At 42.0% G+C, this 270,878-nt stretch overlaps 1 protein-coding gene across 2 annotated transcripts; it reads right to left on the reverse strand.

The window, feature by feature from the left end:
• Positions 1 to 12,839: 12,839 nt before the first annotated feature.
• On the reverse strand, positions 12,840 to 218,066 carry LOC115195861 (succinate--hydroxymethylglutarate CoA-transferase). 2 transcript variants are annotated; one of them, XM_029756178.1, is made up of 14 exons: positions 217,883 to 218,065; positions 210,289 to 210,337; positions 210,018 to 210,091; positions 208,098 to 208,183; positions 204,640 to 204,690; positions 197,859 to 197,979; positions 193,731 to 193,822; positions 192,736 to 192,879; positions 175,791 to 175,886; positions 153,811 to 153,882; positions 153,509 to 153,606; positions 152,177 to 152,279; positions 42,604 to 42,667; positions 12,840 to 13,836 (listed from the first exon to the last, which is right to left on the reverse strand). In XM_029756178.1, exons 1-14 carry the CDS (start codon positions 218,016 to 218,018, stop codon positions 13,673 to 13,675), a joined length of 1,350 nt encoding a protein of 449 aa, XP_029612038.1. In that variant the 5' UTR covers positions 218,019 to 218,065; the 3' UTR covers positions 12,840 to 13,672. The 2 variants fall into 2 exon arrangements, with proteins under 2 accessions (XP_029612038.1, XP_029612039.1); XM_029756179.1 differs by lacking the exon at positions 175,791 to 175,886 and having other exon boundaries at positions 217,883 to 218,066.
• Positions 218,067 to 270,878: the final 52,812 nt, after the last annotated feature.

The following is a 270,878-nucleotide window of genomic DNA, read 5'->3' on the forward strand; positions in this document are numbered from 1 at the left end:
CTCAAAATGAGATGATGAGGTCTTATATAAAATATTACATAAAAACAACATTGCTTGAACTTTGGACCATTTCTTGTTTATCTTTGGTATTTCGTGCATTAGTCCTCTTTTATTCACCTATTTGCAACCGAATTCTGAACCCTGAATGTTTATGAGATATATTTCCCAAATTACCAGCATCCCTATAATCGCTCCCGAGGGAGACAGTCTGAAAATAGAAGCAGAAAAACATTATAATGTGCATCACACTATCCGTACGCTGTGGTGGCTGTAGAAACATCATAATATCCATGGGTCCTTATGCCATGCCTATTTGCATGACACCCATAGCAATTCAAGTTCCCTGTTTGGTTACTCCATGTTTAATAATCTTTAGGGCTCGACTCAATCCGCAATCGTGGAAGATACATGTTATAGTGTGATTGAAATTTAAATGCAATGTTCTCGCATTCGCAGACTGCGTTCACGGTAAACACTGCATAATGTCGGCTCATTCAAAAATTACCTTTACATTTAAATTGTGCTACACCACGGATCTTCCACGATACAGATTGAATCAGCCCCTTACTTCCTCCCTTCCTTGAATAATCCCTGTTTTGACATGACTAGATTGGGGTAAAATAGCTTTCCATTACAAGGCTTTCATCAATTATGTCTTGTCAGATTAGTGACTTTAAAGAGGCGATGAAGGAAGGATGCACTTGATGAGTATTCGAACAGGGCCTAGTTCAGGATGGTTCATAGTCCTATGTGAATCAAAATGAACAATGGCTGTGTATTCCTGAGGTGTATTCACCATGAACCAAATGGAAGCAAACAGGCCGAAACTGGGAGGGACTAACCTGGGCTTATCCAATAGGAAATGTTTGTTTCCGTTGCAGAAGCATCCAGAAGTATCACTGTAACTCATGAGAATTAGAGCCCGTAATAGTACAGGAGTGACTGAAGTTGCTCAAGACCACCACATTTTGGGTTATGATCAGAGGAATTATGTTTAAAACAGCAGTATACAGCACTTTATTGATAATTTCATTGCACACAGACATTAAGAGCTATTTGAATGAGGAATTGTAAGCACTGTCAATATAATGCTGGTAAATATTTTTTTAAAACACTGGTAAGCCCGTTAATTAATATGTAAATACATAGTAAAAAAAAATACAAATATGTAGTAACCATTTAGTCTTAAACTTACTTACTAGTAATCAAGCAAGTAAGCACTATATACTTAATTAGTAAATAAAAAGTACATTTGTTTTATTATAGGTAAATACAAGTAAGTTAAAAGGTAGGTATAACTAAGTAACAGCTAATAACTACAGTATGTAAATACCTAGTCACGCCACTATTTCAATATATTATATAACACCAAGGAACACAGTCACAAAATGTAAGTATATACTAACATATTTTAGTCCTAAAGGTAAGTACAAGTAAGAACCAGCTTAATACTATGGGAATACATAGTCATGCCAGTCTCTTTCAAAGGAATACCTAAGAAATACCGATAAACATACATGGTAATTTATCATTTATTACCACGTAATTACCCCAAAAATACCTTCCAAGTCATCATCGTGTTTATATTATCTCCAGTTATTTCGATGTACTTTACCTTTACCTACCATGTATGTTCATAGCTTGGTGTGGATGAAGATGATGTGATACTGATGGTGTCTTTCAAAACTTACCCCAATCAAAAACCATGGATTGATGGCAGCCTTGTCGTCTGTAGCCATGAAGTGCTTTGAAAGGCCGGTCATGGCTCACATCAACACCATTATCCCAGAAACCCTAGACACAACCCAATTTTCTTACTTCCCTAACAGATCCACAGATTATGCAATCTCTATTGCACTCCACACTGCCCTCTCACACCTGGACAAAAGGAACACCTATGTGAGAATGCTATTCATTGACTACAGTTCAGCATTCAACACCATAGTGCCCTCAAAGCTCATCACCAAGCTAAGGACCCTGGGACTAAACACCTCCCTCTGCAACTGGATCCTGGACTTCCTGACGGGCCGCCCCTAGATGGTAAGAGTAGGTAACAACACATCCGCCACGCTGATCCTCAACATGGGATCCCCTCTGGGGTGCGTGCTCTGTCCCCTCCTGTACTCCATGTTCACTCATGACTGCATGGCCAGGCACGACTCCAACACCATCATTAAATTTGCCAATGACACAACAGTGGTAGGCCTAATCACCGACAACGACGAGACAGCCTTTAGAGAGGAGGTCAGAGACCTGGCCATGTGGTGCCAGGACAACAACCTCTCCCTCAACATGATCAAGACAAAGGAGATGATTGTGGTCTACAGGAAAAGGAGGACTGGGCACGCCCCCATGCTCATCGACGGGCAGGTTGAGAGCAGGTTGAGAGCTTCAAGTTCCTTGGTGTCCACATCACCAACAAACTAACATGGTCCAAGCACACCAAGACAGTTGTGAAGAGGGTACAACAAAACCTTTTCCCCCTCAGGAGACTGAAAATAGTTGGCATGGGTGCTCATATCCTCAAGATTTTACAGCTACACCATCGAGAGCATCCTGACTGGTTGCATCACTGCCTGGTATGGCAACTACACGGCCTCTGACAGCAAGGCACTACAGAGGGTAGTGCGTACGGCCCAGTACATCACTGGGGCCAAGCTTCCTGCCATCCAGGACCTCTATACCAGGTGGTGGCAGAGAAAGGCCCTAAAAATGGTCAAAGACTTCAGTCACCCTAGTCATAGACTGTTCTCTCTGCTACCGCAAGGCAAGCGGTACTGGAGTGCCAAGTCTAGGTCCAAGAGGCTTCTAAACAGCTTCTACCCCCAAGCCATGAGACTCCTGAACATCTAATCAAATGGCTACCCAGACTATTTTCATTGCCCCACCCCTACCCTCTTTTACGCTGCAGCTATTTTGTTTATAATCTATGCATAGTCACTTTAATAAATCTACCTACACGTACATATTACCTCAATTACTTTGACTAACCGGTGCCCCCCATATTGACTCTGTACCGGTACCCCCCTGTACATAGCCTCGCTATTGTTATTTTACTGCTGCTTTTTAAGTATTTGTTACTTTTATTTCTTTCTTTCTTTACATTTTTTTTTTTTTACTTCTCTGGGCAAGGTGGAACATGACCGTCCCACACTATTCAACAGCCAGTGAAATAGCATGGCGCGAAGCACAAAACAGCAAAAATATAATTTCAATTTCTCAAACATATGACTATTTTACACCATTTTAAAGATACACTTCTCCTTAATGTAACCACATTGTCCGTTTTCAAAAAGGCTTTACAGCAAAAGCAAAACATTAGATTATGTTAGGAGAGTACATAGACAAAAATAACCACACAGCCATTTTCCAAGCAAGGATATATGTCACAAAAACCCAAAACACAGCTAAATGAAGCACTAACCTTTGACTATCTTCATCAGATGACACTCCTAGGACATCATGTTACACAATACATGTATGTTTTGTTCGATAAAGTTCATATTTATATCCAAAAACAGCATTTTACATTGGCGTGTGATGTCCATAAAATGTATTCCCACCAAAACGTCCCGGTGAATGAGCACATCAATTTACAAAAATACTCATCATAAACGTTGACAAAATACATAACAATTATTTTAAGAATTATAGATATATACTACTCCTTAATGCAACCGCTGTATCAGATTTTAAAATAGCTTTATGGAGAAAGCACATTTTTCAATATTCTGAGTACATAGCTTGCCATCACAGCAAGCTATACAGACACCCGCCAAGTTCGGGGTCAACTAAACTCAGAATTAGTATTAGAAATATTCTCTTACCTTTGCTGATCTTCGTCAGAATGCACTCCCAGGACTGCTACTTCCACAAGAAATGTTCTTTTTGTTCGAAATAATCCATATTTATGTCCAAATACCTCCATTTTGTTCGTGCCTTCAGGTCACTATCCAAAGGCATAATGCGCGAGCGTGATTTCAGACACGAAAAGTCAAAATGTTCCATTACCATTAGTAGAAACATGTCAAACGTTGTTTGCAATCAATCTTTAGGCTATTTTCTACGTAAAATTGCGATAATATTCCAACCGGACAATAGCGTATTCATTCCAGGAGAAAAAGAAGGTACGGTGTGCTCTCGGGATCGCGCATACCCAAGTGCTTTGTCCATAGGCAGTCCACTCGTTGACTGAGCTACTATTATCTGCCCAGTAACAGGAGAAGGCTGAAAGAACTTTCTGAAGGCTGTTGACAGCCAATGGAAGCCTTAAGAAGTGCAACGTGACCCCACAGACACTGTAGTTTCGATAAGGATTCAAAAGAAGAACTACAATTCTCAGATTTTCAACTTCCTGGTTGCATTTTTCTCATGTTTTTGCCTGCCATATGAGTTCTGTTATACTCACAGACATCATTCAAACCGTTTTAGAAACTTCAGAGTGTTTTCTATCCAAATCGACGAATGATATGCATATTCTAGTTTCTGGGCCAGAGTAGTAACCAGTTTAATTTGGGTACGTTTTTCATCCGGCCGTGAAAATACTGCCCCCTACACTTTAAGAAGTTTAAACTGCATTGTTGGTTAAGGACTTGTAAGTAAGCATTTCACTGTAAGGTAACCTGTTGTTTTCTGCGCATGTGACAAATACAATTTGATTTGACTTGACTTAAGGCTGTAATCGCTGCCAAAGGTGCTTCAACAAAGCACTGAGTAAAGGGTCTGAATACTTATGTAAATCAGACATTTCTTTTTTTATTTATAATACATTTGCAAAATGTCTAAATGCCTGTTTTCACGTTGTAATTATTGGGTATTGTGTGTAGATTGATGAGGGGGAAAAAACAATTTAATCAGTTTTAGAATAAGGCTGTAACGTAATGTGGAAAAAGTCAAGGGGTCTGAATACATCCTGTGGCGTTCTGCATTTGCATCGAACAGCCCCCGTGATATGCAACTTTTCAGGGAAGTTAGAAACCAATATACACAGGCAGTTAGAAAAGCCAAGACTAGCTTTTTAAAGCAGAAATTTGCTCCCTGCAACACAAATTCAAAAAAGTTCTGGGACACTGTAAAGTCCTTAGAGAATAAGAGCACCTCCTCCCAGCTGCCCACTGCACTGAGGATAGGAAACTCTGTTACCACCGATAAATCCACTATAATTGAGAATTTCAATAAGCATTTTTCTATGGCTGGCCATGCTTTCCACCTGGCTACCCCTAACCCAGTCAACAGCACTGCACCCCCCACAGCAACTCACCCAAGCCTTCCCCATTTCTCCTTCTCCCAAATCCAGTCAGCTGATGTTCTGAAAAAGCTGCAAAATCTGGACCCCTACAAATCAGCCGGGCTAGACAATCTGGACCCTTTCTTTCTAAAATGATCTGCCGAAATTGTTGCAACCCCTATTACTAGCCTGTTCAACCTCTCTTTCGTGTCGTCTGAGATTCCAAAGATTGGAAAGCAGCTGCTGTCATCCCCCTCTTCAAAGGAGGGGACACTCTTGACCCAAACTGCTACAGACCTATATCTATCCTACCCTGCCTCTCTAAAGTCTTCGAAAGCCAAGTCAACAAACAGATTACCGACCATTTCGAATCACACCGCACCTTCTCCGCTATGCAATCTGGTTTCAGAGCTGGTCATGGGTGCACCTCAAGGTCCTAAACGATATCTTAACCGGCATCGATAAGAAACAATACTGTGCAGCCGTATTCATTGACCTAGCCAAGGCTTTCGACTCTGTCAATCACCACATCCTCATCGGCAGACTCAACAGCCTTGGTTTCTCAAATGATTGCCTCGCCTGATTCACCAACTACTTCTCTGATAGAGTTCAGTGTGAAATCGGAGGGCCTGTTGTCCGGGCCTCTGGCAGTCTCTATGGGGGTGCCACAGGGTTCAATTCTTGGGCCAATTCTTTTCTCTGTATACATCAATGATGTCGCTCTTGCTGCTGGTGAGTCTCTGATCCACCTCTACACAGATGACACCATTCGGTATACTTCTGGCCCTTCTTTGGACATTGTGTTAACTACCCTCCAGACGAGCTTCAATACCATACAACTCTCCTTCGGTGGCCTCCAACTGCTCTTAAATACAATTAAAACTAAATGCATGCTCTTCAACCGATCGCTGCCTGCACTTGCCCGCCCGTCCAGCATCACTACTCTGGACGGTTCTGACTTAGAATATGTGGACAACTACAAACACCTAGGTGTCTGGTTAGACTGTAAAGTCTCCTTCCTGACTCACATCAAACATCTCCAATCCAAAGTTAAATCTAGAATTGGCTTCCTATTTCGCAACAAAGCATCTTTCACTCATGCTGCCAAACATATCCTCGTAAAACTGACCATCCTACCAATCCTCGACTTCGGCGATGTCATTTACAAAATAGCGTCCAATACCCTACTCAATAAATTGGATGCAGTCTATCACAGTGCGATCCGTTTTGTCACCAAAGCCCCATATACTACCCACCACTGCGACCTGTACACTCTCGTTGGCTGGCCCTCGCTTCATGCTCGTCGCCAAACCTATTGGCTCCAGGTCATCTACAAGACCCTGCTAGGTAAAGTTCCCCCTTATCTCAGCTCGCTGGTCACCATAGCAGCACCCACCTGTAGCACGCGCTCAAGCAGATATATCTCTCTGGTCACTCCCAAAGCCAATTCCTCCTTTGGCCGCCTCTCCTTCCAGTTCTCTGCTGGCAATGACTAGAACGAACTACAAAAATCTCTGAAACTGGAAACACTTATCTCCCTCACTAGCTTTAAGCACCAGCTGTCAGAGCAGCTCACAGATTACTGCACCTGTACATAGCCCATCTATAATTTAGCCCAAACAACTACCGCTTCCCCTACTGTATTTATTTTGCACCTCATTATTTCTATTTTGCACTATCTTCCACTGCAAATCTAGCATTCCAGTGTTTTACTTGCTATACTGTATTTACTTCGCCACCATGGCCTTTTTTGCTCTCACCTCATTTGCTCACTTTGTATATAGACTTATTTTTCTACTTTATTATTGACTGTATGTTTGTTTTCCTCCATGTGTAACTCTGTGTTGTTGTATGTGTCAAACTGCTTGCTTTATCTTGGCCAGGTGTAACGGTCGTCGTAGTAAGTGGACCAAAGCGCAGTGGGTTGAGTGCTCATTATATATTTATTTAGAACACTTAAGAAAACAAAACAAGAAAACATACGAACGAACAGGATTACAGGCTAAACACAGCTATGCAATCACAACTTCCCACAAAACACACCCCTCTATATAGGACCTTCAATCAGAGGCAACGAGGAAAAGCTGCCTCCAATTGAAGGCCAAATCAATAAACTAAACATAGATCTAAAAAGACTAGACTAGAACATAGAAATATACTAACATAGAACATAACCCAAAAACCCCGGAAAACACTAACCAAACACCCTCTACATAAACACACACCCCGAACCACATAAAACAAATACCCTCCTGCCACGTCCTGACCAAACTACAATAACAAATAACCCCTATACTGGTCAGAACGTGACAGTACCCCCCCCAAAGGTGCAGACCCCAGATGCACCTCACAGAAAACAATAAACACCCCAAACTAAAGGGAGGGAAGGGAGGGTGGCTGCCGTCACCGACGGTTCCCGTGCTACACCCCCCCTCCCCAATCTTCCTACTGTGGAGGTGGCTCAGGCTCTGGCCTTAGTCCCCCACCTAATCTGTCCACCCCCGCTGAATGCCTCTGGCTGAAGCGCGTCGCTGTAGACCACGGGCTGAAGCACTTCGCTGTAGACCTCGGGCAGACGGACGATTCTGGGAGCTCCGGACTGTAGGGCGACTCTGGCTGCGCCGATTCCGGACTGTAGGGCGACTCTGGGAGCTCCGGACTGTAGGGCGACTCACTCGGTTCCGGACTGTGGGCCGTCTCACTCGGTTCCGGACTGTGGGCCGTCTCACTCAGTTCCGAACTGTGGGCCGTCTCACTCGGTTCCGGACAGTGGGCCATCTCTAGACGGGGCACTGTCGTCGGACACTCTGGACGGGGCACTGTTTCCGGACACTCTGGACGGGGCACTGTTGCCGGACGTTCTGGACGAGGCACTGTTGCCGGAAGCTCTGGACGAGGCACTATTGCCGGAAGCTCTGGACGAGGCACTATTGCCGGAAGCTCTGGACGAGGCACTATTGCCGGAAGCTCTGGACGAGGCACTATTGCCGGAAGCTCTGGACGAGGCACTATTGCCGGAAGCTCTGGACGAGGTACTATTGCCGGAAGCTCTGGACGAGGCACTATTGCCGGAAGCTCTGGACGAGGCACTATTGTCGGAAGCTCTGGACGAGGCACTATTGCCGGAAGCTCTGGATGGGGTACTGTCGTCGGAAGCTCTGGACTGGGCTGACGCACTGGAAGCATGATGCGTGGGGCTGGTAGTGGAGGTACCAGACTGGAGACACGCACCCCAAGGCTAGTGCGAGGAGCAGGAACAGGGCGAGTTGGACTGGGCTGACGCACTGGAAGCCTGGTGCGTGGGACTGGCTTTGGATACGCCAGACTGGATACACGCACCTCAGGGCTAGTGCGAGGAGCAGGAACAGGACGAGTTGGACTGGGCTGACGCACTGGAAGCCTGGTGCGTGGTGCTGGCTTTGGATGTGCCAGACTGGAAACACGCACCTCAGGGCTAGTGCAAGGAGCAGGAACAGGACGAGTTGGACCAGGCTGACGCACTGGAGGCCTGGTGTGTGGTGCTGGCTTAGGATGTGCCAGACTGGAAACACGCACCTCAGGGCTAGTGCGAGGAGCGGGAACAGGATACACTGGGCCGTGAAGGCGCACTGGCGGTCTCGAGCGCAGTACTGGCACCACCCTTACTGGCTGGATGCCCGCTTCCCTCTGGCAAATGCGGGGCGCTGGCACCGCGCACACTGGCCTGTGAATGCTCGGCCTCAACACCGTGCGCATCACCCCACAGCACGGGGCCTTACCAGTAACATGCTGCCTCCGGTAAGCACGGGGAGTTGGCTTGGAGCTTAACACTGGCCCAGCCAAACTACCCGTGTGCCCCCCCAAAACATTTCTTGGGGCTGCCTCTCAGGCTTAAATGCCAACCGTGTGTATAGAGCCTCATACCGGCGTCGCTCCGCCTTGGCTGCCTCTATCTCCTCCGATGGGCGACGATATTCCCCAGCCTGGTGCCATGGTCCAGCCCCGTCCAGAATCTCCTCCCATGTCCAAGTTTCCGAATAGTCCACATAATTCCTCTGTTGCTCCTTTCCCTGCTGCTTGGTCCGTTGGTGGTGGGAAGTTCTGTAACAGTCATCGTAGTAAGTGGACCAAAGCGCAGTGGGTTGAGCGCTCATTATATATTTATTTAGAACATTTAATAAAACAAAACAAGAAAACATACGAACGAACAGGATTACAGGCTAAACACAGCTATGCAATCACAACTTCCCACAAAACCCAAACAAAACACACTCCTCTATATAGGACCTTCAATCAGAGGCAACGAGGAAAAGCTGCCTCCAATTGAAGGCCAAATCAATAAACTAAACATAGAACTAAAAAGACTAGACTAGAACATAGAAATATACTAACATAGAACATAGCCCAAAAACCCCGGAAAACACTAACCAAACACCCCTCCACATAAACACACACCCCGAACCACATAAAACAAATACCCCCCTGCCACGTCCTGTCCAAACTACAATAACAAATAACCCCTATACTGGTCAGAACGTGACACCAGGTCGCAATTGTAAATGATAACTTGTTCTCAACTTGCCTACCTGGTTAAATAAAGGTGAAATAAAATCAAATAAATAAAAAATACTTTCCGAATGGATTGTACAAGCTAATATATTGATAAAAGGCACCTTGTCCTAGAGAGATTTACATGGTTATCAAAATGTCACACCAGGGTAAGCCTACTCGAAACAGCCATTATTTTAAGTGTTTTTAAAATCCCCTATGGGAAATATGAATGGTGGAAAAACGATTGCAACCATTTCCTGCATGACCGCTAGGTTTCATGGGTATTATGACTGATACTGTGGTACTCTATAGCCATTGGTTATATCCATCTAAAAGGACCCATGAGCACGTCATATTGGGAGCATGTCAAATTGGGTGTCAAATGAAAGATAAGAGTCTATATATCTTTTTTTATTAAGGCATATATACATTTTTCAACAATCTTCCATCCTAAAAATTAGGAATAAGCAAATGCTTTGATTTCTGGTCAAGCAGATGGAAAAGGAGTCTCAGACGACATATACCAGAAAAAGTCTTAAAATGTATTAGAAATACATTAAAACACATTAATGTTGAAGTAAAGACCCCTACCAACTAATATCAACACTTATATTTTTCTTTTTGGAGAAATGAATTGTCTTGTGTAAGTTTAAGAAACATTTCCTTGTGCCTTGTTGTAATTTCTCCCTGATGAGGAGGAAGGATAATGAAAGTTCACAGAAGTAACAAGTAAAGGCTTAAATATCAATAATTATAGTGTATTTACAGATATCAAGTTTGTTTATGAATTATATAGTGATAAAACTCGTAATTCCGTGACCAAATCGGTAATGGAATTACTGAAAAACCCATAATGGAATTGTTGCAATTGAATTGTCTACAATGGGAAGTCATAGTAGTCACAAATCCCAGTTGGATCACTTGTTACTGTTCTCCCTTCAACTAGCATACTGTTATGTTCAGCTAAATAACTGTTTTTTTTCTTTATGTCATTTGGTGGTCAAAGCAAGACTGTGAAAACAGTTTGGACAATGACTTCCTCTCACTCTTCCTCTCTCTGCCCCTGGCTGGAAACAGTCTCAGAAGTCTATGTTTCACAAGTTTGGACAGCACAGTACAGTACAGTACAGTAATGTACAGCAAAGTAGGGTACAGTATAATGTACCGTACTAACCATATCTACTTTACTGTACTGTAGTGTGCTCTACTGTGCTGTGCTGTGATGTCCAAACTTATGAAACATAGACATCTATGATTGTTTCAGATTTGGTCTGGTCCGGACCAACCAAATGTGATCTTGTTTGGGGTCGGAGCTCATTACCATTAGAGCCAGTGTGTAGAATAATACCCAAATATGCCAAAGAAGGATATTAGACAGTTCTACAGTTGTATACCAATTCAGGATACATCACCATGAAGAGAATGATATTCATATGCATTTCGGTATAGTACAGATCAGGGACCCATGACGTAATTCTGTTACCGTAATTCCTTTACTGCATGTAAATCCTCTTCACCTAGTGTAGCTCACTAACAAAAATATATTTGTTCAAACTCAAGGTGTCATGTCATAGCTGACACCCCACTCTTAGAATTCGGAGCAAATATTTAACAGATCTTTTTGGAAAACGTGGTCACAATAAAAAAGCTGAGGGAGAATTTACTGTAATTCTGTTACCAAACTTTGCATCTGTACAGTTCTTCCAGTAAATGTGTTTTTGTGAAATTTCCGGTGTAAATTGTTTAAAATGGTCCTCGTGCATAGAGTTGTATGGTTCGTTAAACTTTGATATCAATGGTTATTGTTTGGCAAACATTTTTAAGTGAAGAATCTGATTCAAAGAGTAATTCCATTACTGTGGAATTGCCCCATTACATGGAACATTGTGATCTGTAACATCCACTATATATCCATCACAACCAGGACATTGCAGACAGGACATTCATCCTTTTTAAGATTCAGATTCCTTTTGCAACATTAGTTAGAAGGATACGTCCATTTTAAATATCATATGGATTTTTTTAAATAAAAAATGTGCTGATTAATCTTTTCATTTGAGTGGTTTGAACCATAAGAAATGTTTACTTGCAATAGCTAAGAGGCAAAACATAGATAATGGTCACAAGACAAATAGTCCTGTGAAATTGTTATTTATTTTTTAATTTCACCTTTATTTAACCAGGTAGGCAAGTTGAGAACAAGTTCTCATTTACAATTGCGACCTGGCCAAGATAAAGCAAAGCAGTTCGACAACATACAACAACACAGAGTTACACATGGAGTAAACAACATACAGTCAATAATACAGTAGAAAAAAATAAGACTATATACAATGTGAGCAAATGATGTGAGATAAGGGAGGTAAAGGCAAAAAAATGCCATGGTGGCAAAGTAAATAAAGTATAGCAAGAAAAACACTGGAATGGTAGATTTGTAGTTTGAAGAAAGTTCAAAGTTCAAATATAAATAATATGGTGCAAAGGAGCAAAATAAATAAAATAAATAAATACAGTAGGGGAAGAGGTAGTAGTTTGGGCTAAATTATAGATGGGCTATGTACAGGTGCAGTGATCTGTGAGCTGCTCTGACAGCTGGTGCTTAAAGCTAGTGAGGGAGATAAGTGTTTCCAGTTTCAGAGATTTTTGTAGTTCGTTCCAGTCATTGGCAGCAGAGAACTGGAAGGAGAGACGACCAAAGGAGGAGTTGGCTTTAGGGGTGACCAGAGAGATATACCTGCTGGAGCGCGTGCTACAGGTGGGTGCTGCTATGGTGACCAGTGAGCGGAGATAAGGGGGGACTTTACCTAGCAGGGTCTTGTAGATGACCTGGAGCCAATGTGTTTGGCGACGATTATGAAGTGAAGGCCAGCCAACGAGAGCATACAGGTCGCAGTGGTGGGTTGTATATGGGGCTTTGGTGACAAAACGGATGGCACTGTGATAGACTGCATCCAGCTTGTTGAGTAGGGTATTGGAGGCTATTTTGTAAATGACATCGCCGAAGTCGAGGATTGGTAGGATGGTCAGTTTTACGAGGGTATGTTTGGCAGCATGAGTGAAGGATGAAGGAAATAACGACAACAATGTTCAGAACCATTTTATTTGTTTCTAATGAATGTCAGGTTAACAATTACAAATCACTTAGTTGGATCTCACTGGTTGATAATAATAATTTGTTATATTTGTAAAGCACATTTCATTACAATAATAATTTATAAGTTCATTAAAAGAAATGTTGTATGCATCTCTAGCACAAACGTGCACTTGGCTGAACCTGGATTAACTCTGGATGTGATATAAAGGATTTAAGTGTAGTAATGAGTGATGACTGACCACCAAGATAGCATTAAGTGATATCCTTCCAAAGGCTGAAATGTTTTCTTTATGTCACTGGCCTGAGTGAAATGTCAGACCTACGGTAGAGTGTGTCATATTGATCAATCATGTGTGAATCACAAAGTGATGCCATTGAGACCTAGGAGAGATGCAAATAAAATGCTAGTTGGCTAAGGAAAGGGTGTGTACATACATCATTATGTCATTATTGCTACATTTGTGGTTTAATTTTGCTCGCTGATGGTTATTCATGGTTTACAAAAGCACAACCTTTGTATCAAGGATGTAACACAATAAATCCTGCAGAGTGGCCCAAACAGGGTTATGGTGGAAATCCCTGAGATTTCTGGAAAATCTAGGAATTTTGGGAAAGTTACCAGCATTTTGCAACCCTAGGTGGAACGTGAAGATTTTCATTGGTTAACAGTAGTGCTCCATCCAGGGTGTGCAAATTGCTCATACACCAATTTCGGCAGTGCTCTTTCTCAATTATTATTTGATTCTTTGTGTCCACTCTCTTCACTTTATGTAGTGCTTATGTAGTTATCAGGAAAGAAGAATTGAGATAGAGCACAGTTCTCAATGCACTTCATTCTGGGCAACTGTCCCTGATGCCAGCAGCTGATTGATGACATCATCACTATATGACAGGCTGTCTCTGAGAACCTGCACAGTGTGTTGACCAATCATGGGAGGGGTCATTGGCTCCCTGCTCTCAAAGGTGCTGAATCGGACCGCTGGCCCTGTGGAAAAAGAGTAGATACAAATTGGTTACACTAAAAACAAACTACAACTTCTGACTTTTGGTGCAGCTTATAAATGCTTCATAAAGTCTTCATAAACACTACATGTGTTACACATCTATAACCGTATGTCATGCTTTATAAAGGGTTCATAAATGGCATAACTGTGTGACAACCACCCATGTCAAATGTGACATGACCCACTATGTCAAATATGACATAAATCTGTGCTTTTTAAAAGGTGGCATTAGCACCGCTTAATAAAGGCCTTATAAATCATATTAAATTGAGGCTTCACAAAGCATTTATAACCATGCCATGCATCTTGGTAGAGCATTGCAATGCCAGGACAGTGGGTTTGATTCCCGGGACCATCCACGCTTAATAATTTATTCACACATGACTGTAAGTCACTTTGGATAAAAGCGTCTGATAAATTATATATATTATATTACTCTAAAACATTTATAGGATGGCCCACCTCTTTCCCTCTTGGGTGCATTGTCAATATTGGATATGACCTTAACCTTCCCCGAAATGCTGTACTGCAGGATGACACATACTCTAAAGTGCAGTCATGCACAGCAAAAAACGTTGGTATGGCCTTGTATAATGTTGTTTTTTAACCCCGAAATGAGATTTTCTCGGTTTGGTTTTTCCAAGTTTTGGATTTCCCATTTTCTTCACACTTTCATTTTCTGTCTTCACAGCAATGCTTAAACCACATCAGAGGATGACTTTTGAGGTTTGGGAAAAATATAAGAAATGTAGATTTTTTTTTTTTTGTGTAGTTGCCCTTTAATTCAGTGAGCATGCCCTGAAATGTTGTTTGGTTAGCAGGTTTTCTGTAGCACAGTAATTGCGTGTGATGATTATTTATTCCATATACAGTGATTCACATTGTGGCCGCCTATGGAATGGGTGGAGTAAAAATCCAGCAACACTTCGTATTATTCAGAGCCCCATGAAATGACACCATATTTACAATCAACAGACCCTACTGAGTATTCTCTACAATACTTTTACTGTGGCACCCAGAATAGTACTCGCTCGATGCCAATATCGGGGATGAAAACAAATTTGTGCACAAAATTAGAGAGAAATAAGCTTTTTGTGCATATGGCACATTTCTGGGATTTTTTCATTTCAGCTCATGAAACATGGGACCAATACTTTACATGTTGCGTTTATATTTTTGTCCAGTGTAGTTTGTAGTAGTTGAGTCTTGAGTTAGATTACATTGTAGCTACCTCAATTGTTATTTCAAATAATTTTGGTGACTTCACAGCAATTGCTAGCTAGCCTACATGTAGATAGCTAGCAGGCTCAGCTATATAAAAATCCCTCTAGATACAGCCACGTCTCATGGTCACATCATGAGATTTGTAAATTAAAGAGGATTATAATAATACAAATCAAATGGAGTTTCCCCATCTCCTCATTTAGAGTTCCTGGCACAGCCTTATCCAGATGGTGTGACATAAGCATTTCTTAACAGACATGCTACCTTTCTTTGTTGTTACTTTTAAGGTTGGAACCAACATGCAGTACCTCCAGCAGGCAGAGAGGCAAGAAACATTTGTCTGCCAGCTCAGGGTCAAGCTACACTATTCACAGCCCTTTGCAATGTTCAATGTAATTGCATTGCTGGACTTTGTGAAAGTTAATCTATTTGAATTGTTTTAAAAATGTACAAATACAAGGAAATGTATGGTTTAAACATGTCTTTAATGTTTATTTGTTTTAGCTGTTAGTGATAATTCCCTAAGTGTTAATACATATGTGTTTACATCATTAAGCCTTTATGTACAGAATGTGTTATGAATTACCAAATGTGTCTGACTTTATAGTAAGTAGAGCATCATATGATACAAGCCATTTATGTACTGTATGTGTTATAAATGACCAAAGGGGTCTGATTTAAAGTACAGTGTTATGGGATATTTTTAAATGTAACCTTTATTTAACCTTATTTACAATGACGACCTACTAGGGAACAGTGGGTTAACTGCCTTGTTCAGGGGCAGAATCACATATTTTTACTTTGTCAGCTCGTGGATTTGATCCAGCAACCTTTCGGTTACTGGCCCAAAGCTCTAACCACTATTCTACCTGCCGATATAGAGTCTTTATGGATGTCTTACGAAAAACCAAAGCTTCAAACTAAGAATTACAGGACACAACATGAAGTGTAAATAAACTGGTTATTAACGTTATGCTGATTTATGATGGTGAAAGGTATTTAAATGGATTGATGTACATGCAAAGCTTCTGTTTGTGTGTGTGTGTCAGAAGTATTATGATTTGGATTAGTCCAACCTAAGACTACCACACCAGGTATTCCTCTTCTGCTAGAGACTTGTGCTAGATATTATGAAAATATCACATTTACATAAATATTCAGACCCTTTACTCAGTACTTTGTTGAAGCACATTTGGCAGCGATTACAGCCTCAAGTCTTCTTGGGTGTGACGCTATAAGCTTGTCTCACCTGTATTTGGCCACTCCTGCATTGTCTTGGATGTGTACTTAGGGTCGTTGTCCTGTTGGAAGGTGAACCTTTGCCCCAGTCTGAGGTCCTGAGTGCTCTGGAGCAGGTTTTCATCAAGGATCTCTCTGTACTTTGCTCAGTTCATCTTTCCCTCGATCCCAACTAGTCTCCGAGTCCATGCCGCTGAAAAACATCCCCACAGCATGATGCTGCCACCACCATGTTTCACCGTAGGGATGGTGCAAGGTTTCATCCAGATATGACGCTTAGCATTCAGGCCAAAGAGTTCAATGTTGGATTCATCAGACCAGAGAATCTTGTTTCTCACGGTCTGAGAGTCCTTTAGGTGCCTTTTGGCAAACTCCAAGTGGGGTGTCATGTGCCTTTTGCTGAGGAGTGGCTTCCGTCTGGCCACTCTACTACAAAGGCCTGATGGTGGAGTGCTGCAGAGATGGTTGTCCTTCTGGAAGGTTCTCCCATCTCCAGACTTCCTCTATGGAGCTCTGTCAGAGTGAAAATCGGAATCTTAGTCACCTCCCTGACCAAGGCCCTTCTCGCCCAATTTCTAATATTGGCCAGGCGGCCAGCTCAAGAAAGAGTCTTGGTGGTTCTAAACTTCTTCCATTTAAGAATGATGGAGCCCACTGTGTTCTTGGGGACCTTTAATGCTGCAGACATTTTTTGGTACCCTTCCCCAGAGCTGTGCCTCGACACAATCCTGTCTCAGAGCACTACACACAATTCCCTCGACCTCACAGCTTAGTTTTTGCTCTGACATGCACTGTCAACTGTGGGACCTTATACAGTATAGACAGGTGTGTGCTTTTCCAAATCATGTCCAATCAATTGAATATACCACAGATGGACTCCAATCAAGTTGAAGAAACACCTCAAGGATGATCAATGTCAAGTCTCATAGCAAAGGGTCTGAATACTTACGTAAATAAGGTATTTAAAAAAAATATGTATACATTTGCAACATTTTCTAAAAACCTGTTTCCACTTTGTCATTATAGGGTATTGTGTGTAGAATGATGAGGGAAAACTTTTATTTAATCAATTTTAGAATATGGCTGTAATGTCACAAACGGTGGAACAAGTGAAGGTGTCTGAATACTTCCCGAATGCACTGTATAGGCCTAATAAACTATTTATGAATGCTCTATAAAGCCCAGATGTAGTTAATAAAAAATGGGACCCAAGTTGGGGTTAACAAACCTGAGAAGAGTACAATTTAAAAGATGTGGAATTAATGGAGTTGAGAATTGACTTGGATTCATTATTCTGGGGTTTCAGTGATAAGGCTTTCATCATGACAGACAGAGACACATAGATAACACATAGATGAGACTGCTCTGATAGTTTCACCTAATTCATGCAGTGTTGGAACAAAGAGGGAGAGAAGTAGACACATGAGTCAAGACACTTCCTATATTTCAAAAACCAGCGTAGATGATGCTATAGATACCATTAATTTCCTCATCCAACTGCCTTTGCTCACTCACATCCCTACTGTAAGTATTCACATCTTATTCCACATTTTGTTGTGTTACAGCCAGATTTCAAAACTGATTACCGTAAATTCCGGACTATAAGCCGCTACTTTTTTCCCAGGCTTTGAACCCCGCGGCTTAAACAATGACGCGGCTAATATATGGATTTTTCCCGCTTTCAATTTTTTTCCCTTCAAAAAAACACATTCTGTGACGTGCTCAGTTTTTTGGCGGCATGAAGCTTTCATTATAGACCAATGAAATTGCCGAACGGGTTAAGGTCAAACAACTTTTTTGTTTACTGTTTAGATTAAATTGAGCGCTCTCAAACTTCCCATCATTCTGATTACGGTAGTCATTTTGTCACCCTCATCATGGCAAAGACACGGAGAAATGCATATGATGCAGCTTTCAAGTTGAAGGCAATTGATCTGGCTGTTGGAAAAGGAAATAGAGCTGCTGCATGGGAGCTTGGTCTTAATGAGTCGATGATAAGACGTTGGAAACAGCAGCATGAGGAATTGACTCAGTGCAAAAAGACAACTAAAGCTTACTGCTAATTTTTAATTTTTTGTTACAAACCGTGTTTCGTTAAAGCCTATTTATTTTTGTTTACAAGCCGTGTTTCGTTAAAGCCTATTTATTTTTGTTACAAGCCGTGTTTCGTTAAACCTGTGTAAAGTTCATTTGTTTCAATGTACTGGTAGGCACCTGCGGCTTATAGACATGTGCGGCTTATTTATGTTCAAAATATATATATTTTTTTAATTCAGTGGGTGCGGCTTATATTCAGGTGCGCTTAATAGTCCGGAAATTACGGTAAATATAAAACATTTTCTGACCGATCTACACACAATGCCCCATAATGACAAAGTGAAAACATTGTTTTAGACATTTATTGAAAATTAAAAACAGAAATATCTAATTTAAATAAGTATTCACACCCTTGAGTCAATAATTTGTAGAAGCACCTTTGGCAGTGATTACAGCTGTGAGTCTTTCTGGGTAAGTCTCTAAGAGCTTACCACACCTAGATTGTGCAACCTTTGCCCATTATTCTTTAAAAAATTATTCAAACTCTGGCAAAATGGTTGTTGATCATTACTAGACAACCATTTTCAGGTCTAGCCATATATTTTCAAGTAGATTTAAGTCAAAACTATAATTTGGCCACTCAGGAACATTCACTGTCTTCTTGGTAAGAAACTCCAGTGTAGATTTGGCCTTGTGTTTTAAGGTATTGTCCTGCTGTCTGGTGGAAAGCAGACTGGACCAGGTTTTCCTGTCGGATCGTGCCTGTGCTTAGCTCTATTACGTTTATTTTTTGTCCTGAAAAACTCCCCAGTCCTTAAGGATTACAAGCAGCGGCGACCCGTCATTTTCTTGGGGGGCTTGCCTGTGTCACATATCAGTTAGCAAACAATGTAAAACTAATATATCATTGAGTTAATAAAGCCGCATACAAACATGGTCTCTTTTTTGTTTTCTTGAGTAAGGCAGCTCCAAAATGCAGGTGTTTCAGCCTAGCTCATTGCTTTCTGTGGTGGTGGGGCAAGCCATAAAAAATATGGAGTTTTCACATGTGATTGGCTCAGTGTTCTGTCATTTATGGGGACTTTACGTCACTGCCAAGCGAAAGAGGAGACATTGAAAATTCTAGCCCTCGGCTGCTGCCATAGAAGTGCCCATCCAAGAAGGCTCAAGGTCATTGGCCACAGATAAAACGACATCAAATCACGTTATATGTACAGTAGCTTTGATTGGACTGATCATGTCAACATCATACTTTCACAATCTTAGCTAGCAGTCATCAGCATGAATCAAGTCGACAATCTACTGGTAAATCCTTTTACATCCTTGTCATAAGAAGATAAATAATTAAGAGAAATGATCTATAAAACGTATTGGTGCCCTTGGGCTGTGCCGTGGCAGAGATCTTTGTGGGCTATACTCGGCCTTGTCCCGGGATGGTATGTTGGTGGTTGGAGATATCCCTCCAGTGGTGTGGAGGCTGTGCTTTGGCAAAGTGGGTGGGGTTATATCCTACCTGTTCGGCCCTGTCCGGGGGTTTCATCGGATGGGGCCACAGTGTCTCCTGACCCCTCCTGTCTCAGCCTCCAGTATTTATGCTGCAGTAGTTTATGTGTCGGGGGGCTAGGGTCAGTCTGTCACATCTGGAGTATTTCTCTTGTCTTTTCCGGTGTCCTGTGTGAATTTTAAATATGCTCTCTCTAATTCTCTCTTTCTCTTTCTTTCTTTCTCTCTCTCGGAGGACCTGAGCCCTAGGACCATGCCTCAGGACTACCTGGCTTGATGACTCCTTGCTGTCCCCAGTTCACCTGGCCGTGCTGCTGCTCTAGTTCCAACTGTTCTGCCTGCAGCTATGGAACCCTGACCTGTTCACCGGACGTGCTACCTGTCCCAGACCTGTTGTCCCAGACCTGTTGGAACCCTGACCTATTCACCGGACGTGCTACCTGTCCCAGACCTGCTGTTTTCAACTCTCCAGAGACAGCAGGAGCGGTAGAGATACTCTCAAAGATCGGCTATGAAAAAGCCAACTGACACTTACTCTTGTGTTACTGACTTGTTGCACCCTCGACAACTACTATGATTATTATTATTTGACAATGCTGGTCATTTATGAACATTTTAACATCTAGGCCATGTGCTGTTATAATCTCCACCAGGCACAGCCAGAAGAGGACTGGCCACCCCTCATAGCCTGGTTCCTCTCTAGGTTTCTTCCTAGGTTTTGGCCTTTCTAGGGAGTTTTTCCTAGCCACCGTGCTTCTACACCTGCATTGCTTGCTGTTTGGGGTTTTAGGCTGGGTTTCTGTACAGCACTTTGAGATATCAGCTGATGTAAGAAGGGCTATATAAATACATTTGATTTGATTTGATCGGGTATTGGACATATAAATTCCACAAGAAGTTGGAAATTGCAAATTCATCAAGTGGTTTGGAAGGAATCAGTGCCAGTGGCTGTGTGGTCCCAAATCTTGGCTTAAGGGGCTCTTTTCCAAGTTTAAAATGATACATTCAACATTGGCCATGCTGTCAATGAAGCAAGATTTATTCAACATTCAACATTTGTGTCAAAACAAATGTTAAGTCGTAGGACCGCCGTGCCACCTTCCTGTTAAAGTGAGCCGAGCACAACAATGCGAGTCCAAAAATGTATTGTATGCTGATTCATAAATGATGTAATATGCCAGGGAGATATGTATACTGTAGCTAAGAAAGTAATACTATGTGTATGTTGTGTAGTAAGATGTTAGTAACCCATGTGCCTCACCTTAATAATTTGGTCTATTTACCTCTCTTAATTTCACTTACTGTTCTACTGTAGCCTATAACCTCTTTTAGAGAAATGTAATCATTGAATATTGTAAGAGCTTTCATTGTCTGCTTATATGCCCCCTTTATTTATCCTACGGTTCTAACTTGGCGTACAGGGAGAGAGCACTGTAAGAACGGCCCATGTTCTGAATTCTGTCGCTGTACATTTCAAAAGTGCTAAACAAATAGTTTAGAACTAACGTTACGTCCGTCCTAGCACACTCATTGTCTTAATCGAAATTACGGATTGTCTCTTATCTGCTTGTCGTCCCCTTATGCCATAGTTTGTACATATCAACTGGCGTTAGAAACCACATTTGTTTAAGCAAGTCAGCCATATCAGCTGTTTTTTTAAAAGGCAGTAAATGAGGTTGAATTAACTGTTTCACTGCCAGACAAGGCTCTGCTGATAGCCAGGTGTAGCAGTGGTAAGATGTTGGGACTGCTGTTATGACATCTTTATGTAGGCCCTAAGAGTTAGTGGGCATATAGTGCAATTCATGTATTGTTTAGTGTTATGTTGTGTAGTGGCTTTGCTGGCATGCATTACACTTCTACATTCTTTTGCCCCACCCAGATTTACATGCTAAAATTGCCACTGATTACAAGCATATCCATAACTTCATGTAGCCACCACTATGCTTGAAAATATGGAGAGTGGTACTCAGTAATGTATTTGCCCCAAACATAACACTTTGTTTTCAGGATACAAAGTAAATTGCTTTGACACATTTTTTGCAGTATTACTTTAGTGCATTGCTCCAAACCGGATGCATGTTTAGGAATATTTGTATTCTGTACAGGCTTACTTCTTTCCACTCAATTAGATTAGTATTATGGAGTAACTACAAGTATGTTGATCCATCCTTCAATTTTTCATATCACAGCCATTAAACTCTGCATTGGCCTCATGGTAAAATCCCTGAGCAGTTTCCTTCCTCTCCAGCAACTGAGTTAGGAAGGACGCCTGTATCTTTGTAGTGACTGGGTGTATTGATACACCATCCAAAGTGTAATAATAACTTCACCATGCTCAAAGGGATATTCAATGTCTGTTCATGTTTTACTTACTGATAGGGGCCCTTCTTTGCGAGGCATATAACTTATTTAGGCTTGCCATAACTAAGGGGCTGAATACTTATTGACTCAAGACATTTCCACATTTTTTTTTTGAAACATAATTCCTCTTTGATATTTTGGGGTAATGTGTGTAGGCCAGTAACAAAAAAGCTGTAAGGCTGTAACACAACAAAATGTGGAAAAAGTCAATGGGTGTGAATAATTTCTGAAGGCACTGTAAACGCAGATCACAAGGTAAGAGCATGAGATGGATGACATTACCTTGCTCCAAAGAGGCAGTCTTTGATTAAACTGTCACATCTGCTCCTGCCACACCCCCTAGTGGACATCCGGTGTCTCCTTGACCTGCAGCCACTCATCCAGTACCCTCTCTCCCCCCCCCCTTTCTGTTTGTGTGTGATTGTGTGGTTGGAGACAGGTGTGCTGGAGCCAGAGCGGATCCTCACCAGCTGCAATCCGTTCCATAATCAAGACCTCTACAAATACTCAGTCCTGCCACTTCCACTCTGCTGGATCATAATCTCTGTTCAGTCAGTCATGCTTCTAGCTATTTGTTGTTATTTAAGATCCTGTATCCTGCTGTGCCTATTTCTTTGCCTGACGCTGTTTCTCCTCTCACTGCAGTTTTGCCGCTCTGACTCCGGTTCCTGTCTCACAACTCGCTACCCTGTTCTGGATTCAACTCATCACTCCCTTGGATTCCCCTCTGGACCTGTTTACCCTGTCCCAACCCAGCTCACTCCAACCTCTGCCTCCACATCTGGTTTCCTACAACTCATCCAAGCTTCCCTGGATCTGCACTTCATCTCTCCCTGTGTTACAATAAATATCTTGGTTCATTCATCCCCATTTCCTAGTCTGAGTCTCCTCTTGGGTTCCCCTGTGCTGCTCCGCTTAACAGTATGATCCGGCTGAGATATGAACCCAGCAGACTCGAATACTCTCCACCAAATTCTCAATGGTCAAGGCGCCCTGCTCAATCATGACCAATCCCTAAAAACCCTTCTGGAGACTATCAATGGTTTATCAACGAGTTTTCACGGAACCTGTCTGTCCTACAGAGTCAAACCTTCGCCCAAGCTCACAACCTGTTCCTACTCCCGAGCGCTACGATGGAAATCTTGGAGCTTGCAGAGCTTTTCTAGTACAATGTTCACTAGTATTTGAGCAACAGCCCAGCTCTTATGCTAGTGAACGAACCAAGATTTTGTTTTTGATTGGTTGCCTCTGTGGTGCAGCGCTTTCCTGGGCCACTGCTGTGTGTGAGAGACAGTCACCCATTTGCTTCTCCTATAGCAGATTCACGGAGGAGATGAGGAAGATATTCGACCACCTGATCTGCGGAAAGGATGCCGCTAAACGCCTCCTATCCCTCCGTCAAGGCGCCCAGAGTGTTGCTGAAATAGCATGTGAGTTCCGCACCCTCGCCGCAGAGAGCGGCTGGAATGAGGCGGCTCTTCATGGAGCGTTCCGGAATTCACTCACTGAGCCTCAAGGTGAGTTGGTGTCCAGGGAGGAGCCTGATCTTGATTAACTCCTTTCTCTCACTATCCGCAGTGACAACTGCCTCCAGGAGTGTCGGAGGGTAAGGGCTGCAAGTTCCTTAACTTGTTATGGATAGGGGGCAGTATTTTCAAAGGCCGGATAAAAAACATATCCAATTAAATCTGATTATTACTCCTGCCCAGAAACTAGAATATGCATATAATTATTAGCTTTGGATAGAAAACACTCCAAAGATTCTAAAACTGTTTGAAAGGTGTCTGTGAGTATAACAGAACTCATTTGGCAGGCCAAAACCTGAGAAGATTCCAAACAGGAAGCGTCCTCTCTGACCATTTCTTGGCCTTCTTGAACATCTCTATCCAAAACAGGGGATCTCTGCTGTAACGTGACATTTTCTAACGCTCCCATAGGCTCTCAGAAGGCGCCAGAACGTTGAATGATGACTTTGCAGGCCATGGCTGAAAAACAGTAGCGCATTTGGATAGTGGTCGATCTGAGAACAATGAGACTGGGGGCGTGCGCACGAGACGACTCCATGTTTACATTTTCTGTCTTTGAACGAAAACAACAACTCCCGGTCGGAATATTATCGCTTTTTTACGAGAAAAATCGCATAAAAATTGATTTTAAACAGCGTTTGACATGCTTCGAAGTACGGTAATGGAATATTTTGCATTTTTTTGTCACGAAACGCGCCGGACGCGTCACTCTTCTTTACCCTTCGGATAGTGTCTTGAACGCACAACAACACGCCACTATTTGGATATAACTATGGATTATTTGGAACCAAACCAACATTTGTTATTGAAGTAGAAGTCCTGGGAGTGCATTCTGACGAAGAACAGCAAAGGTAATCCAATTTTTCTTATAGTAAATCTGAGTTTGGTGAGTACCAAACTTGGTGGGTGTCAAAATAGCTAGCCCGTGATGGCGAGCTATCTACTCAGAATATTGCAAAATGTGCTTTCACCGAAAAGCTATTTTAAAATCGGACACCGCGATTGCATAAAGGAGCTCTGTATCTATAATTCTTTAAATAATTGTTATGTTTTTGTGAACGTTTATCGTGAATAATTTAGTAAATTCACCGGAAGTTTCGGTGGGTATGCTAGTTCTGAACGTCACATGCTAATGTAAAAAGCTGGTTTTTGATATAAATATGTACTTGATTGAACAAAACATGCATGTATTGTATAACATAATGTCCTAGGAGTGTCATCTGATGAAGATCATCAAAGGTTAGTGCTGCATTTAGCTGTGGTTTTGTTTTTTGTGACATTATATGCTAGCTTGAAAAATGGGTGTCTGATTATTTCTGGCTGGGTACTCTGCTGACATAATCTAATGTTTTGCTTTCGCTGTAAAGCCTTTTTGAAATCGGACAGTGTGGTTAGATAAAGGAGAGTCTTGTCTTTAAAATGGTGTAAAATAGTCATATGTTTGAAAAATGGAAGTTTTCGGATTTTCGAGGACTTTGTATTTCGCGCCACGCCCATCATTGGATATTGGAGCAGGTGTTCCGCTAGCGGAACGTCTAGATGTAAGAGGTTTTAACATCTGCTTCAGTGCCTTGCCCTTCTCCTCCGACTGCATCCCTACCCCAGGCATGTTCTAAGCCTGAACCCATGCAGCTCGGCTGGACCAGTCTATCTCCAGAGGAAAGGCAGCGGCGTGTCTATACTGTGGCCAGGTTGGCCACCTGGTCTCCACGTGTTCCCTGCGTCCAGTAAGAGGAGGCTCGGACGTTATGGGGGAAATACTGTTGAGTCAAATCGCCAGCCCATCTTCTCCCAGATCCCTGTTTGAGGCCAACCTTGTGTGGCAGAGCCAGGCTTTTCCTCTATCTGCTCTTATAGATTCAGGTGCCGACGAGCGCTTTCTGGACCGAGGTGTTAACCAGTTGGGCCTGGACACCATTCCACTTAACGCACCTCTCGATGTCAACGGTCTCAATGGTAAGCTTCTCTTCTGTGTCTGTGAGAAAACCGTTCCAGTCATCCTGCGTCTCTCTGGTAATCACCAGGAAAAGATCAGTTTCCACATAATCAACAGTCCCAACTCTCCCCTGGTTCTGGGTCATTCATGTTAAAACTACACAACCCACAGATTGACTGGGCTACCAAGAGGATAACTACTTGGAGTACCTTTTGTCATTCCAATTGTCTACATTCTGCCCTTCCCCCTGCCTTGTCTGTACCCCATTCCAGATCCTCCGGACCTGTCTTCTGTTCCTCCAGAGTATCACGGTCAAGCTCCTGTGTTCAGTAAGCACCACACCCCATCTCTGCCGTCTCATCGGCCGTACGACTGTGCTATCGAGCTTCAGCCTGGAGCTCCTCTCCCCAGTAGCAGGTTGTATAAACTCTCTCGCCCCGTGCAAGAGGCTATGGAGGAATACATCCAGGATTCCCTGGCTGTCGGACATATTAGGACTTCCCCTCCGGTGGGAGCTGGGTTTTTCTTTGTCAAGAAAAATGATGGGTCATTGAGACCATGCATAGACTTCCGTGGGTTGAATAGTATCACTGTCAGGAACAAGTATCCCTTGCCACTCCAACAGCTGTTGGAGAACTTTTTGTTAAGGCTGAGAAATGTGAGTTTCCTGTGTCCTTTTTGGGTAATCTGAAGCAGCTACAGCATTTTCTGGGGTTTGCCAATTTTTACAGACGTTTCATCTGTGACTACAGTCAATTGGCAGCTCCTCTCACCTCCACTCCGTTCCACTGGTCACCCAAGGCAGAGAGAGCATTCTGGAAAGTCAAGCACCACTTCACTTCCATTCCAATCCTTACCCAGCCAGACCCAGAACTCCAGTTCATCCTCGAGGTGGACGCTTCCAACTCCGGGGTAGGTGCTGTCCTGTCAACTTTCACCCTCTGATCAGAAGCTCCATCCATGTGCCTTGTCCCGCAAGCTCAGTTCTCCCCTTCATTGTGTGGACAGATCATAAAAACCTATCCTACATCCAGACTGCCAAATGTCTGAACTCTCGGCAGGCCAGGTGGGAAATGTTTTTCAGAAGATGTAACTTCACAATCACTTATCGCCCCGGATCTAAGAATACTAAGCCCGATGCCCTCTCCCATCAGTTCACCGCAGACAACACAGGTTCCGAGCCAGAAACCATTATGCCATCCTCCTGCATCGTTGCTGCTGTCTCCTGGGAGATCAAGTCCCGTGTTCTCCAGGCTCAGCAGAACCAACCTGACCCAGGTAACGGTCCTAGTAAGGCTCTGTTTGTGCCAGATTCAGTTCGCTCTGAACTTCTTCAGTGGGCCCATTCTACTCATCTCACCTGTCACCCTGGCATGAACCGGACTCTCGCCTTCCTGCGTAAGCGATTTTTGGTGGCCCACCATGGAGAAAGACGCTCGGGAATTCATCTCAGCTGGCACAGTCTGTGCCCGGAATAAAACATCCACCAAACCTACGTCCGGTCTGCTTCCCCCTCTTACCATACCCAGTCGCCCCTGGTCACACAACTCTGGACTTCGTTACTGGCCTTCCTCCATCTAACGGTAACTCAGTCATCCTCACTATTATTGACCGATTTTTCCAAAGCGGCTCACTTCATTCCCCTCCAAGCTTCCTTCCTCCAGGGAGACTACAGACCTACTGGTATCCCATGTGTTGCGGCTGCATGTCATCCCTATTGACATTGTTTCTGACAGGGGACCCCAGTTTACTTCCTAGGTTTTGAGAGCCTTCTGCATAGCACTTGGTATTAAGGTTAGCCTTTCATCTGGATATCACCCCCAGACCAACGGCCAGACCGAGCGGGCCAATCAGGAGTTGGAGACTGCCCTACGCTGTGACTTCGGCTAACCCTTCCTCCTGGAGTGCCCAGTTACCCTGGGTGGAATATGCCCACAATACCCTCATCAACGCCTCGTCAGGTATGTCACCCTTTAAGTGTTCCCTGGGTTACCAACCCCCCTTGTTCCCTGCCCAAGAGGTCGAGGTGCCCTCGGTCCAGGACCACATGCGCCGTTGTCATCGCACCTGGAGGAGGGCCCGGGCTGCTTTTCGTGCCTCCACCAGGACCCAATCTCAAGCTAACCCGTCGCCGTGCTCCAGTCCAAAGGGTATGGCCCTCATCTAGGGTACTTGCACATCTGCTCCTACCACACCCCCTAGTGGACATCCGGTGTCTCCTTAACCTGCAGCCACTCCTCCAGTACTCTCTCTGCCCCTCCATTTCTGTTTGTGTGTGGTTGGAGGCAGGTGTGCTGGAGCCAGAGCGGCTCTCACCAGCTGCAACCCATTCCATAACCTTCCGTCTGAAAGGTTATGGAATGGTTAACTACAAAACAGAGACCGCACCGAAAGGACTGAGGCTGTTTTCAATGAAAGATGAGGCCAGGCTGTAAAATGTGAGATCAGAATGAAAAGCAAAGATGGGGGGAGGAGAAAGGAGGGGTGAACAGGACCCTGAACATGGCTGTGTGCGTGTGTGAGGACACGTGCGGTTTCCCTCTGCCTTTCGATGCCTCAGCAGTTATGAACGATGCCCTCACCACATCCTCTATTTCCTCCCCCTCTACTTCGATCCGATGGGCGGCCGCAGGGCCACATCTGCTTTCCCACACTGTTCCGTTATCGGAGGAAGATGCTCCTCGTAGTCTCACCACAAAAAGCTCTCTGTTCTGTTCGGGTCTTTCAATCCTTCCTATTCTAGTCCTCTGTTGGGTCTTACAACAGACTGATTCTCTCTCCCACTATCTAGAGTCTATCCCAATCTCTCTGTTTTCATTTCAATTGGAGATCAATTCATCAGTTGAAACACTCAAGTGCTCATCGCAAAGGGATTTCTCCCTCTATTGAAATATGCATGTACACACACCCACCCACATTCTGTGCCCAGCAGTTCCATAGTCGGTGCCAACTCATTACTGACATTGGCTCAGCTCCAGAGTATTGTAAATGGGATGGATCGGTCTGATGCAGACAGTCCCATTCAGGAAGCACCCTTTTGGGGGACATGGATGGAGCGAGATAGGGAGACTAAGCCAGTGAGACAGAGGGCAACGGGGCTTCCTGCCCACCTGAGGAAAGAGCATGCCGCCGAGCCTGAGGTTTCAGTGCTCAGTGGCCCATGAGTCAGCCAACAGACCCACAGGCCCACAGGAGATTTGTGGAAAAGTCCAGAGAATTCAATAAATACCTAAATAAGCGGTGAGTCAACACATACTGGAGCGCTCTGTATGACCCATTCCTGTCGGTACCCTGTGAAACGACAGAAGATTGAGATAAAGAATTAAAAAAGACTGTCTGCCCAGTGGCTTGGCACAAAAGGGCCAAGAATGGGACAAAGGAGTGGTGCTCATGTGCAGATCTATGCCCTTGAGGTTCTTGGTCCCTGGTGGTTGCGCGGGGTGGGAGCACATCCGGGACAAAGATGAAGTGAGAGGGGTTCAAACTCTGAAACAGTGCGTCAGAATCTGGTCTAGTGGTAGCGCTGCCAGCTCCGGACCACACATAACCCCTGACGACAGGTTTGAAACACGTCTCAGCCACTCTTCTATCTTTGCCCCTCGCTACCATGTATCAAACACTTTTCTTTCGCATCTGTTTGATCAAGGAAAAGAAAAAATGTGGGAGGGAGGATCAGGATTTAGATATTCTTTAAAGCAATAACTAAAGCAGTCAGATGAAGTAGGGCTATGAGAAGAGAATACTTTTTGATGTATCGTGACAAAGTATTGCTCATTATATTTAAAGAAACAGGACACTGTGTCCCTCTCTCCTCTCTCTTGCAATTGTTACTCTCTTTGGCTCTTATTCCAGTTTCAAAGAAAGTGATGGAGAGAGGAGGAGTGGGGATGGGGGGGACTCATTCACAGCAGGAAGCTCCACAGCAGAGCTGTCGGTTGAAGTACATCTTCATCCTCTGCGCTTTGAACCCACGCAACAAGTCGCCCCTTTTCAGTCTCTTTAATCAGCCTCCCTGGCTTCCCTTGAATGGTGTAATACATGTTTCATGGGCATTTCTCTTCTGAGAAATGGACACAGAGAGGTCTGGATGAAAAAGTCACATTTGTGATCTCACAGAACTTTTTTCCTCCCTGATTATTGCCATAAAATTGTATGTAGCCATGCGTGCGCACACACACACATTTCATGACTTTGTTGCGTCACGATTCCACCATCCACCATAATAGAGTTTAAGAAAACTAAAATGTGTATTTCACAACGAATGCTTCATTGAGGGATCTACATCCAGCAGACAGTGACCTAAATGCTCTGTAAGAAAAATAGCCTGAGGAGGAAATGCAGCTTAAAGAACCTTGATGTTAGAGTTAAGAGGCCTGGTGGTTCCCTCAGCACCCAAGCAGCTCTTTGAGTGTGAGTGCTTCGGTGGGTTTGCAGTGGGGAGGAGATAGAGATGTTTCAGCCTGGGCAACTCACGCTGGGACCCTCCCATTAACGTCAATAGCTAACCTAGTGTACCGAGTGGCAGACTGTTTGCAGATAACAAGAACCTTGTACTGTCATTCCTGTACCCCTGGGGCCAGTGAGGTGCCCATTTCATCTGAAAACATGCTTGAGTTTGACACATTGGAGTTTTGATCTATATTGTTGAATCAGTTGAACCCATACCGCAACCCTGCTCTTCCTGTCTGTGCTAAATTCTTGCCTCCGGGAATGAATAAGAGATGCCATTTCAAATCAGGATTAAAAATGGTAGAAAACAACAAAAAACGCAGGGGTTTGTGTACAGAGCTTGTGTAATAAGCGAGTAAGGGAGTTTCCATTGTGACATATTATAATTAAGCAATAAGCCCCGAGGGGGTGTGGTATACTCTTATGCACTACGCAACGCTGATTGCCTAGATACAGCACTTAGCCATGTGGTATGTATGGACACCCCTTCAAATTAGTGGATTCGGCTATTTCAGACACACCCGTTGCTGACAGGTGTATAAAAGCGATCACCCAGCCATGCAATCTCCATAGACAAACATTGGCATTAGAATGGCCAGTACTGAAGAGCTCATTGACTTTCAACATGGCACTGTCATAGGATGCCACCTTTCTAACAAGTCAGTTTGTCAATTTTTTGCCCTGCTAGAGCTGCCAACTGCTTTTACTGTGAAGTGGAAACAACAACGGCTCAGCCGCAAAGTGGTAGGCCACAAAAGCTCACAGAACGGAAAGACGAGTGCTGAAGTGCATAGCGTCTGTCCTCGGTTGCAACAATCACTACTGAGTTCCAAACTGCCTCTGGAAGCAACGTCAGCACAAAAACTGCTCGTCGCGAGCTTCATGAAATGGGTTTCTATGGCCGAGCAGTGAACGGGAATGTTAACGCAACCGCATACAATGACATTCTCAATGATTCTGTGCTTCCATCTTTCTGGCACAGGTGTGGGGAAGGCCCTTTCCTGTTTCAGCATGACGATACCCCGTGCACAAAGCGAGGTCCATACAGAAATGGTTTGTCCTGATTGGTGCGGAAGAACTTGACTCACCTGCACAGAGCCCTGACCTCAACCCCATTGAACTCCTTTGGGATTAATTAGAACGCCGACTGCGGGCCAGGCCTAATCGACTAACATCAGTGCCTGACCTCAATAATGCTCTTGTTGCTGAATGGAAGCAAGCAATGTTCCAACGTCTAGTGGAAAGCCTTCCCAGAAGAGTGGAGGCTGTTATAGCATCAAAGGAGGGACCAACTCCATATTAATGCCCATGATTTTGGAATGAGATGTTCGACGAGCAGGTGTCCACATACTTTTGGCCATGTACCACAAACCCCTGAGGTGCCTTATTGCTATTATAAAATGGTTAACATAATTTGAGCAGTAAAAATAAACGTTTTGTCATATTCATGGCATAAGGTCTGATATACCGCGGCTGACAGCCAATCAGCATTCAGGGTTCAAAACAACCAGTTAATAATAATATAATAATAATATAAAATACACCGGTAATATACTTTATACAGTGCATTCGGAAAGTATTCAGACCCCTTGACTTTTTCCACTTGTTGTTGCGTTACAGCCTTATTCTAAAATTGATGAAATAAAACAATTTCCTCATCAATCTACACACAATACCTCATAATGACAAAGTGAAAACCGTTTTTTTATTTTTTATTTTACATTTTGGAAATGTATAAAAAAATACCTGATTTACCAAAGTATTCAGACCCTTTGCTATGAGTCTCAGGTGCCTCCTTGGACATGTTTTGTAAAGGCACACACCTGTTTATATAAGGTCCCATAGTTGACAGTGCATGTCAGAGCAAAAACCAAGCCAAGACAGAATTGTGTCGAGGCAAAGATCTGGGAAAGGGACCCAAAAAATGTCTGCAGCATTGAAAGTACCTAATAACACAGTGGCCTCTATCGTTCTTAAATGGAAGAAGTTTGGAACCACCAAGACTCTTCTGAGAGCTGGCTGCCCGGACAAACTGAGCAATCAGGGGAGAAGGGCCTTGGTCAGGGAGGTGACCAAGAACCCGATGCTCCAGAGTTGCTCTGTGGAAATGAGAGTTTCAGAACTTTTCAGAAGGACAACCATCTCTGCAGCACTCCACCAATCAGGCCTTTATGGTAGAGGGGCCAGACGGAAGCCACTCCTCAGTAAAAGGCACATGACAGGCCGCTTGGAATTTGCCAAAAGGCCCCTAAAGGACTTTCAGACCATGAGAAACAACATTCTCTGGTCTGATGAAACCAAGATTCAACACTTTGGCCTGAATGCCAAGCATCAAATCTGGAGGAAACCTGGCACCTTCCCAACGGTGAAGGATGGTGGTGGCAACATCATGCTGTCGGGATGTTTTTGAGCGGCAGAGACTGAGAGACTAGTCAGGATCGAGGGAAAGATGAACGGAACAAAGTACAGAGAGATCGTTGATGAAAACCTGCTCCAGAGCGCTCAGGACCACACACTGGGACGAACGTTCACCTTCCATCAGGACAACGACCCTAAACACACAGCCAAGACAACACAGGAGTGGCTTCGGGACAAGTTTATGAATGTCCTTGAGTGGCCCAGCCAGAGACCGGATTTGAACCCAATCTAACATCTCTGGAGAGACCTGAAAATAGCTGTGCAGCAACGCTCCCCATCCAACCTGACAGAGATTGAGAGGATCTGCAGAGAAGAATGTGAGAAACTCCCCAAATATCATAGCCAAGAAGTCTCGAGGCTGTAACCGCTGCAAACGGTGTTTCAACAATGTACTGAGTAAAGGGTCTGAATACTTATGTAAATGTGATTCTTCAGTTTTTTTATTTGCAATAAATGTGCATAAAGACATTCTAAAACCTGTTTTTGCTTTGTCATTATAGTGTATTGTGTGTAGAATGATAAGGGATATTTATTTAAAAAAAATGTAACGTAACAAAATGTGGAAAAAGTCAAGGGGTCTAAATACTTTCCGAATGTACTGTATATCATCATCTCCATCAATCTCCTTCAGGTGCATGGATGATCTGATTAATGACTGTTTCTAATGACAATCTCATTTTGAGTCTTTCTAATTTTGCTTCGATGAGGTTTAAGCGTGGTTCATTAAATGTGCGAGTTATGAAATAATGTATTCACAACCCGTGATGACTCGGATTCTTCAATGTCACCATAAATGCTTTGAAAATCTTTATTAACATAACTGTCAGATGTTGAGGGTGCTTCTAGGATGAGGTAAGCTTGCATTTAAAATAAGATAAAATGACTTTGGCATCTGCATTGACTTGGAGATACAATTCCATGGGAAACATTGCATTAGAGACTTATATAATATTTATATATACTGAACAAAAATATAACCGCAACAGGTAAAGTGTTGGTCTCATGTTTCATGAGCTGAAATAAAAGATCCATACACAAAAAAAGTATTTCTTTCAGATTTTGTGCACAAATTTGTTTACATCCCTTTTAGTGAACATTTCTTCTTTGCCAAGATAATCCATCCACCTGACAAGTATGGCATATCAAGAAGCTGATTAATAAACAGCATGTTCATTACACAGGTGCACCTTGTGCTGGGGACAATAAAAGGCCACTCTAGTTTTGTCACACAACACATTGCCACGTGTTTCAAGTGTTGAGGGAACGTGCAATTGGCATGGTGACTGCAATAATTCCCACCAGAGCTGTTGCCAGATCATTTAATGTTAATTTCTCTACCATAAGCCACCTCCAACATCGTTTTGGCGAATTTGGCAGTAAGTCCAACTGGATTCACAACCGCAGACCATGTGGAACCACACCAGCCTAGGACTTCCACATCCGGCTTCTTCACCTGCGGGATCGTCTGAGACCAGAAACCCAGACAGCTGATAAAACTGAAGAGTATTTCTGTCTGTAATAAAGCCCTTTTGTGGGGAAAACTAATTCTCATTGGCTGGGCCTGGCTCCCAAGTGGGTGGTCCTATGCCCTCCTCGGCCCACCCATGGCTGCGCCCCTGTCCAGGCATGTGACATCCATAGATTAGGCCCTAATGAATTTATTTCAATTGACTGATTTACTTATATGAACTGTAACTCTGTAAAATGTTTGAAATGGTTGCAAGTTGTATTTATATTTTTGTTCAGTATATTATATGACAATGAAATAAAAATGTCAATTGATATGATGTACCACTACAGATGTACAGAAACAACCACAAGCCAGCCACATACGTAAATCCCTGTGAACAGACTATGCATAACCACAAAATTCTCTAGGCTATATCCTATTCCTCCCATTTCCAAAGGTCTATCTCCAATTTATCGGGGTGAAGCTACCTACCCATTTATTTGTTTGATATGCGATGGAAAACGCATTTCCCCAAAGACTAGAAATGTTATATCCACAACCGTTTTGCTGAGAAAAGTATTTGGGCTCTCAATCTTTACCATAAAACTGCCTGGCCTGGTCAAGGTTGAAGTAAATGGAATATGTCTGACAATATTTATGAGGCCTATGTTATTTTCCTAAAATACATGGGACATTCCATCTGATACAAGTTACATTAGATATAAACTAATACTAAGTAAACATGATGAATTCTGAATCATCTGCTGGATTTGAATAACAAGTAACATCACTTTTTTTATTGTGATAAAGGAACAGTAAATATTACAGGGTTCTAAGCTATGAGGTAGTAACCTGAAATGCATTTCAATTAACAGGTGTGCCTTGTTAAAAGTTCATTTGTGGAATTTCTTTTCTTCTTGGGGTAGGGGTGGTATACAGAAGATAGCCCTATTTGGTAAAAGACCAAGTCCCTGTTATGACAAGAACAGCTCAAATAAGCAAAGAGAAACGACAGTCCATCATTACTTTAAGACATGAAGGTCAGTCAATATGGAACATTTCAAGAACTTTGAACTTTTCTTCAAGTGCAGTCGCAAAAACCATCAAGCGCTATGATGAAACTGGCTCTCATGAGGACCGCCACAGGAAAGGAAGACCCAGAGTTACCTCTGCTGCAGAGGATAAGTTAATTTGAGTTACCAGCCTCAGAAATTGAAGCCCAAATAAATGCTTCACAGAGTTCAAGTAACAGACACATCTCAACATCAACCATTCAGAGGATACTGCGTGAATCAGGCCTTCATGGTTGAATTTCTGCAAAGAAACGACTAGTAAAGGACACCAATAAGAAGAAGAGACTTGTTTGGGTCAAGAAACACGAGCAATGGACATTAGACCGGTGGAAATCTGTCCTTTGGTCTGATGAGTCCAAATTTGAGATTTTTGGTTCCAACCGCCATGTCTTTGTGATACGCAGAGTAGGTGAACGGCGGACCTCCACATGTGTAGTTCCCACTGTGAAGCATGGAGGAGGAGGTGTGATGGTGCTTTGCTGGTGACACTGTCAGTGATTTATTTAGAATTCAAGGCACACTTAACTAGCATGGGTACCACAGCATTCTGCAGCGATACGCTATCCCATCTGGATTGCGCTTATTGGGACTATAATTTGTTTTTCAACAGGATAATGACCCAACACATCTCCAGGCTGTGTAAGGACTATTTGACCAAGAAGGAGAGTGATGGACTGCTGCATCAGATGACCTGGCCCCCACAATCACCTGACCTCAATCCAATTGAGATGGTCTGGGATGAGTTGGACCGCAGAGTGAAGGAAAAACAGCTAACAAGTGCTCAGCATATGTGGGAACTTCTTCAAGACTGTTGGAAAAGCATTCCAGGTGAATCTGGTTGAGAGAATCCCAAGAGTGTGCAATGCTTTCATCAAGGCAAAAGGGTGGCTACTTTGAAGAATTTAAGATAAAAAATATACACACTACCGTTCAAAAGTTTGGGGTCACTTAGGCATTTCCTTGTTTTGGAAAGAAAAGCAAATTTTTTTGTCCATTAAAATAACATCAAATTGATCAGAAATACAGTGTAGATATTGTTCATGTTGTAAATGATTATTGTAGCTGGAAACGGCTGATTATTTAATGGAATATCTACAGTACATAGGCGTACAGAGGCCCATTATCAGCAAACATCACTCCTGTGTTCCAATGGCACGCTGTGTTAGCTAATCCAAGTTTATCATTTTAGAAGGCTATTTGGATCATCAGAAAACCCTTTTGCAATTATGCTAGCACAGCTGAAAACTGTTGTGCTAATTAAAGAAGCAAGTTGAGTATCTGAAGCATCAGCATTTGTGGGTTCGATTACAGGCTCAAAATGGCCAGAAACAAATAACTTTCTTCCGAAACTCGTCAGGCTATTCTTGTTCTGAGAAATGAAGGCTATTCCATGTGAGAAATTGCCAAGAAACTGAAGATCTCGTAAAACGCTGTGTACTACTCCCTTCACAGAACAGCGCAAACTGGCTCTAACCAGAATAGAAAGAGGAGTGGGAGGCCCCGGTGCACATCTGAGCAAGAGGACAAGTACATTAGAGTGTCTATTTTGAGAAAAAAGATGCCTCACAAGTCCTCAACTGGCAGCTTCATTAAATAGTACCCACGAAACACCGGTCTCAACGTCAACAGTGAAGAGGCGACTCTGGGATGCTGGCCTTCTAGGCAGAGTTGCAAATAAAAAGCCTTATCTCAGACTGGTCAATAAAAAGAAAAGATTAAGATGGGCGAAATAACACAGACACTGGACAGAGGAAGATTGGGAAAAAGTGTTATGGACAGACAAATCTAAGTTTGAGGTGTTTGGATCACAAAGAAGAACATTCGTGAGACACATTTTTTTTTTAAAGATGCTGGAGGAGTGCTTGACGCCATCTGTCAAGCATGGTGGAGGCAATGTGATGGTCTGGGGGTGCTTTTGTGGTGGTAAAATGGGAGATTTGTACAGGGTAAAAGGGATTTTGAAGAAGGAAGGCTATCACTCCATTTTGCAAGGTTATGCCATACACTGTGGACGGCGCTTAATTGGAGCCAATTTCCTCTTACAACAGGATAATGACCCAAAGACCAGCTCTAAACTATGCAATAACTATTTAGGGAAGAAGCAGTCAGCTGGTATTCTGTCTATAATGGAGTGGCCAGCACAGCCACTCAACCCTATTGAGCTGATGTGGGAGCAGCTTGACCGTATGGTACGTAAGAAGTGCCCATCAAGCCAATACAACTTGTGGGAGGTGCTTATGGAAGCATGGGGTAAAATCTCCAGATTACCTCAATAAATTGACAACTAGAATGCTAAAGGTCTGTAAAGGCTGTAATTGCTGCAAATGGAGGGTTCTTTAACAAAAGCAAAGTTTGAAGGACAGAATTAATATTTAAATTAAAAATCATTATTTATAATCTTGTCAACATCTTGACTATATTTCCTATTCATTTTGCAACTCATTTCATGCATGTTTTCATGGAAAACAAGGACATTTCTAAGTGACTCCAAACTTTTGAACGGTAGCGTATTTTGATTTGTTTAATACTTTTTTGATTACTACATGATTCCATGTGTTATTTCATAGTTGTGATGTCTTCAATGTAGAAAATATTTAAAAAAAGAAAAACCCATCAATGAGTGTGTAGATGTCCAACCATTTGACTGATACTGTATATAAAAAATATATATATATTTGATAAAATACTAAATTTGGCCTTTACTACTATAGACCAGAGTAACACATTCAAGTTTTGAAGTGCTTGTCCTATATCTAGGAGATATAAGAAAGCTCAGGAAATGTAACCCCTTTTTTTGGTAGGCACAAAACTATCTTTATACTTCCATAAATGTTTTAATCCGGTACCGGTTACCTTCAGACAAGTCCCATGACACTTGTGGGGGGTCGTAGAGCAAAATGGAAAACACCATTGTGTTCTTGAGAATAATCTCCCCTTTCCACAGTGGGGTCACATTAGTTTGTAGCCCAAACGGTTCGGACGCTACAAACAGAAGTTTGCACATCAGCGGAACAGACTTCAGATGGTTTGTACTGTAGGTCAAACCATTTGGACTCTACAGACATTTTCGAGAGAAGGTCAGATTTTCAGGATGTCTCATGGTCTGACAAACACCGCTCTAGCTCTGCCACCTTTCACCACAGATGAGGAAGTGACATTATGAAGTAATGTCAAAGTGCTGGTGAAACCAGTGACGACCAGGAACAAACTGGTTGGCAACCAAGAATAGAGGTTGAAGGCTGGAGAGACAGTGGACAGCTCGGAAAGGAGGTAACCAGAGCGGGGAGGGTCGGCAACCCAAACCACTTCCTCCATGAAGAGGAGACCCAAAACTAAGCTACAGATCGACACATGGAAACATACCCCCAGGGGAGCCCAATCTGACGGACCAAAGCTTAACGACACAAGGAAACAGACAACCGACTATGAGCATGGAATGTATGTGTGGAAAGGTCTGCAAGAATTCCAGATGAAATGTTTGGAGGGGGAAGTAGCAACACAACGCGACACAGCGACACAATGCTCCTGCACAGAGACACAGGAGGAGCCAGGCCCGGAGTCACCCCACAGATTCCGGATCCTCCACGTGTCGCAAATGTTTGAATCAAGTGGCCGCAAGCCTGCAAGTTGACAGTGTGGCAACAGTTTGACGGGAATGCAGACAAGGTGCTGGAAGCAACAGCAAAGGGAGACACTGACAGGAGGCTACAAATATCCAAAGGGAGTGAATATTTATGATACCAACTCTAGCATAATGACATAATGACATGCATATTTTAGCAAACATTTTTAATTACACGACTGAATCGTTTGTTAATTTTCAAGAATAGAAATTTGGTTGAAGAATGTAAGAAGGGACATCCCGTCAGTCCAGGATCAGCTGTGTCCATTTTAGCTGTGAACTTCAAAGGCATGCCGCTGGTCCAGCTAATAAGGATCCCCATGGGGAATGCCACACAATAAACAGTTCTGCACAATCTCTAATGAGGCAGCTTCTCGCAATCAAAGGCTCAAAAACCTATTCAAAGCCTATTCTCCATCACTGATATGTGCAAGACAGACGAAGACCATCATTGAAGAATGGTGGAATGTAGAATTCGTCAGAGTGTTTCCTTGAACTGACTTACTTCCCCTCAGAGGTTAATCATCCACTTTTGTTTGACTGTTCTGGACATCCATTTTAAGGGACTACTCTCAGACCCAAAAGCCCCACCCCCTTCCAACTCAGCTAATGGCCAATTTTGCACTTTATTTTGCTGTAATTCCATTAATTGCTCTTCATTGTGTTCTTTATCCATGCATGTTTTCATCGCCATTCACCCAAGACAGGTGAGGCCATATAGGCACAATTATTGTGCCCTATTCTGACTTTCTCACTCACGAAACGGACAAAAAAATTACAATTACTGTGGCGAATTTGCAAGTGCACAGACAGTAAAGTAGGCCGTCTTCCGCATGTTAAATGGGTCTGAACTTCTGATGCACTAGGACCCTTCCCTGCTCAACTCCCCCAAAATAACCCCATCTTTAGTCGATGTTTGGTTTTATGCAAATCACATTGGGAAGATTAGAGAGAATAGAAGTACTCAGAGATGTAGTGTATATGTTGGAAAGATGCTTGTTCAGGGGCCCATGACATGGTACTAGGTGTCTGTTGTGGTTTTCCTGTATTTGTGGATCATTCTTCACAATTATCCTTGATTTGGCTTGGATTGGCACATCAATGTTCAGGATACACAATGGTAAACACCACATTGAAAACATCAAAACCCACCACTGATTGTCGGGGGGAGGACATATCACCCATTTAGAATTAATTAAGAAATCAACTTCTAAACATACCTGTTCCAGCAGTGAGCTCAGAATAGAACAACACATTTCAAGTTTATAAAAAATACAAGATTTGTGCAAAAAATGTGCGCTACAGATCAGACTTCCTTGGTGCAGTACATACTGTAGCAGACCTGGGATAACTATAGTTCTAAATATGCTTTGTGGAAAGTAATTATTTTTGGGAGGGGGGGGTCAAATAGTTACTTTGGAGGTAACTACAACTATTTGAGGACAGATCCCTCAAAATAACTACTTTTTAAAACAATTTAATAGAGATCTCAGAAGTGAATACTTTTTAAAAACTATTTGAATACAGATCTCAGAAAGCAACTACTTTGTAAACTATTTGAATGCAGATCTGAGAAACAACTACTTTGTTTTTACAACTATTGAAATACATATCTCAGGAAGTGACTACTTTTCAGAAACTATTGGATTGGCTGCCATCAACTAATGGCAAAAGTCTGTATTTCGAACTTCATGTTTCAGATAGAAATATAATGAATAGAGCACACCATTTCCTATAATATTCCAATCAATCTGACAGTAGATCATACTTGATCTACACAATACATTTTTATCTGAACATACTGTACATTTCGCTACACTCGCAATAACATCTGCTAACCATGTGTATGTGACCAATAACATTTTATTTGATTTGACATTTCCATTTTCCTGAACAGGCCCCAAGTTACAGCTACTACCACCAGGCCATCAGAATGCTGAACAGCTAACCCTAGGATATTTAGTTAAATTACACACTTACTAGCCATATTTTGTTACTGTTATCATTCTCAGTAACACTTAACATGAAGCAATTTCTAAAGTCCTATGTAACAATAATTTTGCTATTGTAGTAATCAGTTACTAAAGAGGTATAAGAACTTGATGTCAAGTGATACTGTATTACCTCACGTCTCACTGATTATGAAAATGTACAGGTAACTGCCAAAATAATAGAAACACTTGGGAGTAAATGAGGGATACAAAGTACATTGAATGCAGGTGGTTCCTGAGTTAATTAACCAATTAACATCCCATTGTGCTTAGGCTCATATATAAAAATGCTGGGCAGGCCAATATTTTGGCTACCACAGCTATGTCCCCATAGAATGTGAATGCCCCTATCCACAGGGCATGAGTGGTCACTGAATGGTTTAGTGAGCATGAACACGATGTAAACCATATGCCATGGCTGTCTCAGTCACCAGATCTCAGCCCAATTGAACACTTGACGCCTGAGACAGCGTTTTCCACCACCATCAACAAAACACCAAATTACGGAATTTTTAGTGGAATAATAGTGTCGCATCCTTTCAGTAAAGTTCCAGACACTTGTAAAATCTATGCCATTGTCACGCCCTGATCTGTTTCACCTGTCCTTGCGCTTGTCTCTACCCCCCTCCAGGTGTCGCCCATCTTCCTCATTATCCCCTGTGTATTTACACTGTGTTTTCTTTCTGTTCTGTCTGTCTGTTGCCAGTTCGTCTTGTTTGTTCAAGCCTACCAGCATTTTGTCTCAGCTCCTGGGTTTCGCTAGTCTCTCTTTTTCTCGGCCTCCTGATGTTTGACCTTTGCCTGTCCTGACCCTGTACCCGCCGGCCTGACCACTGCCTGTCTCTGAGCCTGCCTGCCGTCCTCTACCTTTGCTCCACCTCTGGATTACAGGCCTCTGCCTGACCTGACACGGAGCCTGCCTGCTGTCCTGTACCTTGGCCTCTGCTCTGGATTAAAGACCCCACCTGCCTTGACCTGTCATTTGCCTGCCCCTGTGGTTACAATAAACATTGTTACTTCACACAGTCTGCACTTGGGTCTTACCTTGATTCCTGATAGCCATGGTGCATTGATGCTGTTCTGGGAAATGGTGGCCCAACGCCATATTAAGACACTTTATGTTGATATTTCCTTTATTTTGGCAATTACCTCTTTCTTAGTCATATTGAAACTGCAAAAGTGTTCTATTCAAATGTTAAGATAAGCCCATGTCTCTCACTGTTTCTTAGATCTAGCTAAATGACTGAAAGTGAAATTCATCAGATGTTTTCAGGCCAAAAAATGTCCATGTCCCAGGCCATTAGTTGTGTATCCAGCTATATACCTCAATGCAAATAAATGCCAAAAAAATAATAAAGCAACATCTGTTTATTTAGGGGTATAAAAAACGGAATATTTTGTACTTTCTATTATTTCGATCGATAAATGTTAATGTTTAACATGTTTAAATGTATTCTAAAATCAATAAGTATTTAATTATAGGCTGTATATAAACATTCATATTAGACAGCCTCAAACCATGTGCTTATGGTAATATATTTACACTAATTAAACTGTTGTAATTTTTGGTTCTTGATTGAATATTTGGCAGTCATAAAGTAATTATTTTGTTTTCAAAAAATGTTTACATATTCAAATATGATTTGTTTTTCTGTGCTAGCCACAAGAGCTCATAGGAGCAGGAGCCTATATCCTGTTTCTGTAGCGTGACGCAGCTTGATGTACACCCTCTGGACAGAAGGCTAGTCTATTGCAGGGCCTTACCCCCAATCGATCTCCTTACTGCTGAGTGTCAAGCAGATATGCATCGGGTCCCACTTTTACAGTCTTTGGTAGGACTTTATACGTTGTAATTTGTTTAAAATGGGAGAAACAATCTATTGTCACAAGTATCCCTGTAGGGCTCAGGCTCTTACCTGGTACTGCAATCCTTCCAGCTGTTGGGTGGTTCATCTCCAGTATAAGGCCATTGTTTGCAACCTGAACAAAAATATACAAAGATGAAGATTAAGAACCATTCACTCTTCTTTATCAACTTATTTCATTAACACTTGGCCATAAGGGCTAAAGAACACTGTCATAAAACAGACATAAACTATACACTATATACAAAAGTATGTGGAAACCGCTTCAAATTAGTGGATTCGTCTATTTCAGTCACACTCGTTGCTGACAGGAGTATAATATCGAGCACATAGCCATGCAATCTCCATAGACAAACATTGGCAGTAGAATGGCCTTACTGAAGAGCTCAGTGAATTTCAACGTGGCACCGTCATGCCACCTTTCCAACAAGTCAGTTCTTCAAATTTCTGCCCTGCTAGTGCTGCCCCAGTCAATTGGAGCAACAACGGGTCAGCTGTGAAGTGGTAGGCCACACAAGCTCACAAAACGGGACCGCCAAGTGCTGAAGTGCACGTAAAAATTGTCTGTCCACAGTTGCAACACCCATTACCAAGTTCCAAACTGCACCTGGAAGCAACGTCAGCACTTGGGCGCTTCATGAAATGCGTTTCTATGGCCGAGCAGCCGCACACAAGCCTAAGATCACCATGAGCAATGCCAAGCGCCAGCTGGAGTCGTGTAAAGATCGCCGCCATTGGACTCCATAGCAGTGGAAACACATTCTCTGGAGTGAAGAATTACGCTTCACCATCTGGCAGTCCGACGGACGAATCTGTGTTTGGCGGATGCCATGAAAAACGCTACCTGCCCCAATGCAAAGTGCCAACTGTAAAGTTTGGTGGAGGAGGAATAATGGTCTGGGGCTGTTTGTCATGGTTCGGGCTAGGCCCCTTAGTTCCAGTGAAGGGAAATCTTAACGCGACAGCATACAATAAATTATGGACAATTCTGTTTTTCCAATTTTGTGGCAACCGTTTGGGGAAGGCCCGTTCCTGTTTCAGCATGACAACGTCCCCGTGCACAAAGCGAAGTCCATACAGAAATGGTTTGTCGAGATCTGTGTGGAAGAACTTGACTGGCCCGCATAGAGCCCTGACCTCAACCCCAACGAACACCATTGGAATGAATTGAAATGCCAACTTCGAGCCAGGCCTAATCACCCAAAATCAGTGACCGACATCAATAATGCTTTTGTGGCTGAATGGAAGCAAGTCCCTGATGCAATGTTCCAACATCTAGTGGAAAGCTTTCCCAGAAGAGTGGAGGCTGTTACAGCAGCAAACGGGGACCAACTCCATGTTAATGGCCATGATTTTGGAATGAGATGTTCGACGAGCAGGTGTCCACATATTTTTGGTCATGTAATGTAATAGATGTCATTAGGAATGTGATGTCAACAGTTGGATGGAAGTGTGAATTAGCCACAGCATGCCAGGAAGTGTTGTGATGAGAAAGCTACCTTGCCCTGGTCAGACTGACCCAATGCCATTTATGGCAAATTATACTGAAGAAAAATATAAACGCAACATGTCAAGTTTTGGTCCCATGTTTCATAAGCTGAAATAAAAGACCCCAGAAATGTAGCACAAAAAGCTTATTTCTCTCACATTTTGGGTACAAATTTGTTTACATCCCTGTTAGTGAGCATTTCTCTTTTGACAAGATAATCCATCCACCTGACAGGTGTGGCATATCAATAAACTGATTAAAGAGCATTACACAGGTGCACCTTGTGCTTTGGGACAACAAAAGGTCACTCTAAAATGTGCAGTTTTTTCACATAACACAATGCCATGGCTGTCTCAAGTGTTGAGGGGGCGTGCAATTGGCATGCTGACTGCATGAATGTCCATCAGAGCTGTTGCCAGAGAATGTCATGTTAATTTCTCTACCACAAGCCGCCCCCAATGTTGTTTTAGAGAATTTGGCAGTATGTCCAACCATCCTCACAACTGCAGACCACGTGTAACCACGCCAGCCCAGGTCCTCCACATCCGGCTTCTTCACCGGTGGGATTATCTGAGACCAGCCACCTGGACAGCTGATGAAACTGAGGAGTATTTCTGTCTGTAATAAAGCACTTTTGTGTGGAAAAACTCATTCTGATTGGCTGGGCCTGGCTCCCAAGTTGTGAAATCCATAGATTAGGGCCTAATGAATTTAATTCAATTGACTGATTTCCTTATATGAACTGTAACTCAGTAAAATCGTTGAAATTGTTGCATGTTGAGTTCATATTTTTGTTCAGTATATATGGAACTGTCATAAGTAAGCATTATGTCACTTGGTCGAACACAGAATGACACAACTGTTACAACACTGTGCCGTTTTACCGTTTTTTATTTAGCCAGATTTGGCTAAATGACATGGCATCGGGGTCGGTCTGAACAGGGCAAGGTAGCTTTCTCATTACAACACTTCCTGGCATACTGTGGCTAATTCACACTTCTATCCATGAGAAGAAGAGCAAGGACAAGATCAGACCTGGGTCACTATATAACTACAAGTTGAAAATATTTGAGGTGTGCAGCTCAAGTATTTGAAAGTATTTGATATAACCATATGGTTATTGTACTTCTTGGTCTGGACGAGATGCACATCTTCGTTTATGAGTGTTCATAGGGCATGAGAGTCACGGTTCACAATGACACAATCAATTGACAGTGGTTCAAATCAGTTTTACTCTAATGCACATGCCTATCATGCCACTGGTTTCCTCTTTTTGAACAGAAGATTGGAATTCTGACCTTTCATACTATATTCATTTTTATGACAGGACAGTGGGAATGTAGTGGGAGACTCAAGGTAAAGGGCCATGACAGAAAAGTGCTCAAGGGATAGATAGTGCTCTAGCCTAGAAGCCCCTTCACCGGGGGAATATGTAGTCTGTTCTATACACTGTGCATTTTAATATCATAAACCTCCTGCACTCGAAACTTCCACATCGCCCACAGTTGAATCAAAAGGCTCCCTATCCGGCCTGTTTAACTAACTTAGGATAATTAGCGCTATACATCAGAGTGTGGGCAAGCTGAAGTCAGACAGTTACATAAGGACGAAGAGTCAGACCACCAGACATGTGTGACACTCTCGCTCTCTCATCATCATGGACTCGCTGACCCTCGGAGCATATTACCACGGCGATAGCGTCGAGAGAGTGCGCCTCTCCGTCATGTTATATTTAGAGGCTGCATGGTGGTGATTCATGTGGCACCTCTCTCTCCTCTCGCTACGGGACAGCCGATATGTGGCGGTGCACTTTATCTTGGCCAGGTCACAGTTGTAAATGAGAACTTGTTCTCAACTGGCCTAGCTGGTTAAATAAAGGTGAAAAAAAAAAAAATCATGGGTAATGAGCTAGAGGTGGGTTTGCGTCAGTCTGCCCAGACGTGAGACTCTGTCTCCGTCTCCTCCTTTCCCATTGGTATCTGAGTTCTTCATGTCGAGGGAGGTCATGCACACCAGAGCCCACTTATGGCACGTTTACATGGTACGAGGTAGACGGCAAAATGGATGTCATTTCACAGCGGGCCACAAATGCTGTTGTGGCTCGCTGTGAATGACGTCAGCCGCCACGGTAGACGGGGCTTCCCGCCAAAGTTAAAATATTTTAACTTTTACTGTCTGCTGTAGCATTGTTTTCTTCCGGATGTTGATTTGCACTGTCTGTGTACTGAAATCACCATAGCAACACATACAGTCATGCTGGCTTGCTTTTGCCGGCCCCATCTTTCTAGCTTTCTTGTCCAGTTATGCCGACTGGTCGTTATGCGGATTGGACGTTTTTTTGCACAGCATTAGAGTCACACACACATCTGACACTGCAGCAACTCTGTGTGTTCACCACCAGCCATAGTTCAGCGTAAGTTTGCTGATGCTTTGAATGTCAGGGGTGTGGAGTTAACAGAAGGCCAGCTTATTGCACTTAAAATAAAAAAAATACTCTCAGCCCTTGCACAGAGAATGAACATAAATTTGACTTAAAGCCACAATCCTTAATTTGTTTTTCAGTCAACAGCAGCTTTACCACTTGGTTTGCTATATGACACTGAAGGATGGGGCTGGAGAAATGTAACCGTTCTCAAATGCATAGCTGGAGCTATGGATACAAGGATTGACAGTCCACGAGATCATCATGATCAAGGTATATAATTCATTGAAATTACAGTAAAAGTCTCCACACCATACTATACATGCGTTGTTGCACTTTCGGAGGCGCTGCAAAGGGGATCACTTTCCCACATTTGGTTCCAATTTATCCTGCTTGTGTGTATGTCTTATGAATATGAAACGGATTGCTGCTGGCTCTTTAGACAGCAGAATCAGTTGGTATCTAGAAATGTACACTTTCGTTCAAAAGTTTGGGGTCACTTAGAAATGTCCTTGTTTGGGAAAGAAAGCACATTTTTTGTCCATTAAAATAACATCAAATTGATCAGAAATACAGTGTAGACATTGTTAATGTTGTGAATGACTATTGCAACTGGAAACGGCAGATTTTTTTATGGAATATCTACATTGGCGTACAGAGGCCCATTATCAGCAACCATCACTCCTGTGTTCCAATGGCACGTTGTGTTAGCTAATCCAAGTTTATAATTTGAAATGACTAATTGATCATTAGAAAGCTCTTTTGCAATTATGTTAGCACAGCTGAAAGCTGATGTCCTGATTAAAGAAGCAATAAAACTGGCATTCTTTAGACTAGTTGAGTATCTGAAGCATCAGCATATGTGGGTTCAATTACAGGCTCAAAATGGCCAGAAACAAAGAACTTTCTCCTGAAACTCGTCAGTCTATTCTTGTTCTGAGAAATTAAGGGTATTCCATGCGAAAAATTGCCAAGAAACTGAAGATCTTGTACAACGCTGTGTACTACTCCCTTCACAGAACAGCGCAAACTGGCTCTAACCAGAATAGAAAGAGGAGTAGGACGCCCCGTGCACAACTGTGCAAGAGGACAAGTACATTAGAGTGTCTAGTTTGAAAACTGGCAGCTTCATTAAATAGTACCCGCAAAACACCAGTCTCAAAGTCAACAGTGAAAAGGCGACTCCGGGATGAGGCCTTCTAGGCAGAGTTGCAAATAAAAAGCCATATCTCAGACTGGCAAATAAAAAGAAAAGATTAAGATGAGCAAAAGAACACAGACACTGAACAGAGGAACTCTGCCTAGAAGGCCAGCATCCCGGAGTCGCCTCTTCACTGTTGACGTAGAGACTGGTGTTTTGCGGGTACTATTTAATGAAGCTGCCAGTTGGCGGTTCTTGATAATGGGCCATTGTACGCCTATGTAGATATACCATTAAAAATCTGCCGTTTCCAGCTGCAATAGTCATTCACAACATTAACAATGTCTACACTGTATTTCTGATCAATTTTATGTTATTTTAATGGACCAAAAATGGACTTTTCTTTCAAAAACAAGGACATTTCTAAGTGACCCCAAACTTTTGAACGGTAGTGTATATCTAATTTTAGGCAGTTTACTCTTCCAACTGCTGCAACACCAAAAAGTTATTCTGGCTCTGAATTTTCATTCTAGGCCCATAAACCCATTAACACCAATATGTTGGACAATGATTAAAGATGGGAATTCCTTACACAAAAGACAGAATGATGAGTCTCTCCCTTAAGACGAATGGTGGAATGGTGTGTACTTCCTTTAACAGGGGGAGCCATGACCGTAGCTCTGTCCATCTCGCTTTTTCCCTGCAAATGGCAAGTCTATGAGACAGCCATGAAAGACGATGGCTTTTCCTTCCCAGTCTCTAATCCACCCTGACCTTAAACAAGAGCAAGGTGACCTGATAGAGTTCAGATTCTCCAGGAATATTGGCCTGCCTCATATCTCTGTCTTGTTTGTTTCATTCAGTAAAAAACACGCTTGACCTTGTGGTTGACAGCTACCTGGAGAAGACAGCTAGCTACTTGGAGAAGACTGGAGTTCACTATGGGACTGATTCAATAAAACCTGCTATCTTTGTTAACAAATTCTGTCTCACATGGAAAATAAAAGAAATTAAGCATCCAACTTTGAGAGGAGAACATCTGTTATTTTGACAGTGCCCAGAACCTTCCCATTTGACCCCAGGATATAAGGCGTGTGAAATATTGATTGTTCGATTGAATTAAGCCCAGAGTTGGACTTCTACCTTATAAAATTATCCAGCAACTTCATAAAAATGTGGAAATAAGATTTGCAGTCTGAAATGAAAACTGCATATGAATGGCCAGGTGGCCACAAGCTCAACAGAACTTTTGTACTGCTCTTCCAAAGACCTCAATGAAAATGTTTGGTACTTTTTATTGGTTTGTATGAATCACGACATTAATCAAAATATTGCAGTAAATATGGGGTAGCCTGGCCTGGAACCAAAAGCCAGGTCCAGCAAATGTGTCAACCCTACATGTTCGTCTTTATGCCAAGAGATCTGAACTTCTTGAGACATTTTCTTCAATATTGTAAAGGATAAACACTTGACACAGCGCCATCTTGGCATGTTGTAATTATGGATGGGAAAACTGTTTAGAGAACGTAAGATAAAACAGTATCTTAAAAAACCTTATCATCCTCCAAACAGTAATCCAAGACAGTCAATCTCCTAGATACATGATTAAGTGAGGGAGCGATAGGAAAATAAACATTTCAATTCCAAACTTATCCATATGCTGATATTGAACTTGACAGCTGCCCCCTCCTTACAAGGATTTGACAGATAACCAAAAACACAATTGTGGAAATGAAAAGGTGGTACATGAGCGCCACATGCATCTCACATTTCCCCCGATGCACACTTGAAACAGGGTTCACTTTACGCCTGTGTCTGCAGGCAGTAAAAGCCCTGTTTATTTATGTGTCTCTCATTTTTAACAGCTGCGGGGCCTGCCTCCTATGCCTCCTTTCATCGAACCAGGGAAAACATTTATATGGATCAACATTGATCGATGGCTTTAATTTAAACATAACATATACACACATATATATATATATATATATGTGTATATATATTTTTGACTGGTACTGTATATGTTGGGGAAAAAAACATATTTGAATGCACAAAACAATCATATATATATACAGTACCAGTCAAAAGTTTGGACAGACCTACTCATGCAAGGGTTTTTCTTTATTTTTTACTATTTTCTACATTGTAGAGAGAATGCCAAGAGTGTGCAAAGCTGTCATCAAGGCAAAGGGTGACTACTTTGAAGAATCTAAAATCTAAAATATATTTTGATTTGTTTAACACTTTATTAGTTGCTACATGATTCCATATGTATAATTTCATAGTTTTGCTGTCTGCACTAGTATTCTACAATGTATGTCTGGAAGTGTAAAAGCAGAAAAGGAAAACCTTCCTAATATTGAGTACCACCCCACCCCCTTTTGTCCTCAGAACAGCCTCAATTCGTTGGGACAAGGGCTCTGTCGAAAGCATTCCACAGGGATGCTGGCCCATGTTAACTCCAATGCTTCCCACATTGGTGTCAAGTTGGCTGGATGTTCTTTGGGTGGTGGACCATTCTTGATATACACGGGAAACTGTTGAGCATGAAAAACCGAGCAGCGTTGCTATTCATGATACAAACCGGTGTGCCTGGCACTTACTACCATACCCCGATCAAATACACTTTTTTGTCTTGCCAAATTCACCCTCTGAATGGCACACATACACAATGCATGTCTCAATTGTCTCATGGCTTAACCTGTCTACTCCCCTTCCTCTAAACTGGTTGAAGTGGATTTAACAAGTGACATCAATAAGGGATGATATCTTTCACCTGGATTCATCTGGTCAGCCTGTTTTGGAAAGAGCAGGTGTTCATAATGTTTTGTATACTCAGTGTACATTGTTTTCAACGCACATATTTTACACACTACATGACATACATGTACACATTCTGTATGTTTATTTGTACAGTAATTATTATTCAACCTGGTATTTTAACTCACAACCTCTTGGTTCAAGCATTCCGATCTTTCATCACATCTGTGTCAATGACTGATTTCACCTGTATTCCCACACTTTGGACTTCAAAGTAAATCTCAGCTTTGTAAAAATACACTCAAGAAAAACTATTATATTTATCATGGTGATTCAGGAGTAATATGACCCACCAACATTAGACAACTATGTATACAGAAAACACTTAAATTGCAGAAATAAGTCAATTAAAACAATGAGAGAATAGTCAGATTAACTGATTACTAAAATAGAAGTGCAGATGGCATTTTGGTAAGTGCACAGATATATTATAGGTAATAAATGTATATGGGAATTTTACAGACTTGGTGGTGCAGCAGAAATATCAGCGAAACCTCAAATCCAGAGATGGTGAGTTCAAATCCCAGGTGGGGTCATATTTAAGCTGAACAGTGTACTACTTACTTTAAAATCAACATTACTTCACTTATAAAGGTTTGGGACCATCTTGGACCATCATGTGACATGTTGACGGCAGGTAAAACAAATGTCTTGAGAACATCTTACAAAAATACTAACATGGTCCTCACTCCCAGGGACAAATCACAAGAATTTCAAGTGATCATGTGTTTCACATGAGATCTTATGCGAAGTTGATGTGATAACATGTGACAACATGTAAAGCCACATGGGATAAGATGAAACTAAACATGTGACTTCATGTTCTCATGAAATAAATGTGACACATGGGGATGTACATTTCATTATGTGATAATATGAAACTCGGTGGCGGTAAGTCACGTTTGAGATGAGGGAGGATGATCATTTTTTCATGAGCATGGCCTTATTTCTACTACAGCATATTGGATGACTCTCATTCATATTCAATTCACCCAGTTCAATGTACCAGCAATAGGTTTAGGCTACTACATGATACTCAAATTTTCCCTATACCCACACGAGGTTGCAACAACCTAGCCTATGAATGAAAGTTTACAACGTACAGTTGAAGTCGGAAGTTTACATACACCTTATCAAAATACATTTACTCAGTTTTTCACAATTCCTGACATTTAATTCCTAGTAAAAATTCCCTGTCTTAGGTCAGTTAGGATCACCACTTTACTTTAAATATGTGAAATGTTAGAATAATAGTAGAGAGAATGATTTATTTCAGAATTTGTTTCTTTCATCACATTCCCAGTGGGTCAGAAGTTTACATACACTCAATTAGTATTTGGTAGCATTGCCTTTACATTTTTTAACTTGGGTCAAACTTTTCGGGTAGCCTTCCACAATAAGTTGGGTGAATTTTGGCCCATTTCTCCTGACAGAGCTGGTGTAACTGAGTCAGGTTTGAAAGCAACCTTGCTCACACATGCTTTTTCAGTTCTGCCCACAAAATGTCAATAGGATTGAGGTCAGGGCTTTGTGATGGCCACTCCAATACCTTGACTATGTTGTCCTTAAGCCATTTTGCCACAACTTTGGAAGTATGCTTGGGTTCATTGTCCATTTGGAAGACCGATTTGTGACCAAGCTTTAACTTACTGACTGATGTCTTGAGATGTTGCTTCAATATATCCACACCATTTTCATCCCTCATGATGCCATCTATTTTGTGAAGTGAACCAGTCCCTCCTGCAGCAAAGCACCCCCACACCATGATGCTGCCACCCCCGTGCTTCACGGTTGGGATGGTGTTCTTCGGCTTGCAAGCATCCCCCTTTTTCCTCCAAACATAAGGATGGTCATTATGGCCAAACAGTTCTATTTTTGTTTCATCAGACTAGAGGACATTTCTCCAAAAAGTACGATCTCTGTCCCCATGTGCAGTTGCAAACCGTAGTCTGGCTTTTTATGGCGGGTTTTGAGCAGTGGCTTCTTCCTTGCTGAGCAGCCTTTCAGGTTATGTCGATATAGGACTCGTTTTACTGTGGATATAGATACTTTTGTACCTGTTGCTGTTGTTCTGGGATTGATTTGCACTATTTTGCACCAAAGTAGGTTGATCTCTAGGAGACAGAACGCAACTCCTTCCTGAGGGGTGTGATGGCTGCATGGTCCCATGGTGTTTATACTTGTGTACTATTGTTTGTACAGATGAACGTGGCATCTTCAGGCATTTGGAAATTGCTCCCAAGGATGAACCAGACTTGTGGAGGTCTACAATTTTTTTCTGAGGTCTTGGCTGAGTTCTTTTGATTTTCCCATGATGTCAAGCAAAGAGGCACTGAGTTTGAAGGTTGGCCTTGAAATACATCCACAGGTACACCTCCAATTGACTCAAATGATGTCAATTAGCTTATCAGAGGCTTCTAAAGCCATGACATTATTTTTTGGAATTTTCCAAGCTGTTTAAAGGCATAGTCAACTTAGTGTATGTAAACTTCTGACCCACTGGAATTGTGATACAGTGAATTATAAGTGAAATAATCAGTCTGTAAACAATTGTTGGAAAAATGACTTGTGTCATGCACAAAGTAATGTCCTAACGGACCAAAACTATAGTTTGTTAACAAGACATTTGTGAAGTGATTGAAAAACGAGTTTTAATGACTCCAACCTAAGTGTATGTAAACTTCCGACTTCAGCTGTAGGTGCACACAGGTCTAGAGACACATTTGAGTGACACATGGACAGACAGTGGCACCCCCCACAGCAACTTGCCCAAGCCTCCCCATTTCTCCTTCACCTAAATCCAGATAGCTGGTGTTCTAAAAGAGCTGCAAAATCTGGACCCCTACAAATCAGCAGGGCTAGACAATCTGGACCCTCTCTTTCTAAAATGATCAGCTGAAATTGTTGCAACCCCTATTACTAGTCTGTTCAACCTCTCCAACTGCTCTTAAATGCAAGTAAATCTAAATGCATGCTTTTCAACCGATCGCTACCAGCACCTGCCCGCCCGTCCAGCATCACTACTCTGGACGGTTCTGACTTAGAATATGTGGACATCTACAAATACTTAGGTGTCTGGTTAGACTGTAAACTCTCCTTCCAGACTCATATTAAGCATCTCCAATCCAAAATTAAATCTAGAATTGGCTTCCCATTTCGCAACAAAGCATCCTTCACTCTAATGCCGCCAAACATACCCTCGTAAAACTGACTATCCTACTGATCCTTGACTTCGGCGATGTCATTTACAAAATAGCCTCCAATACCCTACTCAACAAATTGGATGCAGTCTATCACAGTGCCATCCGTTTTGTCACCAAAGCCCCATATACTACCCACCACTGCGACCTGTATTCTCTCGTTGGCTGGCCTTCACTTCATATTTGTCGCCAAACCCACTAGCTCCAGGTCATCTATAAGTCTATGCTAGGTAAAGCCCCACCTTATCTCAGCTCACTGGTCACCATAGCAGCAACCACCCGGAGCACGCGCTCCAGCAGGTATATTTCACTGGTCACCCCCAAAGCCAATTCCTCCTTTGGCCGCCTATCCTTCCAGTTCTCTGCTGCCAATGACTGGAACGAATTGCAAAAAAAATCACTGAAGCTGGAGACTCATATCTCCCTCACTAACTTTAAACATCAGCTGTCAGAGCAGCTCACAGATCACTGCACCTGTACATAGCCCATCTGTAAATAGCCCATCCAACTACCCCATCCCCATTCTGTTATTTTTTTGTTGTTGCTCCTTTGCACGCCAGTATCTCTACTTGCACATTCATCTTCTGCACATCTATCACTGCAGTATTTAATTGCTAAATTGTAATTATTTCACTACTATGGCCTATTTATTGCCTTACCTCCCTTATGTTACCTCATTTGCACACACTGAATATATACTTTTTTTTCTATTGTGTTATTGACTGTATGTTTGTTTATTCCATGTGTAACGTGTGTCGCACTGCTTTGTTTTATCTTGGCCAGGTCACAGTTGTAAATGAGAACTTGTTCTCAACTAGCATACCTGGTTAAATAAAGGTGAAATAAAAATATAAAACATTTGCCTGCATCTAGCTGATATAGGGTATAATCATTAGTCCAACAGTTGCAAAGTTTCAATTGGACAAATGCAGGTATGTTATCCCCATTTTGTTCTGTTTGCTTCCGTTAAAGAAACATTTTTCAACAGAATCGGTGGAATGAATACACCCCTGATCACGCTCAAACACAATTCACTTTGTATGATAGATAAGGAGATGGAAAAAAACACCTGTCTATGAATTACATCTTCAAACTAAGCGCAACCATGGCATCTGACAGGAGATGCATCCATCCATGATGTATATGAGTAAGATAGTCTAGCTAGCTACATTTTCAGATACTACACATTTCTAATTTTGACAGAAAGTGGTTTCATTTCAAGTTAAAGCGTACTGTTAGCTAGCTAAAGTTAGCTGGCTCGCTAGCTAACGTCACGTGTATGATCTTATTATTCGTATCTCAGAGCAATTTGCTTGACTAGTTGTAGCTTAATGTTAGCTAGCTGACATTGACCCTGGTTGGTTAGCTACAAGCAGATTCATGCAGGGTAGTAATGTCATGAGTTGGGATTATGGTTCATTGTTTATCTAGCTGCATGTCTTAACAAAAGACTCTTGTCTGAGTATGCCAGAGCGCAGAATAATTGATGAATTCACGAACGCTCAACACTCATTGAATATGGCCAGTGTCAGTAAACATCGGCAAAAAGGCGTAATTAAATTGTTGCCAGTAGCACAGTTACCGTCACCAACACTCTGGATAACATTAAAACAGCCTAACCAGCTCTGCTAGGGTAAGTAGAATGGTCAGAGTGGGGTGTTCTTTCATTTGTGTCTGGAAGTAGCTTGCAAGCTAGCCAATCTTAGCTAGTTAGCTTGGGTGTTTGACTGCCGTTGTGAGGTCAGAACGTTCAGATCAACCCTATTCATCGGCCAGAGCGTCCGGTGTGCACTCTGAACGCTCCAAGAGTGAAATGCTCTGATTTTACGAATGGACAATCTGGCACACAGCTACAGTCACCAACACTCTGGATAGCATAACAGCCTAACCAGCTCTGCTAGGGCAAGTAATGTTCAGTGAGCTGTTCTCTCATTTGTGTCGAGAAGTGGCTAGCAAGTTAGCTTGGGTGCTTGACTGCTGTTGTTAGTTCAGAACGCTCGGATCAACCCTTAAAGAGATGGGTGGGACTAAACCTTAAGAGGGTGTGAATGATGCTGAATGGGTGTAGACAAAGAAGGGCTCTCCAGTAGTACCAAAACATTCAAAGGCCATTTTCTCAAAAGTGAATTTACAAGATTATCAACTTTCAAAGAAAAATGACTTTCCCATTGTTCCTCAACTGTATGATATACAATTTTGTAGCTCTGAGTCTCTACTTTCATCCAATGTAAAAAACACAATTTCAAATTTTGCTACATAAGACCGATTTGAGCCGGTCAGTCATATTTTATACACTGCAGTGCTTGCTAGCTAGCTAGCTGTAGCTTATGCTTTCAGTACTAGATGAATTATCTGATCCTTTGATTGGGTGGACAACATGTCAGTTCATGCTGCAAGAGCTTTGATAGGCTGGAGGACGTCCTCTGGAAGTTGTCAAAATTACTGTGTAAGTCTATGGAAGGGAGTGAGAACCATGAGCCTCCTAGGTTTTGAATTGAAGTCAAAGAACCCAGAAGAAGGACGGAAGCAAGCTGTCCTCCGGCTACACCATGGTGCTACCCTGCAGAGTGCTGTTGAGGCTACTGTAGACCTTCTTTGCAAAATAGTATGTTTAAATCAATTATTTGGTGGCGTGATTATATTAAAGTATAGTTTTATCTAAAACAGAAAACTTTTAAATGTTTTACACTTAGAATTTTTATGAAATTCAATGAGGAGAATGGTACTCCCCTTCCTCCTCTGAGGAGCCTCCACTGGTGAGACTGCACATGTTACAACATGTAAGCAAAAAGTTCTCATGTGAAGTGATCCAAAAACACATTTTTGCACATGATTTCACATGTGAAATTTAACTTGCACAATAATTCACATGTGAAATGTCACACGTGATGTGTTCCAAAAACACATTTTCACATTGAAATGTCACATGCGAAGTGTTAAAAAAAAACACGATTTCACATGTGAAATGTCACTTATGAACTGTTCCAAAAACACATTTTCACATGATTTCATGAAATCATGAGATTTTCCACGTGAAATCATGTGTTTTTTCCGTAAGGGAGTCCATCTATTGATAACAATTAAAAGGAGCAAAAGGGTTGGAATCTGGCTAGCATGGGCATGCATTTGTGAGATGTGTGGAGTATCAAGTCAGAGTGGGACTGGAATTTTTGGGTGCAATAAGAGAGGATTTATGTCAAAGCAAACATGCCGCTCTCTAAAGCTCAAAGGTAAAGACAGGAATGAATATGGGGTGGCACAAAACCACACTGCTAAGCGCATTCCTATCACATTGCAACAAGAGTCACCATGGAGGCCTCTGCTTATGATATTGGCCTTACAATGGGAGATCAAATGTATGAACTTACAATGGCCCACTTCCCTCAGTTGGTAGGCTAGCAAGCAGTACGCTCGGTTATCTTAATGTTAGAGGCCCGTAAAAGCCTGTCATTGGGGGGGAAATTCTGCTGAAGTGCTTTGTGTTACTAGAGTTTTATCTATACTGAACAAAAATATAAACACAACATATAAAGTGTTGGTCCCATGTTTCATGAGCTGAAATAAAATAGCACAGAAATGTTCCAAATGCACAAAAAGCTTATTTCTCTAAAATGTTGTGGACAATTTCTTTAAATCCCTGTTAGTGAGCATTTCTCCTTTGCCAAGATAATCCATCCACCTGACAGGTGTAGCATATCAATAAGATGATTATACAGCATGATCATTAAACAGGTGCACCCTGTGCTGGGGACAATAACAGGCACTCTAAAATGTGCAGTTTTGTCACACAACACAATGTCACAGATGTCTCAAGTTTTGAGGGAGTGTGAAATTGGCATCTAGAGCTGTTGCCAGAGAATTGATTGTTCATTTCACTACCACAAGTCGCCTCCAACGTCATTTTAGAGAATTTGGCAGTATGTCCAACCGGCCTAACAACCGCATGTAACCACGCCAGCCCACATCATCTGAGACCAGCCACCCAGACAGCTGATGAAACTCTGGAGTATTTCTGTCTGTAATAAAGCCCTTTTGATGGGAAAAATAAATGTTGATTGGCCGGGCCTGGCTCCCCAGTGGGTGGGCGTATGCCCTCCAAGGCCGACCCATGGCTAAGCCCCTGCCCAGTCATGTGAAATCCATAGACTAGGGCCGAAGGAATTTATTTAAATTGCCTGATTTCCTTATATGACCTGTAATTCAGTAAAAAAAAATTAAATTGTTGCATGTAGCAGTAAAATTTATGTTCAGTATATTAATTATTATTTTTAAATAATGAAATCCATGTACTGTAATATTACCCACTTGGACACCAGGCATTGTTTCCAGACAAATTGTCAGACATTTGTGTCACCATGGTTGTTGAGTTATTAAATATTGACAACAAATTTCCTACATACTATAGTAGTAATTAAATAATTCACCAAACATGCTTTAAGTGGAGTTTGCAATTACATAGATGGTATGTTGTTAAGTCATTATGCACTTAAGTGATATTGCCCGAGAAGCCGGTGTTTGGAGGATATATAGTCGGGTGTTGTTCGGCAAACCGTGCCAATATATCCTCCAAACACCGGCTTCGAGGGGATCATAAATACATAACAAATTAATAACACATAATCTACAAATAATCTACTTAAACAAATTTGTCCACAATATTTGAGAGAAATAAGCTTTTTGTTCATATGGAACATTTCTGGGATCTACAACGGGTTAAAAACATATTCAAATAATGATTTACATTTTTTTATAAAAAAATTATTCATAGTAATTAATCCTTCCACAAAATATAGTCCCGACACAAATCTAGGGTTGTTACCCAAGCCGGCTGGTCGTTCGTTCTATCAGTTCAGATGCCAGAGACATGACCCAGTCGTTCAGTCTTTTCGTTCTGTATCTATGGACGCAACCCAGTCGTTCATTCTAAATGTTCCATTGTCATACTGGCTGACAACATTCATATCCCTTGCTTGCTAGCCAACTACAGCTAACTTACAGTCACGTCAAACATTGCAGCCAGAATAACAGCAAAGTAGCTGTATTTGCGTTTGTTTAAGCTATTTTCAAATGACATTTATTTGGATCCATAACAATGAGCTAATGATGCGCAATTTCATCTGCCGTAGAAAATGTGCTCTCTCGTCAGGACACTGTTGTTCAGAGAAGCTAGCCAACAACACAGCTAACACAAGCACTTCAAACTAAAGCTGGGAAAACTGCAAACTAGCTGCACTTTGTTTTGTTTACCTGTTTTCTATTGATAATTTTTATGCATATATACAAAGAACTATGCTGATTCATGATTTCAACTGGCTGAGAAAAGTTGCTTTCCTGTCTCTCATCCCGACCCCCGACACCTTCATTACTGTGGGACAGCTTGAGATCGAATTTGAATATTGAAACAATTTGCAAATGTTGGAGAGAGACAGCAAGGTTTACACAAATCTCCGCTGTTGAAAACAAAATGTTAGTCTTAAAGAAATGTGAGATAATGTCTAGATGCTTTTAATAGTGGAGTTCAATTTTATAAATTGCCATGGCTGGGTTGATGAGACAGTGGATTGTGCAGTCAGATGGAACAGAGTAAATAGACATATCAACGTCATAGATTTAGCCGGTGGTAACTTGTGGAATAGACACCGGCTGGAATGTGGTTTTAACCACCCATTGTATAACTTTAAATACATTGTTACCATAAGGGTGAAATGAGATGACACTGCCAATGCAAAGGAGCAGGTTACATCTAAAATGTCACAGAGCATCTCCAACAGCTGGAATGATAAGTCCAGTGAAGCTGATCTGACAGCAGTTTCTAGACCGTACTTCTTATAAATACAAATCTTATATAACCCAGATGTGCCAACGTTGCATTCAGGAAGCCTACTTTGCCATTACTGCATCTCAATCCGTTTACCTATCAAATTGATTCACCTAAACATCCTTCTATGCCGCATTCTGAATGTCAGAATTTAGCAAAAACCTTGTTTTGAATACCCAGAATCCAGTTTTACTGATGACATGGAATACTTCAAATGCAATAAAATCCAACATGGAAGCGCATTGTCAGCATTAGCCTTAACAGCCACATTGCTGGTTTCTCATTTCGCCCAAGGCAATCACAGAACAGCAGGAGTTGTAAATGCCCAGCTAACAAGGGCAATGTCGACAACTTATCTCTGTCAGTGAACTGATACAACTACAGAGGGATGGGATGGAACAAAGTGTTTGTATATCATTTTCTTTACAAATCAGGATTAGGAGTTGGCGGCCCGTTGCCTTACAACCAACTAACCTTACAACAGCATCCCTCACCTGAAGATTGACAAGACCTACTGTACAAACCACCTCTAGGATAATTGAAATGCTCACCATGACGCTTGGATTTGATTAGTGATTTGTTTTAGTATATCTTCAAAATGTTAATCACTCTAATGAATATAAGCAATAATGTTTGCAATTGTGATTGCCTCCTGATATGTATTCTAACCACCCTCATATGCCATTACTCTTGGTCATAATATTTTACATTGATTGCATATGGGTCATATAATTTCACCTTATCCTGGCCAATCAAAATGTTATGCATATGTGGCAAAAAGACTCAAGATCCTTACCTGTCTGGCATATGTAGTATTGTGTATGGGGAAAAACTTAAAGAATAACACTGACTTACCATATGTACATTGGATCACATGTGCTTTAATGTCTGAAGCCACCTCAGTATTCTTTCCGACACAGTGCTTGATCAAAAGATAACCCGGTGATGAGAACAATATGTTCCTGTGGCTTACTCTGCCACGAGCCATGGGCCTCTCCTCCTTAGTCTCTTTGACTGTTTCCAATCTCTCTTTCCCCTTCCTTGCTTTCATTTTTCATCTCCACATACAGTGCATTCGGAAAGTGTTCAGACCCCGTGACTTTTTCCAGATTTTATTACGTTACAACCTTATTCTAAAATCCTCATATGTCTACACACAATACCCCATAATGACTAAGCGGAAGCAAAAACAGGTTTTTAAAAATGTGTGCAAATGTATTAAAAATAAAAAACAGCTATACCTTATTTACATAAGTATTCAGAACATTTGCTATGAGACTCGAAATTGAGCTCAGATGCATCCTGTTTCCATTGATCACCTTTGAGATGTATCTACAACTTGATTGGAGTCCACCTGTGGTAAATTCAATTGATTGGATTTGGAAAGGCACACACACCTGTCTATATAAGGTCCCACAGCTGACAGTGCATGTCAGAGCAAAACCAAAGCCATGAGGTTGAAGGTATTGTCCGTAGCATTGAAGGTCCTCAAGAACACAGTGGCCTCCATCATTCATAACTGGAAGAAGTTTGGAACCACCAATACTCTTCCTAGTGCTGGCCGGGGAGGTGACCAAGAACCTAATGGTCATTCTGGCAGAGCTCCAGAGATCCTCTGTGGAGATGGAAGAACCTTCCAGAAGGACAACCATCTCTGCAGCATTCCGCCAATCAGGCCTTTATGGTAGAGTGGCCATACGGAAACCACTCCTCAGTAAAAAGGCACATGAAAGCCAGCTTGGAGTTTGCCAAAAGGCACGTAAAAGATTCTCTGACCACGAGAAACAAGAATCTCTGGTCTGATGAAACCAAGATTGAACTCTTTGGCTTGAATGCCAAGTGTCACATCTGGAGAAAACCTGGCAACATCCCTAAGGCGAAACATGGTGGTGGCAGCATCTTGCTGTGGGGATGTTTTTCAGCGGCAGGGACTGGGAGACTAGTTAGGATCAAGGGAAAGATGAACGGAGCAAAGTACAGAGAGATCCTTGATGAAAGACTGCACCAGAGCACTCAAGACTTAAGCACACAGCCAAGACAGCACGGGACAAGTCACAATGTCTGTGAGTGGCCCAGCCAGAGCCCGGACTTGAACCTGATCTAACATCTCTGGAGAGACCTGAAAATAGCTGTGCAGCGACATTCCCCATCCATCCTGACAGACCTTGAGAGGATCTGCAGAGAAGAATGGGAGAAACTCTGTAAATACAGGTGTGCCAAGCTTGTAGCATCATACCCAAGAAGACTTGAGGCTGTAATTGCTGCCAAAGGTGCTTCAACAAAGTACTGAGTAAAGGGTCTGAATACTTACGTAAATGTGATATTTCATTATTATTTATTTTTTTACATTTGCAAATATTTCTAGAAACCTGTTTTTGCTTTGTCATTATGGGGTATTATGTGTAGATTGATGAAGGAAAAACATTATTCAATCCATTTTAGAACAAGGCTGTAATGTAAAACAAAATGTGGAAAAAGTGAAGGTCTAAATTCTTTCCGAATGCACTGTAAGTGCCAAGATGGTATTCATTTTTCTTTATTTTGAGTCAGCTTATATAAAACAATGAATCTTTGGTCCTGAGAGCATTTAAGATTAATCCAAAATACATAAAAGATGGTTCCTAATCTGTATATGTTCAAATTAAGCATGGACTTTGACAAGTGGTAGGAGAACATCAGTGTGCACTAACATTTGGATTTGATCTGCGTAAACAGCGAAACAAAGGCTCACAACAATCTCCTACCTCCCCCTTGTTATTTCAATCTGACAGGCGCAAATTCAGTGCTTTAATTTAAGCAAATCTCCTAACACTCTCAGCTAGTTGGCTTTGATGCCCATTGCAGGCGATCTCGCACTCGTCTTTCCGGAAGGAGCTGGTGACACCTGTGGCTACGCCAGGGTCACAGAAAAGTCCTCCGTGAGGTAGATGAAAACTGAAAGGGAGATGAGCATTTTGCAGTGGCCTCGCAGACTTCGCTGGGGTCACACCAGCATCCTGCTGTGTGGCCATTTGATACCCTGTCTCTCTTCCCATCTCTTTGCGAAGAAGTCTGAGTACTGGTATTAGCTTTATCAACCAGCTCACAGGGGAGGCACTCCCCTTCCCGCCACTAGCAGCGCAATGCACAAGGCCAATCACTTCCAACCCATAACGCAACATCACTGCAGATCAAGATGCACATGACTACACTAGGGAAAGCAGGGTTGGGTTGGGGCCTGATAGAATTTTCTACTTCAGCTCTGTTTGATGTATGGATGTCTCTGGTATATACAGTGGGGGAAAAAAGTATTTGATCCCTTGCTGATTTGCTGATTTTGTACGTTTGCCCCCTGACAAAGAAAGGATCAGTCTATAATTTTAATGGTAGGTTTATTTGAACAGTGAGAGACAGAATAACAACAAAAAAATCCGGAAAAACGCATGAACCTCCTTCCCTCAGCCAGGGCATTGAAAATGGGTCGTGGATAGGTATTCCAGTATGACAATGACCCAAAACACACGGCCAAGGCAACAAAGGAGTGGCTCAAGAAGAAGCATATTAAGGTCCTGGAGTGGCCTAGCCAGTCTCCAGACCTTAATCCCATTGAAAATCTGTGGAGGGAGCTGAAGGTTCGAGTTGCCAAACGTCAGCCTCGAAACCTTAATGACTTGGAGAAGATCTGCAAAGAGGAGTGGGACAAAATCCCTCCTGAGATGTATGCAAACCTGGTGGCCAACTACAAGAAACGTCTGACCTCTGTGATTGCCAACAAGGGTTTTGCTACCAGGTACTAAGTCATGTTTTGCAGAGGGGTCAAATACTTATTTCCCTCATTAAAATGCAAATAATTTTATAACATTTTTGACATGCGTTTTTCTGGATTTTTTTGTTGTTATTCTGTCTCTCACTGTTCAAATGAACCTACTATTAAAATTATAGACTGATCATTTCTTTGTAAGTGGACAAACGTACAAAATCAGCAGGGGATCAAATACTTTTTCCCCCCACTGTAACAAGCAAATTACAATCAAGTAAAGATGCCCTTTTCATGACTACATGAAAGAGGCTGGGAAAGTTTTGTTCAATGTTCTCATAAATATGTAAATTATTTTTTTCACCGCAACATGGTCAGTCAATGACGTATATTCAAATGTTGCCAAATGGGTATTGATGGCCAAATTCTATGGTTTGCAAAATTATCATGAAAAATGGTTTACTCTTTCATAAGAGCTGGCTAAAGAAGCCAAACCAGTTTCCTCGTTGCAAGAGGATATGCACTGTCGTGCCTGGTTTCTTCAGTACACTCACACCGTAACCAATACTCCAATTAGGTCTCGGGCGGCGAGTCGATACAGGTACAGCACGGTGCAGATCTAAATAGGGCTTCCCAAGCCACGCTCAAATTACACCCCTGTGGTTCAATATCCTAAACACTAGACAAAATATGGAGTTTTTCATTTCAGAATGACAACAGTGCTAACTGCTCCGAGATCTCAGTCGTGACCCTTTCTGTTGACTCACGACTTTCCCGGTCCACGAAAGACGGGATCGAGTGCCTCACAGCTTTCCTCCCTTGACACCAGGAGCTTGCTACCGAATGTGTGTTTTGTAGCGATACTCTGACCATATGGACAGCTGGGAGACAAAGTGGGTTAATGGCCTAACCACTGTTGCAGATTTAGCTGGAGAAGAGTGGACAGTGATGAAGTGGTTTAAGGGACAGTTTGAAATTTACTGGGGGTGTGGGGGGGGTGGTCCAACTCGATTTAATAAAAAAATGAAATGCACATCCTCCCCAACCTTAAACATATTTTCACATAAACCTCCCGTTATACTGGAAAAAAAAAAGTCACGCTCCCCCCACATTGAATACCCCCACATTGATATCGACTTTTGTGGCATAGTCAATGGCACGTAGGGCTACGGGCCAGAAAGTTAAGGGTTCGCTAATTACCACGGAGGAGAATACCTGCTTATCTCATTACTTTACGATCAGAGCCGGCTGCAGACAATGATCAACTAGGGGGAAATTAGATTTTCAAATTTTGATGCTATATTTAAACCTGTTTTTGCATTGCCATTATGGGGTATTGTGTGTAGATAGATTAAATTGTTATGTTTTCTAATCAATTTTAGAATAAGGCTGTAACGTAACAAAATGTGGAAAAAGTGAAGGGGTCTAAAAACTTTCCGAATGTACTGTAAATGCTTTATGAATGGAAAATAGAAATGACAGCACATTGACTGCATAGAATTCATACATAGACCTTTAATGCTGGTGTTATAGATCAGATGGCAAAATGCACAGTCAATTACCATGAAGGGCTTAGCTATAAATGCTTTATGAATGGGAAAATAGATTTGACTTTTCATACATAGACTCTTTATGTGTGTGTTATAGACCAGTATGACCAACTTAGGCCTAATTGTGATGTGGAGGAGGGCTGTTAATGAGTTATGAAAGAGTTATGATATGACCCTCAATGATACGATCTGATACGTCACATTTACCCTGAGGATTCAATCCTGTGGAGATATGTATGCACCGTTGACCTCAGTGAGAAGAAGGTAAGTCGCAGGTCTATACCGACCAGTAGGGGAAATGGGGCCAGTACAGGCTATATATCAGCATCATTTTCCAAACATGGTTTAGCCTTTTGACATATTTACTAACATTGGTATGACAAAAGCACACTTTTGAGAACAGCCATAATGATGGCACCACGCTGTCATTGTAATTATGCATCTATTAAGATTGCTAAATATGAGCATGGCATGAATGTGCTATGTTATAACCTGTTACAACACATTCATTAACCTGCTTATAGATGTGTAATAAATGTGCTATGGATATGCAGTTAAAGAAAATCGTTACTGGATAATTGTATTGTCCCTAAACAAGATCAATAGGGGAGCTTTTGAGCTGTATGTCTCATGAATTTACTGTTCTTTCACATGCAATGATGCACCTGGCCTCTCCGCTGCTCCTCTATGTTCTTGTGGATTGACAGTGGCTTGCGAAAGTATTCACCCCCCTTGTACAGCAATCTTTATGTCATACCACAGATTCTCAATTCAACTGAGGTCTGGGCTTTGACTAGGCCATTCCAAGACATTTAAATGTTTTCCCTTAAACCACTCAAGTGTTGCTTTAGCAGTATGCAAGAGGGTCATTGTCCTGTTGAAAGGTGAACCTTCGTCCCAGTCTCAAATCTCTGGAAGACTGAAACAGGTTTCCCCTTAGGAATTTCCCTGTATTTAGTGCCATCCATCATTCCTTCAATTCTGACCAGTTTCCCAGTCCCTGCTGATTAAAAACATCCCCACAGCATGATGTTGCCATCACCATGCTTCACTGTGGGGATGGTGTTCTCGGGGTGATGGGAAGTGTTGGGTTTGTGCCAGACAAAGCGTTCTCCTTGATGGCCAAAAAGCTCAATTTTAGTCTCATCTGACCAGAGAACCTTCTTCCATATGTTTGGTGAGTCTCCCACATGCCTTTTGGCTAACACCAAATGTGTTTGCTTATTTCTTTCTTTAAGCAATGTTTTTTCTGGCCACTCTTCCGTAAAGCCCAGCTCTGCGGAGTGTACGGCTTAAAGTGGTCCATCTTAAAGTGTACGGCTTAAAGTGGTCTACAAAGCTTTGTAGCTCCTTCAGGGTTATCTTTGGTCTCTTTGTTGCCTCTCTGATTAATGCCATCCTTGCCTGGTCTGTGAGTTTTAGTGGTCGGCCCTCTCTTGGCAGGTTTGTTGTGGTGCCATATTCTTTAAATTTTTTAATAATGAATTTAATGGTGCTCCGTTGGATGTTCAAAGTTTCTGATTATTTTTTATAACCCAACCCTGATCTGTACTTCTCCACAACTTTGTCCATGACCTGTTTGGAGAGCTCCTTGGTCTTCATGGTGCCGCTTGCGTCACGGTTGTTGAAAGGAGAAGCGGACTAAAGTGCAGCGTGTGTGTCGTTCCACATTTTATTGACACTGTGAAACTATGCAGTACATATACATAAACTGAATGACAAAAACAACAAACCGTGACGCAGAGGTGAAACATACACTGACTCAAAGATAATCTCCCACAAACCCAGGTGGAAAAAAACCCTACATAAGTATGATCTCCAATTAGAGACAACGAGGACCAGCTGCCTCTAATTGGAGATCATCCCAAACAAAACCCCAACATAGAAATACAAAACTAGACCCTGACAACATAGAAATAGAAAACATAGAAGAAGAAAACACTTGTCACGCCCTGACCTACTCTACCCTAGAAAATAACATCTTTCTATGGTCAGGACGTGACAGCTTGCTTGGTGGTGCACCTTGCTTAGTGGTGTTGCAGTCTCTGGGGCCTTTCAGAACAGGTGTATATATACTGAGATCATGTGACAGATCATGTGACACTTAGACTGCACACAGGTGAACTTTATTTAACAAATTATGTGACTTCTGAAGGTAATTGGTTGCACCAGATCTTATTTAGGGGCTTCATTGCAAAGGGGGTGAATACATATGCACGCACCACTTTTCTGTTTGTATTCTTTTTTTTTGGGGGGGGGGGGGTCAAGTTATTTTTTTAATTTCACTTCACCAATTTGGACTATTTTGTGTATGTCCATTACATGAAATCCATATAAAAATCCATTTAAATTACAGGTTGTAATGCAACAACATAGGAAAAACGCCACGGGGGACGAATACTTTTGCAAGGCACTGTATATAGAAAATTGGTGGAGTTTGAATGATTTTATGTGTGGTATGATTGCTAGTTATTCTATTGCAGATCTGGACAAACAATCCATCTACTACTATTGTTACTATGCATGGTGGATAGAGGGAAGGATAGACAGACTGGTAGATTATATTGACCTATGGTATAATAAGGGAAAAGTGTAGTGCATAAGGGAAGTACCAAAACACCTTAATAGGGGGCGTAAGAAAGCAGATTAGGGAATGTGTCTAAAATGGAAGAAAGTGTATAGAAAAACCTGCAAAATGGTGAATGTAAACCATGGAAAACACACTTCCCTCCCCTGTGCTGAAAAAAAACAAAAAAAAACTCCCCAAAGCAAAAACAAAGTTAGACAACCCTCCCCTATTATGGACCCCTAAGTCATTTGGAGAAAAGAGACTCTCGAAGCATTCAGTGTAACTACAACACATACAGTATCTAACTCTGATAAACCCTGATTCCTCACACAATGTGTAGTGACATTCGCAGTCCAAAAAAAAAACAAGCTACAAGACCACCCAAACTCATTTACCTCCCGGGTGATAAAACATGTTGTGGATCACAGCTGATGAAAACATGACATCTAACGTGAGAGTAAAATTCAAAACGGGAGTGACTGCTTTGACACCATACACGTAAAGAAACTCTTTACCAGTATATTTTTGGGATAAAAATCCATAATCGTGGATCCCAATCTCTATCCCCAGAAACCCATGTGGATGTAGAATGTATTTTGTGTAAATATTTGAACTCACAGCAGCACATTTCACTGATTAGAGTGTAAAAGCCTGCCATCCGATTGTCAGGGGCAAATTATTCATTGTTAGGGTTCTCTAGAAGGGTGCCACATCCTCAAAATCAGCCTAGGTCTATCTGGCAGTAATATAAGAGGAAATCGGCCCAGATTCTCACAGACAGAGAAACGTTTGAGAAATAAAGAGGTTAAGCGAGTCATTCAATGTTTCAGTTGGGTTCAAACATAACAATTTACTGTATTTTCTGGAGCCAGCAGTGTTGAAAATATGAGAGATTCCCTGACTTTGTTGGCCCTTGGGTAAGAGGAACAAAACAAAAGGTGGCTCAAGGGAAGGGGGGGTAAACTCTTCCGTCAAGCGGCACCTCTGGATTACACTTGCCCAAGAAAACAAAATGGCTCCGTATGGCCAAGACGCCGAGCACAGACAGACAGGGTCTACCTTCTATGTATACAGGTGGGCTTGTACACAATACAGCAATACAGCTGGCAGAGGGAAGCCCAGTCTGGAAAGAGAATGATACGAGAGTAAAAGGAGAAGGGAATGAGAGAAAGGGATGGAGGAGAAGTGATAAAGGCAGTGAACAGGATCCCCAGTCCTCCCTGTTCTGTTGGGACAGGCACAGGCTAAAAAACAATGTGAGAAGCTGCTAGCTCTTGGAGGTTCGGGGTAAATTGTGAAAACACTGATGGATCAGGGTTGATAAGCAAAAATTTCCTTCCTGAACTGTCTATGATAGAATCAAAATGTCTTTCCCATTTGGTAATGTTTTTTGCCCATCCCCGAGAGGGAAAGGCACTCTGGTCAACAAGAGATGATTCACTTGACAGCAGAGCTCAGGGCAAACAGGTGCATGAAATTGCATAACTTGTTTAAGCCAGACAAGATGTTTCCCTCACTTTATCATTCACAAAAGCCCTGCCTCCACAGTCTCTAGTGATCGTTCTTTTTAAATCCTTCCCTATCCTCAACAAAAGTTTTCTGACAACTGAGTAATCACATGTAACTGTAACACATGTCCTCGTTTGAGGATAATGGCGCCGGAGGGGATGGCTGCCGTTTTATGGGCTCTTAACCAACTGTGCTATTTTGTTTGATTTTTCGCATTGTTTGTAACTTATTTTGTACATAATGTTGCTGCTACCGTCTCTTATGACCGAAAAGAGCTTCTGGACATCAGAACAGCGATTATTTACCTTGAATTGGACAAATAATTCTTCTTTAATGAGTCGGAGGAGAGGGATTTACTACAGACACCCGAACAGACCCTCATCCCTGTCATTCGCAGGAGAAAGAGATGGTGGTTTAACGGAAGGAGATCGGGGTGCCTTGTGAGGATCCGGCAACGAATGGCTAACCTGTCTTTGCCATCGGTACTACTGGCAAACGTACAAACACTGGATAATAAATTGGACGAACTAAAAACACGTCAACAAAACAAAGGAGATGATAGTGGACGTCTGGATAGAGCAGAGGGGGCACCCCCCTATCCACATCGACGGGACAGCAGTGGAGAATGTGGAAAGTTTTAAGTTCCTCGGCGTATACATCACAGACAAACTGAAGTGGTCCACCAACACAGACAGTGTGGTGTAGAAGGCGCAACAACGCCTCGTCTACCTAAGGAGGCTGAAGAAATGTGGCTTGTCATCTAAAACCCGCACAAACTTTTACAGAAGCATAATTGAGAGCATCCTGTCGGGCTGCATCACTGCCTGGTATGGCAACTGCACCGCCCACAACAGCAAGCTCTCCAGAGGGTGGTGCGGTCTGTACAATGCATCACCGGGGGCAAACTACCTGCCCCCAGGACACCTACTGCACCCGATGTCACAGGAAGGCCAAAAAGATTATCAAGGACAACAACCACCCGAGCTACTGCCTGTTCACCCCGCTACCATCCAGAAGGCGAGGTCAGTACAGGTGCATCAAAGCTGGGACCGAGAGACTGAAAAACAGCTTTTATCTCAAGGACATCAGACTATTAAACAGCCATCACTAACACAAAGAGGCTGTTGCCTACATACAGACTTGAAATCATTGGCCCCTTTAAATAAATGGATCACTAGTCACTTAAAGAATGCCACTTGAATAATGTTTACATATCTTGCAATACTCATCTTATATGGATGTACTGTATTTTATACCATCTATTGCATCTTGCCTATGCTGCTCTGTCATTGCTCATCCATATATTTATATATGTATATATTCTTCTTCCATTCCTTTACTTATATTTGTATGTATAAGGTAGCTGTTGTGGAATTGTTAGATTACATGTTAGATATTGCTGTACTGTTGGAACTAGAAGCATTTTTTTACATTTACATTTTAGTCATTTAGCAGACGCTCTTATCCAGAGCAACTTACAGTAGTGAATGCATACATTTCATACAATTTCATACATTTATTTTTTTTTTTTTCTGTGCTGGCCCCCCGTGGGAATCGAACCCACAACCCTGGCGTTGCAAACACCACGCTCTACCAACTGAGCTACAGGGAAGGCCTGCACAAGCATTACGCTACACTTGCAATAACATCTGCTAACCATGTGTATGTGACCAATAAAATTTGATTTATATCAAACCAATGAGACATTAAAAACTGTAATATCTTAATTTTCACCGAGTCGTGACTGAACAACGACATGAATAACATACAGCTGGCGGGTTACACACTCTATCGGCAGGATAGAACAGCAGCCTCTGGTAAGACAAGAGGTGGCATCTAAACTCATCAAAAAAATAAATGTCTTCTCACTGTCAACTTTACACGTGTAAATATTTGTATGAACAAAATAAGATTCAACAACTGAGACATAAACTGAACAAGTTCCACAGACATGTGACTAACAGAACTTGAATAATGTGTCCCTGAACAAAGGGGGGGGTAAAAATATAAAGTAACAGTTAGTATTTGGTGTGGCCACCAGCTGCATTAAGTACTGCAGTGCATCTCCTCCTCATGGACTGCACCAGATTTGCCAGTTCTTGCTGTAAGATGTTACCCCACTCTTCCACCAAGGCACCTGCAAGTTCTCAGACATTTCTGGGGGGAATGGCCCTAGCCCTGATCCTCCGATCCAACAGGTCCCAGACGTGCTCAATGGGATTGAGATCTGGGCTCTTCGCTGGCCATGGCAGAAAACTGACATTCCTGTCTTGCAGGAAATCACGCACAGAATGAGCAGTATGACTGGTGGAATTGTCATGCTGGAGGGTCATGTCAGGATGAGCCTGCAGGAAGGGTACCTCATGAGGGAGGAGGATGTCTTCCCTGTAACGCACACCGTTGAGATTGCCTGCAATGACAACAAGCTCAGTCCGATGATGCTGTGACACACCGCTCCAGACCATGACGGACCCTCCACTTCCAAATCGATCCCGCTCCAGAGTATAGGCCTCGGTGTAACGCTCATTCCTTCGACGATAAATGTGAATCTGACCATCACCCCTGGTGAGACAAAACCAAGACATGTCAGTGAAGAGCACTTTTTGCCAGTCCTGTCTGGTCCAGCGACGGTGGGTTTGTGCCCATAGGCGACGTTGTTGCCGGTAATGTCTGTTGAGGACCTGCCTTACAACAGGCCTACAAGCCCTCAGTCCAGCCTCTCTCAGCCTATTGCGGACAGTCTGAGCACTGATGGAAGGACTGTGCATTCCTGGTGTAACTCGGGCAGTTATCGTTGCCATCCTGTACCTGTCTCGCAGGTGTGATGTTCGGATGTACCGATCCTGTGCAGGTATTTTTACACGTGGTCTGCCACTGCGAGGACGATCAGCTGTCCGTCCTGTCTCCCTGTCTTAGGCGTCTCACAGTACGGACATTGCCATTTATTTCCCTGGCCTACAGTCCCTGCAGTCGTCATGCCTCCTTGCAGCATGCCTAAGGCATGTTCACACAGATGAGCAGGGACTCTGGGCATCTTTCTTTTGGTGTTTTTCAGAGTCAGTAGAAAGGCCTCTTTAGTGTCCTAAGTTTTCCTAACTGTGACCTTAATTGCCTACCGTCTGTAAGCTGTTAGTGTCTTAACGACCGTTACACAGGTGCAAGTTTATTAATATTTTATGGGTCATTGAACAAGCATAGGGTAACAGTGTTTAAACCCTTTACAATCTGTGAAGTTATTTGGATTTTTACCAATTATCTTTAAAAGACAGGGTCCTGAAAAAGGGACGTTTCTTTTTTTCCTGAGTTTACGTATATTTGTAAACAACAGCTGGTGCATGATATCTAAGGAAGTGTCATAGTTTTTCTCACCTGAGGTAGAGTATCTCATGATAAGCTGTGGACCACACTATATACCGAGAGAGTTTTCATCTATTTTCTTCGTAGCTGTCTATTTACCACCACAAACTGATGCTGGCACTAAGATAACACTCAATGAGCTGTATACGGCCAAAAGCAAACAGGAAAACGGTCATCCAGAGGCGGCGCTCCTAGTGGCCGGGGACTTTAATCAGTTTTCCTCATTTCTACCAACATGTTAAATGTGCAACCAGAGGGAAAAAAACTCTAGACAGCTTTTACTCCACACACAGAGACACGTACATAGCTCTAGCTCGCACTCCATTTGGCAAATCTGACCGTAATTATATCCTCCCGATTCCTGCTTACAAGGAAAAATTGAAGCAGGAATCAAATCAAATCAAAGTTTATTTGACACGTGAAATGCTTACTTACAGGCTCTAACCAATCGTGCAAAAAAGGTATTAGGTGAACTGTAGGTAGGTAAAGAAATAAAATAGCAGTAAAAAGACAGGCTACATACAGACACCGGTTAGTCAGGCTGATTGAGGTAGTATGTACAGTGAGGGAAAAAAGTATTTGATCCCCTGCTGATTTTGTACGTTTGCCCACTAACACAGAAATTATCAGTCTATAATTTTAATGGTAGGTGTATTTGAACAGTGAGAGACAGAATAACAACAAAAAAATCCAGAAAAACGCATGTCAAAAATATTATAAATTGATTTGCATCTTAATGAGGAAAATAAGTATTTGACCCCCTCTCAATCAGAAAGATTTCTGGCTCCCAGGTGTCTTTTATACATCTAACGAGCTGAGATCAGGAGCACACTCTTTAAGGGAGTGCTCCTAATCTCAGTTTGTTACCTGTATAAAAGACACCTGTCCACAGAAGCAATAAATCAATCAGATTCCAAACTCTCCACCATGGCCAAGACCAAAGAGCTCTCCAAGGATGTCAGGGACAAGATTGTAGACCTACACAAGGCTGGAATGGGCTACAAGACCATCGCCAAGCAGCTTGGTGAGAAGGTGACAACAGTTGGTGCGATTATTCGCAAATGGAAGAAACACAAAAGAACTGTCAATCTCCCTCGGCCTGGGGCTCCATGCAAGATCTCACCTCGTGGAGTTGCAATGATCATGAGAACGGTGAGGAATCAGCCCAGAACTACACGGGAGGATCTTGTCAATGATCTCAAGGCAGCTGGGACCATAGTCACCAAGAAAACAATTGGTAACACACTATGCCGTGAAGGACTGAAATCCTGCAGCGCCCGCAAGGTCCCCCTGGTCAAGAAAGCACATACACATGCCCGTCTGAAGTTTGCCAATGAACATCTGAATGATTCAGAGGACAACTGGGTGAAAGTGTTGTGGTCAGATGAGACCAAAACGGAGCTCTTTGGCATCAACTCAACTCGCCGTGTTTGGAGGAGGAGGAATGCTGCCTATGACGCTAAGAACATCATCCCCACCATTAAACCGTTAAACATGGAGGTGGAAACATTATGCTTTGGGGGTGTTTTTCTGCTAAGGGGACAGGACAACTTCACCGCATCAAAGGGACGTTGGACGGGGCCATGCACCGTCAAATCTTGGGTGAGAACCTCCTTCCCTCAGCCAGGGCATTGAAAATGGGTCGTGGATGGGTATTCCAGCATGACAATGACCCAAAACACACAACCAAGGCAACAAAGGAGTGGCTCAAGAAGAAGCACATTAAGGTCCTGGAGTGGCCTAGCCAGTCTCCAGACCTTAATCCCATTGAAAATCTGTGGAGGGAGCTGAAGGTTCGAGTTGCCAAACGTCAGCCTCGAAACCTTAATGACTTGGAGAAGATCTGCAAAGAGGAGTGGGACAAAATCCCTCCTGAGATGTGTGCAAACCTGGTGGCCAACTACAAGAAACGTCTGACCTCTGTGATTGCCAACAAGGGTTTTGCCACCAAGTACTAAGTCATGTTTTGCAGAGGGGTCAAATACTTATTTCCTTCATTAAAATGCAAATCATTTTATAACATTCTTGACATGCGGTTTTGTGGATTTTGTTGTTGTTCTTCTGTCTCTCACTGTTCAAATAAACCTACCATTAAAATTATAGACTGATCATTTCTTTGTCAGTGGGCAAATGTACAAAATCAGCAGGGGATGAAATACTTTTTTCCCTCACTGTACATGTACATATGGTTAAAGTGACTATGCATATATGATGAGCTGAGAGTAGAAGTAAGATAAAAGAAGGGGGTTGGCGGGTGGTGGGTGGGACACAATGCAGATAGCCCGGTTAGCCAATGTGCGGGAGCACTGGTTGGTCGGCCCAATTGAGGTAGTATGTACATGAATGTATAGTTAAAGTGACTATGCACATATGATAAAGAGAGAGTAGCAGCAGCGTAAAAAGAGGGGTCGGGGGGGGGCACACAATGCAAATAGTCTGGATAACCATTTTATTACCTGTTCAGGAGTCTTATGGCTTGGGGGTAAAAAATGTTGAGAAGCCTTTTTGTCCTAGACTTGGCACTCCGGTACCGCTTGCCATGCGGTAGAAGAGAGAACAGTCTATGACTCGGGTGGCTGGGGTCTTTGACAATTTTTAGGACCTTCCTCTGACACCGCCTGGTGTGGAGGTCCTGTATGGCAGGCAGCTTAGCCCCAGTGATGTACTGGGCCATACACACTACCATCTGTAGTACCTTGCGGTCAGAGGCCGAGCAACTGCCGTACCAGGCAGTGATGCAACCAGTCAGGATGCTCTCGATGTTGCAGCTGTAGAATCTTTTGAGGATCTCAGGACCCATGCCAAATCTTTTTAGTTTCCTGAGGGGGAATAGGAGTTGTCGTGCCCTCTTCACGACTGTTTGGTGTGTTTGGACCATTCTAGTTTGTTGGTGATGTGGACACCAAGGAACTTGAAGCTCTCAACCTACTCCACTACAGCCCCGTCGATGAGAATGGGGGCGTGCTCGGTCCTCCTTTTCCTGTAGTCCACAATCATCTCCTTAATCTTGGTTACGTTGAGGGATAGGTTGTTATTCTGGCACCACCCGGTCAGGTCTCTGGCCTCCTCCCTATAGGCTGTCTCATCGTTGTCGGTGATCAGGCCTACCACTGTTGTGTCATCTGCAAACTTAATGATGGTGTTGGAGTCGTGCCTGGCCATGCAGTCGTGGGTGAACAGGGAGTACAGGAGGGGACTGAGCATGCACCCCTGGGGAGCTCCAGTGTTGAGGATCTGCGTGGCAGATGTGTTGCTACCTACCCTCACCACCTGGGGGCGGCCCGTCAGGAAGTCCAGGATCCAGTTGCAGAGAGAGGTGTTCAGTCCCAGGATCCTTAGCTTAGTGATGAGCTTTGAGGGTATTATGGTGTTGAACGCTGAGCTGTAGTCAATGAATAGCATTCTCAAATAAGTGTTCCTTTTGTCCAGGTGGGAAAGGGCAGTGTGGAGTGCAATGGAGATTGCATCATCTGTGGATCTGCAAATTGGAGTGGGTCTAGGGTTTCTGGGATAATGCTGTTAGTGTGAGCCATAACCAACCTTTCAAAGGACTTCATGGCTACGGACGTGAGTGCTACGGGTCTGTAGTCATTTATGCAGCTTGCCTTTGTGTTCTTGGGCACAGGGACTATGGTGGTCAGCTTGAAACATGTTGGTATTACAGACTCAATCAGGGACATGTTGAAAATGTCAGTGAAGACACCTGTAATTGGTCAGCACATGCCCGGAGCACATGTCCGGCATAGCAAGATTTCTTGTAAACATCCGCGGTAGAGTCCCGCACCTTGAAAGCGGCAGCTCTACCCTTTAGCTCAGTGCGAATGTTGCCTGTAATCCATGGCTACTGGTTGGGGTATGTACGTACAGTCACAGTGGGGACAACAACCTCGATGCAAGTATTGATAAAGCCAGTGACTCAGTCAACAGAAAAGGGGTAAGATGAAACAGATGCTAAGCTACAGAACAGTTTTGCTAGCACAGACTGGAATATGTTCCGGGATTCTTCCGATGGTATTGAGGAGTACACCACATCAGTCACTGGCTTCATCAATAAGTGCATTGATGATGTTGTCCCCACAGTGACTGTATGTACATACCCCAACCAGAAGCCATGAATTACAGGCAACATCCACAATGAGCTAAAGGGTAGAGCTGCTGCTTTCACGGAGCGAGACTCTAACCCGGAAGCTTAAAAAAAATCCCGCTATGCCCTCTGATGAACCATCTAACAGGCAAAGCGTCAGGGCCCCTCAGGGGTGTGTGCTCAGTCCCCTCCTGTACTCACTCATGACTGCACAGCCAGGCACGACTCCAACACCATCATTAAGTTGTTGATGACAAAACAGTGGTAGGCCTGATCACCAAAAACAACGAGACAGCCTATAGGGAGGAGGTCATATACCTGCCCGTGTGGTGCAGGGAAAAGAAACCTCTCCCTCAACCAAGACAGTCGTGAAGAGGGCACGACAAAACCAATTCCCCCTCAGGAGACTGACAAGATTTGGCATGGGTCCTCAGATCCTCAAAAGGTTCTCCAGCTGCACCATCGAGAGCATCTTGACGGTTTGCATCACTGCCTGGTATGGCAACTGCTCGGCCTCCGAATGCAAGACACTACAGATGGTAGTGTGTATGGCCCAGTACATCACTGAGGCCAAGCTTCCTGCCATCCAGGACCTCTATACTAGGCGGTGTCAGTGGAAGGCCTTAAAAATTGTCTAAGACTCCAGCCACCTTAGTCATAGACTGTTCTCTCTGCTACCCCATGGCAAAGGTACCGGAGCGCCAAGTCTAGGTCCAAGAGACTTTTAAACAGCTTCGCCCCCAAGCCAAAATACTCCTGAACATCTAATCAAATGGCTACCCAGACTTTTTGCATTGCACCCCCCTTCACGCTGCTGCTACTCTGTGTTATTATCTATGCATAGACACTTTAATAACTCTACCTACATGTACATATTACCTCAATTACCTCGACAACTGGTGCCCCCGCACCTTTACTCTGTACCGGTACCCCCTGTATATAGCCTCGCTATTGATATTTTACTGCTGCTCTTTAATTATTTGTTACTTTTATTACTTATTTTTGGGGGTCTTTTTCTTAAAACTGCATTGTTGGTTAAGGGCTTATAAGTAAGCATCTCACTGTAAGGTATACCTGTTGTATTTAGCGTATGTGACAAATAACATTGGATTTGATGAAAAACATGTTTTTTAGACTGCCTGAACCTAAGCTTGTGTGGAATACATATGTTTTTTATTTGTGACAATATAAATCATTAGTGGTGAGACCAAATTCTGACAGGCTAAACACACTGGCTATTTTGGTTGTCATAATCTCAATCACATCGTTGTGTGTGAGCGTATGTGCATTTGCTAAGAGCAAAAGACCATGTGACACTACGACCCCGGCGTGTATTGGAGTGTGTGAAAGAGAGAGACTACAAGAAAAGGAACCACGAAGGAGAGGACCCTCCTGTAATTCAGCCTGTCAAGCTGCTATTGTGGTCTCCAATTATATGAAGTAAAGATCCGTTCACACGGACAATTACCAGATTCTCCTCTCGGTCACTTTCCACTCTCGGTCACTTTCCACCTTCAACAGAGCTTTGACATTCTATAAGACGATAAGAACAAGATTTATAGGGCATAATAAAATCAGTCATTACTGTAGTCCAAACAAACTACATTTTCCGAGACACTCAATGCAGGTGAGCACATGAACATCATTTGGAGATTAAGGACTCATAATCAGAAACCTCTTTTAACGGACCTCCAAACACCACATGAAAGCCATTTATTTTATTTGTAATGTCAGCGTCTTCCTGCATTTGGAAGTACTTATACCTGGGTATATGAATCCACACCAAAGAGAGAGGGCGTTTGGGTTAACACTGTTTCTGATTAGCAGGTGGGTAACCATGTTGCTCAGAGGAGTCTGTAAAATGTATATCCTTATGTCTGATCATAAGCTTGTCATTGAAACATACACATAAAACGTACATGGCTGATGTGCTTTGATTTTAGTGTTGGTTTTGTGGCAGTACAATCAAACGATCCTCATGGCTTGTGATCGAGTCTGGAATGGTACTTTTTATGTCATGGGGCAACGTCTGTAGCAAAATCACATTTAAAAAGTCATCTAATAGCCATAATTGAAACAAAATGGATCAAAATGTCTTCAAAGTATCAAGTAATAGCAAAGAGCAATTTCTCATGCAATAATTTTACTCGGGCTGTCTCGGGGTAGTCTGAGTGAGGAGGGGAAAACGAGCTGTTATTAGCAGAGAGGTTTGGAACTGTCTTTCTTATTGGTCTATTAACTAATTTACCACCTGGTGATGTCATCAGGCAGGCAAAAACTCCATCCGACCAAAACAGGCTGAAAATTCAGGGACTTCGCAAACAGCTAATACACTAAAAGGGCATTATCATTATTTGCATAATTTCATAGTATTATTCCAACCACGTAGTGTAGCAAAATACATATTCAGTCCTTTCGGAAAGTATTCAGACCCCTTAACTTTTTCCACATTTTGTGACATTACAGCCTTATTCTAAAATGGATGAAAAAAATAAATACATCCACAGCAATCGACACACAATACCCCATAATGACAAAGCGAAAACAGGTTTTCAGACCCTTTGCTATTAGACTCGAAATTAAGCATCGGTGCATCCTGTTTACAATTATCATCCTTGAGATGTTCTACAACTTGATTGGAGCCCAGCTGGGGTATATTCAATTGGTTGGACATGATTTGGAAAGGCATTGTCAGAGCAAAACCCGAGCCATGAGGTTGAAATAATTGTCCGTAGAGCTCAGAGACAGGATTGAGTAGAGGCACAGATCTGGGGAAGGGTACCAAAACATTTCTGCAGCATTGAAGGTCCCCAAGAACACAATGGCCTTCATCATTCTTAAATGGAAGAAGTTTGGAACCACCAAGTCTCTTCCTAGACTGGCCACCCGGCCAAACTGAACAATCGGGGGGGAAGGGCCTTGGTCAGGGAGGTGAACAAGAACCCAATGCTCACTTTGACGGAGATACAGAGTTCCTCTGTGGAGATGGGAGAACCTTCCAGAAGGACAACCATCTCTGCAGCACTCCACCAATCAGGCCTTTATGGTCTAGTGGTCAGACGGACGTTACTCCTCAGTAAAAGTCACATGACAGGCTGCTTGGAGTTTGCCAAAAGGTAACTAAAAGACTATCAGACCATGATAAACAAGGTTCTCTGGTCTGATGAAACCAAGAATGAACTCTTTGGCGTGAATGCCAAGCGTCATGTCTGGAGGAAACCTGGCACCATCCCTACGGCGAAGCATGGTGATGGCAGCATCATGCTGTGGGAATGTTTATCAGAGGCAGGGACTGGGAGACTAGTCAGGGTTGAGGGAAAGATGAATGGAGCAAAGTAGAGAGAGATCCTTGATGAAAACCTGCTCCAGAGCACTCAGGACCCCAGACTGGGGTGAAGGTTCACCTTCAAACAGGACGACGGTCTAAATCACGTAGCCAATATAAAGCAGGAGAGGCTTCGGGACAAGCCTCTGAATGTCCTTGAGTGGCCCAGCCAGAGACCGGACTTGAACCCGATTGAACATCTCTGGAGAGACCTGAAAATACCTGTGCAGCGATGCTCCGAATCCAAGCTGGCAGAGCTTGAGAGGATCTGCAGAGAAGAATGGGAGAAACTCCCCAAATACAGGTGTGCCAAGCTTGTAGCATTATACCCAAGAAGACTCGAGGCTACAATCACTGCCAAAGATGCTTCAACAAAGTACTCAGTAAAGCGTCTGAATGCTTTTATAAATGTGACATTTCAGTTTTTTTCCTTTGTCATATTTTGATATTGTGTGTATAGATGCTAGGGAAAAATTATTAAATTATTATTATCATTATTATCAATTTAAGGCTGTAAGGTAACAAAATGTGGAAAAGGGGTCTGAATACTTTCTGAAATATTTTCCATATATAGACACACCCTATGTGTTTTAATAAAATCATTTTCTGATGCTTTACTCTATGGTTTGATGAAATAAGACAAATGCCTCAAGAGGGGGCCAGAGATCGAGATAACCAGAAGAAAAAAACATTAACCTGAACCAACTATTCTCCTCCTGCTCTTGCTTGCTTTCGCAGATTCTGCCATTACTCTCCTAAAGTTGCTGGTAATAGGCTACAGGAGGAGTCTGCAACCTTTCTCATGCGGAAAACCAATTTATCTTCTTATTTCTACCGATCTGTGTACCAGTTAAGGTTTTCATATGCAAATTTACATGAAACAGTTTAATTTAATAACGTCTTCATATCTCAAAATCATTTTCATGTGATAAATCAAAATTCTACCCAAATCTAAAAGAAAATGATACAAACCTAAAAACGAACTTCTACTGCCATTGCCAACTATGTAAAAATTGCCTACCGTAATTTCCGGACTATTAAGCGACCCTGAATATAAGCCGCACCCACTGAATGAATTTTTAAAATGTATTTTGAACAAAAATAAGCCGCACATGTCTATAAACCGCAGGTGCCTACCGGTACATTGAAACAAATTAACTTTACACAGGCTTTAACGAAACACGGCTTGTAACAAAAATAAATAGGCTTTAACGAAACACGGCTTGTAACAAAAATAAATAGGCTTTAACGAAACACGGCTTGTAACAAAAAATAAAAAATTAGCAGTAAGCTTTAGTTGTCTTTTTGCACTGAGTCAATTCCTCACGCTGCTGTTTCTAACGTCTTATCATCGACTCATTAAGACCAAGCTCCCATGCAGCAGCTCTATTTCCTTTTCCAACAGCCAGATCAATCGCCTTCAACTTGAAAGCTGCATCATATGCATTTCTCCGTGTCTTTGCCATGATGAGGGTGACAAAATGACTACCGTAATCAGAATGATGGGAAGTTTGAGAGTGCTCGATTTAATCTAAACAGTAAACAAAAAAGTTGTTTGACCTTAACCCGTTCGGCAATTTCATTGGTCTAATGAAAGCTTCATGCCGCCAAAAAACTGAGCACGTCACAGAATGTTTTTTTGGGAGAAAAAAAATTTGAAAGCGGGAAAAATCCATATATTAGCCGCGTCATTGTTTAAGCCGCGAGGTTCAAAGCTGGGGAAAAAGTTGCGATACATAAAGCCAACAAATACAAACATTGTAGCCTGCAGGCAGAAAATATCCTGACAAAAATATACCTATTTTTTATATTTTCTACATTGTAGAATAATAGTGAAGACATCAAAACTATGAAAAAACACATATGGAATCATGTAGTAATCAAAAAAGTGCTAAACAAATCAAAATATATTTTACATTTGAGATTCTTCAAAGTAGCCAGGCTTTGCCTTGATGACAGCCTTGCACACTCTTGGCATTCTCTCAACCAGCTTCACCTGGAATGCTTTTCCAACAGTCTTGAAGGAGTTCCCACATATGCTGAGCACTTGTTGGCTGCTTTTCCTTCACTCTGCAGTCCAATTCATACCAAAGCATCTCAATTGGGTTGATGTCGGGTGATTGTGGAGGCCAGGTCATCTGATGCAGCACTCCATCACCCTCCTTCTTGGTCTAATAGCCCTTACACAGCTTGGAGTTGTGTTTTGGGTCATTGTCCTGTTGAAAAACAAATGATAGTGGGACTAAGGGCAAACCAGATGGGATGGTGTATCACTGCAGAATGCTGTGGTGACCATGCTGTGTGACTTGAACTCTAAATAAATCACTGACAGTGTCGGGAACCATATGTTGGGAACCACATATGTTGAGATCATCCGTTCACCTACTCTGCGTATCACAAAGACACAACGGTTGGAACAAATAATCTCAAATTTGGACTCATCAGACCGAAGGACTGATTTCCACCAGTCTAATGTCCATTGCTCATGTTTCTTGGCCCAAGCAAGTCTCTTCTTATTATTGGTGTCCTTTAGTTGTGGTTTCTTTGCATTAATTCATCTATGAAGGCCTGATTCAAGCAGTCTCCTCTGAACAGTTGATGTTGAGATGTGTCTGTTACTTGAACTCTGTGAATCATTTATTTGGGCTGCAATTTCTGAGGCTGGTAACTCTATTGAACTTATCCTCTGCAGCAGATGTAACTCTGGGTCTTCATTTCCTCTGGCAGTCCTCATGAGAGCCAGTTTCATCACAGCGCTTCATGGTTTTTGCGACTGCACTTGGAAGAAACTTTGAAAGTTCGTGAAATTTTCCAGATTGGCTGACCTTCATGTCTTAAAGTACATTTGGACATTTGTTTTTCTTTGTATTTTTGAGCTGTTCTTGCCATAATATGGACTGGGCCCTTCACCAAATAGGGCTATCTTCTGTATACCACCCCTACCTTGTCACAACACAACTGATTGCCTCAAACTCATTATGGAACAAAATTCCAAAAATGAACTTTTAACAAGGCACACCTGTTAATAATTGAAATTCATTCCAGGTAACTACCTCATGAAGCTGGTTGAGAGAATGCCAAGAGTGTGCAAAGCTGTCATCAAGGCAAAGGATGGCTAGTTTGAAGAATCTGAAATATAAAATATATTAGGATTTAACACTTTTTTGGTTACTACATGTTATTTCATAGTTTTGATGTCTTCACTATTATTCTACAATGTAGAAAATAGTAAAAAATAAAAAAAGCACCCTTGAATGAGTAGGTGTATCCAAACCTTTGACTGGTACTGTATATATATATACACGGCTCAAAAAAATAAAGGGAACGCTAAAATAACACATCCTAGATCTGAATGAATGAAATAATCTTATTAAATACTTTTTTCTTTACATAGTTGAATGTGCTGACAACAAAATCACACAAAAATAATCAATGGAAATCCAATTTATCAACCCATGGAGGTCTGGATTTGGGGTCACACTCAAAATTAGAGTGGAAAACCACATTACAGGCTGATCCAACTTTGATGTAATGTCCTTAAAACAAGTCAAAATGAGGCTCAGTAGTGTGTGTGGCCTCCACGTGCCTGTATGACCTCCCTACAACGCCTGGGCATGCTCCTGATGAGGTGGCGGATGGTCTCCTGACGGATTTTCTCCCAGACCTGGACTAAAGCATCCGCCAACTCCTGGACAGTCTGTGGTGCAACGTGGCGTTGGTGGATGGAGCGAGACATGATGTCCCAGATGTGCTCAATTGGATTCAGGTCTGGGGAACGGGCGGGCCAGTCCATAGCATCAATGCCTTCCTCTTGCAGGAACTGCTGACACACTCCAGCCACATGAGGTCTAGCATTGTCTTGCATTAGGAGGAACCCAGGGCCAACCGCACCAGCATATGGTCTCACAAGGGGTCTGAGGATCTCATCTCGGTACCTAATGGCAGTCAGGCTACCTCTGGCGAGCACATGGAGGGCTGTGCGGCCCCCCAAAGAAATGCCACTCCACACCATGACTGACCCACCGCCAAACCGGTCATGCTGGAGGATGTTGCAGGCAGCAGAACGTTCTCCACGGCGTCTCCAGACTCTGTCACGTCTGTCACATGTGCTTAGTCTGAACCTGCTTTAATCTGCGAAGAGCACAGGGCGCCAGTGGCGAATTTGGCAATCTTGGTGTTCTCTGGCAAATGCCAAATGTCCTGCACGGTGTTGGGCTGTAAGCACAACCCCCACCTGTGGACGTCGGGCCCTCATACCACCCTCATGGAGTCTGTTTCTGACCATTTGAGCAGACACATGCACATTTGTGGCCTGCTGGAGGTCATTTTGCAGGGCTCTGGCAGTGCTCCTCCTGCTCCTCCTTGCACAAAGGCGGAGGTAGCGGTCCTACTGTTGGGTTGTTGCCCTCCTACGGCCTCCTCCACGTCTCCTGATGTACTGGCCTGTCTCCTGGTAGTGCCTCCATGCTCTGGACACTACGCTGACAGACACAGCAAACCTTCTTGCCACAGCTCGCATTGATGTGCCATCCTGGATGAGCTGCACTACCTGAGCCACTTGTGTGGGTTGTAGACTCCGTCTCATGCTACCACTAGAGTGAAAGCACCGCCAGCATTCAAAAGTGACCAAAACATCAGCCAGGAAGCATAGGAACTGAGAAGTGGTCTGTGGTCACCACCTGCAGAACCACTCCTTTAATGGGGGTGTCTTGCTAATTGCCTATAATTTCCACCTGTAGTCTATTCCATTTGCACAACAGCATGTGAAATTTATTGTCAATCAGTGTTGCTTCCTAAGTGGACAGTTTGATTTCACAGAAGTGTGATTGACTTGGAGTTACATTGTGTTGTTTAAGTGTTCCCTTTATTTTTTTGAGCAGTGTATATTTGTTACTGCTTGACTAAAACCATCTTGGTCGACCAACAGCCTAACGACTAAACAATCGACCAGTCAACTAATTGGGGTCAGCCTGAAAACAGCTACACGACCAACAGCATGGTTAAGCAAGGTATTGATTCCGATATTTAGACTACTAAACAACTTTTGATTTAGAAGCACAGATAGTTACCGCAAGTCACAAAGACAACAGGAGCTGTCTCTACTATTCCAGCACCATTTCAACTTCAACATCATTTAATCAGCTATGCTTAATCTAATACAGTGACAACTAAAAGATACCCCAAAATATATTTAGTCCAATCAATGTAAACAAAATATAATGTGGCAGTCCATTGTACTGATTTCTGTGTGTGTGTGCCTGCAAGTAGAAAAAAAAACATGCCATCCTCCACTCTTTCATGTTGCCTAAACGGTGTATGAATCTGTCACTTTGAGTTTTGTCGTCCTAAGTTACCTGGCTGAAATACTTGCTCGCTAGCCTAACTTCCTTTCATGGGCAACGATATGCCAGGCCAGCTAGCTAAGCATACTACATCTAGCTACATGTTGAACTTACATCCTTTCAGACCAGGGGCACAGTGTATGAATTTATGGTTGGATCAGAATCAACATTATAATCATTGGCCAGTAAGGAGAATTAAGTAAAACCACAAGTCGAAATCCCTATCTTCTTCCATGGCGAATTTAGCAAAGGGACAATTTTAGCTAGCAAGCTAGCCACCGGAAGACAACACAACGAAATGCAACAATTCAAGTTATTTCAGTCAATAATGATGTTTGTCTTATGATGTGATTGGTCTGAAGCCAAATCCAAACGGGCTTCCCTTGACACTTTTTTTTGGTGTGCCAGGACCATTCACAGCTGACCTCACTCAGTTTAGCTCAATGCTGATTGGCTTCCTTTGCATTCAATGCTACGGGCGGCAATAATCTCATACTCTTTCTGACCAGCCAGCACCAGATAGATACACTACACATACAGAGACAGAAGGGTGCTGTTTTGTTTGCTCAGATGCTTTCTCTGCTGATATATATTCTATCGTCTTGCGAATTTAAGGACATTTATGAAACACAGAGAGACGAAAGATAAATTATTCACTGTTTTTTTCTTTTTTTCTGGGTCAATATTTTGGCGAAGCCTGGCTTCCATTGGCAACCATGAATACACGCCACTGGAATTATATGAGCCAAATAAATAAATGTTAGCTTTACTGTCCGCTTTCTCATATGGAGGGGAGTGTATGGAGGGGAGTGTATACCCATGTATATCCATTTATACATAGGGAGGGGAGTGTATATCCATGAGAACCCTTTTGACTTCTGCCACCAAAATGATTCCCATGGATCATGTTATGCTTGTAATCCACAATCATTTCTCAAATTCCTGTGGCTTGACTGTGGACAGAGCAAAACTCTGTGGTCAACTCAGATTAAGTCTAAGTGAGCACAGAATGCTGTCCAAGTGGTATGTCTTCTTTTGTCTCTGCACATAAACATAGAAGGCCTCCTGAAAGCCTGCCCTTCATATCTGGCAAACTCACAGCAAAGCATCAATCTTTCAGAGAGAATGGTTTCACACTCACTCATTCTCTCACAGAATTGCACGCACACACACACAATCGGTATCGACCAGCCCCATAAACACACACAGAAACACACGCACAGACGCATTTTTGCCACATCCTGACTCAAGTCAGTAGCCCATTTAAAGGATTGATTGAGCAAGGGATGGTGAGGCGGTTTGTGGAGGTGAGGTGAGGACAAGAGATGAAAATGCCCCAGATACAGTTCAGAGCTCTGTTTGAAACTATAGCTCAATGTAGCTCCCCTGGAGTTTCCTTCTCCTTGTCTGACCTCACCGGAGGATAACCATGTTTTGAAATTCTTTCATATTTCACGTCTGTAAAAAAAAAGTGGACACCGCTGCCATTCCCTGTATAGAGAGGCTCCCAGAGTTTAAAGTTAAGTAAAGTCTATCACCAGGAGAGAGCTTTGATGTACCATGAATGGATTACCTTTTTGAATGAATGTATGCTGAGAGGTTTATCCTCATATAAACCATGCCTTTTTGGACAAAGGGGTGTTTGCGGACAGCCTGGGTCTGGTATGACGCTCGACTTTGGGGAGTATTGTGTCACAGGTGGACACACTGTCAGTCACCGACTCCGTGTGAATGAAGGGCCCCTCGGGCAGGAGCTGTCCCCTTGATGTCCTTCACGTCGAGACCTGCTTCGCTCAGTTGGCTCTGGGTGACACATTCACACTTTGTTTCACATTTGCATTAGCTGATCCTGCCCGCGTTCACAATATGTTACAAAATACTACAAGTCCGGTGCACAGATCAATCAAACATAACTAATTGCTGGATATTGTACCAGATGTAAGATCTGATTTTGATTCAGATATAGTGGAGATACATTTCTGTTATATCTTTTGAAGTGCCATTAACGATGATTGAATAACGACTTCAGAAATCTCCTGGATCAGTAGGAGCGCAACCAGAGGGCCTAGAGGGGAGATCGGTTGTTGGCAGTCGAGTCGAGACCCACATCTGTTGCACAGCACACAGTTTGATGAAAAAGAAACACAGCTATAGCGCAAAGGCTAAATGCTATATCAGGAGTGCCTAATATTTAAGGCAGTGGATCAATTCCCAAAACCTTTACTTTTATCGCACAGCCCTCCCTCGGTTTCGGCAATGCCCCAAGAAAACCCAGTGTGGGGAACTGTAGCGTTGCGCAACGTGCTTCCCCGGGCTCTCTCTTTGAAATTGAGTGTGTGCTTGTGGTTAAGGATTAAAGGAAAAGGCTGTCCCAACAGCATTATGTTATGGTTTCATATTCACTTGAACTCAAACGTTACAATGTGAGAAGTGTTCAACGTCATGAATACATTTAGAATTTTACGAGCTTACTGGTATATTGCCAAGACTGCTCTGCTGCCACTTCCATTTGGAGTGAGGAAATATCTTGGAATAACAGAACGGCAACACTAGAACACCCACTGATATCAAACGGGTTGTCTGGTGAAAATCGTGCCTCAGTCGCATGATATCTGGTGACTCACTGTGTGGTCTATGCAATTCTGGCTATTAATCTGTGTTTCTCTACCCAAACAAAGAGGATAGGGGGTATGGTCAGAAGTAGGAGAAGGTGACATTCTTGGGAGTGACCGATATCGAACAAAGGGCTGCCACACCAATGCCATTCTGATGAGTCCATAGGGGTCACCAACAAGAGAGCAAACTGGCATGGCTGAAGGAGGCACAATCAAGCTACCCAGGCTACCTAGGGCCCAGGAAACAAATGTCATGTGGCCAGCAAAGCATGAAGCCAGATAACGCAATTTGATAATTAGAGCATGAACTTGCCCAAGTCCTCAGACTCCATTTGAAGTAAACAACCGGCCTCTCAGGCCGAGGCAGGGAATGTAACAACAGTTAATGTAATAACACCGGTTAATGTATTCATTAAAAACAAGTTACTACTCACCTGATAATGTAATAACCACCGGTTAATGTAATAACATATTCAGTGCATGTGTGGTCATGTGTGCTTATTGTAATAAAGTATTGCATTAACCATTCAACATTTTATTACGTTAACTGGCAAGTTATTACATTAACAGTTTTTATTACATAAAACATCTAAAAGTTATTACAGTACCAGTCAAAAGTTTGGACACACCTACTCATTCAAGGATCTTTCTTTATTTTTACTATTTTCTACATTGTAGAATAATAGTGAAGACATTAAATAACACATACGGAATCATGTAGTAACCAAAAAAGTGTTAAACAAAATATACTGCTCAAAAAAATAAAGGGAACACTTAAACAACACATCCTAGATCTGAATGAAAGAAATAATCTTATTAAATACTTTTTTCTTTACATAGTTGAATGTGCTGACAACAAAATCACACAAACATAATCAATGGAAATCCAATTTTTCAACCCATGGAGATCTGGATTTGGAGTCACACTCAAAATTAAAGTGGAAAAACACACTACAGGCTGATCCAACTTTGATGTAATGTCCTTAAAACAAGTCAAAATGAGGCTCAGTAGTGTGTGTGGCCTCCACGTGCCTGTATGACCTCCTTACAACGCCTGGGCATGCTCCTGATGAGGTGGCGGATGGTCTCCTGAGGGATCTCCTTCCAGACCTGGACTAAAGCATCCGCCAACTCCTGGAAAGTCTGTGGTGCAACGTGGCGTTGGTGGATGGAGCGAGACATGATGTCCCAGATGTGCTCAATTGGATTCAGGTCTGTGGAACGGGCGGGCCAGTCCATAGCATCAATGCCTTCCTCTTGCAGGAACTGCTGACACACTCCAGCCACATGAGGTCTAGCATTGTCTTGCATTAGGAGGAACCCAGGGCCAACCGCACCAGCATATGGTCTCACAAGGGCTCTGAGGATCTCATCTCGGTACCTAATTGCAGTCAGGCTACCTCTGCCGAGCACATGGAGGGCTGTGCGGCCCCCAAAGAAATGCCACCCCACACCACGACTGACCCACCGCCAAACCGGTCATGCTGGAGGATGTTGCAGGCAGCAGAAGGTTCTCCACGGCGTCTCCAGACTCTGTCACGTGCTCAGTGTGAACCTGCTTTCATCTGTGAAGAGCACAGGGCGCCAGTGGCGAATTTGCCAATCTTGGTGTTCTCTGGCAAATGCCAAACGTCCAGCACGGTGTTGGGCTGTAAGCACAACCCCCACCTGTGGACGTCGGGCCCTCATACCACCCTCATGGAGTCTGTTTCTGACCGTTTGAGCAGACACATGCACATTTGTGGCCTGCTGGAGGTCATTTTGCAGGGCTCTGGCAGTGCTTCTCCTGCTCCTCCTTGCACAAAGGCGGAGGTAGCGGTCCTGCTGCTGGGTTGTTGCCCTCCTACGGCCTCCTCCACGTCTCCTGATGTACTGGCCTGTCTCCTGGTAGCGCCTCCATGCTCTGGACACTACGCTGACAGACACAGCAAACCTTCTTGCCACAGCTCGCATTGATGTGCCATCCTGGATGAGCTGCACTACCTGAGCCACTTGTGTGGGTTGTAGACTCCGTCTCATTCTACCACTAGAGTGAAAGCACCGCCAGCATTCAAAAGTGACCAAAACATCAGCCAGGAAGCATAGGAACTGAGAAGTGGTCTGTGGTCCCCACCTGTAGAACCACTCCTTTATTAGGGGTGTCTTGCTAATTGCCTATAATTTCCATCTGTTGTCTATTCCATTTGCACAACAGCATGTGAAATTTATTGTCAATCAGTGTTGCTTCCTAAGTGGACAGTTTGATTTCACAAAAGTGTGATTGACTTGGAGTTACATTGTGTTGTTTAAGTGTTCCCTTTATTTTTTTGAGCAGTGTATATTTGATATTTCAGATTCTTCAAAGTAGACACCCTTTGCCTTGATGACAGCTTTTCACACTCAGCATTACCTCAACCAGCTTCATGAGGTAGTCACCTTATCTCAACCAGCTTCATGAGGTAGTCACCTGGGAGTAGGTGGGATGCTTGCGTCCCACCTACTCAACAGCCAGTTGAATCCCGTGGCGCGTTAATTCAAATACCTTAGAAATGCTATTACTTCAATTTCTCAAACATATTACTATTTTACAGCATTTTAAAGACAAGACTCTCGTTAATCTAACCACACTGTCCGATTTCAAAAAGACTTTACAACGAAAGCAAAACATTAGATTATGTCAGCAGAGTACCCAGCCAGAAATAATCAGACACCCATTTTTCAAGCTAGCATATAATGTCACATAAACCCAAACCACAGCTAAATGCAGCACTAACCTTTGATGATCTTCATCAGATGACAATCTTAGGACATTATGTTATACAATACATGCATGTCTGTTCAATCAAGTTCATATTTATATCAAAAACCAGCTTTTTACATTAGCAGGTGACTAGCATGTGACTAGCATTCCCACCGAACACTTCCGGTGAATTTACTAAATGACTCACGATAAACGTTCACAAAAAACATAACAATTGTTTTAAGAATTATAGATACAGAACTCCTCTATGCACTCTATATGTCCGATTTTAAAATAGCTTTTCGGTGAAAGCACATTTTGCAATATTCTAAGTAGATAGCCCGGCATCACAGGGCTAGCTATTTAGACACCCAGCAAGTTTAGCACTCACCAAAGTCAGATTTACTATAAGAAAAATGTTATTACCTCTGCTGTCTTCGTCAGAATGCACTCCCAGGACTTCTACTTCAATAACAAATGTTGGTTTGGTCCCAAATAATCCATTGTTATATCCAAATAGCGGCGTTTTGTTCGTGCGTTCAAGACACTATCCGAAAGGGTAAATAAGGGTTACGAGCACGAGGCATATCATGACAAAAAATTTCTAAATATTCCATTACCGTACTTCGAAGCATGTCAACCGCTGTTTAAAATCAATTTTTATGCCATTTTTCTCGTAAAAAAGCGATAATATTCCGACCGGGAAATCGTTTATTACAAAGAGAGTGAAAGTAAAAGCATGCTATCCCCTCATGCACGAGCTTCAGTCTGATGGCCGTCTGATAGAGCACTTGCCAAACGCGCTATTGTGTTTCAGCCTGGGCCTTGAATTACGTCATTCAGCTTTTTCCCGGGTTCTGAGAGCCTATGGGAGCCGTAGGAAGTGTCACGTCATGCCAGAGATCCCCTGTTTTTGTTAGAGATGATCAAGGAGGGCAAGAAATGGTCAGACAGGCCACTTCCTGTAAGGAATCTTCTCAGGTTTTGGCCTGCCAAATGAGTTCTGATATACTCACAGACACCATTCAAACAGTTTTAGAAACTTTAGGGTGTTTTCTATCCAAAGCCAATAATTATATGCATATTCTAGTTACTGGGCAGGAGTAGTAACCAGATTGCCCGTAGAGGTTAAATCGGGTACGTTTTTTATCCGGCCGTGCAAATACTGCCCCCTAGCCCCAACAGGTTAACACGTGTGCCTTTAAAAAGTTAATTTGTGGAATTTGTTTCCTTCTAAATGTGTTTGAGCCAATCAGTTGTATTGTGACAAGGTAGGGGTGGTATACAGAAGATAGACCTATTTGGTGAAAGACCATGTTCATATTATGGCAAGAAGAGCTCAAATAAGCAAAGAGAAACCTCAGTCCATCATTACTTTAAGACATGAAGGTCAGTCAATCCAGAACATTTCAAGAACTTTGACAGTTTCTTCAACTGCAGTTGCAAAAACCATCAAGCTCTATGATGAAACTGGCTCTCATGAGGACCGCCAGAGGACAGGAAGACCAAGAGTTACCTCTGCTGCAGAGGATAAGTTCATTACAGTTATCTGCACCTCAGATTGCAGCCCAAATAAATGCTCCACAGAGTTCAAGTAACAGACACATCTCAACATCAACTGTTCAGAGGAGACTGCGTGAATCAGGCCTTCATGGTCGAAATGCTGCAAAGAAACCACTACTAAAAGGATACCAATATGAAGAAGAGACTTGCTTGGGCCAAGAAACATGAGCAATGGTCATTAGAATGATGGAAATCTGTCCTTTGACAACCACCGTGTCTTTGTGAGACGCAGAGTAGGTGAATGGATGATCTCCGCATGTGAGGTTCCCACCGTGAAGCATGGAGGAGGTGGTGTGATGGTGTGTGGGTGCTTTGCTGGTGACACTGTCAGTGATTTATTTAGAATTCAAGTCACACTTAACCAGCATCGTCACCACAGCATTCTGCAGCGATACACCATCCCATCTGGTTTGCGCTTCATGGGACTATCATTTGTTTTTCAACAAGACAATAACCAAAAACACCTCCAGACTGTGTAAGGGCTAATTGACCAAGAAGGAGAGTGATGCAGTGCTGCATCAGATGATCTGACCTCCTCAATCACCCAACTTCAACCCAATTGAGATGGTTTGGGATGAGTTGAACCGCAGAGTGAAGGAAAAGCAGCCAACAAGTGCTCAGCATATGTGGGAACTCCTTCAAGACTGTTGGAAAAGCATTCCAGGTGAAGCTGGTTGAGAGAATGCCAAGAGTGTGCAAAGGCAAAGGGTGGCTACTTTGAAGAATATCAAATATATTTTGATTTGTTTAACACTTTTTTGGTTACTACATGATTCTATATGTGTTATTTCAAAGTAATGATGTATTCACTAGTATTCTACCATGTAGAAATAAAGAAAAACTCTTGAATGAGTAGGTGTGTCCAAACTTTTGACTGGTACAGTATATTTACAAAAGTTATTACAAGGCTCATTTGTCCAACTTCTCTTTCTGGTATTTATAAAATCTCTTCATGCCTTCCAGAAGTTACATCCTGTGAGCAGTACCATGGCTGACGAGAGAGAGAAAGAGAAAGAGAAAAAAAGAGAGAGAGAGAGAGAGAAAGAGAGAGAGAGAAAGAGAGAGAGAAAGAGAGAAAGAGAGAGAGAGAGAGAGAGAGAGAGAGAGAGAGAGAGAGAGAGAGAGAGAGAGAGAGAGAGAGAGAGAGAGATAGATACACATGGCTCTGGCGGGGAGACTGACCACACTTCTGTCACTGTTTGCTCAGGGCCCCATTTCAATGTTGTTGTCCGCATGGAGGAGCTTGTGACAGGGGAGCCTCTGTTCTTGCTCTGAAAATAGATCCAGACCCTCCACTTCTTTTCTTGTCCTGTCCCGTCGTTCTGGGGGCCTCTGATTGTTCCTCTCTCAATGGGTGTCTGCCTCAGTGCCCACACCATGGCAAAGCTCTCCACCAACCAGCGCAGAGAGAGATGATTATGATAAAATGCAGTTCAAGTTTTGGGGCAGGCAGGTAGCATAGTGTCTTGTGGATGCACCGTTCTCGTCGTCTGTGGCTTCTCTGTAGTAGGACTCAAGAGATTAAGTTTGAGCTCCGTTGCCACTGGACTCCGTAGTAGGTAGCTAGCTAGCTACTCCACTCCTACCAAATAAGTTACACAATATGGAGTAACTTATTCTAAAGCATTGACCTCAAGTGTATACTTAAATTACCTCTCCAAAGTCATTCCCTCCATTTGCATCCTCCAATGCCACCAGCCACCACAATAACATAATGTGCAGATGTAGGATCTTAATTTGATCACCCTGTTGAAGGAGAACTTTTCTGCAATGCAGGACATTTAAAACTTGTAGTGTATTTGAGGTTTAAAAAGGCTTCTGAAGTTTGTAATACCACATTGAAATTTTAGACTTGATTTTCCCTTACAAAAAATGAATCTACCCCTATAAAAATGACCATTAATTATAATCCACATAATTCACATTTGCTGTTGCTGCATGATTATGTTCCTGCTGCAGCAAGCTGGCTAAAATGAATCCTACATCTGTACAGTCAAAATATGCAGGTGTGTCTGCTTGAACTCAGAGATACACGAGGAGAAGTGGTGCATTGTCTGGTCACAGAACTTTGTCTGTGTGGTGCCACTGAGTGAAAGGACATTGACTTGACGGGACCTGTGAGTAGGCGAGTTGGCCTCAGTCTCTCAGAGCAGACTGATCAGGTCCCATGGGATGCGGCAGGCACATGTGACGGGCTTTTAAGTGCTCGTGGCTCGTGTAAGATTCATCCCCCAGATCGTAAACATTAAGGACAGAGAGAGTGTGGCTTAGTCTGAAGATGACGACAAGGACAGATGGGGAACTGCAGTACATAGGTTTGGAATGTGTCAAGAAACGCATACACATTTAACACTTCATTCTTAGGATCTGTAACTTAGTTATGAATACTTCACTGTCATCGTTCAATAATTTATTGAATATCATTTATTCATCTGAACAGAACTGTGCTCTTTCTTCCATTACACATGGTTAAAATTTCATTAAGACAATGTACTGTGGTGCACTGTGGCATTATCTTTCTTGTTGTTGAAATATAGCTCAGTGGATCGGTGGCAAAATAACTAAAAAATCATTATGAAACTGTCACGAGGCAAAATATACACTGCATTATTGTTATTTTCTGTTTTTACAAATACCAAATACAGTTACATTGCTATTCTAATGCAACAACACTTCACAAGTCTATTTATTGATAACTGGGGGACAGATTTCAACCCTCTCTCTACATGGTTTGATCTTGAGTTTTCCCACCAACCCTTTAAAGCCACAACATCAATCCTATGAAGCCACAACATGCCTTTACACATCAATACTTAGAGGAGAGCATTGAAGTGCCACCAAGCTTCACAAACACACTAGCCTCAATGATATCTCGAGATGTTTCCCTTCAGTCAAAACCCCCTTATTTTGAAATTAAACTTTTCAGATTATCCCTCTTGTGATTTACACCTGTAAAACACAGCCCTGCAAGAAGCTGGATGCAATGTTGCAACAGCCAAACTGACAACGGCACACGATCAACATAATTTGACAAAACAATACCATTTCCAGTTGCCACCAAAATGTTTTTATTTTGGTTAAAATGTGGGATTTTATTGTATTGTGATTCCTGTAGTCTGGATGATATTATATTAATAAATAAAGATTTTAAAAAACAATCCCAGTGTTGAGGTTCCACAGGGCGCCACAGGCAGCTCGAAGAGGGATTCCCTCAGACGTACATCCAGCTCTTCTCCAACCAATCAGATTGGTTGGTTAATCAGATGAAGGGAGGAATGCCAGCCAGGTCATTCGGAGTGGGAACGTGCCACCACACCTCCCAGTCTTCTCACTGCCACTGGATGGACACACTTCATAGGACAATATTATGGCTCTGATTTCTGTTTCCTGTTGTTTGTTTCAGTTTTCCAAATGGTGGCTCTGGACCCACTGGTGTGTCTGCAATTCCTCTGGGGTCAATTCTTAGTTTTAACAACCCTCTTTTGGAGGGTCACAGGAAAATTTGAAAAATCTAAAATGTAGGTTTGTACCAACACAATATGTCCGTCACTTTTTTGCTATTTGACTGAATCTTTACTTGTTGCTGAATCTATTAGTGTTGTGAGGTTACTACATTTACTACATCTCAAGTCTTCTCTCATTTCTCTCTGGTGCATTGTTATGCACAAACAACATGACAAAACACCATTATTCTTTGACAACCCTCAACCAACCTCCTGGGAAGTTCCCTTTCCTACACACTTTGTTTTTGTCATGAGTAGACTTGTGTTGTTTGGTGTGTTCTATTAGTCATAACAAAAAGAGACAAACAGAGACAACCCTACTCCTCAGACTCCTTTATCGGTGCATGACTCTTGAGATCCTCATCATTAACAATTTTATGATTTGGTGTCCAGAAACAACATCATTGAGGAGTAGTCTTAAAGCAAGGGACTTGGTGGTCCCTAGTCATCATAAGCCACAGTAGGGAGGCAGCCCTTTTAGGGGCTGTTCAGAGGTTCATCGGGACAGATGGATTGGCGGAGGTTACGGTTACCATTCGATTAAGCGAGGGCATGGATGGGCGGCCGATCAAAAAGAGCCGAGACAGGCCACAGATATGTTGTCCAGAGCTCTCTGGAAGTTGTGACCGTCTCTGGCACCACCACCAGTGTCAGCCTTAATTGGACTTTGCATTCTTTCCTGCTGCTCATGCCAAATTATGACCCTGGGAAAGTTTGCATAAGTGCAAGGGTGAAAGTAAACCGGAACGGTCCGGTACTGTCACGTCCTGACCATAGTAAGTTGTTATTTTCTATGGTAGAGTAGGTCAGGGTGTGACAGAAATTTAAAAACAGACAAACACCCCCTATGTTCAGTTTCTAGTTTTGTATTTCTATGTTGGTGTTGTTTGGGTTGATCTCCAATTGGAGGCAGCTGATCCTCGTTACCTCTAATTGGAGGTCATATTTATGTTGATGTTTGTCCCACCTGTGTTTGTGGGTGATTATAATTTTGAGTAGTGTGTTTTCCTCTCTGCATCACTGTTTGTTGTTTTTGTTAGTTCAAGTATTTAATGTATTGCATTACATTTCACGAATAAATAAAGATGTGGAACTACAAACACGCTGCATTTTGGTCCGATCCTTCAGACACCGTGACCGGTACGGCGCCTGGCAAAATAAATTGTGGGGGTACGGCGTACTTGTAAAATGTGTGCCTATCACAATAATTAAAACAAATGCCAAGAAAACTAAAGGAAGTTACACCATTATTAAAATTGCCGTATGTCAGCTGCATGAAAATCTGCAAATTGACTTGAAAATGGGTAGTATTACCCTCCAAATTGCATTGTGGTTCAACGAGAACACTAACATTCCACTTGGTAAAAACTGGTTGAATCAACATTGTTTCCATGTCATTTCAACCAAAAAATTCAATGTGATGATGTTGAATCATTGTGGAAAACTGATTGGATTAGCAAAAAGTCATGAACTTGAGGAAATTTCCTATTTTTAACTTAAATCCAATGACAGGGTGAAATTGTTGGTTGATTTTACGTTAGTTGATAACTCAACCAAATGTAAATCAAAACTAGACGAACTTTTGCCAAGGCGGAGATAATTGGCCGAGACCGAGACGTGCGAAGGATGCATCAATTCTGGCTACAAGTGTAGTGGGCCTAATGACAATCCCCAAATGTCATTACTCTTTTATAGATGCCCATTTCCATTCATCAAATTGTGCTGTTTGGATGCTGGAATTATTTTGTAAGTGGCCAAATGTGCGCAGTTAGCCAACAGGAGCACCTTTTGAAGTGATTATTTGTCAGTCAGATGAAAACATCATGACTGGTTGTGTTTATGTCACATTAAAAAGATAATACATAATAACAGATCTTTACTAGGCCTAATAGGCCCACGGAGATCACTCTAAATTAATAGGGATTCTATGTAATTCTATGATTAGACCCACAGAAAAATTTACAAAATGTAGAAGCCTTGTACCGGAAATAACTTAAATCTGCTTTCACCCCTGCAAAAGTGTCACACAAAATCTATAACTGTCGATGCATCTGCCTATGCGTGGCCATATAATAATCAAAAGCATAAATGTCCTTGTTACATCCAATGCAATATTCTGCATTGCAACCTTTTGCTTTTACACGTCACTGAGCAGTTGCACCCATTCTGATGGCAGCTCCATTGAGAAAAAGCTGCATCCGCAAGAGCACAGGGGACCTCTATGGACAGAAAGACAGATTGCATCTAAATATCGACTATGTTTCAAAGAAAACAACCAGTTCAGTCACTTCCCATTTACCAGCAGAGTGGATCAGAATATGGGACACAGACCAGCAGTGGTTAAAATTGCATAATTACATTTTCTAAGAAAAACAATGGGAGAGCGATACTTTGATTTAGAATGTATTTGATCCTGAGGGATGATAAACAAGTTGAATAATGTATTGACTACCAAGAAGAGTAGCCATTTATCCAGTCATATTGTAGCCTACACTCGTAGAAAAAGGGTTCCAAAAGGGTTATTTCGCTGTCCCCATAGGAGAACCCTTCATGGTTCCAGGTAGAACCCTTTTGGGTTCCAGGTAAAACCCTCTGTGGAAAGGGTTATACCTGGAACCAAAAAGGGTTCTTCAAAGGGTTATCCTATGGGGACAGCCAAAGAACCCTTTCAGGTTCTTTTTTTCTAAGAGTGTAGAGTTTGTTCACACTTGGACTATTGAATCAGTGTGTGTTTGATATTGCTCTTGGGGAGGAATTTCCAAAGCAAAACAAAAACATTTCTGGTATAATTCCCTGAACTACAATCACTTGTTAATGAATAATGCTTTAAACTGATCCAGAGGAGATTCTACATTCACCAAATACATCATGTTAAAAAAATGTATACAGTTGAAGTTGGAAGTTTACATACACCTTAGCCAAATACATTTAAACTCAGTTTTGACAATTCCTGACATTTAATCCTAGTAACAATTCCCTGTCTTAGGTCAGTTAGGATCACCACTTTATTTTAAGAATGTGAAATGTCAGAATAATAGTAGAGAAAATGATTTATTTCAGCTTTTATTTCTTTCATCACATTCCCAGTGGGTCAGAAGTTTACATACACTCAATTAGTATTTGGTAGCATTGCTTTTAAATTGTTTAACTTGGGTCAAACGTTTCAGGTAGCCTTCCACAAGCTTCCACAAGAATTTTGGCCCATTCCTCCTGACAGAGCTGGTGTAACTGAGTCAGGTTTGTAGGCCTCCCTGCTCACACGCGCTTTTTCAGTTCTGCCCACAAACTTTATATAGGTTTGAGGTCAGGGCTTTGAGATGGCCACTCCAATACCTTGACTTTGTTGTCCTTAAGCCATTTTCCACAACTTTGGAAGTATGCTTGGGGTCAATGTCCATTTGGAAGACCCATTTGAGACCAAGCTTTAAATTCCTGACGGATGTCTTGAGATGTTACTCTAATATCTCCACATAATTTTCCTACCTCATGATGCCATCTATTTTGTGAAGTGCACCAGTCCCTCCTGCAGCAAAGCACCCCAACAACTTAATGTTATCACCCCCGTGCTTCACGGTTGGGATGGTGTTCTTCGGCTTGCAAGCCTCCCCCTTTTTCCCTCCAAACATAACGATGGTCATTATGGCCAAACAGTTCTATTTTTGTTTCATCAGACCAGAGGACATTTCTCCAAAAAGTACGATCTTTGTCCCCATCTTTGTCCCCAGCAACTAAGCCGCAGGATCTAAAATCAAAAAGTATATAAAATGTAAAACTTTAAAAGGAAACTGTCACAACTTCACAAAAACAATAAACCGAGGTCTCTCGTTCAGCGTTCAACAACATACGTCACGCTCAGATGATGTCATGTGTGTGGATTCACCTTCCAACAGGACACTGACTGGGTTCAAGACCGGGCTCTGGCTGGGCAACTCAAGGACATTTGAGACTTGTCCCGAAGCCACTCCTGCATTGTCTTGGCTGTGTGCTTAGGGTCATTGTCCTGCTGGAAGGTGAACCGTCGCCCCAGTCTGAGGTTCTGAGTGCTCTGGAGCAGCTTTTCATCAAGGAATTCTCTGTACTTTGCTCCTTTTATCTTTCCCTCGATCCTGACTAGTCTCCCAGTCTCTGACGCTGAAAAACCATGCTTCACCGTAGGGATGGTGCCAGGTTTCCTCCAGACGTGATGCTTGGCATTCAGGCCAAAAAGTTCAATCTTGGTTTCATCAGACCAGAGAATCTATTTTCTCATGGTCAGAGATTTTAGGTGCATTTTCACTGAGGAGTGGCTTCCGTCTGGCCACTCTACCATAAAGGCCTGATTACTGGAGTGCTGCAGAGATGGTTGGCCTTATGGAAAGTTCTCCTATCTCCACAGAGGAACTCTGGAGCTCTGTCAGAGTGACCAACGGGTTCTTGGTCATCTCCCTGACCAAGGCTATTCTCCCCAGATTGCTCAGTTTGGCTGGGAAGCCAGCTCTAGGAAGTCTTTGTGGTTCCAAACTTCTTCCATTTAAGAATGATGGAGGCCACTGTGTCCTTTTGGATCTTCAATGCTGCAGAAATGTTTTGGTACCCTTCCCCAGATCTGTGCCTCGACATAATCCTACCTCGGAGATCTACGGACAATTCCTTCGACCTCAAAGCTTGGTTTTTGCTCTGACATGCACTGTCCACTGTGGGACCTTATGTAGACAGGTGTTTGCCTTTCCAAATCATGCCCAATCAACTGAATTTACTACAGGTGGACACCAATCAAGTTGTAGATACATCTCAAGGATGATCAATGCAAACAGGATGCACCTGAGCACAATTTCGAAGCAAAGAGTCTGAATACTTATGTAAATCAAGGTATATGTTTTTTACTTTTAATACATTTGCAAAAATGTCTAAAAACCTGTTTTGCTTTGTCATTATGGTGTATTGTGTGTAGATTGATGAGGATTTTTTAATTTATTTAATCCATTTTAGAATATGGCTGTAATGTAACAAAATGTGGAAAAAGGGAAGGGGTGTGAATACTTTCCGAAAGCACTGTATTCAATGTCTGCTTTCAAAATGTCTACCCATCTACCAATAGGTGCCCTTCTTTGAGAGGCATTGGAAAGCCTCCCTGGTCTTTGTGGTTGAATCTGTGTTTGAAATTCACTGCTCGACTGAGAGAACTTACAGATAAGTTAGTCATTCAAAAATCACGTTAAATACAACTTATTATGTGACTTGTTAAGCACATTTTTACGCTCTATTTTTGAGGGCTTACCATAAAAGGGGTTGAATATATAATATTGACACAATACATTATTTATAATAAATATACATTTATAACATAATTCCACTTTGCCAGTGACACAAAATCTCTATTTAATCCATTTTAATTTCAAGCTGTAACACAACAAAATGTTACAAAATTCCAAGGGTGTGAATACTTTCTGAAGGCATTGTATATTTAAACGTCCATGCAAAGACAGCAATAACTCATGTGGGCTGGATGCAGCTGTACTGTAGAAATGTAATGCTCTTGAAGCAACCCACTTCACTGTTGCATTCCAAACTTGTCTCAAAATGTAGTAAATGTCATGTGAGTTATTGAGCATATTTTGATGAGAGCTACACTTTCAGAATCCTCAAAAATGTCTCCCTAAAATGTAGCCACCACACTTTCCTGAAAACCATATCAAAGCCAGCCAGGTGGGAAAAAAACAGGCGAGCATCAGAGTCTCACAGTGGAAGAAGAAAACTGTGATATGAGTCAATAAAATTCCACGTCACTCCCTAGCTGTTTTGATGTCTGAAGCCGAGGAGTACTTCCAAAAGAGGGATGTTTTTTCCCCAAAAAATTCAAACAGATGTTTTTTGGAGCTGCCAAATGTTTCCCAGGTGCCCTGAACAACAGTCATGAAAAATAACAAGCGATGGTGAGGAAATGCCGTCTGAAGGTCGTTCAAGGACAGCTCTCATGAACACCAGAGCTGAGAAGCCCATTTATAAACAAATGCCCTCTGCAACAGTCCAGAATACACCGGCACTTAACCATTGCTTACACATGCACGGTCTAAACATCTTTGAGTGCATAAAAAACAACTTGCACATTTTACTTCTTCTTGAACTGCACTGTTGGTAAAGGGCTTATAAATAAGCATTTCACGGTAAGGTCTACACTTGTTGTATTCGGCGCATGTGACAAAGTTTGATTTGATATGATTTGAACTTGCCTGCACTCCTAGGAAAAAAAACTTTTGATTAACCCTTTTTGGTTCCATGTACCAAAAGTATGTGTACACCTACTCATTGAACATCTAATTCCAAAATTATACAAAAAAATATGGAGTTGGTCCTCCCTTTGCTGCTATAACAGCCTCCACTCTTCTGGGAAAGTTTTCCATTAGATGTTGGCACATCTCTGCGAGGACTTGCTTCTGTTCAGCCACAAGAGCATTAGTGAGGTCGAGCACTGATGTTGGACGATTAGGCCTTGCTCGCAGTCGGCGTTTCAATTCATCCCAAAGGTATTCGATGGAGTTGAGGTCAGGCCAGTCAAGTTCTTCCACACCGATCTCGACAAACCATTTCTATTTGGTTCTCGCTTTGTGCACGGGGGCATTGTCAATGCTGAAACAGGAAAGGTCCTTGCCCAAACTGTTGCCACATCGTCTAGAATGTAATTGTATGCTGTAGCGTTAAGATTTACCTTCACTGAAACGAAGGAGCCTGAACCAGGAAAAACAGCCCCAGACCATTATTCCTCCTCCACCAAACTTTACATTTTGCACTATGCATTCAGGCAGGTAGCATTCTCCTGGCATCCGCCAAACCCAGATTTGCCCGTCAAACCCAGATTTGCCCGTCTGACTGCCAGATGGTGAAACGTGATTCATCACTCCAGAGAATGCATTTCCACTGTTCCAGAGTCCAATGGCGATGTTTGGCATTGCACATGGTGATCTTAGGTTTGTGTGCGGCTGCTTGGCCTTGGAAACCCATTTCAGGAAGCTCCCAAAGAACAGTTATTTTGCCGACGTTGCTTCCAGAGGCAGTTTGGAACTCGGTAGTGAGTGTTGCAACACGAGGACAGACAATTTTTACACGTTACGCACTTCAGCACTCAGCAGTCCCGTTCTTTGAGCTTGTGTGGCCTACCACTTCGCGGCTGAGCTGTTGTTGCTCCTAGACATATCCACTTCACAATAACAGCACTTACAGTTGACAGGTGCAGCTCTAGCAGGGCAGAAATTTGACTAACTAACTTGTTGGAAAGGTGGCATCCTATGTCGGTGCCACGTTGAAAGTCACTGAGCTCTTCAGTAAGGCCATTCTACTGCCAATGTTTGTCTATGGAGATTTCATGGCTGTGTGCTTGATCTTTTTTACACCTGTCAGCTACAGGTGTGGCTGAACCAGCCACATCAACTAATTTGAAGGAGTATCCACAAACCTTTGTATATATGGTGTTGAACCCTTTCCACAGAGAGTTCAACATGGGACCCAAAAGGGCTCTATCTGGAACCAAAAAGGGGTATCCTATGGAGACAGCAGAAGAACCTTTTGAGTGAGTGAGTGAGTGAGTGAGTGAGTGAGTGAGTGAGTGAGTGAGTGAGGCAAACGGACAGACCAACAGACAGAGAGACGTCCCATCCATTTCCCATTTTGGAATTACTACAGCTTCATGATCATGCCTTTCAGTCCGAAATGATGAGCACTACAACGCTAATGATCTTGAGACCTTAAAGACCTCGTCAATGGTTTCCCTCCCACCACTGACCATGCCAGAGAGGTTAGCCAACTGACCCTTAGCATTCACACAGGGCATCATTAAGCCCCCGCCGCTGTGACCATGACCATCCTATCTCGCGTGCATGTATGAGTGTTTGTTCTCAATCCCTTCCCTTAGGGCTCTCAACTTCCGTCTGTCCTGTGCTGTGTCCCAGCTGTGAGAGGGAAGGGACAGGGACACACACACACAACACATTTATCTTGCTCATGTCCTCCTAAAGGCAACAGCCTTCCCTCCTTTGGACCTCTCCCTGTCGTAATATCTCATGAAGATGCTTCCCACACACACAGAGCATTGATCAGGAAGTGCCTCTGTGGCTGACCTGGAGGAGAACCCATGTTTAGGTAGGGAGAAAACAGGAAGGAATGGGAGGGAAGCTGCCAAGATAGGGGAGAAACCCAGCTGAATGGCCTCCACCTGTAGCTCACGGCAAGGCCACCCCACACAGTTGTACAAGCCCCTGCCACAGCCAGCGACCCTTGATCATTAAAGCAAAGCCTTCCTCCACTACAGGGGAAAGACAAGCGTGTGTTTGTGGGGGGAGGCACGGGCGGGCAAAACCATTAGAGAGGGGCAATTTTTCAATGCAGGCGTGAAAGCACTCATAGGGCTTGCATGTGTGTGACTTCCACCCCGAGGTTTGACATTTACAGCACCGGTTAGACACACAAAGTCTACTTCCAGGGCACAGTTTACCGTTTCCCTCCTTTCCCCCAGCGGGATTCTGGGACGTTTCAGGACTACTCAGACATATAAAATGTCACACCACAAGAAAGCGGTTATAAATTATTTCCGTATCGGAGAGGTGGTCACTGTGTAAATTCCCAGTATCCTTAATATGGCATTTCTATTGTTTGCAGATGCTTTTTCTTTTGTAATCCTGTCTCAGTTGAGCTTGAAGCACCCATGTCTGGCCAGCCAAAATTGTAAACAATGGCCTGCTCTGTGCTTTGAATGAAAAGCAAAGGGTCTTTCGCATTGCAGTTCCTGTAAACTACTAGAAGGCGGCAGTGAACATTGAAGTTATCTTTTTTGGAATCCAGTACAACACCATTAGACAAGTGTTTTACTCTTTTTACAGGAGGCAGCTGCTTGGGCTAATTAAGGATGACCACACGGTGGATTCCATTGTGTTGCACACAAGTCAAATCTTCCCCTTTCCCTCTCTAATGCTTTCATTCATTTGCTCATCCTCGTCTCTTCCTCTCCTGGAAATCCTGAGGATTTTCTTCATCTTCTTCCAAGATGGCGTAGCAGTTCAGACGTCCTGTCGTGTCCCGTGTATATATATATATATATTTACATATTTTTTTCTTCACTTATCTTTTTACATTTTTTTATTCTGAATACTCAACCTCAAGGCACTCTCCTGCAACCCGCCTCATCAATTAAAAAAAAAAAAGAAAGTATTATTTACCTCATCTGAATTCCACGACAGAAGCTAGCCAGAGGTTAGCTATTTTCACAGGCTAACGTTGAAGTTCAGCTAGCTACGGTTAGCTGTCCTCAGCTATCCATTAGCTCGAAAAGCTATCGCCAGTTTTTGTACAGCGCGACTCAGACCAGAGCATATCGGACCTATTCTCTCTCCTTTCCTCGATTTCTACCGCAGGCTCTGGACATTTACACCTGGATCTTGCAGCTAACTAGCTGCTACCTGAGTGACTATTGGCAACGTCGGTCTCGGAATTAACACACACAATTACGGAGCTAGCTAGCTAGCCAGCTGAAGAATTCCGTCAGCCACTCGTGGGCTACTCCTGAGCTAGCCAGCTGAAGTGTCTCCTGGGCTACAACTCACCTATCCTGACCCGTTTTACTGCCGATGCGGAGCCCCATTGGGTCTTCACGACTGGATCACCGACGTTATCTGCCCGAGGGAGTTGTTCCAACTGGCCCCTCCGTCGCGACGTAACCTGATCGCCCATCTGCGGCCAGCTAATCGTTAGCTGTCTTTTCGGCTGCGATCTGAATAGGTCTGTCGGACACTTTTCTTGGGCCACTATAACTAACTATTCTGCCAACTTGGACAGGTCCCCCCTTCCACACGGAACCCCACTAACCCACAGACGGAAACGCACGAGGCGGCTAAAAACAGACCTCCCTCCCATCTTCCACCAGCTTGCTACCTATGGCCCAGCTAGCTGTCTGAATCTCACTGGACCCTCTGATCACTCGGCTAAGCATGCCTCTCCTTAATGTCAATATGCCTTGTCCATTGCTGTTCTGGTTAGTGTTTATTGGCTTATTTCACTGTAGAGCCTCTAGCCCTGCTCATTATACCTTATCCAACCTCTCAGTTCCTCCACCCACACATGCTATGACATCTTCTGGTTTCAATGATATTTCTAGAGACAATATCTCTCTCATAATCACTAAATGCCTAGGTTTACCTCCTCTGTACTCACATCCCACCATACCTTTGTCTGTACATTATACCTTGAAGCTATTTTATCGCCCCCAGATACCTGCTCCTTTTTCTCTCTATTCTGGACGTCACAGACGACCAATTCTTATAGCTTTTAGCCGTACCCTCATACTTATCCTTCTCTGCTCCGCTGGGGATGTAGAGGTGAATCCAGGCCCTTCAGTGCCTGGCTCCACACCTACTCCCCAGGCGCTCTCTTTTGATGACTTCTGTAACCGTAATAGCCTTGGTTTCATGCATGTTAACATTAGAAGCCTCCTCCCTAAGTTTGTTTTATTCACTGCTTTAGCACACTCTGCCAACCCGGATGTCCTGGCTGTGTCTGAATCTTGGCTTAGGAAGTCCACCAAAAACTGTGAAATCTTCATCCCTAACTACAACGTTTTCAGACAAGATAGAACGACCAAAGGGGGCGGTGTTGCAATCTACTGCAGAGATAGCTTGCAGAGTTCTGTCCTGCTATCCAGGTCTGTACCCAAACAATTTGAACTTCTACTTTTAAAAATCCACCTCTCCAAAAACAAGTCTCTCACCGTTGCCGCCTGCTATAGACCCCCCTCGGCCCCTAGCTGTGCTCTGGACACCATATGTGAACTGATTGCCCCCCATCTATCTTCAGAGCTTGTGCTACTAGGCGACCTAAACTGGGACATGCTTAACACCCCAGCCATTCTGCAATCCAAGCTTGATGCCCTCAATCTCACACAAATTATTAATGAACCCACCAGGTACAACCCCAAAGCCGCAAACACTGGCACCCTCATAGACATCATCCTAACCAATATGCCCTCTAATTACACCTCTGCTGTTTTCAACCAAGATCTCAGCGATCACTGCCTCATTGCCTGCACCCGTAATGGGTCAGCGGTCAAACGACCTCCACTCATCACTGTCAAACGCTCCCTGAAACATTTCAACGAGCAAGCCTTTCTAATCGACCTGGCCCTGGTATCCTGGAAGGATATTGACCTCATCCCGTCAGTAGAGGATGCCTGGTTATTTTTTAAAAATGCCTTCCTCTCCATCTTAAATAAGCATGCCCCTTTCAAGAAATTTAGAACCAGGAACAGATATAGCCCTTGGTTCTCCCCAGACCTGACTGCCCTTAACCAACACAAAAATATCCTGTGGCGTTCTGCATTAGCATCGAACTGCCCCCGCGATATGCAACTTTTTAGGGAAGTTAGAAACCAATACACACAGGCAGTTAGAAACGCCAAGGCTAGCTTTTTCAAACAGAAATTTGCTTCGTGCAACTCCAACTCTAAAAAGTTCTGGGACATTGTAAAGTCCATGGAGAATAAGAACACCTCCTCCCAACTGCCCACTGCACTGAGGATAGGAAACTCTGTCACCACCGATAAGCCCACTATAATTGAGAATTTCAATAAGCATTTTTCTACGGCTGGCCATGCTTTCCACCTAACTACCCCTACTGCATTCAACAGCACTGCACCCCCCACAGCTACTCGCCCAAGCCTCCCCCATTTCTCCTTCTCCCAAATCCATTCAGCTGATGTTCTGAAAGAGCTGCAAAATCTGGACCCCTACAAATCAGCTGGGCTTGACAATCTGGACCCTTTCTTTCTAAAATTATCTGCCGAAATTATTGCAACCCCTATTACTAGCCTGTTCAACCTCTCTTTCGTGTCGTCTGAGATTCCCATAGATTGGAAAGCAGCTGCTGTCATCCCCCTCTTCAAAGGAGGTGACACTCTTGACCCAAGTTGCTACAGACCTATATCCATCCTACCCTGCCTTTCTAAGGTCTTCGAAAGCCAAGTCAACAAACAGATTACCGACTATTTTGAATCCCACCGCACCCTCTCCGCTATGCAATCTGGTTTCAGAGCTGGTCATGGGTGCACCTCAGCCACGCTCAAGGTCCTAAACGACATCGTAACCGCCATCGATAAGAAACATTACTGTGCTGCCGTATTCATTGACCTGGCCAAAGCTTTTGACTCTGTTAATCACCACATCCTCATCGGCAGACTTAGTAGCCTTGGTTTCTCAAACGATTGCGTCGCCTGGTTCACCAACTACTTCTCTGACAGAGTTCAGTGTGTCAAATCGGAGGGCCTACTGTCTGGACCTCTGGCAGTCTCTATGGGGGTACCACAGGGTTCAATTCTTGGGCCAACTCTTTTCTCTGTATACATAAATGATGTCGCTCTTGCTGCTGGTGAATCTCTGATCCACCTCTACGCAGACGACACCATTCTGTATACTTCTGGCCCTTCTTTGGACACTGTGTTAACAACCCTCCAGACGAGCTTCAATGCCATTCAACTCTCCTTCCGTGGTCTCCAACTGCTCCTAAACACAAGTAAAACTAAATGTATGCTCTTCAACCGATCGCTGCCTCCACCTGCCCGCCCATCCAGCATCACTTCTCTGGACGGTTCTAACTTAGAATTTGTGGACAACTACAAATACCTAGGTGTCTGGTTAGACTGTAAACTCTCCTTCCAGACTCACATCAATCATCTCCAATCCAAAGTGAAATCTAGAATTGGCTTCCTATTTCGCAACAAAGCATCCTTCACTCATGCTGCCAAACATACCCTCGTAAAACTGACCATCCTACCAATCCTCGACTTCGGCGATGTCATTTACAAAATAGCCTCCAATACCCTACTCAACAAGCTGGATGCAGTCTATCACAGTGCCATCCGTTTTGTCACCAAAGCCCCATATACAACCCACCACTGCGACCTGTATGCTCTCGTTGGCTGGCCTTCACTTCATCATCGTCGCCAAACACATTGGCTCCAGGTCATCTACAAGACCCTGCTAGGTAAAGTCCCCCCTTATCTCCGCTCACTGGTCACCATAGCAGCACCCACCTGTAGCACGCGCTCCAGCAGGTATATCTCTCTGGTCACCCCTAAAGCCAACTCCTCCTTTGGTCGTCTCTCCTTCCAGTTCTCAGCTGCCAATGATTGGAACGAACTACAAAAATCTCTAAAACTGGAAACACTTATCTCCCTCACTAGCTTTAAGCACCAGCTGTCAGAGCAGCTCACAGATCTCTGCACCTGTACATAGCCCATCTTTAATTGAGCCCAAACTACTACCTTTTCCCCTACTGTATTTATTTATTTTGCTCCTTTGCACCATATTATTTATATTTATATTTTAACTTTAACTTTCTTCAAACTACAAATCTACCATTCCAGTGTTTTTTTTTCTTGCCATACTTTATTTACTTTGCCACCATGGCATTTTTTGCCTTTACCTCCATTATCTCACATCATTTGCTCACATTGTATATAGTCTTATTTTTTTCTACTGCATCATTGATTGTATGTTGTTTTACTCCATGTGTAACTCTGTGTTTTTGTATGTTGTCGAACTGCTTTGCTTTATCTTGGCCAGGTCGCAATTGTAAATGAGAACTTGTTCTCAACTTGCCTACCTGGTTAAATAAAGGTGAAATAAAATAAATAAATAAATAAATATATTCCGGCGAGGCGTCAGGCAAATGATCTTCTCAGGGCCGGTAAGAGTCTTCCGCACGGTGACTCACAGAGAGAGGAAGAGAATGGAAGGCTGGCCGAGTGGACGGTCCCTTGACTGCAATCTAATTCACTCCAGCTTTCAGCCACTGGAGCCAGCAGTATTAAAGCTCAAAGCCATCACAGCAAATGTTTGGAACCGACAAGGCACTCATTCACATACTCTCAGAGACTCAAGGAATAACAGAGTGTGAAACAATGAAATAGGAGTTCAAGCACTCCATCTTGTCAAACACAATAAGAAAAACTATACCTTTAAAATCCAATTCATAGTGTCAGTTCCTGGGCTTACTTATACAGAGTTCAACAAAACATGACCAGATAACATTTCCATTGCAAATTACTTCAACAGATTCCCTTATTCTTATCACTATAAGCCTTTGCTGATTGATTGTGGTCCTTATCTATATTTTTAAGTTAATCAAAAGCAACCCGATACAACAATATCAGTGTCAGGACTTTGGATTTGGTTTTTGGAAAATCTAGTTCTTGGGAATTCCTGTTTAATTCAAACCAGACCCTTCCCTGACGCTTTCGCTGCTTTCCCCAAAAACTCCCATCACTCCCTGTCTGTGCTCCATTCCTTCAAGTGGCCATGTCCTAAAACAACACAGAATGTGGAAAGCTAACACCCTGGGAGCCGTGCCATTCAGGTTATTTGCCTGAGATGTATTGACTGTAATACATTCAAAGTAATTGAAGTGTTTTTCTTTTTATTATTAGCGTTTGGGTTTCATTATTTTGGCCTCATTTGCTGCAGGGCTAGGGAGAAAAAACTAAGCTTAGTTATCCATTTGTACAAATAGAGAATGGCTGATTTTCAAAGCTTGAAGAGAAATCCTGTGAGGTCCAACACTGATCTTGGCAGCAAGAATGACTGGTTGCGGCTTGTTACTCAACGCATTGATGTCCATCATTAGTGTCATTAAGCGGGTCAGTTTCAGCTGTTTGGATAATAACACAAATGACTCCCTGTGTTGTTCTTTATGCTTGTGAACCGAAACATACAGTGCCTTCAGAACATATTCACACCCCTTGACTTTCTCCACAATTTGTTGTGTTACAGCCTGAATTTAAAATAGATGAAATTGATATTGTTTTCATTACTGGCCTACACACACACACACACACAATACCCCATAATAGCAAAGTGGAATTATGTTTACATTTTTTTTTTTATATAATTAATTAAAAATGAAAAGCTGAAATGTCTTGAGTCAGTAAGTATTCAACCCCTTTGTTATGGCAAGTCTAAATAAGTTCAGGAGCAAAAATGTGCTTAAGAACTCACATAAGTTCCATGGACTCACTCTGTGTAAAATAATATTGTTTAACATTATTTTTGAAAGACTACCTCATCTCTGTACCCCACACATTAAATTATCAGTGAGGTCCCTCAGTCAAAATGTTAATTTCAAACAGAGATTCAACCACAAAGACCAAGGAGGTCTCCCAATGTCTCGCAAAGAAGGGTACCTAGTGTAGATGGATACAAAAAAATGTTTTTTAAATAAATAAATAAATGTTTTGAGCATGGTGAAGTTGTGAATACTTATTTAAATTAGATATGTTTTTAATTTTCAATAAATTTGCTAACATTTCAAGAATTTGTTTTTCACTTTGTCAATATGGGTGGGGTATTGTGTCTAGAATTTTTTTTTTAATCCATTTTGAATTCAGGCTGTAACACAACAAAATGTGTAATAAGTCAAGGGGTATGTATACTTTCTGAATGCATTGTATCATTAGGAGGTTACGCAAAATGCGGAGCAATGTAAGCAAGAGGTCAAGACAGTCCATAGGGCTTATATCATAATGGTGAACGAGCAGTCATATTGCGTTCCCAAGCACACAGGTTATCCTTTCATAGCAGAGAATGAGAACCATAACAATGGCACAAAGCCTTGTGTATACCGCTAAAAGACAGACTTGCATGATCAAAGTTACACATTTTTCATTTTCACAGCTCCTTTCAAAACAAATACGAGCAGAAGCCCAAAAGTTCTTTAATCATTACTCATGTGTGCTACTCAAATTAGACATTCTTCAAACGGATCACTGTGTACTTGTTTCCTCCTGTAACTATGGCCAACACAGCACCACAGATGCCAAGAATATACTGACGTTGCAGTTGAAAGTTGATATACATGAGCTTTTAACCCATTCAATGAAGGACCAATGCAGTTTCCCAAGATCTGCTTTAAGATGATAAATTCCTTGACACTCTCATGGTATACACTAGTGATACAGTTGATGCCACCTCCTACCCAAGGGAAAAATATGTACATTGGATGTACTGGAGGAATATAATTATTGTATTCTAACACAACATCACAGAAAGATTAACAATGTAAACCATGTCCCTTAAATAAATCTCTTTTATAAAAGTAAAATTGCCTCTCAGAGATAGCTAACCAGGGTTGACAGGTCACACAAAAGTTCCCAGCCCAATGGCTACTCACACTGAAACTGTAGAAATAAAAAACAAATTGTGGACAAAAAGGTACTGGCAACCCATGGTTGAATCTGACCTATTGCCAAGAACACTTGCACTCACTTACAGCTTTCTCACTTACAGCTTTCACATGCACCGAATACAACCGGTGTAGACCTTACAATGAAATGCTTACTTACAAGCCCTTAACCAACAACGCAGTTAAGAAAGTATTTAATAAAATAAACTGAAGTAAAAAATAAAAAAAATTGAAAAATAACAAATAATTAAAGAGCAACAATAAAATAACAGTAGCGAGGCTATATACAGTTGAAGTCGGAAGTTTACATACATTTAGGTTGGAGTCATTAAAACTTGGAGTCATTAAAACTTGTTTTTCAACCACTCCACAAATTTCTTGTTAACAAACTATAGTTTTGGCAAGTCGGTTAGGACATCTACTTTGTGCATGACACAAGTCATTTTTTCCAACAATTGTTTACAGACAGATTATTTCACTTATAATTCACTGTATCACAATTCCAGTGGGTCAAATGTTTACATACACTAAGTTGACTGTGCCTTTAAACAGCTTGGAAAATTTCAGAAAATGATGTCATGCTTTAGAAGCTTCTGATAGGCTAATTGACATCATTTGAATCAATTTGAGGTGTACCTGTGGATGTATTTCTAGGCCTACCTTCAAACTCAGTGCCTCTTTGCTTGACATCATAGAAAAATCAAAAGAAATCAGCAAAGACCTCAGAAAAAACATTGTAGACCTCCACAAGTCTGGTTCATCCTTGGGAGCAATTTCCAAATGCCTGAAGGTACGACGTTCATCTGTACAAACAATAGTACGCAAGTATAAACACCATGGAACCACGCAGCCGTCATACCGCTCAGGAAGGAGACGCGTTCTATCTCCTAGAGATGAACATACTTTGGTGCGAAAAGTGCAAATCAATCCCAGAACAACAGCAAAGGACCTTGTGAACATGCTGGAGGAAACAGGTACAAAAGTATCTATATCCACAGTAAAACGAGTCCTATATCGACATAACCTGAAAGGCCACTCAGCAAGGAAAAAGCCACTGCTCCAAAACTACCATAAAAAAGCCAGGCTATGGTTTGCAACTGCACATGGGGACAAAGACCGTACTTTTTGGAGAAATGTCCTCTGGTCTGATGAAACAAAAATAGAACTGTTTGGCCATAATGACCATCCTTATGTGTGGAGGAAAAAGGGGGACGCTTGCAAGCCGAAGAACACCATCCCAACCGTGAAGCACGGGGGTGGCAGCATCATGTTGTGGGGGTGCTTTGCTGCAGGGGGGACTGGTGCACTTCACAAAATAGATCGTATCATGGAGGCAGGAAAATTATGTGGATATATTCAAGCAACATCTCAAGATATCAGTTAGGAAGTTAAAGCTTGGAGCAAATGGGTCTTCCAAATGGACAATGACCCCAAGCATACTTACAAAGTTGTGGCAAAATGGCTTAAGGACAACAAAGTCAATGTATTGGAGTGGCCATCACAAAGCCCTGACCTCAATCCTATAAAAAATGTGTGTGCAGAACTGAAAAAGTGTGTGCGAGCAAGGTCTACAAACCTGACTCAGTTACACCAGCTCTGTCAAGAGGAATGGGCCAAAATTCACCCAACTTCTTGTGGGAAGCTTGTGGAAGGCTACCCAAAATGTTAACCAAAGTTAAACAATTTAAAGGTAATGCTACCAAATACTAATTGAGTGTATGTAAACTTCTGACCTACTGGGAATGTGATGAAAGAAATAAAAGCTGAAATAAATCATTCCCTTTACTATTATTCTGATATTTCACATTCTTAAAATAAAGTGGTGATCCTAACGGACCTAAAACAGGGAATTTTTACTAGGATTAAATGTCAGGAATGCTCTCGATGGTGCAGCTGTAGAACTTTTTGAGGATCTGAGAACCCATGACAAATCTTTTCAGTCTCCTGAGAGGGAATAGGCGTTGTCGTGTCCTCTTCATGACTGTCTTGGTGTGTTTGGACCATGGAACTTGAAGCTGTCAACCTGCTCCACTACAGCACCATCGATGAGAATGGGGACGTGCTCGCCCCTCATTTTTCCTGTAGTCCATAATAATTTCCTTTGTCTTGATCACATTGAGGGAGAGTTTGTTATCCTGGCACCACAAGGCCAGGTCTCTGACCTCCTCCCTATAGGCTGTCCCATTGTTGTCGGTGATCAGGCCTATCACTGTTGTGTCGTTGGCAAACTTAAATGATAGTTTTGGTAGTTGTGCTTGGCCATGCAGTCATGGGTGAACAGGGAGTACAGGAGGGTACTGAGTACGCACCCCTGAGGGGTCCACGTGTTGAGGATCAGCGTGGCAGATGTTGTTACCTACCCTTACCACCTGGGGGCGGCCAGTCAGGAAGTCCAGGATCCAGTTGCAGAGGGAGGTGTTGAGTCCAAGGGTCCTTAGTTTAGTGATGAGCTTTGAGGGCACTATGGTGTTAAATGCTGAGTTGTAGTCAATGAATATCATTCCCAAGTAGGTGTTGCTTTTGTCCAGATGTGAAAGGGCAGTGTGGAGTGCAATAGAGATTGCATAATCATCTATGGATCTGTTGGGGCGGTATGCAAATTGGAGTGGGTCTAGGGTTTCTGGGTTAATGGTGTTGATGTGAGCCATGACCAGTCTTTCAAAGCACTTCATGGCTACAGACGTGAGTGCTTCAGGTCAGTAGTCATTTAGGCAGGTTACCTTGGTGTTCTTGGGCACAGGGACTATGTTGGTGTGCTTGAAACATGTTGGTATTACAGACTTGGTCAGGGACAGGTTGAAAATGTCATTGAAGACACTTGCCAGTTGGTCAGCGTATGCTCGGAGTACACATCCTGGTAATCCATCTGGCCCTGTGGCCTTGTGAATGTTGACCTGTTTAAAGGTCTTACTCACATTGGCTAAGGAGAGTGTGATCACAGTCGTCCGGAACAGCTGATGCTCTCATGCATGCTTCAGTGTTGCTTGCCTCGAAGCAAGCATAGAAGTCATGGTAGGCTTGTGTCACTGGGCAGCCCGTGGCTGTGCTTCCCTTTGTAGACCGTAATAGTTTGCAAGCCCTGCCCCATCCAACGAGCGTCGGAGCCGGTGTAGTACGATTCAATCTTAGTCTCTGTGGGACCTATGTAAAATGACTAGGCATGTGTCAGAGAAGACCTCACCTTGGTATGCTACAACCTGCAGAAGTTACTGCTCCTGGTGACATCGGTTTAAGCTCCACCGCATGGATGTCTGCTTGTTGGGGTGGACTCGAAGCTCTGCCGGGCCCATATTATCCCCTTGCTTGTAAATGGTTGGTGTAAAAGTCTGCTTTTAGACAACACCAAGGTCGGTAATTATCTGTTACTGTGTGCAGCTGTCTGGATAATTTAGCCCTGCTTTTGCTAGAGAAAAAACGAGGGTAAGGGGAAAAATAACCTTGTGCAAACCTTTGGTAACCATTCTGTATGTCAAGAACCGTTTGTCGAAGTATCTTGTTCTTTTTTCAACAAGTCATTATTTTTAGAAACTCTCTCCCTGCATAAGTGGAACATCATATATTTAACATTGTGGGTTACCTGTCTTTCTAATCATTAATACTTTTCATTAAGTATTCACACCTCTTGACTTTTTCCACATTTTATTGTTTTACAGTTTGAATTTAAAATTGATTACGCTGAGATTTTGTGTCACTGGCCTACACGCAATAACAAAGTGGAATTATGTATTTAGAAATGTTTACAAATTAATTATGAATGAAAAACTGAAATGTCTTGAGTCAATTCCACTATTTAACCCCTTTGTTACAGCTAGCCTAAATAAATTGAGTAAACATTTGCCTAACAAGTCACATAATAAGTTGCATCGATTCACTGTGTGCAATAATAGGGTTTAACATACATTTTTTATGACTATCTCATCTATGTACCCCACACACACACACACACACACACACACACACACACACACGTTAGGTCCCTCAGTTGAGCAGTGAATTTCAAGCACAGATTCAACCAAAGACCAGGGACATTTTCCAATGCCTCGCAAAGAAGGGCACCTATTGGTAGATAGGCACATTTTTTTCCCCCAATAAACAGACAATGAATATCGCTTTAAGCCTGGTTAAGTTATTAATTACACTTTGGATGGTGTATCAATAGACTTAGTCACTACAAAGATACAGAAGTCCTTCCTAACTCAGTTGCCAGGAAGGAAGGAAAGCACTCAGGGATTTCACCATGAGGCCAATGGCGACTTTAAAACAGTTAGAGTTGAATGGCTGTGATAGGAGAAAACTGAGGATGGATCAACAACATTGTAGTTACTCCACAATATTAACCTAATTGCCAGAGTCAAAGAAGGAAGGCTGTACAGGACAAAAAATATTCCAAAACATGCATCCTGTTTGCAATAAGGCACTAAGGTAAAACTGCAAAACAAATGTGTCAAAGAAATGTACTTTATGTCCTGAATACAAAGCATTATGTTTAGGGCAAATCCAAACAACACATCACTGAGAACCATTCTTCATATCTTCAAGCATGTTGGTGACTGCATCATATTATGGGTATGCTTGTCATCAGTAAGGATAAAAATAAACGGAATAGAGCTAAGCACAGGCAAAATCCTAAAGAAAAACTGGTTCAGTGTACTTTCCAACAGACTCACCCTTCAGCAGGACAATGTAAAAAACAAGGCCAAATATACACTTGAGTAGCTTGTCAAGACAACATTGAACGTTCTTGAGTGGCCTAGTTACAGTTATGACTTAAATTGTCTTGAAAAGACCTGAAAATGGATGTCAAGCAATGATCAACAACCAACGTGACAGAGCTTGACATTTTTTTTAAAGAATAATGTGCAAATATTGTTTAATCCAGGTGTGCAAAGCTCTTAGAGACTTACCCAGAAAGACTCACAGCTGTAATCACTGCCAAAGGTGATTCTAACATGTATTGACTCAGGGGTGTGAGTTTGCTTAGCACTTGTTGGCTGCGTTTCCTTCACTCAGCGGTCCAACTCATCCCAAACCATCTCAATTTGGTTGAGGTCGGGTGATTGTGGAGGCCAGGTCATCTGATGCAGTACTTATCACTCTCCTTCTTGGTCAAATAGCCCTTACACAGCCTGGAGGTGTGTTTTGGGTCATTGTCCTATTGAAAAACAAATTATAGTGGGACTAAGTGCAAACCAGATGGGATGTGGTATCGCTGCAGAATGCTATGGTAGCCATGCTGGTTAAGTGTGCTTTGAATTCTAAATCAAATCACAGACAGTGTCATCAGCAAAGCACCCCCACATCACCTCCTCCTCCATGCTTCATGGTGGGAACCACACATGCAGAGATCATCCGTTCACCTACTCTGCATCTCACAATGTCACAGTTGGAACCAAAAATCAAAACATTTGGACTCATCAGACCAAAGGACAGATTTCCACTATTATTGCTCACACAATTTCTATTTTGAGCAACATTTAAAAACAATGTAACTGGGAATAAAATGGCATGCCCGTATTCCAATATTTCACAATAATGCCTTGCAATCTAGAGGGTGACCTTTGCCATCACCCTAATGGTGAAAACAGTCATGGTTTGGGAACGTTCCGTGATTGAAAGACACACACAATACCAGGTAACTCCTTTTTTCTATATTTACAGCTATGCTAGCCTATGGAGTCCCTTGGGAAACCCAGCTACTGAACCATCAAATGATGGGATTTATAAATAAAAGATCTGGGCTCCTCGCCTCCGACGTCGCCGGTATACTAACCACCGGTCCTGGGATCCATCATTACGCACACCTGGCATCAATCATTACATACAGCTGCACGTCATCATCAGACACACCTGGACTCCATTACCTCACTTATTACCTCCTCTATATCTGGCAATCCCTTAGGTTCTTTCACCAGTCAGTATTGTTTATGTGTTTCATGTCTATACGCTACTCGTGTTTGTTAATATGTTTCGATGTTATGTTTATTATTAAACTCACCACTTGATTTTGTTACAGAATACTGACTCAAACAATGGTTGCAGCAGGAAAAAACTGAATATCTTCCAGATGGTCGACGAGCAGGGATACCGTCTACGTCAACACCAGGACCAGCTGGTACAACTGGGGACGGCTATGGAGGAGGCTCCTTGCGGTGTGTAACGTCTCGAACATGCCCGGGAGGCATTGTCGTCAACTAGCGGATGATACTCTACAACCAGTCGAGCAAGCACAACAGCCCATTCAGCAACATGCTCAGGTCTGCGATGCCCGTTTGTCCCTCCCGGATAAATATGACGGTACCCCAGCTAAATGCCGTGGCTTTCTACTTCAGTGCTCCCTCTACTTTACACACTAGATGGGAGCCCCCCACCACAGAGAGGTCCAAGGTTGCCACGGTTATTTCTCTGCTGACTAGGCGGGTGTTGGAATGGGCCACGGCTGTCTGGGAGAGAGGAGGAGTTAGTTTCTTGAGGTGTTCATGGATCTGTTCAAGTGCATCATCGATCATCCCCCGGAGGGCAGAGAGGGGGGTGAGCGCTTACTACAATTACAGCTGAGATGGCTGCCAATGGAGGTAGGGGTCACACGCCTCCCCGCGGCGGAGCGACGCAGACGGAGACAGCTGGATCTCTGTCTGTATTGTGGTGAAGGAGGGCACCGGATCCGGCGCTTCCCAATCCGGGATCCACAAGAGCAGAGGGACAGTCACTTGATCTTCCACCACCTGTGGCAGGAGTGAGTATTCCATCTTCATCACTTTCTGCTAAGCTCTTTTTGGTGTCCATCACACTAGTTGACTGTCCCTCATGTACTTTGTCTACAGCGTTAGTGGATTCCAGTGGCTTGGGGAACTTTATTGACCAGACCCTTGCCTCATCGCTTAACATCTCATACCCTCTCTCCTCTCTTTTCCCGGTTCAACCCCTCGATTATTGGCCATTAGGATCAGGAACCATCACACACACACACACACACACACACACAATCACCCTCACCATGAGTCCATTCATCAGGAGAACATTCCCTTCATCACCAGTTCACAAGATCAGCCTCCCTTGGCTTCAACGCCATAACCCCACCATCTCATGGTCGAGGATGAGAATCAAACTAGTCACCTGAATGCCGGAGGACCCGCTTCCCCAGCACCTGTGGTTCCACGTCGGTTGAGAGTCCTATGGTTGCCCTACAGCCCAACATCCCGGAGGTATACCAGGACCTGCGGGAGGTATTCTCCAAGACACGCCCCATCTGTCTTCTTCCTCATCGCCCCTGGGACTGTGCCAGACCTGCTGGCAGGGTCTGCATCTCAACACATACGCATCTACCCTCTGTCTGTGGCTGAAACCCAGACCATAGAGGATTACATCCCAAGAGGTGCTCCAACAAGGTTTCATCCGCACGTCCACTTCTCCTGCGTTGGCTGGCTTCTTCTTCGTGGCCAAGAAGGATGGAGGGTTATGTCCATGTATACATTAGAGGACTCAATGAAATCCCTGTGATGTACCGTTACCCTCTCCGTTGGTGCCAGCAGCCATAAAACAGCTCCACAGAGCCCGGTTCTTTACCAAACTGGACCTGCGAAGTGCATACTCTCATCCGCATCCGGGAGGGGGATGAAGGGAAGACTGCGTTTAGCACGATGTCTGATCACTACGAGTACTTGGCGATGCCATTTGGTTAAGCCAATGTTCTGTCAGTGTTCCAGGCATTCGTTAATGAGGTCTTCAGGGACATGCTCAGACGCTAGGTAGTGTATATCGATGACATCCTGGTTTACTCGGCTACCCTGGAGGATCACATTACTCAGCTTCGAGCAGTCCTGCAACGCCTCCTGGCTAACCACCTGTTCGTCAAGGCTGAGAAGTGACAATTTTATTAGAAGGCTGTCTCCTTTTTAGGCTACCAAATCAGCCCGTGAGGATGGACGACAAGAAGGTAGATGCGGTCAGGTCATGGCCAATCCCAATCAAAGGGGTTACAACAGTTTTTGGGGTTTTCCAACTTCTGCCACCATTCCATGAGGAACTTCAGCTCAGTCGACACCCTTCTCACCTCTCTCTTCAAGGGTGGAGAAAGGGTGGTCCCCGTAGGTTGGTGTGGAGCCCAGCAGCCAACAGGGCCTTCCGTCTACTCAAGGGACGTTTCCCTTCCGCCCCAATGCTCAAATCCCATCTCCTTCCCGTGGGAAACTCCTTCCTGTGCCTCAGCATCCCTGGTCCCATCTATCCATTGGCTTTGTTACTGATCTCCCCTCTGATGGTTTCACGACCAGATTTTCTAAATCCTGTCGTTTAATCCCTCTTTCTGGTCTCCCCAGTGCTCTCCAGGTCGATAAGACACTATTCCAGCAGATATTATGGCCTTCCGGAGGACATTATGTTCATGCGTGGTCCCCAATTCACATCACGAGTATGGAAAGCCTTTATGGAGAAGCTCGGGGTCACGGTCAGCCTCACTTCCAGGTATAGGCCTCAGTCCAACGGGCAGGTGGAGAGGATGAACCAGGAGCTGGAGAGGTTCCTGAGGAGTCACTGTCAGGACCAGCAGGGAAAGTTGGCTTGATTCCTTCCATGGGCGGAGTACTCCCAGAACTCGCTATGTCACTCCTCCACTGGGTTGACCACCTTCCAATGTGTTTTGGGTTTTCAGCCGGCCCTAGCTTCGTGGACCCCGGGCCAGACCGACACTTCTGTGGTTGATGAGTGGTTCAGGCGCGCAGAGTGTGGCACAACGCTCACATGACACTCCAGCGCGTTATCCATCATCAAAAGGAGCAGGCAGATCACCTCCGCAGTGAGACACTAGTGTACGACCCTGGGGATCGTGTCTGGCTTTCTACTAGGAACCTCCCAGTCCGCCTGCCCTATTTGAAGCTGAGCCCCCGGTTTCTGGGGCCGTTCAAGGTTCTCCGGAGGGTCAACGAGGTGACATATAGGTTACAGCTTCCCAGTGACTACCGTATCTCACTTTTTCCATGTGTCCCTTTTCAGGCCGGTGGTTCCTGGTCACCTAGCTGATGCTGTCCCCCACGACACCCCTCCACCCCTCATACAGGGTGGTCCGGAACTATCTCAACCGGACTTCCAATGTCGTCGGGGTTGGCTCGTCTCTGGAGGGGTACCACCCAGAGGAGCAGTGTTGGGTTCCGGTGGAGGACATTCTGGATCCCAATATCATCCGTGATTTCCACCTTTGCCACCTGGCCCGCTCCTCGTCCTCGGGGCTGTCCCTCTGGTCGGCGTCGTCCTGTAGCTGGAGCCGCGCATCCGGGGGAAGGGGGGCATTGTCACATCTACTCCCGCTCCTACCCTCCGGCATTCAAAGTCGCCGGTATACTAACCACCAGTCCTGGGATCATCATTCCGCACACCTGGCATCAATCATTAAGTGCACATCAGACACACCTGGACTCATTACCTCCCCATGTCTGGCACTCCCTTAGGTCCTTTCCCCAGTCAGTATTGTTTATGTTTCATGTCTATACGCTACTCGTGTTCGATGTAGCGTATAGACATCGTTTATTAAACTCACCACCTGCAGTTGCTTTCCGAATCCCAGCGTATGCATTCTGAGATAGTCATTAAAAAAAAGTTTGGTCCACAGATTTAAGTGAATTGGAACAATATGGCCTTGGCATCACATAATCCGAACAATCAACGTATACATTAAGTTTGCTCAGACTGGAAAAGGAAAAGTTTAACGATGAAATTGGCCCCAACTTCCAACTGTTCACTGTGTCCCCTAAATCAGGTCGGCACATTCCTTCATATGTGGGAGTGACCTGCAGTTAAATGCTTCTTGGACAAAGTAAAAAAATGGATTTCAAGGTCCAGTACATTCGGAAAGTATTCAGACCCTTTCACTTTTTCCACATTTTGTTACAGCCTTATTCAAAAATTGATACAATTGTTTTTTCCTCAAATCTACACACAATACCCCATAATGACAAAGAAAGTTTTTGCAAATGTATTAATGATGCTACAAGCTTGGCACAGCAGCATTTGGCAGGTTTTTCCCCTTCTTTGCAGATCCTCTCAAGATCTGTCAGGTTGGATGGGGATTGTCGCTGCACAGTTATCAGGTTCAAGTCTGGTCTCTGGCTGGGCCACTCAAGGACATTCACCATTGGGATGGTATTGGACAAGTGATGAGCAGTGCCTGGTGTCCTCCAGATGTGACGCTTGGCATTCAGGCCAAAGAGTTCAAACTTGGTTTCATTAGACCAGAGAATCTTGTTCCTCATGGTCAGAGTCTTTTGGGTGCTTTTTGGAGAACTCCAAGTTGGCTGTCATGTGCCTTTTACTGAGGAGTGTCTTCCGTCTGGCCACTCTACCATAAAAGCCTGATTGCTACAGAGATGGTTGTCCTCCTGGAAGGTTCTCCAATCTCCACAGAGGAACTCTGCAGCTCTGTCAGTGACCATTGGGTTCCCTGACAAAGGCCCTTCTCCCCTGATTGCTCAGTTTGGCTGGGCGGCCAGCTCTAGGAAGAGTCTTGGTGGTTCCAAACTTCTTCCATTTAAGAATGGAAGCCACTGTGTTCTTGGGGATCTTCAATACTGCAGACATTTTTGGTACCCTTCCCCAGATCTGTGCCTCGATATAATCCTGTCTCAGAGCTCTATGGACCATTCATTTCGACCTCATGGCTTGGTTTTTTTCTCTGACATGCACTGTCAACTGTGGGTCCTTATTTAGACGGGTGTATGCCTTTCCAAATCATGTCCAATCAATTGAATTTACCATAGGTGGACTCCCAATCAAGTTGTAGAGACATCAAGGAGGATCAATGGAAACAGGATGCACCTGAGCTCAATTTCGAGTCGCATAGCAAAGGGTTTGAATACTTCCGTAAATAAGGTATGTTTTATTTTTAATAAACTTGCTTTTTAATTATGGGGTATTATGTGTAGGTTGAAGATACATTTTTTTAATCAATTTTAGAATAAGGCTGTAATGTACCAATATTTGGAGAAAATGAAGGGGTCTGAATACTTTCCGAATGCACTATAAATATTAATTGCGTTGAATCTACTATGTTACTTCAAGATGATGGCTCTTTGAATCTGTCAATCGATCAGACGATTACTGTTGGCAGGCAGCACGGCCACAAAAAAAGATGTTGGCCCTTAGATGGCGGGAACAACTTAGAATGTTTCGGGAGGGTGGGGCTTACGGGATAAGTGGGAAGTGGTGGAAAACATGTTTTACGGCTTGGGGCGGGAGGGAACTTGCAAAGGGCTGGTGTGTGTAGAATCAAATATATGAAAAACCCGCTCTCTTGACAGTTGGATACAAGACATGTATGACTACAGTACAATGCAGCGTTGTCTGGACCTTTACTGCGAGCCTACACACGTCAATATACATTGATGGATTGTTCTTCTCGTAACACTGTCCAGACAGAGCTGCTGAGAGGATAAATCAGACAAGGCTTACAGCCCAAATGAGTTGAGCATCATTTTAAAAAAAAGTCCTAGTGAAACAAAAGCAACAAAAAAAAGTCAGCCTTCCCTTTTTGTCCGCTTGCGTGCATAAGAATACCCAATTTTCCATCAATTCGCACATCTGGTAGCCATTTTGTGAATGTCCAACATCTAGGCCTGCAGCCTGATGCGATGGAGCCAGTGCATAGGAAATATCAAATATTAATATGAATATTGTCCAGGACCGGAACCTGGTGTGGGGCCTGGCAGTGAGTCGGTTGATAACCAGCTTCACTTTGAAACACTGACTTTGGTGGAAGAGGTAAGAGCAGCCCACGTTCCACTGAGCTCGCAATAGCCAGGCATTTTTCCATACCTAAACATAGTGTCATATGTATGACTTATTGAGATGGAACATGAGCAATGTGATATCGCACACATGCTACATCGGGAGGAAAAAGTAAGTGTGAAACGTTTGGCTGTCATTTTAAAAATGGTGGTTGGAACGAGCAAACTGAGAACTCCAAACTCACATTTTATGCTTTGGGTATGTCTCCAGCTAGTTCTTTTGAGTAGCTATATGATATTCTCTGTCCAAAGGCGAAGGTGACCAAACATGAAAACCGCTTTGGTTCTCATAGAGCGTAACATACTTGTTCATAGTTTACATATATCACCATAATCGAGCTTGCTGAAATAAGTAAATTCATTCAATGATGACAGAATAGTCAGAACAACTGATGACTAAATTAGCAGTGCAGGATGTCTCTGCACATAGCAAAAGAGTGCCAAAGTATAAGTAAGGAATACGCAGGGAAATGTTAGACTTTGTACCACAGCAGAAAGAGCAATGTACCACAAATCCAGAGGTGGAGCGTTCAAATCCCAGACGGGGTCATATTTTAGCTGAACAGTGTATTATTTAATTTAAAATCCCCATACCATTTTATTACTTCAATTATAATGGTTTGATTTTGTGAAGTTGTAAAGCAATGTGATAAAACATTTTACATTTATTTTTACTAATTTCTATACTGTACAATAATAGTGAAGACATCAAAACTATGAAATAACACAATTGGAATCATGTAGTAACCAAAAAAGTGTTCAACAAATCCAAATATTTTATATTTCAGATTCTTCAAAGCAGCCACCCTTTGCCTTGACAGCTTTGCACTCTTGGCATTCTCTCAACCAGCTTCATGAGGTAGTCACCTGGAATGCATTTCAATTAACAGGTGTGCCTTGTTAAGTTAATATGTGGAATTTCTTTCCTCAATGTGCTTGAGCCAATCAGTTGTGCTGTGACAGGGTTGGTGTGGCACACAGAAGATAGCCCTATTTGGTGAAAGACCAAGTCCATATTATGGCAAGAACAGCTTAAATAAGCAAAGAGAAACGACAGTTCATAATTACTTTAAGACATGAAGGTCAGTCGAAACGGAAAATTCCAAGAACTTCGAAAGTTTCCTCAATGCAGTCGCAAAAACCATCAAGCACTATGATGAAACTGGCTCTCATGAGGACCACCACAGGAAAGGAAGACCCAGAGTTACCTCTGCTGCAGAGGATAAGTTCAGTAGCGTTACCAGCCTGAAATTGCAGCTCAAATAAATGCTTCACAGAGTTCAAGTAACAGACATCTCAACATCAACTGTTCAGAGGAGACTGCGTGAAATCAGACCTTCATGGTCAAATTACTGCAAAGAAACCACTACTAAAGGACACAAATAATAAGAAGAGACTTGGGCCAAAAAACCCGAGCAATCGACATTAGACCGGTAGAAATCTGTCCTTTGGTCTGATGAGTCCAAATGTTTTATTTTGAGTTCCAGCCGCTGTGTCTTTGTGAGACGCAGAGTAGGTGAATGGATGATCTCCGAATGTGTAGTTCCAACCATGAAGCATGGAGGAGGTGGTGTGATGGTGCTTTTCTGGTGACACTGTCTGTGATTTATTTAGGATTCAAGGCACACAACTGGCATGGCTACCAAAGCGTTCTGCAGTGATATGCCATCCCATCTGGTTTGAGCTTAGTGAGACTACCATTTGATTTCAACAGGATAATGACCCAATACACCTCCAAGCTGTGTAAGGGCTATTTGACCAAGAAGGAGAGTGATGGAGTGCTGCATCAGATGACCTGGCCTCCACAGTCACCCGACCTCAACCCAATGAGATGGTTTGGGATGAGTTGGACTGCAGGGTGAAGGAAAAGCAGATAATAAGTGCTCAGCATATGTGACCTGTTTCAGGAAACTAGGCGTATGTCGTGGGTCACTACATCACAGGAGAGCCGTTAGAACGTAAACCTTTTTTGGCAGAAATGCCTCCTAGAACATGTAAACTTTTATGTTCCTTAATAACAAACTTGTATGCCATCTGTAAATACTAATAAAATTGTTAAATTACGAGCCCAGTTGGTTAAGCCACAGAAAAAGTCTGCAACCTTCCCGCTAGCCATGATTGGCTGAGATAATAAGTGGGCTGGACATGCCGAGAGATGAGTTTGGATTGGTCTGCCATATAGCATGCTCCTGTCTATTTGAGCTGGTTAGTACGTGTAGGTTATCCTGTCTAACGCTGCTTTTAAAAAAAAAAATGTATCGCAAAGTAATACTTAAGACTCCACCATGCAAGTATCCATTTCAATAGAATGTCACTGCAACAACTATTTCAGAGCACTCTCGTCTGAGTGTACCGGAGCGCAGAATAACTGATGAATTTACAAACGCTCAACACCCGTTGAATATGGCCGGTGTCAGTAAAGGTCAGCAAAAAAGAGCAATTCAATTGTTGACAGGTGCACATTTATAGTCACCAACGCTCTGGATAACATGAAAACAATCTAACCAGCTCTGCCAGGGCAAGTCAAATTGTCAGAGTTTGGTTGGGGGCTAAAGGTTAAGATGACTCTTATGGCATTGTACACAGTGTGAACCAGAGACTTGACACAACGGGCCAAGAAAGTTGTACAAACAAAAAGGAAACTACACAGGATGTCTTATTTAATGAAAGGGGTTGCAGTCTGCCGTGAAGTGTTCATTCATGTATACGGGTAAGAGTCTAGCTACAGTTTCAGATATTATACGTTTCTAAATTTGTCGGAAATTTGTTTTCATTGCAAACTAAAGCTTACTGTTAGCTAGCTAGCTGATGTTAGATGGCTCACTGGCTAACATTGTTTATGATCTGTGTGTAGTAATTGTCTGAGAATGCCATTTCAAATTGCTAGTTATAGACTAATGTTAGCTAGCCAATTAGCTAAAATTTTACCTATTTGGTCAACTTTAGCTAGCTATGACAATTGGTTTGTATTGCTAGTACTCTATGGATTGGGATTATGGTTTATTTTTAAGCTAGCTAGATGCATGTCTAAACAAAAGACCAAGGTAAAGCTTACTGTTAGCTAGCTAGTTGACGACCCATGAAGTTAGCCAGGTGTGTCTGACGGTGATCTACTGTATAAAAATAAAGCTAAAATATTTATCTGTAATTTGTCTTTCAGCATCAGTAGAACACGCCTGACTCTCCTCCACCAGTCATAGAAGGAGAATGGTTAATGCCTCCCATCAAAAAGAGAGCTGGCCCAAGCCAGCACAGGTTACACCTGAAGCATGAGGACTTGCAGCGAGTGGTGAATTTCAACAACGACGCAGAGGATAATGCAATAGTATTACCAGGATGCCACCCAGGACACAAACACTTTGTGGAAAGCTGCTGCCATCCCATGTGACAAAAGCAGCAGTGTGGCATGTCTACAAGGAATTGATGACAACACTTGGTATGTAAAGCATAAACAACAGGTTTTGATTATTTAATTGACCTCCAACATGATTGGCACTGTCTGAGATTGCTGGTGTTGTGAAGGAAAGCACTGACAGGGGTCAACATCCCACAGCTGGTTGGACTGGAGGATGGTACGGTGCTGGTGGAAAGCTATGGCTGGCAACAACACCTGACTCCGTACTTCAGGCCACTGCCACAGATCAAGCAGTACCTGCACTTCATGTGAATATAATTTTCATTGCACTGTATGAGGTTATTCTTCTTATCTAAACGTGGGAGGTGAATTCATGTTGTGCAAGGTTGTAATGTCTTCTCAATATATTGGGTTACTTCCCATTTTACAGGTTCAATGCTCTGGAGCCTGGTGTTGTTGTCGCCAAGGAGCATTCGGACTCAGTCGGGACCAGGTTATTACATCTGCTGCGCAATGCTGGCATCCTTCCTCCCGTAGATGGTCTGCCTGTACAAGCACCACCTGGACTGGACACAGCCAGACAAACTCATCTTTTTGAGAAGATCAGGAAGTTTTGCCATGAAGAGGATATGGACACCACATGCCCTGCATCAAAGTCAAGGGCCGGACAGAAACAGGCTCTCCAAATACAGATTCCCTTGTTCATGCATGGTTAGGACGGACGAGTCATCAGCACTATCTGCAGTGCCTCTATACACATGACTCTCTCGTAACACATACCCCATACATTGATGCTATTATCGTTTGTTTTTTATCCCGCTGCTCAGCCACCCTCCCCTTGATTGTATGCATATAACTACCTCATCTATTACTGATATTGTTATTGTACATACTGTATTTTATTTTATTTATACTGACAATCTATTTCTGATTATGCTACTATGCAAGTAAACATTTGGCTGTATTGTATACATTTTCTGTAGAGACCCATCCACTTAGCCAAATGTGGCTTGGGGTTATAGCACGTCTACCTTTGACTCATTTCTCTCTGCCTCCTTCTTTCCACTCCTCTTCTCTTTTGACCTCACCCTCTCACCATCCCCCCCTACTACCAAGGCAGGCAATATGCTTGACCTCATCTTCACTAGATGCTGTTCTTCTACTAATCTCACTGCAACTCCCCTCCAAGTCTCCGATCACTACCTTGTATCCTTTTCCCTCTCGCTCTCCTCCAACACTACTCACTCTGCCCCTACTCAGATGGTATTGCGCCGTCGCAACCTTCGCTCTCTCTCTCCTGCTACTCTCTCCTCTTCCATCCTATCATCTCTTCCCTCTGCTCAATCCTTCTCCAACCAATCTCCTGATTCTGGCTCCTCAACCCTCCTCTCCTCCCTTTCTGCATCCTTTGACTCTCTATGTCCCCTATCCTCCCGACCGGCTCGGTCCTCCCCTCCTGCTCCGTGGCTTGACGACTCATTGCGAGCTCACAGAACAGGGCTCCTGGCAGCCGAGCGGAAATGGAGGAAAACTAGCCTCCCTGCGGACCTGGCATTTTTTCACTCCCTCCTCTCTACATTTTCCTCCTCTGTTTCTGCTGCTAAAGCCACTTTCTACCACTAACTTCCAAGCATCTGCCTCTAACCCTAGGAAGCTCTTTGCCACCTTCTCCTCCCTCCTGAATCCCCCCCTCCTCCCTCTCTGCGGATGACTTCGTCAACCATTTTGAAAAGAAGGTCGACAACATCCGATCCTCGTTTGTTAAGTCAAACGACACCGCTGGTCCTGCTCACATTGTCCTATCCTATGCTTTGACCTCTTTCTCCCCTCTCTCTCCCCAGATGAAATCTTGCTTCTTGTGACGGCCGGCCGCCCAACAACCTGCGCGCTTGACCCTATCCCCTCCTCTCTTCTCCAGACCATTTCCGGAGACCTTCTCCCTTACCTCACCTTACTCATCAACTCATCCTTGACCGCTGGCTACGTCCCTTCCGTCTTCAAGAGAGCGAGAGTTGCACCCCTTCTCAAAAAACCTACACTCGATCCCTCCGATGTCAACAACTACAGACCAGTATCCCTTCTTTCCTTTCTCTCCAAAACTCTTGAATGTGCCGTCCTTAGCCAGCTCTCCTGCTATCTCTCTCAGAATGACCTTCTCGATCCAAATCAGTCAGGTTTCAAGGCTGGTCATTCAACTGAGACTGCTCTTCTCTGTGTCACGGAGGCTCTCCGCACTGCTAAAGCTAACTCTCTCTCCTCTGCTCTCATCCTTCTAGACCTATCTGCTGCCTTTGATACTGTGAACCATCAGATCCTCCTCTCCACCCTCTCCGAGTTGGGTATCTCCGGCGCGGCTCACTCTTGGATTGCGTCCTACCTGACAGGTCGCTCCTACCAGGTGGCGTGGCGAGAATCCGTCTCACCACGTGCTCTCACCACTGGTGTCCCCCAGGGCTCAGTTCTAGGCCCTCTCCTATTCTCGCTATACACCAAGTCACTTGGCTCTGTCATATCCTCACATGGTCTTTCCAATCATTGCTACGCAGACAACACACAATTAATCTTCTCCTTTCTCCCTTCTGATAACCAGGTGGCGAATCGCATCTCTGCATGTCTTGCAGACATATCAGTGTGGATGACGGATCACCACCTCAAGCTGAACCTCGGCAAGACAGAGCTGCTCTTCCTCCCGGGGAAGGACTGCCCTTTCCATGATCTCACCATCACGGTGGACAACTCCATTGTGTCCTCCTCCCAGAGTGCTAAGAGCCTCGGCGTGACCTTGGACAACACCCTGTCGTTCTCCGCTAACATCAAGGCGGTGACCCAATCCTGTAGGTTCATGCTATACAACATTCGCAGAGTACGACCCTGCCTTACACAGGAAGCGGTGCAGGTCCTAATCCAGGCACTTGTCATCTCCCGTCTGGATTACTGCAACTCCCTGTTGGCGGGGCTCCCTGCCTGTGCCATTAAACCCCTACAACTCATCCAGAACGCCGCAGCCCGTCTGGTGTTCAACCTTCCCAAGTGCTCTCACGTCACCCCGCTCCTCCGCACACTCCACTGGCTTCCAGTTGAAGCTCGCATCTGCTACAAGACCATGGTGCTTGCCTACGGAGCTGTGAGGGGAACGGCACTGCCGTACCTTCAGGCTCTGATCAGGCCCTACATCCAAACAAGGGCACTGCGTTCATCCACCTCTGGCCTGCTGGCCCCCCTACCTCTGCGGAAGCACAGTTCCCGCTCAGCCCAGTCAAAACTGTTCGCTGCTCTGGCACCCCAATGGTGGAACAAGCTCCCTCACGACGCCAGGACAGCGGAGTCAATCACCACCTTCCGTAGACACCTGAAACCCCACCTCTTTAAGGAATACCTGGGATAGGATATAGTAATCCTTCTAACCCCCCCCCCCAAAAAAAAAAGATATAGATGTACTATTGTAAAGTGGTTGTTCCACTGGAGATCATAAGGTGAATGCACCAATTTGTAAGTCGCTCTGGATAAGAGCGTCTGCTAAATGACGTAAATGTAAATAGCATTTCTTTCACATGACCCATCAATTTAGACAAGTGTGTCTGGGTAAGCGTCAACTAATATTTATAACATATTTCATCTGGACACTTTGTTTACCTGGATTTGTTCCTTATTGCAGGCTACTACTTTTACCACTTTTAGTCTTAACCTTTACTACACTACCCACTGTTTAGCACATGACCTCACATGTGAATCCTTAGAGATGGGTGGGACTGGCTTAAGAGGGTGTGAACGATGCTGAATGGGTGTAGACAAAGGAGAGCTCTCCAGTACTAGAACCAAAACATTCAAAGGCCATTTTATCAAAATTGAGGTTACAGGTTTATCAACTTTCAAAGCAGAATTACTCCCATTGGTCCTCAAAAATGCAATGTGTCTGCCTCTGTGTGTCTGCTTTTATCCAATGTAAAAAACACAATTTCAAATTTTGCTACATAAGACCAAATCAAGGTGGTCGGTCACATGTAGGAATTCCTTCAAGACTGTTGGAAATCAAGGTGATTGGTTGGTTTAGCCACAGAAAAAGCAACCTTGCTGCTAGCCATGACTGGCTGAGATAATGAGTGGGCTGGAGATGAGTATGGATTGGTCTGCCATATAGCACGCTTCTGTCTATTTGAGCTGGCCAGTATGTGTAGGTAATCCTGTCTCTCGCGGCTTTAAAAAAAAATGTATAGCGCAGTAGAATTGCATAAGTGTTCCTCTCCACTTTCTAGAGGACCGCGGATAGAAAATCAGTGGAATTAGAGTATGACAGCTAAGGAGGTGGAGAAAACACTGGTCTCCAGATTGCATCTTGAAACTAAGGGCAACCATGGAATCCGTGACAGGGAAAGGCGTCCATCCATGTTATATTCGGGTAAGATATTCTAGCTAGCTACATTTTCAGATATTACACGTTTCTAATTTTGACAAAGTTTTTAATTTCAAGTTAAAGTGTACTGTTAGCTAGCTAACGTTAGCTGTCTGGCTCACTAGCTAACGTTACATGTATGATGTTGTTATTTTTATCTCAGAGTCATTTGCAGTTATAGCCTAATGTTAGATAGCTAACATCGAGCCTGGTTGGTTAGCTACCTGCAGATTCATGCAGGGAGGTAACGTCATGAGTTGGGATTATGGTTCATTGTTTACCTAGCCTGTTTGGGATAGGGGGCAGTATTTTCACGGCCGGATAAAAAAATATGGCCGGTGTCAGTAAACGTTGGCAAAATATAATAAATTGTTGCCAGCAGCACAGTTGCAGTCACCAACGCTCTGGATAGCATAAAACAGCCTAACCAGCTCAGCTAAGGCAAGTAAAATGGTCAGTTAGCTGTTCTCTCATTTGTGTCTGGAAGTAGCTAGCAAGCTAGCCAACGTTAGCTTGAGAGCTTCACTGTTGTGACAGAAGGTGCAGATCAACGCTTAAAACCTGTTGAGGCCAGATGTTCCGCTAGCGGAACGCCTAGCCAATATCCAATGGAACAGCGTGGCGCGAAATACAAAACCTCAAAAATCCAATAATTTCAATTTCTCAAACATACGACTATTTTACACCATTTGAAAGATACACTTCCCCTTAATCCAACCACATTGTCCGATTTCAAAAAGGCTTTACAGCGAAAGCAAAACAGATTTGTTAGGAGAGTACATAGACCAAAATAACCACACAGCCATTTTCCAAGCAAGGACATGTGTCAATAAAACCCAAAACACAGCTAAATGAAGCCCTAACCTTTGACGATCTTCATCAGATGACACTCCTAGGACATTGTTACACAATACATGTATGTTTTGTTCAATCAAGTTCATATTTATATCCAAAAACAGCATTTTACATTGGCGCGTGATGTTCAGAAAATGTATTCCCACCAAAAACCTCTGGTGAATTTACAAAAATACTCATCATGAATGTTGACAAAATACATAACAATTATTTTAAGAATTATAGATACAGAACTCCTTTATGCAACCGCTGTGTCAGATTTTAAAATAGCTTTACGGAGAAAGCACATTTTTCAATATTCTGAGTACATGGCTCGCCATCACAGAAAGCTATACAGACACCCGCCAAGTTCAGGGCAACCTAAACTCAGAATTAGTATTAGAAATATGCTCTTACCTTTGCTGATCTTCATCAGAATGCACTCCCAGGACTGCTACTTCCACAAGAAATGTTGTTTTTGTTAGAAATAATCCATAGTTTCGAAAGAAGAACTACAATTCTCAGATCCTCCACTTCCTGGTTGACTTTTTCTCAGGTTTTTACCTGCCATATGTGTTATGTTATACTCACAGACACCATTCAAACAGTTTTAGAAACTTCAGTGTTTTCTATCCAAATCTACTAATAATATGCATATTCTCGTTTCTGGGCAAGAGTAGTAACCAGTTTAAAAATCGGGTACGTTTTTTCATCCGGCCGTGAAAATACTGCCCCCTATCCATATCAGGTTAAAGAGATGGGTGGGGCTAAAGCTTAAGAGGGTGTGAACGATGCTGAATGGGTGTTGACAAAGAATAGTTCTCCAGTAGGTACCAAAACATTCAAACGCCATTTTCTCAAAAGTGAGGTTACAAGTTTATCAACTTTCAAAGCAGAATTACTTTCCCATTGACCCTCAAATATAGTGTATGATATACCATTTTGTAGCTCTGTATCTTTGCTTTTATCAATTGTAAAAAACACAATTTAAAATGTTGCTACATAAGACCAAATCAAGGTGGTCGGTCACATATGTAGGAATTCCTTCAAGACTGTTGGAAAAGCATTCCAGGTGAAGCTGGTTGAGAGAATGCCAAGTCTGTGCAAAGCTGTCAAAGGCAAGGGTGGCTACTTTAACACTTTTTTGGTTACTACATGATTCCATGTGTTATTTCAGTTTTGATGTCTTCACTATTATTCTACAATGTAGAAAATAGTGCAAATAAGGAAAACCCTTGAATGAGTAGGTGTGTCCAAACCTTTGACTGGTACTGTATGTGTAATGTCTGCAAATTTACTTGGCATGCCTCACTTGATATTGCATAAAAATTATTAGGATATAAAAAAAAAAGTTTTATAGGAAACTACAAGCTTACTGGGTAGTGATGAAAATAGTGGAAACAACTTTGAATGTATTTCTACAGCTGTCAGGGGCAATGTGCTGGAATATGTTGTATTTGCTGTATGGTTTAAAATATGTTATATTTGTGCCAACCGTCAATGGAAATGTTGTACCAGTTTAAGTTGTTTAATCATTATGTTGATGAAGGTTGAGCACCTCTTTTGACACTGTCAGCTCTGCAATCACTTTGTAAGAACTGCAATGTAAAGATGTTACTGTGCATTTTCCAGTAGCTTAATGGTAGCTGGTTCACAGGAAGTAAAATGTTTAATTTTCAATAGCTTACTGTGAAGTAGTTGCAGGTGGGTTATTGTACAATTCACAGTAACTTACTGTTGCCAATCCGTCATACTCACTGAACTGATGGTCTAGGAAGAAACTTGTACTACAATAACATGGTGACTAGATATAAATTAAATATTGTATGCCGCTCTGGTATCACATGCACTTATCTTAGCCTCTAGAAATCTAATTAGCGTAATAATTTAAATAATTGAAATCTGTCAGTTTAAGCTACAGATATTGTTTGCATGGGCTGCGTATCAATCCACTGCATCTGCCAATGTCGCCGTCCCCCATCTGTGGTGAAAGGTGGCAGAGCGGTGTTTGTCAAACCATGAGACATCCCGAAAATCGGTCTTCTCACAAAAACGTCTGTAGATTCCAAATGGTTTTGCAAACAAACTATGGAAAGATGACTCTCACGAACAAGATGGTGTAATCCGTTTTGATTGATGACACCCACAAGCATCATGGGACTACAGTGCATTCAGAAAGTATTCATTCAGACCCCTTCACTTTATCCATATTTTGTTATATTACAGCCTTTTTCTCAAATGGATAAACAGATGTTTTTTTCTCATCAATCCACACACAATACCCCATAATGACAAAGCAAAAACAAGTTTAGAATTTTTTTCAAATGTATTGAAAATATAAAACAGAAATACTTTTTTTACATAAGTATTCAGAACCTTTGCTATTAGAGTCAAAATTGAGCTCAGACGGATCCTGTTTCCATTGATCATCCTTGAGATGTTTCTAAAACGTGATTGGAGTCCACCTGTGGTAAATTTAATTCATTGGACATGATTTGGAAAGGCACACACCTGTCTATATAAAAGGTCCCACCGTTGACAGTGCATGTCAGAGAAAAAACAAAGCCATGAGTTCAAAAGGAATTGTCTGTAGAGCTTTACGTTGATGTAATGTTGGTGGTGATAATTGGACAATTATTTACTTGATCGTGGGCAGCTTTTTGCAAAGTGCAGAAATGTGTTATTGCCAATAGGTCTGTAGCCATCTCTCATTTATGCTCTCAGACCTGGTGGTGTAGCTGCACTGTAGCAGGACATTTCAGGTTGCTAGCAACCCAGGGGTTATGAGTTCAAATCCCATTTAAAGCAGAGTCCCAATTGTGGCCACAGCACAAAATTCTACAATATTTTAAAGTAATTGAAATCAGAATAAGGCAGCATACTGTCATTTTATAGAAATAACACCAAGTTGTATATGTTTACTTTATTTTTACTGCAACTTTAGACAAAGTGCAGAAACTTATTTTTGTCAATAAATATAGAGCCAATCTCCATTATGTCCACAGACCTGGTGGTCCAGCAGGAACTTTAGGTAGCTAGCAACAGAGGTTGTGAGGTCAAACTCCAAGTGAGGTTGAGTCCCAAGTAATTAGCATATGGTAGTATACTGTCCTTTCACATTAACACCTTAATTTAGCTATAAAATTAGAGTAACTTGTTGTAAATTTACCATATTTTCAACACAATTAAACAAAACCTCCATGGGACCATGACACAACATTGAGAAAATCCTAAAAACACATTTGGGGACGTCCCTGGAACAAACCAGGAACTAGACAATACCTGCATGGAACCATAACTGTTTAAATTGAATTCATGTCAATTATGTCTTTTAAAGTAAAATATTAGAAATTACATTTGACACCTGGGCTTTCACATGTTGAAATGTTGTATCCCCGTGTTTACACATTTATTTCACATTAATTTCATGATCATGTCCTCACATGTTGTCACGTGTGTTGTTCTATGTTATCACATGTTGCTTCACATGCTAATCACATTTTGCTTCATATGTTGTCACGTTATCACGTGAAATTCATGTGGTTTTTCCATGAGGGATTGATTTATGTAGGCACTATGTTGGCCTACATTTCTGTGGACAGATCAGGACTTGTTTTGTCTGCCCAAGATTGTCCATTCATCAACCTGAAGGGATTCGCACCACTTTCATCAGGTCGCCCCCGCCCCAAATCTGCTTTCCTCATACTAACCTCTCCCACACATTCCATCCACTCTCTCTGTGTCTTCTCTTTGCATTCCCTCTCTTCCATTCCATCGGTTTCCTTATTTTTTTGCAGTCTCTTTTATTCAGTTGCACTCTCCCCGAAACAATCCCCTCTGTCAGCTAATCACTCTTCCTCACCCTTCGCTCTCTGACCGGGTCTTTTCTTAGTCTGAACAGACGGCTACCACTGATTTCAAAAGTGAATTAGGATGGAGGTTTCTCTGCAGGGGGAGACAGTAATAGAGAGATACACTGTACCTCTCTCTGGCGGTTATATGGTCCAGATGCACTACTTGGTGTCAACGGTCAATCAGCAGATGTAGGGACGGCGGTGTGCCACTTTGTTATGGTGCTGTGGTTCCGTGTCTATACATTAGCCACAGAGACACACGCTGTATTGTTCTCCTTGGCCTCTAGCCTGGGTTTCCGGCACACGTGTGCTCTCTGGCAAGGCGTGGTATTACACGACAGTCTGTGAAACCGATGCAGCCTTTCCCCCGGAGGCTCAGTTCCAGAGACAATTCGGCAAAGCAGCATTTCAAAGTCGTCTTTGTTGTGGTGGTGAATGTTCTGGGGCATTGTCTGGGGGATGTGGTCTCTGCGCCGCGACAAAGAGGCGTTGCGGCAGCCTGGGAAAGCCACAGCCCGATCTGCTCTCGCTGGACGTTTCAAAGAACAACTAGATGGAGACCCAGGCCGGTCAACGAGCAGCTTAGGTAACATTGTGACTCAAAGCACAAGGCAATACGACTTGCTCAGATGGTTCACAGCACACACAGCCCTCTGAGAAACATGTCAATGAGTCATATAATGGACGTCTTCTGAATATGACATTTCATTGCGGGCCAGGTGGTGACAAAGCTGTTGCTCCCAAACCCTAAGTAACTCTTTGATCCAATCCAAACTGGATCTATCTAACAGTTGGCAGAGAAAGCAAATGAAAACAGATGAATAGCGGAACATCTTAACCGCTACACTTGGAGGGCAGGGGCAAAACATACCACTTCAGTGTTATAGGCTGGGAAAAGTGAGGAGATCAATCTATCATTTCAGCTGACTGGACTGAATGAGGAGCAGGTTTGCCATCTCCGCCAGGCTGGCTTGTTACCATGTTAATCAGGCGTGTTTGCTTTTGTTTGGGAAAAAGAAGAAGTAGGAGGACAGAGATATATTGCAATGTTCCAGTGTGAATGTTTTCATGTGTGTTTTACTCAATCCGGCTCTCACAAATGCTCTCCGTCGTGGTGCTTTGTCATAATTGGTCCTCGAAAGAAGAGACAATGTTATTGAACAGGCTTTGCTTATGCCATTACAAAAATAATTAATACTGTTTAGATTTTTTAATTATTATTATAAAAAAAGTGTAGGGGGGTAGATCAGCCTTAATATTGCAGATAGATTGTAGCTTCCATCAATGTAATTCCAATCCCCCATATATTTTTTGCAAATCTATATATATTTCTTGCATATTATATATATGCTAAAAAGAAATATACACAGACATATGTACGTACACACACACACACACACACACACACACACACACACACACAGCAAAAAAAGAAATGTCCCCTTTTCAGGACCCTGTCTTTCAAAGATAATTCGTAAAAATCCAAATAACTTCACAGATCTTCATTGTAAAGGGTTTTAACACTGTTTCCCATGCTTGTTCAATGAACCATAAACAATTAATGAACATGCACCTGTGGAATGGAAGTTAAGACACTAACAGCTTCCAGACGGTAGGCAATTAAGGTCACAGTTATGGAATTAGGAGACTAAAGATGCCTTTCTACTGACTATGAAAAACACCAAAAGAAAGTTGCCCAGGGTCCCTGCTCATCCGCGTGAACGTGCCTTAGGCATGCTGCAAGGAGGCATGAGGACTGCAGATGTGGAAAGGGCAATAAATTGCAATGTCCGTACTGTGAGACGCCTAAGACAGCGCTACAGGGAGACAGGACGGACAGCTGATCGTCCTCACAGTGGCAGACCACGTGTAACAACACCTGCACAGGATCGGTACATCTGAACTTCACACCTGCGAGTCAGGTACAGGTTGGCAACAACAACTGCCCGAGTTACACCAGGAACGCACAATCCCTCCATCAGTGCTCAGACTGTCCGCAATAGGCTGAGAGAGGCTGGACTGAGGGCTTGTAGGTCTGTTGTAAGGCAGGTCCTCACCAGACATCACCGGCAACAACGTTGCCTATGGGCATGAACCCACCGTCGCTGGACCAAACAGGACTGGCAAAAAAAGTGCTCTTCACTGACGGGTCGCGGTTTTGTCTCACCAGGGGTGATGGTCGGAGTCGTGTTTATCATCAAAGGAATGAGCGTTACATCGAGGCCTGTACTCTGGAGCGGGATCGATTTGGAGGGTCCGTCATGGTCTGGAGCGGTGTGTCACAGCATCATCGGACTGAGCTTGTTGTCAATGCAGCTAATCTCAACACTGTGCGTTACAGGGAAGACATCCTCCTCCCTCATGTGGTACCCTTCCTGCAGGCTCATTCTGACATGACCCTCTAGCATGACAATGCCACCAGCCATACTGCTAGTTCTGTGCGTGATTTCCTGCAAGACAGGAATGTCAGTGTTCTGCTACAGCCAGCAAAGTACCCAGATCTCAATCCCATTGAGCATGTCTGGGACCTGTTGGATCGGAGGGTGAGGGTGAGGGCCATTCCCCCAGAAATGTCCGGGAACTTGCAGGTGCCTTGGTGGAAGACTGGGGTAACATCTCACAGCAAGAACTGGCAAATCTGGTGCAGTCCATGAGGAGGAGATGCACTGCAGTACTTAATGCAGCTGGTGGCTACACCAGATACTGACTGTTACTTTTGACCCCCCCCCCCAATTGTTCAATTCCCTCTCTCCCTCCACCAGTTAGCCAGGAGCTAGGCCCATCTCCCGGCTAGCCAAAGAAATCCATCAGAAAATTCCTGGCCTTTAATACCTCTTTTGCCAATGGGCCTGAACCCTTTGCTGCCGACACGGAGCCGTGCCTATCCATTATGACTGGTCTGCCGATGGAACCGCCCAAGGGGGTTTCAACAGGCTCTCCCGTTGCGACGTCCCCGAGGCCCATCTGCTAGCCTGCTTCTAGCCCCTGCCTGTTAGCAGTCTGCTAACAGGCTATTCACTAGACCCTACGATCACTCGGCTACACATGCCTCTCCCTAATGTCAACATGCCTTGTCTATTGCTGTTTTGGTTAGTAATTGTTGTCTTATTTAACTGTAGAGCCTCCAGCCCTGCTCAATAGTCCTTAGCTAGCCCTTATGTTCCAACCCCCACACATGCGGTGACCGCACCTGGCTTAAATGGTGCCTCTAGAGACAAAACCTTTCTCATCGTCACTCAACGCCTAGGCTTACCTCTACTGTACTCACATCCTACCATACCCTTGTCTGTACATTATGCATTGAATCTATTCTTCCGCACCCAGAAAAAACCTGCTCCTTTTACTCTCTGTTCCGAATGCACTAGAGGACCAGTTATTTTAGCCTTTAGCCGTAATCTAATCCTACTCTGCAGTAGTTGTAATCTACTGCAGAGATAGCCTGCAGAGTTCTGTGCTCAAACAATTTGAGCTTCTACTTCTAAAAATCCACCTCTCCAGAAACAAGTCTCTCACCGTTGCCGCTTGTTATAGACTCCCTTCAGCCCCAAGCTGTGCCCTGGACACCATATGTGAATTGATCGCCCCCATCTATCTTCAGAGTTCGTACTTTTAGGTGACCTAAACTGGGACATGCTTAACACCCCGGCCGTCCTACAACCCTAAATCCGTAACCATCGGCATCATCCTGACCAACTTGCCCCCTAAATACACCTCTGGTGTCTTCAACCAGGATCTCAGCAATCACTGCCTCATTGCCTACGTGAGTAATGGGTCCGCGGTCAAACGACCACCCCTCTTCACTGTCAAACGCTCCCTAAAACACTTCAGCGAGCGGCCCTTTCTAATCGACCTGGCCCGGGTATCCTGGAAGGATATTGACCTCATGCCGTCAGAAGAGGATGCCTGGATGCTCTTCAAAAGTGCTTTCCTCTCCATCTTAAATAAGCATGCACCATTCAAAAAATGTAGAACTAAGAACAGATATAGCCTTTGGTTCACCTCAGACTTGACTGCCCTTGACCAGCACAAAAACATCCTATGGCGTTCTGCATTAGCATCGAATAGCCCCCGCGATATGCAACTTTTCAGGGAAGTCAGAAACCAATATACTCAGTCAGTTAGGAAAGCTAAGGCTAGCTTTTTCAAACAGAAATTTGCCTCCTGTAGCACTAATTCCGAAAAGTTTTGGGACACTAAAGTCCATGGAGAATAAGAGCACCTCCTCCCAGCACTGCACTGAGGATAGGAAACACTGTCACCACCGATAAATCTACGATAATCGATCATTTCAATAAGCATTTTTCCACAGCTGGCCATGCTTTAAACCTGGCTACCCCTACCCCGGCCAACATCTCAGCACCCCTTGCAGCAACTTGCCCCCCCCTTCTCCTTCACCCAAATCCAGACAGCTGATGTTCTGAAAGAACTGCAAAATCTGGATCCCTACAAATCAGCTGGGCTGGACAATCTTTCTAAAACAGTACTGTGCAGCCGTCTTCATCGACCTGTCAAAGGCTTTCAACTCTGTCAATCACCGCATTCTTATCGGCAGACTCAATAGCCTTGGCTTCTCAAATGAATGCCTCTCCTGGTTCACCAACTACTTCTCAGACAGAGTTCAGTGTGTCAAATCTGAGGGCCTGTTGTCCGGACCTCTGGCAGTCTCTATGGGGGTACCACAGGGTTCAATTCTTGGGCAAACTCTTTTCTCTGTATATATCAATGATGTCGCTCTTGCTGCTGGTGATTCCCTGATCCACCTCTACGCAGATGACACCATTCTGTATACAACTGTCCCTTCTTTGGACACTGTGCTAACAAACCTCCAAACGAGCAACAACGCCATACAACATTCCTTCCGTGGCCTCCAACTGCCTTTAAATGCTAGTAAAACTAAATGCATGCTCTTCAACCGATTGCTGCCCGCACCCTCACACCCGACTAGCATCACTACTCTGGATGGTTCTGACTTAGGATATGTGGACAACTACAAATATCTAGGTGTCTGGTTAGACTGTAAACTCTCCTTCTAGACTCACATTAAGCATCTCCAATCCAAAATTAAATCTAGAATCGGCTTCCTATTTCGCAACAAAGCCTCCTTCACTCATGCCGCCAAACATACCCTCGTAAAACTGACTATCCTACCGATCCTTGACTTTGGCGATGTCATTTACAAAATAGCCTCCAACACTCTACTCAGCAAACTGGATGTAGTCTATCACAGTGCCATCCATTGTATCACCAAAGCCCCATATACTACCCACCACTGCGACCTGTATGCTCTCGTTGGCTGGCCCTCACTACATATCTGTCGCCAAACCCACTGGCTCCAGGTCATCTATAAGTCTTTGCTAGGTAAAGCCCCGCCTTATCTCAGCTCACTGGTCACCACAGCAACACCCGCTCCAGCAGGTATATTGCACTGGTCATCCCCAAAGACGCCTTTCCTTCCAGTTCTCTGTTGCCAATGACTGGAACGAATTGCAAAAATCTCTGAAGCTGGAGTCTTATATCTCCCTCTCTAACTTTAAGCATCAGCTGTCAGAGCAGCTTCCGGATCACTGTACCTGTACACAGCCCATCTGTAAATAGCACACCCGACTACCTCATCCCCATATTATTACTTACCCTCTTGCTCTTTTGCACCCCAGTATCTCTACTTGCACATCATCATCCGTCTCTCACAGTTGAAGTGCACCTATGATAAAAATTACAGACCTCTACATGCTTTGTAAGTAGGAAAACCAGCAAAATCGGCAGTGTATCAAATACTTGTTCTCCCCACTGTAGGTTCAGAACTTATGTGATATAGCACAGTTACAAATAGAAATCAAACTAGATGGACATCAGAAATAGAGGAAGAACTAAAAACAAACAAAAAATAACTATTGTAAAATAGACTGTCTGTAAAATGTGTATAAGATGAATAAATTGAAGGTAAAAGCCGAAGTGTTTATCAGTTTAATCCAATTGGGCGATCGGTGGTAGGGTTTGCGGGGAATAATAATAAAGGTATATTCTTTAAAAAAGTATGTATGTCTATATGTGTATGTATATATGTGTATATGTATGCATGCGTGTATGGATATATATATTTACCAAAAAAATAAAATGGGGGATTGGAAATGATGCAGACAATTACATTGATGGAAGCAATATTCTTTCTGCAATATTAAGCTGATCCACCCCTAAAAAATTAAAATAAAAACAACAATGACACCTTTGTTTATAAGCCCTGGGTTTCTAAGCCCTTGATATTGTTGGATCTTATTTAATACCTAATATTTCGATGGCCATAATAAATACATATGCCAATAGTGGACAACCTTCTTTTATTCCTCTTGCCAGTTTAAACTTTGTGAGAAGTAGCCATTATTTACTATTCTACACCTACAGAGCTTACACGGCGGGACTTAGAGGTACCCAGCGTTACGGCTTCATTGCTCCAGAGCACCACAAGGGGGAGTTAGAGCACTCATTATGCATTTGGGTCCCAAGGTTTTTATATGACCAATCATATCGAGTGGTTCCAATGACGAATTTGACGCGAGCCACCTCTCCCTGGTGACTTTCTTCATCAAAGATGGCTGACAAAACATTACTGGGAAAGCAAATGTAAGTTATAACGTCATAACGAGTCAAGCCAAAAATGTACAATTGAGAGGATATGTTAGTAAAATGTAGAGACAAACCATTGTGCCTTTTCTTAGTCATAAAGTTAATTTACGAAAATTGCCATTTAGCAAGTCTTTTTTTCTGTCATATCCAATACCAGGTGTATCAAACTCCATTCTGTGAATGATGCTGTGTCTGCATGAATGTATTACAATTAGATACATCAACAGTGTTTACCACTCCTGCTCATGGGACATCAATGACTACACATTGTATCTATGCAATAGACTAGAAACATGATTTAAGTAAAGGCTGCTTTGTAATTCATATATACAGAATAAAAAAACAGTACATCCTGCCAGCACGCCCACAAGCGTGCTGAATGACGCGTGGAGGAGAGCAAGGAACCAGCTGGGAGTAACAATTCAGGCTATTTGCTCTTAGACCGGCATAATAATGTAATAAAACTTGCAGGGAGCAGGTTTCGAACCCTCAACATTCTAGCCCGACGTCCAGCATGCTATCGACTGTGCCCAAATGTATTAATTGGGGTTGGGGCCGATTGTGGCTAAAAACACTATCTATTGGAATCTTTAACATGTGGAAAGGGGAAAATGTATACTGCTCAAAAAAAAATAAAGGGAACACTTAAACAACACATCCTAGATCTGAATGAAATAAATAATCTTATTAAATACTTTTTTCTTTACATAGTTGAATGTGCTGACAACAAAATCACACAAAAATAATCAATGGAAATCCAATTTATCAACCCATGGAGGTCTGGATTTGGAGTCACACTCAAAATTAAAGTGGAAAACCACACTACAGGCTGATCCAACTTTGATGTAATGTCCTTAAAACAAGTCAAAATGAGGCTCAGTAGTGTGTGTGGCCTCCACGTGCCTGTATGACCTCCCAACAACGCCTGGGCATGCTCCTGATGAGGTGGCGGATGGTCTCCTGAGGGATCTCCTCCCAGACCAGGACTAAAGCATCCGCCAACTCCTGGACAGTCTGTGGTGCAACGTGGCATTGGTGGATGGAGCGAGACATGATGTCCCAGATGTGCTCAATTGGATTCAGGTCTGGGGAACGGGTGGGCCAGTCCATAGCATCAATGCCTTCCTCTTGCAGGAACTGCTGACACACTCCAGCCACAATAGGTCTAGCATTGTCTTGCATTAGGAGGAACCCAGGGCCAACCGCACCAGCATATGGTCTCACAAGGGGTCTGAGGATCTCATCTCGGTACCTAATGGCAGTCAGGCTACCTCTGGCGAGCACATGGAGGGCTGTGCAGCCCCCCAAAGAAATGCCACCCCACACCATGACTGACCCACCGCCAAACCGGTCAGGCTGGAGGATGTTGCAGGCAGCAGAACGTTCTCCACGGCATCTCCAGACTCTGTCACGTCTGTCACGTGCTCAGTGTGAACCTGCTTTCATCTGTGAAGAGCACCGGGTGCCAGTGGCGAATTTGACAATCTTGGTGTTCTCTGGCAAATGCCAAACATCCTGCACGGTGTTGGGCTGTAAGCCCAACCCCCACCTGTGGACGTCGGGCCCTCATACCACCCTCATGGAATCTGTTTCTGACCGTTTGAGCTGACACATGCACATTTGTGGCCTGCTGGAGGTCTTTTTGCAGGGCTCTGGCAGTGCTCCTCCTGCTCCTCCTTGCACAAAGGCAGAGGTAGCGGTCCTGCTGCTGGGTTGTTGCCCTCCTACGGCCTCCTCCACGTCTCCTGATGTACTGGCCTGTCTCCTGGTAGTGCCTCCATGCTCTGGACACTACGCTGACAGACACAGCAAACCTTCTTGCCACAGCTCGCATTGATGTGCCATCCTGGATGAGCTGCACTACCTGAGCCACTTGTGTGGGTTGTAGACTCTGTCTCATGCTACCACTAGAGTGAAAGCACCGCCAGCATTCAAAAGTGACCAAAACATCAGCCAGGAAGCATAGGAACTGAGAAGTGGTCTGTGGTCCCCATCTGCAGAACCACTCCTTTATTGGGGGTGTCTTGCTAATTGCCTATAATTTCCACCTGTTGTCTATTCTATTTGCACTACAGAGGGTTGTGCGTACGGCCCAGTACATTACCGTGAAATGTATTGTCAATCAGTGTTGCTTCCTAAGTGCACAGTTTGATTTCACAGAAGTGTGATTGACTTGGAGTTACATTGTGTTGTTTAAATGTTCCCTTTATTTTTTTGAGCAGTGTATTATTATTAGTTTTTCACAAGCTAGCAGGATGGGCTATTAGCTGAACAATAGACTATTCAACCTTTACTAAAGAACTGTTTAATAGCCGAGCTAGGTGTGAAACTCCGCCTCCCCAACTTGAGCTAGGTGTGAACCCCCCCTCCCCCCAACTTGCAACAAATCATTTGTATCTATATTTCTACATCTACAGTTGAAGTCGAAAGTTTACATACACCTTAGACAAATACATTTAAAGTCAGTTTCACAATTCCTGACATTTAATCCTACTAAAAATTCACTGTCTTAGGTCAGTTAGGATCACCACTTTATTTTAAGAATGTGAAATGTCAGAATATTAGAAGAGAGAATTATTTGTTTCATCACATTCCCAGTAGGTCAGAAGTGTACATACACTCAATTAGTATTTGGTAGCATTGCCTTTAAATTGTTTAAATTGGGTGAAACATTACAGGTAGCCTTCCACAAGCTTCCCACAAGTTGGGTGAATTTTGGCCCATTCCTCCTGACAGAGCTGGTGTAACTGAGTCATGTTTATAGGTCTCCTTGCTCACACAAACATTTTCAGTTCTGCCCACAAATTTTCTATAGGTTTGAGGTCAGGGCTTTGTGATGGCAACTCCAAAACCTTGACTTTGATATCCTTAAGCCATTTTGCTACAACTTTGGAAGTATGCTTGGGGTCGTTGACCATTTGGAAGACCCATTTACGACCAAGCTTTAACTTCGACTGATATCTTGAGATGTGGATATATTGAAGCAACATAAAATATATATATAATTAATAATAATAATAATAATAATAATAATAATGATAATAATAATAATAATAATAATAATAATAATAATAATAATAAATAGATAATATCTAAAAAGGATACCTTTAATGTTTCACTATTTTTATGAAATACACTCATCTGAGGAGCCTCCACTAACTGTCAGATATTTTGAGTGTACCCATGCTTAGGTTTAAGATGGGAAGGTTAAGACAATGGAGTCATAATAATGCAGAGGGTCTACCGCTCTGAATCAACCATGTGACCAGCTCAAGCATTGTAGCTACACTGCTTAGGCAGAACACAAGCATTCTGAAGTAGATCATGAGGTTGGTGAAATAAAATTGCAATTTAAGCTAATGCCAGGAAAAATACAAAAACCATCTAGCCAGCTAGTTAACGTGTAAATTGAATCCCCGGCCGAAAGTGGACACCTTCTCCACGCCAAATACAATAACGTTCCTCTGCAGAGAATGACAATATGTTTCAATATGATGTGCGACATGAGAGATACGCACTTCATATGTAAGTGTTGCACACAAACAGATGGAGAAAACCTACACCAGTCGAGCAATTCATTTCAACAATAATCTTCATTTTAATTTGACTTTACAAACAACAAGAGGGCTTAATTGGAGTCTATTTCTTCGGAGCCTAGACCTCTAAAAAATAACTCAACTGGCTGAGGTAGGCTATGAGGCTTAACAGCCTAATAGAAGTAGGATTTTTTTATTAGGCCTATTTACAATTGCAACTAGTCAAAAATGTAGCATCCTACATAAATCAATAATTTAAAGAAAAAAAGTCTGCACAATGTAGCTAATAATTAAACGCAGTCTCCTCTGAACAGTTGATGTTGTAATATGTCTGTTACTTGAACTCTGTGAAGCATTTATTTGGGCTGCAAATTCTGAGGCTGGTAACTCTAATGAACTTATCCTCTGCAGCAGAGGTAACTCTGGATCTTCCTTTCCTGTGGCGGTCCTCATGGGAGCCGCTTTCATCATAGCATTTGATGGTTTTTACGACTACACTCAAAGAAACTTTCAAAGTTCTTGAAATGTTCCGAATTGACAGGCATTCATGTCTTAAAGTAATGATGGACTGTCGTTTCTCTTTGCTTATTTGAGCTGTTCTTGCCATAATATGAACTTGGTCTTTTACCAAATCTTCTGTTGTTCGTAAGTTGTTTATTACATAATATTGCTGCTACCGACTATTATGACTGAAAAGAGCTTCTGGACATCAGATCTGTGATTACTCACCTCAGATTAGACTGAGTTTTCTTCAATGAGTCGGACAGGAGGGAAATACTACAGACACCCGACCAGGCCCAGATCCCCGTCATTCGCTGGAGAAGGAAACTGAGATTTCGCAGAAAAAGATCAGGGTGCCTTGTAAGGATCAAGCGACGAGTGGCTAATCTGCCTTTGCCTTCCGATCTGCTAGCTAATGTTCAATCGCTGGAAAATAAATTGGACGAACTGAAAACAAGTAAATCCTACCAACAGGACATTAAAAACGTATATCTTATGTCGTGGCTGAACGACGACATTGAGATTGTATATTATTGTATATCTCACTGGTCATCCCCAAAGCCAACACCTCTTTGGCCGCCTTTCCATCCAGTTCTCTGCTGCCAGTGACTGGAACGAATTGCAAAAATCGCTGAAGCTGGAGGCTTATATTTCCCTCAGTAACTTTAAACATCAGCTATCTGAGCAGCTAACCGATCGCTGCAGCTGTACATAGTCCATCTGAAATAACCCACACAATCTACCTACCTAATCCCCATACTGTTTTTATTTACTTTCTGCTCTTTTGCACACCAGTATCTCTACTTGCACATCATCTGCTCATTTATCACTCCAGTGTTAATCTGCAAAATTGTAATTACTTCGCTACCATGGCCTATTTATTGCCTACCTCCTCATGCCATTTGCACACAATGTATATAGACTTTCTTTTTTTCTATTGTGTTATTGAATGTACGCTTGTTTATTCCATGTGTAACTCTGATGTTGTTTGTGTCGCACTGCTTTGCTTTATCTTGGCCAGGTCGCAGTTGTAAATGAGAACTTGTTCTCAACTAGCTTACCTGGTTAAATAGGGGTGAAATAAAAAAAATAAAAAAATAAAAAAAGAATATTCAGCTGGCAGGTTACACACTATAAATCGTCAGGATAGAACAGCAGCCTCAGGTAAGACACGGGGCGGGGGCCTATGCATATATGTAAACAACAGGGACACATACAAAGCTCTCCCTCGCCATCCATTTGGCAAATCTGACCATCATTCTATCCTCCTGATTCGTGCTCACAAGCAAAAATTCTAGCAGAAAGCAACAGTGACTAAGTCTATAAAAAAAGTGGTCAGATGAAGCAGATGCAAAACTACAGGACTGTATTGCTAGCACAGACTGGAATATGTTCTGGGATTCTTCCAATAGCATTGAGGAGTACACCACATCAGTCACTGGCTTTATCAATAAGTGCATTGAGGACGTAGTCCCCACAGTGTCTGTACACACATTCCCCAACCAGAAGCCATGGATTACAGGCAAAATTCGCACTGAGCTAAAGGGTAGAGCTGCCGCTTTCAAGGAGCAGGACTCTAACCCGGAAGCTTACAAGAAATCCAGCTATGCCCTCCAACGAACCGTCAAACAGGCAAAGCATCAATGCAGGACTAAGATCGAATCGTTGTACACCGGCTCCGACGCTAGTGTAAGGTTGGTCATGGCTTACATCAACACCATTATCCCAGAAACACTAGACCCACTACAATTTGCATATCGCACCAACAGATTAACAGATGATGCAATCTCTACTGCACTCTACACTGCCCTTTCTCACCTGTACAAAAGGAACACCTATGTGAGAATGCTATTCATTGACTACAGTTCAGCATTCAACACCATATTTCCCCTCAAAGCTCATCACTAAGCTAAGGACACTGGGCCTAAACACCTCCCTCTGCAACTGGATCCTGGACTTCCTGACGGGCCGCCCCCACATCCGCCACACTGATCCTCAACACGGGGACCCCTCAGGGGTGCGTGGTCAGTCCCCTGCTGTACTCCCTGTTCACTCATGACTGCAGGCACAACTCCAACACCATCATTAAGTTTGCCGATGACACAACAGTGGTAGGCCTGATCACCGACAACGATGACAGACTATAGGGAGGAGGTCAGAGACCTGACCGTGTTGTGCAAGGACAACAACCTCTCCCTCAACGTGATCAAGACAAAGGAGATAATTGTGGACTATAGGAAAAGGAGGACCGGGCACGCCCCAATTCTCATCGACGGGGCTGTAGTAGGGTTCCAGGTTGAGTGCTTCAAGTTCCTTGGCGTCCACATCACCAACAAACTAACATGGTCCAAGCACACTAAGACAGTCGTGAAAAGGGCACGACAAAACCTATTGCCCCTCAGGAGACTGAAAATATTTGGCATGGGTCCTCAGATCCTCAAAAGGTTCTACAGCTGCACCATCGAGAGCATCCTGACAGGTTGAATCACTGCCTGGTATGGCAACTGCTCAGCCTCCGACCGCAAGGCACTACAGAGGGTTGTGCGTACGGCCCAGTACATTACCGGGGCCAAGCTTCCAGCCATCCAGGACCTCTATACCAGGGGTTGTCAGAGGAAGGCCCTAAAAATTGACGAAGACTCCAGCCACCCTAGTCATAGACTGTTCTCTCTGCTACCGCACGACAAGCGGTACCGGAGTGCCAAGTCTAGGTCCAAGATGCTTCTAAACAGCTTCTACCCCCAAGTCATAAGACTCCTGAACAGTTAATCAAATGGCTACCCAGACTTTTGAATCCCCCCCCACGTTGCTGCTACTCTGTGTTATTCTCTATACATAGTCACTTTAATAACTCTACCTGCATGAACATATTATCGACACCGGTGCCCCCGCACATTGAGTCTGTACCGTATATAGCCCCACTATTGTTATTTACTGCTGCTCTTTAATTATTTGTTATTCTTATCTCTTACTTTTTTTTTGGGGGGGGGGGGGGGTTCTTAAAACTGCATTGTTCTTAAGGGCTCTTAAGTAAGCATTTCACTCTTCGGCGCATGTGACAAATAAAATAACATTTGATTTGAATTCAACTATTAAACTTTAAGAAGGCACTCGTGTTAATTGAAATGCATTCCAGGTGACTACCTCATGAAGCTCGTTGAGAGAATGCCAAAAGTGTGCAAAGCAGTCATCAAGACAAAGGGTGGCTACTTTGAAGAATCTAAAATATATTTTGATTTGTTTAACACTTTTTGGTTACTACATGATTCCATATGTCTTATTTCAAAGTTGATGTCTTCATTATTATTCTACAATGTAGAAAATAGTAAAAATAAAAAACCCTTGAATGACTACGTGTGTCCAAACTTTTGAATGGTACTGTGTGTGACCGAGCTGCTCAAATCGGTGTTATGTAGCAAAATTAGAAATTCGATTTTTTCCATTGGATAAAAGTAGACTCAGAGCTACAAATTGGTATTTCACACACTACAACTGAGTAACAATTTTAAAGTAATACTGCTTTGAAAGTTGATACACTTGTAAACTCACTACTGAGAAAATGTTATTTGAAAGTTTTGGTACTACTACTGGAGAGCCCTTCTTTGTCTACACCCATTCAGCATCATTCACACCCTCTTAAGCTTTAGCCCCACCCATCTCTTTAAGGGTTGATCCGAGCGTTCTGTACAAACAGCAGGCAAGCACCCAAGCTAACTTGCTCGCTACTTCCAGACACAAATGAGAGAACTGCTCGCTGAACATTACTCGCCCTAGCAGAGCTGGTTAGGCTGTTATGTTATCCAGAGCAATGGTGACTGCGACTGTGTTGTCAGATTGTCAGTTCGTAAATTCAGAGAATTTCGCGTTCAGAGCGCACACTGGACACTCTGGCCGATGAGTAAGGTTGATCCGAACATTCTGACCTCACAGCGGCAGTCAAGCATCCAAGCTAACTGGCTAACATTGGCTAGCTTGCTAGCTATTTACAGACACATAATGAGAGAACACCCCACTCTGACCATTTTGTTCGCCCTAGCAGAGCTGGTTAGGCTGTTCTCATGTTATCCAGAGCATAGGTGACTGTAACTGTGCTGCTGGCAACAATTTAATTACGCTTTTTTGCCAACATTTACTGACACCGGCCATATTCAATGGGTGTTGAGCGTTGTAAATTTGTTGGTTATTCTGCGCTCTGGCATGCTCAGACAAGAGTGCTCTGAAATCGGAGTAGATGGCCAGACTGAATTTACGAACACACCCGAAATGGTTACTTGCATAGCGGAGTCTTTTGTTGCAAAGAAAAAGCCATATCTCTGTGTTCTTTTGACCATCTTTATATTTTCTTTTTATTGGCTAGTCTGAGATGGCTTTTTCTTTGCAACTCTGCCTAGAAGGCCTCATCCCGGAGTCGCCTCTTCACTGTTGACGTTGAGACTGGTGTTTTGCAGGTACTATTTAATGAAGCTGCCAGTTGAGGACTTGTGAGGCGTCTTCTTAATCAAACTTCACACTCTAATGTACTTGTCCTCTTGCTCAGTTGTGCACCGGGGCCTTCAACTCTTTCTATTCTGGTTAGAGTCAGTTTGCGCTGTTCTGTGAAGGGAGTAGTACACAGCTTTGTACGAGAGCTTCAGTTTCCTGACAATTTCTCGCATGGAATAGCCTTCATTTCTCAGAACAAGAATAAACTGATGAGTTTCAGGAGAAAGGTCTTTGTTTCTGGCCATTTTGAGCCTGTAATCGAACCCACAAATTCTGATGCTTCAGATACTCAACTAGTCTAAAGAAGGCCAGTTTTATTGCTTATTTAAATCAGCACAAGTTTTCAGCTGTGCTAACATAATTGCAAAAAGGTTTTTTAATTATCAATTATTCTTTTAAAATGATCAACTTGGATTAGCTAACACAACGTGCCATTGGAAAACAGGAGTGATGGTTGCTGATAATGGTACGCCTACGTAGATATTCCATAAAAATATATATCTGCAGTTTCCAGCTACAATAGTCATTTATAACATTAACAATGTCTACACTGTATTTCTGATCAATTTGATGTTATTTTAAAAATGGACCAAAAAAAAAATTCTAAGTGACCCCAAACTTGACCCCAAACGGTAGTGTGTATATATATTTTTTTAACCTTTATTTAACCAGGCAAGTCAATTAAGAACAAATTTTACATTTACAATGACAGCCTGGACAGAAGATCCACAATAATACCTTGTTTGTCATTAGTTTTCTACACTCTTTTAAGCATTTAAGCTTTTAATTAATGTCTGTGACAGATCAAATATATGTTTTTCTGTCATCATAGAAACACTGTCCGTAGTAATCTCTTTCAATCACTTATTTTTTCCCACCCTTATTTAGCATAGAGATCCATTTAAAGATGTCGGGGGTAACTATTTTGAAGATCTCTCATAATAACAAAACAGGTCGAGGAGCTGTGGTGATAACGAGATATCAAGCAGCAAGCTAGTGGTTGTTCATTTTCACAACTCCCTCTGGCATCTACCAAATCTAAATCTGAGAATAATGTCCTGGCTTTTCCAATCAATAGCTATTTGTGTATATCAATGCAAGAATTTGGAACCCACAACCCATGGTCATTACAGAGATCAACTGTAAGACCCTGCCCTACCTGCTGTGCTCGCCTTCTGACAGCTCATCATTGCAAAGAAATATATCTGTTCTTAATTCACTTACCTGTATTGATTAACATTTAATAAAATTAAAATAACAAAGTGGAGGGGGTGAGTCTCAGATGAACCTGACTCGGAGGCCGTGTGGCCAAAGCACTGTGGGGACTGACCTGTGGTTCGGAGAACACCTGCTGGATGTTGTTGATGGGGCCGCAGGGCACGCCTGTCCCCTCAAACCTCCTCAGCCACTCGCCTGTCACCTCTTCCAAGAACCTGGGAGCCGGGGAGGAAGAAGGAAGGGGGGTTGTGGTTTGAAGAGACCGCAAAGTGAAGCTTTCAAAATTACAGCAGGGGACGAGGAGTAGGAGGCCACAGCTGGAGCTGTTCCAGAGACACAACAACTCCAGCAGGTGTATGTGGTCATATGTAGACCCTGCACTCAGCTTCCTGCCTTGCCCTCGATCGCAGAATATCCTTAGATGGCAAGAGTGAGGCACGCTCTCTCTTCACCCACAATCCCCAGCAGTTTTTCACACACACACACACACACACACACACACACACACACACACACACACACGCATACTCGCTTACACACATGGACTTCGGGATAAAGAAACACTTGCCTGATTTGCCTTTTGTGCAGCCAGAAAGAAAAAGATTCACCCCAAAATAATACACTGCTGTCCGATAAGGCCATGTCCGAATACCCGTACTAGCGTTCTAAATAGCAGTCATTTTCGCATTTAATTTTTTTTTTTATAGTAAGTGAAAATGAAAAAAATGTGTATGCTTTAAATGCCAGGATGTCATACTAATTTCTGCTTTTGATCTAGTACAATTTGCTGGACATACTGAGGAAGAGAATCGTATTTTGAGACTCATGTGGGTCTGACCACAGCTGACAATCAGCTCTGGGGACGCACTGTACCAAAATGAACGATTGGCAGGAATCAACACAATTGTGCATTAGCTGACACATTCTAAGTAGCATGAGACTAGAATGTTATTTGTTGCTTACTTCATTCGTTTTAACTTAACAGTACATTCTACATAGTATGCAGTAAAATGAGTACACAGTATGCAGTTTAAATAAGTAGTAGACAAGCCAGATTTCAGACAAGGCCAGTGTCACGTAACGAGCCACCCTCCTCCGGTGGTGTTAGATAACGTCCCATTGCTAAATGCCTCCGATCCCATCACGCCCCTTGACCCCTTAGAGAGGAAACAGTCGACTGGTCCTGGGGCCCAACGAGTGCTTTTCATGACAAAGCGACTGGAAGGGAGGGCAGATGAGAACATCTGTGTGAGTGGTCTCCGTGTCCTGTTGCCTTTTCTCTACGCCACATCCGTTACAGGCTCTCTGGCCAAACTGAGAACTTGTAGACTTACCAAACAACACATGAATATAGATGAGGCAAGCCGCCAGCTATATTTTTAATGTTTGCCATAAGTCTGATTTTTTTTAAAAACTTTGTTTACTGTGAAGGAGGAGGCTTTACCTCTGGGAGAGGATGTGAAGCAGCTTTTGGCGATGCTGCACTCTGAGTGTGTTGCTTTTGTACTTGGGCTCGTCAGACAGATGATTCAGGCCTAGCATCTGGAAACACAAAGTCAATACTAAGTCACTTGGGAGGGATTCTGGGTGACAGTTCAGTGATACTAGTAGCACTGTGAAATACTAACCCTAATAGCAAACTTCGACAGGAAAGATTAACTAAAAGTAACATTTAAGCCCAATATGAAATTGCAAGATTATGTATTACATGCTGTTTGATAATGCATGAGGGGTCATGTTACTTACTTTGCACACTTTGACAAACTGCTTGTCGTTGCCCGCAGCCACAACCAGGTATCCATCTTTGGTTCTGAAACCCTGAAAACAAGATTCAAGGGTTTATTATTTTTACTATTTTCTACATTGTAGAATAGTGAATACAACAAAACTATGAAATAACACGAGGTAGTGACCTGGAATGATTTCAATTAACAGGTTTGCCTTGTTAAAAGTTAATTTGTGGAATTCTCTTTTCTTCTTAATGCGTTTGAGCCAATCAGTTGTGTTGTGACAAGATAGGGGGGTACACAGAAGATAGCCGTATTTGGTAAAAGACCAAGTCCATATTATGGCAAGACCAGCTCAAATAAGCAAAGAGCAACGACAGACCATCATGCCTAAAAGGCCAGCATCCCGGAGTCGCCTCTTCACTGTTGACATTGAGACTGGTGTTTTGCGGGTACTATTTAATGAAGCTGCTAGTTGAGGACTTGTGAGGCGTCGGTTTCTCAAACTACACACTCTAATGTACTTGTCCTCTTGCTCAGTTGTGCACCGTGGCCTCCCACTCCTCTTTCTATTCTGGTTAGAGCCAGTTTGCACTGTTCTGTGAAGGGAGTAGTACACAGCGTTGTATGAAATCTTCAGTTTCTTGACAATTTCTCGCATGGAATAGCCTTCATTTCTCAGAAAAATAATAGACTGACGAGTTTCAGAAGAAAGGTCTTTGTTTCTGGCCATTTTGGGCCTGTAATCGAACCCACAAATGCTGATGCTCCATATACTCAACTAGTCTAAAGAAGGACAGTTTTATTGCTTCTTTAATCAGAACAACAGTTTTCAGCTGTGCTAACATAATTGCAAAAGGGTTTTCTAATGATCAATTAGCCTTTTGAAATGATAAACTTGGATTAGCTAACACAATGTACCATTGGAACACCGGAGTGATAGTTGCTGATAATGGATTTCTGTACGCCTATGTAGATATTCAAAAAAATATATATATCTGCCGTTTCCAACTACAATAGTCATTTACAACATTCATGTCTACATTGTATTTCTGATAAATGTGATGTTATTTTAATGGACAAAAACAGTGTATATATCTATCACACACACATACAGTGCCACACACATACAGTGCCATATTCAATTGTTTATTTCGCCTCAATCTACACACAATACCCCATAATGACAAAGCAACAAACTTTTTTTTTAAATTTTTGCTAATTTATAAATAAATAAAAAACTGAAATATCACTGAATATCACTGAAAAACGTAAGTATTCAGACCCTTTACTCAGGACTTTGTTGAAGCACCTTTGGTATCGAGTGTTCTTGGGTATGATGCTACAAGCTTGGCACAGCTATACCTGGGGAGATTCTCCCATTCTTCTCTGCAAAAACCTCTCAAGCTCTGTCAGGTTGGACAGCGAGCGTTGCTGTACAGCTATTTTCAGGTCTCTCCAGAGATGTTCAGTCCCAGTCAATGAAAAATATCCCAACAGTATGATGCTGCCACCACGCTTCACCGTAGGGATGGTGCCAGGTTTCTTCCAGAAGTGACGCTTGCCATTCAGGCCAAAGAGCTCGATCTTGGTTTCAATCGACCAGAGAAACTTGTTTCTCATGGTCTGGGAGTTTAAGGCGCCTTTTGGCAAACTCCAAGCGGGCTGGCATGTGCCTTTTACTGAGGAGTGGCTTCCGTCTGGCCACTCTTCCAAGTTGTAGAAACATCAAGGATGATCAATGGAAACAGGACGCACCTGAGCTCAATTTCAAGTCTCATAGCAAAGGGTCTGAATACTTATGTAAATAAGTTACCCGTTTTTCATTTTTATACATTTGCAAAAAATTGTAAAAACCCTATTGATGCTTTTTCTTTATGGGGAATTAATTGTGTGTAGATAGCTGAGGATGTTTATTTATTTAATCCATTTTAGACTAAGGCTGTAATGTAATAAAATGTGGAAAAAGTCAAGGGTCTGAATACTTTCAAAAGCACGGTATATACAAAAGTATGTGGACACCCCTTCAAATTAGTGGATTCGGCTATTTCAGCCACAACCGTTGCTGACAGGTGTATATAAAAAAAAATTGAGCACAAAGCCATGCAAACATTGGCATTAGAAAGGCCTTATGAAGAGCTCAGTAAATTTTAACAAGGCACCATCATAGGATGCCACCTTTCCAACAAGTCAGTTCATCAAATTTCTGCCCTGCTAGAGCTGCCCCAGTCAACTGTAAGTGGGTTGGCAAGTAGCCTAGTGGTTAGAGCATTAGGCCAGTAACCAAAAGGTTGCTGGATCGAATCCCTGAGCTGACAAGGTAAAAATCTGTCGTTCTGCCCCTGAACAAGGCAGTTAACCCACTGTTCCCCGGTAGGCCGTCATTGTAAATAAGAATTTGTTCTTAACTGACTTGCCTAGTTAAATAAAAAAAATATCATTATTTTAATTTTTTTTAAAGTGCAGTTATTGTGAAGTGGAAACGTCTAGGAGGAACAACGGCTCAGCCGCGAAGTGGTAGGCCACACAAGCTCATAGAATGGGACCGTTGAGTGCTGAAGTGCGTAAAAATCGCCTGTCCTCGGTTGCAGCACTCACTGAGTTCCAAAGTGCCCCTGGAAGCAACATCAGCACAAGAACTGTTCGCCAGGAGCAGTGGAAACGCCTTCACTTCACCATCTGGCAGTTCAACAGACAAATCTTTGTTTGGCGGGTGCCAGGAGAACGCTACCCACCCCTATGTATAGCGCAACTGTAAAGTTAGGTGGAGGAGAAATAATGGTCTGGGTCAGTTTTTCATGGTTTGGCCTAGGCCCCTTAGTTTCAGTAAAGGGACATTTTAATGCTGCCGAACACAATGATGTTCTTATCGATTCTGTGCTTCCAACTTTGTGACAACAGTTTGCGGAAGGCCCTTTTCCCGTTTCAGCATGACAATGCCCCCATGCACAAAGCGAGGTCCATACATAAATGGTTTATCGAGATCGGTGTGCAAGAACTTGACTGGCCTGCACAGCGCCCCGACCTCAACCCCATCAAAACACCCTTGGGATGAATTGGAACGCCGACTGCGAGCCAGGCCTAATCGCCCAACATCAGTGCCCGACCTAAATAATGCTCGTGGCTGAATAGAAGCAAGTCCCCGCTGCAATGTTCTAACATCTAGTGGAAAGCCTTCCCAGAAGATTGGAGGCTGTTATAGAAGCAAAGGGGGACCAAACCCATATTAATGCCCATGATTTTGGAATAAGATGTTCGACGAGCAGGTGTCCTCATACATTTGGTCATGTAGTGTAGTTTAAGGAGCAATACATTGGAGAGACTGATCTGTAATGGACAAATAAATGATGGCAGAGAAGCAGGGAGAGTGGTTATTTTGTTTTAAAATTATTGCTTTGGTTAAATCCCGGTTTCTTCAGTCATTGACTAAGGCCAACATTAATTTTATGCAACAATGTTCGTTGTAAGTAGATGATTATTTAACTAGAGCATTATCATGCTGAAACATGAGGTGATGGCGGCGGATGAATGGCACAACAATGGACCTCAGGATCTCGTCACGATATATCTTTGCATTCAAATTGCCATCGATAAAATGCCATTGTGTTCGTTGTCCGTAGCTCATGCCTGCCCATACCATAACCCACCATGCGGCACTCTGTTCACAATGTTGAAATCAGCAAACAGCTCGCCCAAACGACACCATACACGTGGTCGGCGGTTGTGAGGCCGTTTGGACATACTGACAAATTTTCTAAAATGACATTGGAGGCGGCTTATGGCAGAGAAATGAACATTCAATTCTCTGGCAACAGCTCTGGTGGACATTCCTGCAGTCAGCAGCCAACTGCAGGCTCCCTCAAAACTTGAGACATCTGTGGCATTGTGTTGGGTGACAAAAATGCACATTCTAGAGTGGCATTTTATTGTCCCCAGCACAAGGTGCACCTGTGTAATGATCATGCTGTTAAATCAGCTTCTTGATATGCCACACCTGCCAGGTCGATGGATTATCTTAGCAAAGAAGAAATGCTCACTAACAGGGATGTAAACAAATTTGTGCACAACATTTTAGAGAAATATGCCTTTTGTGCATATGGAACATTTTGGTATCTTTTACGTCAACTACTGAAACATGGAGCAAACACTTCACATGTTGCATTTATATTTTGGTTTCGTGTAGTTATATAGTTGTTTTGAGTGGAACACCCCTTTAAGGTTTAGTAACCCCTCTAAAAGTTCTATGCAGATCCAGAGCAAGAGACCATGAGTTCACCATCCAGATGTTCTCGGGGGAACCAATCAGGCTACTGATCTGGACATTACTTGGTTCGCTAAATCACAGAGACACTCAATGATATGGTAACAGGTATGGAGGACAAAACAACAGATGACAACAAGGAACCTCTGATCCTTGAACCGAAACTTCCTTGAGAGTTCGGTGGAGATCCAGTAGTTTCTTTCCCAATTCCCATACACTACTTCAAGAGACAAAACAGTCATCAACTTCGCTCTTTCAGTCTTGCATTTGTTGACAGTGCCGTCTCAACGGGGAGTGATTTAAAAGACATAACCTTGCAACCACCCGGCTACCCCTCAAGTTTTGTCCACCCACCCTCACTCTGGAGTAAATCAAGACATGCTTCATTGTTTGTCTGGGGTGATACACCTTAAAACAAAGCTTTGATTCATGTTGCTATCCCCTTTTAGCCCCCACATTTTCGCAGCTCATATTCCATGCCAGCCAGTGGGACAAAAGGGAACTAGGGAACAAAGTGCACAGACAGTGGTTAATGAGATTTTGTTTTGACAAACTTTTAGCCATCAGATCAAATTATTTCAAATTAAGGAAGGGGAGCGATGGAGGACTGTGGCAGAAAAGAGGGGAGACAAACCAGTTTCCCACTGGGCCTAGACAATCGCCCTTTAAACTGCTCTGTAACACTTTAGACTCAGACAGCTCTGTAGACAGACAGGTCAGAGAGGCATCAAACTGGGCCTAATGCAGGTTCCCTCGATTGTCCTCCCACCAGGGCACCTCACATGCTGGCATGAATCCTGAACGGGAATGGACAGCGAGGAACAACAGTGTTAAAATGGAGTCGTCAGTTTCCGTGGCTCATTGGACAATAGGCTAAGCTCACTTCACTCACAGAACAGCCCAATGGTTTGGTTTTCATGATAATAATGAATTATGAAATATTTAATAAAAAAACAAGCATGAAATATTTCATAAAAAAAACAACATTGAGAAAATATGGAATATGAACTCAATTACAAACCTGGACAACCTTTCACATACCAACAACTGGTTTCCTTAACAAAATGTATTATCCCTCTGAATGGGCCACAACCCAAAATAATCCTCCAGTCCCATAATCCCCATGCTACATCATATATAATAGGTGAAACATTTAATTACCAGAGTGTTTGATGTTGTCAATTTTGCTAAGTAACCTGAAGCCCAAGCACCCCCCCCCCCCCCCAAAAAAAATAACTAGACTCTTGGTACTCATTCGAATGACTTAGTATCTCGTTTGAATGACAATTGTTATTTTGTCAAATTAGGTCTCATTTGTTATGCAGCTTGTCAAACCGTGTAATGATAGTTGCAGCCATTCATTCACTGATTCCATCCATTGATATGAATATTCAGTGACAGTTCTTTGATAGCCTAAAGCAGGGCTTATTTTGTATGCCAGAGCATGTAATTGAGAATAATTCGAGCAGATTTAAAAAAAAATGGTGTTGGCCTTCTCTCCCATTCCAATTGTGCTCTGGTACTGCTCAGCAACAAGCTCTGGGAATGCTATGTCTAGGATTTTTCATTTCCTTTATCACCATTATTTTAATTAAGCCCATTTGTTTGTAATTATTTATCCTACCCCACCCACAATATCTATATCTACTTTATATTCTACTTTCTAACATTAGGATATGTAGTTTCTATTTTGAAGGACTTCAAATGTATTAACAGAGGTTTTAGGTATGCAATACATAGGCTACTGTAATTATATATATATATATATATATATATATATATATAAATAAATAAATAAAACATTTTTCTTGGAATACTAACACCATAATATAAATCAATTAAGCCAAAACATCTTAAATAAATTGTAAATAATAAAAGGCCAGTATTCATTTATTTTCATAAATAAAAGGGAATAAATAAACTCAAACTGCAGCGGTCAAATGATTTGCGCACAGAAGCAAGCACCAACAAGCTTCACATGTGCATTGAGTGTGGGAAATGTGCTCTACAAATGAAATGGCTGTAGCAACCATTACACGGTCTGACAAGCTGCAAATGAGGCCTATTAGACAAAAAACTAATTTGGTCATTCAAATGAGATAATAAGTTATTCAAACGACTTAGTATCTTGTTTGAACAACTTAGTATCTCCTTTGAAGGACTAAGTAAAAAGTTGTTCGACTGCGATAAAGTCGTTCGACTGAGATACAAAGTCGTTCCAATCAAGATACGTTTTTTTTTTTAAATTAGGTAATTTCAAGAGTCTACACTTATTTTTTTTATTTATTCCTTGGGCATCAGGGCTTAAGTGAGTCTAGTAGTCTGTTTTTTGAAACTGAGAGACTATGGCAACTGTGACTAGATATGGAGGTAACAGTATCTAACCATTAAGGTTTGGAGCTGAGCTGGGACGAGAAGCAGTGGCGGTTCTAGACCATTTCAACTGGGGGGGCCAGATGTACTGTTAGAGGGGCCAGTTACATTAGACGTTATTGTTGTCATATCGTTTTCTTCACTGCATTGCAAAAGACCATGTTCATAATCATTCAACAATTTATTTGCATTTCAATTATAATTTTCATTTGCATGACATATTCAGTATCAGGTCACATCAACTGTATTCTCTGGTTTTTGTGGGTTTTTTTGCAAAAAGATCAGCAAATTCATCTAGACTCAAGGCCTTTGCCCTCCTTGACTCAATACTTAATACACCTAAATTGCTTAATCTGTCATCTGACATTGTGGACCCGAGATACGTTTTCACCAGCTTTAGTGCAGACTCTGTTCACAAGAAGCAGTACTAACAGGGATAGAAACAGCTATCTTGCACAGTTTAAAGAGCTCAAAGAAAACTTATTTATAAGGCTCAATGAATAATGCCAGCTCTACTACACTGGAGGGTCTCTGCATGCCACTGTATTTTCCTTTCTAAAATTCTTCTGAACTGATGTAGTTCATGCCCCAAGTCCTCAATATTTGATTCATACATTCTAGCAAATGGAAACAGGGACTTCTCTTTGAGAAACACATCACTTGTAGGGTTTAGAGTTTGGATGCCATTCATTATGTCACAGTTTTTACTAGGGAACCTTCTGTTAAGCTCATTGAGCATATGATCTAAAACAGGGTAGAAAAGGGTTGTACGAAAACTACCTTTTTCTTGTTCTGAATCTGACCCCCTGTACTGAGTACAATCTCCATTAAATTGAGAGCTTAGCTTTTTTGATCGTTTTGCAGGGGGGTGTATTGCAGTATCACATTGCTCAGCTGTGTTCAACACTTCATTCCATATGTCATAAAAAAATTGCTCATCCCTGTACTCATCCAAAGTTTGAACTAAGGCTTCAACTAAATCAACAGCATTTGACAGGTCAAGTGATGAAGAATGTAGCATATCTCATAGAAATGTTGCTTCTCCAAACACTTTACGGAGTGTAACAAGGCACACAATGAATTGTAAATCTATCTGTGCAAGCAGACCTCGTGCCTCAACAGATCTGTCACCATTGTGTTCTTGGACTATGTCTTGCAGGACTCGCTTAATGGCAGGTAATCTATCCATAATAGTATGTAGAGCCATATATCGACATGCCCAGCGAGTGTCACTTAGTCTCTGAAGCTCTCTAGGTGCACCTCTTTTTGTATGCTAAGCCATTTTTGATGCACATATGACCCAGATGTGAAGACGTAAAGTCTTTCTAGTTAGAAGAACTGTCCTACCTCAGGGACAGCTTTGACTGTATCCACTAAAACGAAGTTTAGACAGTGTCCACTGCAGTGGATGTAAAAGGCATGCTTTGCTTGTTCTTTAATGCGTGCCTGGACACCTCAATGCTTGCCACTCATAACGGAAGCACCGTCATATGCTTGGACTACTAGGTTGTTTTTGTATTCAAGACCATGACTTTCTAATATGTGTATGATTTTGTCAGTAAGCCCTGCTGCATCTAGTCGATCAGCCGATTCAAAGTGGAGAAAGCTCTCATGGACAGCTCCTCTGAAATAGTACCTGAGTACTAGAGATATCTGCTCTTTTTTTTTTTTTTTTTTTTAATACATCTTTTGTTTCGTCTGCCATTATGCTAAAGACCTCACTGTCTTTCACTTCTTCTATCATTTTTATTCGAACCATGTCTGCCAAACAACTCAAGAACCTCATTCTGAATCCCTTTGCTTTTGCATGTTTTGCATTATGAATGGAATTTAACCTTTTTTTCACAGTTGTCATGCTTAGCAATTGTTTCTAGGATTGCCATGAAGTTCCCTTTATTATCTGACTCTGCAGACTCATCGTGTCCTCTTTGTGCAATGTTTTGTGTGGCTGTAAGTAGTGGTACTTCTCCTATTGTTTTAATATAGTCCCGATTTTCTTGAACCTGTTTGTTGTGTTCCTTGTTTAGGGCATTTACCAGTGTTGCATTACTTTTTACAGCTTTCTGATAGTCTCTCCATGTAATCATTGCTTGTTTGTGCCGCTCAGACCTTGCATGAATTGCAAATCCCCCCTCTTTGTAAGTTGCCTTCTTCCAGTTGTTAAAACCCAATTGTGACTCAAATAGTCTCTGAGACTTTGGGAGGGCTAAAATGCCTGCAGGAGTAACAAAACACAGAGTCAGATTCTTTTGAATATTCAAGCCAGGGGTGGATATGGTACCAGGCCGCCTTGAAGCTCCTCCTCCGGTCCCCCATCAGAGTTCTTGGGTATATGTTCATCATTGGCTGCACCGGTGGTTCCTCCCAGGATTTGCTGATATCTGCCAAAGAAAAAAATATATAATTAAAAGTATCTATTTGGGTAATTTTAGATATACCATTGCCATCAGGCAACTACTGAAATCCATCTGATATCTGTATCACAAGCCCAATAGCATGTTAAATAAGAATTCATTTCAATCACAAACCGACTCATTTCTATACACCATATAAACTGACTAATTGCACTGCTTTACAAGTAACTACAGATTTACTCAACATCACAAACCTGATGGTCCACTGCTTGTGGACGCACAAGGCTCCTCTGTTGGTGTCTCACTCTCAGCCTCTACCTCAGTCTCTCCATCTGTCTCACTTTCCTGCTCTACTATGCCTTCACTCTCAGTCTCTCCAATGGACAAGTCTTCCTGCTCTCTCTCTGCAGGCTCTCTGCTCTCTCTTGCTCTCTCCACACCTGAACCATCTGGCTCTGTCTCACTGTCTACCTTGTCTTTTCTTTGGAAGAAGGACATGATGTCCTTTCTCTTCATTTTGGTGAAAACTAAAGAGCAAAAGCAAATGGGGACCACGCTTATTAATTCATTTACTTAAAATAACTGACTTGCTAGGTAACTACCCTTTATGTCTAACCGTTTTACGTTACAATGCGTTTACGGAGTGTGGTTTAAGTAAAAACATTCAGATCATATATTTTACCCTCTTTCATACTGCCACAAAGAAACAAACGGCCAGATTAAGATAAGCTGATCTAACGTTACACTTATGTAATGCATTTAATACAAATACAACAAACAATTTTACTCACCTCTATATTTCCTTCTTTGTGCTTGAACTATAATATTCATGCGGAATTTCTTACTTCTGAATAGAAAAAAAACTTGCAGATGCATGTGGTACGATACTGTTGTGTTCCACCTAAAGCCGTCCCTCTAGAAAATGTGTGGGTTAAATTAGTGTTCCGTGCTGCCACTGTCTAATAACGAATGTAAAAAAAGAACGATAGCAATAATTAGTTACATAAAAATGAGTGGTACTGCTTGCTTTGATTCCAGGTCGTCTTCTCAAATGACTCATGAGAAGTCTGAGGCAAGCTCAGTCTCTGGCAAAGGTGAAATTTGTTTTACCGTTGTCTTTACACCTGAAAAGGTTTTGGAAAATAGGTTTTTCCAGGATGCAGACGATATGTGAAACCTCTATGTAAGACCTAAATTACTTTGATTGGCATTCGAGTCATGACACATTATTGTAATGAATTGAAAATAACTGCAATTTAGATACAAGGTTTTTCCAAGGACAATATGTGCCACAGCCTGCCACTTACAATGTAATTAAATTTGACAATATTCTGTTTTCACTAGTACAACAATAGGCTGTCAAATCATCCACTGCAATAATTATCTGGGTTAAGATGCAAATCAAAACTATAATGACGATATAATCTTAATGATATAATCTTGAAGCCAATTCATAACAGCATGGGACTGAATACGGAAGTAAAGCAGAAGAGGTCATCACTTTACATCAGATTGTGAACTGTGTGCAGACAAAGAGCACCAGATGAAAGAGAAGGCTGCAGAAACTGTTTACTATGAAGGTCCTTCTGAAGTCTCCCACTTCTGTGGAACGAGTTTAATGTCTCTCCTCCTCCTCCATAAAAGTCACTAGTCAATGCTACACACAGCTACGGGGCAAAGAGTTAAAAACAAGAGGAGAACCCATCTCCTTGATCCTAAAACCGGATACCCCGTTAAGCAGGCCGCATCCCCTCTCATTTGTGGACCGGAACTGGCCACACTGCACATAACACAGCCCAACCATAATCCAAACCAAAGCCACTGTTTCATCCCAGGCACAAGAGAGAATGGCATTATGGGTAGAGTGTACACTAGGGAGTGCCGCTACAAGGGCCACTCATTGGATCAAAGATACAGCCTCTGGCCTTAATATCATGTTCACACAATAAGACCCAACCCAATGAATGTACATTCTCCCTCCTACTAAAAACAGATGTGCGGGGACATAAACTAAACATGTACTGTATATCAACACTGACATTCAGAGAAAATAATATAGTTAAATTCTCAAACTGGCAATATATGCATGTAAGACATGCACAGAAGCATTACAGAAGCAAATACGCACAAACAAATCCATAACATTTACTTATTTAAACATACAGAATCACAACAATCATGCATATTCCCACACACTAACACATCACATTGATATACATTTTCCTTCTTTTATTATTCTATCCCAATACGGAGACCAAACGGTTGTAGGAAAAATATAAATTATGGCCATTCCCACAGTAGGCCTACTTGCGGTGAGTAAAACGCAGCTATCGAATTACATGTAAATGTCAGATGGAAAACCCACATTATTAATTTTCTGATAAACCAAAAAAAAATCTTTCTGTCCACAGATATGCCTTATTTTGTGGGCACAGGCACTTAATCAAACTCCAATACCAGAATTAAAACAAAACGCATGATCCCTCTTGTGCCATAATAAAATATACGGCTGACTAAATTTGGCACAATGTCCTTTTCTGTTTGTAAATGGGTGTTCTAGTTGAGAAGACCTCATATAAGCATATTACAACCAACTGGTCTGTTACAAGCAGGTAAAGATGTATTTTTCATGACAAGATGAAGACATTAGGGGAAAGACAGCACCTGACCACAACTTCATAAAACGCACCGCAATCATGTAATTTTAACACATTTTGCATGCCTATGTGGGTTTATGTACACCACAAAATTAATAACTTAATTTTAGTCTGAAAATGCAAAAAAAAAAAAAAAAAAAAAAAAAAAAGAATTCTACATCGATAAAATATCATTCCTTCCTAAAGTACTTGACAATATTGCTTTGCTCTCATACATGGACACAAACACAGGAGATATGTTTCAAAAAGAGGCATCGATTATTTGCTGTGTTTGGGCAAGACCTGACCTATTGTGCCGGAAAACATGTATTATCACTAAAGGCTCAAAATCCAGAAAAATTATCCAGACAAGTGGCAAGGTTTGGACCAACTCTCCACCCATTAATCTGCAGTTAATCTCCCCAAGAGTAATCACAACAGCAAAAAGGAAACCAAAAGAAACAGAAATCAAAGCTGAACTGGCCTGGCCGGCTGGCATTTATATGAATCCATTGATGCATCTCCAACATATCGGTCATTATAACAACATTACACAATACCAGTCAAAAGTTTGGGTTTTTCTTTATTTTGACTATTTTCTACATTGTAGAATAATAGTGAAGACATCAAAACTATGAAATAACACATATGTAATCATGGAGTAACCAAAAAGGTATTAAACAAATCAAAATATATTTGAGATTCCTCAAAGTAGCCACCCTTTGCCTTGAAGACAGCTTTGCACACTTTTGGCATTCTCTCAGCATTCTCTCAACCAGCTTCATGAGGTAGTCACCTGGAATGCATGTCAATTAACAGGTGTGCCTTGTTAATTTGTGGAATTTCATTCCTTCTTAATACGTTTGAGCCAATCAGTTGTATTGTGACAAGGTTGGGGTGGTATACAGCAGATGGCATTTTACCAAATAGGTCTAAGTCCATATTTTAGCAAGAACAGCTCAAATAAGCAAAGAGAAACGACAGTCCATCCTTACTTTAAGACATGAAGGTCAGTCAATCCGGAAACATTTCAAGAACTTCGAACATTTCTTCAAGTGCAGTCGCAAAAACCATCAAGCGCTATGATGAAACTGGCTCTCATGAGGACCGCCACAGGAAAGGAAGATCAAGAGTTACCTCTGTTGCAAAGGATAAGTTCATTTGAGTTACCAGCCTCAGAAATTGAAGCTCAAAAAAATGCTTCAGAGTTTAAGTAACAGACACATCTCAACATCAACTGTTCAGAGGAGACTGCATGAAATCAGGCCTTCATGGTAGAATTGCTGCAAAGAACCCACTACTAAAGGCCACCAATAAGAAGAGGAGACTTGCTTGGGCAAAGAAACACGAGCAGTGGACATTAGACCAGTAGAAATCTGTCCTTTGGTCTGATGATTCCAAATTTGAGATTTTTGATTCCAACCGCCGTGTTTTGTGAGACACAGAGTAGGTGAATAGATGATCCCCACATGTGTGGTTCCCACTGTGAAGCATGGAGGAGGTGTGATGGTGTGGGTGTGCTTTGCTGGTGACAATGTCTGATTTCTTTAGAATTCAAGGCATACTTAACCAGCACAGCTACCACAGCATTCTGCAGCAATACGCCATCCCATCTGGACGCTTAGTGGGCTCTTAGTGGGACTATCATTTGTTTTTCAACAGGACAATGACCCAACACACCTCTAGGCTGTGTAAGGGCTATTTGAAGGAGAGTGATGGAGTGCTGCATCAGATGACCTGGCCTCCACAATCACCTGACCTCAACCCAATTGAGATGGTTTGGGATAAGTTGGACGGCAGAGTGAAGGAAACGCAGTCAACAAGTGCTCAGCATATGTGGAAACTCCTTCAAGACTGTTGGAAAAGCATTCCAGGTGACGCTGGTTGAGAGAATGCTAAGAGTGTGCAAAGCTGTCAAGGCAAAGTGTGGCTACTTTGAAGAATCTCAAATAAATAAAAAAATATTTTGGTTACTACATGATTCCAAATGTGTTATTTCATATTTGTTATGTCTTCACTATTATTCTACAATGTAGAAAATAGTAAAAATAAAGTGAAACCCTTGAATGGGTAGGTGTGTCCAAATGTTTGACAGGGACACTCTACCACTTAAACAACACACAGTGTAACCCAGAGTGCTCAAAAAGCAGATGGACAGAATAATATAAATATGCCGCTCAGCTCAATGTATAATAGAAATGACAACATTGATTTGGATGAGGAACAAAACACCTATTTATTGCCCCCATTCTAAATGTAATCCAAATTGTAAGTACAGTAACGGCTAAGTACAGGAAATCAGGGGAAAAACTACACCTTAAGCAAAATAGCAATTTCTTACCACAAAAAAGGACAGAAGTAATTCACACTAATATGTCATTGAAATCTATCTTCAATGTTCAACCATTTTTTACATGACACATCTACCTCCTTTATCTATCCAATGGTAGTCTCTGATTAGTAAACCAATTAGGTTTTATGATAATTGTCTAAATAGCTCTAACATAAAACACTACAATCAAAACGGAACAACATTTAAAAAAATGATTTTGCCGATTGCATAAATCTCTATGAGGTGCAGTGTAAAAAAATCTTTATTGAGATCAAAATGGAGTGCGCCATTCCTCCCAGTGTCTTTGCTTATTAAAAAGAGCAGTATGAGAGACTTGTGCTCACTCAAGCTTCCACTGCAAGCAACCTGAACCAAGGCTAAGCCCCCTCTTGAACCCATTCAAATGCTTTTCGAATGGGTTCAAGAGGTGGTGGGGCTGTTTTCTAGTGCAACAAAACAAATAATGCATCTTGATTTAGTGAGACAAAAAGACTAGGCGCGACTTTGGTGAAATATGAATAGAAAATAAATAAGGCCAATATCAAAATAGGGTGGTGAAGCTTCTTCTTTCAGGTACATTTTTGTATGAGAATCAAACATCAAAACAAGTGATAGTAGGAGGTAGGCCTAATAGTAAACTAATACTAACCAAGTGCCGAGTCTGCCATTTTGTTGTTTCTCAAATTAATGAGTGGGCCTTTATCAGTACCAACTCAGTGGCCTTGTGGTTAGTGTCTGCCATGAGATTAGAAGGTTGGGAGTTTGATCCCTGGCCAAGTCATACCAAAGACAATAATAATGGGACCCGATGCATCACTGCTTGGCACTTAACTTTGCATTCAGTGGGTTAGTAAACTAGCACATGCTGCCAACAGACTTTGAAACCACTGTTGAGCCTGCAAGGCCAAGCGTTTGCAACTTTATATTAACATTTAAGTAAGTGCATGGAATGTTTAGCACAATAGATGTGACAAATATTGGATTGTATAAATAAGACAAAATGCACTGTTAAGAACAACCAGGGAGGTAAATCCAACTACTCCCATATGAGGTTGTTATTTCAGTATTTGAAAGAAAACAAACCAAAAAACAAAGTGGCATTATTAGAGGTATACACGTCACTTCATGGAGTACAGAGTCAAAACAAAATTATACCTGACCAATCAGAATCCACACTTCAAGATTGTTTTGATCACGCGGACTGGGATATGTTCCGGGTAGCCTACGAGAATAACATTGACAAATACACTGATACAGTGACTGAGTTCATCTGGAAGTGAATAGGAGATGTTGTACCCTCTGTGATTATTAAAACCTCCCCGAAGCAGAAAACATGGATAGATGGCAGCATTCGAATAAAACTGAAATCGTGAACCACTGCATTTAACACACGAGACGTATGTGGCAGGGTCAATCATGGACTACAAAGGGAAAACCAGCCACGTCGTGGACACTGACGTCTTGCTTCCAGACAAGCTTAACACACATTGCCACCAATCTCCGTGGCCGACGTGAGTAAGTCATTTAAGCATGTTAACCCTTGTAAGGCTGCCGGCCCATACGACATCCCTAGCCGTGTCCTCAGAGCATGTGCAGACCAGCTGGCTGAAGTTTTTACGGACATATTCAATCTCTCCCTATCCCAGTCTGCTGTCCCCACATGCTTCAAGATGGCCACCATTGTTCCTGTACCCAAGAAAGCTAAGGTAACTGAACAAAATTACATAGCACTCACTTCTGTCATCATGAAGTGCTTTGAGAGACTAGTCAAGGATCATACCATCTCTACCTTACCCGCCACCCTAGACCCACCTCAATTTGCTTGCCGCCCCAATAGATCCACAGACAATCCAATCACCATCGCACTGCACACTGCCCTATCTTATCTGGAGAAGAGGAATACCTATGTAAGAATGCTGTTCATTGACTATAGCTCAGCATTCAACACCATAACACCTCTAAGCTCATCAGCTTGAGGCTCTGGGTCTGAACCCCGCCCTGTGCAACTGGGTCCTGGACTTCCTGACGGGCCACCCCTAGGTGGTGAAGTTAGGACGTGACAAGGTGTTGTTTCCTGACCATAGAAAGCTTTTATTTTCTATGGTAGAGTAGGTCAGGGCGTGACAGGTTTTTTTTCTAGTTGTTATTTTCTATGTGGGGTTCTAGTTTCGTTTTTTCTGTTTAGGTGATTGGTGTGTTTCCCAATTGGAGGCAGCTGATGATTGTTGTCTAACTGGGGATCATACTTAAGTAGCTTGTTTTTCACTGGGGTGTTATGGGATATTGTTTATGTATAGTTGTATTATAGTCACGGTTCATCTATTCTTTATTTATTTTGTATTTTGCATTACGTTTCACTTTATAATAAATTATGTGGAACGCTACTCACGCTGCGCCTTGGTCCGATCATTTTTATGACGAACGTGACAGAATATCGCATCTGACCAGGACCAAGCAGCGTGACCAGGTGAAGGAGTCCTGGACTTGGGAGGAGATTCTGGATGGGAAGGGATCCTGGACTTGGGAAGAAATCATGGCAGGACAGGACCGCCTTCCATGGCGGGAGACGCAAGCGGTGAAGGAAGGACATCGATGACGACAGGGTTCGTGGCCACGACACAAGCCCAAGAAGCTCACCCAAAATGTTTTTGGGGGAGGGCACATGGGTTGGTCGGCGAGGCCGAGGGGCGAGTCAGAGCGAAGAGGAATATTGGGGTGAGTCAGAGTCTGTTGAGGAGTTATTGGATAAATTGGAGGAGAGTGAAGAGAGAGAGCTGTTGGTTTGGCGTAGTATGCACGGCATTCACCCTGAAGAGCGTGTTAGTAGTCCAATGCCACCTGTGTCAGTTTCCCGTACTCGTCCTGAGAAGTGTGTTAAAGTTCCGGTACCATTGAGGCCGGCTATACACACCAGGTCTCCAGTGCGCCTTCACAGCCCAGTACGTCCTGTGTCACCTCCTCGTACTCTCCCTGACGTTCGTGTCCCTAGTCCGGTGCCTGCTCCTCGCACTCGCCCTAAAGTGCGTGTTCCCAGTCAGGTATGTCCTGTGCCGCCTCCTCGCACTCTCCCTGAGGTGCGTGTTTCCAGTCCAGTGCCACCTGTACCGGTATCACGCATCAGGCCTCTAGTGCGCCTCCCTAGTCTAGTACGTCCTGTGCCTGCTCCTCGCACTCGCCCTGACGTGCGTGTCACCAGTCCAGTGCTACCTGTATCGGCCTCACGCATCAGGCCTCCAGCGCACTTTCACAGTCCAGGATATCCTGCGCCAGCTCTACGCACTGTGTAGCCAGTACGCCTTCACAGCCCAGTGTGTCCTGTGCCAGCGCCCCGCACTTGCCGGGCTAAAGTGAGCATCCAGCCAGGACGGGTTGTGCCAGCTAGCTCTACGCTCCAGATTTCCAGTGCGCCTCCACGGTCCAGTATATCCAGTTCCGGTTCTATGCACCAGGTCTCCAGTGTGCCTCCACAGCCCAGTGCGTCCTGTGCCTGCTCCTCGCACTCGCCCTGAAGTGCGTGTCACCAGTTTGGCACCACCTGTGCCGGCTCCACGCACTAGGTCTTCAGTGCACATTCCCAGTCCAGTACGTCCTGTGCCTCCTCCTCGCACTCTTCCTGAAGTGCGTTTCCTCAGTCAGGTACGTCCTGTGCCTGCTCCCCGCACTCGCCCTGAAGTGTGTGTCACCAGTTTGGCACCACCTGCGCGCCTGCCCAGTCCGGTGACAGTCCAGAGCCTCCTGAGAGGGCCGGCGGTCCAGAACCTCCGCCGGCGGATTTACAGGATGAGAGGGTTCGTCGTCGCGCACCAGAGCCGCTTCCTATGCAGGCGGATAAGCAGGATGAGAGGGTTCTTCGTCCCGCACCAGAGCCGCCTCTTATGCTGGCGGAACCACAGGAGGAGAGGGTTCTTCGTCCTGCACCAGAGCCGCCACCGACACTAGACACCCACCCTAACCATCCCTTTTTTTTTGTTTCAGGTTTTGCGTTCGGAGTCCACAACTTTGGGGGGAGGGGGGGGGTACTGTCACATCCTGACCATAGAAAGCTTTTATTTTCTATGGTAGAGTAGGTCAGGGCGTGAAAGAAAATAACTAGAAAAAAAACCCTGTTTAGGTGATTGGTGTGATTCCCAATTGGAGGCAGCTGGTGATAGTTGTCTCTAATTGGGGATCATACTTAAGTAGCTTGTTTTTCCACTGGGGGGTTATGGGATATTGTTTATGTATAGTTGTATTATAGTCACGGTTCGTCTATTCTTTATTTGTTTTGTATTTTGCTTTACGTTTCACTTTATAATAAATTATGTGGAACGCTACTCACGCTGCGCCTTGGTCCGATCATTTTTATGACGAACGTGACACACCTCTACTTCGCTGATCCTCAACACTGGGACCCCACAAGGGTGTGTGCTCAGCCCCCTCCTGTACTCCCTGTTCACCCATGACTCCGTGGCCACGCACGCATCCAACTCAAATCATCAAGTTTGCAAAAGACTCAACAGTAGTAGGCCTGATTACAAAAAATGACAAGACAGCCTACAGGGAGGAGGTGAGGGCCTGCAACCGCAGGGCTCTCCAGAGGATGGTGCGGTCTTCCCAGCGCATCACATGGGGAAACTACCTGCCCTCCAGGACACCTACAGCACCTGAAGTCACAAGGCCAAACAGATCAAAGTGCAACAACCACCCGAGCCACTGCCTGTTCACCCAGCTATCATCCAGAAGGCGAGGTCAGTACAGGTGCATCAAAGCTGGGACCGAGAGACTGAAAAACAGCTTCTATCTCAAGGCCATCAAACTGTTAAATAGCCATCACTAGCACATTCGAGGCTGCTACCCTATATAGCCAGAAGCATACCACCCTGCATCCCACTGCTGGCTTGCTTCTGAAGCTAAGCAGGGTTGGTCCTATTCAGTTCCTGGATGGGAGACCAGATGCTGCTGGAAGTGGTGTTGGAGGGCCAGTAGGAGGCACTCTTTCCTCTGGTCTAAAAAATATCCCAATGCCCTGTGTAGGGTGCCGTCTTTCAGCTGGGATGTTAAAATGGGTGTCCTGACTCTGAGGTCATTAAAGATCCCATTGCACTTATTGTAAGAGTAGGGGTGTTAACCCCGGTGTCCTGGCTAAATTCCCAATCTGGCCCTCATACCATCACAGCCACCTAATCATCCCCAGCTTACAATTGGCTCACTCATCCCCCTCCTCTCCCCTGAAAGTATTCCCCAGGTTGTTGCTGTAAATGCGAATGTGTTCTCAGTCAACTTACCTGGTAAAATACATGGACTTGAAATCCCTGGCCACTTTAATAATGTTTACATATTTTGCATTAGGTGTCTATGACATTGCTCAACCAAATATTTACAGTTGAAGATGGAGGTTTACATACACCTTAGCCAAATACATTTAAAGTCAGTTTCACAATTCCTGACATTTAATCCCACTCTTAGGTCAGTTAGGATCACCACTTTATTTTAAGAATGTGAAATGTCAGAATAATAGTAGAGAGAATGATTTATTTCAGCTTTCATTTCTTTCACATTCCCAGGGGGTCAGAAGTTGACATACCTCAATTAGTATTTGGTAGCATTGCCTTTAAATTGTGTCAAATGTTTTGTGTAACTACCACAAGCTTTCTACAATAAGTTGGGTGAATTCTGGCCCATTGCTCCTGACAGAGCTGGTGTAACTGAGTCAGGTTTGTAGGTCTCCTTGCTCGCACACGCTTTTCAGTTCCACAAATTTTCTATATGATTGAGGTCAGAGCTTTGTGATGGCCACTCCATTTCCTTGACTTTGTTGTCCTTAAGCAATTTTGCCACAACTTTGGAAGAATGCTTGGGGTTGTTGTCCATTTGGAAGAACCATTTCCGATCAAGCTTTAACTTCCTGACTGATGTCTTGAGATGTTGCTTCAATATATCCACATAATTGTCGTTCCTCATGATGCCATCTATTTTGTGAAGTGCACCAAAGCACCCACACAACATGATGCTGCCACCCCATGCTTCACGGTTGTGATGGTGTTCTTCGGCTTGCAAGTTCCCCCTTTTTCCTCCAAACATAACAATGGTCATTATGGCCAAACAGTTCCTTTTTTGTTTCATCAGACCAGAGGACATTTCTCAAAAGTACAATCTTTGTCCCCATGTGCAGTTGCAAACCGTAGTCTGGCTTTTTTTTATGGCAGTTTTGGAGCAGTGGCTTCTTCCTTGCTGAGCGGCTTTTCAGGTTATGTCGATATAGGACTCGTTTTACTGTGGATATAGATACTTTTGTACCCGTTTCCTCCAGCATCTTCACAAGGTCCTTTGCTGTTGTTCTGGGATTGATTTGCACTTTTCGCACCAAAGTACGTTCATCTCTAGGAGACAGAACACGTCTCCTTCCTGAGCAGCATGACAGCTGCGTGGTCCCGTGGTGTTTATACTTGCGTACTATTGTTTGTTCAGATGAACATGGTACCTTCAGGCATTTGGAAATTGCTCCCAAGGATGAACCAGACTTGTGGAGGTCTAAAATTCTTTTTCTGAGGTCTTGGCTGATTTATTTTGATTTTCCCATGATGTCAAGTGAAGAGGCACTAAGTTTGAAGGTAGGCCTTGAAATACATCCACAGGTACACCTCCAATTGACTTACATTATGTCAATTAACCTATCAGAAGCTTCTAAAACCATGATATCATTTTCTGGAATTTTCCAAGCTGTTTAAAGGCACAGTCAACTTAGTGCAATTTGTGGAGTGGTTGAAAAACTAGTTTCAATGACTCCAACTTCAGTGTATGTAAACTTCCGACTTCAACTGTATATATTGTTAACTCCATTCTTTAGATTTGTGTGTATTGTTGTGAAATTGTTAGATATTACTGCATTGTTGGAGGTAGAAACACAAGCATTTCGCTACACCTGCAATAACATCTGCTAAACACATGTGACCAATACATTTATTTCATTTGGTATGAATGATGGTCGCATGAACAGGGTCCAAACAGGAATAGATTAATGAATGCACTAAGTGGTGAAGAATGAATTGGCTTAAGTGAAAGGAGAAACATAAGTTAGGACAATGTTCAAATTGTGATGTTGTTGAACTCCCTGAGCCACATTGCCACAGCTAACATTGTTTCAAACAAATCCAAAACGGATATTATTGCAGTGCACAATAACGAAAATGTGGATTGAGCAGGGCCCTCTGCTCTACTGAAAAGTAATGGTGGTTAGAATCCAACTGGGAGTGACAGTTGAAACCAGCTTGGGGGCAGTTTGGTTTAGTGGCATGACACGTCATAAACTTCAGTTGGGTTCCTAACCACATTATCTACTTCAATAACAGAATCTACTGTAAATCACACTAAATAGCTTGTTGTGTCCTGTTTGGAAGGCTGGTGAGCTCATTCTTCAAATCTCCTCATAAACACTTTCTACCAGCCAAACTACTGAGCAATTTTCACTGAGGGGTTATCAAATTCAACAATTAAAAACGTTCTTCCACAGTAGGTATCAAATAATTGAAATTGTAGAAATGTGAAGAAAAAAAATTCACACCTGATTTTACCTCCGAAAATTAAATGTTAACATTTTGGTCTGAGACCAAGACCGGTCCTCCAGTGTCTAATGCGCTTGGAAAGTGGAGAACTCATAAAACGTAAAAAATGTACGATTTGGAGACACCGTCGCTCTAGCTAGCACTGATATTTGCAGTGGCTAATTAATGCTAAATAAGTGAATTGTTTAGCCTTACAATTAGCTAACATGCTTAGCTAGCTAGCTAAAATTGTTTACAATTAGTTAGCAATCGCCTCTACACTCTTTTGCTTGGTACTGTAGCGCTGCCGTATCAATTATAAAAATGACGGGTGTATCCAGTTGTGTTGACATTTTACCATTGTGTCACAAGGCCATGCATATCCATTTTCTATGCGTATTGGAAACCTTTGCAACCGATCAAGCCACCGGTCTCAAAAACACAGGTAAAGCTACTGTATCAGACTGAAGGCAATAAATTAAGGAAACCTGGTTAGGTGGAAAGCACGCTAGTTGCACTGCACCTGATATGGAACGATGCTCTCATGGGCTGTTCCCCATCTCCTGGCTTCCTTCCCAGCATTTAGGTAATTTGCAGCAATGTGTGTGAGACAAGCCACCTGAGAGAGCGAGAGAGAGAGAGAGGGAGCAAGAGAGCAAGAGAAGGGGACAGTGAGAGCCGTGCTTTAAATCTATGACCTGTCAGCAAGCTGATTATACCTCGCTGCTTAGTGAGTCCAGTTAACTTTAAACTTTCACAGCACTTTGTTGTGAAAACAAGCAACAGCTCCACCACGTCTTGCAACATGCTTCACCTCTATTTTTCCTTATCGATTTATCATTCACTAAATAGCAACTGTCTATTGTCAGCTGATATATATTAGATGTTTAAGGTTTTAAGCACTAAGAGTAGCATTTCAATATCTCCTGTTGTGTCAATGGCAGACTCCCGGGGTGAGTTGACAATGCCCAGATGAAACCTCATATGAGAGGCTCTGCAGCGGAGACAACATTTAGCTATGTAAACACTGATGCTTTTAGAAGCTGTTGATGCAAATGTTTAAAGGAACATTCAGCGAGTTTGCCAAGATCAAAGCCCTGTAGTGATGATTTAACATCAGAAATGGGATGGAGGGTCTCCACACAGCATCTGCATTCTTCCTCTAAGCCCCATTCCAACTTCCACAGCAAGCCTGGCCTGGCACACAGCCAAGCATTGGGCATATCCATCTCCCAACAGCTTCTACATTCAGGTAATTGTCCACTGTTTGCACAATTTTGGAACATACTGTCTCTCTTCATGTTTAAATAACACCGGTCAACTTCTTGACTTCTATAGTTTGTTCTTTAACGGACTCTCAACAAAGTTAAACAATCACACCTGAAAGTGTGTAAACATCTGTGTAAATTGGTAATAATAGCAAGATTGATTATGACAATAGTGGATGCCATATGAATAGTATTGCATGACAATTCGATCCCGACTTCTAATTAAGAATGTCTCAAGTCAGTCTTTATACTGTGTCTTGTGTCGGGACTTCGTTCGGATGGGGGGTGGTCATTCATGCCAAGTACCGCAAGACTACTCCACAGGTCAAGAACCATGTAGCAATTCCAATGCCTATCATTTGCTCCACACTGCTTTTTGCAGAAGAATAAATTACTGTTAGCTTTCAGACATCCATGCCTTCAGCTCTGTTAATTTTCGACTTCTCTAAGCCATTCATTCTAACTCATATTTATTTGAGCTACTTGCCTGCCAGGAGCTATCCTTATTTAGATTGGAAGGGTATGAATTTCCCTGACAGAAACCACAAGCGGGCCATGATGACGATACCAAATAAAAAAATGGTCTAAAAGGGATTACTGAAGTCAAGTAGGTAAACTGGCAATGAGGACAATAGAAACAAGACTTTAAAAAGCTGAGCTTGTGTCCCTCTTTGTGCCTGCGCTCCATTCTGATAGGTCAGTCTTAGTCCTCCACTGGTTCCAATTTTGGGCCGATTCCACTATCCGCTTTTGTGGTTTGAGTCCTGTAATTGTCCCACAAAGTGTAAGCCATAAAGAGTTCACCCTCACTGGCTGAAACAGAAATGTGGTCCCAGAACAGCAGTCACTCTCCCCGCCACTTAGGCCTGTCAGGGAGATCGCACAAGAGCTCTTCCAGAGCCAACTGTCCCTCTGCATCCACATAGTTCAGCATCCTGCATGACATGTTCCTACTTAATCATGGAGTTGGATTATTAGATGCATTCATCTATAGAAATCAAAACATGGTTGGAGAACAATATCAAATAAGTCTCGGTTCTGTAACCTTAAGAATATGCTCAGATGTGTGTTCAAATGTTCCTTAGAATTAAATATCCATATTGTGAGCAGATTGTAGGCTGCATTGCCTTGGCACTGACATCTCCATATCATGAGAACTGTTTGCACTCAAAAGCCAATCCTGCAATCATGGTTACACATGTAATGTCTGTGTCTATATTCCAAACCATGATTGTAAAAAGCTCATCCTTACATTAACCTCAGAGTATTAACAGATGTTATTTCAAAAGGATTTGTTTCTGAGTTTAAAGAACCACTTAATATTGTGACAAACAGTGGTAAACTGGTTGCAATGACATCATGCTCAGGTTGAACAATGGTTGCATAATTTTGTTTGTATTTTTAGGCAAACGTCTTCTTCTCAACCACAAAATCAGTTAACAACCAGAAAAATCACATAATTAAAATATGTTATATGCCAAATTTAACCCGCTGGTTAATATGCACCAAACTCTGATATTGAAATGAGAAACTTCTGCAATTGGCTTTGGAAATATACTATATGTAAATGCAAGAGTTATATAATACATATATATTAAAAGGAGCAATAAGTAATATTTCAGCCATAACTTAAATGTCATTTTTTTAAGACACTGCTTAGAACAACCTGAAATGTCTTAGTACTGCTTCTTAACTTCATATAATGATCCAAAACTGTATTGCTAACATTTTTGCTATCGAGAATGGGAACAAATCATAATATACAAAGTTGTACACAAAACAACAGTTGGACCGACTAGTTACAGAAAAGGTAATTTGCAGTATCATGCTGCGTTCTAAAACGTTCTCTCATGGATTTCTATTCCTTTGCTACTACTGGTATGTAATTGACAAATTGGCGCTACATGCAGGTGGAAATGTTACATGTATAACCTTTAACTCACTGTCAGCTAATGACCATATTGGATGTTCTACATCAGGCAACCCATCTCCACAGAAAAGACAAACTTCAAATGTGATAAAAAAAAGTTTAAAAATATGTTTGATAATTATGCATCTGGCAACCCTTTTAGCCAAAGTATTGGGAATAAAAGGTCATCAGGATTGGCCATCCCTTTATGCTCGTTTGTGTCCAGCCACCATCAAATTGCTCAGAGGTTAGATTACTGTGGCCACAAGACATCAGTAGGAATGCACACTTGGACATGGAGGGGAAACATATTTATCTCTGGCAGCCCAGGGGTCGACCACAGCAACCATGACCTAAAAGCCTCAGACGTGACTTTATGCATCGACCACAATCCACACACACACACACCACCCCAGATATCAGGCGACTGCCTTGTTTGATTAGTGGGTGCATTTAGAAATGAATGAAGGGTGGAGAAAAAAAAACTTCCAAGGAAGAATTCCCTACCCTTAACAAACAAACAATTGTATTATTGGAGCTACCTCCCAAAACCACATCCTTTGTGTGAATTTGTATCATCCAAGGACACAGAGTCTGATCGGTTATTTCTGCAACATGGTCTGATACAATATGAAGGCTCACGAGTGAGAATGGGCAATACAAGTCAACTCTCTCACATAGATTCTTGGAAATATTCAAAGCCCCTATTGAACAAAATTCAAATTGCAGGATTCAACAAATCAGAGTCAAAATTGTCTTCAGCAGGAAGAAATTGTTTAAATCTAAATGCAGCTTTGAAAGTTGAAATGTAATAGTTCAAAACTAAATATTTTTCAATAATAGCGCATTTTTATTTATTTATAAAACAATACCATCCATTTTAATTACCTGTTATGCAGATGAGGCATACTGCAGTTTTTATACTGTGGGTAGTTAGCCAATTTATGATTCTATGACATCTGATTGCCCTCCCTAGCGCACATAAATGAACTTAATCTGATACCTGCCTTTGATGCGTATGTACCTCCACATCTTGTACCTCAGAAGTGTATTATGTGGAAAACCTACCATTGATGTAGAGATGTACAGGGCCTTCAGAAAGTATTCACACCCCTTCACTTACTCCACATTGTTGTTATAGCCTGAATTCAAAATGGATTAAATGTATACTTTTATTTTTTTTTCACCCATCGACACACAATACCCCATAATGACAAAGTGAATGTTTTTATATATTTTTTTGCAAATGTATTGAAAATGAAATACAGAAATATCTAATTTACATAAGTAAATCACACATAAGTACATCTCAATACATGTTAGCAGTGATTACAGAAGTCTTTCTGGGTAAGTCTAAGCTGTACACATCTGGATTGTACAATATTTGCACATTATTATTTTAAATAATTCTTCAAGCTCTGTCAAGTTGTTGTAGACAGCCATTTTAAAGTATTGCCATAGATTCAAGCCAATTTAAGTCAAAACTGTAACTAAGCCACTCAGGAACATTCAATGTCATCTTGCTAAGCAAATCCAGTCTAGATTTGGCTTTTTTTTTTAGGTTACTGTCCTGCTGAAAGGTGAATGTCTCCCAGTGTCTATTGGAAAGCAGACAACAAGGTTTTCCTCTACAATTTTGCCTGTGCTTAGCTCTATTCCGTTTCTTTTCACCCCCCAAAAAAACTCCCTAGTGCTTGCCGATGACAAGCATACCCATAACATGATGCAGCCACCACCATGCTAGAAAATATTAAGAGTGGTACTCAGAGTGTTGTGTTTTCCCCAAACATAACGCTTTGTATTCAGGCCTCAAAGTCAATTTCTTTTGCCACAGTTTTTGCACTTTTACTTTAGTGCCTTGTTTCAAAACATGATGCATCTTTTGTAATATTTTTATTATGTACAGGCTTCCTTTTCACTGTCATTTAGGTTAGTATTGTGGAGTAACTACAATGTTGATACATCCTCAGTTTTACCACAGCCATTCAACTCTAACTGGTCTCATGGCGAAATCCATGAGCGGTTTCCTTCCTCTCTGGAAACGGAGTTAGGAAGCTGGCCTGTACCTTTGTAGTGTCTAGGTGTATTGATACAGCATCCAAAGTGTAATTAATAACTTCACCATGCTCAAAGGGATATTCAATGTATTTTATTTTTACCCATTGGCGAACATTGGAAAACCTCCCTGGTCTTTATGGTTGAATCTGTGTTTGAAATTCACTGCTTGACTGAGGGACCTTTAGGTTAATCGTATGTGTGCGGTACAGAGACGAAGTAGTCATTCTAAAATAATGTTAAACACTTTATTGAACAGAGATTGAGTCCATGCAACTTATTATGCGACTTGTTAAGCAAATGTTTACAGCTGAACTTATTTAGGCTTGCCATAACAAAGGGGTTGAATACTTATTGACTCAAGACATTTCAGAGAGTTTCATGTTTAATTAATTTGTAAAATTTCTAAAAGCATAATTCCACTTTGACATTATGGGGTATTGCGTGTAGGCCAATGACAAAATCTCAATTTAATCTGCTTTTAATCCATTCCAGCCTGTAACACAACAAAATGTAGAACAAGTAAAGGGGTGTGAATACTTTGAAGGCATTGTATGACTTAACAGTCCCTGGCCAAGTGATGTATGGCACAGAACAAGGACATCAGATCTGCTGTGAGAAAGGGGTGAATTAGGGTTAGTTCCCTAAGGACTCCTTAAATTTGTTTATTTTGGTTCAATCCACCCGCAATCTGCAGAAAACAGCCTCGCAAATGTTTTTTGAGCTTTACCATTCCCTCGACCTGCCACGATAAGACAATAGAAAAGGTTACACTGGAATGTTTCAGGCGTTGGTGGGAGGAAAATATATATTTTTCACAAAGATGATACGATGTGCTTTCGTACTGTTCCAGGAGGACATTTATTTGTAAGGGCTTCAGTAAATCTCAAATGTCCTCTCTGCCTAGTAGTGCAAGTGACACCTCTCACATTTGAAGGATGGGGATCCTTAACTTCAGTGGGGCCTCCAGGGTACAGCAACCACAGCCATCAAAATGTGTAAAGACTGCTACAAAACCAATATCTACCGATACCCTGCAGCAATGTCAAGACAGTTGAATAATTAGTTCACTGATTGCCTGTGAGTTAAGCCTACATTTAATCGATCCATCTTGTGAAATTTTAAAAAGCACCAAGTTCTTTTTAAACAAGGCCTGCTTCTTAGACCGATTACTCTGCATGCCTTATCAATGTCCCCGAGTGGAGCTTTATTGTCACATGGGTCCCATGTTACGATGTGAGAGAAACGAGAGCACGACATAAACCATTCTCCTAAAGCAACAGTGTCATCCCTCAGATTAATACGCAGACAAGGAGCCTAACATGATCCAGCTTTGAACTCATCCTGTCTGAGAGATCACGGCAACATGCTGTCAGGAGAGACACAAGTGCCGGGCCGACATGTAAACGCGGACGTTCTTCACACTCCATTGATTCAAATGGAATTACGTTCTTGGCGCCGGAACGGTCTGGTCTCCGCTCTCAACAGGAGACAGAATCTCTATTGATAGTCACTGAATCAGGTCTAGTGTATGCTGAGTGTTTTCAGATCTCAGGCATTGTGGCGACTGGGTCTAACGGGCAGTCATCCTAACAGCAAAACCAAAGTTTTGCTCAGAAACTATAGGACCAGAAAGCTTGTGGACACTAATAATACAGTGGAACAAAGGTTGCGCATGGCCAAATCTTACTGTGTAGCTGCAAAAGAGCTGACTGTGGGGAAAAACAAACCATGGATTTTGTATAAAAATATTATGGATTTATTTACTACAAAAAATACATCATAGCACATTTCCTAACTGAACAGTTATCAAACTAAAAGTTAAAAGCACCAACACATTATTTTTAATTTTTACATTGTAATTACAGAAAATGTCCATAACATTATTTCACTAACAGTGGAATGACAGTGTTTTACAGTAGTACTTATCCGGCATTGTTGTGGATAGCTGTGATATTCGCCTATTAATTTCTCCCGCCAGAGCAGCATCGGTTGTAAAACTGAGAAAGCGTTCTGACTTTGTGGCTGTGTTATCTAGTGGAAATAGCTCATTTCCTGGTAGTTAAAAAATCTACACAGTTCGCTCAATTTCAGTATGTGAGAAAACAAGCACTGAATAGCGTAGGTACCATCAAAATCACTATGTGTAGCAACTTTGAGGACATCCGACACAGTTCAGCAAATAGAAAGTGTTAGGTCAGACAAGATGAAGCCGGAGGGAATGGCTGCCGTTTCATGGGCTTTTAACCAACCGTGCTATTTTGTTTGTTTTTTCACATTGTTTCTAACTTATTATGTACATAATGTTACTGCTACTGTCTCTTAGTACCGAAAAGAGCTTCTGGACATCAGAACAGCGATTACACACCTTGAATTGGATGAAGAATTATTCTTTAATGAGTCGCCAAGAGGGATTTAACAACAGACACCCAAACAGGCCCTCATCCCCGTCATTCGCAGGAGAACGAGATGGAGGTTTCGCGGAAGGATATCGGGGTGCCTTGAGGATCCGGCGACGAGTAGCTAATCTGCCTTTGCCATCAGTACTATTGGCCAACGTACAATCGCTGAATAATAAAGTGGACGAAGTACAAGCACATATAGCCTACCAACAGGACATTAAAAACGGTAATATCTTGTGATTCACAGAGTCGTGCCTGAACGATGACATGAATAACATACAGCTGGCGGGTTATACACTATCGGCAGGATAGAACAGCTGGTGCACGATATCTAAGGAAGTCTCAAGGTTTTGCTTGCCTGAGGTAGAGTATCTCATGACAAGCTGTAGACCACACTATATACCTAGAGAGTTCTCATCTATATACTTCGTAGCGATCTATATACCACCACAAACCAATGCAGGCACGAACACCGCACTCAATGAGCTGTATATGACCATAAGCAAACAGGAAAACGCTCATCCAGAGGCACCGCTCCTAGTGGCCAGGGACTTGAATGCAGGGAAAATTAAATCTGTTTTACCTCATTTCTACAAGCATGTTAAATGTGCAACCAGAGGGAAAATAATTCTAAACCACCTTTACTCCACACACAGAGACACATACAAAGCTCTCCCTCGCCATCCATTTGGCAAATCTGACCATAATTCTATCCTCCTGATTCCTGCTTACAAGCAGGAAGCACCAGTGACTCGGTCAATAAAAAAAGTGGTCAGATGAAGCAGATGCTAAGCTCCAGGACTGTTTTGCTAGCACAGACTGGAATATGTTCCGGGATTCTTCCGATGGCATTGAGGAGTACACCACATCAGTCATTAGCTTCATCAATAAGTGCATCGATGACATCGTCCCCACAGTGACTGTACGTACATACCCCAACCAGAAGCCATGGATTACAGGCAACATCCGCACTGAGCTAAAGGGTAGAGCTGCCGCTTTCAAGGAGCAGGACTCTAACCAGGAAGCTTATAAGACATCCCGCTATGCCCTACAACAAACAATCATGCAGGCAAAGCTTCAATACAGGACTAAGATCAAATCGTACTATACCGGCTCTGATGCTCATCGGATGAGGCTGGGCTTGCAATCTATTACAGACTACAAAGGGAAACAGCCGGGAGCTGCCCAGTCTCACGAGCAAACCAAACGAGCTAAATCACTTCTATGCTCGCTTTGAGGCAAGTAACACTGAAACATGCATGAGAGCATCAGCTGTTCCGGACGACTGTGTGATAACGCGCTCTCCGCAGCCGATGTGAGTATGACCTTTAAACAGGTTAACATTCACAAGGCCGCAGAGCCAGATGGATTACCAGGATGTGTACTCCGAGCATGCGCTGACCAACTAGCAAGTGTCTTCACTGACATTTTCATCCTCTCCCTGTCTGAGTATGTAATACCAACATGTTTCAAGCAGACCACCATAGTCCCTGTGCCCAAGAACACTAAGGTAACCTGCCTAAATGACTACCGACCCATAGCACTCATGTCTGCAGCCATGAAGTGCTTTGAAAAGCTGGGCATGTCTAAACACCATTATCCCAGAAAAGCTAGACCCACTCCAATTTGTATACCGCCCCAACAGATCCACAGATGATGCAGTGTATTGCACTCTACACTGCCATTTCACAACTGGACAAAAAGGAACACCTATGTGAGAATGCTAATCATTGACTACAGCTCAGCGTTCAACACCATAGTGCCCTCAAAGCTCATCACTACGCTAAGGACCCTGTGACTAAACACATCCCTCTGCAACTGGATCCTGGACTTCCTGACGGGCCGCCCCCAGGTGGTAAGGGTAGGTAACAACACATCTGCCACACTGATCCTCAACACGGGGGCCCCTCAGGGGTGCGTGCTCAGTTCCCTCCTGTACTCCCTGTTCACTCATGACTACATGGCCAGGCACGACTCCAAACACCATCATTAAGTTTGCCAATGACACAACAGTAGTAGGCCTGATCACCGACAAAGACGAGACGGCCAATAGGGACGAAGTCAGAGACCTGACCGTGTAGGGTGCAAGGACAACAACCTCTCCCTCAAAGTGATCAAGACAAAGGAGATAATTGTGGACTACAGGAAAAGGAGCACCGAGCACACCCCCATTCTCATCAACAGGGCTGTAGTGGAGCAGGTTGCGCGCTTCAAGTTCCTTGGCGTCCACATCACCAACAAACTAACATGGTCCAAGCACAATAAGAGAGTCGTGAAGAGGGCACGACAAAACCTATTCTTCCTCAGGAGACTGAAAAGATGTCATGAGTCCTCAGATCCTCAAAAAAAAAAAAATCTACAGCTGCGCCATCGAGAACATCCTGACGCGTTGCATCACTGCCTGGTATGGCAACTGCTCGGCCTCCGACTGCAAGGCACTACAGAGGGTAATGTGTACAGCCCAGTACATCACTGGGGCCAAGCTTCCTGCCATCTAGGACCTCTATACCAGTCAGTGTCAGAAGAAGGCCCTAAACATTTTTTGGCAAAGACTCCAGCCAGCCTAGTCATAGACTGTTCTCTCTGCTACCACACGGCAAGCGGTACCGGAGCGCCAAGTCTAGGTCCAAGAGGCTTCTAAACAGCCTCTTCCCCCAAGCCATAAGACTCCTGAACATCTAATCAAATGGCTACCCAGACTATTTGCATTGCCCCCCCTTCTAGCTGCTGCTACTCTGTTATTATCTATGCAGTCACTTTAATAACTCTACCTACAGTACATATTACCTCAACTAACCGGTGCCCCCGCACATTGACTCCGTCCTAGTACCCCCTGTATATAGCCTCGCTATTGTCATTTTACTGCTGCTCTTTAATTATGTTACTTTTATTTCAAATATTTTTGGTATTTTTCTTAACTGCATTGTTGGCTAAGGGCTTGTAAGTAAGAATTTCACTGTAAGGTCAAAACCTGTTGTATTCGGCACATGTGACAAATTGATTTGATCTCTTAAACATCCAATGAAATAAAACAGCATGTGGTCAGACAGCAAAAACATAAGATTTGCTTACACAGTCATTGAGAGATTATTTATACATGTTCCCAAGTATCGCTTTCTTATTGGTCTTGTAGCTCAAATTATATGCTTAGCGGGAATGGATTCATTCCACCAAGAGCAAAGGAGGGGTATGTTTCATGTTCAACAACTCATGGTGTGATTGTAGTATTGTAAAAACCCTTAAGGACTTTCTGTTCTCCCGACCTGGAATACATCACGATCAAATGCTGACCACATTATCTCACGAGAGAATTCACATCAGTTTGTATCACGGCTGTCTACACACTTTACACATTGTTACATTACAGCCTTATTCTAAAATAGATATATTTTTTAATTCATCATTCTCCAAATAATACCCCATAATGACAAAGTGAAAACAGGTTTTTGGAAATGTTTGCTAATTTATTACAAATAAAAACAAAAATACTTACATAAGTATTGAGACCTTTTTATACGAGACTTGAAATTGAGCTCAGTCGCATTTTGTTTCCATTGATCATCCTTGAGATGTTTCTACAACTTGATTGGAGTCCACCTATGGTAAATTCAAATTGATTGGACATGATTTGGAAAGGCACACGCCTGTCTATACAAGGTCCCACAGTTGACAGTGCATGTCAGAGCAAAAACCAAACCATGAGGTCGAAGGAATTGTCGGTAGATCTCCGAGACAGGATTGTGTCAATGTACAGATCTGGGGAAGGGTACCAAAACTTCCTGCAACATTGAAGGTGCCCAAGAACACAGTGGTGTCCATCGCCCGGCCAAACTGAGCAATCGGGGGAGAAGGGCCTTGGTCAGGGAGGTGACCAAGAACCCGGTCACTCTGACAGAAATCCAGAGTTTCTCTGAGGAGATGGGAGAACCTTCCAGAAGGACAACCGTCTGCAGCACTACACCAAATCAGACCTTTATGGCAGAGTGGCCAGACAGAAGCCACTCCTCAGTAAAAAAGGCACATGACAGCCCGCTTGGAGCTTGCCAAAAGACACCTAAAAGACAATGAGAAACAAGATTCTCTGGTCTGATGAAACCAAGATTGAACTCTTTGGCCTGACTGCCAAGCGTCACGCCTGGAGGAAACTCGGCACCATACCTACAGTGAAGCAAGGTGGTGGCAGCATCATGCTGTGGGGATGTTTTTTCAGCGGTATGAACTGGGAGACTAGTCAGGATTGAGGGAAATATGAACGGAGCAAAGTACAGAGAGATCCTTGATGAACACCTGCTCCTGGGCGCTCAGGACCACAGACTAGGGTGAAGGTTCACCTTCCAACAGGACAACGACCCTAAGCACACAGCCAAGATAACGCAGGAGTGGCTTCGGGACAAGTCTCTGCATGTCCTTGAGTGGCCCAGCCAGAGCCCGGACTTGAACCCGATCGAACATCTCTGGAGAGACCTGAAAATAGATGTGCAGCGACGCTCCCCATCCAACCTGACAGACCTTGAGAGAATCTGTAGAGAAGAATGGGAGAAGCTCCCCAAATACAGGTGTGCCAAGCTTGTTCCGTCATACCCAAAAAGACTTGAGGCTGTAATTGCTGTCAAAGGTGCTTTAACAAAGTACTGAGTAAAGGTTTTGTATACTCATGTAAACTGTGATAATTCCGTTCGCAATTTTTAATACATTTACAAAAATGTCTCAACCTGTTTTTGCTTTGTAATTATGGGATAGTGTGTGTAGATTGAAGAGGAAAAATAACTCTAATCCATTTTATAATAAGGCTCTAACGTAACAAAATGTGGAAAAAGTCAAGAGGTCTGAATACTTTCCGAAGGCACTGTATGTATTGGATAACGGCACAATCATTTGGGCTTGAGCTCATTAAATGTCTTTAATGTAGTGTTAAAATGTTTTATTTAATATATGGCTCATGTAGCATCAGGTTGAACTTTCGATCAAAGCTCTAATCAAATCCAGACAGACCTATTTATATGCTTTATAATGCTTTTGAATGACACTTCTGGTTTTGGGGAGAAATACCGTGTTACCCGGGAGAAAAGTGATTTCTTCTCGGGATGGAACATTTGTAAAATACCGGGAAAATATTCAACCCTACTCCCTGTACACCCATGACTGCGTGGCCATGCACGACTCAAACACCATCATTAAGTTTGCAAACAACACGACGGTAGTCGGCCTGATCGCCGACAATGTCGGGACAGCCTACATGAAGGAGGTTAGAGCCCTGGCAGAGTGGTGCCAAGATAAATGCTTCTCTGTGGTGAAGAAGGTTCAACAGAGACTGAAGAAATTCAGCATGGGCCCTCGGATCCTCAAGACGTTCTACAGCTGCACAATCGAGATCAACTCGACCGACTGCATCACTTCCTGGTACGGCAGCTGCACCGCCCTCAACTGGAAGGCTCTACAGAGGGTGGTGCGGATGGCCTAATACATCACTGGGGGCGAGCTGTCTGGCTTCCAGTACATCTACACCAGGCGAGGAAGGCCTGAAAGATCATCAAGGACTCCAGTCTTCCGAGCCACAGAATGTATCGGCGCATTGGGTCTCGGATCAACAGGCTCCAAGACAACTTCTACCACCAGGCCATCAGACTGCTAAACAGCTAATCCTAGCGGTCTCCCTGGAGAGACCTGCACCTTAGAGACTATCTGCACTATCTGTCAAAGAAAAAAAAAAACATTTGAGAAGTATTCTGCGAGGCAATACATGTTAGAATCACCTTTGGCAGCAATTACAGCTGTGAGTCATTCTGGGTATGTCTAAGAGCTTTCCACACCTTGATTGTGCAACATTTTTCCATTATTCTTAAAAAAAAATTCTTCAAGCTACGTCCAATTGGTTATTGATCATTGCTAAACAACCATTTTTCAGGTCTTGACATAGATTTTCAAACAGATTTAAGTTAAATTGCCTTGCCACATTGTTTGCAGTATTACTTTAGTGCCTTGTTGCATGTTTACCATTTTTTTTAAATCCTGTACAGGCTTCCTTGTTTTCACTCTGTCAATCAGGTTAGTATTGTGGAGTAACTACAGTGTTGTTGATCCATCCTCAGTTTTCTCCTATCACATCCATTACACTCTACAACTGTTTTAAAGTCACCATTGGCCGCATTGTGAAATCCCTGAGCGGTTTCCTTCCTCTCCGGCAACTGAGTTAGGAAATACGTCTGTATCTTTGTAGTACCAATAGGTTCCCTTATTTGCGAGGAATTGGAAAACCTCCCTGGTCTTTGTGGTTGAATCTGTTTGAAATTCACTGCTCGACTGAAAATCTTAAAGATTATTGTATATGTGTGGGGTACAGAGATGAGGTAGTCATTCAAAAATCATGTTAAAAACACTTACTGCACACAGAGTAAGTCTATGCAAATAAAATCTAAATTTAAACCATTTTAAATACAGGCTGTAACACAAAATTTGGAAAATGTCAAGGGGTGTGAATATTTTCTGGAGGCACTGTAAATACAGTTAATTATTTCTATGCATACTACCTCTACTGTTGTGTTGTTCCTTAAAAGCGCTGGTTGTCCCGATTCAAATGTGCTATTTTAAGGGATCATGCCTGCGAAACTCACAGCTGTGCTTGCAATAGTGCATATGAATCGGGAGAGTGTAGCGGATGTAACAATAGTAGTTTCATTTTGCTGGGATGTTCTCAGACAGATTTATAGCTCTCAAAAAGAAAAAACACACAAAATAACTTTGTAGAATTGAAACAAGATCACCTTCACAGAAGCCCTGAAACCAAAAAATAAATAAAATGTACTCTTGGAATTCTCATTTGAACGACTTAGTATCTAGTTTGAATAACTTAGTATCTCGTTCGAACAACTTAGTGTCATATATATATTTATTAATATATATATATATATTTATTAATATATATATATTTATTTATTAATTAATTCTCATTTGAATGACTTAGTATCTAGTTTGAATAACTTAGTATCTCGTTCGAACAACTTAGTGTCATATATATATTTATTAATATATATATATATATTTATTAATATATATATATATTTATTAATAAATATATATATGACACTAAGTTGTTCGAACGAGATACTAAGTTATTCAAACTAGATACTAAGTCATTCAAATGAGAATTAATAAATATATATATATTAATATATATTAATATTATATATAATATTAATATTTATTAATAAATATATATATATTAATATATATATTAATATATATATTTATTAATAAATATATATGACACTAAGTTGTTCGAACGAGATACTAAGTTATTCAAACTAGATACTAAGTCATTCAAATGAGAATTAATTAATATTATATATATATTTAAATATATATATATAAATATATATATATAAATATATATATAAATATATATTTAAATATATATATAAATATATATATTTAAATAAATATATATATATTAATATTTAAATATATATATATATATATATATATATATATATATATATATATATATATATATATATATATAATATTAATATATATATATATAATATTAATATATATATTAATATATATATATAATATTAAATAATATATATATTAATATATAAATATATATTTTGTTATGCAGCTTGTCAAACCGTGTAATGATTGCTGCAGCCATTAATTCACGTATTCCATACATTGATTACATTTACATTTAAGTCATTTAGCAGACGCTCTTATCCAGAGCGACTTACAAATTGGTGCATTCACCTTATGATATCCAGTGGAACAACCACTTTACAATAGTGCATCAAAAATGTTTAAAGGGGGGGGGGGGTTTAGAAGGATTATGATTATTCATTGACAGTTCCTTGATAGCCTAAAGCAGGGCTCCTTTGAATGCCAGAGTTTGTAAGTGGGAAAGTGGAGCAGAGCATAATTCAAACAGATTAAAAAAAAAAAAACCTGTATAACAAGTTAGACCTAATTAGACAAAAGAACAATTAAGTTGTTCAAATGACTTTGTCATTCTAACCAGATACTAAGCAAGATACTAAGTCTTCCAAAAAAGATAATTCCAAGAGTAAGTTTATAATTTTTTTTGCCTTGGGCTTCAGGGATTCTGTAACTTTATCTTATTTAATTTTTATTTCACCTTTATATAACCAGGTAGGCTAGTTGAGAACAAGTTCTCATTTACAACTGCGTCCTGGCCAAGATAAAGCAAAGCAGTGTGACAAAAACCACACAGAATTACACATGAGATAAACAAATATACAGTCAATAACACAATAGAAAAATCTATATACAGTGTGTTCAAATGTAGTAAGATTAGGGAGGTAAGGCAATAAATAGGCCATAGTGGCAAAATAATTACAATTTAGCATTAACACTAGAGTGATAGATGTGCAGATGATGATGTGCAAGTAGAGATACTTGCACAACATCTGTCTCTTGGTCACAGATGGATGAAATCACTTTGTGCTTAACCTCACTAGGGTAGGGGGCACTATTTTCACCTCCGGATGAAAAGCGCGCCCAAAGTAAACTGCCTGCTACTCAGGCCCAGAAGCTAGGATATGCACATCATTGGTAGATTTGGATAGAAAACAAAAGCTTCCAAAACTGTTATAATAATGTCTGAGTATAACAGAACTGATATGGCAGGCAAAAACCTGAGGAAAATCCATCCAGGAGGTGCCATTATTTTGAAATGGCTGTTTTTCCAATGAAAGCCTATCCACCATTTAAAGGGATAGGACCCAGATTCCATTCCCTATGGCTTCCACTAGTTGTGAACAGTCTTTAGACATTGTTTCAGGCTTTAATTCTGAAAAATTAGGGAGAATTACAACTGAGTGAGTGGATAGTGGGATGTCCCCAGAGCTGTTTTCTGAGCGCGACCTGAGAGCGCACCTTTCTTATTTTTCTTGTATATTGACGACTGAAAAATTATCGATTATTTAGGCTAAAAACAACCTGAGGATTGATTATAAACATCATTTGACATGTTTCTACGAACTTTACGGATACCATTTGGAATTTGTCTGCCTGTTGTGACTGCATTTGAGCCATTGGATTACTGACCAAAACACGCCAACAAAATGGAGGTTTTGGATATAAAGAGGGACTTTATCAAACAAAACAAACATTTATTGTGTAACTGGGAGTCTTGTGAGTGCAACCATACAAAGATCGAAGGTAAGTGATTAATTTTATTGCTATTTCTGACTTTCGTGACGAATCTACTTGGCTGGTAACTGTATGTAATGTTTTGTGTACTGGGCGCTGTCCTCAGATAATCACATGGTTTGCTTTCGCCGTAAAGCCTTTCTGAAATCTGACACGGCGGCTGGATTAACAACAAGTTAAAGCTTGAGTTGTAATGAGTCTGCACACATTTGAATGGTGTCTCAGTGCCGCTCAGGAGACGTTTGGCATCTCTGTCGTCAGGGTTAGGGTTACTGTCAACTAAATATGATCATATTTATTTTACAGTTATACGAAAGGTGAAATATTATAGTAAGTCATTTATAATTTGATTGTTACTATATTTAGAAAGCATTTCAGTCATTTCAAGCTCTATTGCCCCACTGATTAAATAGGGGGAAAAAAGGATTTTTCATACTTTTATAATATTTGTACTGTCCTTGAGCTAGTCTTCAAAAGTGAGTAGACCTCAGCAATTTATAACTATTTTTACCAGAAAGGTGAGTTCCAGACCTTTCTAAAACTATGCAGCATTACCAGTTATTACGTTTGGGTATGTCTATTTAGGCAGAAATCTTCATTTTGCCATATCATTATTACATTATTAAGGGACTGGATTCAACCAGACTATTGGTAAACGTGAGTTACCTGGGTGGAAAGCAGGTTGCAGTCAATGTGAACACCCCTTCCTGTCCTGTGACACTGCAGCAGGGCGGCCATGATGGCTCCGTGGGCGTAGAGTCCTGTGGCCAGGTCAGTCATTGCGACGCCCGGCCTAACTGGGTCCCCATCCTGCGCAAAAGAACAAGTATAAAAATAAAATATTGATAAATTCTTAACAACCTTACCTATGTCATTAACCTACATCATTAACCAGTAATTCAAGCCCAGCAATCATTAGAATCAAATCAGAAGTCATAGAAATGATAATATATGCCATTAAACAGACTTCCATCCAAAGCAACTTACAGTAGTGAATGTATAAATCTTTGTATGGATGAGTTGTGAGTTCAAATCCCAGGTGAGGACACGCTAAATTATAATTACTGTAAAACATTGTAGTCATGCATGTCAAAGTAAAATATGTACGTTGAAAACAATGTACAGTGAGTATACAAAACATTAAGAACACCTGTTCTTCCATGACAGACTGACCAGGTCAGTATTATTGATGTCACTTGTTAAATCCACTTTAAATCAGTGTAGATGAAGAGGAGACAGGTTAAAGAATAATTTTGAAGCCTTGAGACAATTCATACACAATCCATGCATGTGTGCCATTCAGATGGTGAATGGGCAAAACAACAAATGTGCCTTTGAATGGGGTATTTGAGTTGGTGCCAGGCGTACCGGTTTGTGTCAAGAACAGCAACACTGCTGGGTTTTTAATGCTCAACAGTTTACCGTGTGTATCAAGATTGGTCCACCACCCAAAGGACATCCAGCCAACTTGACACAACTGTGGGACGCATTGGAGTCAACATAGGCCAGCATCCCTGTGGAACGCTTTCGACACCTTGTAGAGTCCATGCCCCAACATATTGAGGCTGTTCTAAGGGCAAAAGGGGGTGCAACTCAATATTAGGAAGGTATTCTTAATGTTTTGTACACTGTGTATATCTTGGGGAGAGAAACATACTCACCTCAGGGCCAGTGATGTGCATCATGCCAGAGACAGCAGAGGCGATTGAGTCATACCCTGGTCGCTGGGACAGCGGCCCAGTTTGTCCATAGCCTTGGAACCAACACACACACACACACACACACTATGGCTTTCCCATAGCAGGACTTTGGCTTCATGCCTAAGAACACCCCTAGGCCGTGGTATATTTACAATAAATCATGCCCCCTCGAGCCTTATTGCTTTATTCTACAAATATTAGGGCGGCAGGTAGCCTAGCGGTTAAGAGCGTTGGGCCAGTAACCGAAAGGTCGCTGTTTCGAATCCCTGAGCCAATTGATCATGATTAAGCCAGAAGCACACTAACAAGTGATGGGTTATTAAAAGTACACTATGCAGAAATCGCTCTGCCATTTCCTGGTTGCCAAAACTTTTAATAGTTCGCCTAATTTCAGTTTATGTGACAAAATAAGCAAGTAAAGTATAGATAATCATTGTACCAGCTAAACCGCTGTGAAATATATTTTCCATAACCAAAAATATTGTTGTTTCAGCTGTTTGAAGCTGGTGTACAAAACCGAAAAAGTACGCGAAAACAAAACTTAATGGGAAGCATAGAAATAGCGCATATAGAACAGCTCTACCGTTTCTCAGACTTGGTTTCAAGTAGAGTGGTTGATCTATAACTTAAGTGCATTTGGTCAGCATCTCCCAAAAAGTTACATATTGCCACTAAGAACTAACAGCATAGAAATAGCACACATAACAGATCTGCTTCTTAGACTTGCTTTCAATGATAATGATCTATAACTCACATGTCAAATGATCTATAACTCACGTCTATGTGAATTTGGTTGGGTCGCCTCCAAAAAGGTCACATCGTAGCTTTAACTCTGTAGCCTCAGCATGAAACCTTTCCCCCTCTATACCATGGCAGAAATGTGAAGCACACACACAAACCATCTAACCCCTCTGTACTATACAACAGCAGCATGGTATTAACCCCTATGAAAAGTCACACTAAATAATTAACCCCTTTACACAAAGTAAACACAATTGCAACTCTGTTGTCCCATGTCAACACTGGGCAAATGTAATTGAGCTGACAGCCTTGGAGTGATATTAATCAATATTTGCTATTCCGGGATATAAGAAAGTATAGAGAGGGCCATAAAGAATAGACTAGTAAACCCTTATATCCACAGAAAGCTTGGGAGCTGTAGTCCATATTTGTATAAGACTTACTGAATTGGCACAGCACAGGCTCAAATACATGACACAAATGTTTATTTTTTTCTATAAAAATGTTGAGTATCAAATAAATGATATGAATTATTCATGTGAATGAAAAAGTATTTTCACCCTTTGAATCCATCACAAATATTATTTCAAACAGAGGGTTCATGACATGACGGATTATTTGTCTTATACCTTTAAAATGTACTATGAAATTATAAATCCTTATAAAAAAAAGATAGATACAGTAGAGATGTCATATAGCGGAGTCTACCTTCAAGAAGTCTGGGGGGCAAATATAAATTCCTACAGAGACGAAATGCATGTTTTTGGATTCTCCCAGAACAGACGAGTAAAACATCATCTTGCAGTTCTCTCTACCTGACACAGAACTGTGTGAATCACATGAGCTTCAGACATTTAGCAGGGATTCTTATGAAACTAGGTAATGTAGTATCGCTGACATCCACTGTACTGCAGTATAATGCACATAATTTGAAGCAAAGCGGCAAGCTGAAACCAGCCATATGTCATACTTATATTTCTGACAGTTTTATATAGTACAATAAAATCATATATTTTTTTCTATAAACAGCCTACTATCCGATTTCAGGGACTAGGATTTGTGTCAGCTCAAGACGTAATTAATTCAATAATAGCAAGTAACTTTTAGCTTACAAGGTCCCACCTTATGCAGACAGATGTTTTTTTAAGGAATAAATTGAAAACATACAGTATGTTGCATAACACAAACTAACTAAAACAGGGGAAAGGAATACTGCTCGTTTGATTGAGCCCATAAAACAGACATTGCAGAAGAAAAATCAGGAGTGTTTACGTGTACTAAGCTATAGCCACTGCAGCCCAATCAAAATAAGCACTCCAGGGGAGAAAAAAAAAATCTAACCATATTTCACGGTCTTCAAATTTGATTCTTGGAAAAAAACTGGGCAGACGTGTGGCCACAAAGTGTTTAAGCCATGTTTTGTAAGGAGCTAAGCATCTTGTAAAGAGGTCACAACATAGCTTGACTATGTGCGTCTGCATAACCCTTTTAAGAAAAAGAGAAAGATACACAATATTCTATTAAGCAGTATATATTGTCGGGTGACAATGCCATTGAAGTTACTGGCAAGGACATATCATGCAAGGCTACAGTTTGTCATTTTTAGAAACAGCAGGCTAAATATATTGGAAGAATTCAACCACTTCTGACACTAAAACTGCTGAGTCTTTTGCAAAGTGGCACTCTGTCTTAAGTCGTTTCCATGAGTGGGACTGCCAATATGCGCCATCACTGGGATCTGAAAGATTACATAAGCAATCATACTCCATGTATTATTGCTTAGTTAAAACAAAATATCCAAATAAAATATGGCTGCTCAAAATTGCCACAAGGTCACTAAATTTGCCCGCAAGTCCAAGGCAATCAACCAATAAGCAAAAATAAATCGAATGACGACATCATTGCACTGCACATAAAGCAAGCAGGCTCATTAAGTGAACTAAAATGTATTTTAAACTGTCACAGGCATAAATGGTTTCCTTTTCACTTGATTGCAACATAAAGCTAAGAAGGTAAATCAAAAATAGGGGTGGATAAAAGGTATATTTTCCTGGGTGAGTGCTCAAACTAAAGATCAGAACACTTTAAAACAACTTTGAAATTGAAAACTGTATATGGATGTAAATAAGGTTAAAAAAGCTATTCTATAAATATCTGGAGACATCAAAAAACTCAAATGGTTTATGAGCCAAAGGCCACATGAAGCTAATCAAAACACATTAGTTACAGATTCAAAAAAGGAAGTTGTCTAAATCCAGCAAAATTAAACATTTCAACATGAGCATTGTAAATCTTTCCAATTTCACTGTAGTGTTTACCATCCACAATTTACCAAGGCCTCGTGGGTAATGTCTCCAGCATTTAACAAGAAAAGGGGGCTTAGAAATTTGGCAACATAAGTAATCTTCCAACAAGACTTGGGGAAATTAAAACTATCTGCAATTCAATGCTTTCCTTACCACAGGGAATAAAATGGCAAATCTTAAACCAACTCACCACATCTGACGTATGTGGGTACTAAGACAAGAGGTATGAACTAATGGTTGACACTATCTTGACACTGTGGTGTTTGAAGAAACTAGAAATTCAGGGGAATACATGTTTACTAGGGTGTTAGGCTCCCTCTTGTGACCATTAATGAGAACTTTAGGCATTTACTTTGATCTGATTTGACGCAAAAGGCCCATGATAACATATAGCGATACCACTTCAACACAGAAGGGTATGCCAAGGTGACACAACATCACTGCACAGGATACGGTGACGTGGGTTTTTGAACAGAGTGTGACAAGATTCCAGGATTTACAGCTTGCCCACACGCGAAACCAATCTCTAGCGTGGGGACATACGCCATCAGTTACAGATTAGTGTGGCAACGGAGCAATTTTCACATGAAGCCTCACTTGCTTTATGAGTGAATAATGCAGACAGTAAACTGAAATGAATTGAAAACATGGATAGTAAAGATTGACAGCATGCAAAACAAAAAAAAGAGCACTCTTTAGAGGCATCAACATAATGGAGTAGAAATTGTCACCCAGTCATTACATTTCCTTAACTAAGGATTTGCAAGCCATAAATTACAGCTCCACCACACACACGCAACTTGACTAGCTAAAACCCAGAGTTGGGGTCAATTCCCTTTCCATACATTACTTTCAGGGTGTGGAAATATAAATCACAATCAAAATGATTCAGAGATTTTATTAGGTTTTCTGATGCTAAGTATTTCATACATGTTGATCACAGAAATGGAGTTACAGAAAGGTGTATGTGGTGTTCAATATAATGTTGGAATTATTTGAAAGCTGGGTGTAGAGGAATGAGCACAGAGCCAGAGGTAGGTACCTGAAATGGAGCAATACACCAGTCTCGGGGCTGCTTTGTGTACATCGTCGTAGCCAAGGCCCATCTGAGCAAGCTTTCCAGGAAGATAGTTTTCCACAAGGACATCACACATCCCTGCAAGCTGAGTAATGCAGCCCATTACGTCTGTTTCTACTGTGCTGTATATTGTCACCCAAATCGTCATTCAAAATGTCAATGCACCCACATATCATCGGGAGAAAGATTGGAATGGAATGTGGTGGTCATTCTAGCATGATTCCATGTATAAGAATGTAATGTGGAGAATAGGTCGTTATCAATAAAACGTCACAATGCGGTGCAGAGCGTTTGATTTGGCTGCTGAGGGGCAAGGACACCCCCAGCTACGCTAAACCATTGACAACTACGTTTCATTTTCAAGGGATTGTTAAATAAATGTTAGCTATAACTCTTCGGTTTTAATATAGTCACCTATTGAAGAAGATCATAGTCTGAACTATAAGAGTTATACAGCAAGTAACTGCATTTTCATGATAGTAAACATGTATTGGTATAGAACAAGAATGCCCGCACACGGTTAAAGCTCCCAATGCACATTCGAAAATATACACGTTTTCATCTCACCTGACCATTGCGGACATGACGCATGGTGGGTGCAAAAACAATTTGTGTATCTCTAATAATTTTATGACAATGAGATAGGTACATGTAGTAGTTCCAGAAAATAACATATACAGTGGGGGAAAAAAGTATTTGATCCCCTGCAGATTTTGTACGTTTGCCCACTGACAAAGAAAGGATCAGTCTATAATTTTAATGGTAGGTTTATTTGAACAGTGAGAGACAGAATAACAAAAATATCCAGAAAAACGCATGTCACAAATTGTATAAATTGATTTGCATTTTAATGAGGGAAATAAGTATTTCACCCCTCTCAATCAGAAAGATTTCTGGCTCCCAGGTGTCTTTTATACAGGTAACGAGCTGAGATTAGGAGCACACTCTTAAAGGGAGTGCTCATAACAGCAGCTTGTTACCTGTAAAAAAGACACCTGTCCACAGAAGCAATCAATCAGATTCCAAACTCTCCACCATGGCCAAGACCAAAGAGCTCTCCAAGGATATCAGGGACAAGATTGTAGACCTACACAAGGCTGGAATGGACTACAAGACCATCGGCAAGCAGCTTGGCGAGAAGGTGACAACATTCGGTGCGATTATTCACAAATGGAAGAAACACAAAAGAACTGTCAATATCCCTCGGCCTGGGGCTCCATGCAAGATCTCACCTCGTGGCGTTGCAATGATCATGAGAACGGTGAGGAATCAGCCCAGAACTACACGGGAGGATCTTGTCAATGATCAAGGCAGCTGGGACCATAGTCACCAAGAAAACAATTGGTAACACACTACGCCGTGAAGGACTGAAATCCTGCAGCACCCGCAAGGTCCCCCTGCTCAAGAAAGCACATATAAATGCCCGTCTGAAGATTGCCAATGAACATCTGAATGACTCAGAGGACAACTGGTGAAAGTGTTGTGGTCAGATGAGACCAAAATGGAGCTCTTTGACATCAACTCAACTCGCCGTGTTTGGAGGAGGAGGAATGCTGCCTATGACCCCAAGAACACCATCTCCACCGTCAAACATGGAGGTGGAAACATTATGCTTTGGGGGTGTTTTTCTGCTAAGGGGACAGGACAACTTCACCGCATCAAATGGACGATGGACGGGGCCATGTACCGTCAAATCTTGAGTGAAAACCTCCTTCCCTCAGCCAGGGCATTGAAAATGGGTCGTGGATGGGTATTCCAGCATGACAATGACCCAAAACACACGGCCAAGGTAACAAAGGAGTGGCTCAAGAAGAAGCACATTAAGGTCCTGGAGTGGCCTAGCCAGTCTCCAGACCTTAATCCCATAGAAAATCTGTGGAGGGAGCTGAACGTTCGAGTTGCCAAACGTCAGCCTCGAAACCTTAATGACTTGGAGAAGATCTGCAAAGAGGAGTGGGACAAAATCCCTTCTGAGATGTGTGCAAACCTGGTGGCCAACTACAAGAAACGTCTGACCTCTGATTGCCAACAAGGGTTTTGCCACCAAGTACTAAGTCATGTTTTGCAGAGGGGTCAAATACTTATTTCCCTCATTAAAATGCAAATCATTTTATAAAATTTGACATGGAAGGCAAGACAAATCAAAGTGACATATTCATGTAAGAAATGGTCTGATCAAACTCTTGGATCAGACCTCTAGGAGATATGGTACACAAACGCTGAATCCAATACAATTCTCTTCTCAATTATCAGTATCTCCCCACCTTAGTCTTAACATGCTCGCTGCCAATGTATCTCAAAGAGCTACATTGGCATCGAAAGAGCTTGACGTCGGCAAATCCTCATCCTGGTATAAATTGTCAGTCGCACTACCGTCATCACCACTATATGCAAGCAAATCAAACAATATTTAGATTTCCAGGGATAAACTAGATGGCTGTTCGCTTGTTAATAACTAGCAATAGTGACATGGTCCATCAATCAATGTAGCCCATCATGTCTGTCAGCAGCAACGGTGAAACACTTAACAAACATGTTGAAAAGGGGATGTTCGCTAGGTAGGGCTACATTGGCTGAAGAAAAAAAGTACATTAGGTCTACTTCCCACTATATGTTTAGTCAACTGTACAAAGTTTAAACTGGTAGCTTGCAAAGTAAACATTATAGGCTAACAATATATCGGCAAATGCACCCTTCTGCTTGACAGGGAGAGCCCACAAAGGATGGGAAACCAAACGTAAACCACTCTTACTTGTCAGGTATAGTTCACTTTTATATCACTCATATCAAATTAATGGTGGCCAACATTGAGATATAGTGTAGCTACCCTCACATATCTGAAATTACACAATTGATGCTTACTGGTCTTGAAAAGCATGCAGTTACTTACTGTAACTCATGATAGAGCTAAATGTGTGCAATTGTTCAGACTGTAGTCTTCAAGAGGTGAGGATAGTACAACCCAGTGTTGTAGTACTAGAGATTAGAGGTCGACCGATTATGATTTTTCAATGCCGATACCGATACTTGGAGGGCAACAAACCCGATTAATCAGCCATTTTTTTAAATTTTTATTTATAATAATGACAATTACAACAATACTGAATAAACACTTATTTTAACTTAATACATAAAGACTATCAATTTAGCCACAAATAAATAACAACTACTCCAAGTCTCAGAGCGAGTGACGTTTGAAACGCTATTAGCGCGCACCCGGCTAACTAGCTAGCCATTTCACATGGGTTACACCAGCCTAATCTTGGGAGTTGATAGGCTTGAAGTCATAAACAGCGCAATGCTTGAAGCACAGTGACGAGCCTGTTGCTGCCTACCACCGCTCAGTCAAGACTGCTCTATCAAATCATAGACTTAATTATAATAAACACACAGAAATACGAGTCTTAGGTCATTAATATGGTCGAATCCGGAAACTATCATCTCGAAAACAAAACGTTTTTCCTTTCAGTGAAATACAGAACCGTTCCGTATTTTATCTAAACGGGTGGCATCCCTAAGTCTAAATATTCCTGTTACATTGCACAACCTTCAACGGTATGTCATAATTACGTAAAATTCTGGCAAATTAGTTCACAACGAACCAGGCGGCCCAAACTGTTGCATATACCCTGACACTGCGTGCAATGAACGCAAGAGAAGTGACAATTTCACCTGGTTAATATTGCCTGCTAACCTGGATTTCTTTCAGCTAAATATGCAGGTTTAAAAATATATACTTTTGTGTATTGATTTTAAGAAAGGCATTGATGTTTATGGTTAGGTACACGTTGGAGCAATGTGTACCTAAGCGATTATATGCAATGCAGGACAGGCTAGATAAACTAGTAATATCATCAACCATGTGTAGTTAACTAGTGATTATGATTGATTGTTTTTTTATAAGATAAGTTTAATGCTAGCTAGCAACTTACCTTGGCTTCTTACTGCATTGGCGTAACAGGCAGGCTCCTCGTGGAGTGCAATGTAAAGCAGGTGGTTAGAGTGTTGGACTAGTTAACCCTAAGGTTGCAAGATTGAATCCCCAAGCTGACAAGGTAAAAATCTGTCGTTCTGCCCCTCAACAAGGCAGTTAACCCACCGTTCCTAGGCCGTCATTGAAAATAAGTATGTGTTAACTGACTTGCCTAGTTAAATAAAGGTTTAAAAAATTAAATATATATTTAAAAATAAAAAAATATATAAAAATCGGCGTCCAAAAAAATACCGATTTCCGATTGTTATGAAAACTTGAAATCGGCCCTAATTAAATCGGCCATTTACGATTAATCGGTTGACCTCTATTAGAGACCACCGGAGTCCGGTCTCGAGACCACATTGAGTCCTAGTCTTGTCTCAGTGTCGGATACATTTGTACTCGGTCTTGGACAGTGAGTATTTGTAATTTCTTTGAGAGAAGCCGAGTAAAAAAAAAACTAAAATCATCCGCTTCCATTCAGTCAGCACATAAAACTGCATTGCCAGGCCAAAACACTCCTTTCTTGAAACAGTAATACATTATAACAGCATTTATATCTATTATAGACATGTTCGCGCAATGGTGAACCTATAGGCCTTCAGTGTGTGACAGGTTCGTGATTCTGAAAGAACAGCAACCGTAATACTAGCACACTGTAAAACACAAAGGGCCAGTGGTGTAGCGGAGGCTATACGCAGGTATAAACCGTATACACACTTACTTTTCAGTGAGCATTGCCTATACTCACTTCTTAATCCCTACTGATGTGTATCAAAGTAGTGTAGTTATTACTTCCATTCCAAAAAAACATTTCATGTTTAGCACACAAAGTAACCGGTGACCTAAAGTTTAAAGTGGAACTGACTGCGTTTGAACTAATTTGCAGATATGAAAGCAGACAGACAATCATAATATTAGTAAAAAATATCAAATTCCCACTTTGTGCTTCAATACCAACTTTATAAAGACATTTTTAAAATAAGTTTGTATTTGACTCAATGTTCCGTGATGTACACTAAGGCATTTTCGGCAGAATAGATAGATGCATTTCAATGCATGATTCATTTAATTCACCAATACATTTCTTGGTAGTCCAAAAAAATATTGTCATCAGGTTGTAAATCACAGCTGGCCTGGTACATTGTTTGCTGCCTCCATTCGGGATACACTGTTTCAGTTTAAATTACTCAATATTCTGGAAAAAAAAAGATGAATGTAACTAAGGCTGGGATGGCAATAAAATCAAACTAGCAAGGGCAATGATCACAAGTCAGTCATAACGTGGCAAATAGGCTAGCGTATCTATTAATGTAGCAAGCTAAAAACGTTAGCTAGCTAGGTGCTAGGAGGATGTCATGCTAGGAGGATTGGCATGACATCCTCCTAGCACCTAGCTAGCTAACATTTTTAGAGGAGTGGGTGAGTGACTGCCTTTTTCCAATCATATCGTTTTCCAGTGGCTATACACAACTAGAGATGCAGGTGTCATTTGGTTAGCTAACAAGAACTTGAATGACTTATCCAGTTCGCATATCCCTTTTGTTTGCAAATTCACTCTGGCGATCAACTCAAATTTCAGAGCATTCTCGTCTGAGAATGCCAGGGCGCAGAACAACTGGTGAATTTTACAAACGCGTAACATCCGCTGAATATGACAAGTGTCAGTAAACATAGACAAAAAAGTAAGTTAGTCAAGAACGCTCCAGATAAAATGTAAACAGCCTAACCAGCTCTACTACGGTGAGTAAAATGGTCAGAGTAAGGTGTTCTCTCATTTGTGTCTGGAAGTAGCTCGCTAGCAAGCTAGCCAACTTTAACCAGTTAGCTTGGGTGCATGGTTGGGAGAGGCATGCATTGGCAGGCAAGCTGCAGAAGGACGAGGAGGCTACAATTCCCCATTGTTTATCAGTGCAATTTTGACAGCCAACTAGCTGAAAAAGCCCATGCAAACTAGTCAACAACAAAAGCTATCTAGCTAGACCGTGAGAAAACGACTGCTCGCTATTGCACAGTGACCTATTGGCCTTCAAGAAGGCAGACGTTTCCATAAATTTAGAAAACGGTCCCACTCCTTAAGTCAAAATGTGATTGGTTGATTCCACTGTCACTCCAAAATTTGGCCCTAATACTGTTAAATGGCAAATGCCTCTATACATCTTCTGATGGCCTAACCAATAGCTGACATAGCTAGCTAGATTTATCTCCCCAGAGACCAACAAAGAAAAAAATTAATTATCTTCAGTGTTAACCCTTTCCTTTCTAACAAAAACAAAATATTAAAAATCAGAACATAATTATCATTTTATTTAAAAAAAAAAAAGCATAGAAGGCCCATTGTTCCCCACTGTGTTTGGGTTAGTAATATTTGTAGATTGGCTTTATTTTCCACCAGCTTGAATTTCTTCACTATTTTGAATGTCTAAAGAATCCATATGTTGTTTTGAAATATGAACACAGAAATACTGGACATTTTGAACTCATATTACTGTGGTGACTTGACAAAATTGCAATAATGGTCTTGAAATCGGTCTCGAACACAACACTGTTAACAATCATTTATTCAACAATCCCTTGAAAACGGCACGCAGTGGTGGAGCTACCCCGGGTCTCCTAGCACCCCAAGAGGCAAATGGAACGCTCTGCACCTTAGTAAAATTTTATTGATAACGACCTTTAGAACAGCAGCCTGTTTCGGCCCATTCAATGCGTGTGGAATTAAAATGGAATGTACCATTCTGAGAAATAGCACATTGCCAATTGTCTTCCTACCTCTAAGATTATCTTGGCTCCTCTTGGGTCTTTGAGATTTACAGCAATGCTCTACAAACAAAATCAATACACTGTTAAAACAAACAAAAGATTTCAGGCAAAATTCAAATACATCAGATAAAGCAAATGGTGAAGTAAAGCAAACAATAGCAACTTTCAATGTGATAATACAGGATAGACACTGCTACTTGTACATGTAACTGATGTGATCTAGTGAGCTGTGTACACTAGTAGTAGTATAGTTAGTAGAGTTACCACTCATGACTGTATTTGTTAGTGACAGAGACATGGTTGTTGAATTTGATCCATTTTATGTCTTGTGGCCTTCACCGAGTGAGTTCCTAGACAAAAGCTATCATTAAAATGTAACTTTGACAATAGAGTACATCATAAGGCCTTACTTTAATGGCCTAGCTTTACCCTAACACAGTGGTGTTAGGAAACTCCTGGTTTACAGGCTACATTAGGCCTGCAAGTCACATTAAGCTGGCTTGCAAAGTAAGTCACATTAAGCTGGCTTGCAAAGTGCTTTCTATTGGAATCCAGAGTTAGGACATCCAACAGTTGGAATTGTATTCACCTGCAACCTGCATTCGGAATGACTGTCAAGGTTAGGACAATTGAAAAAGGAGACTACCTAAACCATTTAAACTGGAACAACCATTTCAGTAACAGGCAATAAATCTAACTGATTGGATTAGTTTAGAAAAAGGTATGTTATTTATCTTTGTGTAGCTTAAGAAAAAGGTCCAATGGAGCCGTTTTTATCTCAATAATCAAATCATTTTTGGGTAACAATTAAGTACCTTACTGTGATTATTTGCAATTACAAATGGTCAAAAAGAAACAAAAATAGCTTCTTAGCAATGATACATTTCTCATGCAATTTTGCTAAAACAGGTATTTTCAAACACCTATTACACTAAAAGGGCATTATCATAATTTTCACAGTATTATTACAACTCCTGTGCACTGGGCCTTTAAGATCAACCAAACAATCAATGTACATGCAAAACACAGATATTAAAAACAATCCCCCTCCCAAAAAAATCTTCCTGTAGTAGAGCATGCTGGGAAATAGGATAATAATGGGTGTGGTTTTGATGTGAATGTTTTACTCTCCACAGAGTAAAACAATAACTCTGGTTATTAACACCAACACTGGGGTTATTTACACCACTGAGTGTTAATTTCACTCGTTGACTGTGTACAAAAAGTTATGTAATTTCTATACGGTTCACCCAATATGGATGGAAATACCCTCAAATTAAAGCTGACAGTCTGCACTTTAACCACAGTCATTGTATAATTTCAAATCCAAAGTGCTGGAGTACAGCTCCAAAACAACAAAACTGTCACAACACTTTTGGAGCTCACTGTATATGTTAGAAACACCTTTGGCAGTGATTAGCTGTGAGTCTTCTTGCGTAAGTCTGTAAGAGCTTTGCACACCTGGATTGTGCAATATTTTGCCATTATTCTTTTCTAAAGTATTCGAGCTCTATCAAGGTGTTGGGGATCATGGGCAAGACAGCAATTTTCAAGTCTTGCCATAGACGTTCAAGCAGGTTTCAGTCAAAACTGTAACTTGGCCACTCAGGAACATTCACACTTCTTGGTAAGCAACTCCAGTGTAGATTTAGCCTTGTATTATAGGTTATTGTCCCGCTAAATGTTGAATTCCTTTACCAGTGTCTGGTGTAAAAGCAGACTGAAGCAGGTTTTCATCTAGGATTTTGCCTGTGCTTAGCTCCATAGTGAAAAAACTCCCAAGTGTTTGCTGATGTCAAGCATACCCATACCATGATGCAGCCACCACGCTTGAAAATAAGGAGACCGTTACAAAGTGACGTAAAAGGTCCTAAATGATGTCACCACTGCCCCTGATTCTAAGCAATGTCATGCTGCCATTTGTATTGACTTGGCCAAAGCTTTTCAAAACGCTAGACCATTCCATTATTGTGGCTTGGTCCTGGGCCCCACGCTCTTCTAAATTTACATTAACAACATAGCTCAGGCAGTAGGAAGCTCTCTCAACCATTTATATGCAGATGATAGTCTTATACTCAGCTGGCCCCTCCCTGGATGTTGTGTTAAACACTCTACAACAAAGCTTTCTTAGTGTCCAACTAGCTTTTTCTGCCCTTAACCTTGTTCTGAACACCTCCAAAACAAAGGTCATGTGGTTTGGTAAGAAGAATGCCCCTTTCCCCACCGATGTGATTACTACCTTTGAGAGTTTAGAGCTTGAGGTAGTCACCTCATACAAGTACTTGGGAGTATGGCAAGACGTTACACTGTCTTCTCTCAGCACATATCAAAGCTGCAGGCTAAGGTTAAATCTAGACTTGGTTTCCTCTATTGTAATCGCTCCTCTTCACCCCGGCTGCCAAACTAACCCTGATTCAGATGACCATCCTACCTATGCTAGATTACGGAGAAGTGATTTATATATCAGCAGGTAAGGGTGCTCTTGAGCGCCTAGATGTTCTTTACCATTCGGCCATCAGATTTGCCATCAATGCACCTTATAGGACACTGCACTCTATACTCCTCTGTAAACTGGTCATCTCTGTATACCCATCGCAAGACCCACTGGTTGATGCTTATTTATAAAGCCCTCTTTGGCCTCACTCCCCCCTATCTGAGATATCTACTGCAGCCAGCATCCTCCACATACAACACCCGTTCTGCCAGCCACATTCTGTTAAAGGTCCCCAAAGCACACACATCCCTGGGTGGCTCGTCTTTTCAGTTCGTTGCAGCTAGCGACTGGAACAAGCTGCAACAAACACTCAAACTGGACACTTCTCAATCTCTTCATTCAAAGACTCAATCATGGACACTTACTGACAGTTGTGTCTGCTTTGCGTGATGTATTGCTGTCTCAACCGTCTTGCCTTTTGTGCTGTTGTCTGTGCCCAATAATGCTTGTACCATGTTTCTTTCTGCTACCATGTTGTATTTCTACCATGTTGTGTTGTAATGTGTTGCTGCCTTGCTATTTTGTTGTCTTGGGTCTCTCTTTATGTAGTGTTGTCTCTCTTGTCCTGATGTGCGTTTTGTCCTATATTTTGTTTTATCCCGTCCCCGCAGGAGGCCTTTTGGTAGGCCGTCATTGCAAAAACGAATTTGCTCTTAGCTGACTTGCCTAGTCAAATAAAAGTTAAATAAAATATGATTTGTTAAGCCAAATCATGGGGGACCTCTATTTCACTCCTGAACTGATTTAGGCTTGCCTAAAATTGAAAAAAAAAAAAAAAAAAAAAAAGTGTTGAATACTTTTGCAACAACATTTGTTATTTAATTTATTAACATTTGTAGAGTTGTCTTTTCACTATGACATTATGCAGTATTGTGTGTAGATCAATTACAAAAAATGACAACTAAATCAATTAAAAACTCAACTTTGTCACATAAAATGATCAAATTCAAGGGTTGATACCGACTGTATGTACCTTTTTGTTTCTGTTGACACTGAGAAAATAAACACTCTCATCACCAACAAACGGAGGTCCCCATGATCTGGTGTCATCCCCCGCACCTGTCAGAAATGATCACTAATCAGAAGAAAAAAAAATACTATTTCTAATAATTTCAAATACTTTAGCTTGATTGAGGTTTCCTGGTGCAATGGAACCAATATAATAATTGCTTCAAAACTGAATTGAACCCAGGTCTGATGGATTTCACTATAATTACATTTCATAACATTATTAAGATGCCAGTGAAACATTGGCCAATGGTCACCATTGCCTGTGCTAAGGAAAGTTCAAAATCCTTCTTAAAACTTAAAATGCATCCTTCCTTCCACCCTTCTTTTAAGTTGTCGCTGATCTGACATGATTGGGAAGCACTTTATAATAACTCCAAGTAATAAAGCATTTTATGGCTTTAATAGTAAATAGTTTATTCATCATTACGCCATTCATAATACGTTTAATATAGGTCCTTATAAACAATTTACTAATCATTTGTTAAGTCTTTCTGCGTGGCCTCATCTAAAGTGTGGGCCATTTATACTTTATAAATGTTTTGAGTGTAATTTCTCACAAAAAGATGGACATGCCATTGATAGACATTCCAGCAGTACCTGATGCACCTTAATGTCTCAAAATAGCCTCAATGCTAAAATAATATGCACACAACACAGGATGTTATAACGACTGCCCATACAACTTCTCGTTTTAAAAAATGGCCAGCTGTATGTGGCATCGATATGAGTCAGAAACATTTATTCAATTGGAAAAATGTACTACAAAGTGTAAATAGAATTTTGGTAATAAAGTCAGTCTCATCCAAAACTGAGATTTGTGAGAAAGGAAAAAAAATGGTATGTTACAGAATGAAGGGTACTGTAACAGTTTTCCTTGTGTTGTGTTTATTTTAATCCTTCCCACATCTGGCAGCACCCAAGTAATCATAAATCGGAGTGCAGCTGTATGTGACACCACCGTAACGCCCACAGTCAATTTGGTTGGACATTCGATATCCCTAAGGGGCAAATTACACAATGTACATGGGACAATGTTTTTTTTATTTTTTTTTTTCAATAGTTACAAATGTTAATGCCTTAAAAACCTCAAACCAACTATAAATTGTAGAAATGCATATACAAATATTGAAAGCATTTAATGAGACCACAAAAATGAAATATTTAAAATATTGTCCCATTGACAGTGCAATTAATTGACGGTCCCCAACTAGCCCCAGAGATAGGCTATCTAATGTCAAACCAACTTTGCATTGGTTCCACACCAGCTGGTTGAAGCTAATTGGTGAAAGAAGTTGGCTAGCACTAGCTAGCCTAGGCGACTTCAAAACACAAGATCTGGTTCGTCTGTTTCAAGTTATCTAGATGGGTGAGCGACTGTAACTGTGTACTGTTAAACATCTTATGAATCATTATTAAATACTTAACAAAGTTGTTTATAAATGTGTGACTATGTTACCAACATTTACATATGTGGGAGAAATAATTAAGAATTCTTAATAAACTATTTACTAATCCATTATTACGTGGAGTTAGTTTAAAGGGCTACTCATGATTGGTGAAAACAACAGTGTTTACGCCTATCAAATTATGTTACAGCAGTGATTACTTCGAGGAAGGATACAATCCAACAGAGCCTTAAAAATATTCACAAACCTTCATGAAATAGGTTCACATTAATCTTACACAGCAGTGACACCATGTGGCTGCTGATTGTCAGAGCCACTGACAACAGAACAACGTCAACAAATACTCTAGTCTAGGATAGTGTCAAAGCTGCAAGTGAGCACCTTTCGTAACTGCACATTTACATTTTCCACCGACAACTATCAATATTTTTCCAAAACCTTACAGACTGTAACACAGAATTTGTCTTATCACTTGCCTGGTCTCTCGACTTTGAAAATCTCAGCACCCAGGTCTCCCAGTATCATTGTGGCAAATGGGCCAGCCAGGACCCTGAAAAAAAAGAAAATAGATCATGCACACACACACACACACACACACAAAGACAAACAATTTCTGGCCCACCTCTCTAACCTCAAGGCTGATGGATAACATCGAAGAACAATAAACTATATTGGATAATTGAATGAGAAAAAAATAAAAAATAAAACAAATTATTTTAAAAAAAAGAGTAGGCTATGTGACTATACCTTGTGAGGTCTAGGACTTTAACACCCTCCAGTGGTCGAACATTCTCTCCTGCGTCAGACAAATAGAGTGGTTAGACTAGTACAGCCCCGGTTGAAGAATAACTTGCAACAATAGAGCCTGTTGGTGGGCTATATGCCTTGACGAGCATAAAGCACATCAGAACGTGGGCATATAGAGTATCTGTCGAATAAAATAGTTATTGTAGTGCTGACAGAGAGCTTGCGCTCAACGTAGGAAGCTAGCGCGCAACAGAAATACTGCCATTTAAAACAGTTGGGAACTCTGAAACCTCAGGACTTCCGACATCAGTGCATTGAAGACAACTAAGAACTCGGAAATCAAACGAACTCCGACTGGAGAATTGTTTTGATTTTGAACTGTCAGACGTGTTTTGTTTTTTCCTCGAGTTCACGGTTGTCTTGAAAGGACCAAAAAAAATGAGTTTATCACAACAGTCATAACGTCGAACAATTACACAAGGACCACAGCTCGTGAAAATTTATCTTCACAATTATTTAAGAGTTTCTTGCAGTCTGTTTGCTGAAGAGAAAAAAGTTCAATGGAATTGGAGTCGAAAGGAGATGGTTCCTCAATGCGGAAAAAATTTATGGATTCAAAATCGGATGTTGGAGGAGTGTGAGAGCCGTTAAATTATACAACCTCCTAAAAGGAAGCAATTCCCAAACCTTACATAACAAAGCCATCACCTACAGAGAGATGAACTTGGAGAAGAGTCCCCTAAGCAAGCTGGTCCTGGGGCGCTGTTCACGATCACAAACAGACCCCACAGAGCCCCAGGACAGCAACACAATTAGTCCCAACCAAATCATGACAAAACAAAAAGATCATTACTTCATACATTGGAAAGAATTAACAAAAAAAGAGCAAACTAGAATGCTATTTGGCCCTAAACAGAGTACACTGTGGCAGAATACCTGACCACTGTGACTGACCCAAATTTAAGGAAAGATTTGACTGTGTACAGACTCAGTGAGCATAGCCTTGCTATTGAGAAAGGCCACCGTAGGCAGACCTGGCTCTCAAGAGAAGACAGGCTATGTGCACACTGCCCACAAAATGAGGTGGAAACTGAGCTGCACTTCCTAACCTCCTGCCAAATGTATGACCATATTAGAGATACACATTTCCCTCAGATTACACAGATCCACAAAGAATTTGAAAACAAACCCAATTTTGATAAACTCCCATATCTACTGGGTGAAATACCAGTGTACCATCACAGCAGCAATATTTGTGACCTGTTGCCATAAGACAACCAGTGAAGAACAAACACCATTGTAAATACATTCCAAGATGGCTTAGCAGTCAGACATCTTTGTCCTGTCGTGTCCCTTGTATATATATCTTTTTACATGTTTTTCTTCGCATATCTTTTAAAAATATTTTCCTAAACCTCAACTTCTAAATACTCTCCTGCAACCCACCTCACTAAAGTATTTCTATTTACTTCGGATCTGGAATCCCTCAACTGAAGCTAGCCAGCTAACTACCTACCAGCTATCAGTCAGCAAACCATTGCTAGCGGTCATCAGCTAACCTTTAGCTTGGAAATCTATCGCCAGCTCGAACAAACAACGTGACTCAAACCAGAGCATAACGGACATATTATTATTTGATATATTTTTTCCCCCCCATGCCCCTGGATTCCTACCGCAAACTCTGAACATTTTCATCTGGATCTTCCAAACTACATAACCGCAATCACGGGTGACTGCTCCTTGCTAGCGTGTCCATCCCAGGGCAAGCACCAATTAGCCTGAAGCTAGCTCGGCCAGGGCTCCTGTGCTACCACTGTGCTACAATATCCGGACCCCCCCCCCCCCCCCTACTGCCGGTACGGGGCACGGAACCCCGCCGATCCTCTACGACTGGAATACCGGCATAATCTGCCCAAGGATTCCAACAGGCCCCTCAGGCGCGACGTCCGCTGAAGGCCCATTCTGCTAACCGGCCTACTAGCTACCTAGAGCTACTTGGAACCCTACTAATTCCATGACTGGTCTATCGACGTCGCCGCACGAAGAGGCAAAAACAGACTTACCCCCATCGCGACGTGTCTGCTAACTGCTAGCTTGCCAGCCCCAATCTGCTAATTGCTAGCTTGTTTAGCCCCGGCCTACTAACTGTTAGCGTCGGCCTGCTAACTGTCTGAATCGCCGTGTCCCATGTCAGCCCAACCAATCACTGGACCCATATGTTCACTTGGCTACGCATGCCTCTCTCTAATATCAATATGCCTCGTCCATTACTGTCCTGGTTAGTGATTACTGTCTTATTTCACTGTAGAGCCTCTAGCCCTGCTCAATATGCCTTAACCAACCATGTTGTTCCACCTCCTACATATGCGATGACGTCACCTGGTTTAAACGTCTCTAGAGACTATATGTCTCTCATCATTACTCACTGCCTAGGTTTACCTCCAATGTACTCACATCCTACCTTACCTTTGTCTGTACACTATGCCATGAATCTATGCTATCGTGCCCAGAAACCTGCTCCTTTTACCCTCTGTTCCAAACGTGCTAGACGGCCAGTTCGTATAGCCTTCAGCAGTACCCATATCCTACTTCTCCTCTGTTCCTCTGGTGATGTGGAGGTTAATCCAGGTCCTGCAGTGCCTAGCTCCAGTCCAACTCCCCAGGTGCTCTTATTTGTTGACTTCTGTAACCGCAAAAGCCTTGGTTTCATGCATGTTAACATTAGAAGCCTACTCCCTAAGTTTGTTTTACTCACTGCTTTAGCACACTCTGCCAACCCGGATGTCTTAGCCGTGTCTGAATCCTGGCTTAGAAAAACCACCAAAAACACTGAAATCTCCATCGCTAACTATAACATTTTCCGCTAAGATAGAACTGCCAAACGGGGCGGTGTTGCAATCTACTGCAAAGATAGCCTGCAAAGTTCTGTGTTACTATCCAAGTCTGTACCCAAACAATTCGAGCTTCTACTTCTAAAAATGCACCTTTCCAGAAACAAGTCTCACTGTTGCCGCTTGCTATAGACCGCCCTCTGCCCCCAGCGGTGCCCTCGATACCATATGTGAATTGATTGCCCCCCATCTATCTTCTGAGCTCGTGCTACTAGGTGACCTAAACTGGGACATGCTTAACACCCCGGCCATCCCACAATCTAAGCTTGATGCCCTCAATCTCACACAAATGATCAATGAACCTACCAGGTACAACCCCAAATCCGTAAACACGGGCACCCTCAGATGTCATCCTAACTAACTCACCCTCCAAATACACCTCTGCTGTTTTCAATCAAGATCTCAGCGATCACTGCCTCATTGCCTGCATCCGTAATGACCATCCGTAACGACCACCCCTCATAACTGTCAAACACTCCCTAAAACACTTCCACGAGCAGGCCTTTCTAATCAACCTGGCCGGGGTATACTGGAATGACATTGACCTCATCCTGTCAGTAGATGATGCCTGGCTATTCTTTAAAAGTGCCTTCCTCACCATCTTAAATAAGCATGCCCCACTCAAAAAATGTTGAACTAGGAATAGATATAGTTCTTGGTTCACTCCAGACCTGTCTGCCTTTGACCAGCACAAAAACATCCTGTGGCGTTCTGCATTAGCATCGAATAGCCCCCGTGATATAAAACTTTTCAGGGAAGTTAGGAACAAATAGACACAGGCAGTTAGAAAAGCTAAGGCTAGCTTTTTCAAACAGAAATTTGCATCCTGTAGTACTAACTCAAAAAAGTTCTGGGAACCTGTAAAGTCCATGGAGAATAAGAGCACCTCCTCCCATCTGCCCACTGCTCTGAGGCTAGGAAACACTGTTACCACCGATAAATCCACTATAATTGAGAATTTCAATAAGCATTTCTCTACGGCTGGCCATGCTTTTCACCTGGCTACCCCTACCCCGGTCAACTGCCTGGCACCCTCCACAGCAACCAGTCAAAGCCCCCACCATTTCTCCTTCACCCAAATCCAGATAGCTAATGTTCTGAAAGAGCTGCAAAATCTGGACCCATTCAAATCAGCCAGGCTAGACAATCTGGACCCTGTCTTTCTAAAATTATCTGCCGAAATTGTTGCAACCCCTATTACTAGCCTGTTCAACCTCTCTTTCGTATCGTCTGAGATTCCCAAAGATTGGAAAGCTGCCGTGGTCATCCCCCCTCTTCAAACTGCTACAGACCTACATCTAGCCTACCCTATCTTTCTAAGGTCTTCGAAAGCCAAGTTAACAAACAGATTACCGACCATTTCGAATCCCACCGTACCTTCTCCGCTATGCAATCTGGTTTCAGAGTTGGTCATGGGTGCACCTCAACCACGCTCAAGGTCCTAAACAACATCATAACCGCCATTGATAAGAGACATTACTGTGCAGCCGTATTCATCAACCTGGCCAAGGCTTTCGACTCTGTCAATCACCACATTGTTATTGGCAGACTCGACAGCCTTGATATACATCAATGATGTTGCTCTTGCTGCTGGTGATTCTCTGTTCCACCTCTATGCAGACGACACCATTCTGTATACTTCTGGCCCCTCTTTGGACACTTAACTAACCTCCAGACGAACTTCAATGCCATACAACTCTCCTTCCGTGGCCTCCAACTGCTCTTAAACGCAGGTAAAACTAAATGCATGCTATTCAATCGATCACTGCCCGCACCTGCTCGCCCGTCCAGCATCACTACTCTGGAGGGCTCTGACTTAGAATACATGGACAACTACAAATACCTGGGTGTCTGGTTAGACTGTAAACTCTCCTTCCAGACTCACATTAAGCATCTCCAATCCTAAATTAAATCTAGAATCAGCTTCCTATATCGCAACAAAGCATCCACCAATCATGCTGCCAAACACACCCTCGTAAAACTGACCATCCTACCGATCCTCGACTTTGGTGATGTCATCTATAAAATAGCCTCCAACACTCTATTCAACAAACTGGATGCAGTCTATCACAGTGCCATCCGTTTTGAAACCAAAGCCCCATACACTACCCACCATTGCGACCTGTACGCTCTCGTTGGTTGGCCCTCGCTTCATACTCATCGCCAAACCCACTGGCTACAGGTTATCTACAAGTCTCTGCTAGGTAAAGCCCCGCCTTATCTCAGCTCACTGGTCACCATAGCAGCACCCACTATCTACTCAGAATATTGCAAAATGTGCTTCATCCGAAAAGCTATTTTAAAATCGGACACCGCGATTGCATAAAGGAGTTCTGTATCTATAATTCTTAAAATAATTGTTATATTTTTTGTCAACGTTTATCGTGAGTAATTTAGTAAATTCACCGGAAGTGTTCGGTGGGAATGCTAGTTCTGAACGTCACATGCTAATGTAAAAAGCTGGTTTTTGATATAAATATGAACTTGATTGAACAAAACATGCATGTATTGTATAACATAATGTCCTAGGAGTGTCATCTGATGAAGATCATCAAAGGTTAGTGCTGCATTTAGCTGTGGTTTTGTTTTTTGTGACATTATATGCTAGCTTGAAAAATGGGTGTCTGATTATTTCTGGCTGGGTACTCTGCTGACATAATCTAATGTTTTGCATTCGCTGTAAAGCCTTTTTGAAATCGGACAGTGTGGTTAGATAAAGGAGAGTCTTCTCTTTAAAATGGTGTAAAATAGTCATATGTTTGAAAAATTGAAGTTTTCGGATTTTCGAGGAGTTTGTATTTCGCGCCACGCTTATCATTGGATATTGGAGCAGGTGTTCCGCTAGCGGAACGTCTAGATGTAAGAGGTTATTAATATACTGGCAAGTTTGATGTAATAGTAGCCAACTAACATTAGGTAGCTAGCTAACATACCGGTACATACTGCTGTAATGATATGCTATGCGGTTCATAAAGATAGCATAACTAACAAATTGTCAGCCAACATAACTTACTTGAAGTCATTACATTGCTCAACATTTTCTTAACATTTGTCATAATTAGTTTAAGCAATGACTTGGTATCCGCTCTCGTTGGAATTCAGCTGCATATTTTCCTCAAATTTGAAAACATTGAAGCCCCGCCATTTTATGAAGAATTGCATTATGGGCCCTAAAAGTCCGGAAGTAGTGTCCACTGCTTGGATACTTCGTATTTTGGCGAATGTAGTACAACATCCGTGAACTTTTGGAATACTAACTATATCCATACTATGACCAATAAGCATACTACATACTCAATTTACATCACAAATAGTACTGTTAGTATGAGTATTCAAACACAGCTAAGGAGAAACTGACTGCATCAATTTTTGTTTTAAATTTATACAACAGGTGGGTCCAATCCTAATTGGTTATCACCGGCTAAATCTATGGCGTTAAAATGAATATTTACTCTGTTCCATCTGACTGCGCAATCCACTGTCATCAGCCCAGACACTAGATAACACAGAGAAAGTCCGAACAGCTTTCCCAGTTTGACAACAGATGCCGCTGAGGCGGGAGAAATCATTAGGCAAATATCACAGCCAACCACAACACTGGCGGGTAAGTAATACTGTGAAACACTATCGTTCCACTGTTTGCACCAGATATATTATGGACATTTTCAGAAATTACAACCAAATATCCTGTGTAGCACCATTAAAATAACTGCGAGAAAGCAGTGCTCGGAGGGCTGGGGCAAAGGACACTGTGTGCAGTGTCCTACTGTAACTTGCTAGCAGCCTCAATGGTAGTAAACACAGCATGTAGTAAACATGGTCTGCAGATAGACACACGAGTAGGGTCTATAAACTCTGAATGACTGTCAGGGAGCCCTGTATTGAAGCCACCACACAGCCATCTTGGTACTCCTCAATTGTAAAAAAGATTTGGGAAGCTATAGAAATGCATTTATTAATGTCTACATTCATTTGACACATGTATTATATTACATACATCTTAATGTATACTTTTAAATTATAATATGTGAGCTAAACATAAAAATATATATAAAAACATTTTCCTTCAAGTAATTTTTTGAGTACTAATGTTACTGTCCCCAATACTACAAAATACTTTAATACATAATTTTGTCCTTAAAACATGTAATAGTAATACTGTAGAATTACATTCATTCCTATGGAGGACTGTGCCTACTAGGGTGGGACAATATGTCCGACCAGGGGCTTCAAAGCCTCTCAATGGCCAATACATAGCATCAGCAATCCAGGGTTAAAACAGAATTGGTTTTGCCCCATAGTTGCGCATGGTCGGTTTTGTGGGTAACTAACCTTCTTGACATGGGGTGTAATGGTTACTCCAAACAGTTTTCTATTTGACAGATTCAGGTAGGTCCCGCCCAATTTACTAAGCCTGTCCAATAGAAACGCTAGGTTGTTGAAACGTCGGAGTGTTGATTAAACCCATGCATAGTGCTAGGTCATCAACATGTTGATGAGTGAAAAGTCTACCAGTATTTGTCCACTACACAATATCAAATATTTGTTCATGGTGTTTAGACCCTACTTCGATAAGGATATCCAACAATTTGATAATTGCTGAATAGCAGCATACTATCGGCGAGAAGTTTAATGACACATTAATTCGCTATCGTACTTGTAGGCAAGTAAAGGACAAGAAAACGGCACTTCAGCTGAAATACCTGGCTGTGTGTTGGAAAGCAGCCGCCTGAGATTAGCGCGACTACTTTGATGTTGTCGAAAAATACAGGGTTGAATCCCGCTGGCCAAGAGCCGAAGAAATCCACCGCACTTGAAACGTGTTGGTGTCGTCGACATGTTTTTGGAGTTTTTATTTACAGCGATGTCCGTGTCAGAGTGGTAGAACCTACACTAGCCTATCAGAAGGCATTGAATAGCCTTGCCTCCTCTTGGGTGCGTTTAAGACACACTGCACACGTTCTACTCTTACCAGCACAATAACATTTCATATTGAAGTGGTGGGGTGAACAGACAGTTTAAAAAAAATTATTGTCTAATTTCTTAATTAAGTCATTTTTGGTGATGTCTAGTGTAGAAGACAATCACAGACAGCAAGAAAAGGTCGGGGTCCACGCCTTGGTTCTGCTTCCCCCACATGGATAGGGTAATACGGGTAAAAAGAAACAGCTAACAATAATGTCTAATTGCTGACACAAAAACAACGTTTGGAGAAAAAAAAATGGTAGGTTGATGAAGGTCATGCATAGGCGAATAAACTATAAAGGGAAATAAATGGCTACAGTTTACACTTTTTTCGTTTTTTCATGAACTGTTGGTTTTAGAAAAGGGGCAGGTTATTTTAAGTACCGGAAGTGCCAGGTACCCGATAGAAGATTATGGCATAGGGTTTCACACAAGTATGTTAAAATCAATTTAATCCGTTCTATTTAGAAATTATTTAGTAAGTAATACTTCAAAGCTAAGTCTAGTTGTCTTATTTGAATTATTTAAATAAAATATTTGGCGAAAATGGTGTGGCACATGTCACCATTAATATCTGCACTATGAGGAGATTTAAATGTAAAAGTCCCTCGTTTTAACTCACATGCTCTTTGTTCTTTCTTTGTTGTTCCTTTTCCATACCATCCATTATGTACAATTGCACTAAATAGTATTTCAATAATGCAAGATTATAAATCCCAGCAGTCTTTAAAATGACATTCAGAAGCAAAAGGTTTTCAATAGTTGTTTTTAATTCATAAAAAAATAAATAATTGGAATATAATATTGGAATGGAATATAACTAATGACATTAAATAAAATTGGAATATAACACTTAATAACAATAACTTAAGTAATTAATTCAATGTAACATTGATGTGGCAACTCTCTTATGCTCTGCTATTGCACAATTGTAATTTGTACATAGGTCACCAATAAAATAAGCTATCCCCAATAAACTCATGAGCCTACCTTCTGCACTGCTCACACCTAATCCAGTCCCCACCTGTGACTGAAAACAGGGGGAGAGATGCCAATTGAAAAGCTCTATCTTAAAAACATAGCTAGCTATCTAGCTACATGGCATAAAATGCTGTGTAAAATAGATAAAAGGCTTTAAAGTAACATTAAAGCTATCAGTCACTAGTGGAAACATTTACTAATGCAATTGAGTTACATTATCTTTTTTATGTATTTTACCTCAGACGATCTGGTAGTAAGGTTGCTAGCTAGCACTCAAGCAGCTTATGCTAACTAGCTAGCATAAACTAGCGCAAACTGGGTTAGAAATTGTCTAAATTCCAGGTAGAAACACATTCATAACCATAAAGGGGTAACTAGCCCCCCTAATAGGGGGGCGGGGGGGAGTTGCCCCAAACACACTCATCCAACATCCAACAGTGGCTTGCAAAAGTATTCACCCCCCTTGGCATTTTTCCTGTGTTGTTGCCTTACAACCTGTAAATAAAATAGATTTTGGGGGGGTTTGTATCATTTGATTTACACAACATGCCTACCACTTTGAAGATGCAAAATATTTTAAATTGTAAAACAAACAAGAAATAAGACAAAAAACGGAAAACTTGAGCGTGCATAACTGTTCACCACTCCAAAGTCAATACTTTGTAGAGCCACCTTTTGCAGCAAATACAGCTGCAAGTCTCTTGGGGTATGTCTCTATAAGCTTGGCACATCTAGCCACTGGGATTTTTGCCCATTCTTCAAAGCAAACTGCTCCAGCTCCTTCAAGTTGGATGGGTTCCGCTGGTGTACAGCAATCTTTACGTCATACCACAGATTCTCAATTGGATTGAGGTCTGGGCTTTGATTAGGCCATTCCAAGACATTTAAATGTTTCCCCTTAAACCACTCGAGTGTTGCTTTATCAGTATGCTTAGGGTCATTGTCCTGCTTGAAGGTGAACCTCCGTCCCAGTCTCAAATCTCTGGAAGACTGAAACCGGTTTCCCTCAAGAATGTCCCTGTATTTAGCGCCATCCATCATTCCTTCAATTCTGACCAGTTTCCCAGTCCCTGCCGATGAAAAACATCCCCACAGCATGATGCTGCCACCACCATGCTTCTCTGTGGGGATGGTGTTCTTGGGGTGATGGAAGGTGTTGGGTTTGTGCCAGACATAGCGTTTTCCTTGTTGGCCAAATGCTACATTTCAGTCTCATCTGACCAGAATACCTTTTTCCATATGTTTTGGGAGACTCCTACATGCCTTTGGCGAAGACCAAATGTGTGTGCTTATTTTTTTTCGTTAAACCTGTTGAGGACAGACGTTCCGCCTGCGGAACCCCTAGCCAACAGCCAATGGCATCGCACGGCGCGAAATACAAAACCAACTAAAATACCACATTTCAATTTTCTCAAACAATCAACTATTTTACACCATTTTAAAGATAAGACTCTCGTTAATCTAACCACATTGTCCGATTTCAAAAAGGCTTTACAGCGAAAGCAAAACATTAGATTATGTTAGGAGATTACATAGACACAAATAATCACACAGCCATTTTCCAAGCAAGCATATATGTCACATAAACCCAAACCACAGCTAAATGCAGCACTAACCTTTGATGATCTTCATCAGATGACATTCCTAGGACATTATGTTATACAATACATGCATGTTTTGTTCAAGTTCATATTTATATCAAAAACCAGCTTTTTACATTAGCATGTGATGTTCAGAACTAGCATACCCACCGAAAACTTCCGGTGAATTTACTAAATTACTCATGATAAACGTTGACAAAATACATAACAATTATTTTAAGAATTATAGATACAGAACTCCTTTATGCAATCGCTATGTCCGATTTTAAAATAGCCTTTCGGCGAAAGCACATTTTGCAATATTCTGAGTACATAGCTCGGCCATCACGGCTAGCTATTTTGACATCCGCCAACTTCGGGGTCACCTAAACTCAGAATTACTATTAGAAAAATTGGATTACCTTTGCTGTTCTTTGTCAGAATGCACTCCCAGGACTTCTACTTCAACAACAGATGTTGTTTTGGTTCCAAATAATCCATAGTTATATCCAAATAAATGTCTATCCAAATCTACTAATTATATGCATATTCTAGTTTCTGGGCAGGAGTAGTAACCAGATTAAATCGGGTATGTTTTTTATCCGGCCGTAAAAATACTGGCCCCTATCCCAAAGAAGTTAAGCAATGTTTTTTTTCTGGCCACTCTTCCGTAAAGCCCAGCTCTGTGGAGTGTACGGCTTAAAGTGGTCCTATGAACAGATACTCCAATCTCCGCTGTGGAGCTTTGCAGCTCCTTCAGGTTTATCTTTGGTCTCTTTGTTGCCTCTCTGATTAATGCCCTCCTTGCCTGGTCTGTGAGATTTGGTGGGCGGCCCTCTCTTGGCAGGTTTGTTGTGGTGCCATATTCTTTCAATTTTTTATAATGGATTTAATGGTGCTCCATGGGATGTTCAACATTTCTGATACTTTTTTATAACCCAACCCTGATCCACAACTTTGTCCCTGAACTGTTTGGAGAGCTCCTTGGTCTTCATGGTGTCGCTTACTTGGTGGTGCCCCTTGCTTAGTGGTGTTGCAGACTCTAGGGCCTTTCAGAACAGGTGTATATACAGTCGGAAGTTTACATACACTTAGGTTGGAGTCATTAAATCTAATTTTTCAACCACTCCACAAATTTCTTGATAACAAACTATAGTTTTGGCAAGTTGGTTAGGACATCTACTTTGTGCATGACACAAGTCATTTTTCCAAAAATTGTTTACAGACAGATTATTTCACTTATAATTCACTGTATCACAATTCCAGTGGGTCAGAAGTTCACATACACTAAGTTGACTGTGCCTTTAAACAGCTTGGAAAATTCCAGAAAATTATGTAATGGCTTTAGATAGGCTAATTGACATCATTTGAGTTAATTGGAGGTGTACCTATGGATGTATTTCAAGGCCTACCTTCAAACTCAGTGCCTCTTTGCTTGACATCATGGGAAAATCAAAAGAAATCAGCCAAAACCTAAGAATTGTTTTTGTAGACCTCCACAAGTCTGGTTCATCCTTGGGAGCAATTTCCAAATGCCTGATTGTACCACGTTAATCTGTACAAACAATAGTATGCGAGTATAAACACCGTGGGACCACGCAGCCATCATACCGCTCAGGAAGGAGACGAGTTCTGTCTCCTAGAGATGAACGAAAAGTGCAAATCAATCCCAGAACAACAGCAATGGACCTTATGAAGATGCTGGAGGAAACAGGTACAAAAGTATCTATATCCACAGTAAAACGAGTCATATATCGAACATAACCTGAAAGGCCGCTTAGCAAGGAAGAAACCACTGCTCCAAAACCGCCATAAAAAAGCCAGACTATGGTTTGCAACTGAACATGGGGACAAAGATCGTACTTTTTGGAGAAATGTCCTCTGGTCTGATGAAACAAAAATATAACTGTTTGGCTATAATGACCATCGTTATGTTTGGAGGAAAAAGGGGGAGGCTTGCAAGCCGAAGAACACCATCCCAACCGGGAAGCACGGGGGTGGCAGCATCATGTTGTCAGGGTGCTTTGCTGCAAGAGGGACTGGTGCACTTCAAAGTGTATGGCATCATGAAGTAGGAAAATTAAGTGGATGTATTGAAGCAACATCTCAAGACATCAGTCAGGAAGTTAAAGCTTGGTCGCAAATGAGTCTTCCAAATGGACAATGACCCCAAGCACACTTCCAAAGTTGTGGCAAAATGGCTTAAGGACAACAAAGTCAAGGTATTAGAGTGGCCATCACAAAGCCCTGACCTCAATCCCATAGAACATTTGTGGGCGGAATGAAAGTGTGTGCGAGCAAAGGAGGCCTACAAACCTGACTCAGTTACACCAGCTCTGTCAGGAGAAATGGGCCAAAATTCACCCAACTTATTGTGAGAAGCTTGTGGAAGGCTACCCAAAATGTTTGACCCAAGTTAAACAATTTAAAGGCAATGCTACCAATTACTAATTGAGTGTATGTAAACTTCTGACCCACTGGGATTGGGATGAAAGAAATAAAAGCTGAAATAAATTACTCTCTACTATTATTCTGACATTTCACATTCTTAAAATAAAGTGGTGATCCTAACTGACCTAAGACAGGGAATTTTTACTAGGATTAAATGTCAAGAATTGTGAAAAACTGAGTTTTAATGTGTTTGGCTAAGGTGTATGTAAACTTCCAACTTCAACTGTATAGTGAGATCATGTGACAGATCATGTGACACTTACATTGCACACAGGTGGACTTTATTTAACAAATTATGTGACTTCTGAAGGTAATTGATTGCACCAGATCTTATTTTGGGGCTTCATAGCAATGGGGTAATACTTATGCATGCATCACTTTTCTGTTTTTTTATTTTGAAATATGTTAATTCTTTCATTTCACTTCACCAATTTGGACTATTTTGTGTATGTCCATTACATGAAATCCAAATAAAAATCCATTTAAATTACAGGTTGTAATGCACTAAAATGGAGGATGAATACTTTTACCAGGCACTGTATTACTACTTTACTCAAAAATGATCTAAATCTTTCTCTCTAAACAGGGGACTATTTATCATAAGGCTTTCCTACTTCTATATTTAAAAAACTTTTATTGATCTAACTTCATTGTAAGTCTTCATATCTAAGTTGATCATTAACCATTTTTTTTATCAACTTACCACAAAATCGTTTTGTGGTAGCTAACGAGAGCATACAGGTCGCAGTGGTGGGTAAAATGAGGTGCTTTGGTGACAAAACGGATGGTACGGTGATAAACTACATCCAATTTGCTGAGTAGAGTGTTGGAGGCTAATTTGTAAATGACATCTCCGAAGTCAATGATCGGTAGGATAGTGAGTTTCACGATTCATTGCAGCTGCAGCCCGAGCGGAAGTACGGAGAAGCGCGTTTTGTAATAGTGTTGAATAAAAACAGTGACAGTGCTGAATATAAACTTAAACATTATCTCACTCATAAAAACAGCAGCTCTTTGGTGTATTCATTGACAGTCTCTCTGGTTTTAAAAGTTATTAAATCTTACGTAGGCTAGTAGCCTATTAAACTTGGCTGTGGCCAGGGTCATGGAAGCTCTGTAGCCATGGTGATTTGAGCTATCCGATTGGGCAGCGCAGTAGGTGCACTCGATTTAGTCACAGATTTGCTGGTCCGCCAGGTAGGTGGAGTTTGTCTCATGGGAGCACTTTGCTGACCCGGTGCGCAGGACTTTTGAATCAAGTGCACCTAACAGCAACAGCTCAACACGATTTAAAAAAATGAGCCCAAGCCTTTATCGTTCGTTGGCTTTTCTACAGAAATATTTGGTGATCGACTTGGAATACCTTGGTTGACGACCACTGCCCTAGACCGTCCCCTTGACTGTCACAAATTCCTCCTGGGCCTGGGCCGTCACAACTAGCACCTGGGCCATCACAACTACCTCCTGGCCATCGCAACTACCACCTAGGCCGTCACCTTGGCTGTCACAACTACCATCTGGGTTGTCACAACTTCCACCTGGGCTTTCACAACTAGCACCTGGGCCGTCACAACTATCACCTAGGCCAGGCTCGCGAGATCAATGCATCTCAGTGACTTAATTGGCAGCTCGCAGCAATAATCCCAAAGAATGTGTTTTTCCCAGTCAGTTGAATGACCACTTAGTTCATAGAACTGTGGTTACGTGAGTAACCTTTTAAGTGGCTGGGACAAGCGGTTTCTAGTGCTTCTGTCGCCTTTAGAAAAAACGCTTCTTTACCCCATCCCTAATAGCGAAGACTCTCAGGAACATGTATATATATGTCTGTTTCTGTTTCTTAGCCGATTTCACATATCTTGTGCTATAACTTTTATTGAGAATGCTTATAAGGTCAGATTTTAAAGATTCATCAAATGATTTTACATGTTTGTTTCTGATACCCCCAAGTGTCCTAAAATAGAGAATCAGATAAACAAATAGCTTGATGGTCCATGTTAATAGTATCTTAAATAGCATGTACAGTATCTCTGATGGATATGGTGGCTAGCCCAGTGATTTTTGTTTTACAAAAGTGGCTCCCTCTGAAATATTAATGACTACCACTGACCTTGGCCATCATCTTGGCCATCACAAACAGGGGCGCCGCCGGGGATTTTGGGCCCCATGAAAAGATATCACATTGGGCCCCACCACCACAGGCCACACCAACCCTGAACAATTGCGGTAACCATACACCTCCAGAACCCAATCAACCCATTCAAAGCTTTAAATAACTCTACCTTTGCAGGCTTACAACTCTCTTGTAGTCCAATATTTACTGTACGATATTTACTGACAGTGAGCTGTGAAAATATAACACTGTGCAGAAATGCACGCAACATTCTGCAGTGGAATACAGTGGAATTCACTATTTGATGCAATACTGTTACCTTCTATAAGAAATGTGCAAAAGGCCATCTTTTACAGTCAAAATGTAATTTAATGGTAAAATTCTAGAATGGAAAATTCTCTTTACATTAATGACTAACTTAAAATAAATATATCTTAAATATATTAAATATACACTTCAATTAAAATAAATGAACATTATCATCTATAGAATGATATAACAAACAAAATCAAATCAATTCTAGATTTTTGAACTAAGTATACATACCAACTAGAAAATATGCAGCTGTAAAAGTGGAAATGGAAAATGGAAGACAAAATGGAAATGGAAATGAAAAGGCCTGATGGTGGCGCTAGAGGAAAGGTCAAGTGGTCACCAAATCAATAGGTTTCTTCCACTTGGGGTCTTGATTATGCACAACAAATTTTATGGCAATCCAGCTATTACTTTGAGATATATCTTGTCCTCAGTCTGCCCTCAGTCTTGTTCTCAGCCTGTGGGCATCATGTGTGTAGTGATCCAATATCCATAGCCATGCCGTTTAACAGTTATCACTAGCCCTTGCTCAACCTTACTCACCAAGAGCCCAGCACCGAGCCTTCTTGCTAGCAAAGTCACTGATCAGCTTGTTTTTCAAAATACTCACTTTGTCTGTCTCTTTCTGTGCACCTTCTCTCATTTGCTCCATCCTCATCACCTGCATTGATACTGCCGACACTGTCTTTCACCTCTTCCTCCACTTCCACACTCCTCCCTGACAAAACTGTATCACTTGAGGGTCCTAGCTCTGTAGAGTGTATATGACGCATATGATATGTCCTATGATATAATGTCATTTGTAATAACATCATAACCATAATTTCAGTTACTACCATTTTGTTGATATAAACTAACTGCATGTACCACGGAAAAAATTAAACAGCACTGAATCCTGCAGAATATTGACCCAAATTATCTGCAGTTGCGTATCACCACCACTAGATGTCAGTAAATGACCATATTTCAGTCTGCATCAAAGCCAAGACATACCTTGGCCATATGACTTGAAGGTATTATTTTAACATTGGCTGTCACTTACTAATACAGACACTTAATGCTTCAAACATTCCAGCATCCAATACAGACTATAGGCTGTTTTTGTTTCATATAATGATCATTATGTGGAAAAAATAATTATAGTATTTGAATTCTTATCATTGAAAAGGATTTAATAATTGTTCTTTTTTTCATAATAATAATTTTAAAAAAATCCCACGGAAAAATCCCTGCTCACCTCCTTCTTCAGTTGGGAGTGGGGCTGGTTCAGGGGTATGGGGATAGGGAGACAGGGCTGCTGAGCCTGAAGCTGCATCTGTTGGGCCTGGCACCAGGCAGGGGCAGGGACAACTGATTTAGTATGAATAGCTTGCAAAACGTTTGCCTGTATTGATTAAATGTCGGCTAAAAGAGGAGCGAAATGTAAACACACAGAATTTTCTGTGAAGATATTAAATTACTAATGTTAGGGGAGCAAAAGTAGCCTATTTCCCTTTGGACTAAACTAACAGATTAATTTCCACCACTCACAGACTGCACCCACCTTCCTCCTCACTCGCAATTCACAACTAGCAAGTACCGTTCGCGCATGGTTTGGGGGCAGGACTGAACCATTTAGTGTAAATAGATGGGGGTGGGCGTAGGGGGTTGGGCAATACAGAGGCTCTCTGGATGTTTACTTTTTGCCAAAAACAAGAAAAGAAACCGTTAGTTTTACAAGTACATTGTAAATAAAATATTATATTAATGATGATAGGTTAATAATTTTATATTATTTTTTTTTGCCTAATGTTCTAATAATCTTTCAGGGCCCCTGTCAGTCATAGGCCCTTAGAATCGTCCTAACGTTTTGTTTTTGTAAGAAGTGTTGACATGAGCTTGAACACCCACCCATACCCCACAAGACATGCCACCAATGGTCTCTTCACAATCCCCAAGTCAAGAACAGACTATAGCAGGCACACAGTATTACATAGAGCCATGGCTACATAGAACTCTATTCCACATCAGGTAACTGATGCAAGCAGTAGAATCAGATTTAAAAAACAGATAGAAATACACCGTATGGAACAGCGGGGACTGTGAAGAGACACACACATGCACAGACACACATGATTAGACATGCAATCTACACACACTCTGCACACACGTACATATGGATATTGTATTGTAAATATGTGACAGTGGAGTAGAGGCCTGAGGGAACACATTACATGTATTGGGTAAAGTGTTGTGAAATGTCACATAATAATTTAAATGGTATATAACTGCCTTAATGTTGCTAGACCCCACGAAGAGTGGGAGCAGCTAATGGGGATCCTTACTAAATACAAATACAACTTGGAACTGTGGATTGTGTTTTTGTTGTGCGGTTAGATGGCAATTATTGCGGTATGGCATGAGGAGATATGTTTTCAGAGAGTATGCAGAATCTCCCAGCATGTGAAACTGTGTGTGTATGTGATTTTGTTTGAGGTGGATGTAAAGACGGCAGTTTCTGTAAACTCTTCCATCATGCACTGAGCCTGGCCAGCTAGTATAGATGTCCAATAAGCACATTGTTTTCATCACAAACTGCCTGAAGGTGAAGACTACCATGGCCCTTCCTGTATAAATGTATCTTAATTGTTGGTACTGGTATGGGGATGTGTGTACCATGTATGGCTCCAATGACTCCAGGGAAATTTGTGTTGGAGGCAAATGCTCTTGACCTCTCAGGGAACTCATAACACTGGAGCCATTTAACAAATTCCTCTCTTGTTAGAGAGGACTGTACAAACTTTTGATGGTGATGTTGGACATTGGTTTTCCAGCAACCATAGTGGCCAAGATCTTGCAGTCCCCCTCCACAGTTCTTCCTGCTTTAAGCTCAGGTGTCTTTTGTTTAAGTTAGGGCCTATTTGGCAGAGCCTGGGGAGAGGCCACTGCCACGGACCAGAGCTAGAAGGAGTCTCAAGGTACAGAGGCTCAGTGAGGCAGGGTAACGGTTCACTCAGATGAAGGAATGTAAAGTATCACTTCAGCAACTAACATTTATCGTAACTGAAAGTCTGTTAGTCCCCAACCTGTCTGCTGCTATCTCCAGTCCTTCATCACCTGAATTCTTCTTCTTCTGTGGGATTTTAGGGCGTACTACATCCTAAAACCTTTAACCCCCTAAAACATCCGAAAAGCATCGTAGAAAAGTAAAAAGTAATCCTTAGTCATTCGAATTCACTCAGAGCCCTACACAGGACCTGAAAGGACGGAACTACTCCAGCCAGTATTCAGTGCAGCTCCTCGCCTGTGACATCCTTCAATCCCAAGAAGTGTTCAGCTGCAGATATGATGATATCAATCTTTCTAGAATTCTTATCCACTCTGGAAGTGTAGTTTATCACCATAGCAAAAAATGCCAAAGAGCACTCGTGTGCATCTTCCCCACCACAATTCCAATATTCGTAGTCCTTCTCTTAGTAAAATTTTCACTCATCCAGTTTCCCACAAACACTCAACACACCCTTTTCAGTTGGTACATTGCAATAACCTGGGAACAAATGCTCTCACAGGATAATTCACATAACCCGTCTTGACATGTGTAAGGAAAGACTCCTCATCAAAAAACAGTAGCACAGACGGATTATCCTCCTTCCTTCCATTGACCATATGAGACAACCGATGAACACCAACTACTCGAGGAATTTCTCTCCATTGTCTCAACCTCAACTTCCTAAGAGACCCCAGAACATCCTAAGAGACCCCATGTTACAAAAATATACAATCTCCCTCCCCTGTGACTTTTTTTCCTCCATTTGGATAAGGAGAAGAGGACTAGAGGAATCAAGGAAAGAAGATTTGAGAACGAGCCATTCAAATGTTTTACTATAAAATGTCTGTAGAATCTAACACATTGGCCATGGTCAAAAGTAGTGAATTATGTAGGGACACAGACCATATGATCTCTCACCAGAACAAGGTGTAAGTGGATTGAGTGACGTATTGATGTTAGACCACACAGGGAGAGTTTGAACAACATTCAGAAAGCCTTTTGAAATGCCAATGAAAGTGGTTTTGATTGCTCTGCTCCTACTAGTAATGTAATGGCATTGGTTACAATAAGAATAGGTTTAGGTTCTAGATAGCACCTTTTTTTCTAAGAGTGCACTTCAGTCTTTTGTCTTGCCCATTCACCCTCTGAATGGCACACACACACAATCCATGTCTCAATTGTCTCAAGGTTTAAAAATCCTTCTTTAACCTTTCTCATCCCCTTCATCTACACTGATTGAATTGGATTGAAAAAATAGGATCAATAAGGGATTATAGCTTTCATCTGGAGTCACCTGTTCTTAAAATGAGGCAATCAAATTTGCGAAAGACCAACTTCTCATTTCTTTCCTCATGTCTCAGATGCTTCTTTTCTCTTCATCGCCCTCTTATGGAATCTTCCTCCCAGAACAGCACCACAATGTCCCATCTTCAGACAGAAGAAAGAGCAACTTTTGTTCATTGTTTGAAATGGAATCATAGACAAAAAGCATTTACATAAAACAAATATTTATAAAAGTTTCAAATTATGTCTGGGGACTGGTGAGTGGAAATTTTATTTTGACAAATCTGACAACATAACCCAATGCAGGCAGGGAGGACGTTTGGGCTTCTTCAGTGGAACGGTATGATTTCCCATCAGAGTTGGGATGTTGGGAAGAGAGGCGGAGAGAGTGATCGAGATCCTCAATGGTCTCAAATCTCATATCTCACAAGCAGACGGACTGCATTCTCACTCAGGCTACCTTTTTCATTTTTATGAAGTGTACATGATGGGTGAATTTGAATATGATTGGCTCTCAAGGGGGTTTGGCTCTCAAGGGTGGCTAGAAATAATTGGTATTTCTGTCTGATGCTCCTGGTGGTATAACAGAGGTACTGGTTGTGTCCCAAATGGCTCCCTATCCCCTATATAGTGGAGGGTTCAGGTCAAAAGTTGTCCACTAAATGGGGAATATGGTGCCATTTGGATCACACTAATGTGTGCATGCATGCCACACATGATTTCACATTGCAGAGTACCAAAAAAACAACTAGTGCCAACCCTGATTGGGAACCTTTGGATGAGTGTCTTGCCTTAAATAATTTCCCTTCACTGTGTGCAGTGCTTTCGTCCCAAATGGCACCCCATTCCCCAGCATAGAACCCTATGCACCCTGGTCAAATTTAGTGCACTAAATAGGTAATAGGATGCCATTTGGTCCATTCTGTGTTTATGCAGGCATGTGTTGTGGGCAGTGGTGCGTGTAAAACCCATAGGAGGTTTAAGAACATCTATCCTTGATCCATACAATTTTAGAGTGATTCTGTCAAGCTATCGGTCGGGGACGTTTCTCACAAGAGTGGCAGAGTGGAGTGTCACACGGTTCAAGTGTTTCTAGACGCTCATCAACTCCTGCTGCTCGGAGATGACGAAGGGGGTGTGTGTGTGGGTGAGTGCGAGTGTGTGTGTGCGTGCGTGCTTGCTTGCTCAGAGATGACGAAGTGGGATCTGAATAGAAGATTGCAGTTTTAAAGGGATAGTTCATCAAAATTACACAATAACACATTGGTGGATTGCAGTCATACCTTGTCCATAGACTGGTTACAGGGTAAGGAAACAATGTCATTTTGTAATTTGAGTGAACTCTTTCTTTAACCTTCTACTGTAGTGGGCTAAATCAGGGTCACAGTGTTTCTTGGTGGTCTTAAATCTACTTTGATACAAAATAATATATATCTCACACACATGGTTATGGGCTGAAAAAAAGACACCTGTACCATGTCAGATATAGTTGAAATGTATTCAATTCTGAGTTTGCATCGCGATATTACACTTGATAAAAATCACAGAAGACTGAAATATAACAAAACTGTTTGACATAGAAACACCACATTTTCTGTGTTTTTATTCATTATTGTATTCATTTGTTCTTTATTTTGGTTAGGCCAGGGTGTTACATTGGGTGGCCGCCCGCCAGCCAGGCGCAGTCAGGGTCGCCTACCAGACCTTCGGCGCGGCCAGGTGCGCCACCTAAGAGGGCGACGCCAAGGGTGGAACAGAGGCCACGTCCCGCACCTGAACCGCCGCTGTAAGAAGGCCCACCCGGACCCTCCCCTTCAGTGTCAGGTTTTGCGGCCGGAGTCCGCACCTTGGGGGGGGGGGGCTGGTACTGTAATGCCCTGGCCATAGAGAGGGTTTTTTTTGTTCTTTATTTTGGTTAGGCCAGGGTGTTACATTGGGTGGGCGTTCTATGTTCTTTTTCTAGGTTTTTGTATTTCTGTGTTTTGGGCCGTGTGTGGCTCCCAATCAGGCACAGCTGAAGTTCGTTGTTGTTGATTTGGAGTCACACATAAGGAGCATGTTTTTCCTTTGGGTTTTGTGGGTAATTGTATTTTGTTAGTGTGTTTTCCTAACACAACTGTTTGCTGTCGTCTTTTGTTTATTTTTTGTAGTGTTCTCTTTTTCATTAAAACACTAATGATGAACACATCCTCCGCTGCGTATTGGTCCACCTTTTCCGACGATGACTTCTCTGTTTCATCTGACGACGAAGACACCCGTTACAATTATGAAAAATATTAACATTCACCCCATGAGGCCACTGGGTCATTTGACTGCAGGAAAGGGTTTTAAGAATTGCAAGTGCTCTGGCTATGTTACACTGGCTATGGTACCACACTAAAATATGATGCGTTAATAAATACAAAATAATTTGTGTTATTTAGTAGCCCAGTGCTGGGTAAATATTGGACAGAACACACACTGGGTTATTTTGACCCAGGCAGTTGGGTTGCTTGAATAGCCCAACATGTTGGTTTGGATTACCCAAACATGGGTTAATTTAACCATTAGTTGGATTTCATGCCGAGTTGACCCAGCAGCTGGGTATTTTTTTTAATGGAATCCTTAGGTTATTTTCAGGAGGCTTGGCTTATTATGGGCTAGTTATTCTTGGCCACTCGTGAGAGTAAATGTAATTCCTTTTCAGTCAATCATGTTTTTCATGAAATTAGATGATATATCAAAGTATGAAAAATGACTGTTGCTTCTACGCTGGTATTGTTTGATCATAAAGTTACTGGTCCCCTCCCCCATGTCAAACAATTAGATTCATTATTAAGGGGACAAGGTGACATCACCTTAACATTAATTTTAATACACCCATGGTAACATGATATTCTCTTACCTAATTTAAATAAGTACCACCTTGTAACTAACATCGGAGAAGGCGTGTTTGCAGAGGGGCATTGTTTATGTAACTCGATGCATAGCTACTCTACTCATGTCAGCAAATTTAATAAAGTTTCCCCTTTCATCTGTGTCTGTTGTTAGCTAGTTACTGGCTAGCTAGGTCTTCAGCCAGCACGGAACAGAAACTCCGACGCAGTTGTTAAGTCAACACATTTGTCAGTGCTGCTGTGAACCACAATCCAAATGAGAGATATAACAAAAATATATAACTGATGCAATTTCAATGTTTGAGTTGCAACACTGCAGCCACGTTAATTGACATAGGTGTTTCAAAGTGCTGTCACTCAAGGTGAGCTCATGAATCTAAGCTCCCCGCCCAGTCAGTCTGTCTTTTCAAACTTCCTGGTAGTTAGCCATGAGAAAACTCCTTTTCAGATTGACTGTTTAGGACCTTTAACTTTGTACACTGCAAATTTACATTTTCCTTGAATATTTTAGAACATTCCAAAATTCTAATATAATATTACAAATATTATTTTCATATAGTATCAGTGATAACTAGCCCAACATTTGTATTTGCATTGGATCTTAAACTCATACACTTATGTAAGCCTCAGGAAAGCTACAAATGTCAGTGTTCAACCTTAACAAGTTAACTGGAATGACATTTACTCTCAAGGGGAGCCAATAAGAATTATCAGAAAAACACGCCCCTACTAAGCCACACCTCCAATCTTCTGATTTGACCTGCTGGGTCATATCTCAGTAACCCAGCCTCAACAACCCAACCTTGCTTTTTTTAAAAGAAAACAAACCAACTAAGTGACCCAATGCCTGCAACCCAGGAATTCGGTCATCCAAACAACCCAGCATTTTTTAGAGTGCACAGACCGAATGTCACTAGATAGCTTAAAACGGGAAGTGTGTGTGTGTGTGTGTTGACAAGTTAGGACTTGGTTGATGGGTCAGGGTGACTTTCAGAAACCCAGTTTGTACTACATGCAATGTGACAACTTCGAGTATGATGTTGATAAATTACTAGGTGTGTGCGCGCATGAATGTGTGTGTCGTGACAACTTGAGCCATACATTCCATGCGATAAATGACTACATGTATTAAGTCACTCAAAAGAGCCTTCCTCTGCCAGAAAGGCTTCAGGAAATGCTAAGGTTGTAACTCAGCCAGGAGGACATGAATCTTACTTTGACTTTATATTCAAAAATGACTTTATATTCTGTAGCTTCAGGCTGTAAACTTTCAATGATTTACCACCCTCAGGAAAACATCAAGGTCTTCACATGTTTAACAGATAGAAAGAAGGAAAAAGAGACAATCATCCCAATTTTCAACAGGTTTTTATTTTTAAAACATTCACACCAGGACATCAGGCTCTAATCTATGGATTTCACATGACAGATATTACAGATTTGCATCTGTTGGTCACAGATACCTTTAAAAAAAGGTAGGGTTGTGGTCCCAAACATGCTCAATGGGTGACATGTCTGGTGAGGTATGCAGGCCATGGAAGAACTGGAACATTTTCAGCTTCCAGGAATTTTGTACAGATCCTTGCGACATGGGGCTGTGCATTATCATGCTGAAATGTAAAGGTATGGCGGCAGATGAATGGCACGACAATGGGCATCAGGATCTCGTCAGAGTGCCCCATGGTGGCGGCGGGGTTATGGTATGGGCAGGCATAAACTATGGACAATGAACACAATTGCATTTTATCATCGTCAATTTGAATGCACAGAGATACCGTGACAAGATCCTGAGGCCCATTGTCATGCCATTCATCCGCCGCCATCCACTCATGTTTCAGCATGATAATGCATGGCCCCAACGTTTACATCAGCAAACCACTCTCCCACACAATGCCATCTACCTGGTACAGTTGAAAGCGAGATTCATCCACGAAGAGCACACTTCGCCAGCGTGCCAGTGGCCATCGAAGGTGAGCATTTGCCCACTGAAATCATTTACAGTCTTTTACAATTGCTTACACACTAGAAGTGGTACTTGAGGCACACTCAGTGAAACCATTAACTCATGTACCTGATCTTCAGAACAAGTCTGCAAAACTGCAAGCACATTATCTGCTTTACACTCAGTTTGCAATTGTAAAACACACTTTTTGCAAAACACTAAACACAGTTCTCTACATTAGACACATCATTCAAAACTTACAGGTCTTGTGGTTCGTTTGGAAAACACTGCCATTCCAAATGCCTCACTCATTTACCGATTACCTACACCCAGTGCTGACGTGTGAAAACACTTATGGCTAATTTCTTCACTTATAAATCAGAGCTTGAGCACTCTGATTTATAAGTAGGCTTCAGGTTGGCTTTCTTGGTTTGGACAACAATGGAGGCCAATTTTGGAGAGAGAGTTAGAGGAAGAGGAGTGAGAGTACAGTTTTTCTCAATTGTTTACACACAAATACTGGTACTTGAGACACAATGACCACAACATGTAACTCATGCACCAACCCCCTGAACCAATTCTGCTAAACTACAAGCACAATTCCTGCTTTACACTCAAATTGCAGTTCTAAAACACACTTTTTCAAAACACTACACACAATTCTTTGCATTTGGCACAATTTTCATGCAGAAAATCTCTTGTTTTCACAATGAACACACTGCCATTCAAATATGCACACTGACTCATCACATGGGCAAACACCCGTCACACAGTTTTACAATTAGCAATCAGAGCTTTAGCATAAAAGGGCAACAGGTGAGCTCTTCTGTTTTGGAGCAATGGATGCCAGCAGTGGAAACAGAGGCAGAGCCAGAGGAGTGAGAGTAAGAGGAGGGGGACGGGAGGACAAGGACGAGGACGAGGACGAGGAAGGCCAAGGACCGTAATCTCTGATGAGATCCGAGCCACTTTGGTTGATCATGTGGTCAACCATGGTCTAACAATGAGGGAGGCTGGGCAAAGAGTACAGCCAAATTTGAGCAGGTACACTGTAGCATCCATCATCCGGACATTCCGAAATGAGAATAGGTAAGAAATCTACTCTCACTAGAAAATTGCAGTACTGCATATCAATACAGTACTCAATGAGTACAGTAGTACAGTATTGCCTGTGGACTGTTCTGTAGGACTGTAAAAATAAAGTATGTTTCAAGTATTTGGGAAATATATTCCTACATTGTATTTACAGTATTTTACTATTTGTTTGGCAGAACTGAAAGATTACCAACACAAGGTGGTCAGGAACGTGTTCTGTCTCCTGAACAGGAAACTGAAATCATGAACATGGTCCTAGAAAATAACGCCATAACATTACGGCAAATACAAAGAAAAATAATAGAAGACAATGAGATATTTCAAAATATTGATAGGGTAAGCTTATCAACCCTGGACTGTGTCTTGCGCAGAAATAATCTCAGGATGAAGCAGGTCTACAGGGTGCCATTTGAACGCAATTCAGAAAGAGTCAAAGAATTGCGATATAACTATGTGCAAGTGAGTCCTATACAATCCCACAATTGCTGCATACTCTCAACACTGTATAAATTATACATATTTCAGTATTGTAATCATAATGATTGTGCTTCACAATAGTGACCACTCCATGTCTATTTCTGATATTGTCATGTGTGTTTCAGAGAGTCCTTGAGCTAGAGGTGGCTGCAGTGGAGCACTAGTTCATCTTCATTGATGAGGTTGGATTCAACCTCACAAAAAGACGAAAGAGGGGAAGGAATATCATCGGCCAGCGTGCCATTGTTCAAGTCCCTGGCCAGCGCGGAGGGAACATCACAATGTGTGCAGCGATTTACCCACCACGGCGTCATCCATCACCATGCTACCCTTGGCCCCTACAATACCGCCCATCTGATCACATTCCTGGACACCCTACACAACACACTCATTCCACCAGATCAGGTAGATGGCCCAGAGCAGCTCAGGTACGTTGTCATTTGGGACAACGTAAGTTTCCACAGGGCTGCTCTGGTTCGTAACTGGTTCACTGCCCACCCACGCTTTTTAGTTGTTTATCTCCCTCCATATTCTCCATTCCTCCATCCTATTGAGGAATTTTTTTCTGCCTGGAGATGGAAAGTGTATGACCGAAATCCACAAACGCGTATACCTCTTCTCCACGCTATGGAAGACGCATGTGGAGATATAGCAGCTGATGCTTTTCATGGCTGGAATCGCCATGCTAGGCGATATTTCCCCCGCTGCTTGGCCAGGGAAAACATTGCTTGTTTTTTTTTTATTTTTTACTGTAACTGTATACATTAAATTCTTCTGTTTTGTATGTAGACCACTATATGTGCAACTTTGTGTTGGTTGGGAATGGGATGTACACTGTGTACATTGTTTTAGTGGGAAAAATAAAATATATTTGTTACCGTGTATTTGTGTGTATAAAAACAATATTCTCAAATATTTTACAACACACTTATGTATGTACTGTCTGTAGTAACGGCAACACTGAACCAAAAAAAGGCCTAAGTCATTATGATGAATGGAGAAGAAGTGTTTTCCATTCATCATAGTGTTTTACATTGAGCACATCAGTGTTCAACTGGTTCTTATAAATGACTATTCATATGATGGTTTGTGTGTGTCATTTGAAAACAAAATACCATTTTGATAAGAAATAACATTGTTTTGAATGTAAAGTTTCATTTTGCTGGAGAATTGAGGGGTTTTGCCCATTTTGTGTGTGTTTTTTGATTTGTGTGTAGAGTTCTGAGAATGAGGCATGCTTTCAGAAAATGTGTGTAAACAATTGAGAAACTGTAAGAGGGGGATGAGGACAAGGGGGAGGACAAGGACAAGCCTATTTGTTTATCTTCTACTGTATTTGTTTCGTCTGATACTGTTCATCCTGAAAACTGTACAGCACTTTGATATATCAGCTGATGTAAGAAGGGCTATATAAATACATTTGATTTGATAAAAATACAATGCTTTTTTGAGTTTTGAGTTTATTTTATTTTTACAGGGACAGTGCACATTAATCAACGTTTCAGTAAAAGTGCCGGTTTTAGCCAGCCGGCTAATTTTCAACCGCAGTCCCTGGGCAGGTTATTACCGCAGTCCCTGGGCAGGTTATGAGAAAGAAATACATTTTATTTTTCCGCCCTTGCATTTCTGTTTATAGTGTAAATATATACTGAATATGCATACATACTGTATATATTTGTGCACATACATGTATGTGTGAGTGCTATGACAAACTGCCGTGGACTCCACTGCACGCTGAAAATGCAAAAGACACAAGATAGTAGTGTTTTATATTTGTCACATCCGTGTGTAGTTGGCGTGTATAAGAGCTAATCATTTGATGGTTTGTGTGTAGAATTTTGATGCAAAAACACAATTTTGAGAAGAGTTAAAATAGTTTTGAATGAAGTGTTTGGTTTTGCAAGAGATGTGTGATGTTTTGGGGGTTTGTGTGTAGAGTCTAGAGAAAAGGAGACATGGTTTCAGAAATCATGTGTAAGCAATTGTCAAAAATTATAACGACGCCGAACTGCAGTCAGGTCAAGACCCGGGTGAGGACGAGGAGCACACAGATTTGTATTTGTATTGCCAAGGCAGCAGCTACTCTTCCTGGGGTCCAGCAAAATTAAGACAGTTGTAAATGTTTTTTAACATTAAAATACATTCACAACATATTAAGTGTGTGCCCTCAGGACACTAGTCTACTACAAAATATCTCCAACACAAAATCCATGTGTACTTGTGTGTATAGTGCATAGGTTATCGTGTGTATGCATGTGCATGTGTGTGTCTCTTCACAGTCCCCGCTGTTCCATATGGTGTATTTTTATCTGTTTTTTAAATCTAATTTTACTGCTTGCATGAGTTACTTGTTGTGGAATAGAGTTCCATGTAGGCATGGGTCTATGTAGTACTGTGCGCCTCCCATAGTCTGTTCTCGACTTGGGGACTGTGAGGAAACCTTTGGTGGCATGTCTTGTGAGGTATGCGTGGGTGTCCGAGCTGTGTGCCAGTAGTTCAGATAGACAGCTCGGTGCATTCAACATGTCAATACCTTTCAAATAGAAGTTGTGATTAAGACAATCTCTCCTCCACTTTGAGCCAGGAGAGATTGGCATGCATATTATTGTTAGCTCTATGTGTATATCCAAGGGCCAGCTGTGCTGCCCTGTTCTGAGCCAATTGCAATTTTCCTAAGTCCTTCTTTGTGGCACCTGACCACATGACTGAACAGTAGTCCAGGTGAAACAAAACTAGGGCCTGTAGGACCTACTTTGTTGATAGTGCTGTCAAGAAGGCAGAGCAGCGCTTTATTATGGACAGTCCTCTCCCCATCTGAGCTACCGTTGTATCAATATGTTTTGACCATGACCGTTTACAATCCAGGGGTTACTCCAAGCAGTTTAGTCACCTCAACTTCTTAAATTTCCACATTATTCATTACAAGATTTAGTTGAGGTTTAGGATTTAGTGAATGATTTATTCCAACACACTCTACACACATTAGAAATATTTAGGACTAACTTATTCCTTGCCACCCATTCTGAAACTAACTGCATCTCTTTTAAGTGTTGCAGTGATTTCACTGGCTGTAGTAGCTGACTGTGTATAGTGTTGAGTCATCTGCATACATAGACAAACTGGCTTTACTCAAGGCCAGTGGCATTTCATTAGTAAAGATTAGAAAAGTAAGGGGCCTTGGCAGCTGCCCTAAGGAATTCCTAATTCTACCTGGATTATGTTGGAGAGGCTTCCATTAAAGAACACCCTCTGTTCTTTTAGACAGGTAACTTTTTATCCACAATATAGCAGGCGGTGTAAAGCCATAACACCTATGTTTTAACACCTATCAGCAGACTATGATCAATAATGTCAAAAGCCGCACTGAAGTCTAACAAAACAGCCCCCACAATCTTTTTATCACAAATTTCACTCAGTCAATCATCAGTCATTTGTGTAAGTGACGTGCTTGTTTAATGTCCTTCCCTATAAGCGTGCTGAATGTCTGTGGTCAATTTGTTAACTGTAAAACAGCATTTCCTGGTCAAACACAATTTTTTCCAAAACATTACTGAGGGTTGGTAACAGGCTGATTTGTCGGCTATTTGAGCCAGTAAAGGGGGCTTTACTATTCTTAGGTAGTGGAATGACTTTTGCTACCCTTCAGGCCTGACGGCACACACTTTCTAGTAGGCTTAAATTGAAGATATGGCAAATAGGAGTGGCAATATCGTTCGCTATTATCCTCAGTAATTTTTCGGCCAAGCAGATGAGCTTCCCTGATATGGTTTCTAACAGTTTGTGCAGAAATTCTTTGGTTGTGAAAACCCACAGTTTCATCAGCTGTCCTGGTGGCTGGTCTCAGACGATCCCGCAGGGTAGCCAGGCCAGGGTTGTACAATCCTCAATGGGGTGGAGAAAGCACTAGAGAAATGCTCAGCCTGCAGCTATACAGAGTCTGCATCCCAAATATCACCCTATTCCCTACATAGTGTACTACTTTTGACCAGAGCCCTGTCCAAAGTAGTGCACAATATAGGGAATAGGGTGCCATTTTGGACGTAAACTCTGTGGTGATCGCATAATTCAGTCCTTCCTTCCTTCCCTCGCTTGGCGGTTGTTCTGTCTTTAATACCTGGGGCTTTTAGTCTTTACTGTCTTTCGTTTGACAAATGACCCTTGTTTGTCTAAAGTGTCCCTCTGTTCCTCTAGACCTGTAGACATATAACTTATAGGGTAGTCAGGATTGGTTAGTAATGGAGAGAAGGGGGAGAGACAGACAGACAAAGAGAAAGAAATAGAGGGGGGGGGGGGAATCGAGAGAGACTCTGCTGGGTTTTTAGAGGGATTTTTAAAGTAGCCATTTGGAGAACTGCACAGTATTTAGTTGGGAGGACCTACCGATCATATTATACTGTATAACCTGCCTTCAGTACAGGATACAGAGATTTGTGTATCAGTACGTACATATACTGTACCACGTAGATTCGGTCTTATATAGCAAAATTTGAAATTGTGTTTTTTACATTGGATAAAAGTAGAGACTCAGAGCCTCAAAAGGGTATATCATACACTGCATTTGAGGAACAATGGAAAAGTAATTCTGCTTTGAAAGTTGATCAACTTGTAAACTCACTTTTGAGAAAATGGCCTTTGAATGTTTTGGTATCTAGTGAAGAGCTCTTCTTGGCCTACACCCATTCAGCATCGTTCACAGCCTCTTATGCTTTAGCCCCAACCATCTCGTTTCGCTCTCGGAGCGCACACTTGACACTCTGGCCGTTGATTTGTTTACCTCTGGATAACATGAAAATTGCCTAACCAGCCCTGCTGGCAACAATTTCATTACGCTTTTTTGCAGACGTTTACTGACACCGACCATATTCAACGGGTGAAGTACACACATCACGTAACGTTAGCTAACGAGCCAGTCAACTAACGTTAGCTAGTTAAACAACAATGAACACAGTGCCAACAATGCCACAGTATTGGGAGTTAACTTCTATGGGCTACGTGGGACGTTAGCGTCCCACCTGCGGGACACAGCCAGTAAAATATCAGGGCGGCAAATTCCAATTCAAAAACAACAAAATGTCATAACTCAACTTTCTCAAACATACAACTATTTTACACCATTTTAAAGATACACTTCTCCTTGATGTAACCATATTGTCCGATTTCAGCGAAAGCAAAACATTTGATTATGTTAGGAGAGTACATAGACAAAAATAATCACACAGCCATTTTCCAAGCAAGGACATGTGTCAATAAAACCCAAAACACAGCTAAATGAAGCACTAACCTTTGACGATTTTCATCAGATGACACTCCTAGGACATTATGTTATACAATACATGTATGTTTTGTTCAATAAAGTTCATATTTATATCCAAAAACAGCGTTTTACATTGGCGCGTGATGTTCAGAAAATGTATTCCCACCAAACCTCCGGTGAATGTGCACATCAATTTACAAAAATACTCATCAAAAACGTTGACAAAATATATAACAATTATTTAAAGAATTATAGATAGACTACTCCTGGATGCAACCCCTTTGTCAGATTTTAAAAAAGCTTTACGGAGAAAGCACATTTTTCAATATTCTGAGAACATAGCTCAGCCATCACAGCGAGCTATACAGACACCCGCCAAGTTCGGGGCAACCTAAACTCAGAATTAGTATTAGAAATATTCTCTTACCTTTGCTGATCTTCGTCAGAATGCACTCCCAGGACTGCTACTTCCACAAGAAATGTTGTTTTTGTTCGAAATAATACATATTTATGTCCAAATACCTCCGTTTTGTTCGTGCGTTCAGAGCACTATCCAAAGGCATAATGCGCGAGCGTGGTACCAGAGACGAAAAGTCAAAATGTTCCATTACCGTTCTTAGAAGCATGTCAAACGCTGTTTAAAATCAATCTATATGGTATTTTTAACATAAAATTGCGATAATATTCCAACCGGACAATAGCATTCAAGGAGGAAAAGAAGGAACGGCATGCTCGCGTGACCGTGCATATCCAATCCCTTTGTCCACAGGCAGTCCACTCAGTAACTGAGCTCCTATTATCTGCCCAGTAACAGGAGAAGGCTGAAACAACTTTCTGAAGGCTTTTGACAGCCAATGGAAGCCTTAGGAAGTGCAATGTAACCCCATAGATACTGTAGTTTCGAAAGGGACTAGAAAGAAGAACTACAATTCTCAGATCCTCCACTTCCTGGTTGACTTTTTCTCAGGTTTTTGCCTGCCATATGAGTTCTGTTATACTCATAGACACCATTCAAACAGTTTTAGAAACTTCAGAGTGTTTTCCATCCAAATCGACTAATAATATGCATATTCTCGTTTCTGGGCCAGAGTAGTAACCTGTTTAAATTGGGTAGGTTTTTCATCCGGCCGTGAAAATACTGCCCCCTAGCCCAGACAGGTTAACCAACCATGTTTAATGTTAGCTAGCTAACATTAGGCTCTAACTAGAAAAGTAAACGGCTCTGGGATATGAATAATAACGTCAGCTAGGGAGCCAGCCAGCTAACGTTAGCTAGCTAGCTAACAGTACACTTTAGCTTAATCCTCTATGGCATGGTGTTGCCCTCAGGCAACAAACTACCTTTTTGAACCTCACACCGCACCCTTAATAAAAATATATATATCTGTGTCCAATGAAATGAGGGGCTGAAGTGGGTGTGGCCTTTTGTCTGGTGGTGGAGCAGTCCTTTCAGGAAGCAAAGCTGCATCAAACACAGTGCCACCAATTGGTAAGATAAAATCACTTTTTAACATGTTTAAATTGAAATCACTTCATATAAAAAACTATATGCATGAGTATGCAAAGAAGTATGTTTGATTGTTTAAAGACTTGATTTGGTTTCATTTATATACTAAAAGTGTGTTTTTTGGTTTGTTTCCTCAGGGCAACATTGTGCAGTTAGACCCCTTTTGTTCGGGCAATATCATGCTAAAGTGTGGAGATGTGCTCGGATGCTTATTTAAAATCAAAATAAAATACAATTTTATTTGTCACATGCACCGAATACAACAAGTGTAGACTTTACCGTGAAATGCTTACTTACAAGCCCTTAACCAACAGTGCAGTTCAAGAAGAAGAAAATATTTACCAAGTAGACTAAAATAAAAAGTCATAATAAAAGTAACACAATAAGAATAACAATAACGAGGCTATATACAGGGGGCACCGGTACCGAGTCTGTGTGCGTGGGTACAGGCTTGTTGAGGTAATCTGTACATGTAGGTGGGGGCAAAGTGACTATGCATAGGTAAAAAAAACAAACAGCGAGTGAAGCCGAAGGTTGGTATGTGGAATTGGAGACAAGTGGGAGTGGAGTTGCTGTGTGGGAGATAGAATGATCGTCAAAGATAAAAGTAAAACCTTTTTTTTTTAAAGTCAAAATAAACATAATATGAATGACACTAAGTGGCAGAGTTTTTACAAACAATGCCGGTTTGCCTGAGGCTGATGCCGTGCAGGTGTTTGTACACATACACACACACTCATTCAAATAAACACACAAGAAGACACATATACATATAATAGTGCCAGACATGCACACAAACATATACAGTTGGTATTGCTGTTATGATTTTAGTTGTCCTTGATGTTGTTTGTTTTAAATGTATTCTTTTCTTTTTTCTTTTTTTGCATTGTTGTTTGCTGTTTTCTTCTATCTTTTCCTTTTTTCTCTTTAGTTCATTCTCTTGGTTGTTGGTGCATTGGGGGGTTCTTGGGGGTGGGGAATGGAATGGAATGGAATATATATATTTTTTTCTTTTTTTTTCTTCGCTCTGAATGGGGATCTGTTGGATGACTGGTATGATGTAGTTGTTGAGCGGCTTCACTGCAAGTATATTGTATGTTTCGAATATTCAATAAAAAAATAATACAAAAATGTAAAAAAACTGCGAGTGTACAAAAGGGGGGGGGGGGGGGGTGGTCAATGGAAATTGTCCGGTAACAATTTTATGAATTGTTCAGCAATCTTGTGGCTTGGGGGTAGAAGCTGATGAGGAGCCTTTTGGTCCTACACTTGGCGCTCCGGTACCGCTTGCCGTGCGGTAGCAGAGAGAACAACCTATAACTTGGGTGACTGGAGTCTCTGACAATTTTATGGGCTTTCCTCTGACACCGCCTATTATATAGGTCCTGGATGGCAGGAAGCTTGGCCCCAGTGATGTATTGGGCCATTCACACTACCCTCTGTAGCGCCTTATGGTCAGATGCTGAGCAGTTGCCATACCAAACGGTCAGGATGCTCTCGATGGTGCAGCTGTAGAACCCTTTGAGGATCTGGGGACCCATGCCAAATCATTTCAGTCTCCTGAGGGGGAAAATGTTATGTCATGCCCTCTTCACAACTGTCTTGGTATGTTTGGACCATGATAGTTCGTTGGTGATGTGGACACCAAGGAACTTGAAAGTCTCGACCCGCTCCACTTACAGCCCCATCAATGTTAATGGGGGCCTGTTCGGCCTGCCTTTTCCTGTAGTCCACAATCAGCTCCTTTGCCTTAATCACGTTGAGGGAGAGGTTGTTGTCCTGGCACCACACTGCCAGTTCTCTGACCTCCTTCCTATAGGCGGTCTCATCGTTGTCGGTGATCAGGCTTACCACTGTTGTCATCAGCAAACTTAATGATGGTGTTGGAGTCGTGTTTGGTCATGCAGTCGTGGGTGAACAGGGAATACAGGAGGGGACTAAGTACACACCCCTGAGGGGCTCCAGTGTTAAGGATCAGCGTGGCAGACGTGTTGTTGCCTACTCTTACCACCTGGGGTGGCCCGTAAGGAAGACCAGGATCCAGTTGCAGAGGGAGGTGGTTAGTCCCAGAGTCCTTAGCTTAGTGATGAGCTTCGTGTGCACTATGGTGTTGAACGCTGAGCTGTAGTCAATGAACAGCATTCTCACATAGGTGTTTCTTTTGTCCAGGTAAGAATGAGCTGTGCGGAGTGCAATTGAGATTGCGTCATCTGTGGATCTGTTGGGGCGGTATGCGAATTGGAGTGGGTCTAGGGTGTCCAGGAGGATGCTGTTGATGTGAGCCATGACCAGCCTTTCAAAGCACTTAATGGCTACTGACGTGAGTGCCACAGGGCAGTAATCATTTAGGCAGGTTACCTTCACTTCCTTGGGCACAGGGACTATGGTGGTCTGCTTGAAATGTGTAGGTATTATAGACTCGGTCAGGGAGAGGTGTGAAGACACTTGACAGTTGGTTGAGTACACGTCCTGGTAATCCATCTGTTCCAGCAGCTTTGTGAATGTTGACCTGTTAAAAGGTTTTGTTCACATCGGCTACGGAGAGTGTTATCAAACAGTCACCCAGAACAGCTGATGCTCTTGTGCGTGCTTCAGTGTTGCTTGCCTCGAAGCAAGCATGAAAGGCATTTAGCTCGTCTGGTAGGCTCGCGTCACTGGGCAGCTGGAGGGCATGGGAGAGCTTTGTGTGCATCTCTGTGTGTGGAGTAAAGGTGGTCTAGGATTTCCCCTGGTTGCACATGTGACATGCTGGTAAAAATTTGGTAAAACTGATTTAAGTTTGCCTGCATTAAAGTCCCTGGCCACTAGGAGAGCCATAGTCAATGTTTTTACTATACTATCTACTGATACTTAAAGGAAATGGACACAATAACATTTTATGGGCTGAAGGAACATGATCGAGCAGTTAAGGTCATTCCCTCTGACAGTGAGTATAGTGAGCTTGAGGAGATTGACAATGAGGACAGTGAGTAAATGGTCCCATTCAAGGGAAGAAATAGATTCCACCAATACCTGCCATCAAAACCAAAGAAATTTAGCTACAAGATACTCGTCTTGCATGGCTCTGATGGTGTCCCGCACAACTTAGAAATCTACACAGGGAGAGTTGTACAACCCCCTGAGCTAGCAGATGTGGGAGCAAGTGGCATCGTTGTCCTCCGCCTGGCCCAGCCTAGCCTATAATCAAGAACTACACGCTCTTCTTCGACAACTGGTTTACGAGTGTCCCTCTTGTGCTCACACTGGCTCAGCAGGGAATTCACTACACTGATACTGTTTGTAGCAACAGACTACCAGGCGTCAACTTGATGTGAGATGCTGAGCTGAAGAGAGCAAGACGTGGATCTTTTGAACAGAAGATAGCCATGGATGGAAAAACCCCCTTGCACGTTGTGAAGTGGTATGATAACCGCTCAGTGACCCTTCTGAGTGATTACACTGGAGCCCACCCAGTCACTGAGGTTGACAGGTGGGATTGCAAACGGAAGATGATCACCAAAGTCCCTTGCCCTGCTGTGGTGAAAGAATACAGCAAGAATATGGGTGGGGTGGATCTGCTTGACTCACTGATTGCACTGTTCCGGAACAAAATCAGATCAAAGAAGTGGTACCACCGGCTTGTGTTCCACTTCCTGGATATGATCATTGTGACCACTTGGCTGCTCTACCGAAGAGATTGTGAATGCACTGGCATGAGAAAGAAGAAACAAATGAAGCTGTATAGCTTAAAGTCATAAATCGCTGACGACCTATGCAAAAGTGGAACGCGTCTGGAGCGCAAGAAAGGTCGTCCCAGTTCCACAATTGCCGGTGAGTATGAGAAGAAGAGGAGAAAAGGACCCACTGCTCCAATTCCAGTCCCTGATGTGCGCCTGGATGCCACAGCCCACTGGATGATTATGGCTGAAAAGAAAGGGAGATGCAAGGTACCAGGGTGCACAGGTACACCAAAAGCCAAGTGCTGGAAATGTCATGTCCTCCTCTCTTTCACATCCACCATCAACTGCTTCCTGAAGTTCCACACAGAATAGGAAATCAGTGTGCTTTGTCAAAAAGAGAAACACTGATTCAAACAATAACCCACACAAACACACACACTGAAACACACACACACACACTCGCACATATACCAGCACACACAGGCTAACCCCTCCACACACACACACACACACACACACACACACACACACACACACACACGCATGCACACACACGCATGCACACACACATGCACGCACGCACATGCACACGTCATTTGGATGTTGGTTTTTATGTTTATATGAAATGTGAGAACATTTATACATGGTGTTAGTTGTAATTAGTAGTAGTTTGTTTATTTGATTGTTTGATGTTTTGACTTTAAAGCTTCTAATTGTGATCGGTTGGAACCATTTGTGGTTGATGTTTGTCAAAATAAAACTTTTTCTAATGCATTTATTGCTTCTTTTCCTTATTCCACTTATCATATGTACTATAGAAAACCTTGTGTGTTTCAGTACCCTCGTAGAACATTCAAGTCAATATCTGGTTGGGGGGGACAAATTTTATTATGGATATATTATCAGGGAACCCCAAGCTCCCAGAAAATGGGGTGAAATATTTTTTTTTACCAAAAAATATACATTCATGCCATAGAGGGTTAAGACATGTAGCTAGATAGCTTGCTAGCTAGGTAAACAATGAACCTAGCTAGGTAAACAACGTTTAAGATCACACACACGTCACGTAACGTTAGCTAACGAGTCAGCCAGCTAACATTAGCTAATTAAACAACAATAAACACAGTGCCAAATCATGTCGTTACTACCCTGCATTAATACAGCACTGGGATATGAATAATAAAGTCAGCTAGGGAGCCAGCCAGAAAACATTAGCTAGCTAGCAAACACTTTAGCTTGAAATGAAACCACTTTGTGTCAAAATTAGAAACGTGTAATATCTTAAAATGTAGCTAGCTAATGCTAGACTATCTTACCTGTATACATCATCATGCATGATGGACATGTCTCCCTGTCAGTAATGCCATACCACGGTTGCCCTTAGTTTGAAGATGTAATCCGGAGACAGGTGTTTTCTTCATCTCTTTAGCTATCATACTCTAATTCCACTGATTTCAAAACTTGATCCTCCAGAAAGTGGAGAGCAACACTTATGCAGCTCCACTACACAATACATTTAAAAAAAGCAGTGTTCGACAGGATTACCAACACAGACTGACAAGCTCAAATAGACAGAAGCCTTCTATACGGCAGACCAATCCGAACTCTGAACTCGACATGTCCAGCCCACTGACTCTCTTAACCAATCATGGCTAGTGGGAAGGCAGCCCTCTTTCTCTGTGGCTTATCCAACAAGGCTTGTAATTTAACCATTTTATTTGAATTTACAGATGGCATACACGTTTGTTATTAAGGCACATGAAAGTTCACATATTCGAGAAGGCATTTCTGCCCAAAAAAATGCATTTTGATTAAAAAAAAGTTTTTTGTTCAAACGGCTCTCCTGTGAAGTTGTGACTTGCAACATATGCCTAGTTACCTGAATCGGGTCACATATGATAATGTACACATCTGTATACTACCGCAGCATGTACACCGGCACAGGAGCATCCTAGGCTTCTCTGTTCACTGGAAAATCTGCCAAACAAATAATGTCCTGTTGGTTAGAAACATACATTTCATTTTAGTGAAAATAAAAGTAAACTATGGTTCAGTGTGTTAGCTGTTTTTTCTGTTCTGCCTGTGCTCAGTGCTGCTCTTGGATCATCTCACCCCCACCCAGAAGTAGTTTCACACACCAGCCTGATCTCATAGAATGACATTTTCAACCTGTCCCTGACAGTCTGTAATACCTACATGTTTCAAGCAAACCTCCATATTCCCTGTGACCAAGTCCCATAGTCCCTGTCTAAATGACTATCGCCCCGTAGCACTCACATCTGTAGCCACGAAATACTTTGAATGGCTTGCATCAACATCATCATCCCAGACACTTTGGAACCACTCCACTTCGCATACCGCCTCAACAGATCCACAGATGATGCAATCTCTATTGCACTCCACAATGCCCTTTACCACCTGGACAAAAGGAACACCTCCTTGATAATGCTGTTAATTGACTACAGCTAAGCATTCAACACCAAAGTGCCCTCAAAGCGCATCACTAAACTAAGGACCCTGGGATTAAACACTGTAGAAGGCACACAGACCACCCTCGCGCATTCGTCGAGATATGTTGAGTTTCCTTGTAGGCTTATTTGTGAAGCCAGCGCTATAGCCTATTGCCGGTTTCTGTTTCACATTACTTTAATAAAAGGCTCAATGTCTGTATGCTGCTTTTAATTAATTAATGCATAACTGTTTTTTATATGGCCTAAAATAAATGTGTTAATATGGGAAAAATATTAGCTATAGGCTATAGCACACCAGATTTTTATCTGTTTATGAAAATAGAACATTTCATGTGGGGAAAAATGAATCTAGCAAAAGCCAACATTTATATAAAAAAAATAATTGGTCACATGACTATAGAAATGGAAACATTGTGATTTTAGAGACACAAAGTAACAATAGGGTTAGGCTATACTGTGCTCTTACCATCATTATTTACATTATTACAATTCAATCAAGTCACAATTTCAGCGTTGGTATTGACATCAGTGAGCATGTTTTCCCTAGTGAGGGTAGACACATGGGTAGGCCTACTTTTAGCTACTTTGAAACTACTTAGCATGCTAGCTAACCCTTCCCCTGACTCCTAACATCAACCTTAGCCTTAACCCCTCTGTAACATATAATACGAATTGCAATTTGTAACATATCATAAGAATTGTACTTCATAACAAATGTACTTCATAACATATCATGGACATCCACAAAATAATACATACCATACCAAACGTAAAATTATATTCTAATTTGAGTGTCCCAGATTTTGGCTTACTAAATTACGTCTAACCCTGAGGCTAAATACGCACACACACACACACGCGCACACACGCGCACACACACGCACACACACGCAACCCAGAGGTAATCAGCCTAGCTGAGGTTTTCCAGCTTGAGCTAAGCCGATGGTTAGGAATGTGTCCCAAATGGCACCTTATTCCCTATATAGTGCACTACTTTTGACCAGGGCCCATAGGGCTCTGCTATGAAGAGTATCATTTGGGATGCAGTGCACAGGGCTTTGTACCCAAACAAACACAGCAGGGAGGAATGTCAATTATTACCAAATTCAGGAAGGGAGAGATTAAACTCCCATGTAATGGAGGGGCTTCAAAGGGTATAAAAATTGCCTTGTTCCCCTGTAAATTTCTAGAAACTTGAACCAGATGTATTGTACCAGAATGTGATTTGTGCAGAAACATAACATCGTTGTTGTGGATTGCCTAAAATATTATTAGATAGGCTAATGTAGGTAGCTGGTGGTGTGTGTGTGTTATGCTGCTGGAGTAATGATGTAATCACAGTTATGTAACATTGAAAGACCAATGGATGGGGTAGCTAGAGGAAAACAAAGGACCTGTGAGTACAAGTTACTTCTGTAAATACAGTATATCTACACTGATTGTACAAAATATTAAAATAAACCTTCCTAATATTGAGTTCCCCCCCCCTTTTGCTCTCAGAACAGCCTCAATTCATCGGGTCATGGACTCTACAGGGTGTCAAGTGTTCCACAGAGATGCTCCACTGCTTCCCACAGTTGTGTCAAGTTGGCTGGATGTCCTTAGGGTGGTGGACCATTCTTGATACACATGGGAAACTGTTGAGTGTGAAAAACCCAGTAGTGTTGTAGTTCTTGAAACAAAGTGCTGCGCTGGCAGCTACTACCATACCCTGTTCAATCCATGTCTCAATTGTCTAAAGGCTTAAAAATCCTTATTTAACCTGTCTCCTCCCCTTCATCTACACTGATTGATGCAGATTTAATTAATGCATTAATTAAATTAAGCAACATCAATAAGGGATCATAGCTTTTACCTGGATTCACCTGGTCAGTCTATTCCATACACTCTTAAAAATAAAGGTGCAAGTTGGAACCAAATACTGTAAGGTTCTTGAGAGCGATGCCATAGGGGAACCATTTTAGGGTCTCTGATGAACCATAAATGGGATGTTTTTTTTTCTAAAACCAGAAATGTTGGCCTTGCTGTAGGGTTTATAGGGTTTAAAGTTTTATTTGCACATTTCCCAGGCTGCCTTTAAAGTGAAATATCCACAGAGCAGTTGTTGTTGGGGTTTATCTGCCTTGCTCAGGGGCAGAAAGGAAAAATGTTCCACCTTGCCAGCTCTAAGATTCAAACCAGCAACCTTGTGGTTACTGGCCCAATGCTCTTAATCGCTAGGCTACCTGCCACACAGTTACCAGTACCACCCATGACTGTGTTTGCTAGTGACAGAGACATGGTTGTTGCATTAATTCATTTTCAGTCTTGTGGCCTTCACCACGTGAGATCCTAAGTGAATATGTTGTCATTCAAACATAATTCTTCAGTACAATAGATTTTCCATAAGGCCTTATTTTAATGGCCTAGTTTTATTCTAATACAGTGGCCTGAGTAGCATAAGATGAATGAATGAATCAATCAATTTACATGCAAAAACATAGATATTGAAACAAACATAAAACATCTACCTGCAAGAGCCGAGGAAGAATCATTTAAGAAACTATATTTTTTTCAGTGTATATAGGGGATGTGGTATCATTTGGGAAGCACCTCCATATAGCTAGATAAGTACATCAACTTCCATCCACAGAGGCTAGTATAGCCTATAACCTGATTTGAGGCTCTCCGTTCAGCTCTGTAACTGAGGGAAGGCTCCCTCCTTAACACAATTACCTCTCATTCACAAACATCCATTTGAGAGCAGAGCTCTGCCGGACCACCACTTAGAGGTGAGCTGGGGATTTTTACCTGGAATAAACCCAATCTTCATGGTTCAGTCCCAACCCTATTCCCTACATTGACCAGGGCCCAGAGGGATTTGATCAAAAGTAATACCCTATCTAGGGAATACGTGCCATTTTGGATGCAGCCCATGTCACAATGTGTCACCAATTAAACAGCTGTGCCAGCAGGATGATTCAGAACAGGGTCACCTTGGATCTTATCTATGCCTCATCTAGGGGAGATTGGACTGGTTCAATTGGGAGTTTGGGTGGGACGGGAAAGGAGTGGAGGGCTGACTTTTTCTTTTCATTAACTCTCTTTTATTAAAGGAATGCTGGAAGGGACAAACTGGGGAGAGAGGGGAGGGTTGATTCAGGTGAGAAGAAATATGTGTCCCAAATGGCTCCCTACTCCTACAGTTCAGCGCAATATAGGGAAGATGGTGCCATTTGGGACGCAGGTGAAAAGGCTGGTCAGTTGTGGTGATGATGGTGATAAGTCAGTTGATGTGTTGTAAATTTTCTCTGTGAACTGACAAAGATCAGTGAGCGGCAGCTTGCGTCTCCACACGGAGCAGACGTCTGTCAGTGTGCATTGTCACTCAGGCCAGGGCCAAGGTCGTCTACAGACCATATCTGTCACTTCCTAGGGGATACTAGGAAGTGACAGATAGTCAATGGCTTTTTCCTTTTTATAATATATGCCATTTAGCAGACACTTTTGTCCAAAGCGACTTACAGTCTTGCGTGCATACATTTTATATATGGGTGTTCCCCATGCTCTCTCTACCAACTGAGTTACAAGGGACTCTTCTTCTCATCATCTAGGCATGGATGAATGAAAACCACAGACTCAGCCCCTTAGGCTGCCAGTGGGACAAACCCTAAGACGTAATTGGAGGAAATGCGACTAAAAGATTAACATTTAATTTTCTGGAAACTAGTAGCGATACTGGAGGAGTAGATCCCTTTTTCTTTGTTTAATTGTTTTTCTTTTCTTTTTTTATCGCATAATGTACAATAGCAGCCACCATCACAACAACACTGTTCCAATGATTGAAAAAGGATGAGGGAGACCAATTTGAAGCATTATTTTTTAACTGAATCAGATACAGTTTGAATCTTTAAACTCTGCGACTTCTCTACCCTATAAATAGTCAGCCAGACCTCTGAGTCTATCAAAAAGACGTTAATGCACCAGCTTCTGTCTCATCTCTCTCTCTTTCTGGTTCCACAGCTTTCTAATTGCCTATTGTTCTGTAGCTGTACAGTCTGGATCATGCACTGACAACCAACCAACCCGCATCCTCACAAATTCATGTGTAGCCTACTTCATAGGTTTCACAGGGAACTCAGCAATTCTACAGTTGTTTTCGTCTCCCTCTCTCCATATCATCTTTCTGTCTGGTAAGAGTATATGTCAAGATGTAACGTCTACATGCATTTGTCATTTGTCAATCAGATGTCCTCATCTCTCATCCACATGAGTTGCTTACATAAAATCATAAGCCTGACTAAATGTCCAGATATTATGTTAAGATAGGTTCAAAGTCATCAAGAACAATGATCAACATATAGACAAAGTATGACAACAGACCTAATACCAGTCTGTCCCAACATGTCCACCCCCCATATAATTAAACAGGGGGACAGGATCAAACCTATTTTGCTTAGGCATCTAGCTAGCAGCATGAGGTTTAGAGTTGCAAAGCTACCGGTAATTTACTAAAGTTACTGGAATTTTCTGTCATTTATGGCAATATACGGTAATGGTAACTTCGGTAAATTATACTTGAGTAACTTAAATATATATACAGTACCAGTCAAAGATTTGAACACCTTTATTTTCACTATTTTCTACATTGTAGAATAACAGTGAAGACATGAAAACTATGAAATAACACATATAGAATCATGTAGTAAACAAAAAGGTGTTAAACAAATGGTAGTCACCTGGAATTCATTTCAATTAACAGGTGTTCCTTGTTAAAAGTTAATTTATGGAATTTATTTCCTTAATGTGTTTGGGTCAAACAGTTGTGTTGTGACTAGGTAGGGGGAGTATACAGAATATAGCCCTATTTGGTAAAAGACCAAGTCCATATTATGGCAAGAGCATCTCAAATAAGCAAAGAGAAACGACAGTCCGTTGCTTTGAGACATGAAAGTCAGTCAATGTGGAAAATTTCAAGTGCAGTCTCAAAACCCATCAAGCTCTATGATGAAACTGGCTCTCATGAGGACTGCCACAGGAAAGGAAGACCCAGAGTTACCTCTGCTACAGCAGATAAGTTCATTAGAGTTACCAGCCTCAGAAATTGCAGCTCAAATAAATGCTTCACATAAATGAGTTCAAGTAACAGACATATCTCACCAACTGTTCAGATGAGACTGCGTGAATCAGGCCTTCATGGTCAAATTGCTGCAAAGAAACCACCACTAAAGGACACCAATAATAAGAAGAGACTTGCTTGGGCCAGGAAACACAAGCAATGGACATTAGACTGGTGGAAATCTGTCCTTTAGTATGAGTCCAAATTTGAGATTTTTGGTTCCAACCTCCGTGTCTTTGTGACGCAGAGTAGGTGAAAGGAAGATCGCAGCATGTGTGGTTCCCACCGTGAATCATGGAGTAGGAGGAGGTGTGTTGGTGTGGGGGTGCTTTGCAGGTGACACTGTCTGTGTTTTATTTAGAATTCAAAGCACACTTAATCAGCATGGCTACCACAGCATAATGCAGCGATATGCTATCCCATCTGGTTAGCACTTAGTGGGATTGTCATTTGTTTTTCAACTGGACAATGACCCAACACACCTCCAGGCTGTATAAGGGCTGTTTGTCCAAGAAGGAGAGTGATGAGTGCTGCATCAGATGACCTGGCCTCCACAATCACCCGACGTCAACCCAATTGAGATGGTTTGGGATGAGTTGGACCGCAGAGTGAAGGAAAAGCAGCCAACAAGTGCTCAGCATATGTGAGAACTCCTTCAAGACTGTTGGCAAAGCATTCCTCATGAAGCTGGTTGCGAGAATACCAAGAGTGTGCAAAGCTGTCAAGCCATGTCTCAGACTGGCCAATAAAAAGAAACGATTAAGATGGGCAAAAGAACATACACACTGGACAGAGGAATTCTGCCTAGAAGGCCAGCATCCCGGAGTCGCCTCTTCACAGTTCAAATTCAGACTGGTGTTAATGAAGCTGCCAGTTGAGGACTTGTGAGGCGTCGGTTTCTCAAACTAGACACTCTAATGTACTTGTCCTCTTGCTCAGTTGTGCACCGGGGCCTCCCACTCCTCTTTCTTTTCTGGTTAGAGACAGTTTGCGCTGTTCTGTGAAGGGAGTAGTACACAGCGTTGTACGAGATCTTCAGTTTCTTGGCAATTTCTCGCATGGAATAGCCTTCATTTCTCAGAACAAGAATAGACTGACGTGTTTCAGAAGAAAGGTCTTTGTTTCTGGCCATTTTGAGCCTGTAATCAAACCCACAAATGCTGATGCTCCAGATACTCAACTAAAGAAGGCCAGTTTTATTGCTTCTTTAATCAGAACAACAGTTTTCAGCTGTGCTAACATAATTGCAAAAGGGTTTTCTAATGATCAATTAGCCTTTTAAAATTATAAACTTGGAACAGTGTGCCATTGGAACACAGGAGTGATGGTTGCTGATAATGGGCCTCTGTACGCCTATGTAGATATTCCATAAAAAATCAGCCATTTCCATCTACAATAGTCATTTATAACATTAACAATGTTTACACTGAATTTCTGATCAATTTGATATTATTTTAATGGACAAAAATGTGATTTTCTTTCAAAAAGAAGGACATTTCTAAGTGACCTCAAACTTTTGAACGGTAGTGTATATAGCTAGTATTAATTATCTGTGTCTATATTGTCCATGAGTTTCTAGTGGATAGACCATAAGGAAAAAATCATCTAATGACAGACTAAAGCCAGTTTGGCGCAACATTTGTTTTTACCACAAAGACATACTGACATAGTAAAATGAGTGTGTAAAAAAATCAAATAAAAAATCCTGAAACACTCATATTAGCAATGGTATTCACTAAATTGATGGTTTGTATATATTAGGATAATGTTTTACAGCTTTATCATTACATCTTATTTGAGTATTTCATATATTTTACATGTGATAATATCACAGAGGGCCAGAGATACAATGCCTTGCAAAAGTATTCAGACCCCTTTTGATTTCTTTACATTTTATTGTGTTACAAAGTGGGATAAAAATGTATTTAATTGTAATTTTGTTTCAACAATATACACAAAATACTTTAATGTCAAAGTGGAATATTTTGTATTTATTTTTTGGGATTGATAAATGCAATAACTAAAATACAGTCATTGCATAAGTATTCAACCCCTTTGTTTAGGCAAGCCTAAATTAGCTCAGAAGTAAAATTTGGCTTAACAAATCACTTAAAAAGTTACATGGACTGTGTGAAATAATAGAGGTTGACATTAATATTTTTATATTATTACTACTAAACCTTCCTCTGGCCCCCATGCATAAAGATAAAGTCATCCTTCTGAACTGAGTTGCAGGGAAGGAATGAAACTGCTCAGGAATGTTAACATGAGGCCATTGGTGATTTTAAAACCGCTACAGAGTTCAATGGCTGTGGTGTGGGAGAAAACTGAGGATGGATCAACATTGTAGTGACTCCATAATAATGACCTAAATGACAGAGTGAAAAGAACACATATACAAAATATTCCAAAAACAAACAACTTGTATGCAACAAGGCACTAAAGAAATAAAGTAGAACAAAAATGAAACATGGCAAAGGAATATACCTTTTGGCCTAAATGCAGGTAACTGCCTCCTTATTTTCAAGCATGGTGGTGGCTGCATTATAGTATGGGTATGCTTGACGTCAGCAAATATTAGGGAGTTTTTCAGGATAAAAATAAACGGGATAGGGCTAAGCACAGGCAAACTCCTAGAGCAAAACATGCTTCCGTATAAACTGACATACCCAAATCTAACTGCCTGTAGCTTAGAACCTGAAGCAGGGATATGCATATTTTTATTACCATTTGAAAAGAAACACTTTGAAGTTTGTGGAAATGTGAAATGAATGTAGGAGAATATAACACATTAGATCTGGTAAAAGATAATACAAAGAAAAAAACGTGTTATTTTATTTTATTTTTGTACCATCTTTGAAATGCAAGAGAAAGGCCATAATGTATTATTCCAGCCCAAGCGCAATTTAGATTTTGTGCAAAGCAGTGTATGTGCAAAGTTTTATACTGAAAATGTTGTATCAAGACTGCCCAAATGTGCCTAAATAGTTTAATACATTTTCAAGTTCATAATAGTGTACCCTCGTCAAACAATAGCATGGTATTATTTCACTGTAATAGCTACAGTGAATTGGACAGTGCAGTGAGATTAACAAGAATTTAAGGTTTCTGCACATATCAGATATGTTTATGTCCTGGGATTTTTTTGTTTGTTACTTACAACCTTATGCTAATCACATTAGCCTACGTTAGCTTAACCGTCCCGCGGAGGGGACACCGATCCCGTAGAGGTGGACTCAGGGAGCTGAATACTTGAACTGCCTTCGAAAAATATTCAGACCCCTTGATGTATTCCACATTTTGTTGTTACAGCCTGAATTCAAAATTGATTAAATATATTTTTTTCTCACAATACCCCATAATGACAAAGTGAATCTGTATTTAGACATTTTTGCTAATTTATTGAAAATGAAATACTGAAATATCTAATTTATATAAGTATTCACAACCCGAGTCAATACATTTTATAATCACCTTTGGCAGTGATTACAGCTGTGAGTCTTTCTGGGTAAGTCTCTAAGAGCTTTGCACACCTGGATTGTACAATATTTGCCCATTTATTATTTTCTAAATTGTTCAAGCTTTGACAAATTGGAGCATTCACTGCCTTCTTGGTAGATTTGGCCTTGTGTTTTAGGTTATTGTCCTGCTGAAAGGGGAATTCAATGTCTGGTGGCAAGCACACTGAACCAGGTTTTCCTTTAGGAGTTTGCCTGTGCTTAGCTCCATTCAGTTTTTTTTTATCCTGAAAAACTGCCTAGTCCTTAACGATTTAGAAGCATACTCATAACATAATGCAGCCACCGCTGTGGTACTCAGTAATGTGTTGTATTGTATTTGCCCCAAACTTAACACTTTATATTCAGGACAAAAAGCTAATTGCTTTGCCACATTTGTTTTGCAATAATACTTTAGTGCCTTGTTGCAAACAGGATGCATATTTTGGAATATTTTTATTCTATACAATCCTCCTTTTCACTCTGTCAATTTGCGTTAGTATTGTGGACTAACTACAATGTTGTTGATCCAGCCTCAGTTTTCTCCTATCACAGCCATTTAATCTCTAACTGTTTTAAAGTCACCATTGGCCTCATAGTGAAATCCCTGAGTGGTTTCCTTCCTCTGGAAATTAGGAAGGACGCCTGTATCTTTGTAGTGACTGGGTGTTATTGATACACCATCCAAAGTGTAATTAATAACTTCACCATGCTCAAAGGGATATTAAACATGTGCTTAATTTTTTTTTTTAAGAATCTACCAATAGGTACCCATCTTTGCGAGGTCCATGGAAAGCCTCTGTGGTCTTTGTGGTTGAATCTGTGTTTGACATTCACTGCTCGACTGAGGGACCTTACAGATAATTGTATGTGTGGTGTACAGAGATGAGGTAGTCATTAAAAAATCATATTAAACACTATTGCAATGTATTAGTCCATGCAATTATTATAAAATCGATCACACAGCCATGCAATATCCATAGGAAAACATTGGCAGTAGAATGGCCTTACTGAAGAGCTCAGTGACTTTTTTGTATTAATCTTTAAAAATGATTATTCCTCTTTAACATGTGTTTTGTGTAGATTCTCGACAAAAAATACAATTAGATACATTTAAATCCCACTTTGTAACACAATAAAACGTGAAGCAATCCAAGAGGTCTGAATACTTTTGCAAGGTAATCTGTGAAAATCTGTACCCTAAAAGGCCACTAGATTACGAAAGTTCTAGTAGCTTACTGGTAAGTTTCCGGAAATATACCCTCCCTTTGCAACTCTACTGAGGATGCATCCCAAACGGCACCCAATTCCCCAAACGGCACCCAATCACCCAATTCCCCTAAACACTGATTGTACCAAACATTAGGAACACCTCCCCAATATTGAGTTGCACCCCACTATCACAACACAGCCCTCATCATAGCTCAGTCAGCCTGACTGTCCAATAACCAGGGCACACCGTTTTTTTAAACTCTAAAACAAATCAAATTGTATTTGTCACATGTGCTAACAACCTTACCATGAAATGCTTACTTACAAGCCCTTAATCAACAATGCAGTTCAAGAAATAGAGTTAAGAAAATATTTATTGAATAAACTAAAGTGAAAGAAAAAATTATCTAAAAGTAACACAAGAAAATAACAATAAAAAGGCTATATACAGTGGGTACCAAGTCAATGTGCGGGGATACGGGTTAGTCAAGCACACTTTTTTAAGTGACTATGCATAGATAATAAACAGCGAGTAGCAGCATTGTAAAAACAAATGGGGGGGGGGTCTATGTAAATAGTCCAGGTGGCCATTTGATTAATTGTTCAGCAGTCTTATGACTGGGGGTAGAAGCTGTTAATTTCTTCCTTTTTATCTGCTATACCCAATTTAGATTCCCATTTGTTGATTTTAGGGGGGGGGGATATCAACTGTACAATGTCCCCAGTTCTTGACAAGTCCTCACAAAGAACTACAGGCCCATCTAAATGTGCCCTACTTATTCAATCTTTTCTTCAGAAATAAGCTATGTGTGAGGCCTGGCGTTTCCTACACCCTACAGATAGACAGTATTCCTTTTATTCTCATGTTCATCAAGCATACTCCCGCATTGATTACTTATTTTTGGATAAAAAACTTCTGCCTAATCTTCAGCGGTGTACTTATGAGAGTATTCTTATTTCTGACCATTCACCATTAGTGCTTGAACTAGAGTTTCCCCAGCGACCTCCTAGGTGTTATGAATGGCGTCTTAACCCGATTTTACTCTCAGATAAGGAGTTTGTCAATTTCATTTCTTCTGAAATCACCTTATTCCTAGAAATGTATTCAACGCCAGGTATGTCCTGCTCTACCATATGGGAGTCTCTCAAAGCATACCTACGTGGCCAAATTATTTCTTATACAGCCAACCAAAACAAAGCTCGCTCTCAGCGACTTCGGGACCTGCGCGAAGCCGTAGCCACATTGGATGAGAAGTACGCTACAGATCCTTCCTCTGATCTATTTAAAGAGCGCCAACTACTCCAATCTGAATTTGATGAGCTTTCTACCAGGCAAGCTGAACAGTTACTCTTGCGAGCTCGATACAGAGTGTATGAACAAGGCGACAAGGCTAGTAAACTCCTTGCACATCAGGTCCGTAAATCTGAGGCCTCAGGTTTAATCCCACAAATAAGAACCCTGTCTGGTGCCACCACAGTTATACATAAAGAGATCAATGATCAATTCAAACAATTTTACTCTGCGCTATACACCTCTGAATCTCCTCAAGACCCTTTGCTGATTGACTCATTCTTTAATGGTTTGAATATGCCTTCAATTGAATCAGACTCCCATACACCTGAGGAGATTTCAACAGCAGTGTCCACAATGAAAAATGGTAAATCACTGGGTCCGGACGGTTTTCCAACCAAATTTTACAAGACGTTTTCTGGTCTGCTTTACCCCTTCTTGTTTCGATTATTTGCAGAGTGCCTTAATACCTCAAAGCTGCCGCCTAGTCTTTATCAGGCTTCAATTTCATTACTATTAAAGAAAAATAAAGACCCCCTGGAATTTAGATCCCATTTGCCAATCTCGCTTTTAAACTGTGATTATAAAATCCTAGCCAAACTCTTCACCATCCATATGTAAGGCTCGCTGCACCAAGTAATACACTCTGACCAGACTGGCTTTGTGAGAAATAGGCATTTGTTTTTCAATATTAGATGCCTTATGAATATACTGTACTCCCCAGCGTCGGGGGACCCGGAGGTGGTGATCTCACTTGATGCGGAAAAAGCTTCTGACCGCGTTGAGTGGGACTACCTAACAGCTGCCTTTAATAGATTTGGCTTTGGCCTCAAATTCATTGCGTGGATAAAGATTATTTATTTTTCTCCCATGGCTTCGGTACGGACTAACAACTTGTCCTCTGACTATTTTCCCTTGCACCAATGATCCAGACAGGGTTGTCCACTCTCCCCCTTGTTGTTTGCTTTAGCAATCGAGCCCCTTGCCATCGCACTACGTTCTAATGATGCCATTCAAGGTATAATCAGGACGGGCTTAGAGCTATATGCTGACGACCTCCTTTCGTTTATCTCCAATCCTGATACCTCATTGCCACGTGCCTTATCTGTTCTTAAAAAGTTTGGATCAATCTCAGGGTACAAGCTGAATCTAGGAAAGAGTGAGCTTTCTCCTGTAAATAAGGGTGCTTTAAAGTGCTCTTTTACAAGTTTTCAGTTTAGGATTGTCCGGGTTAAAGTGACAAGGAAATTTTGTTTCAGGAAAACATTGTTGCTCTAACAGACAGTTTGAAACAATCTTTTACTTTTTGGAATTCGCTACCTCTTTCTCTTATTGGAAGGATTAGTGTCAATAAAATGAATGTGTTGCCCAAATCTTTATATGTTTACCCATTTTTATTCCAAAATCTTTTTTTAATTCACTGGATCATGTATTTTATTTGGGATGCCAAGGTACCACGGATTGGTAGAAAACATTTACAGAAGCATAAGGCATTGGGTGGTTTAGCTCTACCAAATTTTCAGATACTATTGGGCTGCAAATTTCACAGCCCTCTTGTACTGGCTGTTGACTGATCCTACTGGCCCTAAACCACTCTGGGTCCAGATGGAGTCTGAATCGTGTAAACCTGCTGCACCTTCTTCTGTGTTGTGCTCGTCTCTCCCAGTGTCCCTAGGCAAAAAGTGTGTCATCCCAATTGTAAAGCAGTCTCTTAAAATTTGGAATCAGTTCCGTTTAGCCTTTAGCATCCGAGGCTTTTCTCTATCAGGCCCAATCAATCAGAACATTTTATTTCCTCCATCTTTAAATGATGAGGCTTTTGGCATCTGGCACTCACTAGGCCTCTCCTCACTAGCCCAATTATTCTTTGATGATACATTTGCCTCTTTTGCTCAGCTACAGGAAATCTCCAGACTAGGAACTTTGTCAGAGCTAACACCTGAATTTCTCCATAGGCCTGCGAATACAGCTATAGAAAGCATTTTTGAGCTGAACAAGCTTCCTAGGGGCGCAATTTCAGATGTATATGCAATCATTAATGACTTACAGAACCCTTCTTTGGTGCCTTTAAAGACTCGATGGGAAAAGGATTTAGGGGAGGAACTTGGGGAAGACACCTGGGAATCTGTGCTGCACAAGGTGCATTCGTCCTCTTTTAGCACTAGACACAGCCTCATTCATTTCAAGGTGGTTCACTGTATCCTCTTGTCCGGGGCAAAACTAGGAAGAATATTCTCTGTTTTTGATCCGACCTGTGTCCGATGTAAAACAGAACCAGCCACACTGTATCATATGTCTTGGTGCTGTCACAAACTGTCAGGTTTGTGGGAATTAATATTTAAATGTTTCTCTGATATATATGATACTGTTATAGATCCGTCTCCCCTTACAGCCCTTTTTTGAGTACTGCCCATAAGTACCCCCCTGTCAAGAATTCAGTTGGACACTGTTGCTTATACAACTCTTTTAGCTAGATGGCTAATACTACAGAACTGGAAAATGGCAGTTCCCCCATCTTATAAATATTGGGTGAGAGATGTGTTGTGCTCTCTGAAGCTAGAAAAAATGTAATTCAGTACACGTGGGAACCCCAAACTGTTTTACGAGGCTCGGTCTCCTTACCGGTCTTACTTTAAACAGTTCATCCTCTGATGTCATTCATATTTAAACAAAAACAAGTCTGTATTTGACTCCCCTGTGACTTAAGGGCTGGATGAACATTTCTTTGTGTTTTTTGGGGGGGGAGGGGCATTAAGGTTGATGAAGTGCTTATTGATTGTGACCTGCGGATGCCTTGTTCATCTTGCCCGGTCAGAGACTAAAATGTGAGCCTGTTTTGCCCTGTTTTTTTATTTTGGTCACGCTTACATAAAATTATTATTATTATACATTTTTTTAAAGCATTGTAAACTTTGTTTTTGGTCCAGTGGATGGTCGGTCTGTGGCCATGACTGTCTGTGAGTGGCTGCATTTCTCCACCCTTATCCCTTGTCTGTTTACAGGAACAATGGTGAGGTGTCTGCTCTGTCCCTGTACTACAGATTGCCCTTTAACCTTTGTAGCCTTCTGTCCGATGTGTTTAACTTGTCTAAAGTACGGTATGTTAAAAGCTATTCTTTTTTAGTTGTATTTTTTCTAGTTGAGTATATTATTTATATTATTTTGTGTTGTCTTGTATGTACAACTGAATAAACAGAGTTAAAAAAATAAAACATTTTGTAACGCCCTGGCCATAGAGAGGGGTTTTTGTTCTTTATTTTGGTTAGGCCAGGGTGTTTCATTGGGTGGGCATTCTATGTTCATTTTTCTATGTTTTTGTATGTCTTTGTTTTGGGCCGTGTGTGGCTCCCAATCAGGCACAGCTGTAGTTTGTTGTTGCTGATTGGGAGTCACACATAAGGAGCCTGTTTTTCCTTTGCATCACAAATACCCAAAACACAGCTAAATGCAGCACTAACCTTTGACAACCTTCATCAGATGACACTCCTAGGACATCATGTTACACAATACATGCATTTTTCGTTCGATAAAGTTCATATTTATATATAAAAACAGCATTTTACATCGGCGCATGACGTTCAGAAAATCTTTTCCTTCAAATGCTTCCGGTTTATTAGCGCTACAATTTACAAAATTACTATTCGAAAACATTGTTAAAATGTAATATTGTCATTCAAAGACTTATAGATTAACATGTCTTGAATGCCATCTCTTTGCCAGATTTAAAAATAACTTTACTGGGAAATCACACTTTGCAATAAACGACGTGGTATGCCCAGCAAAAAAGTCTAGGCTATAAATGTTGGAGCCATCTTGGAACGATCAACCATCAAAAATACTATTGTAAATAATCCCTTACCTTTGATTATCTTTATCAGAAGGCACTTCTAGGAATCCCAGGTCCATAACAAATGTAGTTTTGTTCAAAAAAGTTAATAATTTATGTCCCAATAGTGTAACCGCGCTCCGAAGGCTAGTGAAAATGTACTGTGTGCGTCTGACTTGTCGTCAGGAATGAGCAAAAAATATATATTTAAACTCGTGTCATCCCAATTGGGAGCATAAACACTAGCCAAAACAAGAGAGAGGTAGAAAACAGTTTACCGGTTACTATGACGTATCGTCCCTTAGGATCAGCAATAACCTCAGAAGCTACAAAGGGAGTAGATTGTCAACCACAATTGCAGCACCACTTGATTTACTATGAAAGTTAGAGTGGAACACTTGACCAACCTGGTCCCTACGCATCCTAAAATGCTCACCAGTCCTCAAGTGAGTCTCTTGTAGAAATGCAACATTTGCATTCAAACCCTTTAAATGTGTCAGGGTTGCAAAGGGTTGGAAACTTTCTTGTAAATTTCTGGAATTCTTCCGAAAATTTCCATGGGAAGTTAAGCCCTGGAATTTGGGGAATTTTGTTAAAATTATCAAAATTTAGCTTATAACAGTGAACCTTTTTTGTTGGATACACATAAGGCAATTCTAGGTCTTGTGGCATATTTTGGTTAAACTATCCCCAATTCAATGGAATTGCAACCCTCTTCATTCACAGTGCATTCTTCCATCACATGTGCAGTGCACTCTTCCATCACATGTACAGCTGATTCTCAAGATCATGCACACTAATGAGATGCTATTGAGCCCACACTACTACACTGTCTGAGCCATGGACTACATGCTTTCTGGTAAGTTTTGATTGCAATATTGGGTGGGGTGAATATATTTTATACGACACACATGATTTTTTGCTAACTAGTAAATAGTAGCCTACAGCAAAGTGTGTTTAAATAATTTATAACTTGTTACCAATTTCTGCTAGTTAATTGTTGCTTCCATGTGGGTTTTAGCTTGCTTGAGCCTGCTAACTGAGTGTTAATTCAACTGTTTTATTTTAAAACATTTATCTTACAAAGGAGTTGTTTAATCTAACTGCTTAACTGTTTATCTGTATTTGGAATTGTATAATTTTTTTTTTACTCATTTTTTCTCATCTTTACAGGAAATGCCACGGGCACTATTTGTTGTGTGGAGACATTTCACTGCAGCTAATGTAGAAGGAAAAGCTGTGTACATTTGCAAATATTGTGCCAAATCATATGTGAAAAATGCAACAAAGATGCAGAATCATCTTGCCATGTGCATAAAGTTCCCTCGGTGCTCACATCAAGCAACCTCTGACAAGAGTCCCTCTACTTTTATTCGAGGTGAAAATTATGAATCAGACACCTTATTGATAGCAACAGCTCATGGTCCTCCTGGAATCAGAAGTTTTTTTTACTCAATGTAGGAACGTAGTCAGAGAAATGCTGATGAATGTCTTGCTCAAGCTGTGTATGCGACTGGTTCACCCATGATGCTCGCAGGCATTGGAAGAGATTTCTGAATGTTCTTCACCCAGCATACACCCATCCAACCAGACATGCTTTACCTACTCATTTGCTGGATGCAGAGTTCAACAGAATTAAGTGAAGGTCAAGCAAATTATAGAGAAAGCAGACTGTATTGCAATTATCTCTGATAGGTGGTCGAATGTTCGTGGGCAAGGAATAATTAACTACATCATCTCCACCCCTCAACCAGTATTCTACAAGAGCATAGACACAAGGGACAACAGACACACTGGTCTCTACATTGCAGATGAGCTGAAGGCAGTCATCAATGACCTTGGACCACAGAAGGTATTTGCACTGGTGACAGACAATGCTGTCAACATGAAGGCTGCTTGGTCTGTGGAGGAGTCCTACCCTCACATCACACCCGTTGGCTGTGCTGCTCATGCATTGAATCTGCTCCTCAAGGACATCATGGCACTGAAAACAATGGATACATTCTACAAGAGAAATGCTTAGGTATTTGAAGGGTCATCAAGTTATAGCAGCAATCTACCTCACCAAGCAAAGTGAGAAGAATAAGAGCACCACATTGAAGCTGCCCAACAAAACCCGTTGGGGTGGTGTTGTCATCATGTTTGACAGTCTCCTGGAGGGGAAGGAGTCTCTCCAAGAAATGGCCATATCACAGTCTGACGATATGGACAGCCCCATCAAGTGGATCCTCCTGGATGATATATTTTGAGAGAGAGTGGTAAGCAGCCTAAAACTCCTGAAACCTATAGCAGTAGCCATTTCACGGATTGAGGGAGACAATGCCATCCTGTCTGATGTTCAGACTCTGCTTGCAGATGTAAGAGAAGAAATCCGTACTGCCCTGTCCACTTCACTGTTGCTCCAGCAGAGGAAACTGCAGTTCTGAAATACATCAAAAAGCGTGAAAACCTCTGCCTGAAGCCCATACATGCCGCAGCGTACATGTTGGACCCCAAGTATGCTGGCAAGAGCATCCTGTCTGGTGCAGAGATCAACAAGGCCTATGGTGCCATCACTACCGTGTCTCACCACCTTGGCCTGGATGAGGGTAAGATTCTTGGCAGTCTGGCGAAGTACACTTGCAAGCAATGGCTTTGGGATGGAGATAATATGCAATATGGCAGTCGTGCCATCAAATCCGATCAGCCACCCGGTGGAAGGCACTCTGTGGATCTGAGGCTCTTTCCCCTGTTTCCTCCAAATCCCACCAACATCAGCCACCTCAGAGCGCAACTGGTCCTTGTTTGGGAACACACACAGCAAAGCACAGAACAGGCTGACCAATACAAAGGTTGAAAAATTGGTGGCCATCCTGTCAAATTTGAGGCTTTTTGAGCCTGACAACGAGCCATCCTCAACAAGGTTAGAAAGTGACAGTGACGATGAGGCCTCAGAGTCTGATGTTCAAGAGGTGGACATTGAGGAGGTCCAGGGAGAACACATGGAAGCCTGAGAAGAAGACAACCAAAGGTTTAGTTTCTACACTATCATTTTACAGATGTATGTTGAAAACGTTTTTGGGAGATGTGATGGATCATTGGGGATCATTCAATATTCCCTTTCTTTTGTTGTTCAGTGAAATCATCCCATGTTCAATTCGTAACTACATTTTTTTTTAAATTTCTATTGGAAGGATTTAATCTTTTTCAATTATGTCTACTTATGATAAGGTAAAATGTATGTGTATGTTTCTGTCTCCATATGATATGGTAAATATATCCAATGCAAAAACATCTACATTTAAATGGTATTAATATTCATTTGCATATATTTCCATTAATTCCCATTAATTCCCACAGAAAGTTTCGAACTCAGAATTTTCCCCAAAATGTACAACACTAAGCGTGATCACACAGTTGTCTGGAACAGCTCGTGCTCTCCTGCATGCTTCAGTGTTGCTTGCCTCGAAGCCAGCATAAAAGGCATTTAGCTCGTCTGGTAGGCTCCCGTCACTGGAAAGCTGGTGGCTGGGTTTCCCTTTTGTAGTCCATAATATTTTTCATGCCATGCCACATCCGACAAGCATCGGAGCCGGTGTAGTACGATTCGATCTTAGTCCTATATTGATGCTTTGCCTGTTTGATGGTTCGTCTGAGGGCATAGCGGGATTTCTTATAAGCGTCCGGATTAGTGTCCCACTCCTTGAAAGCGGCAGCACTAGCTTTTAGCTCGGCATGAATGTTGCCTGTAATCCACGGCTTCTGGTTGGGAAATGTACGTGCGGTCACTGTGGGACGACATCATCGACGCACTTATTGACAAAGCCGGTGACTGAAGTGTACTCCTCAATGCCATTGGATGAATCCTGGAACATATTCCAGTCCGTGCTAGCAAAATAGTCCTGTAGCGTAGTATCCTTGTCATCTGACCACTTCCGTACTGAGCGAGTCACTGTTACTTCCTGCTTTAGTTTTTGCTTGTAAGCAGGAATCAGGAGGATAGAATTATGGTCAGATTTGCCAAGTGGAGGGTGAAGGAGAGCTTTGTATGCATCTCTGTGTGTGGAGTAAAGGTGGTCTAGAGTTTTTTTTGTTGACAGGCTGGTAGAAATGAGGTAAAACGGATTTAAGTTTGCCTGCATTAAAGTCCCCGGCCACTAGGAGCGCCACTTCTGGATGAGAATTTTCTTGTTTGCTTATGGCATTCTACAGCTCGTTGAGTCCGGTCTTGGTGCCAGCCGGTTTTTGGTGGTAAATAGATGCTACAAATAATATAGATGAGAACTCTCTTAGTAAATACTGTGGTCTACAGCTTATCATGAGGTATTCTACCTCAGGCAAGCAATACCTTGAGATGTATTTGAATATTAGACATGGCGCACCAGCAGTTATGGACAAATAGACACACACCCCTGCCTCCCGTCTTACCAGACGTAGCTGCTAAGTCCTGCCGATGCATAGAGAAGCCAGCCGTCTCTATATTCTCCGTGTCGTCATTCAGCCACGTCTCGGTTAAACATAAGATATTACAGTTTTAATGTCCCATTAGTCGGATGATCTTAATCGTCGATCTTCCAGTTTGACGCAGGTTGACCCAGGTTCAACTCCTACACTAATGGATTGTGTGTTTCAGTGATGAGTTGAGAGGGCTTTCTGCTGAAGGACTGATTAATATGCCAATGCTGCATGTCAAGGTGATGCGCTGTCCCACACATGTTGCTTTTAAAGTGGCAAGCACTCTGATGCCAGTCACTAAACTATACAGTATCTGTATGATTTACTTGATCTCATCCGTGCACAAAACCCCCCGTGAGGGATGCATGATGGGATTGGAATGCCGGGTGGTGTGGTGGTGTTGTGTGTTGTGTGTTATTGTATTTTTGTCTGTACTTAGCAAAGCTGGCACACAAGTAGGAGCAGCAATATGGAGGCTGGATGGCCAACCTTCCCATCGCATTGTTGGAATCCCAAATGGCACCCTATTCCCTATAGTGTACTACTTTTGACCAAGCCCCGGCTCTTGTCAGAAGGCATGCACTATATAGGGGATATGGTGCCATTTGGAATGTACTCTAGGGAGATTATCCTAAATGACTACATTCTTAAAAAATAAAGGTGCAAGTTGGAACCAGATTAGGTTCTTGAGAGAGATGCCATAGGAAAACCATTTTAGGGTCTCTGAAGAACCATAAATGTTATGTTTTTTACAAAACCAGAAAGGTTTTGGCCTCCAGAATCGGAATTGAATAGTTTTAAGCCTTATTTGCATATTTCCCAGGGTGCCTTTCGAGTGAATTTGAGAGTTACCATAACACCCATCACTGTATTTGCTAGTGGCAGACATCATTGTTGCATTGTCTGGTAGCTTTCAACAAATGAGATCTTAAGACAGGGTTTTCCAAACTCAGTCCTTGGGTTTTTGCCTTAGCATTACACAGCTGATTCAAGTAATCAACTAATCATTTAGCTTTGATCATTAAAATCAGCTGTGTGGTGTTAGGGCAAAACACAAAACCGCCACCCCTTGAGGACCTGAGGAATGAGTTTGGGAAATCTAGTTGTAAGTGAATATGTTGTCATTTAAATTGTTTAATATAAGGCAAGGCAATACAATACATATTTCCTAAGCCCTTCTTTTGAGGGCCTAGTTTCACCCTAATACAGTCTGAAACTCCTAGTTCACAGGCCACATCAGGCCTGCAAATCACATTATGCTGGCTTGCAAAGTGATGTGTTATTCCTATTGGAATCCAGACAGATTGTTTAAACATCGAAACTGGAACAACCATTTCAGTAACGGTTGCAATAAATCCAAGAAACAGAATAGTTTAGAAACATATGTGTTATTGACGTTTGAGTGGCATGGGACGAATCAAACAATTTACATGTAAAAACATAGATATTGAAACAAACAATTTAAAAAAACCTACCTAGAGCATGGGTGGGGTTTTGGTTAAACTCGGGTTATGAACACCAACACTCAGGTTCTTTTACACCACTGAGTGTTCATTTAACTCTTTACAGTGTTAATGAAAGCCTTGAATCAACACTATACATGTTACACTGAAAAAACAACACTGGCCAATTTGCTGTGTGCTATGAAAGGGACTGAGGGAGGGGTCAAAAGGTCAAAATTAGTGCACTATACAGGGAATAGGGTGCCAATTGGGATGCAGATGATGATGATGATGGGGCTGTAGGGATGTAAACTGAACACATTTGTGGTTGCTTGCATCTCATTGTCGTTGTGTTATTTTATGGTACAGACATGTGAGACTAAGGGTGAGAGATTGGAACAAGGAATTGCTTTAGCATGTCATACCTACTGTATTTCTGCCTGCTTGAATGGCAAATAGCTCATATACACATGAAAACATGAAATTACCCCAGGAATCGATAGAACATCGCTCAGAGATGCACAAATTTGATATAACATTAAAAAGGAGGAATCGTACTTTAATGTACTAAATAAGGCATAGGATACCATTTGGGACACACACAATCGTCCATAAGATGTCCCAAACTCCCTTAGCCCCTGCAGCAACATCACTCATTTACAGGCTCCAGGGTAGATGGCCATAACAAAGCCTTGAGTGATGCATCACACATTTAAATTACATTGTCCTCCAGAATTAAAGCAAAGAACAGCTTTCCACTGCACTGATAGGAGCAGGGATGTCCAGAGGGATGTTGGTTCATATCCCAGGCACATCAGGTACTCATTCCCATACCTATAATGCTTTTTTAACAATTAATCTCAATAAAAAAAAAATCCCCCCATTCAGCCTAGAGTTAGAGTTT

The sequence above is a fragment of the Salmo trutta genome, chromosome 6 (genome assembly GCF_901001165.1).
Source record: "Salmo trutta chromosome 6, fSalTru1.1, whole genome shotgun sequence".
Classification (NCBI taxonomy): domain Eukaryota; kingdom Metazoa; phylum Chordata; class Actinopteri; order Salmoniformes; family Salmonidae; genus Salmo; species Salmo trutta.

Bases quoted from the DNA above. Each gene is read 5' to 3' on its own strand.
- LOC115195861 (XM_029756178.1), bottom strand. From the start codon at position 218,018: ATGTCGACGACACCAACACGTTTCAAGTGCGGTGGATTTCTTCGGCTC. The intron at 192,880-193,730 runs GTGAGTATGTTT...TCTTTTGCGCAG, and splicing joins TGCACATCACTGGCCCTGAG to GATGGGGACCCAGTTAGGCC. The intron at 13,837-42,603 runs GTAAGAGCCTGA...CTTTTTCCACAG, and splicing joins TGGAAGGATTGCAGTACCAG to GGCCAGCGGTCCGATTCAGC.